The sequence below is a fragment of the Dama dama genome, chromosome 23 (genome assembly GCF_033118175.1).
Source record: "Dama dama isolate Ldn47 chromosome 23, ASM3311817v1, whole genome shotgun sequence".
Taxonomy (NCBI): Eukaryota; Metazoa; Chordata; class Mammalia; order Artiodactyla; family Cervidae; genus Dama; species Dama dama.
In genome coordinates, this window is record NC_083703.1 from 34,433,280 (window position 1) to 34,721,637 (window position 288,358).

Genomic DNA, 288,358 nt, shown 5'->3' on the forward strand with positions numbered 1-288,358 from the left:
GTAGATCTACTCCTAAGTATGTTATTCTTTTTGTTGCAATGGTGAATGGTATTGTTTCCTTAATTTCTCTTTCTGTTTTTTCATTGTTAGTATATAGGAATGCAAGGGGTTTCTGTGTGATAATTTTACATCCTGCAACTTTACTATATTCATTGATTAGCTCTAGTAATTTTCTGGTAGAGTCTTTAGGGTTTTCTATGTAGAGGATCATGTCATCTGCAAACAGTGAGAGTTTCACTTCTTCTTTTCCTATCTGGATTCCTTTTACTTCTTTTTCTGCTCTGATTGCTGTGGCCAGAACTTCCAACACTATGTTGAATAGTAGTGGTGAGAGTGGGCACCCTTGTCTTGTTCCTGATTTCAGGGGAAATGCTTTCAATTTTTCACCATTGAGGGTGATGCTTGCTGTGGGTTTGTCATATATAGCTTTTATTATGTTGAGGTATGTTCCTTCTATTCCTGCTTTTTGGAGAGTTTTAATCATAAATGAGTGTTGAATTTTGTCAAAGGCTTTCTCTGCATCTATTGAGATAATCATATGGTTTTTATCTTTCAATTTGTTAATGTGGTGTATTACATTGATTAATTTGCAGATATTAAAGAATCCTTGCATTCCTGGGATAAAGCCCACTTGGTCATGGTGTATGATTTTTTTAATATGTTGTTGGATTCTGTTTGCTAGAATTTTGTTAAGGATTTTTGCATCTATGTTCATCAGTGATATTGGCCTGTAGTTTTCTTTTTTTGTGGCATCTGTGTCTGGTTTTAGAATTAGGGTGATGGTGGCCTCATAGAATGAGTTTGGAAGCTTACCTTCATCTGTAATTTTCTGGAAGAGTTTGAGTAAGATAGGTGTTAGCTCTTCTCTAAATTTTTGGTAGAATTCAGCTGTGAAGCCATCTGGTCCTGGGCTTTTGTTTGCTGGAAGATTTTTGATGACAGTTTCGATTTCCTTGCTTGTGATGGGTCTGTTAAGATCTTCTATTTCTTCCTGGTTCAGTTTTGGAAAGTTATACTTTTCTAAGAATTTGTCCATTTCATCCAAGTTGTCCATTTTATTGGCATAGAGCTGCTGGTAGTAGTCTCTTATGATCCTTTGTATTTCAGTGTTGTCTGTTGTGATCTCTCCATTTTCATTTCTAATTTTGTTAATTTGGTTCTTCTCTCTTTGTTTCTTAATGAGTCTTGCTAATGGTTTGTCAATTTTGTTTATTTTTTCAAAAAACCAGCTTTTAGCTTTGTTGATTGTTGCTATGGTCTCTTTAGTTTCTTTTGCATTTATTTCTGCCCTGATTTTTAAGATTTCTTTCCTTCTGCTAACCCTGGGGTTCTTCATTTCTTCCTTCTCTAATTGCTTTAGGTGTAGAGTTAGGTTATCTATTTGGCTTTTTTCTTGTTTCTTGATGTAAGCCTGTAATGCTATGAACCTTCCCCTTAGCACTGCTTTTACAGTGTCCCATAGGTTTGGGGTTGTTGTGTTTTCATTTTCATTCATTTCTATACATATTTTGATTTCTTTTTTGATTTCTTCTATGATTTGTTGGTTATTCAGAAGCGTGTTATTTAGCCTCCATATGTTTGAAGTTTTAACAATTTTTTTCCTGTAATTGAGATCTAATCTTACTGCACTGTGGTCAGAAAAGATGACTGGAATAATTTCAATTTTTTTGAATTTTCCAAGACCAGATTTATGGCCCAGGATGTGATCTATTCTGGAGAAGGTTCTGTGTGCACTTGAGAAAAAGGTGAAGTTGATTGTTTTGGGGTGAAATGTTCTATAGATATCAATTAGGTCTAGCTGGTCCATTGTGTCATTTAAGGTTTGTGTTTCCTTGTTAATTTTCTGTTTAGTTGATCTATCCATAGTTGTGAGTGGGGTATTAAAGTCTCCCACTATTATTGTGTTACTATTAATTTCCTCTTTCATACTCGTTAATGTTTGCCGCACATATTGCGGTGCTCCTATGTTGGGTGCATATATAATTGTTATATCTTCTTCTTTGATTGATCCTTTGATCATTATGTAGTGTCCTTCTTTGTCTCTTTTCTCATCCTTTATTTGAAAGTCTATTTTATCTGATATGAGTATTGCGACTCCTGCTTTCTTTTGGTCTCCGTTTGCATGAAATATTTTTTTCCAGCCCTTCACTTTTAGTCTGTATGTGTCTCTTGTTTTGAGGTGGGTCTCTTGTAGACAGCATATATAGGGGTCTTGTTTTTGTATCCATTCAGCCAATCTTTGTCTTTTGGTTGGGGCATTCAACCCATTTACATTTAGGGTAATTATTGATAGGTGTGGTCCCGTTGCCATTTACTTTGTTGTTTTGGGTTCACGTTTATACAACCTTTCTGCATTTCCTGTCTAGAGAAGATCCTTTAGCATTTGTTGAAGAGCTGGTTTAGTGGTGCTGAATTCTCTCAGCTTTTGCTTATCTGTAAAGCTTTTGAATTCTCCTTCATATCTGAATGAGATCCTTGCTGGATACAGTAATCTAGGTTGTAGGTTATTCTCTTTCATTACTTTCAGTACGTCCTGCCATTACCCTTCTGGCCTGGAGGGCTTCTATTGATAGATCAGCTGTTATCCTTATGGGAATCCCTTTGTGTGTTATTTGTTGTTTTTCCCTTGCTGCTTTTAATATTTGTTCTTTGTGTTTGATCTTTGTTAATTTGATTAATATGTGTCTTGGGGTGTTTCACCTTGGGTTTATCCTGTTTGGGACTCTCTGGGTTTCTTGGACTTGGGTGGCTATTTCCTTCCCCATTTTAGGGAAGTTTTCAGCTATTATCTCCTCGAGTATTTTCTCATGGCCTTTCTTTTTGTCTTCTTCTTCTGGAACTCCTATGATTCGAATGTTGGGGCGTTTCACAGTGTCCCAGAGGTCCCTGAGGTTGTCCTCATTTCTTTTGATCCTTTTTTCTTTTTTCCTCTCTGCTTCATTTACTTCCACCATTTTATCTTCGACCTCACTTATCCTATCTTCTGCCTCCATTATTCTACTCTTGGTTCCCTCCAAAGTGTTTTTGATCTCATTCATTGCATTATTCATTTTTAATTGACTCTTTTTTATTTCTTCTAGGTCTTTATTAAACATTTCTTGTATCTTTTCAATCTTTGTTTCCAGGCTATTTATCTGTAACTCCATTTTGTTTTCAAGATTTTGGATCATTTTTATTATCATTATTCTAAATTCTTTTTCAGGTAGATTCCCTATCTCCTCCTCTTTTGTTTGACTTGGTGGGCATTTTTCATGTTCCTTTACCTGTTGGGTATTTCTTTGCCTTTTCATCTTGTTTAGATTGCTGTATCTGGAGTGGGCTTTCTGCATTCTGGAGGTCTGTGGTTCCTTTTTATTGTGGAGGATTAACCCAGTGGGTGGGGTTAGACGATTGGCTTGTCAAGGTTTCCTGGTTAGGGAAGCTTGCGTCAGTGTTCTGGTGCGTGGAGTGTGATTTCTTCTCTTTGGAGAGCAATGGAGTGCCCAGTAATGAGTTTTGAGATGGGTCTATGTGTTAGGTGTGACCTTGGGCAGCCTGTATGTTGATGTTCAGGGCTATGTTCCTGCATTGCTGGAGAATTTGTGTGGTATGTCTTGCTCTAAAACTTATTGGCTCTTGGGTGGTGGTTGGTTTCAGTGTAGGTATGAAGGCTTTTGGACAGTCTCTTATTACTTAAAACTTAAAGTTCCATGTAGTCAGGAGTTTTCTGGTGTTCTCAGGTTTTGGGCTTAAGTCTCCTGCCTGTGGATTTCAGTTTTATTCTTCCTGTAGTCTCAGGACTTCTCCAACTATACAGCCCTGATAAGAAAACTTCTAGGTTAATGGCTAAAAGATTCTCCCCCGTTAGGGACTCCCAGAGAGGTTCACAGAGTCACATGAAGAAGAGGAGAGGGAGGAGGGACATAGAGATGAGCAGGAGGAGAAAAAGGGGGACTCAAGAGGAGAGAGACAGATCTACACAGGTGTCTGTTCCCAGAGTGTTCTCCGTAGCCCAGTCACCTACAAAGATTCACAGAATTGGATTGGGAAGAGAAGGGGAAAGGAGGAAATAGAGGTGTTCTGAGGTAGAAAACAGAGAGTCAAGATTGGGAGAGAATAATCTTCGGTTTAAAAATAGGGCTTCTCTTCTTTATTTTTTTGTAAGGTTATAGTGTATTGAAAATGAAAATTAAGGAGCAGTAGAGGAGTACTAGAGGAGTTTAAAAGAAATAAGAGAAAAAGAAAAATAGAAAATAGAGAAAAAGGAAAGAAAAATAAAGAAGAAAAAAGAAAAAGAAAAAAAAAAAGAAAAAAAAATTTTTTTCCCCCTAATTAAAAAAATTGTAAAAATCTATGGAAATGAAAGTTAAGGAGTAATGGGGGAGTAATAGGGGATTTTAAAGGAAAATAAAAGAGAAAAAATAAAAAGGAAAAAATAAAAAAAAATAAAAAAAGAGAAAAAAGTAAAATTATATCTAGGAGTTTCTCTGGAGCTGTTGCGGTCAGTGTGGGTTCAGCTCAGTTTCAGATAGCTCCTCGTTCCAGCTTACGCTTCTCGATATCTACAGGCTCCTCCGGTGTAGTCAATGTTTCCTAGAGGGATTTTAATCTGTTGCACCAGTCCCTTCTGAAGCGGTTCCCTTTGTTTATTTGGCTTCTGTTTGCCGGTCTCTTCAGAGCCTCATTTCTGCCCTGACACAGGCGGGCGGAGGTGGACTCTTATTCAGGTAGCTAGTTCCGTAGCTCTGCGGCGAGGGGCTTGCGCTGCAGGGAGAGGCTGGCGCTGTGGGGACAGGCTTGCGCCGCGGGGATGGGCTGGCGCTGCCAGGAGGGGCTGACGCTGCTCTCTCCTCTGCGCTGCTCAGGCTCCCGGCTGTTCTATATGGAGCGCGCCCCGCGCTGCGCGAGGTTCCAGCCCTCGGGTGTTCCACAAAAGCGCGGAGGGGAAAGCTGCGCCCGCTCTCTGTGCCTTCCCCGTCAGAGCGGTCCAGGCAGCCAGGGGCTTGGTGGGCGCACTCTCCCCAGGTGTGGCGCGCCCCCTCCCTTCCGCGGACCCAGTCTCAGTTTCCGCTGGCGCCAGTCGGGTGCGCGCGCCTTCTGCCCTCCGCGTCCCCAGCCCCAGTCCCCGCCTGCGCCGGTCGGGTGCCTGCGCCCTGTGTCTCGCCGCGACCTTCCCCTCCCCCCTGCCTCCTGCCTCCGGCGGGGCTGGGCCGGTCCGCAGCCTGCGAGCTCCTCTCTGGACCCTCTCGGTCTCTTTGTTCTGGGAACGGCCGGCAGTGTGTTCGGGCCGGTTAATTTACTCTCTCTCTTTTGGTCTCCCACAGTTCAAGTTGGCAACTCACAGAAGCTCCCTCCGATTGTCCTCAGGGCACTCAGGCCCGGACCCTACCCCAAGCAATGCCGCCTAAGAGCTCCCGGGACGGATCTCCGTCCTTAGCTCTTTTGTCTCACTTTTTATCTTTTATATTTTGTCCTACCTCCTTTCGAAGACAATGGGCTGCTTTTCTGGGCGCCTGATGACCTCAGCTAGCGATCAGAAGTTGTTTTGCGAAGTTTGCTCTGCGTTCAGTTCTTCTTTTGATGAATTTGTAGGAGAGAAAGTGGTCTCCCCGTCCTACTCCTCCGCCATCTTGGCTCCTCCCCTCATAGTTCTCTTAAACTATCCTCATTTTAAAGACATTTATTGGAGGATCTACAATGTTGTGTTAGTTTCAGGTATATAGCAAAGTGATTCAGTTATACACATATTCTTTTTCAGATTCTTAATATATAGGTTATTACAGAATATTGAGTTGTGCCCTGTGCTATACAGTAGATCCTTGTTGATTATTTATGTATATTAGTGTGTGTATGTTAATCCCAGGCTCCTAATTTATCCCTCCCCACCTTGTTCCCCCTTTGCTAACCATATGTTTGTTTTAAAAATATGTGAGTCTGTTTCTGTTTTGTAAATAAGTTCATGTGTATCATTAAAAAAATTAGATTCCATATATAAGTGATATCATATGATATTTATATTTCTCTGACGTACTTCACTTAGTATGATAATCTCTAGGTTCATCTGTGTTGCTGCAAATGGCATTGTTTCATTCTTTTTTATGGCTGAGTAATATTCCATTGTGTATATATGCCACATCTTCTTTATCCATACCTCTGTTGATGGACATTTAGATTGCTTCCCTGTCTTGGCTGTTGTAAATAGTGCTGTGGTGAACATTAGGGTGCATGTATCTTTTCAAAGAAGGGCTTTCTTTGAATGTATGTTCAGGAGTGGGATTCGTGGATCATATGGTAGCTCTATTTTTAGTTTTTTAAGGAACCTCCATACTGTTCTCCATAGTGGTTGTACTGATTTACTTTCCTAGCAACAGTGTAGGAGAGCTCCCTTTCCTCCACATCCTCATTGTATGCTTGTGTGTCCGGTCACAGTCATGGCCAGCTCTTTGTGACCCTTTGGACTGTAGCCCACCAGGCTCTTCTGTCTATGGGATTTTTCAGGCAAGAATTCTGGAATGGATTACCATTTTCCTCAGGGAATCTTCCTGACCCAGGGACCAAACCTGAGTCTCCTGTGTCTCCTGCCTTGCAGGTGGATTCTTTACTCACCAAACCATCAGGGAAGACCCCCACATCCTCTCCAGCATTTACTGTTTGTAGACTTATTGATGATGGCCATTCTAACTGCTGTGAAGTGATGCCTCACTGTAGTTTTCATTTGCATTTCTTTGCTAATTAGTGATGTTGAGCATCTTCTCATGTGTCTGTTGGCCATCTGTATGTCTTCTTTGGAGAAATATCTATTTAGGTCTTTTATCCATTTTTGGATTCAGTTGTATGTTTTCTTGACATAGAGCTACATGAGCTGTTCGTATATTTTGGAGATTAAACTCTGGTTGGTTGCTTTATTTGCAAATATTTTCTCACATTCTATGGGTTGGCTTTTTGTTTTGTTCATGGTTTCTTTTGCCATGAAAAAACTAAGTTTAATTAGGTCTCATTTGTTTGTTTTTGTTTTCATTTCCATTGCTCTGGGAGGTAGATCCAAAACGATATTGCTGTGATTTGTGTCAAAGAGTGTTGTTTTCCTTTAAGAATTTTATAGTGTCCAGCCTTACATTTAGGTCTTTGATCCATTTTGAGCTTATTTTTGTTGATGGTGCTAAAGAGTTCTAATTTTCATGCTTTTATGTGTAGCTGTTTAGTTTTCCCAGCACCATTTATTGAAGATTCAGACTGTCTGTTTACCATTATATTATTCTTGCCCCCTTTGTCAGAGAAGTTATCCTAATTTTTAAAAATTCTTTTTTTTTTTTTTTTCTCTTCAGCTTGGATAATTTCCAGTACTGTCTTCCAGTTCACTAGTCTTTTCCTCTGTGTCACTTAATCTACTGTTGATTCCTTTTGTTGCAGGGAGGAAGCCAATTCTGACTCCATGTTGGAACTGTTTCTTTGACTTGCTTTTCATTGTTTTTGTTACTATAAAGAATGGTTTACCTCAGAGAATCCTGCCCCTCTGCCTAAACTAAAGTTCCTTTGTTCAGAGTCCGGTCCACATGTGGATGGCAGGAAGGAAGTAATTAACACATCTCTTTCCTGAGGCTTGCCATTCTAGGAGATGTTTGCGAGATTACTGGCCTTTTTACTTCGCTTCCTCACCTCCTTTCGTCTCTAATCTATAAAAGAACCTAGCATCCAGACCCCAATAAGATGGTTATTTTGAGGTACTAACCTGCATCTTCTTGGCCTGCCAGCTCTCCAATTAAAGTCTCTTCCTTGCCTCAACACCTCATCTCTTGGATTCATTGACCTGTGGTGCAGCGAGCAGAGCGAGCTTGGACTTGGTAACACTTATACTGTATTATTTATTTCAGTCATTGTATTCTTTAGCTCTGTTTGGTTCTTCTTTATGCTTTCTAACTCTTTTTAAACTTATTACTGCATGCATCCATTCTTCTGAGTTAGTTGAGCATCTTTATAATCATTACCTTGAACATTGGGTAAATTGCTTATCTCCACTTAGTTTGATCTCGTTCCTTCATTTGGAACATACTCCTCTGTCTCCTCATTTTGCCTAATTCTGTGTTTCCATGTGTTGGTAATTCAGCTGTGTTTCCTAATCTAGAGGACATGGCCTTATGTAGAAGACATTCTGTTGAAGGGGAGCCCACTCCCTTCTGGTCACCTCATGTAGGCTGTGTTGACTGTTATGTTGTGGTTGGTGTGACTGCTGTGGGCACATTGGTACATGGGTCTGGCCCCTGGCCCAGTTGACTACACAGCCCTAGTTCAAGCCACCCCTGTTGGCTTGCTGTTAGATGGGGAGGGGTCCTGGCATGGCTGGTTGCATGGCATGGGGGTTGCCCAGAGCTGGTGCTGGCCTGCTTGTTGGTGTGGCCTAATCCTTGGGTGGGTGACTGTTAGTCCTGAGGGATCCTGGGGTTGATGCCAGTCCATTAGTGGATGGATCCTGGGCTGGCTGGCTGTGGGGCCAGAGGGACCTGGGAATGATGCTAGTCTGCTGTGGGTGGCTGGAGGGAGGATTCCAGAATGACGCTTGCCAGCACCAGTATCTTAGTGGTAGAATGAGCTCCCCAAAACGACTGCTGCCAGCGTCTATGACACCAGGGGAGGTTTCAGTGGCCTCCAAGAGGCTCTCCAAATCAGTGCGTTTGACCCAAATCCCTGCAAAGTATTGAGTCTGCACTGGGACTTGAATTATGTGAGATTACTGTGTGCCCTTTAGGAATCTGTTTTCCACATCCTTCTGGTTCTCCCATACACAAGCCCTGTCACCCTTCAAAGCCACATATTCTGGGGTCTTGTTTTTGGTACAGGACCTCCAAGTTGGGGAGCCCAATGTGGGCCTCAGACCCCTCCCTCTTTGGAAAGAACCTTTGCAGTTGTGGTTATCTTCCCATCTGTGGATTGTCTACCTGAGGGCGTGGTGGTGTGGGTCAGATCATATTGTCTCTACCATCCCTCCCCATCTCGTTGTGGTTCCTTCTTTATATCTTTAGTTTTGGAAAAATCTTTTCTGCTGGTCTTTAGGTTGTTCTCACTGACAGTTTCTCTGTAATTAGTTGTAAGTTTTGTGTGCCCGTGTGAGGAAATGAGCTCAGTTCTACTCTACTGTCTTGGCTGCACCTTCATTGTGTTTTCATTTTTACTCATCTGTGGGATTTTCCAGTTTCCTTTGTGAGTTTTTCTTTGATCCACTGATTAAGAGTGTGTTGCTTGGTTTTAAAGTAAAATTAATTAATTAATTAAAAAAACAATAATAAAAATTAAAAAAAGGAAACCTCTGGAAAAAAAAAAGTGTGTTGCTTAATTTTTTAAATTTTGTGAATTTTGTTATTGATTTCTAAGTTTAACCCTGTTGTGGATTAGAGAAAATATTTTGTATAATATCTGTCTTTAAAAAATTTGAGATTTGTGGCCTAACATATGGTTAGGCCACATATGGGACAGTGGGACATGTGCACTTGAGAATAATATGTGTTCTCTTGTTGCTGGCTAGAGTGTTCTGTATATGTCTATTATATCTAGTTGGTTTATTGTCTTTTTAAGTCTTCTATTTCCTTACTTAGCTTCTGTCTAGTTATTTTATTCACTACTGTGAGTATAGTATTGAAGTCTCCAACTTTTACTATGGAGCTCTCTATTTCTCCCTTCAGTTCTGTCCGTTTTTGCTGCATTTCTTATATTTTGATGGTCTGTAATTAGATATATGACTTCTCTGGTGGCTCAGATGGTAAAGAATCTGCCTAAAATGCAGGAGACCTGGGTTCAATCCCTGAATTGGGACGATCTCCTGGAGAAGGAAATGCCAACCTTCAGTGTTCTTGCCTGGAAAATTAGATATATAAATGTTTATAATTGTTTATAAATGTTTATAATTGTTATATATTTTTTCTGTGTTAAATGTTTTATAATATATGACATTCTTCTTTGTCTCTTATAACCTTTTATGATTTAAAGTCTATTTTGTCTGATATTACCATAACCTCATCCCCTTTACAGCTTTTTTGCTCCCCTTTCCTATATTCCTGTTACTTTTTGGGTTTAATTGGTTTTTTGTAGTGAAATGTTTAAATCCCTTTCTTATTTCCTCTTATGTATATTCTATAGCTATTTTCTGGTGGTTACTGTGGGGATTACATTTAACATTTTGAAGTTGTAACACTTGACTTTATATCAACTTAACTTTGTTAACATACAAACACAGCTCCTTTCCAGCTTTTTCCCCACCTTCCTTGGTGGTTGTTGTCACAAAATTAAATCTTGATACATTGTACACCCCTAAACATAAACTGATAATCATTTAAAATGCATTAATTAGTCCTTTATATTATGTAGAAAACAAGATTTGGAGTTACAAACCAAAGTTACAGCAATAATAGTTTTTACACTAATAGTTTTTTCTTTAAATGTGTTAATTTCTTAAACCATGTTGAAAACAAAAAATGCAATTACACATCATTTTTGTAATAGCTTTTATAATTTCCCATCTATTACCTTCCTTGAAATCTTCATTTTTCAGTACAGCTTCAAGTTACCATCTAGTGTCTTTTCATTTCACCTTGCAGGACTTCCTTGAGCATTTATTTCAGGGCAGGTCTAATGGTGAAGAACTCCCTCAGCATTTATTTATCTGGGAATGTCTTAATTTCTTCTTCATACTTAAAAACAGTTTTTCTTGATATAGGATTCTTGGTTGAAAGTTTTTTCTTTTAGCACTTAGAGTATATTGGCTTACTATCTTCTGGACTCTAAAGTTTCTGATGAAAAATCTGATAATCTTATCGAGGGTGCTTGTATGTGATAATTTGCTTCTTTCTGCCTGATTTCAAGATTCTTTTTCTTGATGATTGATTATGATGTGTCTTGGTGTAGGTCTCTTTGAGTTCATCTTAACTTGGAGATTATTGACCATCTTGGATGTTTATACTCATGTTTTTCATTAAGCTTGAGAAGTTTTCAGCCACTGTTTCTTCAGCTATTCTCTCTTCCCCTTTTCTCTCTTCTTCTGGGACTCCTATGATGCATATCTTGGTACACTTGATGGTGTCCCACAGATCCCTTAGTCTCTGTTCACCTTTCTTCAATTTTCTTTTTTCTTTCTGATCCTCATATTTGATAATTTTTGTGGCCTGATATTCAAGTTTGCTAATTCTTTCTTTGGCCTACTCAAATCTATTTTTGAATGCCCCCAGTGAATCTTAAGGCTTCCCAGGTGGCTCAGTAATAAGAATCTGCCTGCCAATGCAGGGGACATGAGAGATGCAGGTTTGATCCCTGGGTTGAAAAGATCCCCTGGAGTAGGAAATGCAACCCACTCCAGTGTTCTTGACTGGAAAACTCCATGGACAGAGGAACCTGGTGGGCTACAGTCCATGGAGTCACAAAGAGTTGAATGTGACTGAGCAACTGAGCATGCACAGTAAAGTTTTAAGTTTGTTGTACTTTTCAAAAGCTACAGAACTTCTTTTTAGGTTTTTTTTTAATCTCTATTTTTGAAAAATTTATTTAATGTATTTCTGTTTGACTGTGCTTGGTCTTCACTGCTGTGCATGGGCTTTCTCCAGCTGCAGTGAACAGGTTCTACTCCATTGCAGTGTGCAGGCTTCTCACTGTGGTGGCTGCTCTTGTGGAGCACAGGCTTACAGGTATGTGTACCTCAGGTCTTGCGGTCTTCAGTAGTTGCAGCATGTGGGCTCAGTAGCTGCTGCAAGGGGCCCTAGAGCATGGGCTCAGTAGCTGTGGCTCACGGGCTCAGTTGCCCCATAGTGTGTGGAATCTTCCTGGACCAGGGATTAAACACATGCCCCCTGCATTGGCAGACAGATTCTTAACCACTGGACCACCAGGAAAATCCTGTCTCTTTATTTAGTTTCCATTTTGTTCACAGTGCAGTTTCTTGACTTTCTTGCATCATCCTTTAATTCTTTGAGCATCTTTAAGACAGTTGTTGTAACATCTTTGTCTAGTAGATCTGCCATCTGGTCTTTTTCAGGGACAGTTTATATTGACTTATTTTACCTTTTGAATGGGCCACACTTTCCTGTTTCTATGACTTGTGATTTTTGTTGTTGTTGAATGCTAGACTTTTGAATCTAATAATGTCACTCTGGAAATCAGATTATTCCCTTTCCCCAGGGTTTGCTCTTTGTTATTGTTTTATTTTTGTAAACTGTCTCTGAGCCAGTGATCCATCTAAAGTATAAACTTAAGGTTTTCTTGAGTCTTTCCTGAGCCTTTTCCTGAGTATATGAAATTACTTTCTAATTTCTTCCATATATTAATTGTTTTAAATGTCCTAATGTCTGGCTCCCAGAGTCTTGGTGTGGAGATGCGGAGGAAAAGGAGATTAGAGTTAAGGGTGGGAAATTGAGTCAGTGCCAATGAAAATCATTATGAGATACCATCTCACACCCATTGTTGTTGTTCAGTCACTCAGTTCTCTCTGACTTTTTGTGACCCCATGGACTGTAGCACACCAGGCTTCCCTGTCCTTCACTATCTCCCGGAGTTTGCTCAAACTCATGTCCATTGAGTTGGTGATGCCATCCAACCATCTCATTCTCAGTTGCCCCTTCTTCTCCTCCTCCTCCTTCAATCTTGCCCAGCATCAGGGTCTTTCCCAATGAGTTGGCTCTTTGCGTCCAGTGGCCAAAGTATTGGAACTTCAGCATCAGCTTCCAATGAATATTCAGGATTGATTTCCTTTATTATTGACTTGCTTGATCTCCTTGCTGTCCAAGGGACTCTCAAGAATCTTCTCCAACACCACAGTTCGAAAGTATTAATTCTTTGGCACTCAGCCTTCTTTATGGTCCAACTCTCACATTGTACATGAGTACTGGAAAAACCATAGCTTTGATTATACAGACCTTTGTCAGCAAGGTAATGTCTCTGCTTTTAAATATGCTGCCTAGGTTTGTTATAGCTTGTTTTCCAAGGAGCAAGCATCTTTTAATTTCATGGGTGCAGTCACCATCCACAGTGATTTTGGAGCCCAAGAAAATAAAGTCTGTCACTGTTCCCCATCTATTTGCCATGAAGTGATGGGACCAGATGCCATGAACTTCATTTTTTAAATGTTGAGTTTTAAGCCAGCTTTTTCACTCTCCTCTTTCACCGTCATCAAGAGGCTCTTTAGTCTTGCTTCCCTATCTGCCATTAGGGTGGTATCATCTGCATATCTGAGGTTATTGATATTTCTGCCAGGAATTTTGATTCCAGCTTGTGCTTCATCCAGCCTGGCATTTTGCATGATGTACTCTGCATGTAAGTTAAATAAGCAGGGTGACAATATACAGCCTTGACACACTCCTTTCCCGATTTTGAAACAGTCTGTTTGTTCCATGTCTGTTGCTTCTTGACCTGCATACAGGTTTTGCAGGAGGCAGGTAAGGTGGTCTGGTATTCCCATATAAGAATTCTCCACAATTTGTTTTGATCCACATAGTCAAAGGCTTTAGTGTAGTCAGTGAATGAGAAGTAGATGTTTTTCTAGAATTCCCTTGCCTTTTCTATGATGCAACAGATGTTGGCCATTTGATCTTTGGTTCCTCTGTCTTTTCTAAACCCAGCTTGTACATCTGGAAGTTCTCAGTTCACATACTGTTGAAGCCTAGCTTGAAGGACTTTGAGCATTACTTTGCTGGCATGTGAAGAGCTTAATTGTGTGGTAGTTTGAACATCCTTCAGCATTTCCCTTCTTTGAAATTGGAATGAAAACTGACCTTTTCCAGTCCTGTGGCCACTGCTGTTTTCCAAATTTGCTGGTATATTGAGTGTAGCATTTCAACAGCATCATCTTTTAGGATTTGAAATAGTTCAGCTGGAATTCTGTCACCTCCACCAGCTTTGTTCATAGTTCATTCTTCCTAAGGCCCACTTGCCTTCACACTCCAGGATGTCTGGCTCTAGGTGAGTGACCACACCCTCATGGTTACCCAGGTCATTAAGATGTTTTTTGTACAGCTCTCCTGTGTATTCTTGTCATCCCTTATTAATCTCTTCTGTTAGTTCCTTACCATTTATGTCCTTTATTATACCCATCTTTGCATGAAATATTCCCTTGGTGTATCTAATTTCTTGAAGAGATCTCTAGTATTTCTCATTCTATTGTTTTCCTCTTTTTCTTTGCATTGTTCACGTAAGAAGACTTTCTTCTCTCTCCTTCCTATTCTTTGGAACTCTGCATTCAGATGGGTATATCTTTCCCTTTCTCCTTTGCCTTTCTTTCACTTCTCTTCTTTTCTCAGTTATTTGTAAGGCCTCCTCAGACAACCATTTTGCCTTGTTGCATTTCTTTTTCTTGGGGATGGTTTTGTTCATCGCTTCTTGTACTGTGTACACCAATTAGAATGGCTATTATCAAATACACAATAATAAATGTTGACAAGGACATGGAGAAATTGAAATGCTTGTGCATTGCAGATGGAATATAAAACAGTGTACTGCTGAGGAAGAGTTTAGCAGCTCCTCAAAAAGTTTAACTTAGAATTACCATTTGATCCAGCAGTGCCACTTCTAGGTATACATCCAAAATAATTGAGAGCAGGAACTCAAGTATTTGCAAGTCAGTGATCATAGAGGCCTTATTCACAATAGCCAGAAAAGGTGGAAATAGCTAGATGTCTGTTGATAGATGAGTGGATAAACAAGATGTGCCATATACAGTCAATGGAATATTATTTAGCCTTAAAAAGGAATGCAGTTCTGATACACACCACAGCATGGATGAACCTTAAGGATAAATGGTTATGCTAAGTGAAATAAGCCAGACACAAAAGGACAAATACTGCATGATTTCACTCATATGAGGTATGTAGAGTAGACCAATTCATAGAGAAAATACAATAGTGCATAATAAGGTTAACAGAGGCTGGGGAGAGGGATGGGTGAGGAGTTATGGGTACAAAGCTTCTGTTTGGAGATGATGAAAAATGGATAGTGGTGATAGTATAACATAGTGAATATACTTCATGCTATTGAATTGTATAGTTCGTTTCAGTTGTTTTCCTCTTATACTTACATATGGTTAAAATGGTAAAGTTTATATTGTACTTATTTTATGATAAGAAAATATTCAAGCCCCAGAGTAATAGTAGAACATAGCATTTTCTGAAGATAAGAGATTATCTTATCTTTTAAAGTTTAAGAAGTTTTTAACTTGTAATTTGCCTTGAACATGTCTGCATTTGAGAGAGTTCCCTTTCCACTTTCTAGTACTCTAAAAGAAGCCTAATCCAGTAACAGAAATATTGAGTCTCTGCAACACAACTCAATATACTTTAGAACACAAAGATGGTGCTTACTACTTGTTTTATTTTGATCTTCTTTTAATTAATAAAATGGAGGCACTGAAAAGGCTAATTTTTAACAGTTTTTGCAAAGGTGTATTCCTGTGTGGTCACCACTCTTCATGTTATAGTTAGCATATCTGCTCTTCAGATTCATCCATGTTGTATGTGTTGCTTACTGTTGAGTGGTATTCCATTGTGTGGAAAACTGCAGTGTATTTAGTCCCTGGTTGCTAGATATCTGGGTTATCTTCAGTTTGGCTATTATGGCTAAAACTGCTGTGAACATTTGAATATGATTTTTGAGTGGCCTTATCATTCCAATCCCTAAGAAAGACAATCCCAAAGAATGCTCAAACTACTTGCACAATTGCACTCATCTCACATGCTAGTAAAGTAATGCTCAAAATTCTCCAAGCCAGGCTTCAGCAATATGTGAACCGTGAACTTCCAGATGTTCAAACTGGTTTTAGAAAAGGCAGAGGAACCAGAGATCAAATTGCCAACATCTGCTGGATCATCAAAAAAGCAACAGAGTTCCAGAAAAACATCTGCTTTATTGACTACGCCAAAGCCTTTGACTGTGTGGATCACAATAAACTGTGGAAAATTCTGAAAGAGATGGCAATACCAGACCACCTGACCTGCCTCTTGAGAAACCTGTATGCAGGTCAGGAAGCAACAGTTAGAACTCAACATGGAACAACAGACTGGTTCCAAATAGGAAAAGGAGTACGTCAAGGCTGTATATTGTCACCCTGTTATTTAACTTGTATGCAGAGTACATCATGAGAAACGCTGGGCTGGAGGAAGCACAAGCTGGAATCAAGATTGCTGGGAGAAATATCAATAACCTCAGATATGCAGATGACACCACCCTTATGGCAGAAAGTGAAGAGGAACTAAAAAGCCTCTTGATGAAAGTGAAAGAGGAGAGTGAAAAAGTTGGCTTAAAGCTCAACATTCAGAAAACTAAGATCATGGCATCCAGTCCCATCACCTCATGGGAAATATACGGGGAGACAGTGGAAACAGTGTCAGACTTTATTTTTTTGGGCTCCAAAATCACTGCAGATGGTGACTGCAGCCATGTAATTAAAAGATGCTTACTCCTTGAAAGGAAAGTTATGACCAACCTAGACAGCATATTAAAAAGCAGAGACATTAGTTTACCAACAAAGGTCCGTCTGGTCAAGGCTATGGTTTTACCAGTGGTCATGTATGGATGTGAGAGTTGGACTGTGAAGAAAGCTGAGTGCAGAAAGATTGATGCTTTTGAACTGTGGTGTTGGAGAAGACTCTTGAGAGTCCCTTGGACTGCAAGGAGATCCAACCAGTCCATCCTAAAGATCAGTCCTGGGTGTTCATTGGAGGGACTGATGTTGAAGCTGAAACTCCAATACTTTGGCCACCTCATGCGAAGAGTTGACTCATTTGAAAAGACCCTGATGCTAGGAGGGATTGGGAGCAGGAGGAGAAGGGGACGACAGAGGATGAGATGGCTGGATGGCATCACCGACTCAATGGGCATGAGTTTTGAGTGAACTCCGGGAGTTGGTGATGGACAGGGAGGCCTGGCGTGCTGCGATTCATGGGTTCGCAAAGAGTCGGATATGACTGAGCAACTGAACTGAACTGATGCTTTCATTCATCTTTGGTAAACACCAAGGAATGGGATTTCTGGGTATCAATTCAATATTAACTGGGGGATTTCTGCAGAAACTAACACTTGTGGCTAGTGATTTTTATTTTGGCCAGCCAAAAATGAATTCTTTTATTCCACTAAACACTTTGCAGGTTATTACATTCAGTGGTTACAACTGACACACCTGTAAATCTTCTCCAGCACCATGAGTTTCATTTTCACTTTTTATATCAGAAGCAATCACTATGGATTTTTTGTCTTTTTGTTGGTTTAATATTCATACCATACCCTGTATTGACTACTGCAACTTTATAGGAAGGCTAGAAATCAGGTAATCTAAGTCCTCCAACTTAATTCTTTTCCAAATTTGTTTTGCTTACCTGAAGTCCTTTGCATTTTGACATAAATGTTGAATAAGGCTGTCAATTTCCACAATTATATGGCTTCAGTTTTCACTGGAATCATGTTGAATCAATAGATGAATTTGAGGAAGATTGACACAGCAATGACATTGAATCAATCTTCTGATCAATACACATGGACTACCTTCTCATTTGCATTGCATCTTTCTTTCAGCTGTATTTAGTATTTTTGGTGCCCATGTTTTGCCCATATTTGATAAATTATCCCTAAATGTTTCATACATGAAAAAACTAAATTTCCATTTTACCACTGTTATAAGGTCATCATGCAAAAATCTATCATATTTTTATATCTGCAAATAAAGTTACTTATCTTTTCCCAATCTGTGTGCCTTTCATTTTTTTCCTGTCATGCTGCACCTGATGGGACCTCTAGTACAATGCTTAAATAAAAGAGAGTAGCATTCTTGCTTTGTTCATAATTTTAGAAAGAAACCATTCCATTTTTCAAAATTATTGTAATAACTATTGGGTTTGTTGCAGGTGCCCTCTGTTAGATTGAGGAAATTTCCTTCTATTCCTAGATTGCTGAGGATTTTTATGACTTGGTGTAGAATTTTGTCAGGTGCTTCCTCTACACCTGTTAAGATGATCATGTGGCTTTTCTTTTTGCTCTGTAGATATGATAGAAGTATGTAAAATGATGTAAATTGGTTTCTGAATGCAAAACAACCTTGCAGTCCTGGAATAAATTCCACTTGGTCATAAAGTATTTTCCTTTTGATTCACTACTCAAAATGATTTCCAGATACTTTGTCAAGGATTTTTGCATCTACATTCAGAGAAATATTAGTTTGAAGTTTTTACTTATTGTTATGTCATTGTCTGGTTTTCCTATCAGGTTAATGCTGGCTCCACAGACTAAGGTGGGAAATGTGTTTTATTTTCTGGATGAGCTTGTGTGGAATTTGTAAATTCTGTAAAATTTTGGTAGACTTCACAGGTGAAGCCGTCTGGTCCTGGAGTCTTCTTTGTGGGAAGATTTTTTAGAAGTTTTATTTATTTATGGCTGCATAGGGTCTTTGTTGCTGTGCATGGGCTTTCTCTAGTTGTGGCAAGTGGGAACTACTCCAGTTGTGATGCGTTAGCTTCTCATTGCAGTGGCTTCTCTTATTGTAGAGCACAGGCTCTAGAGCTTGTGGCACATACACTTAGTGCATGTGGGATCTTCCTGGACCAGGGATTGAACCCACGTCCCCTGCATTGGCAGGTGGATTCTTAACTATTGGACTACCAGGGAAGTCCTGTGGGAAGGTTTATAACTAGCAATTTAATTTCTTTGTGGTTGGACTAATCAAGTTATCTGTTTCTTGTTATAATGAGTTTTAGTCGTGTCATTTTCATCAACGCTATCAAGTGCATTGACTTAAAGTTCACAATACTTCCTTTTCATCCTTTTACCCTGTAGAATTTGCAAGAAGAATATCTTCTCTTATTCTTGATGATTTGTCTTCTTGATCTATCTGGCTGGAGGTTTATCAATTTTTCCAAAGAATCAGGTTCTAATTTCATTGGTTTACTCATTGCTTTTCTGTTTTCTATGCCATTGATTTCTTCTATTATTGCCTTTCTGCTTGGTTTGGATTTAATTTTATTCTTCTAATTTCCAAAGGGGGAAGCTTATACCTTCTTTTCTAATATAAGCATTTAATATTATGAATTTTCTTATATGCACTGCTATTACTGGTTAGTGCAACTTCTGATGTTGGATTTTCATTTTTATTTAGTTCTTTTTATTATCAATTTTTACTTAGAAACATGTTACATAGTTTCAAATAGTTTTGTGGGGCAGGGGGAGGGGATTTTTCAGATGTATTTCTGTTACTGATTTCTAGTTTATTTTGTAGTCAAAGAAAACCACTTTGTTTTTAATTCTTTTGAATTTGAAGGTTGTTTCATGGCTCATAATATGGTTTCTCTTCATGAATGTCCCATGCCTTGTTGGGGGAAATGTGAATTGTTGAGTGGACTGTATTTGTTCACCAGAACAGAGAAATTTCTGTTCTATTTTTTTTAAGGTTTGAAGTCCATATTGTAGTTGTGCTAATATATCCTTCCATTGATCTTAAGAAGTCTAAGTTTACATTTTCATGTTTTCATGGCTAATTTTAAGTTTACACACAGATTTGGAAAAAAACGTCTTTGCCCTTCCCTCTCTTTTTCTCCATGTTATGAAATGTGTATTAGTCTTGCTGACATTTTCTTCTCATATTACTTACAGCCAGACTTAAGTTTAGATGTAGAGTGTGTAGGCTATTCTCACATGAGATGTGATACAGGCTAGTTAAGAGCATGGCTCTTGGTGTCCTATTTTATTCTACTCCTTAGTATGTGCGTGTTCATGGGCACATGGTGTTTCTGTCTGGTAAGGCTTCTGCGAAATCAGCTTTGACAACAGCAGCAAGGAATCCGTGCATGTGGCACAGGTCAGTGACACGCTGTTACTGGATTTGGGGGAGTGATGGGAAGTGCTGACGCGTTTTCATCTTCAGAATTTCTCTGATGAATCTAGACTTCCTTCATTAGCCATTTACTTGTATAAATCGAGCACGGACTTCTTTAAGCTTCCTGTTAGAGTGATTATAGTATGAACATGTCCTAAGAAGGGTTGCTTATTCTTGTTTCCTAAAAAGCAAAATGGTTGTCTGAGGAGGCCTTACAAATAGCTGTGAAAAGAAGGGAAGCGAAAAGGAAAGATATACCCATTTGAATGCAGAGTTCCAAAGAATAGCAAGGAGAGATAAGAAAGCCTTCCTTAGTGATCAGTGCAAAGAAATAGAGGAAAACAATAGAATGGGAAAGAGAAAATGGGAAAGTAGAGATCTCTTCAAGAAAATTAGAGATATCAAGGGAACATTTCATGCAGAGATGGGCTTAATAAAGGACAGAAATGGTAGGGACCTAACAGAAGCAGAAGATAATTAAGAAGAGGTGGCAAGAATACACAGAACTGTACAAAAAAGATCTTCACGACCAGATAATCACAATGGTGTGATCACTCACCTAGAGCCAGACATCCTGGAATGTGAAGTGAAGTGGGCCTTAGGAAGCATCATTATGAACAAAGCTAGTGGAGGTGATGGAATACCAGTTGAGCTATTTCAAATCCTGAAAGATGATGCTGTGAAAGTGCTGCACTCAATATGCCAGCAAATTTGGAAAACTCAGCAGTGGCCACAGGACTGGAAAAGGTGTTTTCATTCCAATCCCTAAGAAAGGCAATCCCAAAGAATGCTCAAACTAGCATCCTCAAATGAGCACAGTTGCACTCATCTCACACGCTAGTAAAGTAATGCTCAAAATTCTCCAAGCCAGGCTTCAGCAATATGTGAACTGTGAACTTCCAGATGTTCAAGCTGGTTTTAGAAAAGGCAGAGGAACCAGAGATCAAATTGCCAACATCCTCTGGATCATCAAAAAAGCAACAGAGTTCCAGAAAAACATCTATTTCTGCTTTATTGACTATGCCAAAGCCTTTGACTGTGTGGATCACAATAAACTGTGGAAAATTCTGAAAGAGATGGGAATACCAGACCAGCTGACCTGCCTCTTGAGAAACCTGTATGCAGGTCAGGAAGCAACAGTTAGAACTCAACATGGAACAACAGACTGGTTCCAAATAGGAAAAGGAGTACGTCAAGGCTGTATATTGTCACCCTGTTATTTAACTTGTATGCAGAGTACATCATGAGAAACGCTGGGCTGGAGGAAGCACAAGCTGGAATCGAGATTGCTGGGAGAAATATCAATAACCTCAGATATGCAGATGACACCACCCTTATGGCAGAAAGTGAAGAGGAACTAAAAAGCCTCTTGATGAAAGTGAAAGAGGAGAGTGAAAAAGTTGGCTTAAAGCTCAACATTCAGAAAACTAAGATCATGGCATCCAGTCCTATCACTTCATGGCAAATAGATGGGGAAACAGTGGCTGACTTTATTTTTTTGGGCTCCAAACTCACTGCAGATGGTGATTGCAGCCATGAAATTAAAAGACACTCCTTGGAAGGACAGTTATGACCAACCTAGACAGCATATTAAAAAGCAGAGACATTACTTTGCCAACAAAGGTCCGTCTAGTCAAAGCTATGGTTTTTCCAGAGGTCATGTATGGATGTGAGAATTGGACTATAAAGAAAGCTGAGCGCCGAAGAATTGATGCTTTTGAACTGTGTTATTGGAGAAAACCCTTGAGAGTCCCTTGGACTGCAAGGAGATCCAACCAGTCCATCCTAAAGGAGATCAGTCCTGAGTGTTCATTGGAAGGACTGATGTTGAAGCTGAAACTCCAATACTTTGGCCACCTGATGCAGAGAGCTGACTCATTTGAAAAGACCCTGATGCTGGGAAAGATTGAGGGCAGGAGGAGAAGGGGATGACAGGATGAGATGGTTGGATGGCATCACCGCCTCGAGGGACATGGGTTTGGGTGAACTCCGGGAGTTGGTGATGGACAGGGAGGCCTGGCGTGCTGCGGTTTATGGGGTCGCAAAGAGTCGGACACAACTGAGCGACTGAACTGAAACTTCTATCATGCTTATTGGGGAGCTTTTTTCTGTGACAGAAGAAGTGAGGCGTCATGCTGGGAACGTGAGGCCCTCAGAAGGAAAGGGATCCTCACGGGAATTTGTGAGGATGGGTGCCGGCACTCCCCCCAGAGGCTTTGAGCACCTGTGTCATGTACCATGAGGTTAAGCACAAGGAAGGCACCTAGAAATAAACTCACAAATCGGAATAGAAAGACAGAAAGGTAGAGTTTACTATTTGTCTATTATGTTTAGTGTTTAATAGGACCTGAATAAAGACATTACCAAATTGCTGAAATCATTTAACATATACAGAAGCAAAAGAGTAGTAAAGACATAGCTGAGCTCTTTTAACATGCAAATTATATTATCGTTCAGCACACACGGCCGCATGGACTTGTGCTGGGCACTGGGGCACGAGAGTGACCTGGCTGGTGGCCCAGAGGATCCTGGTCCTGGTGGGAAGGGCGTGAATGACAGTGTAAGGGCTGAGGTGAGGAAGGCAAAGGCTGGGGGAGCGCAGAGGAAAGACAGTGAAACCCAGCTTCCCGAGGGTGAGAGGTCACAGATCCGGAGTCGGGGGTAAAAGCTTCTGGATGAGGACGCAAGCTCTGAGTTGGCCATTCGTTGTCACCTCTGACATTCCCAAAAACACTAGCTGCAGGAAAATCCCTGACTTAGTGGGGAATTGAGTTTACCCAAACTCAGCCCAAGATACACCCAGAGCAGGATGACTGTATACCCACTTTACAGAGTTTTCCAGAGAAAATCTTGACAATGATTAAAAGAAGGACAGCAAGTCAGGCTTGTTGATGCATTTTATTGTGAGATGGGGAGTCTGGTAAAAAACTAGAAAATGACCATGGTGTAACAAGGAACTTAAAAATGAAGAGTCAGATTTGTAACTTACATACATGAATACAGGAACAAATTGGCACAAAATGTTAAACGTTGTTCCCAACACTGTTTACATGAGGTTATCCTAATTTGGCTTCCTAAGGAAATGAGAGTTTTATGGTTAGACTAATCTCTTAATAAAACCGCAGAGCATCATGCTATTAGTCACACAGTGAATTTCAAAATTTAAGAGTTTTATATTAAAAACTGGGTAAAGGTAAAATGACTTGATTGCAGTTGTAAAACTAATACATTCCCATTTAAATTCTGTTCTACAGTCCAAGGCAAGTATAAATGTTAACATAACACTGTTAAATCAAATCTCAATGCAAGAGAACCAATTGCATCTCTACTTTAAATCTTATCAACTTTCCAAATTTTCATACTAAAATATATTATTGTATTAATACAAACTACAGTATTATACACTACACTGTGTAATAAATAAAGAAATATAAAAATAAGACACATAAATATAAAAGTTTTCTAAAACTAAAAGTACATATGTCAGTAAGAAGGGTATTAATACTGCCAAGTTTGAAGACATACAGTACAAAAATGTTGCACAGATCTATAAACTAAAAGAAATAAAATAATACTGATAGGTAAAAATCAGCTAATGTTGTTAATAAACTGGGTCCATAATAACTAACATTTGGAAACAGTTATGAGCCAAATAACAATGGCAGGTCCATGTTTGAAATGCAAGTACATGGATAAAGCAGATTAGAAAATTTCCCTTTCATTTCGGTAGAGAAATTCTGAAAGTCAATTAACGCAAAATGAATACTGAGGAATTAAAGGGTGAAATGTCCCAGTGTTTGGCTTCTCTGACAGAGTCAGTGGTTTTTAAGTTTATTTTGGAATTTTGATACAAGAAACAAATCAACAAATGCTAGTTATTGTAGGCCACGCATGAACGGAGGCTGGTCAGAGCCTTGAAAATACTGATAAATGGCACTTACAGCACACAGGTCTTGCTTAAGGCCAGAGGAGATACAAAGCTTCATATCACATCCTTCATATTTGTGTACCACGTACGCAAACACAATTACGAACACTGATTCTGACGTCTCTGCTGTCTCACCAGTATCAACACTGTTAGTCCCTGCAATCAGAACTCAACGGCAATCTCGTCAACTCCATTTTAAACCACATGAGTAAGAAACTTCAGCTCTTCTAGCGGCTGCTTTCTTAAGGCTAACAATACACTTTAAATGAGAATACGCTCTACTGTGACATCTAAATATTAGAAATGACTACCTTCTAGGTTGAATTTAGAAAAGGTAGTTAGCACGGTTTGGAACTGCATTATACTTCTCCGTGAAGGGAATTCTGTAGTGCAGAAGTTCTCACATTTTAAAAAACATAATAAAATACTGAAGCGGATTTAGCATATGTTTACCAATAAAAAATTATAAAATTTCTCCCAATTGTACAGCTTAAGAATAAACCAACGTAAGAGTGCTAATTAATACTGATAAAATGAAACAATGTCAGGTGCTCATCTAATCAATCAGCTTTCTTTAACCTGTTAAATCTCTGCTTTCTGAGTCATTACGTTTTCTAATCTGCTTCATGTTACAAACTTGTTCCTAACTTTGAAAAATGCATGAAAAATTACTAGGTCTGAGGTTCAGGCACACCCGGATTTTTTTTTGTGTGGTTTTTTTTTTTTTTTTTGATTTTGTGTTTTTTTAAATTTTTACTTTACACAGTAGTGAACAGAAATCACAGTATACAGGTTACTGTGTTTCCATGAAAAGCATGTATAATATAGAACAAAACTTCATTACCAATTAGAATTTTCTTTCTAGAAAAACTATTAGGCTTCATTTGTTTTCTCTTCGGACACCTGCTCGCTGCCCTCACTGACTTTGTGTTCTAAGCTGTGGGCTTGGCTTCCAGCCCCCGCCCCCTGCCCCACACCTTCTGTTTCTGCTCTCTCCCCTTCATCCTCCGCCTCCTCGTCCTCGTCCTCCTCATCGTCCATCTCCTCCTCCCCGTCCTCCACCTCCTCCTCCACCTCCTCCGGCCCTCGCGCCGCTCCACTTCCCTTCTCCTCCTCCAGCTCCTCCAGCTCCCGCTCCTCCTCCTCCTCTTCCTCTTCCTTGTCGCTGTCCTCATCCTCCTCCCGCGTCGAGCTCTCCCTCTCGTCCGAGTCGCCCTGCCCCGCGTGCTGCTCGGACGGGACCCCTGGGCCCGCGGCCCCCGGCTCGGGGGGCTCCCGCTCCTCGGCCTCCCTCTTGCAGTAGGAGTAGCGGTGGTTCATGTGTTGGGAGTAGGAGCCCGAGTGGGAGAAGCGCTTCCCGCACTTGTCGCACTGGTAGGGCTTCTCCCCGGAGTGCAGGCGCATGTGCTCGATCAGGTGATGCTTGTGTTTAAACGCCTTTTTGCAGATGCCACACTCGTGGGGCCTTTTACCTGAAAATAAGGGCACAGCTATGAAATAAAAGGGCATGGAGCCGCTAGGCCTTGGGGCACTTCGGGCTATGGAAATAGCCATCAATTCAACTCTGCATAACTGGCAGCTTCCTTAACATACATACCTGTGTGTTCGTATTTATGTCTCAACAGTGAGCTACTCTTTTGAAATATCTTATCACACAAATCACAAGCATACATTCCGTTTTCTGTCTTCCGCATTTTCTTTTTGGGGGGCGTGGAATCGGAGTCGTTCTGATCCTCTACGTTGGATACTCCTTCTGAGCTAGTGTCTTGCCTTTCATCCTAGAGGAATAAAGGAAGTAGGAAATGTTCATTTAAGATTACAGGATAAAGGACAGACATAAATAAAAGCAGAGCTGAAGGAACTTTGATTTCTGCTTTCAACAACCTGACCAAAGCAGGCTCAAAGGGCAGGTTCAGGTGAGGGGGCAGTGCAGTCAAACAGCAAAAGCAGCCCAGGGTCAGTGGGCATGGAAAGCAAGGACGCTGCAGAGAACACACGTAGTTCCCTCTGTAGCATTAATTTACCAGAAGTTTGCAGAAGGTTTTAATTGAGGAGTTTGCTAAACAGTCGTGAATTTCTAACTGCATCATTTACCTTCTGGGTTTCACTAAGTGAAAATTAAGATTCTGTTTCTTAAAAGAGGTCTTTAAATTGTTATCTTCCAGGACCTTAGAATTTTGTGAACTAAACTTCATTGTCTCCTTATAAAGAGGGAGGTTGGTTCTATCACTTTTCTAAGCAAGATGGAAAAACAATGCAGGCAGGTCTGTGTTTTTAAACAAGAATCCTTGCTTGATGGTGAATCTTCAGAGTTTTGGGTGAGGGTTAGGGAGAAAACTGGCAGCAGGGTCTCCTGTAGGTGGAAGAATTCTGCAGGGAGCCTGCAGTGGGATTGGGCCCCTAAGATCCTGTGTCTTTCCTGAAGACTTCCATCCTAAAGTCACACATTTCCCACAAGTTTAGAGGTTTCCCACAATTTCTTACAGCTTTGTAAGGCAGGAGAGGACTTCCCTGGTGGCTCAGTGGTAAAGAATCTGCCTGCCAATGCAGGAGATGTGGGTTCGATCCCTGGTGCAGGAAGATTCTCTGGAGGAGTAAATGTCAAACCACTCCAGTATTCTTGTCAGGGAAATTTCGTGCACAGGGGAGCCTGGCAGGCTACAGTCCATGGGGTCGCCAAGAGTCAGATACAGCTGAGCTGAGCGACTAAACAATAAGGTGGGGGAGGTGCTGACAGACATTTTTCTGTCACTTGTGAGCTGCCACTGGTGTTAAAGGGACTCTAAATGTTACTGGATCCATTAACTGGAATTTCCCAGTTTATTCTTCAGAGGTGTGAAGAGTGTTTTACACACTTAAAATTTAGATTTCATGAAAAATTTAGCCATGTGAAAACTTTTTCAAGGTTACCACAATTACAGGAAGACCCATTGGTAGCAACAGGAGACAAAAGTAGCAAAACATATACTTGAACAGGATATTATAATTATTTTAGTTGCATCTTCTTATCGCAAGTATTTGGAAAAAAGATTGAATCAAATGAATACTGGAGATAAATTTAATCAGAAATTGATGGAAAAAATGGAGACATCAAGGTCAGTGACACAGACAAAGTCCAGACAGTGAGACACACAACAGTCATGCAAAATAGCTTTATCATAACTGTCATGGACTTGGAGAGTGTTACAGAGGAAAAAACAAACACAGATTCACAACTCTATTTCCTCATGTATTATGATGATTGAACACTAGTTTACAGCTTATAAAATCATCAGTAAACTCATTAGGTGAATTCTTTATATACTTAATTTTTGTTTGCTTTATTAAAGCCTTTTATAAACAGAGGTTAACACAAAAAGTGAGAGCTAGGTTTGCCTGGTATAAAACATCTGTGAACAAATTTTCATTTACTGATAATCATCATCAAGGCAGAAACTATGATGAATTCTGGGAACTTAACTATAAACAGAAGTCTGATTAATGAGTATTTGAATTTTACTTTCCTCTTCCATCTCTAGTTTCAGTCAGTCAGTCTTACAGCCGAGACCCATCAACCCTCTTTTCAGCAAAAATAACACTTAAAACTGCAGTTGAAAACTACACTCTGGATCAGTAAACAACAAGAGCCAAGATGCCACAGCGGCTAAGGCACACAGTCAGCTATTTCCTTTCAAAACGTGACAGTTTAACAAGCTGCTTGGCTCTCTCATGCCTGATTTTTATTAGAGAAATTCACTAAAATAAATCAGACTAGCATTTGATCAATGGATTGGGGCTGGGAGTGGTTTTTTTTCTTTTTTACCTGATTTCCATTGGGCTGGATCACCTTCAAGGGTGTTTCCTGGACCGCCGGGCTGACTGCGGTCGAATATGTGTAGGCAACCTGGGGGATCAGGATGGTCTGCTTGTTGGCAGCCAGTGCTCGCAAGCACGGAACGCTGTTCTGGTCAGCGATGGCCACGATCGTGGGTAACTGGGCAGTGACGGTAGGAATAGCAATATTTATGGGGTTGGCACTTGGTGGGATTACATTTACAACTGGTTCTGAGTCTGTAACACAACTGTCCTTTTGTGGCTCCTTTTTTGCACAAGACAAGTTCAAGGGTTCTTCCTGGACAGAATAAACACTGTTCTGGTAAACACTAGTGATAGTTGGCCTTTCCAATAACTCGCCCTGCTGCTTTGGTAGTGAGAGATCAAGAGGTTCAACCTGCGGCTCTTCCTGCGCCCCTTCTGTCGGGTACGAGTAACCCTGTGCGCTTCTGGAGGAAGAGAGGTTCAGAGGGGAAGGGGAGGAGGCGCTGCTTCTGGAACCATTGACGGCCGAGCCCCCTGGTAAGACGGGAGAGCTAGCTCTCTTCAGAGGGCTCTGGCGGTTCCCTGTGCTGTCCTGGGCTTCATCTGCATCTGCAGCCTGAGGCTGATCGTCACTCTTGGCAGGGGTGTTGGCTTTGCCTGGTTCCGGGGAAGATGGTTCAGAAGACTGCACTGAGATCTGTCCTGCTTGCATCTTTTCAAACCACTTTTTCACTACATCCAGTGGTAGGTTCACGGAATCAGCAATTTTTGAGAGCTCTTCTGCACTTGGCTGTGCGTTCAAAGCATAATATGCTTTCAGAAGAGACAAGAGGTTCTTTAAAGGTGGCTGACTGGGAGACAAACTGCCATCTCCGGACCCCGATGGAGCAGAGGCCTCGGACTTGGCAGCTTCTGGGGTGGGGGGCGGAGGGGGCTGGGTGGGCTGCTTCAGGTCATAGTGCTTTAGCTCCGGAAGTGCATTGATGTCCCCGGGACAGTCGTCACACAGGAGGCAAGTGCTGTCATTCCCTCCCCCTTCAAAGCTTTTGTCCTTCTCAGACTTAACAGTAAGATCTTCTGGTAACTTTTCACTTTTGCAATTGTTGGTAGGGACTGGGGTTTCTTTTTTCAAATTCTGAGGAACAACTTGAAGTTGGCTAGGTTGTTCAAGACTGTAGTTAATGATGATTTTGGTTGTTCCATCTTGATCAACCAGAGGAAGACTGATGGCTGAAATAACAGAATGGCCGCCTTGCTGGATGGATGAAGCATTGATTGTTTCTTGTTCTTTGGATGCAAGATTGGCTTGATTATTCTCTAAAACTTGCCTGATGACGTTACCATCTACCGCCACTTTAAGTACATTCTGAATATCACTTAAATTGATGCTGATGGGGGACACCAAACCCACCGTTGGCAGAACAACGGCCTGCACCACACCCTGAGGAGAACTGGTTGCCTGTAAGGGGCCACCACCACTGAAAACCCCGTTCTGTAGAGGGGCTGAACAGTTGATTCCTGAAGCAACCACTATGGGTTTGAACTCATAATCCACAGGTTCAGTTTTAATCTGGTTTACGGGAAGTTGCTCTTGAAGGGGCTTATTCTCTATCTTCTGCCGCATCTGTGGTCGCGTGGGACTGCCTGGAGAGGCCGAGAGGGAGGGTGAGGAACACTGCGAGGTCTTGAGCCCTGTTCTTGGCCGCCCGTTCACAGGCATCAGGCTGATACATTTCTTACTGCTTATGTGTGAGCTGTAGGAACCAGAATGGGAAAAACGTTTCTTGCAGTTTGGGCATTCATATGGCTTCTCTCCTAAACAACAACAAAAAATTACATTCATAAATTTTCACATATTCACATTTTCCCTAAAACAAGCAGTATCAATTTAAAAAGGGGGTTACCACGTATGCTTGTGATACAATTTTATTTAGAATTGTCACTTTTAAGTTGAAAACCTACATAAATGTCAAGCACCAGTAAAATGTTAGTCTGAACTACATGCTGACCAGTAAAAGAAACTTCTCTTCAGGTGCATATAACAGTTCTGCTCACTTTTAAAAGTTCAAGTCTTTCTCAGATACCAAAAAATTATATCCCACTCTTTCAGGTAATTTTTTTCTTATCCTGTGTCACTAAACTATGTAATTCTCTATATTTTATTTTACTTAACCATCTATAGGAGAAATTAATATTAGACAAAAGGAAGCAAAATCTCCCATAAGACTTAATAAGTGTGAAACTCTATCCTTGACTGTATGAGTCATATGAATATCTATCCTTCCTATATTCATAGGTTTCCTTGAAAAGACCTTTTTCAGTGGGGAAGAAAAGTTTAAATACAAGTGTTGTTACAAGCCTTGGCTTATTAGGCTGGGATGTATGTGTGTGCTTAGTCACTCAGTCGTGTCTGATAATTTGTGACCCCATGGACTGTAGCCGACTGGGCTCCTCTGTCCATGGGATTCTCCAGGCCGGAATACTGGAGTGGGCAGCCTATCCCTCCTCCAGGGGAACTTCCCGACCCAGGGATCGAACCAGGGTCTCCTGCATGGCAGGCAGATTCTTTACCAGCTGAGCTACGAGGGGTGTGTGTACTTGTAGATAAATAAGGCCGTGTTCGCTGTGTGCTGAGTTGCGCAGTTGTGTCCAGCTCTTTGCGACCCCATGGACTGCAGCCTGCCAGATTCCTCCGTCCATGGGATTCTCCAGGCACGAATACTGGAGCGGGTTGCCATTTCCTCCTCCAGGGGGTCTTCCCAACGTGGGAAGCAAACCTGTGTCTTTTGTGCCTCCTGCATTGGCAGGTGAATTCTTTACCACTCAGCCTCTTGGTATGAAAACCATCTTGGAGTTTCAATTTCAGTGACAGTGGTTACAGTAACTTAGAACATTTAAGTATTAAAACACAGAGTATACTTTTGCTGCACAAATACAACATCTTTGTGAAATGTCAGGAAAAAAGAAGCTTCCTGCTTGCAGAGGCCTCCCTTATGTCACTCCCCAAGACCTTCCAGGGTACAAGGTATTCTTCTGGGTCACTAGGGGTACTCTGACAGAAATTTTTGAGTAGAATGGAATATTTTCTTACAATCCAATTTTTTTTAACTTTAGTTTGAACATGTTCTAGTTCATGAATGTACAGTCTAAAGGTCACCGATGCCTGGGTTCAGGGAGGTCCAGGTCTCTGTGCCGTTTACTCCCCACACCTGCTGCGTGCAGGTCACACAGCTGCTCTGTAAGCCTCTGCCAGATGAATGAGTGGCTAACTGTACGATGATGAAGTGTGGTGATGCTGCTTATCTAGTCAGTAGCAAAATAAAGCTCTTTATCTCCCCCTTTCTTTTTAATGATTTAAAGGAAAGCAGCAAGAAAGTGTAGGACCTGCTAGTCTTGGAATTTCAATGTTGTAAAGATTAAAACAAGTGCATTATATTTTCTCAAATGTGTCTGCATAATCAAATTAGAGTTGGAAGGAATCTAATAAAGCCCTCTAGTACAGCCTCCTTCTCAACGAAGGGTTCATTTCATATCATCCTTGGCACCGGCTCATCTCTGCTTAACCTCTTTTATTAAAAGGAGGTTACTGCCACTGGACAGATCTGAGGAAGGCAGTCTAGTCTGGCTTTGCTGAGGACCAGGATCTGAGTTCAGATTCTCGCTCTGTCACATACTATGTCTATTTTCTTAACCTGTCCAAGCTTCAGTGTTTTGGTGCATAAATAAATGTAGATACATCCTCACTGGATTCTTCTGGCAGTTATAATAGATGATACAGCAAAACTCAGTGTGCTCTCGAGAAATCTTAGTGACTCTTTAGAAAAGCAATGAGACAGAGGGTCAGTACTAAGCCAAAGCTGGCCTTCCCTGTTATGTTTGTTTCTGATTCTGCATGGAGCTGGTCTAACATTTCCTCGACAAGCCAGACTTTCGATGTGATGAAGAGCTGTCACAAGTATCCCTCAATTTCCCTCATGCAGGTTAAATGTGTCCAGGTCTTTCACACATTACTCATGGGATGTGTTCTTCAGAACTCTTACCCGCTTGTTAACTCACCTCTGAGATTCTCCAGTTTTGTCAATATCTTTCCAATGGGATGCCTGAAATCTGATTCAATACTCAAAATGCATCTGATAAAAATTTCCAGTGGGCGTAAAACAAGGGATATGTCTTAGCATCTCTCTTATTTTAACATTCTTAATTATTTGATGACCTTTTTAGATGAACTACATGCTTGTTCCCTTGCTGACTAGGAAAATAAGCATCTGTAGTATTGATTATTTCTGTCTTTACAGAGCACAGTGGGGACGGCAGTGGCTTTGGAATCAGGAGGCCTATGTCCCAGAGCCCAGCTTTGCTGTGTCCCACTGAGTGACTGGGACAAGCTAAGTTCTCTGAAACCCCATTTTCGCATCAGTAAAAAAGGAGGAAACAGTAGCATCTACCTCTCAGGGTTATGTGAGAGCTGCATGACTTAATGCAGCTGAGTGTCCAGCAGGTGCTAGTTACCACTACTATTATGGGAATCACCCTGTTATTTTACTGCTGCTACAAAAAAAGACTGCAGAACAATTATTCTAAAGCCAAAGTCATTATGTTTGTTAGAAAAAGCCATATTTCTAATTCTGACTTCATAGCTAAGGCACATCACCTCAGTTACTGACCTAGGTTAGTGTCTGTAACTACTACTGTAGCAGGAAGTTGTGCTCTCAGAGTTTGATACATTATGCACACTGACTTTTGTCTAATGGCTAAGGTGGTGTTCAGTTGCACCTGATATAAAAGTTTTCTAGGCTGAAATGACTGTCAGGCCATGGAACAAACCCAGGTTACTTGCTGGGGAGGCTCCCCGCCTGGGTGCAGGGGCTCTTTTGCACCCTCTCTGTGGGCAGGTGCAGTGGCCTCCTCACAGCTCCTTTGCACAGTTCCCATGTGCAAAGTTTATATGACGGTGACACACAGGACTTTGCATAGAGTTTATTTCATGGACATCAGAAGAGATCCATGCAATTCTAGGGCACATTACTTGAGGGCCCTGACCTTCAATGCCTGTTAAAAACTCAGCTGCAAAAAAACCCCCCGAGTTTCCTGAAGGATATGAGGTTCATTATTAGGTACTATAAACAGTACTTTCAAAACTACCTGTGGTGAATGATCAGTTTTTTTCATTAAAAAACATTTTCCAATCTCCTGTGGACTAACATTGTATAGAATATAATGAAATTGTCACAGCATTGTCTTGATACGATACTTTCTAAATGCTTGCCCTCGGTTTCTGTTTATCTGGGATGACTTGGAGTAGCCCTGCTCGAAATATCCCCTTGGAATAAACCACCAGGGAGCTGTAGACTTGGATGGTATCCACTGGGCACCCTGGGGCGGTGCTCTTTCTGAACTGCATTTTGGTGAAATATCACTGGCCTCTATGGAAGAATCTTACTTTAGAATGAAAACACTATTGAATCCTCTGAGGATGATGTAAATTATCTTTTGGGTCTTTCTTCTTAATGATGCGCCAAGGAACAACTCTCTCTATGGACTTCAGTATCAGAAGAGTTGTGCTTTTTCTCTCATCTTCTGACATCTGATCCTTTTTACCTACAAACATTCTAGATTTCTGTTACTAACTGTAGTTTTCTTACTTCCTAAAACCTAGGGTCTAATTTGTGGTCTCTTCTAGCATGTGCAGAGGAATTCATGGTATTCTTTTTTTTTCTTTCTCATTTTTACTTCATGCCTGTCTTCCTTTATATGTTTACTTTTTCCACTGTATTAAAGATATACAAGCCTAATATTAAATAATCTTAAGAGACGTAAGTATGAACGGACAGGAGTCCGTGTGCCCTGGCGTGGCCCGAACCTGCCTCCTCTTTTAGAGCAGCAGCATACTGTGAGCTTACATAAAGCGCTTGACCGTGAAAACACCTGAAGGGTTTCTGTAGATGGTACAGGCATTATTACTTGATTGAAGCTGATTTTTGATGATCAGTGCAGGATTTTGTGATTGGATATCAACTTCTTGTTTCTGGACTTATATTTTAATGTTTTGTACCATCTGTGCTTCCCAACTGCATATAATCTATAGATCTGCAGCCCTCCTATATGACTCCAATAGGACATTTATTTTTATATACAAAATCTTACTCTGTTTTATTACCCCAACTTCATTAAAAAATGAATTAGCTATAATCTCTATCAACAACTTCAAATCATTTCTGGTGAGAAAGTGAAGTCGCTTAGTTGTGTCTGACTCTTTGCGACCCCATGGACTGCAGCCTACCAGGCTCCTCCATCCATGGAATTTTCCAGGCGAGAGTACTGGAGTGGGTACTCCATTTGCCATTTCCTTCTCCAGGGGATCTTCCTGACCCAGGAATTGAACCTGGGTCTCCTGCATTGCAGGCAGATGCTTTACCCTCTGAACCAGGGAAGCCCTTCTGGTAAGAAGGGGGAGTTATTAAAAATAAATTTATTTATTTATTTATTTTGAACATTTGAACCAATATTTACTAGCTGAACAAATATATTTTAACATAAAATTTCAAAATTCACAATTAGGAATTTATAATTTGGACATTTTAAATTATAAACTTAGAGAAGAAAATGGAAAATGGGAAGTGTCACACAGTACCAGTAGACCTAGAAAATGCTATGATTTTCTAAGGATAATTAGGCAGTGTGTAACCTTTCCATCAAAGGTGTTTGTATTTTTGTTTTTTTCTTTTTTTTCCATTTATTTTTATTAGTTGGAGGCTAATTACTTTACAATATTGTAGTGGTTTTTGCCATACATTGACATGAATCATTACTGATGTAACACCTATCCTTCTCAACCTATTTTTAAAAATTGGATAGGAAGGAATACTTGTGAACTCATTCTATGAGGTCAGCATCATCCTGATATCAAAACAGACAAAGCACACACAAAATAATTGCAGGCCAGTATCACTGATGAATACAGATGCAAGACTCCTTAACAAAATATTAGCCAACCAAATTCAGTAATACATTGAAACACCCAGGTATACCATGATCAGGTGGGATTTATCAAGGGATGAAGAATGGTTAAATATCTACAAATCAATGCGATATACCGCATTAACAAATTGAAAGTAAAAACCATACGATCATCTAAATAGATTCAGAAAAAGCTTTTGACAAAATTCAATATCCATTTATGATAAAAAAAAAAAACTCAATGAAATGTGTACAGAAGGAACATACCTCAACGTAATAATGACCATGTATGATAAGCCCATAGCTAACATCATACTCAATGGTGAAAAGCTGAAAGCATTTCCTCTAAGATCAGGAACAAGACAAAGATATCTACTTTCGTCACTTTTATTCAACAAGGTATTGGAAGTCCCAGCCACAGTAGTCAGATGAAAAAAAGAAAAAATCCAAATTGAAAAGAGGAAGTAAAACTGTCGCTGTTTACAGATGATATGATACTATATACATAGACAACTTTAAAGATGCCACTAAAAAACTACTAGAGCTCACCAATGAACTTGGTAAAGTTGCCAGATATGAAATTAATGTAGAAATCTGTTGAATTTCTAGACATTAATAACAAACAAGAAAGAACAATTATGAAAACAGGTTCAATGATTCTACAATGTAATTCCTATAAAAATGCCAATGCATTTTTCACAGAACTAGAATAAATCTTGAAATTTGCATGGAAGCATAAAAAATGCCGAATAGCCGAAACAATCTTGAAAAAGAACAAAAGTGGAGGTATCACACGCCTCAATTTCAAACTATGCTGCAAAGCTACAGGCATTTAGCATGGTGTTGGCACAGAAGCAGATTCATAGATCTATGGAACATAACAGAAACCACAGAAATGAACTCATAAGGGTGGTTAATCTATGGCAAGAATATACAGTGGGGAAAAAGCCCCTTCAATAAATGATGTTGGGAAAACTGGACAGCTACACTCTCTCATACTACACACAGAAGTATATTTCAGATTAAAGATCTGAAACCGTAAAACTTCCAGAAAAAACACAGGCAGTAAGCTCTTTGACATAGATCTCAGTAATATTTTTTTTGAAATGTCTCCTCAGGAAAGGGGAACAAAAGCAAAAATAAACAAACGGGGCTACATCAAACTGAAAGACTTCTGTATAGACAAAAAAAACTATGAACAAACTGAAAAGGCCACCTACTGAATAGAAGATATTTACAAATGATATAAATAAGGGGTTAATATGCAAAATGTCCAATGAACTCGTACAACTCAAAATCAAAAGAAGACACAACCTAATTAAGAATGGGCTGAAAATCTGAACAGATATATTTATCCAAAAAATACTTACAGAAGCCAAGAGTCACATGAAAAGATGCTCAACATCATTAATATGATATCCCCATACACCTGTCAGAATGACTATTACAAAAAAAAAAAGTATTGGCAAGAATGTGGAGAGAAGGGAACCCTAGGTCACTGTGGGTGAGGATGTAAATTGGTGCAGTCACAACAGAAAATGATATACAGATTTCTCAACAAATTAAAAAGAAAACTACCTTTTAATCCAGTAATTCCAGTTCTGAGTATTCATCCAAAGAAAATGAAAACACTGCTTTGAAAAGATGATATATACAGCCCTGTATTCACTGCAGCATTATCTACAATAGCCAAGATAAGTCAAATCATGCTGCTTATACAGTGCTGTGTGTCAGTTATATCTCAATAAAGCTGGGGAACAAAAGGATAGTAGTAGAGAAAAAATATCCACTGGATATATGTTAATATAATGTTATATATACGAAATTGATGAAAATTGTTCAATAGCACAGGAGCTAAGAAATAGGATCCTGATGCAGATGCCAAAAGATAGCTTTGTTTTCCAGACATATTAACGTATAAAAATTTTACAAAATGTATTTGTATGAACCTCAATTTGGGCATGTTTTAAGAGGTAACATTCTTTAGCCCTCAATGAGCAATTCAGCACAACTTCTATTAATGCAGTTCCAAAATAAAATACACATATCACAAAGCCACCCAACTGTACTTTTTTTGCAGGATATTTGTAAAATCTATTAATAATTGTCAATATAATAATTTTCACAAAACAAGCATATGCAGAAATCTGTAATTTCCCACTCATTAGTTGTCTTTCATTGAAATTATTTAATATTAAGTAATGCATCAAAATTAACCAGGAGACAGAGTTCATAACACAATGTGAATTTTCTTGGTTGCTTTTGGGTAAGTAAAGCCTCCAAAAAAAGGCAAATAGAACTCTCTTTAATTGTAAGTCTCTAAAATCAACATAATATTTTTACCATGTATTAATGTTCACTTTTAATGTGAAGCTGTAGATGAGTAGTGCAGAACTGAGGGTGAGATGGGGGAAGCCCATTTTCCGTGAAGTCCCCTCTCATGCCACAGTTCCCACCCCTCGTGCTGCCCTCTCCCACAATCCCCACGGTGCACCATGCCATCTCCTATCTTGAGTTCCATCTCTCCTTCTCTTATGTAAAGAACATCTTCATCTCCTCCTTTCCTTGTGCACATGCTTTATCAAGCATGTATCCTACAAGCTTTATCATTCCCTTGTTAACTGTGCAACAGAGGCAATGAAATGAACATTCATCAAAAAGCTCAAGTGTCTCAGGTTGTACATTTTGTAAAATGCTATAGTCTTATTAGGAAATTCAAAATGTGTCCTCTTAGCTTGATATAGTTTAGCCAAAGAAGCAGAAAATGTCTCCATATTAGTGTTTATCCTAAAACAACTGCAAAGAGTTTCTAACCGTATGTGTAATTCACATGTGATATTAATTTACTATCATAATCACTATGATATTCAAGGTAGACAAAGAAAACAAATATTTACCACTGTGGATTCTTAAGTGCTCTTTTAGATGGTGTTTGTATTTGAAAGCTTTTCCACATTCAGTGCACTTGAATTTACGATTACCCCCAGACTGCGTCACATGTCTCTGTAAGAAAGAATTGGTATTTTATTTATAAAGCAAAAAAGCTTTAGACATAAAGAACATCCAATCTGCTAAAAGTAATGTTTGGGTGGTTCTTTTGTTTCTTAAAGGCCTCAAATCTTAGCAGTCACAAAAACCTAACACTTGGAATGTTACCAAAAAGGAAGAGGACAGTGGCAACAGAATTTTGACATAAACTGGGAAGTAGAGATTTTCCTTTAAAGAATCAGAATCACTCTATGATGCAATATAGCATTTAGCAAAAATACGTACTTGACCAGGAACTAGAGATGATTTCCCTTGCCTGCACTCTAATTGACAGATAGAGAAACCATGGTCCAGAATGTCCAGGAATCTGTCTCAAGCATACTTACTAAACAGAAGTACAAGGTCTCCTGAACAGAAGAAGAGGCTGGGCTTTTTCAGGACTTTATCCTCTCTATTAAGTTTGGTATTTCCAAAATCTTAATCTGATGATTTAAAAAATACTTCCCTCTTTTCAGTCAAATATGGATTACTGTAATAGCTTTCTGTCTGGTTTATCAAACCCCCACTTTTACATACTTTGAATAAATTCTGCACCCTTTATTCATCTTACAAAAGCAGTGTTTGAACTGAATTATGCAATACATTCTGCTCATAAATTTCCAAAGGATTCCTGTTGGCCCCTGGGCACAGGTTCTGAGGCTCCAGATGCCAGGTTTATAGCTCTGAGTTTCCAGGCCTCTTCAGCAGGAGTCCGCATCTCATCATCCAGTGAGTCCCACCTTCTGCACACACACCACACCGCTCTTCACCCCCCTGCTCCCACTGATAGCATCCCTTACTTCCTGGCTACGTTTCCCCTTAATTGTGACTGTTAAGATTCTACCCATCGTTCAAAGGCTCCGGTTCTGCTTGCTGTATGCTCTCCCACACTGCAATCTCCCTTCTTCTGTCCTTCACACAGGAAGGACAGAGAATGAGTGTGAAGTATGTCTCAGGCTCTACTTCACCCAAACCCCTGGCTTTGAAACTGAATACATGGCTCCAACTCCAAACATCTCTCTCTAGGTCTCTCCTCTCTCCATTCCAGACTCTCACAGCTTCCTCGATGTCCCCACTGAACAGTGACAGGCATCTGCTAAGAGGACTACACTGACCTCTTCATTTCTCTCCTGGAAATCAGCTCCTCCTCCTCCTGCTTTTTGGGGGCTTAATCCACCTGCAGTGCAGGAGACCAGGGTTCGATCCCTGGGTGGGGAAGATCCCCTGGAGAAGGGAATGGCTACTCACTCCAGTATTCTTGCCTGGGGAATTCCATGGACAGAGGAGCCTGGTGGGCTAGTCCGTGGGGTCACAAAGAGTTGGACACGACTGAGTGACTAACACTTACTTACTCCTGTTTCTTACCTTTGTGAGTAAACCCCGCATTTATCTGATCATTGCTCAGGCCCTGAATTTGGAGGAATCCTGGTCCCTCTCTTTCCCTGAGACTCTTATCCAATCCCTCAGCAAGCCAGGCTGCAGCCACCATCCTCATGATGTCACATCTGTCACACCAGTGCCTCTGGCCTGGGTTACAGCCACAGCCCTTAAGTGTGCTTCCTGCTTCCTTCTTGTCTCTCTCGATCTACTCTCCACCCCACAGCGCATCTGGCCTTAAAAATAAGACATCAACACAAAGTTCAGTATCTTTCAAATGCTTCCCTATCATACTTTAGAGTAAAAGCACAGGCCTTCGCCATGGCTCATACGAGAGGCCTCATCATCTGCCTCCTCCCTACCCAGCCTCTTTCTCCCTCCGTGCACCTCGGCTGCCTGCTGTTCCTTGGCTTCTGCCTCGAGGCCGTCACGCTCTCTGCTGCCTCTGCACAGAACGCCCTTCTCCCAGTCATTCTGTGACTGGCTCCCTCACTTCACCCAAGTCTAGGTTCAGATGTCCTAGTCTCAAAGGTCTCTCTACTCTATTTAAAAAAAAAAAAAGCAGCTTCCACCACTTTCTATCCTCTTACTTTGCTTTGTTTTCTTCATTCTACCTGTTTATATTTTACATCTGTTTTCTCACACCTATAATACATGCCCGCTACGGTCAGGGACTTGCTCATTTTCACTACTGTGTCTTGAACACCTACAACAGGCCTTACACAGAATCAAAACTCAAACATCTGTTGCATGAATAAGACAACATGGAAATGCTTACCTTGATCTCCAGAGGCCAGCAAGGCAGACGTTCTGCCTCCTAACCTAAACGGTTCCCAATTATACTCCTCATGTTGCTGGCCTCCACATTCATCACGGCTCATTTCTGACCTTGGTCTGACCACATATTTCACATATGAAACCGACTGACTACCTTTACATCCCTCAGAGAAAGCCTCACACACACAATGGCCTTCATGCTCATAAGAGATCTTACGACTTGTTTTTCTCACAGCGTCTCCTGCTTTCCCTCCAGTTCCCTCTGTCCTTTGAAGCTCCTTCCTTTGACAAGGGCCCTTGGGGTGAAGATGTGGGGGCAGCAGTTGCAGGATAGCTCTGCTCCCCAAATGTCACCTGAATAGCCCCTTTCCCAGGGCTCATCTATACCGTGGTCACGTCCCCAGGGCTTGTCTGTACTGTGGTCATGTCCCCAGGGCCTGTCTACACTATGGTCACGTCCCCAGGGCTCGTCCTCACTGTGGCCACATCCCCAGGGCCTGTCTACACTGGGGTCAGGTCCCCAGGGCCCACCCACACTGTGGTCAGGTCGGGACACCGGGGTGCCAAGAGCATGCTTCTGTTCTGTCCCTGACGAGACTCGTTTGGGGCAGATGAGAAGGTGGGGTTTGTCATCTCTGGGTTGGTTTCCTCCTCGCGGTGCTCGCTCCCACCCCAAGTGCTCCTCTGTGGACTGAAGCAATGACCTAGGCGAGCAAGAGCTGGTCTTGTGCGCATGCCTGCCTGTACTCTCCACACGCTGATTTCATGAGTACTGTCACCAGCGTCCTGAGAAGGCAGGCTGACCCATTCTCATCACTGTTTCTCTTACAGATTTTGGCCTGGTTTTTGGCTGAGCTGTCACAGCCAAGAGGGTAACTTGTGCTCTCTGGGGTCAGTGACATGGGTACCCACGGAGCAGACTCTTGCACTCAGGTGGTCAGGTGTTCCAAGTCTTTTGATAGAAGAGACTGGACATGGGTCCCAAGCACAGCACACACCTTCAACATACTGTGTGCTGCTGAATACTTATTTGATTTTTAAATCTAGATTAACCAGATATTAATTTGATTATTTACAGTTGACCTTACAAAAGCGGAACTGGCGAAAACGTTTCTGACTTTAATCCTTAAGTTCAGAGCCAGCAACCTAACTTAAGGATAGTCTTGGTTAATACTTCTAGAAGCTGAGGCAAAGCGACATATAAACAGAATAAACCATATGAAAATTGAGTCCTCAGATTAAAAATGATTCAGTCTAAACTTTAGATTCTTAAGAGGCAACTTCCCTTACATGGGAAAAAGCCACAGTAGCTTATACTGATAAGAGTCAGAGTTTCACGAAAAATTAAACTTGATTATTGTTTGATTTTCTCCTCTACTTGGTCAGTAGTAAGTCATGTGGTTTATGAAATGGTATTTATTTTTCCTACATTGAACATTTTAGTAGAATGCATTTTGAAATCCAGTTATCAACTTGACGTATTTGTTATGATATAAGCAAAATAACTGAGTTGAAAGGGACCTTGTCTGAAAAAGAAAAAATGTAGTCACTTCTAAAATAGTGTTCATAGTATTTACATGTGCATTTAAACTCAGAAATGACCCAATCATCCAAAGGAATAATTGTCCTTTTTACAAGGCTGCAGACCAGACACTGTCCAGTGCAGCCCCTTACGCTCTCAGTGTGAGAGAGCCCTTGCCTTCCATGGAGTGAGGAATTCTCGGCATGGACAGTGGGTGGATCGGAGTGGTGCCGCTTACCTGCTCTCGTCCTGATTTGTGGGAGGTCATGTGGCGCTCGAGCTGGGTTCTGTATGCAAACGTGTAGCTGCACAGGGAGCAGCTGAAGTTGTCTTCATTCTTCTCGTGGCGATACTTAATGTGTTCTTTCAGAGAGGTAAAGCGTTTATATCCTCTGTCACAATACGGACAGGTGAGCAACTGGGAAAATGCATCTGGTGTTCCTGCAAAAGAAGGATCGTACATTTTAAAGATGTTCCCAAAATAGTACCAAAGCTCTCACTGAGGCCCTCTGCTATGTGCCAGATATTGTGTTTTGTATTTGATCCTCAAAACCAACACACTGATGTGTCTCTGTTTTATAAAGAGAGGATGTGATGCCCAGAAGAGGTTAAATAACTTCCAAGTTACACAGCTTGTGAACAGTGAAGTTGAGAGTCAAATGCAAGCTGACTTTAAGGTCTCATATCTTTTTCACTAAAACATAATTCTTCCCTTCTTTTGTATGGTTCATTAGACAAAACAAAAGCAAAATTATAATGCAGGTTATTGTTGTGAATGTATACACATGAAAGGGGTTTGGTACACCATAACCATTTTCTACAAGGGTAACAATGTCATCATTAGTTATTGAATGTTCATTCTTTCAAATTTGAAGAATGTCACTACAGTCATCAGAGAGTAAGTAACATACAGTTAGACCACGTGTCTAAGGCTCCCTTGCAGGGGACTGTGGAGGACGTACTGTAGGGAGGTATGAGGAGCGGCGGGGGCTGCACTCAGGGCTGGCCACTGAGATGCCCCCTGCGTGAGTTCTTCATCTTCTTTCCCCTCCTGAAACACACTGGCACACTTCTCGTTTAGTTTCAGATGGATTACTATTAGGATAGCTTTCAGAAAATAAGCCATTATAGATAAACTGTAGTTCAGAGAATGAACTACATATTTTTAATACATGGAAACATCTAAGCCTGCCAATCTTAAAATGTAATACCACTTGGCCAATTAACATTATTTAACTACATTTCTATATTGGATTTACTTCTTCAAAGAAAAAAGTTCCTAAGTCACATCTTGCTATAAATGTTATCTTAACTTTATTTTTAATTTCTTATAGAAAAACAGACTACCGGAGAAAATGTCATAACAATCTTCTTTACTTCATAAACATGTCACTGTTATTGAAATTCAAGTCCATATAAATCAAATATCTTGTTCAAGGACAAGCCTGCAAAGAACAGACTGAACACCTGACTTTACATAGCTAAGTACACAGAAATACATATCAAATAAATGAATAAAGTCAAACAACCAAGACCCCAAAGTTTATGATAGTATCTTCTGTTATCAGCTAACAAGGCACCTGGAGCCAGAGACTTTCCCACTGGTGATGACTCTGACATGACCCACTTCTTTGGGGACTAGACTAGCCACGGGCGGGGGGAAGTGGCTACATGTGGCGGGGGTGGGCAGTCATGCTACGTTCTGTCTAACACCAGTTTCCCATTTGTATAGGCAAGTGGGGGGTCAGTATTTGGGACACTCTCCTCGCCTGTCGATCCTACTGCTCTCAGCTGGTGTCAGGGGCTAAAGTCAGAGTCCATGTGACAGGTGTTTTATCATCAGCACCAAAATCAGTTTGCTTCCACTAGTCAAGCTGCCCTGCACTCCTGTGTCATAAGCTGTCTGCTAGCATTGCATTCTATTTTCTTGTTTGTCTTCATGATTTATTCTTGTAATTAGTGTACAAAATACTAGTAATTTTATAAAATGGCAAGTTGCTCATATTTAAACAGCAAGTTCTTTTCATAAATATCTGTTGAATGTTCTCACACACATGAGATATGAACTTACTATTTTAGGCCAACAGTATAAAACAATGAACAATAAATCTAAATATTTAACATCATAAGTTTATAGAATGAACAGGTTTAAAAGTTAAAATTTTTGTTTTTAAAAATTTTTGAATTGTTTGTTTTTAAACTCACCTTTTAGCAATGAAGACTTGTAAGGAATGTTTCTTTTTAGAATTCCTATAATACACCTATGGTAGGAATTCAGTACTAAAAAATCCACCCTATGTCTGACCACTTTTCAAACTATAATTTCTTTATGAATCTGTGACCATAAATAAACTTACTTAAAAAACATTTTAAATTTCTGTGTCTTAAACTTCCTTTAGTGGCAGACTGATATAAAACCTGTGAAAAAACCTTGATTTGTTCCCACTGAACCAGAATTTTGATAAATCAACCTGCTGGAATAAAGCTCCCCTGTTTACAACTTATGAAGTACAGGATGGTATGTTTAATTTACTAAAACATTAAAAACCTAAGTGCTTTTGAAGATAATCACTTTTTCATGGAAAGAGATATTGCTGGTGTGACAGAATATCTACTGTGAAATATTGTATTAGTAGTTAAGCTACATTACATACCTGAAGGTAATGAATACCTGAATGAAAAACATTATATACTTCAAATGTTATACTGATTCAGAATGACCATGGCTCCAACTCTAATGGGACTTAACTGCACTGATTTGTAACAATGGACTTTACAAAGTTTAGTTTTCATTATTTCACTGAGGCTTTTTGAAATCCTGTTTGTTACATAAAAATTTTACATATTTATAAACATCTGTATTTTAAGGTTTTATATTTCCCTTTCATATTTATTGTAACCTACTGCTTCTTCAGGTGAAATGTTAACACATTTTAAGAGAAAAAAAAAAATCCAGGAAAACAAAAGTAGGCCCTACTGAATTATAATACAGAATTATATAATTTATAATTATATAAAACTATGGACTCTACAAATCTGCAAACAGATCAACAGAACACATATTATTAAACTGAACTGCAGTGTCCCCAGGCTAACGATCTATTGTTTTCAGAAATGTGTCCTTTTGCCACACTGGAGTAAAGAATTCCTAGAGTACCCTACTTCTCTTTCCTTTGTCACCAAATTATTTACAGAAATCCTACCTATTCTGGAGTGAAACTTTCCTTTCTGCTCTTTTTCACAGTTGATTTCCTAATTTAAGGAAGGGACAGTTGACTTTCTGTAATGGAATCTGATTTGTTTTCTGTATCACCCTTGTAGATTTCCTTCAAAAATCTGAAAGTTGATTGATACAGTACCATTTACATTAGCACCAAAATGCTGAAATAATTAGGGAAAATCTAAGATTTATTTGAGGAAAACTATAAAACTCTGATGAATGAAACCAAAGCACTCAATAAATATAGAGATATTCCATGTTCAAGGATAAGGAGACTCAATAATATCAGGGTGTCAGTTCTTCCCAACTAGATCTACATATTCAGTGCAGTCCCAATCAAGTTATTTTATGGATATTGACAAAAATTCTAAACTCACATGGAGAGGCAAGAGACCCAGAAGAGGCAACATAACACTGAAGGCAAGAATAACGGGAGACTGACACTACCTGTCTTCAAGGCTTATTACTACAGAGCTATAATAATTAAGATAGTGTGGTGTCTGCAAGAAAACAGACAAATGGATCAGTGGAATGGAATACAGGTGAGCCCAGAGAGCAAATGCAATACAGTGGAGCAAAGACAGTCTTTTCAACAAACTGTAATGGATCAACTGGACATCCACACACAAAAATATGAATGTAAACATAGACCTTACACCCTTCACAAAAATTAACTCAAAAGGGATCACAGGCCTAATTATAAAATACAAAATGACTAAGACATAGGTTATAACAGAAGAAAACTTATACCAACTTGGGTACTGTAATGCCTGTTTAGATACCAAAGGCATGAGTCATGAAAGACATAATTGGTAAGCTGGACTTAATTGAGAATGTTCTGCCCTGTGAGATAAGACAATAAGAGAATTAGATGATAAGCCACAGACTGGAAAAACTATTTACAAATGACACAGCTGAATAAGGACTATTATCCAAAATACACAAAGAATCCTTAAAACTCAACAGTAAGAAATCAAATAATTCAATTAATAATAGGTCAAATCATAACCCCATTCCTCATCCATCTTCATGACAGAGAATAAGGGAATCATCATTGCAGTGTTGAGTTCAAGAATAAGTGCATGAGACAAGTGCTTGGGCCTGGTGCACTGGGAAGACCCAGAGGAATTGGGTGGAGAGGGAGGTGGGAGGGGGGGGGGATTGGGATGGGGAATACTTGTAAATCCATGGCTGATTCATATCAATGTATGACAAAAACCACTACAATATTGTTAAGTGATTAGCCTCCAACTAATAAAAATAAATGAAAAAAAAAAAAAAAGAAGTGCCTAAGATTAAAGTAAGCCCAGAGGACAAGATGGAGGAGTAAGGACCTGCACTTACTGCCTCTCAAGAAGACACCCAAATCACAATTAAATGCTGAACAGCCAACAGCAAAAAAAGGCTTGAACCTACCAGAAAAGATATTCTACTTCCAAAGACACAGAAGAGGCCATAAGGAGATGGTATAAGGGGTGTATTCGCAATACAACTAAACCCCATTCCTGCTGGGTGGGTGACACATATACTAGACAGTAATCATATTGCAGAGGTTCTCCCACAGGAATGAGAGTTCTGAGCCCTATATTAGGCTTCTGAGTCTGGAGATCTGGCATCAGGGGGATGAGACCCCAGAACATTTGACTTTTAAGGCCAATGGGGCTTGATGATAGGAACTCCAAAAAATTGAGGAAAAGATAAGTAACATGCTTAAGGGGCACACACAAGGTATTGGATGTGCTGGGACACAAGGGGAAAAGCAGTGATTTCAGAGGAGCCTGGGCCAGACCTACCTGTTGGGACAACATTAAATGTACCCACATTCACATTATAGCGGTCCTAGAAGAAGAGAGAGAGAAAGGGCCTGAGAAAATATTTGAAGAGATAATAGCTGGAAACTTCCCTAACATGGGAATGGAAATAGTCACCTAAGTCCAGGAAGCACAGAAAAACCCAGGATAAAGCCAAGGAGGAACATGCCAAGACATATTAATCAACTTGATAAAAAATTAAAGAGAGAATAGCATTGAAACATGTATATTTCCATATACATGTTTATATGTATATAAACATACACGTTTATATGTTATATGTATAAACATGTTTATATAAACATGTTTATATAAACATGTTTATAACACGTTTATATGTTATATATACATGAAATAGATTGCCAGTCCAGGTTTGATGCATGAGACAGTGCGCTAAGGGCTGGTGTACTGGGATGACCCTGAGAGATGGGATGGGGAGGGACGTGGGAGAGGGGTTCGGGATGAGGGACACATGTACACCCATGGCTGATTCATGTGAATGTATGGCAAAAACCACGACAATACTGTAATGTAATTAGCCTCCAATTAAAATAAATAAATTAAAAAAATTAAAGAGAAAATATTAAAAGCAACAAGGGAAAAGCAACAAATAACATATAAGGGAGCCCCCATAAGGTTATTAGCTTATTTTTTAGCAGAAACCCTATAGGCCAGAAGGGAGTGGCAACGTATATTTAAAGGGGTGAAAGGGAAAAACCTGTAACCAAGAATACTCAGCAAAGCTCTGATTTCGACAGAGAAGTCAAAAATTTTACAGACAAGCAAAAGCTAATTTGGCACCACCAAACCAGTTTTACAATAATTGGTGAAGAAACTTCTCCAGGGGAAAAAGAAAAGCCTACAACTAGAAACAAGGCAATTATGAATGGGAATGCTCACTGGTTAGGGCAAACATATAGTAAAGGCAGGAAATCATCCACACAAACATGGCATCAAAACCAGCAATCGTGAGAAGAGACGAGTACAATGAAGGATATTGGAAACGCATTTGAAATTAAGAGACCAGCAACTTAAAACTATCTTGTATATATACAGACTGCTTTAGCAAAACCTTGTGGGAACTGCAAACCAAAAATCTACAACAGACATATGCACAAAAAGGAAAAAGGAATCTCAACACAACACTAAAGATAGTCATTAAATCACAAGAGAACCAGAGAGGAAGGGAAGAAAAGAGATCTACAAAAACAAACCACCCAACAAACAGCTCATGCAACTCAGCTGTTCTTTTAACAATGCAATCAAAAAATGGGCAAAAAATCTAAATGGACTTTTTTCCAAAGAAGACATACAGATGGCTAAAAGGCACACAAAAAGAAGCTCAACATTATTAATTATTAGAGAAATGCAAATCAAAACTACAATTAGGTATCACTTCACACCAGTCAGAATGGCTATCATCAAAAAATCTACAAACAATAAATGCCCAAATCCACAAAAACAATCCCCAAAGTAACAAAACAGCAATAAGAATATATATATCATCAATTAAGTCAAATGTAAATAGATTAAATGCTCCAACCAAAAGACTGGCTGAATGGATACAAAGATAAGACCCGAATATGTACAGTCTATAAGACACCCAAATCACTGTAGATGATGACTGCAGCCATGACATTAAAAGACGCTTGCTCCTTGGAAGGAAAGTTATGGCAAACCTAGAGAGCATATTAAAAAGACATCACTTTGCTGACAAAGGTTCGTATAGTCAAAGCTATGGTTTTTTCAATAATCATGTATGGATGTGAGAGCTGGACCATAAAAAAGGCTGAGTGCCAAAGATTTGATGCCTTCCAATTGTGGTGCTGGAGAATACTCCTGAGAGTGCCCTGAACTGCAAGAAGATCAAACCAGTCTATTCCAAAGGAAATTAATCCTGAATATTCATTGGAAGGACTAATGCTGCAGCTCCAGTACTTTGACTACCTGATGCAAAGAGCTGACTCATTAGAAAAGACTCTGATGCTGGGAAAGAAGGAAGGCAAAAGCAGAAGCGGGTGGCAAAGGATGAGATGGTTAGATAGCATCACCGACTGAATGGACATAATTTGAGCAAACTCCAGGAGGTAGTGAAGGACAGGGAAGCCTGGCATGCTGCAGTCCATGTGGTTGCAAAGAGACACAACTTATTGACTGAATACACACACACACACACACACACACACACACACACACACACAGACCCACTTCAGATCTAGGGATACATACAGATTAGAAAAGACAGTCTTTTCAATAAGTGGTGCTGGGAAAACTGGGCAGCTATGTGTAAAAGAAAGAAATTAGAACTTCCTAACACAACACACAAAAATAAACTCAAAATGGATTAAAGACCTAAATGTAAGGCCAGAAATGATAAAACTCAGAGGAAAACATAGGCAGAACACTCTTTGACATAAACCACAGCAATATGCAAGATCCTCTCTGATCCACCTCCTGGAGTAACACAGATAAAAGCAAAAACCAATGGGACCTCACTGAAAGCTTCTGCACAATGAAGGAACCTATAAGCAAGGGGAAAAGATGGCCCTCAGGATGGAAGAAAATAATAGCAAATGAAACAACTGACAGAGGACTAATTTCCAAATTATACAAGCAGCTCATGAAGCTCAATACTAGAAAAACAACCAACTCCATCAAAAAGCAGGCAGAAAACCTGTACAGACATTTCTCCAAAGACAACATGCAGATGGCTAATAAACACATGAAATGCACAGTATCATTCCCTATCAGAGAAATGCAAATCAAAACTACAATGAAATATTATCTTCCTCTGATCAGAATGGCCATCATCATAAAGTCTACCAACAATAAATGTCTAGAGAGTATGGAGAAAGGGGAACACTCTCACCCTGTTGGTGTGAATGCAAACTGATACAGCCACTATGGAGAAGAGTACGGAGATTCCTTACAAAACTAAGAATAAAAACTACCATATGACCCAGCATTCCTACTACTGGCCATAAGAAACCATAATTGAAAAAGAAAGACTCGTGTACCCCAATGTTCATTATAGCACTATTTACAATAGTTATGACATGGAAGCAACCTAGATGTCCCACTGACAGATGAATGGATAAAGATGTGGTACATATACACAATGGAATATTACTCAGCTATAAAAAGGAACACATTTGAGTCAGTTGACTCAATGAGATGGATGAACCTAGAGCCTATTAAACAGAATGAAGTGAGTCAGAAAGAGACAAACAATTGTATATTAATATTATACATTAATGCATATCTATGGAATCTAGAAAGATAGTACAGATGATCGTACAGCAAGGAGACGCAGACATAAAGAACAGACCTTTGGTCACGGTAGGGGAGGGCAAGGGTGAGATGACTTGAGAGAGCAGTATTGAAACATGCTATTTTCATCTGTTTCTAATGCTTGGAAGGCAGAATGACAGCTGATTTCTTTACAGGAGAATACAAACACATTACTACTGTATTTTACTGCTGTTTATACACTGGCTGTTAATATCAGAGGCGACCAACATAGATACAGGAAAAAAAAATTTGTCTCCAAATTAGTATGTTCTGAACCATACCACCAAGGTTTTCTTCCAGAACAGTGGAGTAGCATCAAGGAGAAGTATGGTTTCTCCCAGTACCTACTTCTACTGCCTGCTGCCATATAAGTGAATGGAAGTCAATGTCCAGGCATGGTCCTAAGCATTTCACATGTGGGGGTATCACAGTATACACAGGAGATGCACTGACAAAAGACTACACACTGTTACCATGGACATCACTCCATTCACTAAAGAGATTACCCTCTATTGCCATCTGCAATAAATTCTGTTTTTCAGAAATGTTCCCTATAGTAAGGTGGGTTCCCACACAGTGCAATGGAAGCAATAATCCTTCCGAGGTGAGAACCAAGCGGCTGTGAGCTCCAATTACCGTTTTCATCATGCCCGCTGGCCTCCGGCGTGCCCTGCCTCTGGTCGTCCTCGGGTGCCTCTGGGTAGATGACTGCAGTATCTTGTTGTTGCAGGAACTCTTCAACGTTAGGATCATGGTTTTGTTCATTTTCTGCATCTGAGTCGCATTCATCATCTTTTACTAAAAGAAATGCATACTCTATATATAAAAAGCCATTTCACCACCAAGTTGTTACATAGTTTTCCTAAATATGAAACTATCTTGAGAGAATACAGGACTGTCCTTGAATCTACAGGAAATATTTACAGGAACATTAAAAACAATTTACTCATTCAGCTATAATCTATTGGGAAGTCTGTTTTCATAAGTTTAAAGTGTTCTAAAAGTCTCAACATTGTTACCATATCCTCTTTAAGTTTTAGGGTTGTACTTCTATTCCATTGCACTGGTGAACAAGACCCAGTGGAGGTTGGCTGAATCCTTAGTTTCTCAATCAATAATAAAGCAAGGAAAATAGGAAAAGAGAAAAACATAGTTCTCAAACCTAAGTTCTTCCTAGCAACCTACTGTATCACGTTTACTTAGAGTTGTACTTGAATGACAAATTGAGTGCAAACTGCTCTGGAGTTCAGTTCAATTCTGTGATTTCTTAGAAAACAGCTTTAATAGTTAGCTACAGTCAGAAAGGTTTCTAATAGAGTTAAAGAGTATCAAATTGATAAAAGTGCTTTCCATCTCCCCGAGTATTCAGATACAGCCAGGGCTGTTCTCTGTCTTTCTGCCCCAGTAACTGTGTCACTGTAGGGTGATGGGAGAGGCATTTCCTCCGGAGTCAGAAGGTTACGAGGCTAACGCACGTCTTCACTTGGAGAAGGCAGCCCAGGGCACTGGTGTGCTGCAGGGTGGGCCTGAAGCTCTGGGGTTTCTGTCCGTCTGTCCCCCTCCCGGAGGAGGGTCCACACTTCTGGTGACTATCCTGGGTCAGTGTGGCCCCTGGATGTCTCATGGATGACTTCTTCACACACTCCAGATTGAAGTCAGTTCTGAATTTGTGAAACAGCAGACTGAACTGGACCCAATTAAGATGGTGATGTACCAGCATCTTTTTGTTCAACAGATACTAAAACACTTGCATGGGAGCAGTAACCCAGTTCCTCAGTGTGGCTGCTGCTTAAAACTCTAGCACCAATGACACAGTAATAAAGGTGACTACGCATTATCTTTTCCTCCTTTTAAACAGTCAGTAGCTATCAGTTACGTGGTGTCTGCTGTATACAGTCAGTCCCTGAACAATATGGGTTTGAACTGTGAGGATCCACTTACACTTGGGTTTTTTCAACAGTAAATACTCTAGTACTATACAACTGTCGTTGGTTGAACCCATGGATGTGAAACTGTAGACACAGAGGAATCCAGTATTGGGAGGGCTGCCTGTAAATTACATGTGGAATTTCCACTGCGGGGGCAGGGGGGCAGGTTGCCTCCACCACTGTATCGTTCGATGGTTAACTGTACTGAGAAGTGTGTTTTTTTAGTTGCTGCCAGTCGTCGCCAAACCTTGGTCACTGGATCCAAGCAGAGGTGAAGACTCTTTAAGATGGAAGCCACCACTCTTCACTTAAAGGGAATCCATTTCCAGATCCTCAGCTTTCATGCAGGGTCCTTCCATGCAGGGCCCTTTCTAGAGTCCAAAAGCTTCTTTCTTCTACTCCTTTTTCAAGGTCCTTTGCTCTAACTTCAAAGACAGACAGGTACCCCCTCCATCCATTACATCAGTACAGTGCATGCCTTGCAGTATAAAACCTCCAGCTGCCAAAGGAAAACAATTCACAGTACTGACTGGGAGAAGCCTGCTTTACTGATCAATCAGGCCAACGTAAGAGCACTCTAGGTGATCAGGGGAAAGGCTGGCGACTGAAATGGGGATGTTTGGGCCCTGGTTATGAATCTCTGAAATCAGCTATATGATATGGCCAGAGAAAGTAAGAGTAATTTCCCCTTAATGACCTCACCTGTTTCATTCCCTAACTATTCTTAAAAAATTCACTGCTCTTCAGAAGGCTGGTGAGAACAAAGCAAGGAGTATTCTTGAAAACCTTTCCTAGGATCTGTCATTAGCTAAAACAATAAGCACTTCTGAACAGCTAAAGTAGTACAAGTCTGTGTTGTTATATCTTTTATAATTTTATTTTCCTTTTTTATTTTTTAAATTATGAAAGTATGATAACACATTTACAGGAGACTTGGAAAACACAGAACAAAGTTACGTATAGTTCCACTATATATTACCATTAGTTTTTTAAGTAGATCTTTTCAATGTAACTTCAGATATTTGAGTTAAACTAGATTAAGATGCATGAGACTGGGTGCTCAGGGCTGGTGCATTGGGATGACCCTGAGGGATGGGAGGGGGAGGAAGGTGGGAGGGGGGATCGGGATGGGGAACACATGTACACCCGTGGCTGATTCATGTCAATGTATGGCAAAAGCCACTACAATACTGTAAAGTAATTAGCCTCCAACTAAAATAAATTTTAAAAAAAGTAGAACAACAACAACAACAACAAAATAAACTCACAAATGAAATTTATATTTATGTGATTTCTTATAGAGGAATATAGATTTGACAAGTTACTTAAAAATACTTTTATTAGATTATATTACAAAATATTTATTTCAATTAAATATTCTCCACTTTTAAAATGTCTGTATTTTCTATAGCCTAGTAGCTAAATATATCCTAGATGATGGAATGATAAGGTTTTAAGTACTGTACATTATTCAGAATTATATATGTAATATGTATTTTATACATGAATATTATATCTTCAATAAGTTATAAACTTATCTATACACTGGTTATAAATATACTCATTTGGAGACAAAGATTTTTACAACTCATAATAATTAGATTAGATCTAAATAACCTTAACCTCATTGTTGAATAATCTATTTTAAAGAAGTATTTATTTTTATATTTTATACATTCCTCATTATTTATACATTATATATTCTTCATATTAATATAAAAATTTTATGAAATTCCTCAAAATGTGTATTGACACATTCATTTTAATTAGAAAAATGAAGACACACTTTATTTTTCTGTCAGAAAGTCTACAGATGGTCTGATGGTCTAACAGTGATAACTGGTTTCACAAGTAAGGTTATTAGGTACAAATTTTCCAGAAAATGAATGAACTAATAAGTTTACAGCTCTAAGAAATTGATCAAAATATAGTTAGTTCAGGTATTAAAAGAATTTTTATTTAAAAATGTACTGACTCATTAGCAATATTTCAGTATTCCCAACCATTTCTGAATATATTACACAAGGTGCCTCTAAGTTAGTGTAAAAAAAATTGCAAAAGTCAGAACAGATATCATTAGTCTCTTGGTAAGTAAGTATGGGTAAAGCCTTTTGGTATACACCCAAGGAAGTGAGGGCCTGAATGATTCTGGTGACTGGGAAACAAATCCTTTAGTGAAATAGGTGGCTCTGAATTTTTGCTTTCAACAGAACTGAAGGTGCATTTAATAGAACTAGTCATTGACAAGTCATTAAAATATTCTTATTAATAGATAACCATAATTCATTGCATATAGTTCTGAAGATAGATAAAGAATGTAATAAATCATTTATAACAAAAACTTATTTCATCTTTTTATTTATGAGAATAAAGTTCTCTCAGAGCTAAAGAAAAACCAGAAACAGAATTAATGCTCCACACTTTTTCTTCTAGAATAAGTGACATTAAACTACTGATATATGGGCTAATTAAAAAATACTTTGGCTCCTTTAATCTCATTTCCAGTAACATTTTACTTTAATGAGTAGTTGACCCCTGAACAACACAGTTTTGAACTGCATGGGTCCTCTTATACTGGATTTTTTCAATAGTGAATACTAGAGTTCTCTGTGCTCCACGATTGGTTGTGTCCACGGATGTGGACCAGCAGACAGAGAGGGGCCCTGTGTACGGAGGAGCTGGGTACTCAGGAGGGCTCACTGTAAGTTGTATATGGATTCTGACTGGGCAGAGGGGTCAGCGCCCCAACCCCTAGGTTGTTCAAGGGTAAACTGTAGTTATTAAAATTTGTCATGTATGTTGTGATCAGTGATCATGGGATAAAGCAATCCATAAATTTAAAAAAATCTAGGAGTCATATAGTCCCTGGAAACTAAACAGAAAGTTAAATTTCAATTTCTATATATGTTTTTCTTGAAAAGAAATGACAGTTGATCAAAAGTATCTTTGAACAGGAAATATACACTGGTTAGCATTAAATTATAGGAGTTCAGGGAGAAAAAATTATGATGCAACATTTCTGACTCTCAAAGAGGTATTCATATTTAAAAAATGAATGGTATTAACTTGCTGTGGATTTCAAATATAACAGTGATGTCAGAAATGTCATTTTTAATGTGCCAGATAATAGGTTATAACTACAGCTGACCCTGAAAACATGAGGTTTAGGGGTACTGACTTTCCAAGTGGTGGAAAATCCACGTATAACTTAAGAGTCAGCCCTCATTGTATATGAGTCCACATCCTAAGACTTGACCAACCCCAGACTGTGAAGCACTGCAGTATTTATTATTAAATAAAATACATGTATGTGTGGACCTGCACCATTCAAACCTGTGATGTTCAGGGGTCAACTGTACTTACTAACATGAAGGGTTAGGTAATACATAATCACCTGGGAGGTAATACATAATCAGTCTGTATAATATAAAATCTGGAGGATAGTAACAGTATGTCCTAGGACAGTTGGGAGGATTAAATGAACTAACACAGTATGTGTTTAGTACTGTACCAGGCACATAGTAAGTGCTCTGTAATTATTATCTATTTTCTTCAAAGCAGTCTTGCAAGGTGAACATTGAACCAGAGCAGATGACTCAGTATCGAAAGCTGGGCTCTTTCCAACTAAAGTACACGGTTTCCATGAACCTGTACTTACCAAGCCAGTTTCAAGCTAAGACTAGACATTCCTCGGTTTACCCCTAAAACTTAAAAGTGCTGGGAAGTGCATGTGGTGAAAAGGTCTATCATAAAGCAAAATTCCTAGTCTTAAGACTAATAAATCCATGTGTTTAAATATTAAAGAGATGAGCAAATACTGAGAATATGATGACAATTTGGTTTTCTTTCAGGTGTGACAAAACTCTGAACTAACTGTCACAGTATAGAATGATAGGATTATAATCATTGGTCAAAGTGTACAATTGTAAGGTTATAATCACAAATTATAGAAAGCAAGGCTGGAGAGGCAAACCTTTAATATCAAGGCTGAATAACATTTTTTATGAGGCTATCAGTGTTTTACTCCCATAAGAATAAAGGATAGTTAGGCTTCCTCCAATCTTGAAACTTTGCACAAGTATCAGCTAAACAAACAAAGAAGGGATGCTTAGAAGAACAAAGGTTGTTTTGGGTGACTTTTTCACTCTCTGAATGCTAAGCTGAGACTATAGTTCTCCTCACTTCGTGAACTGCAGAAGGAAGTGAGCTTGAGAAAGGAGCTGACAAAGTTCTAAACTAATGATGGTGACCTCTTGCCATGGTTTTGTTTACTTTGTCAGCACATTATTCCCTGGAAGTGAAGAGAATGACACAAGCAAAGGTGAAACATGACTTCAAAGTTAAACTGCTCTGAAGTCTCAAACATCTAATTTCCACCCTTCTTTGCTGAAAACTGCATTTATCAGAGTTTTATTAAATGTTTGTTTACTCCTAACTCCCCGAGGGCCAGGGAAGTAACACACAGGGCTCACTACTTTGGAGAGGGGTGCTGTATTTCAGCGGGAACTCTAGTTCCAGACCTGACTATTTTTGGGGGAGGGAGGGAAATTATGTATCACTCAGTACTTCAAACTGAAAGCATGAATTCATTTTTGTACTGGAGAGCAAACTGTGAGGTAAAATACTGTCAACTTGGAACTCTAGGTGTCTTTTTTGCTGGCACTTTGCCTCAAAGGGCAAACGATCTTCTACAGAAGACCTTCTACTAACCTGGTGATGTGAGTTGTCACAATTTAACATTAAATAGAAGAGTAATGAACAGCATTCTTCTGTGTTCATTAACACTATTTTACTAACAACAAATATATCATTTAAATATTTTATATAATGTATAAGTCAGCCTGACAAATATTTGATAATAAGCATATCTGAATACGTTATTCATGCAAGTTCAACATAATCACGTTAAAGGCAGAATACAAAATCTTTGGCTGTGGCACCATAAATGATCATATATTCCATTATTTGATTAATTTGGAGTGCACTTTCAGTTAGAGTACAAAGGCTTGCTCTTTGTTTTATAGAAATGACAAGTATGGGAGGGCTGATGCTTATTGGTAAAAATCGATTTTTGACACATTACTACAAAATACACTCATCATACACAACACAAGGTGATTTATAAGGCTCTGTGGAATATTCCTAAAATGTACTGCAAAGAACACAAAACTATAAATGTAAAAAAAAAAAAAAACTATAAATGTTAAGCCAAAGAAGAAACAAAGAAAATTTAAAACTATATGATAGAAATATCTAATCTATGGTAGAATATACAGAATACAATTATAGTACTTTTAAGTGCAGAATTTTAAGGAAATATTCTAATAATTTGGAATTTCTTTTTGAAGTTTACATTCGAAGACTGCCTTATGAGAAGTAATAAGTGCCTGGTATTATCATATATTGGACATTATCATATGAAATATCTGGATTTAAGATTTGCACTTACTCTTTTCCTTCTTAAATCTGATTTGAATCCAATAATAGAGGAATAGCCTTAAGTCTCGGAGAATATGTATTAATATAGTCACCTAGAAGCAAATTTCCTTGTTTACTATAGTTCAACTTCATTTTGGGTTGGAAAGATCCCCTGGAGAAGGGAAAGGCTACCCACTCCAGATTTTGGCCTGGAGAATTCCATGGACTATGGTCCATGGGGTCGCAGAATCTGACACCATTGAGCAACTTTCACTTTCAACTTCATTTTGGCCTTTTTCAATCACAGAAATGGTAAGAAAAAGTGTATTCTCTTGTTTGCTGTGACATGTTCACTTATAAATACTTATAATTCTTATCTGGTTTCTAGATAATCCATGATATTTGCTTATTTTTCTCTCTTCTGCTTTTAGTCTTGTGGGCAATTTGATGTAGATACTGGTAACTAATAATGAAACTCAAAATTGATCTGTATTTCTGTAACTATGGTAAAAATCTGACAGAAGTTTAAATTATCATTCAAACATTTATTCTGTGGATTATCTGTAGATTATATTTATCATCATTACAGATGAATATCTGTATTATATGACTATCTAAGCTTGCAGTGTATTTAAAGAATATAAACACCTAACTTTTCATACAGTGCCCCATATGCCTAGGTACTTAAACATTTAAAGGGGGGCAAGATAAAGAGGAGGAAACAGATTAAGTGCAGGATTCACAAATGCAAAAACCAGTCACACAGAAGGCTGTTCAAAGATGACAATGCTTGAGAAAAAGGCAAAAGTACCTGCACATCCCACTTCATCTGCCCGAGCTTCCGGCCCCAGGATTTCTTGTCCTTCCTTTCCTGCTAAAAATCAAACAACAAAAGCATTAAAACAGATCCCCCTCTCATCAACATTTAACTTCTATAAATCTGGAAAGGAAAATTTTAGGTTATATTTGATTTGGATTTTTTTCCCCCTTGTCTAAGTACAGTAACATGTCCTACTAAGCTAAAGCAACTCATATTTTAGAGAAGCAAAATGAGTGAAAATGTATATATATTCTGGACTTCTACATATATTAGAATTATATGCATACTGGGATTTTATTAATGGTTTTTTTTTTTAGGAGAGGAGCTCTACCTACAGGCAGTAGGATTCCTTTTCCATCTCTTTCCTGAAGCAAAATTGCTATGTGCTGGGCACTGTGCTAGGTGCTTTATCAACTCATTTCCTTTAACCTTCATAAACTCTCTCTTTATAAATTAAAAAATCCCACCAAAACATGAGGCTTGAAGAGGTTAAAGAACCTGCTTAAGGACACACAGCTACTGGGTGGTGGAAGCAGAATATGAATGCAGGTCTGAATGGCTCTAAAATCCGCTCTCCCCTCCACCCTGGCTTATGTCACTATAGACTGAATCCCTGACAACCTGCAGCATGCCCAGAGCAAACAGCTAAGGACTATACCTTTTCTTTCCCTCTCTTAATTATTCTAACTACTAGTAAGCAGTAATAAATAATAATAGTGGTACCGATAAACATATCAGATGTCTATTATCCACCTTCTCTGGGGCTCAGATGGTAAAGAATCTGCCTGCAATGCGGGAGACATGGGTTCAATCCCTGGGTCGGGAAGATCCCCTGGAGAAAGGAATGGCAACCCACTCCAGTATTCTTGCCTGGAGAATCCCATGGACAGAGGAGCCTGAAGAGCTACAGTCCATGGGGTCACAGAGAGTCAGACACGACTGAGCGACTAACACACATTATCCACCTCTGACACCTATATATTTGTAATGAGCTGATAAGATCAGAGTCAATATGCACATTATTTAGGTAAGCAAAAAGTAAACTTTATATATTTGGGTACATTTTATTTATTGAGTAGTTTATTAAGAACCTGTGCACATATGAAAGATTAAAAGTTAAAAACTGCTTTCAGAGTATATAATGTAATTATGATCAGAAGACTTACAAAGTCATGCTAAAACACTGTGTAGTTATCTGCACTCCAATCAAATCCCATTGAATATGTCAATCAAAAATCTTGATTCAGATTTCCCTTAAGTTTCATAATTGAATTGAGAAATAAAGCACTAATCAAGTAAAACCTGTGCTCACATTAAAGCATGTGTTTCTATAAGTGTCTTGGATTACTGGGTGGATTTATTTGGCAGATTTTCTATACTCATTAACTTTTATGTTACTACTTAAAGATAATCATTATGTGATAGTTAAAATATGCATAAACCTCTTTAGATCAGCATAAAAAAACACTGTCTGAAGTGGATAATGATGAGATTAACTTCTGCTGAAGAATTCTCATTTTATATTTGCTATCAGCAAAATGACAATTTAAAAATCCCTGGTCAAGTGTTAACAATACTGTATGAGAAACACTGGTATTTGCTAAGCATCTGAAAGTCTCCAATGTTTATTTTTTTTCTCTTCCTCCAAAGCATCTACTTAACCTAAAATAATAAACAGTGTGCCAAGTGGGTAATTACGATAGTAATATATTTATTATTGCATATGTGTGTTTGCTGTTTCTCCTCACATGAAAACTGAAGCAGGCAGAGCTATGACTTGCTAAGGTGGAAGGTAACACTGATTTTTAGTTATTTATTTTGGAGTTTTGTTTTTTTCTTTTTCAGTACCACATGGCATGTGGAACTTTCCCTGACCAGGGACTGAACCCATGCCCGCTACAGTGGGAGCCCAGAGTCTTAAACACTGGACCACCAGGAAAGCCCAAGGTATCACTGATTTTAAAGTTTAAAATGGTATTTTGGACCTTATTAATTTCACTGCTTGCAGTTAAAGCTAACTTAAACACTGTCTGCAATTCAATTAAATTATTCCTTCAGCTGGAGTGAAATCTAGGCTACTTACATGAGAATGTAACATGTCAGCATTAGGTCCCATGCTTATTTACCACAGTTTGAAACCTGGAAGCCTCCAATCATCCCCTCTTTACTGGGGGCGGAATTTTTGTTCAACAACTAAAATCATGTCAACTAATGAAACAGAAATGGTGCTTGCGCTGGGCTGTCAGGTGGGTACTCTCCTCTCGCCAAAGATCACTGCCCGCAGCAGCCCCTCCCCGCTCCATCCAGGGACCAGCACGAGGGCATCTTGGAACAGGGGCTGTTCTAAATATTTCTCAAGCAACATTCTCCCTCATGTGTTCTGACCTTACTTCTAGTTTTAAGAAATATAAGAGGAATAAAGTAACTGAATCTACTTGTACCTAAGATTTTTTTTCTCCTATTAAGACTTTATAATGTCAACATATTATGACTGACCAATCTAAGTGCAACTTAGGAAGGAAAACCAGAGTGCTCCTGAGGGTTTGGCTTTTAGTCTAAATACCAAAGCAAGTATCTAAAGGACAAACTGCAGGGTAATGAGACTTCAGTTTTTCAAAGAATGGCAAAAGATAGCTGAAGTAAGTCATGAAATGCTACTCAGCAATAAAAGGAACAAACTATTGATACATACAACTTCAATGAGTCACCAAAAGATTATGGAGAGTGAAAAAAGCCAATCCAAAGGTTATTACAAACTGCATTATTCCACTTATATAACATTAATGAAATGACAAAATTACAAAAATGGAGAATAGCTTAGTGGTTGCCAAGGTTAAGGATGGGCAGGAGGGGAAAGGAGGAGAGGACGGATTGTTTGAAGGCAAGTGGGGAGCCCTGTGGTGATGGGTGCTCTGCATCTCACCTGTATCAACATTAATATCCTGGTTACAATATTGTACTACAGTTCTACAAGATGTTACCATTTGAAACTGGGTAAAAGGCACACAGACTCCCTGTATTATTTATAAATCTACAACTGTGGATTATTTGTGAATCTGTAATTATCTCAAAATGGAAAGTTTACTTTAAAAAAGTCAAAAGCAAATAGTACACATTTAGATCAAAGTAGACAGCACCTGTTCATTTTGCTGAAGGATGAAATTCCTAGTAAGTAAAAACAAGTATGACAGATGCACTTGATTTTAATTAGAAATGTACATGCTTACTATCAATGGCGAGATAGAATAATTCAAAGTACAGGACCGATGATTTAACACATGTTCTAAATTCTAAAACTTGCATTTCTGAAATTAATACCAAGATGTTTCTAACCATTTAACATGTTTCTGTGGGGATATTTTGTAGCAATAGCTAAGAAGGCACAGTGAGCGGCTAAGGGAGTCAGATTCTCCTTTTCTGCTCTTGTCTTTGTCTCGATGACACACACACACCAAGCACATTTAGACCTGCCTTTTTCTTTCTTTCTTTTTTTATTCTCATACGGGGCCTTTTATTTTATTTTATTTTTTTTTGTTTTACTTTTTAAATTTTTTTTTCCATTTATTTTTATTAGACCTGCCTTTTTCTTAAAGCTGTGTTCTCTGCTAGAACACTGTTACCCATTCATCTGAGTAATTGCTACTAATCTGACTTCTTTGAAGCTCAGTTCACATGTCTCCCAGCAGTTTGTGAGTCTTCCCTGACCCTGCTCTCTGCTAGCCCCACCCCACTGTCCCTGTTACAGGAGAGAAACCTATTACAGTAACACTGTCCAAAAAGCAAACACTGAGAAATTCCTGAAGTCAAACCTAAAGTATTCAAACTTTGATTAAGGATGAAATGTTTGTTTTACTGTATACTTTTTCAGAATGTTTCCAGATAGCTCCATCTTTCCTTCTTATATCCATTAAGTTCTACATATGTATCAATCTATTTTTGGTATAATTGCCCATCAACCTCCCAGTAAATATAATTCACAACCTCCAGGAAAGCCTGTTAATGTAGACAATGGTAAATAAAAAACATGCCTGAAGTCAGCTTTGGTGAAGATGAAGATAGGCTACTTGTATGTCTCACCAGATGCAGCTACAACACTTGGGAGAATGCATGGGGGGGCAGTGTGAAGACTCTGGAAGGTGAACCAGAGCAGGCAGGGGAAGAAGAGGGGGCCACTGAGCTGGAAGTGATTCCTCCCACCCTAGCCTGGGTTCAGGGTGGCTCAAAAGCTGGATGTGGACACTGAAGCATGGAAGAAGTATGCTAGAAAAGCCCTCCAGTTTAGGCTTAGGGAGAAGGAAAGGGAGAAATATGCATTTTTCCATCTTTCATTTTGGCTCCCAGCCCCCAGGTCATCCCACAGTGGTGGGAGAGACCGTGGTGAAAGCAGGGGCCCCAGGGTACCTAAAAGCCAAGGGAGGGGCACCTTCTCCTCCAGCTGAAGGAACACAGCCTGAAGAGGGTGGTACAAGCGTCCACTGAGCTCCCTCTCCCCATCTTCCTGCAGCTCCTCTCACAGTCATAGTTGTAGCAAGTAGGTGTAAGATATGGTAGTGAAGTCCCAGGATTTTGGACAGGAGAGTCCTGAGGAGACCACTGAGAGGGAAGAGCATGGGGAAGCAACTGCACAGAGCTGTCTGTGGACTCCTGGGTGCATCCCACGTTTCCCTCATGTGGATCTGATCACAGACTCTGAGAATTGAAGCGTGGGATAAGATCATTACTCTGCATGGTACAGATCTGAGAAGCACTGCAAAGGCTTGAAAACCGAACTTATATTGGAACCACAACCCACAAAAAGCTGGTTTGACCTTACAGCCTGATACACTGAATTGCCCGCTAAACCAGAAGTACAGAAATTCTCCACAGGATTTAAATAACAACAAGAATCTCATAAGATAATACTCAAAAGTGTCCAGGATACAATCCAAAATTACTTGGCTTGCAAAGAACCAAGAAAACCACAGCTTCTGTGGGAAAACGTGGCAACACTGAGATAACACAGATGTTGAAATTATAGGACAGCTTTTATAAAGGTTCTCCAAGAAGTTAAGGGTTAACACTCTTGAAAAGAGTAGAAGGAAAGTCTCAGCAAACTTGCATCAGCAAATAGAAACTATAAAAAAAGAATCAAAAGAAAACTTTAGAAGAATACAATAACAAAAAATTTAAAAAACCACTTGATAGGCTCAATAGTAAACTAGAGATGAAAGAGGAAAGATTAGTGAACTTGATGACAGATCAATGAAAATTTCCTAAAATCTGAAAAGCAGAGTAAATGATTAAGAGAGTCTTAGAGGACAGTGTAACAAGAAAATATCTTTCATGTCACTGAAATCACAGAAAGAGAAGAGAATGATATAGAAAAAACAATTTGAAAAAATGTCTAAAAACTTCCCAAATTTAACAGAAGACACAAATTAATAGGTTCAAGAGGTTAACTGAATCTCAAACAGGGTAAAGCCCTCCAAATCTAGGCCCATATCATCAAACTAACTCTGAAAACTAAAAAAAAACCACCACCAAAAAAAAAAAAACAAACTTGAAAAGAGTAAAGAGAAAATGTAATATAAGGGAACAATGATTGAAACGACAGCAAATTTATCATTAGAAATTAAGGATTCCTTAGGGAAGTGGAATGTTTTTAAAGTGCTAATAGAAAATAAAAGTCTCTCAACCCTAAATTTTACATTCAGTGAAAACATACTTCAGAACTGGAGGTAAAATAAAGATATTTGTAGATAAAAGAGAGCTAGCAGAGTTCACTGCCAAGAGACCTTATCTAAAAGAATTGCTATTGGAAGATCTTCAGAAAGAAGGGGAAATGATGTTAGAGGGAAACGTGAAATGTCAGGAATAAAGGAGAATATAAGAAATGACAACTACATTAAAAAAAAAAAAAAAGAAATGATAACTACATTACAACCACAGTATAAAATAAGGAGGGCAATGGGATCCATGTGGGTGCAAGGTTTCTATATTTCACTTGGGGTGGTAAAATACTGATTCTAAGTAGACTGTGAAAAGTATGTAACATTCAAATCTATAGAGCAACTATTAAAAAAATCAATACAAAGAGATACAGTCAAAAATGAAATAAATAAGTGAAAATGGAATACTAAACCATATTCAAATGGTCCAAAAAAGACAGAAAAGGAATAGAAAGATGAAAAAAAAAAAAAAAAGAAAAACAAATAATATACGATTATAAACCTAAATCCAAATACCAGAAGTTACATTAAATATAAACAGTCTAAACAAGCCAATTAAGAGACAGAGATTTTAAAAACCAAGCTCCATCTATAGCTCTCTACAAATATATCATTTACATATCATTTATCATAATATATAATAATATCATTTATAATATGAAGTCATTTCAAATATAATGATGTAGGTATGTTAAAAGTAAAAGGATAGAAAAAGATACCATGAAAACATTAATGAAAGGAAAGATAGGGTGATTATTTTAACATTAAAGTAGACTTTAGAGCTAAGAAAATTACCAGAGATATAGAGAAACATTATAATAAGTCAATTCACCAAAAAGATATAACCATCTTAAATATGTGTGAAACTAGCAAAGCTTCAAATCAGGAGACTGAGAGACCAGAAAGCAGATCTATGATTATAACTGGAGACTTCAATACTCCTCCTCACATTAACTGATAGAACAAGCAGAGAGAAAGTCAGCAATGATATAAAGAACTAGGCAGCATTAACAACCACTAGAACCAACTGACATTTATAGAACATTCAACCTGGTCCTTTTTAAATGCACATAAAAGATTCAGGAAGACAGATCACATCCAGGATCATACAACAAAACAAATTAAAAATATGTATATAAAATTTAAATTATTGAGTTGGCCAAAACAACATACTTTTTGGTCAGCCTAGTATGTATTCTTAGCATAATGAATATAAACTACATATGTAGGAAAAAGAGGAAAAAATTTCCAAACACTTTAGAAATTAACACACATCTAAGGAACCCCTGGGTCAAAGAGAAAAATGAAAAAGAAAATATAAAAACTTGTGGAATGTACCAAAAACAGTGCTTAAAGGGTAATTTACATTATTAAATGCCTATGTTATAAAATAAGGACTCAAATCAAAACTGTGCTACCATGGTAAACAGTGGGAGAAGAGAAAAATAAACTCAGAAAGAAGTATTAAGAACAGAAATCAATAAAAGTGAAAAAAGAATAGATAAAATAGTAAAAGGTTCTTTGAAAAGACCAAAAACAATGACAGACATTAAAAAAGACTGACAAAAATGAGGGAAGCTATAAATTTCTAATATCAGGAATGAAAAGGGGATCACTGTTTAGATCTTTGGCCCATTTTTTGATTGGGTCATTTATTTTTCTGGAATTGAGCTGCAGGAGTTGCTTGTATATTTTTGAGATTAATCCTTTGTCTGTTTCTTCATTTGCTATTATTTTCTCCCAATCTGAGGGCTGTCTTTTCACCTTGCTTATAGTTTCCTTTGTTGTGCAAAAGCTTTTAAGTTTAATTAGGTCCCATTTGTTTATTATTGCTTTTATTTCCAATATTCTGGGAGGTGGGTCATAGAGGATCCTGCTGTGATTTATGTCGGGGAGTGTTTTGCCTATGTTCTCCTCTAGGAGTTTTATAGTTTCTGGTCTTACATTTAGATCTTTAATCCATTTTGAGTTTATTTTTGTGTATGGTGTTAGAAAGTTTTCTAGTTTCATTCTTTTACAAGTGGTTGACCAGTTTTCCCAGCACCACTTGTTAAAGAGGTTGTCTTTTTTCCATTGTATATCCTTGCCTCCTTTGTCGAAGACAAGGTGTCCATAGGTTCGTGGATTTATCTCTGGGCTTTCTATTCTGTTCCATTGATCTATATTTCTGTCTTTGTGCCAGTACCATACTGTCTTGATGACTGTGGCTTTGTAGTAGAGTTTGAAGTCAGGCAGGTTGATTCCTCCAGTTCCATTCTTCTTTCTCAAGATTACTTTGGCTATTCGAGGTTTTTTGTATTTCCATACAAATTGTGAAATTATTTGGTCTAGTTCTGTGAAAAATACCGTTGGTAGCTTCATAGGGATTGCATTGAATCTATAGATTGCTTTGGGTAGTATAGTCCTTTTGACAATATTGATTCTTCCAATCCATGAACACGGTATGTTTCTCCATCTGTTTGTGTCCTCTTTGATTTCTTTCATCAGTGTTTTATAGTTTTCTATGTATAGGTCTTTTGTTTCTTTAGGTAGACATTTCTCCAAAGAAGACATACAGATGGCTAACAAACACATGAAAAGATGCTCAACATCACTCATTATCAGAGAAATGCAAATCAAAACCACAATGAGATATCATTACACGCCAGTCAGGATGGCTGCTATCCAAAAGTCTACAAGCAATAAATGCTGGAGAGGGTGTGGAGAAAAGGGAACCCTCTTACACTGTTGGTGGGAATGCAAACTAGTACAGCCGCTATGGAAAACAGTGTGGAGATTCCTTAAAAAACTGGAAATAGAACTGCCATATGACCCAGCAATACCATTTCTGGGCATACACACCGAGGAAACCATATCTGAAAGAGACACGTGCACCCCAATGTTCATCGCAGCACTGTTTATAATAGCCAGGACATGGAAGCAACCTAGATGCCCATCAGCAGATGAATGGATAAGGAAGCTGTGATACATATACACCATGGAATATTACTCAGCCATTAAAAAGAATTCATTTGAATCAGTTCTAATGAGATGGATGAAACTGGAGCCCATCATACAGAGTGAAGTAAGCCAGAAAGATAAAGACCAATATAGTATACTAATGCATATATATGGAATTTAGAAAGATGGTAACGATAACCCTATATGCAAAACAGAAAAAGAGACACAGATGTACAGAACAGACTTTTGGACTCTGTGGGAGAAGGCGAGGGTGGGATGTTTTGAGAGAATAGTATCGAAACATGTATATTATCTATGGTGAGACAGATCACCAGCCCAGGTTGGATGCATGAGACAAGTGCTCGGGCCTGGTGCTCTGGGAAGATCCAGAGGAATCGGGTGGAGAGGGAGGTGGGAGGGGGGATCAGGATGGGGAATACATGTAAATCCATGGCTGATTCATGTCAATGTATGACAAAAACCACTACAATATTGTAAAGTAATTAGCTTTCAACTAATAAAAATAAATGAAAAAAATTTAAAAAAAAATGAAAAGGGGATCACTGCAGAGCCAGAAGATATTAAAAGGGCTATGAGTTCAAGAAGTAAACATTAAGATATACATTTCTGACTCTTAAAGAGTTTATTCATGTTTTTTTTTTAATGGAAGTATTAAAATGCTATGGATTTCACATATGAATGGTGTTTAAAAATGTAATTTTTAATGTGCTAGAAATTAGATTGTTTGTAATTACACTTAAATGAAAAATTTTATATATCCATTATGAAATCTGTGAGGCAGTTCATAATCAGTTTGTAAAATATAAATTTGGAGGATAATAACAGTAGTTAGGGTAGCTGTGAAGATTAAATCACTACAGTATATGCTTAGTATTGTACCAGACATTCAGTAAGTGCTATTAATTGTGAGCTATTTTCCTTAAAGCAGTCTTGTAAGGTTAACATCTCCTAACACACATGAATTTGAAAACTTTTAAAGGGACTATATCCTCAAAAACTAGAAACTACTGCAAGTCATCCAAGATCAAATGGCTAATCTGAATATTCCTATAATTCTTTTAAAAATTTAATTTATAGTTTAAAATCTTCCCCCCCAAATAATAGAAAATTCTAGGTCAGAATGTAAGTCCACTTTAAGTTTTACCAGACATTTACTGAACAGCATTTAAACAGTATTTTTAAGAAAACAGAGGAGAAAGGAAGACTTTCCTATTAATTTTATGAGGCCCATATGACCTTGATACCAAAACCATGTTACAATATTACAAAAAACAAACCAACCAACCTATAGACCAGAATCTCTCATGAACATTGGCACAAAAATCTTCAACCAAAAATTACCAAGTCATATTCAGCAATATATGAAAACACAATGACTCAGAGGGGCTTTCCAGATAATCTAAAGCTAGTTCAATATTGGAAAGTCCATTAATGCATTTCACTGTGTTAACAGACTGAAGAAGTAAAACCACATGATCATATCAACTGACAGAGAAACAACATTTGAAAAAATCTGACATCTATTCATGATGAAAACTCTCAACAAACTAGAGATGAAAATGGTTTCATAAAGAACATCTACAATAAATCCACAGTTAACATAATATTTTAAAGCCAAAGACCACATACTTTCTTTCCCTCTAAGATTGGGAAAATGTCCACTCTTACCACTCCTGGAATTTTCTAATAAAAAGAAATAAATGGTATACAGACTAGAAAAGAAGAAATAAATGACCCCAATTTGAAGAGAAGACTGTCTACATAGAAATCTTAAGAATCTCCAAAGAATTTTTAGAACTAGCAAGTCTGCAGGATACAAGGGCAACACAACAAAAATCAATCATATTGCCCAATCATGTAACCCTGATTAATGAGAATGAACAAATGGAAACTTAAAAACAAAATATTCACAATAGTTTTTCCCTTCAAAAATGAAAGACAGAGGTTTAAGTCTCTCAAAACATGTTAATGATCTGCATTTTGAAACTATAAAATACTAATGTAAGAAATCAAAGAATACCTATACAGATTAAAAAAAAAAATCAACATCCAAAAATCAGTTGCATTTCTATATAGTGATACCATATGAAATAGAAATAAAAAAATAAATGAAACTTGTTTACAATAGCATCAAAACTAACAAAATACGTACGAATAAATTTAACCAAGGAAATAAAAGCACTAAATGCTGTGAGGCAATTTTCCTCCAATTAAAAAATAAAAACACAATTTCATTTAAAAAGCTGTAAAACACTGATGAAAGAAATTGAAAACACAAATAAGTAGAAAGATATCTTGTGTTCATGACCTAGAAGAATTAATACCGTTAAATATCCATACTACCCAGAGCTATTTGTAGATTCAATGCAATCCCCATCCAAATTCCAATAGCATTTTTTACAGAAACAGAAAATAAAGAATCCTAAACTTTAATGTGAAATTACAAAAGATCCTGAATAGCCAAACAATCTTGAGTAATAAGAACAAAGCTGGAGGTATCACACCTGCTGATTTCAAACTATACTATAAAACTATAGTAATAAAAACATGTGGTACTGGCATTGAAAACACATAGACTAATGGAAAAGAATCAAAGGCCCAGAAATAAACCCATGTATACACTAAAGTCAAGGAATACTTGACAAGGGAGCCAAGAAAGCTCAATAGGCAAAAGGTGGTCTCTTCAATCGATGGTGTTGGAAAAAGTAGACAGTCACATGTAGAAGAATGAAGCTAGCCCTATCTCATATCACTATCAAACATTAACTCAAAATGGGTTAAAGACTTCAATGTGAAACATGAAACCATAAAAATCCTGGAAGAAAATATAGGGGAAAAAACTCCCTGACATTGATCTTGGCAGTGATTTTCTAGATATGACACCAAAGCACAAGTAAAAAAATAAAAAATAAAGGAATACATCAAACTAAAAAAGCTTCTGCACAGCAAAAGAAATGATTAACAAAATGAAAGGCAACCTGTGCGGCAGAAGAAAGTATCTGCAAACCATATAAGTGAAAAGGGGTTAATATTCAAAATGTACAGGGAACTTCTAAAACTTGATAGTAAAAAAGCAAATAATGACTTAAAAATGGGCAAAGGACCTGAATGAGCTTCCCTGGTGGCTCAGTGGTAAAGAATCCACCTGCCAATGTGGGAGACGTGGGTTTGATCATTGGGTTGGGAAGAGTCCCTGGAGGAGATAGCAACCCACTTCAGTATTCTTGCTTTGGAAATCCCATGAACAGAAGAGCCTGGAAGGCTATAGTTCATGGGGACGCAGAGTCAGGCAGGACTTAGTGACTGAGCACACACAAAGGCCCTGAACAGACTGTTTTTTTCTCCCCCCCCCCAAAGAAGACATACAAATGGCAAAGAAATACACATGAGAAGGTGTTCAATATCGCTTATCATCAGGGAAATGTAAATCAAAACCATAATGAGATACCACTTCACACCTGTTAGAAAGGCTGTCATCAAATAGACAAGGTGTTGGTGATGTGGAGAAAAGGGAACCCTTGGTGCACTATTTGGAATGTAACCTGGTGGTGCCACTATGAAAAACAGTATGGAGGTTCCCCAAGAACATTAAAAACAGAACTACCATGTGATCCAGAAATCCTACTTCTGAGTATGTATCGGAAGGAAAAGAAATTACTATCTCAAGAAATATCTGTACTCCTATGTTCACTGAAGCATTATTTATAATAGCCAAGGCATGATGTCAGCATGACCTGATGAAGGTGGCATTAACCTTCATCACCTGGTTAAGATGCTGTCTGTCAGGCTTCTTTATACCAGTTATTATGCCTTTCTTTATAATTTTCTGGTGGGGAAATACTTTGAGATTATGCAAATATCTTTTTCCTCATGTTATTGGCACCCACTAACTTTAGCAACCATTGACAGCTCTTGCCCACAACAATTACCAAGGTGTTTGCCTAATGGTGATTTTCCACTCCCCTGATTACTTCTTAGTTTACAACTAGAATTATACTATAAGGAAGAGCTTTCCCTTCGCCTCCATGTATTTAAGTATTTATATCCATATGGATGCATTGACATTTATTTCATTTCATAGATTATAATCCAATACTATCATTTATTTTGCTGCCAAAATTGTTGTAGATTTGGCCATGGGGCGTTCCTTCAAGTTAGCTCTTGTGTCTCTTGATATGCCTTCATAAATGTTTTTTTAGCACTTTCTTACTCGTGTTCCAGGCTTATCTTACATTTCCTCTCCCGTGGTTCCAGAATCAGTCATTTCTGCAAGGAGTCCTGCTACGGTCATTCTGCCGATCTGGGCGCTGGATACGCTTACTGCTGCTGTTTGTCACTGCCGCCCTGCCTTCTCAGCAGACAGAGCTGGGAGACACGCGTGTGCACTGACACCTGCACGCAGGCGTGTGTACTTTCTTACTTGTCTTCATAGACATTAAGAACCATGAGATCACACTAATACCTCTGATTCCAATCAGACACCACAGGGTTTATCCCAGCCTCCTTTCTTCCCCTTGTGTGTAACTTCCTGCTGACAGTGAGAAACCTGGGTCTCCTTATCCTCAACACAGTTACTGATTTGTTCAATTTCAGAGTACACTATATACATAAAGTAGTCTCAAAATCATGCATACCTCTGTAAGTAGCACTTTTATTAGGGAAATCGGGGACAGGAAGGGGTGTGTGACGCTTTTCTGAGTGTCTTCCTGCACCTTTACAGCCAGGACAATCCGCCCCTCCCCCAAATAAATCACCCAGCAGACAGAACATAAAATGAAACAGAGAATTAGCAAGGGATCACAATGAATTCACAATGAATATCACAAATGAATTACACGACACACCGAAGGGGAGGGGAAGACAAGAACCTAAGTAACTTGGAAATCAATACTTGGAACATGTGTTGTAGAGCTGACGACACAGGAGTGTAGAGTGACGACACACTGCTCTCCGTCCAGGCACACGTCTGACTGGCTGGGATTTTTCAGGAGGGCAGTGGGCACAGCTGAGGTTCCCACTGTAGGTAGAGCCCAGACTCCTCCCTCTGGGCCACCTCATAATGCTTATGCATTTAGAGTCACTCAAATGTTAGTGCTGCACATTTAGTGCAAATGGAGTTGGATCCCGTTATGAGCAGAGCTAAAAAAAAGACCTCTGCGGTCATCTGGCCCAGTTTTTTCATTTTATAGATGCAAAAGTGGCACGCAGGAGACACAGCAGTACAAAGACGATGAGAAGCTGCGTGGTGAGCTTTTCCACATCACACACCACCTTTGGTTGAAGAAGGTTCCAAAGGGTAGGTGAGGCTAAATCTTGAGACGAGGATAATTTGGTTCAATACTGAGTTATTTAGTGATGGAGGCATTCTTTGCATAGATTATTTATTGTATTTTATTATAGTGTTAGTTGCTTAACTGGAGAAGGCAATGGCAACCCACTCCAGTACTCTTGAGGAGCCTGGCGGGCTGCTGTCTATGGGGTCGCACAGAGTCGGACACGACTGAAGCGACTTAGCAGCAGCAGCAGCAGCAGTTGCTTAATTGTGTCTGATTCTTTGCGACCCCATGGACTGTAGTCCACCAGGCTCCCCTGTTCATGGAATTCTCCAGGCAAGAATACTGAAGTGGGTTGCCATTCCCTTCTCCAGGAGATCTTCCTGACCCACGGATCAAAGCCAGGTATCCTGCATTGCAGGTGGATTCTTTATTGTCTAAGCCGCCATTTTATTATAACTTGTACTCAAAAAAGCTTTATTGCTATAACTGTAAGATCAGACTTGTGTATGTTTTTATCTTAAAGAAGTTTTCACTGACTTGGCATTTTTGTCAACGTGTGCATTTCTATAGAGGTTAAAAATTTTCAAGTCAGAAAAATGGTTAAGTCACTCTCGAGATCATTTTAAGGCATTAAGAGATAGCCGGTCCATTAAATGATACTGTATACCATTGGATTAGTTTCATGTAATTTTTAAAAGCTAAAAGAATAAAAGGTCTATAAAACAGGTGTCCTGAAAGAGCATGCATATTTTAAAATGTTTAACTGACACAAGCATGAGAGCTTCTGGCTGAACCACAAGCAGCTCTTGTCAGATAAGTATGATATGCTGGAACACTGCCAAGTTACACTAGCTTTCCTACCAAAAAAGAGTGAAGTTTATAAGTCTTTTAAGACAACAGGACTTAATGAATCTAGAAATCTCATTCTTAGATGTGAACATGTCTTAGTTTATTTAGTTTTATAATGAAAATATTGTTTCTCTTAATCCTTCTAAGAACTTGATCCTAACTTGAGACCTCATTCACAGGTAAGATTTTAAAAGGCATTTATGGCATAATTAACATTTTGATAGCATATAATATTTCCCAGTACACTTAAGATTGACAATTTGTACTCTGGTTGCAAATCTGTTACCAGTTTCACGTGCTCATCTCTGCCCCAGGTGAATGTCATTGCCTGCTTTCTTCACTGTTCCCCCTTTTCTTAGTCTTTCAGGAAACCAACTGGCATAGACAGTGTGGCTCCTGTAGCTTACTTCTTTGGCTTTTTGCTTGTTGTACCTTGGGTAGTGGCTGATTAATAGGACGCACCAACAAGTAAAGAACACCGAGCAGCAGTGGAGCCGGGCCTCCTGACAGCACAGAAGCTAAGGGGACCTGGCCGGGGACCATCTGCCCCCAGTGCCGGCTCCTCTGGCCGTAACTCAGGTGCTGTGTTTCTGCTCCGGGAGCAGGCTGGTTTGGTCAACCAGGTCCAATGTGACAGATAATTTTTCAAATTCAGCCACAAGGACCATCCTGAGGAGTCATAAAACAATTCAAGGGTAGAAGTGCTCTGGATCTGAGGCCTCATTACATAAACTTTCAGTGGAATGCATGATTAAAGGTCGGTTAATTGTAACCAACTGAATGAACCATTAAAAATTACTAACCTGGATATTCATGAAGTTAAATTAATTTACAGAGGATTCTGAACCAATAGTCCAGCAAAAAGTCTGGGCAGCCTTGCATCCCTGGGCAGGGCTGCAGATCAGCTGTGCATCTTTTTGCAGATGAAATTTTAAACTCCCATTGTTTACCAGAGGAATGGTTTTACATTTACTGGCTTGTTCTACCTGGTCAGGCAAGATTGTTTTGAACATGGTGTGACACACATAAACCTTATTTAACAAGGTGAGGTTAAGCCCAGAACTAGCACTTTATGTAGTCTGTTTATGAAATGAATGTATCTTCAAATTGAGGGTTAATTTTTTAGAGGAGTTTTAATTAGTTTTCACTATCTTCATAGCATGTTCTCTAAACAATGCACACTGAACAACTGTGGCTCAAATGAACAATTATGTTCAGGTAGGAATTAATGTGCAATTCTTAATACCCTGTGACTTGGGTATCAAATTTACCATAAGATTTGGTCAAATATAACTTGAGGGAGCTCATACACAATACAAATTAGAAAGTATTGACATTTACTCCATTTCATTCATTTTATCTACCCCTACTCATGTTTTCCACTTTGTCATCACACATAATTGAGAAAATCTGGACAAGAAGGATATTCTATTGCATGTGGCCGTATGTTTACTCTCGTCATTGTGCTTTCTTCCTTCCTGATAGCACAAGATTTCTTTTCTGTCATTTCCTTTTTATTCAGAGGCTGCTTTCAGACATTCGTTTAGGGAAGGTGTGCTGGGGACAAACCCTCTCCATATTCCTTCATTTGATTTCTTCTTCATCTTTGAAAGATCTCTTCTCTGGATACAGAATCCCAGGGTTGACATTTTTTTTTAATGCAGGAGAAATATACTACTACTCAACTTCTACTGTAAGGCTGGCAGCCCCGAGAACTCCTTTTTTAATATAGCATGTATTCCTGCTTCCAAAGGAATGAGGAGCAGACACGTCCACGTGCAAGACAATTCTTTTCTTTAGCATTTGAGGTCTCCTGTTTCTGGCTGGCTCCATGATTTCCTATGAGAAATTTTTGGCACTTAAACTGTTTCCCCCTAAAGGTATATGTACCTTCCTTCTCTGCTTTCAGGATTCTTTCTTTGGCTTTAGTTTGCTTATGACACACTGTGACCTGGGTCTCCTTGGATTTATCCTGTTTGGAATGCAGGCTCCTGTCTTTTTGCTGCATTTGGGAAAATTTCAGCCATTATTTCTTGGAATAAGATTTCAGGCTCCTCCTCCTCTCCTGGAATTCTGATGACAGGCACATGGGACCCAGCGGAGTGGCTCAGGCTCGGCTCCATTCTGCAGCCTGGCTCTGCTGTTCACACGGGACGCAGGCTCTATCCCCACGACCACATCGCTGATGCCTTCTGCATTCTCCCACACGGCTATGGGGTCTGTGTGCTGAGGCTCTGAATTTCAGTCACTGTATTTTTCAGTTCTAAATCTTCCATCTGGTGCTTCCTTATATTTTTATTTCTCTGTGAAGACTGCATTTTTTCATTTGAAGCAAGCTCACGATTGGGAGCTGAAGCGCTTTTATCATGACGATCCATGCCGATAATTCTAGCATCTCTGCCACCCCAGTGTTGGTGCTTGTTAACTGTCTTTTCTGCTTCAGTGGAGATTTTCCAATGAGTAAGTTGTGAAAATGACACTTGGGACATTCAGTTATTCTGCTGGGACACAGACACCCTAAATCTCCTGTGGGAAGGTGTTCAGGGTCTCATTCCGGGCCATGGCGGGCAGGTCTGGGCTCCTCTCTCAGCCTCTATTCCTGCCTGGGGAGAGAGCCGGCTCTTTATGGCTAAATGGGTGGGATCTAGGCTCCCACCAGGCTCTTCTGATTCCACGCTGGCTGAGGGGGCGAGGGTGCCTTATCATTGCCCCACATGGCTTCCACTGACATCACGGGTGGTGCAGGGTGGAAGCCGTGAGTCCTCACCAGGCTTCCCAGCAGGAGAGGGCAGGATGCCTATTACCACTGTGGGGAGGCGGAATGGAAGGCCAGGTTTCCACGTGGTTTCCAGGGCATGTCCACTGTCACTGCTGCTGAGAGGGGAGCAAAGCCCCATCTCCCGAGTTGGTCTCTGACATCACCACAGCAGGGGGGTGTGTGTGCCCTGCTCAGTCGATGCCAAAGCCTGGGATCCCCACTGGTGGGCATGGGCCACAGGGCTGCAGTCTTCCTGTGGCTGGACTAGAGCAGTTGGTGTGCACAGCCTTCTTCTTACCAAGTGTTGAGGTTCTGATCCCCAGGGGACTCACTACTGACTGGGTTGTTCCTTGGGTCCTAGGAAATCTGCCCGTCTTCTCCCCACCTTCCAGAGTCTTGGGTTTGTTTACATGTAATATCCAGAGGTTCTGGCTGTACTTAGCATGAGAAACAGGGAAAAATATGCATTTCATTTCCCTAGAAGCAGAGGTCTCTATAGTTTTTTTAAAAAGAGTTAATAAGGGACTAGGTGATTATCTTATTTTACTGCTTCCCAGATGCCTTATACATGGGCCAGCCCAGAAAACTCCTTAATATCTATTCATATTTTACATAAGAAAAGTTTAAGAAAATAAAAAAAGCAAAGTGTCACTCAGAAGGAACTTCCAGGTTGCTCTGATTTCAAAAGTATATTTATAAAAAGCAGGAGAAATATCACCTAACCTGGATTGAATACAGGAGTTTAGACAATGTAAGGTCCAAATGTCAGGAAGATAAAAACTGAAGAAGAACTGAAGCTCTCAAATCGAGTCTAGGAGGATGCAGTCAAGCTGGTCTACATGGGCCCTGATCTGCTATGTGGCATAATCTGTATTCAAATCCCGCAGGCAACCAGGAACATGAAAATTAGCTGTGATCGTCTCTTCCAGAAAGTATGAAGTTCAAGAACCAAAAGAAACTAAAAACTCAGGATAGAGAGATCATGGTACAAAAACACTTGGGTTTCCTGGCTTGTACAAAATTATTTTCAGAAAATACAAAAAGTCTTTGAAAATAAATCACTAACCTGACCACTACTCATGATCTTTGAGGGACAGTGGAGATTAGCAGAGGTGGACAAAGTCATTCAGTTTGCATATTGTTCCTTTTGAAACTACAGGTCAGAGATGTTTAACTTCCTTCTGGAGAATGTGTTCTAGAATAGATTATGTAAGGTACTGTGCGTGTGTATCTGCACTAAAGAATAAAAAAAAAAAAAACAACACAACACTGACCCTGAGCACTCAGGATGGGTTCAGTAAAAGTCATATAAACTGGCCTCATATCCATTTTTTACCTTATTCCTAGGAGGCATGATCTCATATAATATTTATTTTTGAAGACATGGATGGCAGAAAGTGAAGAGGAACTAAAGCACCTCTTGAAAAAAAAAAAATAAAGCACCTCTTGATGAAGGTGAAAGAGGAGAGTAAAAAAGCTGGCTGAAAACTCAACATTCAAAAAACTAAGATCATGGCATCTGGTCCTATCACTTTATGGCAAATAGATGGGAAAAAAACAGTAACAGTGACAGACTATTTTCTTGGGTTTCAAAATCACTGTGGATGGTGACTGCAGCCATGAAATTAAAAGATGCTTGTTTCTTGGAAGACAAGCTGTGACAAAATCTAGACAGCATATTAAAAAGCAGAGACATCACCTTGCCAACAAACGTCCAGATACTCAAAGCTATGGTTTTTCCAGCAGTCATGTACGGATGTGAGTTGGACCATAAAGAAGGCTGAGCACGGAAAAATTGATGCTTTTGAACTATGGTGCTGGAGAAGACTCTTGAGAGTCCCCTGAATAACAAGGAAATCAAACCAGTCAATCCTAAAGGAAATCAACCCTGAATATTCACTGGAAGGACTGATGCTGATGCTCCAATATTTTGGCCACCTGATGCAAAGAGCCAACTCCTTGGAAAAGACCCTGATGCTGGGAAAGATTGAAGGCAGGAAAAGGGGATGACAGAGGACGAGATGACTAGATGGCATCACCAGCTCAAAGGACATGAGTTTGGGCAAACTCTGGGAGACGGTGAAGGACAGGGAAGCCTGGCATGCTGCAAGTCCATGGGGTTGCATAATGTGATATGACTTAGTGACTGAACAACAACAAAAAAATACAAAAATATAATTTGTTGGCTTCTAAGCAGATTCTCCACTTGAGGTCATGATACGAAATTAAAGACAGGTTTAACTATATCAATAGTGTATGAAAAGCTTGATTCTGCTTATAAAAAACTAACAAAATTCAATATATTATATGGCTCAATATACTAAATGCAAGTATGGTTGAAATAACTGTTATTCTACTTCAGAAACTACTTTTTGGTAAGTAGAATGGGCCAGTCCATGGCCTTTTAGGAACCAGGCTGCACAGGAGGAGGTAAGCGGCAGGCAAAGGAATGAAGCGTCATCTGCATTTACAGCCGCTCCTCATCACTTGTGTAACTGCCTGAGCTCCACCTCGTTACCACCTGAGCTCCACCTCCTGTCAGATCAGCAGAGGCATTAGATTCTCAAAGGGGTGTGAACCCTACTGTGAATTGTGCATGTGAGGATCTAGGCTGCGCACTCCTTATGAGAATCCTCCAGAAACACCTGCCCCCCAACACACACTGGTCCATGGAAAAATGTCTTCCATGAAACTGGTCCCTGGTGCCAAAAAGGTTGGGAACCACTGGATTAACAAGACAAATAAACTGTAGTTCATTTCAAACTTATCATCCAGTTTATCATTTCAGTTAATACACTTTTTAAAAAAACCCAGAGAATAGAATATTATGAGAAAAACTGAACTCACCATCGTCCTCCCAGCAGCTCTTTGCGCTCCCTTCTCTTGCGCTGCTCCCGGGCAACACTGTCTGGTCTGAGGGCAGGTCATCGTCTGGCACGCCGCCTTCACAGTCGGCTGTATCTGTGATGCTTTCTTCTTCCACAATATGGAGTTTGTCTTCATCGTCTGAATCTGAGTTTGTTTCTACCACAGTATTATAATTTGTAACTGTAATACAAACAAGAAACAATCAATCAAAACCAACTAGCATAAAAATAAGTTTTTACACCTTAGTAAAAAGAAATTTTAAGAAGTGCTTAACATAGATTGTCACTCAATAATAGTTTATTTTAGACTGTAAAATGTAAACAGCTAATGTATTTGATAACATGCATACATACAGCACTTAGTAGATACACAAAAAAGGCAAATAATAGTAGCCATGCCTAGTGAACACTTAATTGTATGTACAGGTGTTTTATAAAGAATAACTAATTTGATTCTTACAGCAACATTTTAGCAACCCTATGAACAGAGGATCCATCTACTGCCTACTGCTTATAGCCCTATTTTACAGAAGTGGGAACCAAGACACAGGGAAGGTCACTTGTCCATCTAGGAAGTGGCAGGGCAGGGATTTGAACCCCAGGAGCCTGGCTCCATATTCTGTGTTCTTAAACACTCCATCAAACATCTTTGCCAGTTACAGAAAGCTTATGTTACATGATACTGCTTAGGTGGAATGAGGGCTTCAAATCTTTCGAGTACTACAAATTAAGAGAAGAGTTTATCTTCCCTAATAAAACGGCAATGCAACATCAAGTTTAACAGTATTCTCAAGTTGTCAATTAGGTCCAGGCATTTTTGATTAATCCCATACCAACTTTAGAAAGAATCACCCAATATAACCAAATTTCCACATAATTCAGACATGATTTAAGTGATGTTTATATGTAAATAATGTTTATATGCAAGTCAAAAAAGAAACCTAATGTTCACTTTTCAAATGGGCATCTTTTCTACCTTTTCAATGAACTTCAATAAAGTTTAACACCAGCATTATAAAGATATATAATTATTCTGAATGACCACAGCTCACAGAACTAAAACAAATAACATAGTCCAGTCAATATTTTTCCTCCAGAGTCATTGTAATAGTCACTCTAACTGGATTAATTATTTAGAACTTCACTGGATATGATCACTGGAATAGCTCTTTTCAACGATCTGCAGGTACTTGCTAAAATTGAAGGGGGAAAAAAATAAGCTTTGTTCATGTAGCTAAACATTAATTGCTTTCAGTTATTCTTTCCATTTTTCCCTTAAAATTTCCAATCATTCTTGAAAGAACATAATCATCTAAATGCTTAAATGACATGGGCTATATATATACATATATATATATATATATATACACACACACCCCTCCCCATATAAACACACATAGACACACACACACACCCAAGAACACAAAAGAAGAAACACAATCTAAAAGTAGGGATGTGTATGTCAAGGTAGGAACTAATAACCAAAAGTCTCAAAAACTGCTTTAACAGACCTGGGGAAGACCCCTCTGTCCAAAAGAGTACCAGAGGTACCCTTCTGCCTACATTAGGAACTCTTCCATATCTGAGGAAAAATATCAAGTCTTGTGTCTTTAATACTTTGGAATAAATACATTTCCCCAGATCGTTCCTCAGAGCAAATAGTTTTCTCTCTAGTTGTAAATGTAAAAGTAATAGTGTCACTGTAAAAAATTCACACAATACAAAACATGTAAAATTAGAAAAGGCCCCTCCTCCAATTTTTCCTTCCTCAACCCATTCTTTCAAGGTAAAAATAACAGCAAGATTTATTAATCAATTTATGCACTAGGTAGACATGATACTTGGAGAAGGAAATGGCAACCCACTCCAGTATCCTTGCCGGGAGAATCCCATGGACGGAGTAGCCTGGTGGGCTGCAGTCCATGGAGTCGCAAAGAGTTGGGCACGACTGAGTGACTAATCCACACACACAGACACGATACTAAGTATTTTGTACGATGCTGCTGCTGCTAAGTCACTTGCAATGCTACAGACTGTATCCTCTGGCATGGATTCTATCCATGGGATTCACCGGGCAAGAATATTGGAGTGGGCTGCCATGCCCTCCTCCAGGGGATCTTCCTGACCCAGGGATCGTACCGTCGTCTCTTGTGTACTACATTAGCAGGTGGATTCTTGACCCCTAGCACCAGCTGGGAAGCCCATTCTATACACTTTATGCTATTAACTGTAATGCAGACCTCAGCCCGCACATGTCTACTGACTATAAGCCCTATGTGTCAGTGTGTGCACGCGCGTCTGACAAACACATACGGCTCACATCATACTGCTCTGCCATGCAGTTTCTGTGCCACGTAGTAACATATCCCGGAAACTTTTCTACGCGAGGCTCTATGGAGTTGTCTCACTTTCTTCTCAATGGTTACACAGCATTTCACTGTACAGACAGAATCTAACCAATCATCTGTAGACAAAATTTAGCTTTTTTCTAGTGTTTAAGCATTGTAAACAATGTAGTAATAAATTTTCTTATAAATACATCTTTGGACATTCCTTAAATAATTTGTCAGATACACTGGTAGGGGTAGAATTGCTGAATCCAAGGAAAACTTATTTAAGTAGCTATGAAAACACAGGAATTCCTTCCACTCTAGTCACGCCACGAACAAAGTAAATTGTGAAACTGTGACAGGTAAAGAGCATGATTCTCAAAGAACAGTCTGCAGCTGGAAGAGCGTTTCCCAGTGAGAGTAAGCGTTTAACTGAGAGTAAGATACAAATGTGTGTGTTTATAATTTTATTTATTTTTGGCTGTGCTGGGTCTTTTTGGCTGTGTGTGGGCTTTCTCCAGTTGCAGTGAGCGGGGACTACTCTCTAGTTGTGGTACAAGTGCTTCTCATTGTTGGGACTTCTCTTGTGGAGCATGGTCTCTAGGGCATGCGGGCTTCAGTTGTGGTGGCACATGGGCTCAGCAGTTGCAGCCCCTGGGGGCTAGCGCTTCAGTTGTGGTTCATGGGCTCAGCTGCCCCGCAGCATGTGGGATCTCCCTGGATCAGGAATCACACCCATGTTCCCTGCGTTGTCAGGCAGGTTCTTTACCACTGGGCACCAGGGAAGTGTGTGGGGTGTGTGTGCTTGAATGAGAGATCTTACTGACAAATGATGTAAAACGCTATTAGTCTTGTTTCTACTTTTCAGGGCTCCTTATCAGTAGCCGACTGAAAGCCTTACTGAAGTCATTTAAAGTTGAGACAGTATATAAAGGCATTTATATGCTCCAAACGAAAATCTGAACACAGCTAATGTTTCCTGAGGATTAACTGATTCTGTAGTTCACTAGACCTGGCTGCCATGCAAGGTCTGGTTCAGTGCAAAGCTCTCACTCTGCTTGGACGTTCATAGATAGCTGAAACTCCTACTAACTTCTAAAAGGAGGTTTTAGTACCTTTTCAATATCTTGCAGGCCATGGGTTTGCATTGATGGTATTCTTGCCTTTTAATACAATATACTCTACTTTAGCTTTATTAATATCAATTTTGTTGGCTGTAGGCTGTCTGGTTAACTCTAGATTGTATATTTACATGTACACTTAAGAGTATTTGGGGCTTGAAAAGTTTCCAAAAATTGGGCTTTAAGATATATATATACATTATGGTTTAAATATTTACTTGCATGCTTCATAGTTTTCATTACGTTCTTTTTACTCTGAGCTGTTTCATTCTGTCTGAATCAACTGTAGCCTGAAGTCCTCTTTGTGAATATCTGTCACTTTCTAGGGCTCTAGCAAAACTCCTTCCGGTGCCCCAGTAGAAGCTGCCTTTGTAGTATGGATGACTATAAGCCACATAACAAAAACACAGAGACTGCATATATTTTACTGTTATCTTGTGAATTTTCCCCAAAGTGTATTTTGAATAAGTGGAATAAAACTTGAAAAATCCAGAAGAGCAATATATTTTGTTGATTAAAATGGAAAAATAGACCAATAAGCCTTCTCACTGTCTTCTGCTTCACAGTCACTTAGTAGAGAGAAAGTAGTGAAAATCACTTATGCTAATTATCATAACTCAGATAACATGCAAGCCTGTGTGTCTGGATCTATCCTTTGGTGGATCCACAGAGCTAATTTCAAACTACACAGCTCCCACATCAGAAACACAGAGAGAATAATGCAGGACATTTATAAATTGTAGAAGACAATGAGTGTCAGTGATCTCAACTGTCTGCTCATCTATTTCCATATCTCTATACTGTGTGCAACCTTTGAATAAAAAATAATGAAATATAGTTTATCTAAAGAGAAGCATTTTTAACAATCACAGGTGGTCATAACCTCTCGCTTTTGGGTTTTAATTAAAATAATAAAATTTTAAGAAAGAAAAGAAACAGAAAATATAAAGGTTTTAAAATCTTTAAATACATAAAAATTATATATCATATTATAAATATACACAATGTGAAATTTAAATGTCAATAAAAATGGTAGAATTTTCAATGCATTCCAGAATGTGCTAAGGATACACTGACTCTTGGTGGTGATTCTTTTGTGTCATCTGCTAACATTAATGCCAGATTTAACAGTGTTTCCCACACAATGTGGTTGTGAGGAGCTAATGACTGAGAAATGCACTGTGCGCGGATATTTTGTGAGCAGTAAAGACTACAGAAGTATCTGCTATTACTCTCAGCAGCAGTGGCATCTCACTGAACCTTTACAACAATTCCCAAGAAGGAGGTACTATTACATCTTCTTTTTACAGACAGAAAAAAAGTAGCTGAGTAATGGTTCTGAGGTTAAGTAGCTACTAAGTTGAATACCTGGACTCCAATCCCAGTCTGCCTGATTCTACAACCCATATACTTTTACTACTATGTATAAAGCCTGCTGGCTGAAGATTTCTTCACTAGTGATAAATATTTTTAAACTTGTATTTCTCTGTCTAGGCTATTCTAGGGCCCTGTAATTCCATACTTAACAATTTGCCACTAAAACATTTTCAAATGACTCAAAGACTTAACCATTAGAATCTCAAAATAATATAACCAACAGTATCCCATGAAGTAATATCATCATTATAATCAATAAGTCTTTACAGGACTTGCACATACTATTTTCAATACTGGATAGCATGTAGTACTGTATCAAAGGCACTATGTACGTACTTCTTAAGTCATGTGCAATTATAATAAAAGAACTAGCTAAATTAGATGAATGAGGTTGAAGAGCTGAGCAATACAATCCCAACTTCCATCACAAAGGTAAGAGAAAGATATCTGAAGGCTTTATAAATAGATGCCCCACCAGTCCCTGTTTATAATCCTGCTGCATAGCAGATGAGGTTCCTGTATGCAAGGGGGAGGCTGGGGGGTGGGGAAAGGAGGGGTGGGTCAGGTCTGACTCACAGGTCTTCGGTTCCTGTCAGGTGACAGCGGCGGCAAGTGTTGATTAAAGCCACAGGCAAAGGCCATGTTTTGACGTATTTTCTGATGTACAAAGGCATTTTTCCTTCCAGAGAAGAAGTACAACATGCTGAACTACAACCCACTCCCCTTCCCCAACCCCCAAACACACACATCTGCATGGCAGAAAAAAAAGCTCTTAGGAGAAGGCACATGGCAGAAAAGAAAACTTCTCTTAGGAGAAAACACAAGACTGGTCCTTAAAAGCTAACAAACCACTTCTAGCAAACTGTTCTACATATATCAGTCTAACTTACTTTCATAATTTAAGAAAGACCTAGGAAACAGGTACACTGCGTCACGATCTCTGTTATCAGAGAGGGAGGAAGCAGCCTTTTACACGTGTCCGCACTATGTTGAGAACAACACAATTGAGGCAGGAGTGCTATGAAACAGATTGGAAGGTGGAGACACGGCACAAGTACTTCCATTATTGCCAACATCACTGTGATGAAAATACCGTCACATCATGGATTCATATTTCTCTTGACCTGAGCATAGTCTCAGACACACTCACTGCCTACCCCTTCCACACAGTCAGTAGGGACAGAATTATTTGCTGAACTGAATGTGAGCCCACACTTACTTATTTCTCAGGGAAGAAGTCAGTCAGTATATTTAAGTTCTACTGATAATTCAGGAAGATATTAAGACAAAGCTGCAATGATAACCAGATAAAAAAACTTGTCAATTAACACACAACATGGGCTTCCCTCATAGCTCAGTCAGTAAAGAATCTGCCTGCAATGCAGGAGACCCAGGTTCGATCCCTGGGTCGGGAAGATCCCCTGGAGAAGGAAATGGCAACCCACTGCAGTATTCTTGCCTGGAGAATCCCATGGACAGAGGAGCCTGACAGGCTATACAGTCCATGGGGTCGCAAGAGTCGGACACAACTTAGCGACTTGACTACTACTACTACGGTTAGAGAAAACTTGAGCAAACAGCATGACTCCAGGAAAGAGGAGTGCTGTCCATAAATACTACGTTCAATATTTGTTAATCTGGCTGTTGAACTAATTTATAGATAATGTTAACTTACTATCTATATATATTTTACTGCACAAAGTTATGTTGAGTATGCATATTTAATATAACATACAAGTAATCTAATAAATGGGCTTCCCAGGTGGCTCAGTGGTAAACAATCTGTCTGCCAGACAAGAGATGCTGGTTCAATCCTTAGGTTGGGAAAATCCCCTGGAGAAGGAAATGGCAACTCTCTCTAGTATGCTTGCCTGGGAAATCCCATGGACAGAGAAGCTTGGTGTGTTGCAGTCCATGTGGTCACAGAGAGCTGGAGATGACTGAGAGACTTAACAACAACAATGTAATAAACAATGTACAAGGTGTAATTAGCTAATTTTAAGCTCTTTAAAAACAGACATCATAGTGATTGTAGAGTGCTCTAAACACTGAACATGCGAGATTTTAGTAAACACTAATGGCTCAGCAAATTTGGAGGTAACTTATTTCAATTCCTCTCTATGTATAATCTTTCTTAAGAGTACCCAATGAACAATAATCACAGACTCTTCTGACATTTTCTAAATAATTTGAGAAACATAACTTCAACAGAAGTCAGTGATTCTGAAATTCACTCCTACAAAAGGGCTGGTGGTTTTCAGTGCCTCCAGATACCAGCTATTAATAGATAGACAGCTGAGAGCCAAGGCGGGCGGGAGGGCTGCTCCACGCACAGAATCCTTGTTCTTACTTTCTCCCCTCTCTCATTGCACAGAAATTGCTGCATATTCACAGGATCCGTCTTTGGTCCTCTCTAGTCCTTATTTGGGCATTTCTCCCATTCTCCATGGGTCCCTCTCTCTGTATCTCTTCCCAAGAACCATCCCAAGTTAACTTCCCCTTTTCCTGCCTTATCAAAACTCCCCCTCACTCAGGGAGCTTAGTTTAGCCAGTGTTTGTATAATTTACTATAAGGTTGGCAAAACTGTTAAACAGCAAAATTCTCAGCAGATTAAACTAAATTCAGTCCTAGGAACAGGTGAGGAACGTATATAGACTAAAACAATTCATGCTAAATTATCAATAACTAATAGTTCCTTCCCAGGTAAACTCTACATTAATAAAAAGGATGCTTTTTAATTTATATGACTTGTTACTTATGTAATACATGCAGTATGACAAAACTCAGTGTGAAGAAGGGATTTAAAATGCATACATAGAAATTAAATCAAAAAGTAGACAAGCTATATAATCAATAAATCAATCCAAAAGCCAGATCTTTAAATAATTAATAGCAGACAAATCACTAGCCCATTTAACACTAGAAAAAAATTGAGAGGCACAAGTATTCAATATTAAAATACAGAGAAGTAACTAACATGACTTACTGACTAAACAAGAGGAATTTAAGAGACAAACTTTATAAATATTTTGCACAAATCTAAGCAAATTAAATTTGTAAACATGGATGAAATAACTTTCTTGGAAACTGAAAATGATTATAGCTATATTTATTATTTGATAGAATTTATAAAATTATAGAAGAGAGAGCCAAGGTAGACAGACCATAAAATAAATGTGGGAAGGTATCAAATAGTTAACCATAAAGTGCCATATGTTTTCCCAGGTGAACTACAGGCTCTTCAAAAGATTGATAATTCTGCTGCTTTTTCAAAGGAGAGGAAAATGAAGAGTCCAAGTTCTTTTTATGAGGCCAGCATAATAACAAGTCAAGTACAATCTGAGGAAGACCACACTCTTCCCCTCCCCACATTCCACCTAATAAAATCAGTCTTACTGGTAATCACTGATGTAAAAATTCTAAATAAAATATTAAATCCAGGATTATATTAAAAAAATAAAGTGAGCACTACTCAATATTAAGAAATATATGAGAGAATTCACTATATTAACACAATAAAGGAGAGACAATATGACCTGTATAGAAACTGAAACACATTTGAAAATATTCCCTATTCCTTGTTGATAAATGCTTTTTCATAAAAAATAAAACTGAAGTTAGTATCCTGATAAACAATCATGTATGGGGAGGCATTTTTAAGATAAAGATGTTTAATGTCATTAGAACTTAGCAGGATTCTAAAAGAATAAGCCAGTATTTTAAAAGAGTGAAAGAAAAGCACAAATCGAAAAGAGAAAGCAAAATTATCATTTGCAGATGCTATGAAGATGTTTCTTCATGGAGAATGCAAGAAAAATCACTAAGAAACCATTAGCAATTAGAAAATTTTGTAAATAACTAATTATGAATTTAACAGGGAAAAAAATCAGTAGTGTTCCAATAAATCAACAATAACCTGCAAAAGACATAGCAAAAAAATTTTCTACTAATAATATTGACAACTACCCAGAAGATAACACCTACAGGAAAAAAAGAAGCCTGGAGAGCCAGCAGGAAGCTGGCACACTCAACGAGCATGGAAGGATGTGGGTGAATGAAGACATCCCTCTCTGGGGCAGAACGGTTTCATATGGTAAAGATTCAGTTCTACCTAAAATAATCTACAAACTCAATGCAATTCTGGCTCAAGTACTAACATGATATTTTAGGTTCTAAATCTAGATGATCTGGACCAAGTGATTCTAAAGCTTACAAGGAGATACAAGAGCACAGTCTCTGGAGCCAGATTGCTTGATTCCAATCACAGCTTCCCCTCTTATTGGCCGTGTTGCCTTGGGCACATTACTCAATCTTCTTATGCCTCAGTTTCCTCATCTCTAAGAAGGGAATGATGATAGCATGTCCCTAACAGAATTGACATGATGAGATAAAAAATTATATAAGCAAAAACTTCATACAGTACTGCACATAAGTGCTCAACACATGATGTTAGTATTATTATTTTCTGGGAAATAAAAATATTCAGGAAAAGTCATTAAGCTAATAGTTACAGTGATAGTGAGGCTTTCCAGGTGGCACAGGGGTAAAGAATCTGCTTGCCAACTTAAGGAGATACCAGGGAACACAGGTTCAACCCCTGGGTCAGGAAATGGCAACCCACTCTAGTATTCTTGCCTGGGAAATCCCATGGACAGAGGAGCCTGGCCTGGCAGGGTACAGTCCATGGGACTGCAAGGAGTCATACATGACTGAACACACGCGTGTGCACATGCACACACACACACACGATGGTGATGAGGCAGGAGATATTTGGGTCCCAGGCTGAGCAAATGGAGTTTACCCCCTAAACTCCATAATGGAAGGATAACAGAAGGATAAATGGAAGGATAATCTGAGTCCTGCTCAGATATAAGACAGAGACCACGTTATTTCTCATTCTTGAAGTCAAGGAGACCTTCCCAACTAGAAAGCTCCTTTGAGGTCAAAAGGGGAGTGATGTCAGTCTACTCATAGCCTCTTCGCTGGAATTCATCTTGGCTGAGAGATGCATGCAAACATATGCGAGGACCCTGAGATAAACCAAACACTGACTCAGACCCAGGTAAGTCAAAATGACTAGCCAAAGGAAATGGGAAGAAAGGGCCCATATAAGTGATTTAAACTAGCACACAAGGGTATGACTCTCAGAGTCTGCCCATGTGTCTATCTACATATACTCTTTCTCCTCTAAAAAATACTTTACTTGTTTCACTACTTTCTGTTCTTGTGAGAATTCTCTACAAAGTAGAAGAGCCAGGGTCGTGTCACTGATCACCAGTCTAGTGACTGGGATTCAGCACTCTCACTGCCATGGCCCAAGCTCAATCTCCAGCCGGGAACCAAAACCCTGTTTCAAGCTGCTATAGGACGAGGCCACTAGAGATCAGTGATAGGAGAACATGGATGAGCTGTACCAGACAGGAAAGGAATCTCGAAGCCACAGAAATGGAAAGATTTACACCAGCTCAGGGATAGGCAAACGATCAATGGACCTCACAGAATCCAGAAACAGATCCCCAAACATATGGTGGTCTTGCTCATCAGATTTCCGCCTCACAACTTTAACCAAAATGAAATCTGCATGAGTCAAAGATTTTAATCAACAACAATTAAACCATAAAAGTAACAGAAGAAAGCACAGGCAAATCCTTCTACAGACTCAGAATAAGGAAGGCTGTTATTAAACAGACTCACAGAACGAACTTATGGTTGCTGGGGGAAGGATGGGAGGAAGGGATAGATAGGGAGATTGGGATGGACAGGTACACACTACTGTATTTAAAATTAATAACCAACAAGGACCTACTGTATAGCACAGGGAACTCTGCTGAATGTTATGTGGCAGCCTGGATGGGAGGGGGGTTTAGGGGAGAATGGATACATGTACGTGTACAGCTGAGTCCCTTTGCTGTCCACCTGAAACTGTCACAACATTGTTAACTGGTTATAACCCAAAATAAAAAAAATTTTTTTTTTAAAGAAAGGCTATTATAAGCATAACACAAAATCCATGATTATACATAGAAAAAGTTAAAAGACAACAAACTGTGAAAAATATGTGCACTACATGCTACCAAAGGTTGATTTCTTTATTACACAATTCTTAAAAACCAATGAGAAAATGATGACAAACCAATAAGAATATGCAAAGGAAATTCACACACAACAGCATGAGTGGCCAATAAACATGTAATAAGAACACTCAACTTTGCCAATTAAAGATGTGTGCGCGTACTCAGTCATGTCTGACTCTTCGTGACCTCATGAACTGTAGCCCACCAGGCTCCGCTGTCCATAGAATTCTCCAAGCAAGAATACTGAAGTGGGTAGCCCTTCAGTGGTAGAACATTTCCTTCACCAGGGGATGTTCCCGACCCAAGGACTGAACCTGGGTCTCCTGCATTGCAGGAGGATGCTTTGCTGTCTGAGCCACTAGGGACGCCCGTCAATTAAAGCCATATTTACCTTGATCCTATGTTGTTAACATGTCATTACTTCTATACATAACTTCAACTCTCCTGTCTTTCTCTGACTTCAAAGCCTCTGTTTTCATTAAATCTCACTTTTCTAGACTCTATACCTCAGTCCTGCTTTCCTGCAAAAAACCTCCTGAAAACGCTGCCTACACTTGTCTCTGATGTCTCTTTCTATTTGCTTTTATCTTGTCAGGACTGTGAAGGATGCTTACATTGTTAAATCCAATGACAATCAGGCCTCATGTTACATGACCAAGTAGCAGCATTTGACATAATCCATCACCCTCTCCCTCTTCAAAGCAATTTCTTCTTTCTACTCTCTCGGTTCTCCTAATACACCGCTGCTTTTCAGTTTCTTCCCTCCATCTCCCAACCTCCATCTGTCTTATGGCTCTAAACCCGCTTTAATACCCGAGTTCGTTTCTCCTCTGAACTCCAGACTTGCACAACCACTGCCTACTTGATGTCTCCACTTGGATGTCCAAGGGCAGACCTGCCATACCCCAGGTCCAACTCTTGGGCCTCCACTGGTCCTCTCCATTGCAGTCAACAGCAACTCTATTCTTCCAGGTGCTCGGGTCAAAATTCTTCATGTCAGCTTTGACTCCTAATTTTCTCTTACATTCCATATTTAACCCAGAGGGAATGTATCTTAAAATACCTTCAGCATCTGACCACTCACTCCCCAGCCCCCTCGCCACAACCACTCTCTCCAGAACGTTGTAACAGGCTCCCATCAGGCCTTCTTCCTTCCTCCTCTGCCTTCGGGCAGTCAGTTGTCAGTACAGCATCCAAACAACCCTCTACAGCATCAGAGGAACCCTATCACCCTTCTCCCAAACCATGTCATGATTTCCCACCATATCCTCTATAATTCAGAGGCCCTTCCGGAGCTGTGCCCATCCCCTGCCACCTCCCAGATGTCACCTTTGCCTTCACGCCTGCTCCCTGCACTCCAGAGGCACTGGTCAAGGTGTCTGCAGTCATGTCGCTCCACCTGGAATGCTCTTCCTGCATGGTTCAGCTTCACCTCCTCAGAGAGGCCTTCCCTGGCTGCGCTGTTTACATTTAAAGACCTACCCCAACACAAAAACACACCCCTCTTCCTGTGATTTCTTTCTTTTTAAAATGCTTATTGCCAACTGCCATAGTATTTTAATAAAATTATCTTCTCAATCGGAGTGATGGGAATGTAAAATCCATAGGGGCAAGATTTTTTTCTGTTCTGTTCACTGCTGTGCCTCCCTGTAACACAACAAACTGTTCATTAACTCATGGTGCATGCAGAGGCTAAGGAAACAAGTGCATGCTTACATGTTGTGTGAATTTGACAAGTGTTTACCAAAATGTTAAATGTTTACCTGTTGATCCAGTAATTTCTTGGAATTTACCCTATAAATTAACTTACACAGGTGTGCAAATATGCATACATATGTTTCTCTGCAAACTTGTTTTTAATTGTAAAACACCTAAACAGCCACGCAAAGTATATCCATTTGTACTAATACAGTAGAGTCCTCCAAAATAGTCTGATCCCATTCTTGTAGAAAACAGACACAGAATATATACACATGTATCTAAATAATACATGATAATGTCTTGAAGGACATACAAATGAAGAAATGGGGTAATGAAAGAGTGACCTGTTTTTTTCCTACTTCACTCATTCTATGAGACTGTTTAAATCTTTGTATTACCTAAATTTTTTAAAAGCTAAATTTTAAACTTGCAGGGGAAACGTCTGAAATAAGAGCAGCATCCTGTTGCTAGTGGTGAACATCAGAAAACTGAACTGGGATCAGGGAAACATTTTCTTAATATTTTTGTTATTTAAATTTTATTAATAGTAGATAGGAGATATGATTAGAAACAGCATGAAATTTTAAAAATAGAGGTTAAAAATAATGTTTAGGAAGAAAATAAGTTGTAAATATACATCTTGTAGATTTTGAAATAAAACAACTTATTAGAAAATAATGGCCCTACTTTTCTTACATAAAAAATATAAAAGACGGCTTCTGTTTCACAGCGTGAGTAGCATTCACCCTTTTTATCCATAGTTACATAAAAGTATGAAATCATGTAAAATGAAAAGGAAGGTAACACTTGCAGAGGGAGGTAAGCGAACACCCAGCCCAGCGCTCCCTGCCCTTCCCCGGTGCCCAAAGGCCACCGCTGTGCTCACGCTGTGGAGGCGCCCAGGAGGCGGGCCTTGAAAGAACACACGCCTCCCGTCATCAAAGGCAGCTAATGCTCCCAGAGCTCCGGTCAGAGGAACACACACATCCATACATATAGTCGTATGTTTAACAGCTTCTGCTACATGATTCTAAGTTTTTCTCAATTTACAAAAAAAGTTTTAAGACATATCTTGTCATCTACCAGTCCCAGAAGGCACTTTTTCCTTGACTGGTTTTGAGACATCCATTTGAGGCTGAACTGGTTACGAAAAATAAGATGAATACAGAGGACAGGAATTTTATTCTAAATCTTTCATTTAGGTTTTTCAGAAACCTTTCAACTAGTAATATAGTGTGTTTCACTGAAAACTTTTGGCCATGTGCTGGATACCACTGCTCACAATGGGAGAAGAAATCACAGAAGTGGAAGAAACAGGCTGTAGCCCCCAGGACAGAGTCTGAGGCTGGGTCCTCACTGGCTTCCGGGGGAGGTGGAATACGGTAATCCAAGCAGGGCTCGAGGTACCCAAACCTTTCTGAGGGCATTTCAATTACTAATTCCTCGAGTTTAGCCTCATAAAGGAACTTCTTCACTCCTCTATGGACTAGACATGGAATAACCAAAGATCATACTAATAAGAGTTGAACTGGAATTGATTTCTTAATGAAGAATTAAAAACAATCTATAGGTAAGTACATTTTCATTTTACTGAGATCTTCTAAACATTACATGATAAACTTGTGACTTACCAAATTAGTAAGACGACTAGTTCTTCTGACCTATGTGCTCCAGAAGGTGGAAGAATGAAGACATACGTTGTCTACAGTCTCTGCTTTTTGAGATATGTGCAATATTTACAAAACATGAGTGATATACATTGAATGTTATGATGAGAAATGTGATGGTAAATAAATGCCAAGAGTGTGTGCATACTAAGTCACTTCAGTCGTGTCCAATTCTTTGCAACCCTATGGACTGTAGCTCCCCCCAGTCTCCTCTGTTCATAGGATTCTCCAGGCAAGAACACTGGAGTGGGTTGCCAGGTCCTCCTCTAGGGGATTATCCCAACCCAGGGATCAAATTCACATCTTTTATGTCTCCTACATGGCAGGTGGCTACTTTACTACTGACTCCACCTGGGAAGCCCAAAAGTTAAGAGTGATGGAGTAAATAAATACTACAGGATTCCCTGTATCACTGAGTCTTAATCTTTATGCCTTGATAATGAGCTACTAAAATACAATTTTCAATACTTCTGGTTTTTAATTTGAAATATGTTAAAAAGTTAAATGGATTTGAATTTTGTAGCAAAGAATTTCTAGTATTTGGTTGTACCCATCTTGAGAAGCAGTAGAATGGTAACTATCTTTGGAAAGAACCTTTTCAGAAAATAAATAATATCTAGTAAACAGGAAGATCATGTGAACTCATTACACTTAAATTTTCATATAAACTTTACCTTAGAGAAGAAATGGCCTTAATGGTCAAAGAAGTAGAGATTCTAAGAAAAACATACATAAATGGAAACTTTAAGATCATACACAGAAACAGAAAAAGGGGTATTTTTAAAGTATTTAAAAGACAGTATGACCTATTGAATTTCTACTGCCAGTGAAAAGTTAAGCCAATCAATACTGTGTAAATAGTTTTACAATCTGCCTCAAGAATACTACATATTCAGTTATTTTATAAATGTAAATTCAGTTAATCTATATAAGAACCATATGAAGAGTTATTAATATCCTTAGTGAATAGATAAGAAAACTGAGACTTGAAGAGGTTATGGAATTGCCAAAAGTAGACCAGTTGTTCTGGAGCCAGGATTTCCAACCTAAGCTGGGTGGCTCTGGAGATCCTGCTCTGAACCTATATATACTGCCTCCCTGGGCAAGCAGAATGATAGTACCAACAAGTCCTCACAAACCAGGAGCAAAGAGAGGGTCATGATGAATTATTAAATACTTCACTGACAAGCATTTAATCAAATCTTTCTGATCTCAGAATCTCAGAAAATAAAAATATCCTTATTATTCATCTTTACATCAGAATGACATTTGAAGACACAAATAATTACAAAATGGCAGTTCAGAGATTGTTTTCTTTTCTTGATTTAAATTTCCATTACATATACCTGAATTCCAAAATCCTATGCACAGCAAATATGGGCCTCCAGACTGAAGGCTATGGCCTCCGATATCTCTTTATCTTTACCCCCTAACATTCTGCCCAATATATTCTATTCCCTAGACATCTCTGAATATTCATGTTCCCCTCTTCCCCTTATCCTCTACTGCCAAATTTCTACTCACTTTTCAGAACTTATATCCAAGCCATCAACAAATGCTGCTGGTCATACCTCTCCATGCCCTTCACTGGATCCTACAGGACCCGCCTCACTGGAACCCTTGCCTCCACCTACCCCATAGCAGCCACAGTGGTATTTTCAAAACATAAAGCAGAACATGCCACTCTCCTTCTTGGAAACTTTCAGTGGTTCTTCCATGTTCTATCATGGCCTGTAGGTTCCGTGTGTTTAGGCCCACGCCTTCTTCTCCATGATTCTTACACATTCTCCCTAGATGATCTTCTTCTTCTTGGCATGTGTCTAGCCAGCCCTGTGCTCTCCAAGCCCTTGTCCTTGCCCTGCCCTCTGCATGGAGTGATGCTCTGACCCCAGCTCCTTCCACAGTGGCTCTCTTCTCCATGTGTCCATCCCAATGTCACAGCCTCAAATCCTTCCAGGACCACCCAACCTAACCTGCTGCACCTGTCTTCTCTCTCATCACCCTATTTCTTTCACAGCAACCAATCTGTAAATCTCTAAACTGTTTAATTACTTATTTTCTTTCCTTTATATTAGTTTCCTATTACTGCTGTAATAGATTACCTGAAACTTAAAGAGGTTTAAATTACACATTTGTTATTTTATAATTCTGAGGTCAGAAGTCCAAGATGGGTCTCACGGCTTAAAATCATGGTGTTGACAAAGCAGAAGTCTTTCTGGAGGCTCTAGGGGAGTGTATTTTCTTGTCTCTTCCAAGTTCTAGAGGCTGGCACATTTTCCGCATGTGACCCCCTTCCCACTTCAAAGAAAGCAATGGCAGTGGAGACTCTCTAACATCACAACATTCCAACACTGACCCTGCTTTTCTCTCTCTCACCTCCACTTTTAAGGGCCCTTACCATTGCCTGGTGGCTCAGACTGTAAAGAATCTCCTGCAATGCAGGAGACCTGGGTTCAGTCCCTGGGTAGGGAACATCCCCTGGAGGAGGAAATGACAACCCACTCCAGTATTCTTACCTGGAGAATCCCATAGACAGAGGAGCCTGGTGGGCTACAGTCCATAGGGTTGCAAAGAGTCAGACATGACTGAGTGACTAACATACCATCAGGGCCAACTGGATAACTCAAAATAGTCTCATTTTATTATCAGCTGATTAGCAATCTGAATTTTTTCTGCTACTTTTTTTGTCAAGTAATGTGACATATTTACAAGTTCTGAGGATTAGGACACAGGCATCTTGGGAGGCCATTATTCAATCTACTGTACTTTCCCACTAAAGTGTAAGCTCCACAAGGGCAGACATCGTCTTGTTCACTCCGGGAGTCTAATTCCAAGCATTATAGGGCCTATTGAAAGCATTCAAGAAATTTGTGGAATTAATTAATGCTACTGCTTTGGTGATGTTCTTCTTGTCAAGACTCTTGTTTTAACCTCTGTGACCTTATATAAATTTTTACACTTTCTGCGATAGTGTACACATCCCACTATGTTTTCATTAGGTTCACAAGTTTACATTAGGTCTTTGGTCAAGTATGAAGTGTCCTGATAATATAAATGATTAAGTGCTGTGAAAGAGGTCTACAATCAATGACTTTTAAAGTGAAAGAGACTTTAAAAAGTTTCAAAAATTTGTTAATGATTTTGTAATTGTTTTTATGATTCCCTAATAAAGTGTGGTATATTCTAACAATGTATCAATATAGGATCACCTTGCTGTGAAATGTATGTTAATAAATTTTAAACTTGGAAAGGATTTGGAGTGTAAGTCTCAGTTCAATATTTTATATCTGAAACCCAAAGAAGCTAAGTAATTTTTCTAGTTATACACAAAAATTATGAATCTGGCAAAAGATCCAGTGAAGTTTCTGTAAGAATCCACTTCCTGAGGTTTCCATGGCCTGAGGTGGCCATGAAGATGTAATGAATGCATTTAAAAGAATATAAATGCAGGACCTAGCACAGAGCAAGTGTTCTATAAACAGTGGGGTCAGTAGATGCTTTTATTGGCATGATTATTATCATAAAAACTATATATTCCCAATCTCTCACTAATAAAAATAACTTATGCAAAGTAGACAGTCAATGAAAACTTGAGTTAATGAATGATTAAAATATAAAATACAAATGAACAAGGTTACACAATTTTTAACAAGCTAAATGCTTTGCTACTTACTTTCATAGGAAAGGACAGGTAAATGAGAAAAAGCAAAGCAGTAAAGGCACATCAATATCACACTGACCTGTGTCACGATGCCTCCCCCAACCTGTCCTTATTAATGGCACATGTCCTCCTCCCTTATCATCTGTTCTGGCGAGGGTACAAGCATTTATATAACACTGCTAAGGTGCTACGTCATTTAACTAACTTACTCTTTGACATCTGCACTGATGCGAAGGCAATGGTGGGTAAAACTGCTGGTTCTATAGCACAATTCAAAGCAGTAGCAACAAACTGTGTATCTTTGTGTATTTTACTGCCACTCATTTCCAGTTTAAAAATAATTGCCATTTCACTTAAGAATGCCTTCATGAAGTAGTAAACATCATTTTATTAAATCTGTATCCTTTAGTACAGGTCTTTTAAATATTCTGTGTGATAAAATGGGATGTACATATAAAACATTTCTGCTGGATATCAAAGCATGCAACTGTTTTCAGTTGCCAGCTAAACTATCTGCTTTGTTCATGGTATAGCAATTTTACTTGAAAGAACAGCTACTTTGAAAGAATAATAATTTAAAGTTCTTTAAAGTATTTACTTGAAAGAATAATAAAGTTCTTTAAAGTATTTACTTGAAAGAATAATAATTTAAAGTTCTTTAAAGTATTTACTTGAAAGAATAATAATTTAAAGTTCAAGACAGACCAATGGATTTTAATGTAACAGACTATGAAATTCATTATATGGTTTCATATTTCACCCACATTGCAACTAAAGAGTTGCTATGATGAATTTTGGTGCAATAATCAAAGAATATCCCCAATTATCTGAAAGAGCTAATTCCAACTACATAATTGTGTGAGGCTATATTTTAACATACTTTAATAAAAACAATTTACAACAGATTGAAGGCAGAGCAGAAATGTGAACCCAGCTACCTTTACTGTTATTAAGAATCATAAATATTTTAAGTGTTTTCAGTTTTAATTCTGAAAATAGTAAATATTAATAAACATAACCCACACAATTAAAGGCACTTTGAGGTATTTCAAGCGTTCTGAACAGTGTAAAGGGACCCTGAGATCAAAAAGCTTTGAGAAATGTGATGTTTAATAAGCTGCCCATCAGTCACATATTATTTCTCATATTAAAGTCAATTAAAATTATAAATACAATATAAAACTCCTCGTTCATACTAGACTCAGCTCAAGCGCTTAATAACTATATGTGGCTAGTGGCTATTAAACAGAATATAGAACACTTCTAGCATCAAAGAAAGTTCTACTGGACAGCCCTTATCTATAACTGTATCTGGGGGACAGTTAATCAGCATCTTACTAAATATTACTAGTACAATTCTTTCAATATTTTCATACCCTTTTTAACTCTCTAAAGAGAATGTATATCTAAACACTAAAACACTAATATCTATTCTACATATAGATGACATGGTAAGGTTACACACGTGATACTATATTGTAGCTCATAATGCCTTAAATATACATTACTAGAAATTATGCTGATTAAGAAAGATATCTGTTCAACTGAATATTTATTAGCTCAATAAATATTTATTGTGGGTTTTACATAAGACAAGCGTATGTGATTATTTATTATCTTTCATATTTCAATACATTCCTGTCCAAATTTATAAGCACTGGGTCTCAACTTTGTTTTTGTGTGTTAATAATAAACTATTTTGTCAAGGGTCAAGTTATGCTGCTTCAATTCATTTTCATAACTAAGGATTTAAACCCAGTCCTTCTCTCTTATTATCTATTGATGATACAAAAGAGGTGTTATAGTTCGTAACTATAAACCACTAATTATGACTTTCACATTTTCCAAAGACTTCTTTACATGTGGCTGAAGAAAACAATTTTTAACGTTATATTGTTAAAATAAACAATGAAATGTTATGAACCTAACAGAAGCAGAAGATATTAAGAAGAGGTGGCAAGAATACACAGAAGAACTGTACAAAAATGATCTTCATGACCCAGATAATCATGATGGTGTAATCACTCACCTAGAGCCAGACTTCCTGGAATGTGAAGTCAAGTGGGCCTTAGAAACCGTCACTACGAACAAAGTTAGCAGAGGTGATGGAATTCCAGTTGAGCTATTTCAAATCCTGAAAGATGATGCTGTGAAAGTGCTGCACTCAATATGCCAGCAAATCTGGAAAGCTCAGCAGTGGCCACAGGACTGGAAAAGGTCAGTTTTCATTTCAATCCCAAAGAAAGGCAATGCCAAAGAATGCTCACACTACCAGACGATTGCACTCATCTCACACGCTAGTAAAGCAATGCTCAAAATTCTCCAAGCCAGGCTCCAACAGTACATGAACCGTGAACTTCCAGATGTTCAAGCTGGTTTTAGAAAAGGCAGAGGAACCAGAGATCAAATCGCCAACATTTGCTGGATCATCAAAAATGCAGGAGAGTTCCAGAAAAACATATTTCTCCTTTACTGACTACGCTAAAGCCTTTGACTGTGTGGATCACAATAAATTGTAGAAAATTCTGAAAGAGATGGGAATACCAGACCACCTGACCTGCCTCTTGAGAAACCTGTATGCAGGTCAGGAAGCAACAGTTAGAACTCAACATGGAACAACAGACTGGTTCCAAATAGGAAAAAGAGTACGTCAAGGCTGTATATTGTCACCCTGCTTATTTGACTTATATGCAGAGTACATAATGAGAAACGCTGGGCTGGAAGAAGCACAAGCTGAAATCAAGATTGCTGAGAGAAATACCAATAACCTCAGATATACAGATGACACCACCCTTATGGCAGAAAGTGAAGAGGAACTAAAAAGCCTCTTGATGAAAGTGAAAGAGGAGAGTGAAAAAGTTGGCTTAAAGCTCAACATTCAGAAAACTAAGATCATGGCATCCAGTCCCATCACCTCATGGGAAATAGAGGGGGAAACAGTGGAAACAGTGTCAGACTTTATTTGTTTGGGCTCCAAAATCACTGCAGATGGTGACTGCAGTCATGAAATTAAAAGACGCTTACTCCTTGGAAGGAAAGTTATGACCAAACTAGATAGCATATTAAAAAGCAGAGATATTACTTTGTCAACAAAGGTCCGTCTAGTCAAGGCTATGGTTTTTCCATTGGTCATGTATGGATGTGAGAGTTGGACTGTGAAGAAAGCTGAGTGCAGAAAAATTGATGCTTTTGAACTGTGGTGCTGGAGAAGGCTCTTGAGAGTTCCTTGGACTGCAAGGAGATCCAACCAGTCCATCCTGAAGGCTATAATAAGTCCTGGGTGTTCATTGGAAGGACTGATGCTGAAGCTGAAACTCCAATACTTTGGCCACCTCATGCAAAGAGTTGACTCACTGGAAAAGACCCTGATGCTGGGAGGGATTGGGGGCAGGAGGAGAAGGGGACGACAGAGGATGAGATGGCTGGATGGCATCACTGACTCGATGGGCATGAGTCTGAGTAAACTCTGGGAGTTGGTGATGAACAAGGAGGCCTGGCGTGCTGCGATTCATGGGGTCGCAAAGAGTCGGACACGACTGAGCAACTGAACTGAACTGAATCAATGAAATGATTAAATTTGTTTTGAATGAATTAGTATCATCTAACCCCAGGGACGGCAGAGCCTGGTGGGCTGCCATCTGTGGGGTCGCATAGAGTCGGACACGACTGAGGCGACTTAGCAGCAGCAGGGTTTATAGAAGGCTTTTATCTCCTGTATAGTGTTGTAGGACTCCTAATTTTTAAAAATTTCAGCAGCTAATTATTTTGATTTGACAATCCTTATATCCTACTAAAAGCAGGGGATGAAATTTGGGGAAGCTTAGTTAAGTTAAAATTTTAAATACATTTTGTTTGAATACACTTTAAGTTTTTATATATTAAGAAGCTCGGGCAGGCCTGTGCTTGTCGTCTGTTCCTCCTTACTCAGTAGGTAAGAGATTCATAGTGTAGTGGACACTGCCTCTTACTTCCTGTTTAGTTTAAAGCAGTGCTCTCTGGCAGGCAAGACATTTACAGGAAGAAGAACAGGAGAGATATGTGGGCTTCTCGCCAGGTTGGTACTTCTCTGGTCAACGACCGAGACCTGTACCTGGAACTAGGTGAGCGATTAGCTGTTTGCATCTATACAAAAGCTCTCTGCCATTTTAGGACTATGTATCACCCCCTCATACACCCTGTGAAAGATTCTTTTCGGAAAAAGAAGACAATAGTTTTTCTTAAATCTGCTTTTTGGGTAAAAGAAGCAAAAACATGATCCATGATCCATAAAACTAGCATACTCTTTGTATAGTATAGAGTAGGTACTGATTTGGGCCTTACAAAATCACCTCTCCTTCATGCAGAAGAATGTGTACCGTAAGTTGAATTGTAGGAATTTATTTCTTCAATAAAAACAAATAAAAATAATTACTATTTAAATTAAGTAATTTTTGTAAACTGTAACTTTTATAATATGCGAGTGCTCCTAAAGCCTGTTTTCAATTTTGTCTTGCTATATAAGTTCATTCTAAACAGTGTTTCTGTAACTAGAAAGGCTTATGATCTAAATAAGAACTAACATATTTTTATAAACTGCTTTATTTCCCATATAAACTGTTTGTATACTTATGCAGCAAATTATTTTCCAAGGAACATTAATCTATAGTTAAGGGTAAAAATTTGACACTGTATTGGCAAGAGGTAGAATTTTTTTTAAAGTAAAATCAAACTTTATGATTCAAATTGGCTTGTTAAATTTTAGTATGGAAAAACTAGGAAACAGATAAAAGTTATATGACTACTTATTAAACTGAAAAAAGAGACAATGTTTACAAAATTCAAATCATGCCTCTATACAGTAGCAATCTGAAATACTATGTTAAAAAGTAGTATTTAGGGACTTCCCTAGTGGTCCAGTGGTCCAGACTCCACACTCCTAATGCAGGAGGCCCGGGTTTGAACTCTGGTCAGGGAACTAGATCCCTTATGCTGCAACTAAGAGCCCTCATGCTTAACTAAGAGCTGGTGTAGCCAAATAAATTAAAAATAAATGAATGCTGCAACTAAGAGCCCTCTTATGCTTAACCAAGACATGGTGTAGCCAAATAAATTAAAAATAAATGAATACAAAAGAAAAATAAAAAATAAGGAGGCAATTCATTAATAAAAGCCATAAAGGTTAATCTAACAATGTAACACTGGCTTTGGGGTCCAACTGACTTGAGTGTAAATCATGGGTCCAACATCCAATGGGTGGTGGTTCTTGGGTAAGCTTTCCTCTTAAGTCTTGGTTTCCATACATATGACACAATAATAACTACTTCAAGGCTGTTTTCAGGACTGAATTACTCAACTTCTGTAAACTGCTTCATACAGTAAAGGATGCACAGTAAACGATTAATGAATTATGATTAATGAATGATGTGTTCCCCATCCTGAATCCCCCTCCCACCTTCCTCCCCATTCCTTCCCTCTGGGTCATCCCAATGGACCAGCCCCGAGCACCCTGACTCGTGCATTGAACCTGGACTGGCGATCCGTTTCACATATGATAATATACAAGTTTCAATGTCCTTCTCCCAAATCATCCACCCTCACCCTCTCCCACAGAGTCCAAAAGACTGTTCTATACATTTATGCCTCTTTTGCTGTCATGCATATAGGGTTATCATTACCATCTTTCTAAATTTCATATATATGCGTTAGTATACTGTATTGGTGTTTTTCTTTCTGGCTTACTTCACTCTGTATAACAGGCTCCAGTTTCATTCACCTCATTAGAACTGATTCAAATGTATTCTTTTTAATGGGTGAGTAATATTCCATTGTGTATAAGTACCACAGCTTTCCTATCCATTCGTCTGCTGATGGACATCTAGGTTGCTTCCACGTCCTGGCTATTATAAACAGTGATTCGTTGACTTCTAAAGCAAGTGGTTCAAATTTTGTATATTTCAGATGGGGGATAAGGAGGGAGGGAGAGGGGGAGAGAAAGCAAGAAAGGGAGGGATGGAGAGAGAGAATGAGAAAGGAGGAGACTGAGATTAAGTCCTGTAATACAGACTGAGCCCTGGATCAATCAATACCCTGAAGTTGTCACCTCTTGTATTTTAATGTTATACAAGCCAATAAAATTCATTCCTTGCCCTCCTCCTGACTTTGGGCTTATGCCTACTGATTAAGTTGGGTATCTGAAACTTACAACCCAATAGTCTTTATTAATAAACTAATTATGGGTGAGAATACAGAGGTAGGTAAGATGTAGTTTTTATTTCTATAACATCCATTAGAATTCTTCAGTGAATGATGGTTTTAGCTTTTGTACTCAAGACACTGATTCCTGAGCTTGGAAGCGGCAGCACTATTGCACATATCCTTGAGATGTAACCATGGAATTCCTTTCTGAATTAAGACCAGGTTGCACATACCTGTATGCATCTATTTTTTAAACATACACTTTGATAGTTTGTAAAGAAGATCAAATGGCAACAGAGACTACAAAGATGCAAGTGAGATTTTCCTAGTCTCAACAATTTAGAAAAGAAGATAATAAGAAATTCTTTTTCCAGAAAGACTTCTGCTACATTCACACAAGGAGAAGTACTGATCATAGCCTGTTCTCTCGGTTATGCAGAAAGACTACAGCTCAGTGTTTGAGTTTCAGGTGTGTCTCCCATCCCCGTCACTGGGGAGTGCTCACTGAAGTGTGGCTGGAGACCTAGCTGATGGTCTCTGTTATAATCTTGCCTTTCTGAGCTAAGAGACTCATCTACAAGAGGTGTTTGTTTAGGGAGAGGGTAAACACGCAAACTAGAGATTTCTGTTGTAGAAGGTGCTATACAATCTGGCACTAGAATTTCCAGGCATCTATCCAGTTATTCACAAACAGGATATGGGTGGGATTAGCTAGTGCACTAGAACAGTCAGATCACAGGATGTCCCAGCTGTAAAACCTCAAAGGTGTGAGGGTTTTCTGGACTACTCCTGGGCTATAAAGTTAGGCTGACACTATAATGAGAGTATCTTAGTAGTCTGAAGACTCTGGAGTGAGTTATAGACTTAAAACTGTCTTTCAGGAGGAGTGTTCCACAAGGCCAAAATAATCTAGAAGTCAATGAATATCCATAGAGAGTTGCCCAAACTGTCCTGTTTCCCCAAGTATCTCTTAACTAAGAACAGCTGTCACCCTGAGTCACTCTGGGGAACAGAGAGTGGAGACTCTTGTTTTCTTTAGGTCACGTGTTTTGTATGTCAACTTGAATCTTCAGACTAAGAGTACAACAACCCACAGCATCTCCAGACCTTAAAACTGATTTACAAATGACAAAGCCCATCAACCAGAACATCCTCAGAGCAACACCGTGAGATTGTATAGTTGGTGTTCTCATCACCTTTTAAGGAAAAGGTATATAAATACACACAGAGAGTCAGCAGGCAAGTAAGGATTAAAAGCAGGTCTCTGGAGTTCTCGCCGAAGTACCATGGTATTCCAGGAACAAATTTAAGTCTCTTGCTAGGTGCTCTGAATTTCTCTCCCATAAAACCTTTGTGCTGTTTATATGCATGCATCTAAAATTCTCTTTGATACGTGCAAACAATTATTTCATCCTCTGGTAAACATTTGTATTCTCATTTCTCAATACATGGGTAGACATTCAGCTCTAGAAAAATATACCCTTAAGTGCCATCAGAATGCAAGTTGCTACACAATAATTTTTCAGACTTGCAAAAATGAAACAAGGGAAAAATCAAGTGAAAAAGCTTCAAGTTAGATAGTTTAAAAACTTTAAAACTGGTACAATTTACATAATTCAAAATTTGTGGGAAACTCTGATGCTTACAGATCACAACTGAGGAAAGCAGGCGATGTAGAGTTATACTGGAGGAAGTCTGTCATGCTGAGAAACGTGGGGACTTTTACATTAGAGAATTTCTCAGGTTTATTGAGGAACACATATATAGCAATTTTTCTTATGATTTCCCTAAAGTCTATTTTCTCTGAGGTCTGTCCTTGTTGCATTTCTGCCAACCTCACTCTTTCTAGAAACCTCACCTTGTGGCTGGGCAGGGATCACTGAGCTGTCGTATTGAAACAAAAAAACCCATCTTAGTGCTCAGTCTTGAATGTACCTCAGGGTGTTACCACATGACGAAGTGCTTTGGGTTCATAATGATGGTGGGAAAATTATTCAGTTATTCGGTTAACTACTGGCTTACTCAAAACTACTAAAAATGTATTCAAAATTTTAAAATAATGTCCTCCATTTCCTTTCATCCTTAAAATACTGTCCAATCTAAATTTAATTCAAATTCGTGATTTCTGGTCTTTGTATTTACAATTAACAAAGGTTTACTAAACCGCCAGGTATACAACTCCTCTTCTTTGCATATATTGTGCTATCTCAAATTCCTTCAGGAGTACTGACATTCCTCCCAAAGTAACAAGGGCTGAATATTAGCCTTCCAAGTGTTTTCAAATTTTCTGTAATAAAACATATTTTCCCCATTAAAAACAATGAAACTTTGGTTGCATTTATTGTATAGGAACGCTTCAGACAGAAGGTCAGTGCTGTGCTTAAGGCATGATCCTCTGTCTATACTGACTGTGTGATTGATAACATACACAGGTTATTGTTATGAAGCATAAAGTGTTGATTCATAGGCTGAAAAAGGTTTAAAACATAAAATAAGTTAATAAAACACTATGATTTGGTAAACCACTTTAAAGAGAAAAACCTACAAAATACATTATGCCAATAACTCACATGTCAAAAAAGAAATTCCCACCTTAGAAAAATAAATTCCTTGTGAGCTGCATGAACATTCTAACACAAGTTTAGCACACCAGAAGCTGTCAAGTTCCAATAACCTATTATTCACAGCTCTTTAATCACTGCCACAGAGTCGATTATAAATAGCCTCATACATTTTAAAATAAGGTCATTCTGAAATGAAACAAAAGGTAGTAAATATTCTCATATACAAGGAACTCAAATCCTAATGTACCACAGAACTGTGTATGCTCAAATGTTCAATATAGAGTAGGTTAATCACACCTTTTATTAACCATGTCAAGTGTGTGCTTTGCGTAGATTCAGTGGAATAACTAAATTGCAGCATCATTTAAATCCAACAGCTTAGAAAATCCCTCCCCAGCAAATTTTATTATTGAGACCGTAGGCATTATTCATGGTATCATAAAAGTAAAATATAATAATCAAATTGTTAATCTATTGAAACAATGCTCTGCAAACTCATGACAGAAAGACTAGTCTATAAGGAAAACATACAGCTTCGCTGATGACACAGTTGGTAACCTCAAATGTGTGTTACAGAAGAAGGTATAAAATATTTTAACAGAGTGGCAGAACACTTTTCAGAAAAATATTAAGTTAAAATTGAGAATAAGGATATAAAGTACTACTCAGAAGGCAGGGTCCTAAAACAATAAGCTGAAACCAGTAACTAAAATAAAGACCACAGAAACAAGAGAAACAAAAGTATTTGGCTTTGTATCAAGAGTCCTTTATGACAGCTGGTCATTACAGAATCTCTAGGAAAAATCTCAAGTAGTCCCATGATTCCAGAGTGGTTTCCTATCATCATGGCCCCTGTTAGCTCCAGAGGAGTATGTGACTACAACCCTTTGTTTGGGAACTTTAAGCTAATAGAATGAAAAGACTGGGCCTGAAGAACATTTGATTGCAAGTAGCTATGTTTGCCTTTAATTGACTACTTTAAGATTTCCCCATGAAGTTTTCAGACTAAAAATCCTGAAGTTTTTTCTGGATGAACAAACTTGCTAAGTGAGCAACTTTCCCCCACTTTTCCATTTCTTCCTAACAAGTGTGCCTGCCTATACTTACAAATTACATTTTGGGAAGAGATAAATTAAAAGATTTGTGCCAATTTAGCTCCTGAACACTGATCCTTATGCATTTACATTATGTAGTAACACAACCTTTGTGGAGAACACCTACAGTATAAACTCGTTATCAGAATAATAATTGATAATGATAATAATTTTCCTCTTTTCCTGTGAAAACAGGAAAGAAGTAAGAAAAACATGCACTAACATTTTACGATCTTAAAAAATCACATGCATGTCCCAATTTCTACTGAATCATTCATTTCCCTCCCCTGGTTTTAGAACTATTAGCTTAAAAACCATTATTTCTTGCATAACAAAAAGTTACTCACCTCCAGGACTCTGTTTTCCATCTAAAATAGATTCATTTTTAAAGAAAAGCTTTTAGTTAATTGTAGCTAGTTACTTTTGACAAGGTAAGGACCAAGAGAAAATGCTGCCCATAGAGCAAACCATGAGACTACTCTCTGCCCATATTCCAGAACAAGAGCTACATCGAGCTTTCTGAAATTAACTCGGCATTGTTATTCGTATCAAACTCTCTTAGTTCTATTCTATGCTATAGGCATCAATATTTCATAGAATTCCTTCTCACATTAAAAAGTACACTTGTGACACGGAAGTGATGTTCTTTCAAGGTCAAATTGCTAATGATGCCACTGCACTGTCTTTATTAATATAAATTTATTTAATTGGAGGCTACTTACTTTACAATATTGTAGTGGTTTTGCCATACATTGACATGGATCTGCCACGGGTGTACATGTGTTCCCCATCCTGAACCCCGCTCCCACCTCTCTCCCCATCCCATCCCTCTGGGTCATCCCAGTGCACCAGCCCCGAGCACCCTATCTCATGCATGCAACCTGGACTGGCGATCCGACTAATGCATATGTGTGGAATTTAGAAAGATGGTAACGATAACCCTCTACGTGAGACAGCAAAAGACACACTGCACCATAATGCCTAAAGATACTAGTGGCATTATTGCTCCTGTTCCTCTATTTCATGTCTTCAGAAGTTCATGCAAAGGTAAAAAATTATAATGAAGACCCTCAGCTAGTGCTTCACCCTAATGCCAAGCATTTTGGTCTTCCTATACTTTCTGGGGTGACTTACAGAGCTTCAGGTGTGGTCACCTGAATCATATGGGTGGAAATATGACTTGTTTTGGGGCAATGACTGATTCATTCATTTATTTAAAACATTCACTGAGCATCTGTCATAGGTCAGACACTACAGTTAAAAAAATGAATAAATCAATTTTATTACCAAGGATCTCACAAGTAGAGTAGACAAACATTAAATAAGTAAGTTATAATACATTATGATGGGTGTACTTGATATAAATATAACAACCTGATAGAGAACAAAGAGTAAAAGAAGGATTAACTTTCTCAAGGATGGACACTGGGGCAGGTTTCAAGAAATGAAAATGCTTTAGCAAGGAGATAATGTCTAAGCTTTTTTTCCTAAGCTGGATTCTTAATGGATAAACTGAACAGATAAAAAGAGATGAAGATCTTTTCATAAAGAAGAAAAAGGAACTGCTGCTTCCAGGCAAATTCCACCAAGCTATTTCTAAATTAGGGAAACTGTAGAAGACTAAAGGCCTTAAGTTATACATAGGATACTCAATTTTGCCAGAGGACAGAAGGTTGAATTCAAGTGCAAATGATATACCTGAATTCTAAGAATGCATTTGTTTCTAGCAATATGATTTAAATTCACTGGTGGGTTAATAATAACCCAGGCATGTCTCAACTCATTCATGTCTGGGCCCTCTCAGTAAAAGCCATGAGGGTACACACACTCTTTGAAGGTGCCAGGTGCACCATGGCAATACTCCCCTATGGCTACATCTTCCAGAACCCCCTGACACAACGCCTAGCCCTTGAGCTGGTCAAGTTTCCCAACCATCCTCAGGGTTTTTGCCACCAATCACACACAGCTGAGTGGTGGGAGCTGTAACCAATCATGGTAAGTTGGGGATGGGGATCTTCCTCTTTCTTCCCAGAAGGATCCAAGAATGGAAGGAAGTAATAGAATAGATTGCTTTTGTTTTATTCATTACATGAAGTCTGTTTGTCAGCAAGTGATTGGAAGGAAAAGAACCTATTAGTTTTGTTTTTAGAAGTAGGAAAATGGTCCTCAACCAAATGAAAAACAATAGATACAGGGTCACGAAACAGGCTGGATGGTTATCAGGATGTTCTGGGGAACATGAACATTTATGGAATGGATGAAGATAATGGAGAAGAAACCACCAAAGACATGGAGAGACTAAGATGACCGTGTCTGTGGGAAACCACTGTGGGAGAAATTCAAGAAGGGCAGGTGAGGCAGATATAGTTCTATGAGTGACCACCTTGTATAATCCTTGCCTGGTAAGTATGGACAAGAGATATCACTCCCAGTAAGTATAGCACTGTTACATGATGAAAGTGAAGGGATTTTGCAGATATAATGAGGGTCTCTGATCAGTTGACTTTGTGTTTTTCAAAAGAGATTATCCTGAGTGGGCCTGACTTAATCAGATGAAACCGTTAAAAGAGGGCTTAGACCTCAGACCTCCCCTGAGCTCAGAGATTCAAAGAAGCAGAGACTTCCTCTCTTTTGCTATTCTTGAAGAAGGCAATAGCCATGTTTTAACTGCCCATGGAAAGGAGCAGCCTTGCTACAAACGCATGGAAAGGGATTCTGTCAATAATCTGAAGGAGTTTGGACGATGACCCTGAACTGCACGTGGGAACGTGGCCTGGTAGAGTCCTTTCACTGCAACATCCAACACCCACTGAGGCTGTGCCTGGACTCATGAGCCACAGAAACTGAGATAATAAACATGCTATTGAACTCAAAAAATTTGTGGTGATTTATGCAGCAATGGAAGGGTAATCCATTAAGCAGGGTCCCAGCTTTGCTTTGCTTTTCTTTTGGACATGAATGTGGGAAAATTCTGGGAGATAGTGAGGGACAGGAAGACTGGTGTGCTGCAGTCCGTGGGGTTGCAAAGAGGTGGACACGACTTGGCGACTGAACAACAGCAGCAGCAGCAGCAGCTTTTCTAAGAGCGAAGGAGAACTGGGAGTCGATCTTTAGGTCGTCAGGTCCCTGACACATGTTAGGACTTAGGAGGGGCTGTATTTTCAGCAAAGACAATCAAAGTAGAAACCCAATAATATAGGTGAGAACCATGAGGGTCTTGCTGTTCACCCAGGACGTCTCAGATCCCGAGGCTGGGACAGTCAGGCTAATTTCACGTCGCACCGTTGACAGGCGGGAGGACAGCGTGCCACTTGCCTTGCTCAGCTGTTAGCCAAGCCGCAAGTCCCCTGACGACACACCACATGCCTGTCCTATTCGTGACTCTGTATATTCAGCTCCCAGCCACCCAGCACATTTTAAACATTCCAGGATTTACTGATGAATTAATGACTCACGCTGGCCAAGATGAAGTCTAAGTCAGAATATCTGAAGTTCTATGAGGAAAAATTAGTACAAATCAGCACCAGTCTTTACGACTCCTTAAAAACATTCAGTTTCACTCATGGTCGAAGTATGAATAATCTGTGATGCTACAGCAGACAGTGGTCTAGTCACTGTGCAGCAAATCCACATACATCTGCTGTGTGCCCAATGCTGGGGTAAAACTCCTAATTGATGTCTGTGTGTTCATTCTAGCTGTTCTCTTGGCCAACTCCACGCATCACCCACAGCAATTTTTTTTAAGACAAATCATCTTTAATTCCCTTGTTCCAAACCTTTTAATAGCTTCTCATTGGTTCAGTGAAAAGGAATCCACCTGCCAATGCAGGAGATGTGCGTTTGATCCCTGGGTCAGGAAGATCCCTGGAGTAGGAAAGGGCAACCTACTTCAGTATTCTTGCCTGGGAAATCCCATGGACAGAGGAGCCTGGTGGGCTACAGTCCACAGGGTTGCAAAGAGTCAGACATCACTGAGCGACTGAGCACATTATACTGAGGATAAAAGCCCAAGTGCTCAGCGTGGTTTCCATCTTCTGGTTCTGCCCGCCCCCACCCGGCCCCAGCTCCCCCCACGCCATCCCCTCATCACCTCAGACTACCCATGCCTGCTATACTGGCACCTGGAGCCTTCTGCCTTTGCCCACCTCCTTCTCACCGTTCAGATCTTAGGTTAAGTCTCCACTTAAAGGTCACGTCTTCAAAGTGCTCCCAGTGTAACTCCCGTTTCTGCACTTTAGTTGCCACATGGCCCGTGCAGTTTCCTCCACAACACTGGAAGCCCCACCAGGTCAGGGACTGTGTCGGTCTTGCTCAGAGAATTATCACCAGAACTAAGTACACTTAGTTCACATTTTGTTGAGTACCTAAGAGTAAAGACCTAAGAGACTACAAGTCACAAATCATGAAGGCCACTGCCAGCAGCAGTGAGAAGCCCAGAGTCCTACCTGGTAACATAACGTCCCTGGAGAACACAATTCCCAACCTCAGGGGAGCAGAGGAGAGGCCAGCACCCCGCTGCTCTGCTAGATACAGCAGAGCAATTGCAAAACCACCACAGCTAAAACAGAGTACTTCTCCTATCTTTTCTTAAAATATTATACTTAAATTTTTAAGAGACCCAGGTCTCCCACATTGGAGGCGGATTGTTTACTGTCTGAGCCTCCAGGGAAGTCCAAGAATACTGGAGTGGTACCTAGCCCTTCTCCAGGGGAACCTCCCAACCCAGGAATCGAACTGGTCTCCTGCTCTGTAGGTGGATTCTTTACCAGCTGAGCTACTAGGGAAGCCCTTTCTTAAAATACTGTACTGAAATTTTTAAATTTTTAAGAATTTCACTTACAGAAAAACAAAAGTTTTAAAATCACTTATTTAAGGGATCTGAAGTGCCTTCTTTAAGCAACACTATTAAGAGTAAGAAAGTATAGGACTTCCCTGGTGATCTAGTGGTTGAGAGTCCATCTTGAAAATGCAGGGGATATTGGTTCAATCCCTGGTCCAGGAAAATTCCACATGCCACAACTACTGAGCCCACATGCCCTAGAGCCTGTGCTCCACACAAGAGAAGGCACTGCAACGAGAAGCCCGCAAACCACAACTAGAGAAAGCCGGCATGAAGCAACAAAGACTCAGTGCAGCCAGAGATAAATACAAATTTTTTAAAAAGAGTAAGAAAGTAGAGTCTTCCCAGGTGGCACAGATGGTAAAGTATCTGCCTGCAATGCAGGAGACCTGGATTTGATACTTGGTTTGGGAAGATCCCCTGGAGAAGGAATTGGTAACCCACTCCAGTATTCTTGCCTGAGAAATCCCAAGGACAGAGGAGCCTGCTGGGCTACAGTCCATGGGGTTGCAAAGTCAGATAAGACTTACCAACTAAACAACAACAATAACAGTAACAAGAGCACAGCCTGTCTATTCGTGGCTCTAGAACTAAAGTCCTATGTTTTGGCACATAGTAGATGCTCAATAAAACATTTTTTTGACAGAATAATCAAGTGTTTTATAAAAACCTATTATGTACAAAGTAGCATTAGAGTAAGGACTAGAGATACTGCTTGGTTAAAAATATGAACCATAAAATATTTACAGTAGCTTCAAATAAAATTATCAGCAAATATGAAATATAGATGGCAAAAACTAGAAATTTCCATTAACTAGTATTCCTATACATGTAAATTTCTAAGCAAAACACCTTCAGGATCATCAAAGTAGCATATTAAGGATGCTTCAGTATATTTTCTCATAATGTGAATTTGACTAAAGATGCTGAGCCTTGTTCACCTATAAATTAAATGTGATAACCCACTAATTAACTAGAATACTCAATTTCCTGATAATGCTTTCGGATTCAGAATAAAAGGATGATCCAAATTAGATGACTAAATTCAACCTCAAGTCTCACAAGGTACTTCTGGCTGGCTGTGTTTTTAAATATTCTAAGGAATGAGGAAGACATTCTTGAAGAGGAAGGATGAGGAACCAAGAAGCGGAAGCAGACATGTACTATCTTGAGAATAAGAAATGTTACCAACACGAGACTTGGGCTGAAGACCAAGAATAAGTGAGATTCGGAAAACTTTAAATTCTAGCTTGAGTTTTGATTTGGTAGCCAATTAAGGACTATTAAAACTCCTAACTTGGAAATAGAACATATAAAAACACTGCTTAAATAAATGCTTGACACATGTTGGTTCTCAGATGTATACAGTTCAAATAAACTCATTACTGAATGTCTCTGAGCAGGGCAAGACTGAGGTACGGATTCCAGCACAGAAGATACAATAAATCAGGTGTAAAAAGATGAGAGCCAGGACTAGTGGAGCAGCTGCGGAATTGGAAAATAATGGTTTTGTAAATTTTCTAACAGCCTGAATATTTGCACTGGAACTGAGTTCAACGATCAGAGTAATACCAGTGATAGAAATTTCTAGGCCAGTATGGTACAATCAAGAAAACATTTGCTTCATAGCGTCATTTTATTTGGCAAGTATATGCCTGTGTTGCTGAGTCCTTGGATTAACTATCAAGTATGTAGCTGAATTCATTCCTTCTATATACTCCTATGTTTCTCTCTGGTGCTCTAAAAATAAGATTTAGGTATACCTGTAATATCTCCTAGTTTATAAGGTGCTTAGAATCTTTAGCAAAATATTTTAAAATTTGATCCAAAATCCTCTAGGAAAAGTGGCTAAAGGGTTCATTGAGAATTCAAATTCACCATTTTTAATGTCTTGCTTTCCACCTTAAGCAGACTGGTATATTACCATCATAAAAATAACTCCAAGATTATAACAAGACTAGAAAATATACATTGCCATGTCATCATTTGAGAGTAAGAAATAACTTGGTATTTAATTTCTTGAATACTTTCCCTTGAATTTGTTTTTTATTTTAACAGCTTTATTGAGGTATCTTTGACATATAATTGATATTTTGATATGTGTATGCATTGTGAGACAATCACCACAATCAAGCTATAAACAACATATCCATCTCTACATAGTTATAAATGTGTTCCTGTGTGTGGTGAGATTTAATCAGATCTATCTTCTTTGTGAATTTCGAGTATATAACACAGTACTGCTATCTGTCATCACCATATTGCACATGAGATCTCTAGAACTTACTTGTCTTGCGTAACTGAAATTTTGTACCCTCAGATCTACATCACTTCACTCCCCCTATCCCTAGATCCTGGCAACACCATTCTACTCTCTGCTTAATGAATTTGCTGAGTTTAGATTCCACATATATGTGAAAGTGAAAGTGAAGCCACTCAGCCGTGTCCGACTCTTTGTGACCCATGGACTGTAGTCTGCCAGGCTCCTCTGTCCATGGGATTTTCCAGGCAAGAATACTGAAGTGGGTTGCCATTTCCTTCTCCAGGGGATCTTCCTGACCCAGGGATCGAACCTGGGTCTCCCGCATTACAGGCAGACTCTTTACCATCTGAGCCACCAGGGAATCCCATGTACATGTGAGATTTCCTTATTTTTAAGCCCATAAATATATAATATTCCATTTATATTCACTAAGTCATGTATGACTCTGCGACCCCATGGACCACAGCATGCCAGGCCTCCCTGTACTTCACCATCTTCTGGAGTTCACCGAAGTTCATGTTCACTGAATCAGTGATGCTCTTCAACCATCTCATCCTCTGCCACCCTCTTCTTCTTTTGCCTTCAATCTTTCCCAGCATCACGGTCTTTTCCACATCTTCAGTTCAGTTGCTCAGTTGTGTCTGACTCTTTGCGACTCCATGGACTGCAGCATGCCAGGCTTCCCTGTCCATCCCCAACTCCCAGAGTTTACCCAAACTCATGTCCATTGACTTGGTGATGCCATCCAACCATCTCATCCTCTGACATCCCCTTCTCCTCCTGCCTTCAATCTTTCCCAGCATCAGGGTCTTTTCTAATAAGTCAGTTCTTTGCATCAGGTGGCCAAAGTATTGGAGCTGGAGCTTCAGCTTCAGCATCAGTCCTTCCCGTGAATATTCAGGACTGATTTCTTGACATCTCGGCTACTGTGAATAATGCTGTGCTTAACATGGGCATGTATGGGGTCTCTTTCAGATCCTAATTTCATTTCACCTGGGTCTGTCTCAAGAAGTGAGATTGCTAGATCACATTAGTTCCATTTTCAAATGTTTGAGCAATCTCCATGCCATTTTCCACAGTGGCTATACCAATTTATGTTCCCATCAACAGTGCACAAGGGTTCCCTTTTCCCTGCATTCTCACCAACACTTAGCTTTGTGATAATTGCCATTTTGATGAGCGTGAAGCAGTATCACTTGGTTTAAATGGCATTTGCCTGATGATCAGAGATAATGAGCATCTTTCCATATACCTTAGATGTCTGAATTACTCCTTTTGAAAAGTATATTTCTAAGATGGGGTATTTTTATTTTTGGTATCGAGTTGTATGAATTCTTCATATATTTTGAATAGTAACTCTGTATTGGATATGTGGTTTGCAAGTATTTTCCCATTATGTACTATGCCTTTTCATATTGCTGATTATTTCCCCACTTTCAGTAATGGATAGAACCTCCAGAAGAAAACTAATAAGGAATTTTTCCTTTGCTTTATAGAAGCTTTTTAATGTAATTCCCCCTATTTTTTGCTTTTGTTGCCCGTACTTTTGGTGTCACAGCCAAAATAATTACTGCCGAGACTAACATAAAGAAGATTTTTTCCCATATTCCTTCTAGGAGCTTTTTATGGGGTTGGCCAAAAAATTCCTTCAGTTTTTAAATAAAAATAAAATGCATTTTTCATTTTCACCAAGAACTTTATTGAACAACGTATTCAACGTTTTGTTCCACTATCTTCTGCCATTTTTCAGGCAACTTCATAATTCCATCTTCCCAAAACTTTTTATCTTTTTGAGCAAAGAACTCTTACAGGTGCCTTTTACAGTATTGAAGCTTTTTTCCATTAAGAGAATTTTGTAAAGACTGAAATCAATGGAAGTCCGAAGGTACAATGTCTGGTGAGTATGAAGGGTGGATCAGAACTTCCCAGCCAAGCTGCAAGTTTCTGCCTGTTCATCAAAGAAACAAGCAGTCTTGTGTGGAAGATGATGCGTTTTCTGTTGACTGATTCCCGATGCTTTCTGTCAGGTGCTGCTTTCAGTTGATCTATTGGGAGCAGCACTTGGAATTAACTGTTTGGTTTTCCAGAAGGAGCTCATAAATAGAGCACTTCCTTCCGATCCCACCATATACACAACATCACTGGCCTTTGGTGGTTTGTGGTGGTTCATTTCACTTGCCCCATGATCTCTTCCATTCCATATTATATTGTACAGTATCCACTTATCACTGCCCATCACCACTTATTTTAAAAACAAACACTTTCATTATGTTTCAGTAGAGAATTGCATGAGGAAATACAGTGAAGAAGGTCTTTTTTTTTTTGCTTAAGAGGAAGCTAAACACCAAAGCAATAAACCTAACAAAGATAAAATAATGCAAATGATTTTCAATGCTTGATTTGGATTTTGAGTATATCAGCTAGTTCCTATGTAGTATAATATTGACTGTTCTTACAATTAAAGTCTCGATTTGATTACTATCAACTTCAACTCATCTATCTGACCTGGAAGCATCATCTAGCAAGAAATCTCCAACATCAAAATTCAAAAACCACTTATGACATGTTGTATTAGTCACAGGCACCTTCTCTATACACTGCACAAGTCTTTTTTTTAGCGAGTAAATTTTTACCTTTTTGACATAATAAAGACTAATATGCCAAAAATGTTACTTTTTTCTTCAATATTAAAATAACTACACAAAATTTTATCAATTTTGTTAAGTTTTTAAGTGAACGCTGATAAGACAGCTGACACAATATGATCTAACAAAATTGTTTTGAATGAAATTAAAGACAACTAAGTGCTACTAGAACCATATTATGGGAAAAAACAAAAGAACCTTTTGGCCATCCCAATAGTTTCAGGCCCTCCATTTAAGTTTTAACCCACTTTGAGTTGATTTTTGTAAATGACAGAAGATAGGCATCCAATTTAATTCTTCTGCATGTAGATATACAGTTTTCCCAATATCATGTGTGGGGGAAAAACGATGATTTTTCTTTGTTGGCTGGTTATTACTAATTCAATCTCTTTCCTATTGGTCTGTTTGAGCTTTGTATTTCATCTTGATTCAGTTTTGGTACATTGTATGTCTCTAGGAATTATCCAATTGCTGGCATATAATTGTTCCTAACAGTCCCTTAGGATTCTTTTTATTTCTCTGTAATGTCTGTAATTTCTGATTTTATTTGAATATCCTCATCATGTGAGACTATCCTTTTCCCATCATGTGTTATTGGACAGTTTATCAAAGATCAGTTGACTGTAAATGCGTGTGTACTTCTGGGTTCTCTATTCTGTTCCATTGGTTTATATGTCTGTTTTTATGTCAGTCCCTTACTCTTTTGATTACTATAATTTTGGAATGTGATTTGAAGTCAGGCATTGATGCCTCTAGCTTTGCTTTTGTTTGAGATTGCTTTGGCTATTCAAAGTCTTTTGTGGTTCTATATGAACTTTAGGATGTTTTTTCTATTAACAAAAACAAAATCATGGAAGTTTGATAGGAATTACATTGAATTTATAGATCACTATGAGTAGTATAAACATTTTAACAATATTAATGTTTGCAATTCATGAATGCTGAATGTCTTTCCACTTATTTGTGCTTTTTTAAAATGTCCTTCATCTATGCTTTATAATTTTCAGTGTAGGTCTTTAACCTCCTTGCCTAATACCTAAGTATTTTATTCTTTGCATAGATAATGCAAATAGGCTTTTTTGGTAGTTTCTTTTTCAGATAGTTTGTTGTTAGTGTATAGGAATGGAACTGATTTTTTAAATGTTGATTTTACATCCTGCAACTTCGCTGAGTTTACTTGTTCTAATAGGATTTTTTTCTGGAGCCTTTAAGAGCTTTCTATCTGTAAGATCATGACACTACAAACAGGTAATTTTATTTCTTCTCTTATGATTTCAATGCTTTTTATTTCTTTTTCTTTCCTCATTAGAACTTCTGTTATTATATTGTTAGCTCTATTGTTCTGAGTCTTAGAGGAAAAATTGTTACTTTCCTATTGGTTATGATAACTTCTTTTCACATATAGCCTTTGTTGTGGTGAAGTACACTCCTCCTACACCTGTTTTGTTGAAAGTTTTTATTCATAAAAGGATCTGAATTTTGTCAAAATTATATTTCTGAATCTACTGAGATGATCATCTGTTTTTTGTCTTTCATTCTATTAATGTGGTGCACCACACTGATAAGATTTTCATACACTGAATAATCCTTGCATCCCAGGAATAAATTTTACCTTTTAGGGCTTCCCCCATAGCTCAGTTGGTAAAGAATCTGCCTGCAATGCAGAAGATCCCAGTTTGACTCCTGGGTTGGGAAGATCCCCTGGAGAAGGGATAGGCTACACACTCCAGTATTTTTGGCTTTCCCTGGTGGCTCAGCTGGTAAAGAACCCACCTGCAATGCAGGAGACCTGGGTTCGATACCTGGGTTCGATCCTTGGGTTGGGAAGATTCCCTGGAGAAGGCAAAAGCTACCCACTCCGGTATTCTGGCCTGAAAAATCCAACGGACTATACAGTCCATGGGATCGCAAAGAGTTGGACATGACTGAGCGACTTTCACTTTCACTTTAATGTGCTGTTGAAGTCAATCTGCTAGTATCTTGAGGACTTTACATCTATTGGCCTATTGTTTTCCTGTGTTGTCTTTGGTTTTGGAATCAGGGTGATGCTGGCCTCATTAAATGAGTTTAGGAGTATTGTCTCTGCTTCTATTTTTTGGGAAGAGTTTAAGAGCTGGTATTAATTCTTCTTTGAATGTCTGGTAGAATTCCTTCCATGAGGTCAGTCAATCCACAATTTTTCTTTGTTGGCTGGTTAGTACTAATTCAATCTCTTTCTTATTGGTCTGTTTGAGCTTTGTATTTCATCTTGATTCTATTTTGGTACACTGTATGTCTCTAGGAATTATCCAATTGTTGGCATATAATTGTTCCTAACAGTCCCTTAGGATTCTTTCTATTTCTCTGTAATGTCTGCAATTTCTGATTTCATTTGAATATTCTCTTTTCTAACCCTAAACTAGTTAAGGGTATGTCAATTTTATCTTTAAAAAAAAAAACCAACTCTTACTTTCATGGATTTTGTTTTGGTAACGTTTTTATATTCTCTATTTCTGCTCTACTATTTATTATTTCATTCCTTCTGCTAGTTTTGGGTATAGTGTGCTCTTTGTCTAGGTCCTTGAGTTGTAAAGGTAGATTAAGATCTCTCTTCTATTTATTTATTTATGACTGCACTTGGTCTTCATTGCTGTATGTGGGGTTTCTCTAGTTGTGGTGAGCAGGGGGCTTACTCTTCATTGTGGTGTACTGGCTTTTCATTGCAGTGGCTCCTCCTGTTGCAAAGCATGGGCTCTAGGCATGTGGCTTCAGTAGTTGTGGTACATGGGCTTAGCTGCCCCATGGCATGTGGGATTTTCCTGGACCAGGGATTGAACCAGTATCTTCTGCATTGGCAGGCAGATTCTTTACCACTGGACCACCAGGGAAGCCCCTCTTCTTTTTTAATGTAGGTATTTATCACGATACACTTTCTTCTTAGTATTACTTTTGTTGTATCCCATAAGCTTTGGTAAGTTATATGTTACTTTCATTTATCTCAAGGTATTTTTAAAATTCCCTTTTGATTTCCCCTTTCACTCAATGACTGTTCTAGAATGTGTTGCTTAAGTTTCTACTTGTCTGTGAATCTTCCTATTTTCTGTTATTGATTTCTAGTTTCATTTCACTGTGGTCTGAAAAGATTTGATATGATTTCAGTCCTCTTAAATTTAAGATGTTATTTTTTATAACCTCACATGATCTATCCTGGAGAATGTTTATGGGCACTTGAGAAGAATGCATATTCTACTACTGTTTGGTGGAATGCTCTGCATATTAGGTCCACTTGATCTATAGTGTTGTTCAAGTCATCTGTTTTCTTACTTATTTTCTGCCAGATGTTTTACCTGTTACTGAAAGTATGGTATTGAAGTCTCCAACAACTAATCTATTTATCAGTTTTCTATGCTCATGTGTCAATATTTGTTTTATATATTTAGGTGCTCTTGATATTGGGTGCATATATAATTGTTCTACCTTCCTGTTGAGTTGACTGTTATATAATGACCTTCTTTGTCTCTAGTGACAATTTCTGACTTTGTCTATCTTGTCTCATGTAAGTATAGCCACACCTGCTCTCTTTTGGTTATCAATTCTATGTAATATCTTTTTACCTATCCCTTTAGCTTATCTGATTTGATATCTAAAGTGCATCTCTTCTAGTTATCTATCACTAGATCTTCATTTTTCCTTTTTTTTTTAGTCACCCAGCCACTCTTTGCCTCTTGATTGGGCATATTAATTCATTTACACTTAATTATTCACAGTCATTATTGACTTAACTATTTCCACTTTATTGTTTTCTGTGTGTTTTGAAGTTCTTTTTATTCCTCTCTTCCTCCTTTCTTTTGTTGAGCACTTTGGTAATGATTTGGTTTGACTCCTTTCTCTTTATCATTTGTTTATCTATTGAAGTTTTCTCTTTGTTGTTACCATGAAGCTCATATAAGTCTTCTCGTATTTATAACCACTTATCTTAATTTGATGATGTATGTTAAATTGCATACAAAAACTCTAGTTTTGGGTCAGAATTTACTTTTTATATTGTGAATCTGTTATTCAATTTTTGTGGTTATAATTAAAACTTTTGTCTTCTGAGTTTTATGTTATAGGTATTCTGTACACAACCATTACACTGTTATATTTGTCTATATATTTATATTGTCTATATTTGTCTAGATATTTGTCTAGATATATGCTATATCTCACTCTAGCAGTGAGGTCTATATTTTCATATATTTTCTTGTTGCTGTTTTGATTCCATTTGAAGAATTCTTAAGAATTTCTTGTAAGGCAGGTCTAGTGGTGTTAAACTTCCTCAGTTTTTGTTTATCTGGGAGACTCTCTCTTAATTTTAAAGGCTACCGCACAGGGTATAGTATTCTTAGTTGGAAGGTCTTCTTTCCTTTGGATATTCTGAAATATATCATCCCACTCTTTCCTGGCCTGCAAGGTTTCTTAAGAAATCCACTAACAGTCTTCTGGGGAGTAAGGGGGTTCCCTTGTATGTGATGTCACTTTTCTCTTGCTCCTTTCAAAATTCTCTTTGCCTTTGACAGCTTAACTGTAAAGTTTCTTGCTGTAGACCTCTTTCTGTTCAATCTATTTGGAGTCCTAGTGCTTCCTAAGTCTGGATATCTATTTCCCTCCCCAAATTTGGAAAGTTTTCAGTTATTATTTCTTTAAATAAACTCTCTGCCCCTTTCTCTCTTCTCCTTCAGAGAGTTCTGTAATTAGCATACTGGTTCCTTTAACAATGTTCCATAAATCCTGTAGGATTTTTTCATTCTTTTTTCCTTTTTTTAGCTCCAGCTGGATAATTTCAAATCACCTACCTCTGAGTTCATGGATTCTCTCTTCGCCTTTAGCAAGTCTGATGTTGGAGCTCTGAACTCCATTTTTTACCTCAGGCATTTTGTGCTTCAGCTCCAGGGTTTATTTGGTTCTTTTATGTTTTTTCTGTCTCTTTGTCGAACATCTCATTTTGTTCTTGTGCTATTTTCCTAATTTCCTACCACTGTTTGTCTATGTTCTCTTGTAGCTCCCTGAGCTTCTTTAGGACGATTATTTTGCCTTTTTTTTTAGGCATTTTGTGGATCTCCATTTCTTTAGGGGTAGGTTATTGGAAGTTTATTGAGTTCTTTTGGTGGTGTCATATTTCCTTGACTTTTGATGTTTCTTGTTTCCTTGCACTGGTGTCTGTGCATCTGAAAAAGCAAGTCACCTTTTCCAGTTCTGATAAAGAAGCTTCCATTGAGTGTAGGAGTGGATGGCAGTTCCAGGTTTGGGGGAGAGACCCAGTGGTGCAGCAGCTGAGGTCAAGCAGTGGCTATGAGGCTATGAAGGCTGGTGGGGTCCGCAACAGTAACTCCAGACCCAGTAGTGAGTGGCCTTGGGTAGGCAGGGGTTACAGCTGGCTATGAATGTAGGGGTTAAGCAGGCTGGCTACAGCAGTGGGGGCTGGCTGCAGGCATGCATGTGGCAGCAGGGGCCAAGCCCAGCTGTGTGCAGTTGTTCTGCTGTAGGTGTTATCCATAGATGCACGCTCAGCAGTGGGAGCCAGAATGCTGGCAGGGGCCAGACGAAGTCAAGAGTGAGTGTGTGTAGTGTTGGTGGCCAGCTGTGAGCACTTGTGCGGGGCGGCGGTGGGGGGGGGGGGGGCGGGTAGCAGAGTGTATTCACAGCTGTGAGGACTGACAACTGGTACATGTATGGCAATGAAAACTGAAGTTGGCAGCAGGAGCTGGAATGATGATGCTTGGTGACGGAATCCAGTAGCTAGGCTTACATGGTAGCAGAAAGTGTCTTCTTTTCTATTATAGTAGTAAAATAAAACAAAGGAGAGCTCAGCATATTTAATTATTCCAATTTTTGCTTAGAAATCTACATCACAAAAAAGAAAAAGATTAAGAGACCACTGATAAGTATAACTAATGTTATCTTTCTTTTCCAAATATGTGAAATATTAAGTTGTAACCAATCAAAAAGAACAAAAATATCTAGTCCAGATAGTCTTTACAACTATCTGTTAGTAGTAAATAGCACCCCATACTTAAAATCTGGGGGAAAAAATCCATCTTCAGATAATCACACTTCTACAATAGGACACAAACGATAACAGAGGAAATAACTTTAAACCTTTCCAACACATTTTTATACCAGCAATAAAAAAGTGAAGTAGAAAATCAGTAGGACATTAGTGTTTATATCTAAGATCATTACAAATAATTCCAGCCTTGCCTATCAGTTAGGTATCTCACATTCTGAAGCCATCTTAAAATTTTTGAGTGTCAACTTGGGTAGTTCTTAAAACACGGGGTAATTCTAGATAACTTTTTTTGTTATTGTTCACAGTTGAAGAGAAATTAATACTTGGTGCCAATAATCATTCACAAAAGGTTATGGAACAAAATAACCAATCAATATTAGTAATTCTAAATTATCTTTGAGAAGGCAAAAAAGGCAACAAATATCTCAAATACTGGTTTACATTCAAATAAAAGCTTCACTGTTCTGGATTTCCCTGATGGTCAGTGGTTAGAAATACTCCTGCCAAGGCAAAGGACATGGATTTGATCCCTGGTTTGGGAAGATTCCACATGTCACAGGGCAACTAAGCCCATGAGCTACAACTACTGAGCTGGTGAGCCGCAGCTCCTGAAGCTTACAGAACTCTCTGAAGGAGAAGAGAGAAAGGGGCCCTGGAACCCGTGCTGCACGACAAGAAAAGCCACCACATAAGCCTGCGCACCCCAACTAGAGAGGAGCCCCTGCTTGTGACAACTAGAGAATGCCCGCACAGCAACAAAGACTCAGCCCAGCCAAAAATAAACAAACAAGAAAAAATTGTTGTCTTCACTTTAAGACAACCAAAAAGACTTTAAAACAGATGTGATCCTGCCACCCATAATGGCTTTGACCCCAACCCTATGAACAGAAGAGACCTTTCTCTGCACTCTTAGTAGTAGCTGTACTAGTCATGACAGCAGTAGCCAGGATGATTAAAGTATCCTTGTCTAATTTATATAATATACACGGGCTAAATATTTCTAGCACTACTTCTCAGAAATGTAATTTTTTATACACATGTATCACCCCAGTGGTTTAGAACTTTTTTAATATTTAAGTCTCTAGAATTAAGTGAGCAAGGTAAAACAGATCTATAAGACTATGCTGTCTTTTCACAGAAATCATGTTCTCTCTTTTAAACGTTTTATTTTGTATTGGGGTATAGCTGATTAACAATGTTGTGGTAGCTTTAAGTGAACAGTGAAGGGACTCAGTCATACATATTTGAAAAGTTAATTATATTGGAGACACAGACTCTGTATTCCAAGGGGAGACTTAAGGGAACTGGATTTCACTATCAGGATTGCTGACCAGGTCAAAGTTCATCGTAAGGATGCTGGAGGCAGGCAAAGGGAACAATCTAATGATTCTGAATGACAAACAATATAGAATTTTAAGACTATATTGGGTAAAACCTGTGATTCCTGTTTCTCAATAATCTTGTTTGAATAAAGCTGATCCACTCATGGTAAGTTTCAATTCCACCCTTTCATCAATGGTTAACCTTTATAAAGTATGAACAAGACTTCTATCATTCTTTAGATGTGTGCTCAATTAATATCAAAAAGTCTAGTTGACAATGCTGCTGCTATTTATAACCAAGTGAGGAGGAATTTTTCTTTGCAGAGGGATCTTGAAAGAAAGAAGGCAGTTGTGATAGGTAAAGGGTTGGTACTAAGGTTATGAAGTTCAATATGCTGCCACAGATGCCAGGGATCTCAGGGTTCAGACAGTCTACATCACAGGTAAGGATGTGCAAACATTCATTCACAACCTCCGAAAATCACTGAGTCATTGACAGAGATATGGAATTAGAGATGCTGCCTCAGTTTGAGAAGCAAATAATTGCATAACTAAAATTAGAACTAAGTATACCCTGTCTCATGTAACAACCCTCTCAGTAACTTTCAAACTAACTTTAAGATAATTATGATTTTATGGGTCCACTGTAGGACAGTGATGCTATTTTTGTTATGCTACAACTAACCTTTTAAAACAAGTAAGGTAAAGAGAAAACACTTGATAACCTATCTAATGAGAACAAATTTATACACAAATCCACTGTATAAATACAAACAAAAATTTTGGCAAACACAATTCATTTCATTTTTTCCTCTAAATTGTCACCTTTTCAGTAGAGTTATGATCACTAGTTGGTAAGAGAGGAAAAACACACAATATTTTCCGACTGAAGGTCATTAATTGTGTGCCATGCACTATGCTGGGTGCTTTCAAATACTAGTTCATTGAATTCTGAAAGTGGCAATAAGGTTTTCTTATCTCCAGATGACATATCAAAAAAACCAAGGCAGAGAGATTAAGTCACTTGCAGAAATTATACCTAGGACCAAAAAAGGTAAAGGAAAAAGAGAAAATAAAAAATGACTCCCAACTTGCTAGTCCTTGGATACCCCACTAAGAGGAAAAGGAATTCCAGGAGGGGTCAGGAGAGGAGCCTGTGGCAATGAACAAGGCTTTGATGCAGAGCTGGCAACCAGTGGAGCTGCTACAGGGGCAGCTGGAGACAAGGGCTGCCAGAGAGGCCACAGTGTGTCACCTGCTCACATTTATGAATATCAAGTTTAACTGCTGTAAAATTATAAAGATCTTCAATCTATAAACTGTAAACGCGTCTCATTTTAAAGATATAAACCATCTCGGTATTCTTAACAGCAATAAAAAATTTTACAGGTAGCCTTAATTAGAGACTTGTATCTTGTCTCTCTCAAACTCTCTGTCCTGAAGGAAGGCCCGTGGAGATATCTGTCTGTGAACAATTCTGGCACTGAGCCCACCAGTCCGCTTCTGCATCAGCTTCCTCCGCAGCCATTATCTCTTTGGCCCAATAGTTTTGCATTTTCTTTCTGTAGCAGCACAAGTCCAAGGCCTCCAATTCCTAAAGCCAGTACTTTCTGCCCTCTACACCTGTAATCACAATTCCTGTCCTTTCTCACTGCAGCTTGTTAAAACCACCTTCTCCAATCTCTATACCACCTGTACAATTTCACCTCCTATGTAAAGTTTTTCTAGGCTAAAGCAATAGAGGCAATTTTTTCTATACCACCTTTGAAGCCCAAAATGCACTTACTACTCAACCACTACATTCTTCTGACTGATGCCAGGGGTTTCGTTGCTTGCGTATCTTCTATATGTTGTGTATCTTCTATGTTGACATTGTCTGTGTTTTAGACTTATGATTGGCAGACATATATTTAACTTCATTTTTACAGTTATTACCACGTACAATGTCATGTAAAACTAATGCTTCTGATATAGTTTATTTTCTATATAATCTAAATATATAATCTTGCAATTCTGGATAAAAATAAGTGAAATAATACTTATCCATAATTTAGACTCTGTAATTTTAAAAATTATTAACTATATGACTCTAAAAATCACCTGCAATGGAAGAAACTTAGGGCAATTAGCTGACCTTAGTTGGTTTCTCCCTCTAAGTTATACTTCCAGGATGTAGAAAAGTCTCAACACCTTCACTTGGCTGAGGGCAGTACCCCTGCTTAAATTTTCATCCTGATGCTTCCTGACGGCTGTTTCTGGCTACTTTCCAAAATCAGGGAAGACTTTTCTATAGACTACTACATTTTCAACTGAAGCCAAGGAGATCTAAAATAGAGTTAATGAATCCTTAATGTTATATAAGAATTTTAAAGAAATGTATTTTATCAATTTTAAAATAAAAATTCCACAAGTGTAATCATCTTATAATTAGAATTTTGGTAATTCCTGCCTTCTCTAGTCTTAAAAGTTAGTTCTTAATTAGATACTTCATAAAAGTGGGCACATACTTTACTAAATCTGCAGAGAAATAACAGTGTTGTCAGTTATTCCTCTCCACTCCTATCTTTTTCACAGTTTTGCTCCTAAAAGAAAGTACGATTTTCTGCTATGTCGAATGGCTTTAAATATAATGAATCCTGACTTAGATCTGTGAAGTGAAATCCAAATTTCAGAAAATCTTATACTGATCCACTTAAGTTTGCATCGATCCTTATGAACTTAGGCAGTCCCCTCCCTCTCCATTACTCTGTAGTTTATCAGAATACAATGCTCAAGTGAAAGAATGTACAAAAGTTTGATTTTGTTTTAGCTCGGTTATGCATTTAAATGAAATTAGCAAACTTGAACAAAGAAGAGATCTGGAAAACGAGTGCAGATGTGATACAAAGCAATCTGTTTCATCTCAAACACAGAAGCACTAGGGAGAAAGACTGACAGGGCTCCCTAGAAGCCATAATGTTTGGGATTTTGCATTTCTAAATTTTACTTTCCAAAATCTTTTAAAATAAACTTTACCAGCACTATAAAGGCAAGAAACCATCACCTTGTTAGAATAACAAGAATATTCAAAGGAAAAAATTACCAAGTAATTTTCTTGGGCTCCAAAATCACTGCAGATGGTGACTGCAGCCATGAAATTAAAAGAGGCTCGCTCTTTTGAAGAAAAGCTATGACTAACCTAGACAGCATATTAAGAAGCAGAGACATTACTTTGCTGACAAAGGTCTATCTAGTCAAAACTATGGTGTTTCCAGTAGTCATCTATGGATGTGAGAGCTGAACCATAAAGAAAGCTGAATGCTGAAGAACTGATGCTATTGAACTGCGGCATTGGAGAAGACTCTTGAGAGACTCTTGGACTGCAAGGAGATTAAACCAGTCAATCCTAAAGGAAATCAACCTGAATATTCATTGGGAGGACTGATGCTGAAGCACCAATACTTTGGCCACCTGATGCGAAGAACTGATTCATTAGAAAAGACCTGGATGCTGGGAAAGATTGAAGGCAGGAGGAAAAGGGGACAATAGAGGATGAGATGGCTGGATGGCATCACTGACTCAATGGATATGAGTTTAAGCAAGCTCCAGGAGATGGTGAAGGACGGGGAAGCCTGGTGTGCTGCAGTCCATGCCATGGGGTCACAAAGAGTCAGACATCACTGGATGACTGAACGAAAGTACTACACTGAGTACAAAGTATCAGGCTTTACTGGTGAAGGAAGACTATCACGGGTTGTATAAACGTGCAATAGGTTAATTCAGAATGAAATTCTGTGTTTCCAATTGTCTGCACTTCTCAAACTGGGTATATTACATATTTACTTGGTAAAGTCTCAGTTGGAATTGAACCATCTTTGATACTTTTATAAAATCATTTTGATAAGCTCCTATCTCCCTCCACTCAATTTTTTCTTAAAGTGGCTAAAGTACACATGTGCACACACATACACACACACTTTCAAATTAGATCAAGTTTCCACAACTCTTCAATGTCTGTAAATTATCTTTTTAAAAATCATTCCCATTCTGGGAAAAGGAATGGAGAACGAAGGAGGCAGAAGAAATCTCTACTTTACCCCCTCTTGTTATTTTCTATTGCAGGATCAGCTACATAAATTTGGGAGATCCTGTGCAAAGTGAAAATGCAGGGACTTCTGTATGTGAATTATTAAGAACTTAAAGACGATGACAGCAGAGCATTCTGCTAAATACAGGGCCCCTTAGCATGCTGGGTCCTGTGTGACTGCTCTCTTCCTTCTCCGACCTTAACCTTGCTTCATCCCCTCACCCAGTCTACTGCTGAGACTTCTCTCAGGTCAGCCCCTCTGCCCTCACCTCTCACAGCTGCCACATTTGATGCTGCCTCTCATCTTCAGATGGAAATAATAAAAGGAGGAGGGCAAAGGAAAAAGTTCAACGCAACAGCTCCCAATGGTCCATGAGTGATTTTGATTGTAACCTACACTTCATATGATAAAAACAGGATACAAGAGAAGCATGAAAGGATCAACTTGCTAAGACAAACTATAAAAAGTGATACAAGAAAGCAAGCAGTTGTAAACTTAAAACTGATCAAATACATGCTTTTTTCCAACAAAGGTAAACCTCTTAGGTTGAGGTATGTACTTTGCTTTTAACCAGAGTATTAACCAGTTAACAAGATTTTAAAAGATATGTTCAAGGCCACAAAGTTGGTAACTGTTTCAGTAAATTAGTCCTTGCATAGACAAGTGCTCTATACAGACCAGTAAGAAAATGTATAAAGGTGGATAAGCAGAAGTCTACATTTAATATTAACCAATAATAACCATTTATCTTTTCTGAAACAAGAGAATCATTATAATGAAACAGACTTTAAGAAGAGCAAAAAACAAAATGGTTGTGGAAAAGGGTACATGGCAATCAGACAGGCAATGACTGACCGCATTAAGATACAGTCTCCAATAGTAACTACAATCATGAAATGAATTTATTGCAAACACATAGTTTCTGCTCTTAAAAAGAGGGAGTTTTACTATTTCCAAATGTCCAGAAGAATAATATACCAGATATTTCATAACTCAGGTGGAAAATATACTAAATATAGACCTATCTGTTCATCAGTTCAGTTCAGTTGCTCAGTTGTGTCCAACTCTTTGCGACTCCATGGACCACAGCACGCCAGGCTTCCCTGTCCATCACCAACTCCTGGAGCTTACCCAAACTCATGTCCATTGAGTCGGTGATGCCATCCAACCATCTCATCCTCTGTATTCCCCTTCTCCTCCTGCCCTCAATCTTTCCCAGCATCAGGGTCTTTTCAAATGAGTCAGCTCTTCACATCAGGTGGCCAAAGTATTGGGAGTTTCAGCTTCAACATCAGTCCTTCCAATGAACACCCAGGACTGATCTCCCCTAGGATGGATTGGTTGGGTCTCCTTGCAGTCCAAGGGACTCTCAAGAGTCTTCTCCAACACCACAGTTCAGAAGCACCAATTCCTTGGCACTCAGCTCTCTTTATAGTCCAACTCTCACATCCATACATGACCAATGGAAAAACCATAGCCTTGACTAGATGGACCTTTGTTGGCTAAGTATGTCTCCGTTTTTTAATATGCTGTCTAGGTTGGTCATAACTTTCCTTCCAAGGAGTAAGTGTCTTTTAATTTCATGGCTGAAATCACCATCTACAGTGATTTTGGAGCCCCAAAAAATAAAGTCTGACACTGTTTTCACTGTTTCCCCATCTATTTGCCACGAAGTGATGGGACCGGATGCCATGATCTTAGTTTTTTGAATGTTGAGCTTTAAGCCAACTTTCTCACTCTCCTCTTTCACTTTCATCAGGCTGTTTAGTTTTTCTTCACTTTTTGCCATAAGGATGGTCTCATCTGCCTATCTGAGGTTATTGATATTTCTCCCAGCAGTCTTGATTCCAGCTTGTGCTTCCTCCAGCCCAGCATTTCTCATGATGTACTCTGCATATAAGTTAAATAAGCAGGGTGACAATATACAGCATTGATGTACTCCTTTTCCTGTTTGGAACCAGTCTGTTTTTCCATGTCCAGTTCTAACTGTTGCTTCTTGACCTGCATACAGGTTTCTCAAGAGGCAGGTTAGGTGGTCTGGTATTCCTATCTCTTTCAGAATTTTCCAGTTTATTGTGATCCACACAGTCAAAGGCTTTGGCATAGTCAATAAAGCAGATATAGGTATTTCTCTGGAACTCTGTTGCTTTTTCATGATCCAGCAGATGTTGGCAATTTGATCTCTGATTCCTCTGACTTTTCTAAAACCAGCTTGAACATCTGTTCATAGTCAACATTTATATATTTTATCCCTTAAAGAATTTGTGGATTTTCAGCAGTAATTTGCCTGTCATATTCTGTCCATCTATTTTAAAAGGTACTTTTCTTATTTCAGAAAATAAAATGATTTCTGCAAAAACGCGAGTTTTACCGTTACCGTATCATTAGCATTATTGATCTGTTCCTCATTAATGCAAAGCGTACAAGATGTTAAGAAGTATCTAGTTTTAAAGTATTTTTTGGAAATTTTTAAGTAAATTTCATGAAAGCAAAGCTGAATATGCAATGGAAATACTATACCAGTAAACAATCGTTGATACCCACAATACTGGTTATCTTTGACAGGAAGTAGTGTAAGCAAGATTCTATGGCATGCTGCTTCTGCTATTTAGTCACATTTAGTAGATTACTAGTCTACTGTTACTTTTTAAAATACTTTTTTATATTAGTCTCAGTAATAATGCCATTTGAAACAAGGCAAAAACTAGACGGGGAAGGCATCCTAATTTTACACAAATAACTCCTAATTGACAAAAGAGTAATTTTGGCATTTAAATAACAGAAGAAACTAGTTCCAACTTCCTAGAACAAGGTTATTTTTTGTCAACATGGTAAAACCTGGTTAAAAAAAAAAAGAGTCATGAAATTACCCTTAAGGCATATAATTTTAACCATCACTAATTTTTAACTCTTTGTGGGGAAAAATAAAGCTATCCTGTTATTAGTTAAGTGCAGCTGTTCTCAAAATATGGTCCCTGAAACAACAGTATTAGGACCTCCTGAGAACCTGTAAGAAGTTTCTTGTAAGTTCTGGGGTGCCACCCTAGACCTACTAAGTCAGAAATGATGGGTGAACGGCCACTCCATCATTGTTTAAACAAGTCCTCTGGGTGATTCTGAGATAGCTAAAGTTTAAGAACCTGTGATCAAACATGTCTTCAAAATAGATCATAAAGTATTTGAGATAAAACTGTCAAAATTTCATGTATGTTTTATGGATGAATAGTTGAAGTACAAGTTAGAGGAAACAAAAAATCAATTTTACAAATACATCAAATCTATTGTTTTCAGCAATGATGTAATGAGGGAGGGAGAGAGAGAGAGCGAGAACGCAATGATGACTGAGAAGTTGTGAGTGCACAGTACTACTGAGCTGGCACCAGGTACAAAGTGCAACAGAGGAGAGAAAAAGCCATACGCCTGTTCCGTAAGGATCTGCATGAAGGCACCCATCTGAACGTGTAGTTATCTTAGGATGGTTTGAATCAATTCCTGCATAAAACAGGTCTTCTGATAGCACATCATTTGATATTACTAATATTTGCATGTTTTAATTATTCAAAATGTCTTTTTTCTGGAATGTAAACAAATCTGTCTGCTTCTGTTACAAAATACATATTTAAAGCATTACAGTCTTTTTAAAATTTCCTTCTAATTTTTCATCTTAACCTATTTTGCCATTCTGATTAATATCTTTCTTGATAAAACAAAAAGTTATTCTCATCCATGTTTTCTTAGTTTTGAAACTCATGATATGTCTATATGGTCACTGTTTCCTCACGTACTACTCTTCTTTCTTCCACATGTATTTGCATAAAGAACTAGTATAAATTAAGTTGGCTTCGCAGGTGGCACTAGTGGTAAAGAACCCGCCTGCCAAAGCAGGAGACATAAGAGACAAGGGTTCAATCCCTGGGTTGGGAAGATCCCCTTGAGGAGGGCATAGTAACCCACTCCAGTATTCTTGCCTGCAGAATCCCATGGACAGAGGATCCCGACAGGCTACAGTACATGGGGTCACAAAGAGTCAGACACGACTGAAGCGACTTAGCTAGCATGCATGTAAGCATAAATGAAGTCAATGAAACACAACTACTTTCTTTAGATCCCTGAACAAAAGAAACTCTCCAAAAGAGGCCACTGAGAACCACGGACGCCTTCCTTCGATTACGTGCTCAGGGCAGTTCTTCTAGCATTAAAAAAAACAACTGTGTTTAGCATGACGGTTCATTATTATAACACTATCAAATACAATCAATAACCTCTGAGAGAAAATTAGCTCTCCGCATTTCCATCACAAAAACATTTTACATTATTTGACCTAAACTCCCTGAAAAATGTACTTCTGGTAATTTTATTGCAATACTGTCTGAATCTAACAAATGTTTTTGTAAGAGCAGCAAAAGACAAGTATTTATAGAGGAAAAACATTTCTTTAAAAATAAACATTATTCCACCTGAGACCTGAATATGCTTAAGCTCTAGAATAAGAATTTTAGAAATAATGCTTTGGTTTTACCATATCATTTAAGCTGCTAAAAAGTTGAATATTAGAAACCCCATGGTGTCTCTCTCTCTCTCTGATACTGACACACACACACACACACACACACACACACACACACACACACACGCGATCCCAAATTACAGGACAGGAATACAGAATAAGTATTTAATACAGGCAAGATTTTGAAAAAGTATTAATTAAGTATAATTATAACTGTTAATGATAAAGGTTAGTGTTTACTGAATATCAGACTAATATTTAGTAGTTTACATTCTAATCATAACGACAACTATGCAAACTCAGTATTACTGTCCCAATTTTACATGTAAACCAAATCACCCACTGACATCAAGCTTTTCTTTTCAATTTGCCTAAGGGTACACAGCTAGTACAGCAGTAAAAGTGATAATTGAACCCAAACTAATTCCAAAGTCTGCTCTTTTATCTACAGGTTATCGCTTTCCCCTAGACTGTATTTATCACATATATTTTATGTATGTACTTATGTGAAATTATTATATTTGTACTGCATAACTTTTTCCAAGTAATTTATTGAGATTTATAGTAGCTAAGAAAAATAAGAACCCCTAAAGTAGCTATTATGGAAAACTCCAGAATGCTTTCTCAAAGACTTGCCTTAAATCCAATCTTCTCTGTTCTAAATTTTAATCTACAAGAAGCTGCTTCTGGCAGACAGAGATAAAATGAAGTGTCAGTTTTGCACTTCCTGTGTCAAGTATTTTTCTATATTAATGAAAGTTTTAACTCCAACAGACTCCAGATTGGACATTTTATCTTCAATTTTTGTAAACCAAAGTTTTAAATAAAAGGTCACTAGAAAGTAATGAGAAGACACAGTAACGGAATTCGCATGAAACAAAGACACAGTAATCATTCCAAAATTGGGATAGGCTTCAGCAACCACCTGGTAGTAGCCCAACGCTTACTTCACAAATGAGAAGGCTCCGGGTTGGAGGAGTGAATGGCTGTCCAGGGTGTCATGTGATTAATCAAACTCTCAGGACACAGGCCAGCGCTGCGGCAGCTCACAGTGAGGCTTCCTCGTAAACAACATTCACCATTTCAAGAGGACCCGCTCCTTCTACTCAGACCCACTCCGTCCTTCTTCCTGGCATGTCCCTGGTGGTCTCGTGGTTAAGAATCTGCCTGCCAATGCAGGGGCCATGAGTTTGATCTCAGGTCCGAGAAGATTCCACAAATACTCAAGTGCTGTGGTTACTGAGCCCATGCTCCCTAGAGCCCAGGCGCAGCAACACAAGAAGCCACAGCAATGAGAAGCCAGTGCACGACAGCTAGAGAGGAGCTCACTCTCCACAGCTTAGACAAAGCCCGTGCACAACCATGAAGACCCAGTTCAGCCAAAATAAACAAAAAAAATTTTTTAAAGAAAGTCCTTCTTCCTGATGTTCTGTTCTTTTCCTAGAATCACTACTTCTTACTACAAAGGATAATACTTTGAAGCAATCTTGACAAATCGTTATCTTATATCTTCTTTACCCTCTATTTATAGAAAGAAATCCTACTGCTTATATTTAGACTTTCTTTTCCATTCTCACTGCCACTGCACTGGATAGCAATCTCTAATAGAAGGAGAACAGTTTATTAATAATGAGTATCAGGATTCAAAAAAATGGAAAGATATCCCATGCTCTTGGATTGGAAGAATTAATGTTAAAATGGCCATAGTACCCAAAGCATCAACAGATTTAATGTGATCCTGATCACATTACCCATGACATTTTTCACAGAACTAGAGCAAATCATCCTAAAATTCATATGGAACTATAAACGGCTCAGAATTGCCAAAGGAACCTGAAGAAAAAGAACAAAGCAGGAGGCATAATACTCCCAGACTTCAGACAATACTATAAAAATACAATCATCAAAAGAATGTGGTACTGACACACAAAAAAACATGTGGATCGATGGAACAGAATGGAGAGTCCAGAAATAAACCCACACACCTACAGTCAATAATCTTCAACAAAGAAGACAAGAATATACTAACACCACGGGAAAAAGACCGTCTCTCAGCAAGTGGTGCTGGGAAAGTTGGAAAGCCACATGTAAATCAATGAAGTTAGAGACTTCGCACTGTGCACAAAAATAAATTCAAAATGGCTGAAAGACTTAAACTTAAGACATGACACAATAAAAGGCCTAGAAGAGAACACAGGCAAAAGATCCTCTGACATAAACCACAGCAATGATTTCTTAGGTCAGTCTCCAAGGCAACAGAAATAAAAACAAATAAACAAATGGGACCTAATCAATCTTATAAGCTTTTGCACAGCAAAGGATACCATAAACAAAATAAAAAGACAATCTACAGAATGGGAGAAAATATTTGAAATGATACAAAATACAAGGGCTTAATTTCCAAAACATATAAACAACTCAAACAACTCAACAACAACAAAACAACCTAAACAACAACTGGGCAGAAGACAGACATTTCTCCGAAGAAGACATACAGACAGCCAACAGGCATATGAAAAGATGCTAACATCAATAATTATCAGAGAAATGCAAATCACAATTACCACAAGGTACCACCTAACACTGGTCAAAATGGCCATCATTAGAGAGTCTACAAATAATAAATGCTAGAGAGGCTGTGGAGAAAAGGGAATCCTCTTACACTATTGATGGGAATATAAGTTGGTGCAGCCACTATGGAGAACACTATGGAGGTACTGCAGAAGACTAGAATTACTATATGATTCAGCAATACCATTCCCAGGCATATATACAGATAAAACTATGTATCAAAATGATACAAACACCCCAACATTCATAGTAGCACTATTCACAATAGCCAAGACATGGTTAAAACCTAAAAATCCATTAACAGATGAATGGATGAAGAAGATGTGATAAATATATATAACAAAATACTACTGCAAAGATGGGCTCAATAAAGGACAGAAATGGTATGGACCTAACAGAAGCAGAAGATATTAAGAAGAGGTGGCAAGAATACACAGAAGAACTATACAAAAAAAATCTTCATGACCCAGATAATCATGATGGTGTGATCACTCACACTTACCTAGAGCCAGACATCCTGGAATGTGAAGTCAAGCGGGCCTTAGGAAGCATCACTATGAACAAAACTAGTGGAGGTGATGGAATACCAGTTCAGCTATTTCAAATCCTGAAAGATGATGCTGTGAGAATGCTGCACTCAATATGCCAGCAAATTTGGAAAATTCAGCAGTGGCCACAGGACTGGAAAAGGTCAGTTTTCATTCCAATCCCAAAGAAAGGCAATCCCAAAGAATGCTCAAACTACTGCACAATTGCACACATCTCACACGCTAGCAAAGTAATGCTCAAAATTCTCCAAGCCAGGCTTCAGCAATACGCGAACCGTGAACTTCCAGATGTTCAAGCTGGTTTTAGAAAAGGCAGAGGAATCAGAGATCAAATTGCCAACATCTGCTGGATCATCGAAAAAGCAACAGAGTTCCAGAAAAACATCTATTTCTTCTTTATTGATTATGACAAAGCCTTTGATTGTGTGGATCACAATAAAGTGTGGAAAATTCTGAAAGAGATGGGAATACCAGACCACCTGACCTGCCTCTTGAGAAACCTGTATGCAGGTCAGGAAGCAACAGTTAGAACTGGACATGGAAAAACAGACTGGTTCCAAACAGGAAAAGGAGTACGTCAAGGCTGTATATTGTCACCCTGCTTATTTAACTTACATGCAGAGTGCATCATGAGAAACGCTGGCCTGGAGGAAGCACAAGCTGGAATCAAGACTGCTGGGAGAACTAACCTCAGATAGGCAGATGACACCATCTGATGACACCATCCTTATGGCAGAAACTGAAAAAGAACTAAAGAGCCTCTTGATGAAAGTCAAAGAGGAGAGTGAGAAAGTTGGCTTAAAGCTCAACGTTCAGAAAACTAAGATCATGGCATCCGGTCCCATCACTTCATGGCAAATAGATGGGGAAACAGAGCAAACAGTGGCTGACTTTATTTTTTTGGGCTCCAAAATCACTGCAGGTGGTGACTGCAGCCATGAAATTAAAATACACTTACTCCTTGGAAGGAAAGTTATGACCAACCTACACGGCATATTAAAAAGCAGAGACATTACTTTGCCAACAGAGGTCTGTCTAGTCAAGGCTATGGTTTTTCCAGTAGTCATGTATGGATATGAGAATCATGTATGGATATAGTCCATATATGGACTATAAAGAAAGGTGAGTGCCGAAGAATTGATGCTTCTGAACTGTGGTGTAGTACAAGACTCTTGAGAGTCCCCTGGACTGCAAGGAGATCCAACCAATCCATCCTAGGGGTGATCAGTCCTGGGTGTTCATTGGAAGGACTGATGTTGAAGCTGAAACTCCAATACTTTGGCCACCTGATGCGAAGAGCTGACTCATTTGAAAAGACCCTGATGCTGGGAAAGATTGAGGGCAGGAGGAGAAGGGGATGACAGAGGAATGAGATGGTTGGATGGCATCACCGACTTGATGGACATGGGTTGGGGTAGACTCTGGCAGTTGGTAATGGACAGGGAGGGAGGCCTGGCATGCTGTGGTTCATGGGGTCACAAAGAGTCAGACATGACTGAGCAACTGAACTGAACTGAACTCAGCTATAAAAAAGAATGAAATAATGCCATTAGTAGTAATGAAAATGTAACTAGAGATCACATACTAAGTAAGTCATAAAGACAAATATATCACTTATATGTGAAATCCAAAATATGATACAAATGAACCCATCTATGAAACAAAAATAGAATCAGGACATAGAGAACAGACTTTTTGTTGTCCAGGTGAGGGGGATGGGAGAGGGATGGATTGGGAGCTTGGGATTAGAAGATGAAAACAGGTATACATAGAATGGATAAAACACAAGGTCTTACTGTATATCACAGGGAATTCATATTCAATATCCTGTGATAAACCATAATGGAAGAGAATATGAAAAATAATATACATGTATAACTGAGTCACTATGCTATACAGCAGTAATTAGTATAGTACTGTAAATCAACCATACGTCAATAAATTTTTTTTAAATGACAAAACCCTTTAAAACAAAATGAACATTAGCAATATGGTCTATTATCAATCAGTTAAAAAGACAATGATGTTAAAAATAAATAAATTAAAAAAAGACAATGATGGACACCATAATGAATCATGCAAAACTGGATATAATTTAGAAACAAAATGAAATAAATGTACATTATCTCTACAATAATTTGATATGTTATACATTCAGTCAACACAGAAAGTACAGAAAATTTAAAATAGTAGTTATTTGGTGGTTTTCTGATGGTTATTAAAAATTATTTAATAAAGCAATAACTTTAACAAAAGCTGTAAGTTTAGTACTACATGTCATGCTTTTTGAAGCTTGTAAGCTTATAAAACATAAATTAAGAATCCTGAAAAGTATATAGTATGTACTATCTTTATAACTCTTCTGTAAATCTAAATTATTTTTTAAAAACTTAAAGAACAAAAAGATTCTTCATATTCTACTAAATGATCAACACTTTTAAAGACAAAACAAATCTTTAAAAAAAATCCACGTTGTAGCACACTCAATAATAATGATCATATATAACATCAAATATTTTTTCAGTATTCTACACTTACACATTTTCATAAGTAAATGGTCAAAACCAAGGATTTGTTCAAAGAAGTAAGTTTTGCATATAATAATTATATCTGTATATACAGTCATATTTCTAATACCTTCAGGTCCATGTTGTTTACTGAAATGTTTGAGTGTTTATTAAATGATCCAAGGGCCCTCACAAACTCTGAACTACTTCTAATGTGGGGGCTACTGTTCAAAGATTGGTAACATCTGTTGGATCATCGAAAAAGCAAGAGAATTAAAAAAAAAAATCTACTTCCCCTTCATTGATTACACTAAAGCCTTTGACTGTGTGGATCACAACAACCTGTGGGAAATTCTTAAAGAGATGTGAATACCATCCATCTTACCTGCCCCTGAGAAACCTATATGCAGGTCAAGAAGCAACAGTTAGCACCAGACATAGAACAATGGACTGGTTCAAACTGGGAAAGGAGTACGTCAAGGCTGTATATCGTCACCCTGGTTATTTAACTGATATGCAGAGTGCATCAAGGTAAAATGCTAGGCTGGAAGAATTACAAGCTGGAATCAAGACTGCTGGGAAAGATATCAACAGTATCAGATATGCAGATGATACCAGCCTATTGGCAGAAAGTGAAGAGGAACTAAAGAGCCCCTTGATGAGGGTAAAAGAAGAGAGTGAAAAAGCTGGTTTAAAACTCAACATTCAAAAAACTAAGATCATGGCATTCAATCCCATAACCTCACGGCAAACAGATGGGAAAACATGGAAACAGTGACAGATTTTATTTTCTTGGGCTCCAAAACCACTGTGGACGGTGATTGCAGCCACAAAATTAAAAGATGCTTGTTCCTTGGAAGAAAAGCTATGACAAACCTATGAAAAGTTATGACAATGTATGAAAAGCAGAGACACCATTTTGCCAACAAAGGTCCATACGGTCAAAGCTACGGTTTTTCCAGTAGTCGCGTACAGATGTGAGAGTTGGACCATAAAGAAGGCTGAGTGCCACAAAGAATTGATGCTTTTGAATTGTGGTGCTGGAAAAGACTCTTCAGAGTCCCCTAGAGAGCAAGGAGATCAAACAAGTCAATCCTAAACGAAATCAACCTGAATATTCACTGAAAGGACTGATGCTGAGGCTGAAGCTTCACTACTTTGATCACCTAATGTGAAGAGCTGACTCACTGGAAAAGACCTGATGCTGGGATAGATTGAGGGCAGGAGGAGAAGGGGGTGACAGAGGATGAGATGGTTACATGGCATCACTGACTCAATGGACATGAGTTTAAGCAAACTCAGGAGATAGTGAAGGACAGGGAAGCCTGGCGTGCTGAAGTTCACGGGGTCACAAAGAGTCAGATACAACTTGGTAACTAAAGAAGAACTTCCAAAATTGCATTCATTCCTTCAACAAATATTAACTGAGCATATAACATGAACCAGGCCTTGGGCTTCTATGTGCTAGGCATACAGCAGTGAGCAAAGTGAACAAAATCCTTGCCTTTACATTCTCTGTGGAAGATGGCAGAAAAAAAAAACAAAAAAAAAACAAGAAAAGTAAAATCTATGCGATGGTAGATGGGAATGGTGCTCACAAAGAAGAAATGGAGGAAGCAGAATGGGGCTGGAGTAGGGGAAATTTGCAACGTTAGACCGAGTAACTGAAGAAAGCCTGAGTTAACATTTGAGTACAAGCCCCCAACTGATGAGGAAATGAGTGATACAGGTAATAGGGAAAGATCTGCAGGCAGAAAGAAGAGCCAGTGTAAATCCCCTAAAGCAAGAATCTGCCTGCACGTTCCAAGAAGAGCCAAGAACCACTCTCACCACTACTATTCAACATAGTGTTGGAAGTTCTGGCCACAGCAATCAGAGCAGAAAAAGAAGTAAAAGGAATCCAGATAGGAAAACAAGAAGTGAAACTCTCACTGTTTGCAGATGACATGATCCTCTATATAGAAAACCCTAAAGACTCTTCCAGAAAATTACTAGAGCTAATCAATGAATATAGTAAAGTTGCAGGATATAAAATTAACACACAGAAATCCCTTGCATTCCTATATACTAACAATGAAAAAACAGAAAGAGAAATTAAGGAAACAATACCATTCACCACTGCAACAAAAAGAATAAAATACTTAGGAGTATATCTACCTAAAGAAACAAAAGACCTATACATAGAAAACTATAAAACACTGATGAAAGAAATCAAAGAGGACACAAACAGATGGAGAAACATACCGTGTTCATGGATTGGAAGAATCAATATTGTCAAAATGGCTATTCTACCCAAAGCAATCTATAGATTCAATGCAATCCCTATCAAGCTACCAACGGTATTTTTCACAGAACTAGACCAAAGAATTTCACAATTTGTATGGAAATACAAAAAACCTCGAATAGCCAAAGTAATCTTGAGAAAGAAGAATGGAACTGGAGGAATCAACCTGCCTGACTTCAGACTCTACTACAAAGCCACAGTCATCAAGACAGTATGGTACTGGCACAAAGACAGAAATACAGATCAATGGAACAGAATAGAAAGCCCAGAGATAAATCCACGAACCTATGGACACCTTATCTTTGGCAAAGGAGGCAAGGATATACAATGGAAAAAAGACAACCTCGCTAACAAGTGGTGCTGGGAAAACTGGTCAACCACTTGTAAAAGAATGAAACTAGAACACTTTCTAACACCATACACAAAAATAAACTCAAAATGGATTAAAGATCTAAATGTAAGACCAGAAACTATAAAACTCCTAGAGGAGAACATAGGCAAAACACTCTCCGACATAAATCACAGCAAGATCCTCTATGACCCACCTCCCAGAATATTGGAAATAAAAGTAAAACTAAACAAATGGGACCTAATTAAACTTAAAAGCTTTTGCACTACAAAGGAAACTATAAGTAAGGTGAAAAGACAGCCCTCAGATTGGGAGAAAATAATAGCAAATGAAGAAACAGACAAAGGATTAATCTCAAAAATATACAAGCAACTCCTGCAGCTCAATTCCAGAAAAATAAATGACCCAATCAAAAAATGGGCCAAAGAACTAAACAGACATTTCTCCAAAGAAGACATACAGATGGCTAACAAACACAAGAAAAGATGCTCAACATCACTCATTATCAGAGAAATGCAAATCAAAACCACAATGAGGTACAATTACACACCAGTCAGGATGGCTGCTATCCAAAAGTCTACAAGCAATAAATGCTGGAGAGGGTGTGGAGAAAAGGGAACCCTCTTACACTGTTGGTGGGAATGCAAACTAGTACAGCCACTATGGAGAACAGTGTGGAGATTTCTTAAAAAACTGGAAATAGAACTGCCATATGACCCAGCAATCCCACTTCTGGGCATACACACTGAGGAAACCAGATCTGAAAGAGACACGTGCACCCCAATGTTCATCGCAGCATTGCTTATAATAGCCAGGACATGGAACCTAGATGCCCATCAGCAGATGAATGGATAAGGAAGCTGTGGTACATATACACCATGGAATATTACTCAGCCGTTAAAAAGAATTCATTTGAATCAGTTCTAATGAGATGGATGAAACTAGAGCCCATTATACAGAGTGAAGTAAGCCAGAAAGATAAAGAACATTACAGCATACTAACACATATATATGGAATTTAGAAAGATGGTAACGATAACCCTATATGCAAAACAGAAAAAGAGACACAGAAGTACAGAACAGACTTTTGAACTCTGTGGGAGAAGGTGAGGGTGGGATGTTTCGAAAGAACAGCATGTATATTATCTATGGTGAAACAGATCACCAGCCCAGGTGGGATGCATGAGACAAGTGCTTGGGCCTGGTGCACTGGGAAGACCCAGAGGGATCGGGTAGAGAGGGAGGTGGGAGAGGGGATTGGGATGGGGAATACGTGTAACTCTATGGCTGATTCATATCAATGTATGACAAAACCCACTGAAATGTTGTGAAGTAATTAGCCTCCAACTAAAAAAAAAAAAAAAAAAAAAAAAAAGAACCAGTATGAGGAGAGCAGAGTGAGAGTGGAACAGAAGCCAAGGTCCAGGAAGAACAGAGATCAAGAGGAGGAGCCTGGGAGGAGATTTATCAGGTTTCAGATTTCATTCTGACTGAGATGAGAAGTCAACGGGGGGGATTTAAATCAAGGTAGTGACATATTCTGACTTGGATTTTATGTAACTACGCTACATGCTGTGTTAAGAAGATACCTACGTAAATCACAGGCAGAAACAGGAAGACCTATCATAGGCTTTTTCAATAACAGAGGCACCAAGACGCGAGGGGGACCTGGATCAGAAATGCAGCCATGGAAATGGCGACTTGTGATTGGATTCTGGACGTTTTTAACAGTACAGACAGGAGACTATGGTGACAGAGATGTGGGGAAGGATCAGACGTGGATGAAAGAAGCTAGGAATCAAGGATGCACGAAGACTGAGCAAAGAACCAAGCTGCTATTTACTGAGAAACAGAAGACTCAGGAGGAAGTGGGCGTGGGGGAGATAGGGAGTCTGGTTTACTGCAGTACATTCTGAGAACAGAAAATGACTTCTGCTCATCAGCAAAAGGATGGGCATCTAAAGCCATGGGGCTGGGCGAGGTCATCAAGGGCTTAAGTGTGAACAGAAAAGAGGTCCAAATTCAAAACACTGGAGAATTTCCAGTTCAGAGGTTACACAGGAGAGAAGGAGCCAGCAAAGGAGACTGAAACAGAAGCCAGAGAGGTGAGGGAAACTAGCTGAGTGTAGCATCTGGAAGCCAGATAAAGACAGCAGTCAGAGCTGCTGCCGGTCACATGAGCTCAGGGCTGAAAAGCCCATCACCGGGGTCAGTAAAAAGGACAATTCTGGTGAGGTGGCAGCGGCTACACAAACTGAAATCCCAACATATAGTCAATTCTTTCAGAGAGATTAGCAGCAAACGAAAAGACCCTGGGCAGTAACTGAAGGGAAACTCAGAATGGGAAATTTTTTAAGGTGGGAGGGGAAAAAAACAAACAGCATTATCTGTATGTTGATGGAAAAGAGCTAGTAGTGAAGGAAAAATTAAACGATGCAGGAGATGGAAGTCAGGTGTTCTATTAAAAATATTTTATGTCAGGAGAGCAAGAGCTGATTTATTAACGTTTTTTTTTGGATTGTCGAGTCCTTCAAAGCTCTGACAAACAAGTCTTTCGCCAGAAATGATACACATCTAAACCTCTGTTTTCATTTCAGAGAGATCCAGATTCACTGAAGCTGATCTGTAGCTCTCAGGAGAAGATCCCATGAACTTAAAAAGCATGATCATTTTGTCCATTCAGGTAATTTCACAGATGAAATCTAAACAGTTACCACATGATAACAAGTAAAATCTAAACAATTAATTACTACCTGGTGACAAGTAAAGTAAAATTATACTTACAGATACTCTAAAAATCAATCATCTGGGCTGTTATATCTGCTGACTTATTGAGCAATTCAAATCCTCTTATCCATCAAGCACCAAATTGGATTCTACCACACCTATCATTTCTTCTGATAACCCCATAATTTCTTTCCCCTGGATTCACTGCTTCTTCAACACCATTCAATCAGTTAACCCCATAATAATTTGCATCAGCTCACTGTTTCTGTATGTTCTGAGTTTCCCAACTACAGCACTAGCGGTAAAGGCAGAAATACTTCTTGGCATCATCACCTTCAGCTACAACACTGTTACGAACACATTTATTTCATAAGTATATTCCAAACAAACTAGTTAACTTCAGTGGCTTCTGAAAGTACTGGTCTGATTTAACTATGTCAACATCAATTATAGGCAAAAATTTTAAAAACCATGAAATGAAATGGAGTGTTAATTTTTAAAATAGTACTATCTCCTATGCAACAAAGCCCAAAGCTGGGTAAAACTATTAACTGAAAATTGAGATCATGATTGCTTAGGTTTTTTTTTTTTCTTTCACCAACATGATAAACGGCCTTGATTTTAGTTCAAATTTTGTGATCTAAATGTAGCACTGAATCTTGATATGGGTAACAGGGGTAAATGGACATGTCTATTTGTGATCTCACTGTTAGGGCGATACTGATTATTGTTCTCCCTATAAAACTTCCCAAGGGTACGCCCAGCCCTGGCGGCACTGTACAGCAGGCACAGTTCCTTGCTCATGTTCCCGCCTACCCCATGGCATTCTACACCATTAAGATCAGGTTTCATCATCCACGCTTTGACACCCAGTGTCCTGCCTGTGGCACCTGCCACGACTTGTGCTCAGGTTGTAGGTTTTACCTCATTCTCATCTTTCTTTCCTTTGCTCTTCCAAAATCTAATGAACATTTATCATGTTAAAATTTGCCAAGTAAATAATCATTTCACAGAAACAAACACACTTTAAGGTATGTATATTGTGCTAATTAAAAAAAATTACAATGACAGAAACTCAATTTAAGCTCCAAAACAGACAGACAGCACCTATAGCTCAATATCAGAAACAACCCAATCCAGAAATGGGCATAAGAAGTAAACAGACAATTCTCCAAAGTACACATACAAATGGCCAAAAGGCACATGAAAAGATGCCCAACATCACTAATTATTAGAGGAATTCAAATTTCAAAACTACAATGAGGTATCACCTCACATCAGTTAGAATGGCCAACATCAGAAAGTCTATAAAAAACAAATGCTGGAGAAGGTGTGGAGAAAAGGGAACTTTCCTACACTGTTGGTGGAAAGGTAAATTGGGGAAGCCTTTATGGAGAACAGCATAGAGGTTCCTTAAAAAACTAAAAATAGAGCTACCATATGATCCAGCAATCCCACTCAGGTTTTTGTCTGGAGAAAACACTAATTTTGTAACATACACGCACCCCAGCGTCCACAGCAGCACTATTTACAATTTCCAGGACATGGAAGCAACCTTAATATCCATCAACAGAGGAATGGTTAAAGATATGGTACATATATACAATGGAAGACTACTTAGCCATAAAAAGAAATGAAATAATGCCATTTGCAGCAACATGTACCTAGAGATTGTCATACTAAGTGAGATCAGTTAGACAGAGAAAGACAAATATCATATGCTATCATTCATATGTAGAATCTAAAATTTTAAAAACTATAAACAGTAAGTTTTTATAAAACAGAAACAGACTCACAGATTTAGAAAACAAACTTATGGCTACTGAAGAGGAAACATGGTGGAAAGGGATAATCAGGAGTTTTGGATTAGCATATATACACTACTATATATAAAACAGATAATGAACAAAGACCCAGTGTATAAAACAGGTAACTCTACTTAATATCTTGTAATAATGTATAATGGAAGAAAATATTAACAAAAAGTATATATAACTGGATCACTTTGTATATACCTGAAACTAACACAACATTGTAAATCAACCAGATTTCAATTTTAAAAAGTCCTAACACACACATACACAAAGTATGAAGGCACTGCAATGCCTTTCATATCATGTATATATTAATAGGAAAGTGTAACTGTTTGCATATGAAATTAGTACTGTTTTAGGGGGAAGTCCTGTAAGATGCGACAAAATCACTCCTACAAACATTTAGAGAGAGTATCTGATGAGATTTATAGGTGAAGAAAGACAAGATTTACAACATTCTCTATGCGGAAGAGCTCCTTGTTAGCACACTATTATCAGTGAACGTAGAACCATGCATCCATTCAACCGACAGGTACTTAGCTGTATAAAGCAGGCCTGGGCATAGTACCTCACACAGGCCAGACAGTGAATTAATCACCCCCTGTATCACTAAAACACAAACAATGATCCATTCCTCTCCAGTGTTAGGGCTTAAAAAAAGAACACCATCTATTTCTGCCCAAGTTAGAAACCATAGATACCCTTGGTGTCTCTGTATTCTTCGATCGCTCATCTAACTAAGCCTGATGCCCAATAAATTCTCACTCTTAAATCTCTAACACACCAATTCTCTTCATCCTCACCATCACCACACTAGTGCAAACCTAAACTGACTGTGAAGCTAACAACCTCCCATCTTTCTATCCTTCAAAGAGCAGATGTGTCACTCTCAGAAAAGCGCAAATCTTGTGGTACATCCACGTGATGGAGCTTTACAGAGCCGCGAGAATGACTGGCAACTACACTCAACTACACGATGACTCTCATAATTATGATGCTGTGTCTGGCTTCTTTCCCTGAAATGAGCCTATATAAGATGCTCCTATTTCTGTAACATGAAGAAGGTGGGCCAGAGGTCTCCTTGGGGGCAGGAGGAACACTGACGGGAAGGAAACGTGAGAGGGGACTTCTGTTTCTTCACCCAGAAGATGGTCACATGTATGTATTCAGTTTCTGAAATTCATCAATCTATGTACTTTATGATATGCTCACTCTTCTGGATGTGTATGAGGCTTTAGTTAAAAGTTTTAGAAAAAAATAAAACATGCTGCTCGATGACCTCCCACCATCCTGAGCTGAAGCCACAAAGCCAAATTACTAACAATGAGCTGAAGTACATTTCACCACAAGGTCTCTGTAAGTCTTTGTCTTAAGTGGTCACTTTTTCTCCCTTTACGGCTTTCATACATACTTATTCCGCCTCTGCATTTTGTTGGACTAACTCGTAGTGATGCTCAGATTCAGTTAAAATTTCATTTTCCTCAGGAAGTGTTCCCTGATCTGACGAGGTTACCATCCCTGTCTCCCCTCTGCATGGCCCCACCACATCTGTTTGAGACTGTGAATTCTCTGAAGGCAGGGCACGTGTTTTATTTACCTCTCTGTTCTTTGTATATTTGATAGCTGGCTGAATAAATTTATTTCCTATACAAGAACATAGCAGGTAGTTGTGGCAAAGTTTCAGTCTATGAACTGCAGTATAAACAGTGAAACTGCTAAAAGTTTTTGATACAGGAACTTAAAGGAAGTAAGAGTTACATGCTAAATTATTTATACACAGCAAAGTAGGAAGCCATGCATGTGGTCACACAGAGAAGTCACTTTTAATACAGCTATTAAATTTATTTGGAAATTCCATTTTAAATAATAATCTATGGTAATAAAATCCTAAATTGATGATAAATAATTTTTTATTCATCTACATGCAAATGTTGTTTGTTTTTAACCAGTTGTGAAAACCAAGGCTCTATCAAGGCTCTGAGTGGACTGAGTGAGTAGGTCAATTGTTTCAGCTTCTTTGCATGCAAAAAGAATATTTAATATCTGTCTATCTCAACTTAAAAAAACTATAAATATTTGCAAGTGTTCCTAAGAAGAATTTAAGTTTTTCTATTTTAAACACAAAATAATTTGCTGAATGAAAAGTAAAACTATAACTCCTTATTTGTTATAATTACCCATAGCAAGTAATATAGGCAGCCTGTTGATTCACAAACTGTTTTTCCTAGGAAAAAAAAACACTTAAAAGGTTACTGGCTATAAAGACAGACAGCACAAGTGATAACCACCTTGAGTGCTAATACCCAAAGGAAAGAACAAAGCTGTCATCTTTTTGGGAAATCAATGCCATTTTCTATAATGAGCTTTAGGCTACAAATTTTAGAAACTTTTAAGTGTAATGAAGTTTAAATTAAAAATACAGGTAATACCCTGAGTTGCCTTACTTTTTTCTATTCCTTTTGGGAAATGACTGCTTTCTGTGTATCATCCCTCAAATTTCTTTTTATCCCAATAGTCATTAAAATTCATTAAATCTAAAGTTAGGTAGACTTTACTGACCAGAAGCAGTAACAGAAAGGATAAAGATACTTCCTTTATTTTGAGAAAGATTAGTTTTCTTAATATAGAACTTGCTTACATAACATTTCTAAAGTACTACTATAATTTTTAGAATTTTATTGGAGTATAGTTGATTTAAAAGCATCTTACAATAAAAAAGAATAACCTTAAAATACTCTATCACTGAACCACAACTTGAAGTGTACACCATCTAACCACAGAATTTAACCAGTCAGAACCAGAAGAGGTCCCAACAATGCTCAAATGTGATGTTTATTAAGGCAATTAAATGCTTTTTAAAAATACTCTGAAAATAATTTAAAAAATAACATTATTGCTTATTTTCTTGAGTCTTAATTCTTTTTGAAGGCAAGATTTGAAATGAGAAAAACAGGATTTGAATGATAACAGATAATTCATTTTTTCTTTACTCCAGTTTCAAGAATCTATTGCACAGTCTCACAATTTATTGAGGAGTCCTTTTCATGTGACAGACTGCAGTCAAAGCGGGGAACATGAGAAACTATTAGCAAACTAAATGTTCCCATTTAGGCTGGTACTTCTCAAGTCTAATTAATTCAAGTTAAAGCTTTTTCCTTCTAAAAATAAGTACAATGTTTCTTAGAATTAAACTTTAGTTTTTATGAGTATTAAGTTTCAAATGAATGAAGGCAAGTAACATATTGTTTGAACCTCAGTTTGTCAATAAAGAGATAACTTTAGTCCAGATCAGTGTTTATCAAATTTTTTGTTACAAAACCCTTCAAGAAGATGATGGAAAAAATACAGACATTCTTCCCAGCAAAAAACACATACACAGAAAATTTGATTATAATTCCACGGTATTCACAGACCCTCTGAAACTCATCCAAATACCACTTGGTAAAAATGGGGCTAGGTTGTATTTAAGGTATTTTGTAGCTTTAAATGTTGGTTTCAGAACTAAGGTTAACGTCTTTAAACAAAAGAAAGTCAGGCTTGAGAATAAATGTGAAAACCCAAACACAATTCATTAATTTACTCATTGCTACTAAAGGTATCAGCTTGGAAAGCCTGAACACCTTATTTATATATAGACACAGGTGCTAATTTGACAAAATAATTCATACTTAAGGCATTAGAAGTTAGGCAAAGTAAAATTCTTATGTAAAACCAGGATATTCTAGACATGGAAATGTGTGACATTCACAGCTTTCAAATCACAGTAAGTCGTCTCCTTCCAACCCTCCCCATTACCAGATTCAACTCCTTGGAGTGAGGAAGAAAAATATTACACAACGTAAGCTGCATTTGAGGTCTTTTAGGTGACTGTTTTGAGGGAAAGGGAGTACTTTCAGATCCTTAAATTTATTGAAAAATAATTGTGGGATCACTGCCCCCTCCAAAAAAAAACTTACCTGTAATTCTTGTTCTCTGAAGGAAATGCAGTAATTATAAACATATCCACACTCTTGGGTTCATCCTCCTAAGCATGAGGGGATTTGGAACGTGCCATGGCTTACACCCAGCCGCTACACTGCCATATGCTGCCACACTGCACTGGCCTCAGCTCTCCCTGCCTGGCTGAAACGGAGCAGGGCTCACCTAGGCATCCACCCGCGAGGCAGGTGCTCCCCCACAGGAAGCGTGGCGGTGCTGTAACTACTGTCCTTAGAAAACATGAAGTATCAACGGTCCCTCCTCTACAGTTTAAGGGGGATGGAGAAACTACTAGAGTTGCTGTTACATGCTTCAAAACTGGCATTAAAATTGCAACACTAAAAAATGTTAAAGAAAAGAATTCCCTAGTGATCCAGAGGTTAAGACAGAGCACTTCTCCAACAGGAGGCACAGGTTCAATCCCTGGTTGGGGAACGAAGACCCTGTGTGCCACATGCCACAGCCAAAAAATTTAAAAACTAAATAAATAATATGTAAAATAAATGTTAAAGAATAAGAATGGAAAGCTATTCCTCTGTAAAAGAAGCCCTGAGGGGGAGTGAGTAATGCAGGTGTAAGAACTGACTGCCTGTTGATCAGAGTGACGTCCCATGGTCAACTAGAGAGCAGAGCATCACAGGTACTTAAATATGGTATCTTGGCATTTAGCAACCTGGTATTTTGTGTTAATGCCTGCCAACTCGAGAGTTGTGCAGAGTCAGCTTCAGTGTAGCCAACATAAGAAGGTAACGTGAAACAGCCAGGACCCTAAAAACTGCTGAGATTATCACCAAGGGTGGATGGTTTTTCATAAGGTCTGATACTCATAATATGTTGTTCGACTTCGACAAGCTCTCCTTTATGAACTCAAGTAACTAATCATTCAATTTATAAAATTTAATCAACCTTACAGCTTAATGTGATAATTTAGATTTTAAATGTTCAGCTATACAAGGACTGAGTCCTTGTCATATATAAACCCCTCTTCTGTCTCTTAAACATCTTGGAGGATTAGGAAGAAATGGGCTACAGATAGTTCCTGGTTTGCATACTGATTTTTGGAGGGTTATAAAACTTATCCACAGAGGGCAAGATTCTCTATCCTCTGGTCCTGCAGACTGGTGTCTTCCACTCAAACCAGGGAAGGACTGCCAGATAAAAACCAGGATTCACAGTTAAATATGCATTTCAGAAAAATACTTTTTTCTTAGTATATCCCAAACATAGAAGAGGGCACAATCACACTAATCTTTCTGTTATTTATCTGAAATTCAAATTAAGCTGGGCATCCTGAGTTGTTTTTTGTCTTCTGCTAACTCTGTACACTCTAACCCAGGAGGGGCTCCCAGGGTTACCCAGGATGGTGCTGGAGTGGGCCTTTTACTCTCAGTCCAGATTTGCACCAACACGGTGGTCACAAACAACACGCGGCTATGAAGCACTCGAACTGAGGCCAATTCAATATTAAACGTTCTATAAATGTAAAATTCACACCAGATTTTGAATGCTTAGTATGAAAAAGGTAAAACGTCTCATAACCTTTTATACTAATTGCATGTTGAAATAATAATATTTTAGATATATTAGATTAAATAAAATATAATCAAAAGTAATTTTCCCACTTCTTTTACCTTTTTTATGTGGCTACCAAAAAACTCTTAAAATTACACATGTTGCTCGTATTTGTGGCTTGCATTATATTTTTACTGGACAGAGCTGGTCTACATGCCTCAAAGAAGAGGACTGGTCTAGAATTTCCTTACTGTTCTTTCTCTAAAAAATCAATACTAGTAAACAAAGGGCTGCCTCTCACTTCTGTCTAGCTATGAGAGTAAGCAGGGGACATGACCATACCAAGGAAATGAAATTCTAGCAAAGACTGCTTTCCATACGTTAAAAAAAACCCCACAGCATCCAAATATAACAGAGAGACAAATCAGAAACCTGGTATTTGATAAGGTCTTATGTACAAAAGAAGAAATAAACTCTAGTGTGTGCATGATAAAGTATGTGCAGGTGCCTATAAAAATAAAATCTGCTAGACCCTAGTTCCACTGGAAGAATCTCTCAGTACTACCATGTCAGGTGTTCACTCCTGTATATCATCAAAATAACAGAACAATAGTTTTTGTTCTCTAATACAAATTGGGGTGTCATAAGCTATTAAGAATTATTGGGAAGACTACTTATGATGCTCTAGATACAGAAGGACTAGACTCAAAGGTCCTCATTTTTTACATTCATGCTACATGATTTGACCTATACGTGGGTCAAGAAGCAACAGTTAGAACTGAACATGGAAAAACAGACTGATTTAAAATTGGGAAAGGAGTATGACAAGGCTGGATATTGTCATTTTGCTTTTTTAATAATATGCAGAGTCTATCATGCTAAATGCAGGGCTGGATGAACCACAAGCTGGAATCAAGATTTCTGGGAGAAATATCAACAACCTCAGATATGCAGATGATACCACTCTAATGGCAGAAAGTGAAGAGGAACTAAAGAGCCTCTTGATGAGGGTGAAAGGGGAGAATGAAGAAGCTGCCTTAAAACTCAACATTCAGAAACTAAGATCATGGCATCCGGTCCCATCACCTCACGGCAAACAGAATGGGGAAAAGTGGAAACAGTGACAGATTTTATTTTCTTGGGCTCCAAAATCACTGCAGACAGTGACTACAGCCATGAAATTAAAAGATGCTTGCTCCTTAGAAGGAAAGCTATGATAAACCTAAAGAGAGTATTAAAAAGCAGAGACATTACTTTGCCGACAAAGGTCAATATAGTCAAAGCTAGGGTTTTTTTCAGTAGTCATGTACAGATGTGAGAGTTGGACCATAAAGAAGGCTGAGCACCAAAGAATTGCTGCTTTTGAATTGTGGCACTGGTGAAGGCTCTTCACAGTTTTTTGGACTGCAAGGAGATCAAATCAGTCAATCCTAAAGGAAACCAACCCTGAATATTTATTAGAAGGACTGATGCTGAAGTTCCTATACTTTGGCCACGTGATGCAAAGAGCTGACTCATTGGAAAAGACTCTGATGCTGGGGAGAGTTGAAGGCAAAAGGAGAAGGGGGTGGCAGAGGATGAGATGGTTGGATGGCATCACCAACTCAACGGACATGAATTTGAGCAAACTCTGGGAGACAGTGAAGGAAAGTGGAGTCTGGCATGCTGCAGTCCATGGGATCACAAAGAGCTGGACACAACTTAGCAACTGAAAATTGAACAACAACGGATTTGAAATTAGAGCACTGGTTCTAGAACTATGAAATAAATTTTTCTTTTTAAAAAGTATATTGTTAAAAAAAAAGTATGTTGTCAATACTATAGTAAGACAAAGCTTGTTTCAAAAATGACAGGGGCTGGGGGAGGAGGCTTTTTTAGAATAAAAAAAATTCAGTTGTATAAAAGCTAAAGCTTAGGTAAGAAGTATACCTGTTTATTTTTATATACTCCACCTTACATTTTCACTTGGTTTGACTTTCAACTCGAATTTTTTTCTCAACTGACCCAAAGAATTAATACACCTGTCTATTCTGTTCCATGCTGTTATAAAAGTTAAAAATTATTTAACATGTTCTGCCAAGTTAAAAATCAGAAGAAAATTATATAGAGATTATTTCCAAATTCTTAGTAACCTTTATTTTTCACTACTATAACCTATATCATCTCCAAAGTAGATTTAAATCTTTCAAAGATGCCTGTAGTTATAATAAGCAAGACTGGTTCTAACTCCCCAACTACATACACACACAAAAATTGATACTCAAGGTTTTTTCATAAAAGGCCTCAGTCGTATTTTTACTCATTCTAACAACAAACACAAAGTGTACTTTTCCTTCTTAATATCTTTTTATTACACAGATACAGGAAGAACAATTGCTTTGAAAAGAAAATAAAATTATCATAAACCAAAGACAGGGCTAACCAGACAAAAATCAGCAGATTTCTCCTAAATTTGATAGTTCATAAAAAGTTCAAATCTTTTAAAACCAAAGTTTCCAAGATCATTTTAAGAGCTTTAAAAAAAGAGGAATAAAATTGGATATAGATATTTAATTTCTTCATCAGCACCAAGTACTCATTATCAATACCAGTGTCCTGGTGATTACAATCTGAAATGTTCTGTAGACATTAGGTCTCCTGATGGCCTGTTACGACCTGACATGAATTTTATGACCACATACCTATTAAAGAGTAAGAAGACATTTGCTTTCACCCTTTTTGAGGCTTAGCAGAGATTCAAAAAATGGTTTGAGGGACTTTCTCTGAAGTAAAGGTAAGCTTCAAGAAGATCATGAAAAGCAAATCTTCAAAGCTGGTTACATCAATTTAAACAGACTGCTTAAATACTGTCACTGTGTCAAAATTCTTGAATGCCAATCTTAATACATCCAAGAAGAGTTTTTGATGAAGGATCAACGACGGTACTTATTAAGCTGATTTAAATGCAGACTGAAGTGGAAGACAAGTTTTACTGTTAAGTGGAATTTTTGGAAAACAAAACAAAAAGTGCCCCGCATCTCTAAGACGTGTGCACTTCTCAACAAGGAGAACCATCTCTGCTTGACAGTGTGTGTGGTGTCCTGCCCAGAGGTGCGGCCTTCGCCCCTCTTCTGTGAGAGGGAGGGGCGTCTCCCGGCCTCCACGGAGCATTCCAAAGCCAGTCCTGCAGAAGCCTCGGCCCTGAGCGTATCCCGGTGCTTACCTTTAGAGAACAAGGAGGCTGACACAAAGTGACCAGGGCTCACAGCCCACACCTCCAAGAACACTGAAAAGACCTGCAGAACCTTCCCGGTGCAGGAGGGACCTCTTTTTAATCTTCTGGTGGTGGAATTTTAAGATTTTCCTGAAGAGAAGAGAAGAGTCAAATATTACACTGAGATCTTGCCATGTGGTTCAAGTTTATCTATCTAGAATACAAATGGTAGGCTCTGAAGAAATAAATTAGATAAAATCAGGAGTCTTCCAAAAGCCATATTCTCTTCTTTCACAAAAAGTATTTTCCCTAAAGAATATGACTTCTCTTTGAACCCTAAACCTTAAGTGACTAGTTCAACTTCTTCCTCTGCACTGAACTAACAGTTGGGAGATGAGAAAAATACAGAAAAACTCTAGGTTGTCAAATGATCACAGTCGTAAATGCCATTAAAATACTCAGGAGAGCTAAATTCACTGAAAAGCAATGAGTTAAAAAGAACAAACAAATTTTGTCCTGCCTCTGTCTCTCTTTGATGACATGCATTTCCTGACAATTAACAGAGAAGTGGCCCTTTGAGTTAAATGCCACATAATCATACGTGAAACAATCTACTAAATGTGGGCTCCTGGAGGAGAAGGATTTGGGGTGCTTTTACTTTTTTATACTGATTACCTATACAGTCTAAAATAGTTCCAGGCACATAGTAAGCACTAAAAATAAAATTGGTAAGTAGAAAGAATATTAACCAATTAGCCAATATTCTCAAGGTCGAAAGTTATACAAATGAAACAATTAGAAGCCTACAAGTGTTCTAAGGAGTTTGAAACTGTATTATTTGAAAACAATATTAACACCAACATTCCTAAACACATATTAAATAACAAGAATATAATGTTTTAAAAATGTTGTATCTTAAAATATTTATGAGGAAATGTTACAATACATTATTTCAAGCCAAATTCCTGAAAAGGGGTGGAAATCACACACTGTACATTCACAGTACATTATGCAATATCAATTTTAAGAATATTAATGTAAGTGAAAGGAAACATGCCTTTTTAATAATTTAGTATTAATTATTTTTCATCTTTTGAAGAGATCTACATAAACCAAGTGATAATACAGTTATCTATCAATATATGCATAACTATGCTTAAGTAAATCATTAGCATAATTTTAAAATGAAATCTGAAGATGCCACTCTATCAGTACGATTTTCATATATATATTTCAAGTAAATATTTATGTTTTCTTTAATCTCAAAAAAACCCAAAATTTAAACAGGAAATGCTGAGTATTATTCATTTATTTGCTTTCCTGTCACAGACTATTACTAAGAATACAGATTGATTTCCTTCAAGTAGTTTTACAACTCTTTCCAAATATGATAAATTAGGGAGAAAAAAGAAAAACTGCTGAAATTAGTAACAGATACAATAATCATATTGATAAAGAACTAAATATGTATATGTTGTATATGTTTTTTAATAAAAATGCAAGGCTTGTATACCCATGGCTGATTCAGGTTGATGTATGACAGAAATCCATATCATACTGTAAAGCAACTACACTCCACTCAAAAAAAAGAAAAAAGTGCAAAGCTACTAGAAGAACAAACTATTACAAAATATGTGATTTCATTTGACCCCAAATTCTACAAATTCTGTAGAACCGGCCCTCAAAATAAATGGAAAAGTGCCCATCGGGCCTTTCACCTCAGGGCACAGGCAACTGTTAAACATACAGCCAAGACCACAATAAGAAAACAGGCAGTAAATCTAGGACTGATGCTTACCAGTAAAACAAAGTTTTAGCTGACAGATCATGCCTTGATTATAGTAGTAAAGAGCTTTCCCTATTTCACAAAGAATTCAATATAATATCTTACATCAGAGCATCAGGATTAAATGTGAAAAAAGGAAGAAATTTTAAAACAAAACTTAAGAAATTCACTGAATTTAGAACAATATTTTTATTCTGGACATGTTGCAAAACCTTTGAAACTAATTTTGGGGACAGAAGTGAACACAGTTACAAAGAACTAAGGAGCTTAAATGGGGTAAAGGAAAACATAAAGTTGGAAATTCTGCTCAAAGAAAAAGATTCCACTACTTGGTTGAATCCCAGGCCCAGGAGGGTCAAGAGAGGACATAAGTTCCCCAGACAGAGGACCTGACTGGGAGCTTCTTTAAAATCCTGGTTCCCATTAGAGGGTGATGGATCCTTTGCCGCGTCTCCAAAGGCAGGAGGAATGAAGTTTAAGTTTACCACATTTGGAAATTTAGTGTTCAGTGTTTAATTTCACTTGCAAGTATAGATTATTATAGATTATTATTGTGACTTAGTTTCTTAACACAACTGTCGTAAGCAATCTGCTTTCTCTTTTTCATCCTGACTAATGTTTCCCATAGCTCATAGCTATTACTCAGCTCAGACCACAGGGGGATTCTCCAGGCAGCTTCCTCAATGAGGTAAGACAGGTGATGTGCTCAGATGACACAGAAGTATCACATGGCTATAAGAGGTTCTAGGCAAGTACTGAGGTTGAGAGGAAGCAGGCAGTCAGGGACAGTAGAGCCATCACTAGTCCACTGCCCGTACTTTGTGGGATGCTGATCTGGGTTACAAAAGTAGCATCTTCTGATACTGTTCCTTATACTCTTTTACTGACTTGCATTTCCAGTTCTAACTCACTTGTGTGCTTCAAAACTGACTGACCAGTTAAGTTATTAAGGACTTGTTCCTGTATATTCCTCCCATCGGTTCTTTCTGCAGCACTTACAACAGAACGTTTTGCAATAGTTGATTTCTGTATCTGCTCTGTCCAAACCTAAGCATTAGCCACACAGAGTTACTGAGTACCCGAAATGTACCAGTGTGGCTGAGGGACTGAAGTTTTAATTTTTACTTAATGTAAATTAATTTGTATTTAAACTGCCACATAGGGCTGGTAGCTACCATATTGAACAGCACAAGTATGGAGTGCTGCCATTATTCTCACTTGATTTTCTAGTTAGCATTTAAAAAGTCACTCATTTCCTTCAAATCTAACATAGATATTTTAACTGTGGATACCACTTTACATATGTACATACAAGTATATACACACTTGTAATCATGGTATGTAAACTTACTAGTTTATTTTCACTTATACCTAACATTTCTCCACATTTCTAGAACTGCAATGCCCAATACTGTGGCCACATGAGTATTTAAATTTAAATGCTGTTAAATAAAATTAAAAATTCAGTTCCTAAGGTGCATCAGCCACATTTCACATGCTCAGTAGCCATGTTTGTGGCTAGTGGCTATGATATTAATGTAAATCACAGGATATTTTCATCAAAGCAAAAAGTTCTCTTGGACAGCTGTTCTAGAGTCTTCAAAACTTATTGTTTAAAGGCAATATTTTACAGTGATGTTCTGTAATTAGTCTCTAAACTGGGCATCTTTCTACATATATAATTTTAATTAGCACAATATTTCCTAAATTCCCAAGTGAAATATTTAAACATTACCGTGACTCTGAGTACACCTGCCTGAATCACTCCCCAAAAGTTTGGTGTTACTGCTTACCTTGCAAGATTAGACTCCTTTTAAGAAAATTTAGCCCTTTTAATACAATGAAAAATCTGTATTTCCAAGTCATAATTTGTAGTTTTTTGGTAAGTGCATAGGTAAATATTTCCCCTCATATTACTCTTATTTCTTTATTCTCATAATCTGTCATACTTTTTCTCATTTATATCTTAGGATCTTGAAGTCTAAATTTGCAAATTCTACAATAATATGAGACTGTCATATATGTTATCACTTCCTCTGTAAATTCTGTTTTAGATATTTTCCACAATTTTCAGTGATCCTTTTAATTATAATATTTTGATCTGACAAACATTTTTAATATTCAGGGGTATACTTTACCTTGGTGAGTTCTACTAATGCTTCACATATGAGATGTAAAAGCGTCTTCCATACTACTTTAAAAAAAAATTCCTCTGGTTGTATAAAGTATGGATGAATGCCTTTTCTTGTCTTATCTCTTTTGTAGTTATACCACTACCTAATACCATTGAATGAATATCCTTTAAGTGGCCTCTCCTATAATGAAAAATAGTTAAGTTGTTTTAAGTACACGGGACTAAATTTGGATTCCTTATAACACTCCTGTAATCCATGTTTTACAAGACAGAAAAAATACTTTTCAGAATCCCTCTAACAAAGGCAACTGGATTAGTTTAGTAAAGAATGAGTAGAAGCGGGACAAGAATGTGGATAGTAATGTTTTGCCCAAAGATTAAGATAAAATTTGCTGATTATAGCGCCTACTTGAGTCTCTAAACTCACTGAATGCTACATTTTAAAAAAACTGGTAATGATAACCCTATATGAGAGACTGCAAAAGAGACACAGATGTATAGAACAGTCTTTTGGTCTCTGTGGGAGAGGGCGAGGGTGGGATGATTTGGGAGAATGGCATTGAAACATGTATATTATCATATGTGAAACGAATTGCCAGTCCAGGTTCGATGCATGAGACAGGGTGCTCGGGGCTGGTGCACTGGGATGACCCTGAGGGATGGGATGGGGTGGAAGGTGGGAGGGGGGTTTGGGATGGGGAACACATGTACACCTGTGGCAGATTCATGTCATGTATGGCAAAACCACTACAATATTGTAAAGTAATTAGCCTCCAATTAAAATAAATAAATGCAAAAAAATAAAAAAACTAGTAGAAGGGGCTGATTTTCCATCTGTATTGACACTGGCAAAGAAATTACAGTGGCCGTGGAGGCAAGAAAGCTGAGGTCGTGAGGGACAGGGATTTGCCGAGGTCACAGCATGAAGGACATTTCTCTCAGCTCTCACTGACCAAGAAGTCAGGGGCTCAAGGAAAACTTCTGTCCAAATCTGCAAGCGGCAGAGAATTCTCTTCTACTATCTGAGTTACACGTCTGTTCTTGCATCATAACCACTCATGTTTTAAAAGTTTCCCAGTATGTAGTAGAATGAGACTTACCTCACTGTTGAATCACTATCAAATAAAGTAAGTCACTAGAAAATCTGAAGGCTAGAAGTAAACTGAGAAATCTATTAATTGCTTATAGTGAAGTAATTTGCTAACAATTCTCAAGATTAAGACATAGTTTCTCTTCATTTATTTAAATCTTAAGATGCTTTTAAAAGTTTTAAGTTTCTTTCAAAAGGTCTAACATCCTTCTCAAATTTATTGGTAAGTATCATGCTTTGTTTGTTACAGTTCTGAGTGGGGTCTTTTTCCAGTGTTTTTTCAGTTGGTATAAAGATACAGTATATCCAGAACTTTTCCTGTTTATAAAAATGGCTTTAAAGCTGACTGCCATAGGTGTTTTGTTTTGTTTTGTTTTGCCATAGGTTTTCTTAATCAGTCATGTCATCTAAAAGTGAAATATTTATTTTTTCTTATTTTGTTAACAGTATTAAATGTAGTTACTGGTGGTTGTTAAGTAAACTAAAAATAATAGTTTTGCTCCCGAATTTAAGTTTATAAATCTAGCAATATTAGATCATCCCTTATATGTTACCCACCTATACAATACTACTCTGCCCTGTGATACTGTTTGGCTTGCTGAAGTTCAACTAATCACTCATGATTCAGCACAGAGAAATATATTTGACCAAGTAGAACTTGGCAGAAAAGGGTCCCAGTTCCTAAATGATCAATACTGTACATGCTAACTATATAAAGTTGTCCTAATACTGACACTGTTCATAAAAATCAAGTAAGAAAAAAAAAATAAGAAGAAAAAAAAATAAGAAAAAAAAAGGAAAAAAAAATAAAGTAAGAAATATCTTTACTCTATAAAAATCCTGTAATTACATGGTCACTTCAGTGCTATGTGATCTTCATACCTAAAGTTACTCTTGGATAGTAAACTAGATATTTAAGAGATGATATTAAGAGCACTGGGTTTATTTCTAGGATGAACTATTTCAGAGAAATCAAATGTCACAGTTTACAAGGGAAAATTCTTCTTAGAAGAATTTCTAGTAATAAATGTGGATGGTGTAGCAGATTAAAATATTTGTTATCCTGCAAACCCTAATGATAGAATTGATTCAGAAACAATCAGCAACGGATGAAACCACAAGAGGAAAGGGGGAAAGTCTCCATGGAGAGACTGGGCTGTTGGCAGTGACCAATTCTAGCACTGCAAAGAGTGTGACAAGCAGACACCGCATGCTCCGTGATGTGATTCAGCATAAAGGCACAGCTTCATGTATGAGGTATTCCTGTCCACCCCACCTAAACCCTAAAATCAAAGCTCAACCTGAATCTAACCAGGTCTTTTGAACTTCTAATTTGCAGGAAATGTAGAGGTCAATGGAATATATTAACTGGGAAGCCACCAGAAAAATCCAGAATAAGGGCTATTCTATGGGACAATTTCCCCAGCTCCTTTAATGAGTCAAGAACAGGAAGGAAAGAGAGATGAAGAGAGGAAGGGAAGGAGGAAGGGAGAGGCAAGGAGGGAGGGAAGTAGGTAGTGAGGAAGAAAAGACTTCAACTATGCAGCCATCCTAACAACCTAACATGACAAGGATTTTGTGTGGATTCTGAACAAACGACCCAAATATCATATGACAATTTTGAATCAAAAGCATGGGGGATTGAATAGGGACATGCATCAGCTGATACAAGTAAGTTTTGTTGATTTCGTTTGATGTGATAGAGGTATTGTAGTTACATTAAAAAGTCTTTCTTTCCCTACTGTATAGCACAGGAACTATATTCAATATCTGATGGAAGAGAAAAAGAAAAAGAATGTGTATATATATGTTTGTGGGTGGGTATGTATGTGCGTGTATTTATATGGGTAACTGAATCACATTGCTATATGACAGAAACTACCACAACACTGTAAGTCAACAATACTCCAATAAAGTAAACTTTTAAAAAGTCCTTTTTTATAAAAGAGTTGACCACTGAAGAAGGTAGGAGTGAAAAAGACTTGAGGTCTGGGATCTTGTTCAAAATAGTTGAGAAAACAGGAGGAGGTAGATGAAGCAACTGTGGCAAAAATTTCTAATTGTTAAATCTGGGCCACAAGTGTAGGGAGTTTATTACACTAGTCTCTTTTCCTTTACATGTTTGAAATTTTTCATAATTATAGAAACCCAGGCCCCTAGAATATCACCTATTAAGCCAAACACAGTCTAAGTAAAAATAGAACTATTATCTACTGCCTTGCCACACAACGAACATGCTCACCCTGTACAAAGCAAAGGTGCAAAAGATAGCACAGATTGCCCTGTGGTTGGCACGGATGCACCCACATTGTAAAATAGTCATTTAAAAATTAAATTTGACTTGCATATACTGTTACTGTATATATGTGTAAATTCTAGTCCAAAGATACTTTAGGAAACAAAATATCAGAGAAACAGAATAATCTGTACCCCTAACAAACAAAGATAAGATATTATGGTTTGTTGGGTACACCAATGCAAAGGAAAGTGTTTTGATATTTTACCTCTCTCATATCTCAATAATCTCATGCTGCCTTCTAATTTTAATGGACATATTACACTTGGGTTTGCATTTTCAAAACTATCCCCATTCAAAGGACCCCTCCTTTAACCGATATTCTCTTCTCTGAATAAGGCTGACTGGTCTCAGCTAAGTGACAGGAGGTTGGGTGTTACAGCCTCACTGTGCAAAATGTAAAACAGCATAATATTTTACTCACAGCAGGTACTCAAGTATTCAAGTGAAAGATTTTAACACCCACACAGATATTTGGATTTATATGCTCCTCAAACATTTAAATGAATCTCTAAGGGTAAAGTATATGGCAGAGATACCCTGAAACATGCCCCTCACATGCTCCACCACATCACCACCACCATGGAACCACAGCCACCATTTATCTGTCCCCACATAAAGTGTCCCTACAGCATGAGAGAGAACTGTCTACTTGTCTTATTTTCACAGCAATTAGAGATGTTATCTTTTTAAAATTCTTGGTTTCGCTTTTTCTGTATTAATGATCTCTTAGTGATGGATAAGACTTTTTCCAACATGGTAACACAGTAAGCAAATCCTCCACAAATTTTGTTAGTTTTATATTCTTATAAACTTAAGACTTCTTTCATATGACTGCATGTTAGTATTTCCTCCAAATAACTTGTAAATTTAAATGCTATCCTTGTCCAAAAAAGCCTTTGTTTTTAATGCCCTTGTTACATGTTAACATTTAAAATGCAGCAGGCAATCTTAATGTGTGTGCAAAGTCGCTTCAGTCATGTCTGACTGTGCGATCCTATGGACTGTAGCTGGCCAGGCTCCTCTCTCCACAGGGTTCTCCAGGCAAGAATACTGGAGTGGGTTGCCATGCCCTCCTCCAGGGGTCCTTCCTGACCCAGGGTTCGAACCTGCATTGGCGGGCAGGTTCTTTACCACTGGCACCACCTGCGAAGCCTATTCTTCTAATTATGACTACAATATCATCTGTAGGTCAACAGACATACAAACCAACTTCCTACATTCACTTGGCTGGGAACACACTGGGGCCCAGAGGTCCTCCACACTGAGGCAAAGCTAGGCAGTACAGAGGACCTGTAACTAGCAGCCTCTGGCCACTCCGCTCCCCTTTAGCAGGAACAGGTGCTATTTACAGGACTCAGTGAGCTCGTGTGGTAAGGTGCACACATACAGGCACAGCCATGCTTGCTTCTGTCTTCTCCCTTCAAAGGCTATACACTCTACTTGAGTCAGTCAGTTTCTCTGGGAACTCATGATACAGTTTACATAACTAGAAAACCCTATACTGTTGTAAAGGGCAGAGTTGCTATGCACTACTATAATTATTTAACACTAGTTTATAAAAAGCTAGTTTAAAGGTGTGAAAAATAACTTGGTACCTGCTACAAAATGAATAACCTCATTTCACAAGGAAAATTTAATCCTATAGCAAGGAAATCAGTTTGAAATTAGGTAGACTAAAGCAATTTTACATTTCCCTTGTGAAGCTATAGAATAGTACATAATTTATATGGGAATATTTGAGAAGCCCTGAAATAGTATATATAAAAATCAATAATGTATTTTTACTTGACAGTATCATGTAAAATACCATGTAGGACAGAACTCTTTACTCAGCATATAAAATAAAAAGCTTAAATGAATTCTTAGCTTTTCATTTCAATCTAGAGCAATAATATGGAATGGATATATACATATTGTGTGTATATATGCATACACACATGCATGCATGCACACACATACATATATATATAAATATAAGACATACACATAAAGTGAGGAGACTTGAGATCTGAGACAGCCTCAAATAGAGTAGTTCATATATCTGCGATCCCTCCATGTATTAGTTGCAGAGCAGGAAACTAGGTCTCAGATCTTCGGCTTGACATCTAAGTGTTCTTTGCATGGTTTTAGTCTTCCTAAGGCCTAAGCACAGTGACAGCATAAATCTTCTGGCTATCATGACACTACTATCGGCAAGTGCTAGACAGCTTAGTAAGTGTTCAGTAACTTACCAAGTTGATTAATTCTATCCAACTGATTAGGGTCATGGGAAATGATACTTCTAGTGTTGAAATAATTCTCTCTTACTGAGACCTTACAATGGAAGAAATAATTCTATATTGTAAGCAAAAATAAGGACACTAGATTATGAAATACCTATCTAAAATGTAATTCAAATATTTCATCTGAAAATAATTCATTAAAGTACTTGCACTTATTGTGATAATTAAACTGAATTAATCAACAAACACAAAAATTTTCTTTGTACACAGAGGGGTTTAAGGCCGTAAGCTTATAAGTCTCAGTTAATAGTCAAACCCAACTGGTCTGATTCTAGAGCCCAACCTCTTAATCACGACAACTCAGAAATGTAAAACTGCTTCGTATAATTTTAATAAGTGATCATACAGGATAGGCTTTATGAGTTTGCTTTGCTGATATTCACATTTCTTGGTACCTTAGAAACTTCAAGTTTTCTTATTTTAAGTAAGCTATACAAAAGCCAAGAATGTAGAAGTCTCTACTAATTTCTAAGACCCATTCTCAAAGGGTTTCTGTAAATTTTTATGTCAAAATGAATAACCTCATTTCACAAGGAAAGTAAACTGAATAATGAGCACACTATAGATCAATTCTCAAGGTATCCTTAAGAAATGATGCTTAAAAAAAAATGTCGCCACTCCACTGTAATTACTAGGTTAACGTCTGTCCTCCCTGACAGACTCGAACCTGAGGGTGACGTCAGTCTATGTATAACGACACCCCCATGCCCAGTGCAGTGCCTGACACACACAGCAGGCTGTCAGTAAGAATTCACAGAATGAATGAATGCGACATGCTCTTTCATCTACTATATTCATTTAGTACAGATCCCTAGCACGCGTGTGCGAAGTTGCTTCAGTTGTGTCCAACTTTTTGTGACCTTACTGACTGCAGCCTGCCTAGTTTCTCCTCTGTCCATGGGATTCTTTAGGTAAGAATATTGGAGAGAGTTGCCATGCCCTCCTCCAGGCAATTGCCTGACCCAGGGATCGAACCCGTGTCTCCTCCACTGGCAGGGTTTTTTTTTTTTATCACAAGCGCCATCTGGGGTGCCCAATGATCCCTAGTAGTGGCAACTAAATATTGCTTGTAACATTTATTTTACATAAGACTTAATACATTTTTATCATTATTTAATATATTAATTTTTAATATGTCACAATTTTTCTTCAAATGATCCTTGTGATTTTTATCAGCAAGAATTCCTTCTTTATAAACTTCTGCCATAGGTTCTTAAAAGAGTGGATCTTGAAAGGTACTCCATTTTATTTTCCACATTTAAAAGCTTCTTCCGTCTATGAACTGAAAATGATTTTTTCCTTCCCACCGTTATAAACAATAGCTTTTATTAAAATTTTCCTTTCTCAAACTTCCAATTCCACACCATTGCTAATGTAGCCCCGAACAGAAGCCACTGTATCACAACATACCTAGCAGATACCAATTTGCTAAACTGAAAAGTTACAGTTATGGCCATCATAAAAATGATGACTATTAGTAGACTTTTGTTTGCTTAGAAATGAGGGTCACTTTTCATTCATTTCATTTTTCATTCATTTTAGTAAAAGAAAGGCTATGTATCCCCTTCCATCTGTGATGTTTATGTAAGTGTGTGGTTAAACATCTTTATGTGGCTACATGCCCAATTCTCCACCTGCCCATGGACCACTCAAAGTTCACTGCATAGAACCTAAAGGAGCCATCACAGAAATGTGATGTCATGAAAACTGCAAGGCCCACTGCCCTGCCAGGATCATTTTCCTCTAGACACTCCCCCTGGGAGGATGGGAATGACATCTTTCTCCCAGCAGTGACAAACAAACTGCCTCATCAGCTGAGCTAAGATCTTCAAATCAGAATACTTGAAAGGGAGGCTGGAGTCCTCCTTCTGAGTATACCCAGGGAAAAATTATAATAGAAGTCACTGCAGAGACTGAAGTCAACATCACAACCTTGAGGAGGAACTTAACAACAGACTTACCCTGAATTTTTGCCACTTGAAAAATAGTTATAGTTATTTAATTTTTTTAAATAACATATATTTTAGTAGTAAATTAGGGGGAAGAACATGTCTAATCTAAAAGTAAACCCTTTTGATTTTAGGTTCTTACTAGATTGCATGCTTTGATTTAATCTGCTTTTATATTATCAGCTGAATAAAGAAAAGTGAGTCTTCAATGAGTTGTGTTTTTTTTTTATTGTTGACAGATCTAACTTAGAAACAAACTAACTTTATCATTTTTCAAACATCACTTCCCTTAGACAAGATTCACTGTGTCCTATAGAAAAAGTGTAAATGTTTAGTCATCCAAATGGTCTATAATATACATTTTAAAAAATGTAATAAATATGCATATTTCAGAATAAGCTATAAAAGAAACAAAGTTTACAATTATTTCTTTCAAAAAGGGATAAAAGTTGATTAAGGAAATCATACTGTCATTAAACAATGTCTCCACATAACAACTCAATGATATAAAGTGAGTGATAAATAAATCCCTGTGCTGGCCTGACACTAGAATGGAATAGTTGCTAAGGAGAGGACAGTGGTTAGTTCATGGATGACGTCTATTTTAATAATCTTAAATTCAGCTGAAGAAATCAGGGCCATCATTCACTGCATTCAATCTTAAAACGTTAAGAATTATCTCCAGAAAATGAAATTCTTGTAAGAACATGACTTTAACGAGGCTTTGCTGCAAATTCTTAAGAACATCTAAGAAAACAGAATAGCAGCAGAAAAAAATTTCCATGGTTAGAATTCAGTGTTTCTGCATGTTTCAATTAGAAGATATTCATTTAATAAATGATACATATTGAAAGTTCAGAAGACAAGTCATCAGTTACCTTAATAAAGAAATATGAGATCCCTGCTTTCCTGCTTTACTGACACACTTGCTTATACCTTTCCAAAGTATTGGTTCCAGTTGCAATTTTATCTCCACTGTAATCACCATCTACACTTCAAGTTTAAGAGCAGTTAGGAAGCGGCTCTGTTCTGAATCACACCATCTTCCTTCCACAGAGCAGACTATCTACAGACCGAGTGGAGGAAGGACAGATGCTGCCATCCAGGGTACTAGGCTCGCTGTCAGCCTGAGTATGGTGACAGAAGCTGTGTGAGGTGCTTGTCACACATGCTATTCCTGACATGTTTGTTATTAAGCTCTAGAAAATACAGTCACATTCAACTAACATCATTTTGACACCTCTAATTGCAAAAGAAAAATTACCCAAACTATGTCAATCTCAAATATTGTAAGTCTGGCACAGAATCACAATCTATTATTAATACTGGCCTTCATCACACTGTCCAGTTATCACAAAGCTACTATGTCCACAGAGACACTCAAGTAAGCTCTGATAAACACTGATTTTGGATTTCAACCTTTATAATTTACTAATTCCACTCCTACCCACAGTTACTATAATGAATCACGGATCTGACAGAACACAGATATTCAAATAAAGGGGTATACAGGAGCCAAACACAAAGAGGATAAAACTATTAAGTTTAAGGTCACTTGAAGGACATAAAAATGTAGCCAAGTTTGAATTATTTTCTCAGTGCAAACATGTGAAAGGCAGGAGAGAGGTCTGATTGTTTCACTACAATTTGATACTGTGCTATATTATGAACAGCTACTCCACTTTATTTTGGCTACATAAACATCTTAAGAACTTCCACAGAGGTATAGTAATAATGATATGTTTTAAAGGCCTAATGTCAGACTCAGTGTATTTGATTATTTGATATTATACTTTCTTTCTTCCTCCCTATCATCTTATAATGTAATTAAAATGGAAGCAGGAATCAACAGGCTACTTCACTGCAAAATTTATGACATTTACTTAGAATGAGGAGGAGCTATGAAACTAACTCAGTTTGGTAGAAACTTTGCTCAAGAAACATTTAAAATACACTATTTTTAAATGATGATTAACTATAGCAGAACTATAAGAAACTGTGTTAAACTGATTTTCACACTTAATATTATTTTCTTACCAACATTAAGCATTATAAAAATCTCTTATCTACAAAACTATTCCTTATACTTATCTTATTATAGATGTAAATCATAGAAATAGAAATTCAAACACTTGGCATTAATTTTGTCCTAGATTTTAAAAGCTCTAAAATTTTAATTCAAATACAATGGGTTGGTATGCTTCACACACACACACACACACACACACACACACACACACACACACACACACACACACACACACACACACACACAGAGTAAGTTAAAGGGAAACGCTTACCGTGGGTTTTCTTTTGCCAGTCAGTTCTTCCACAGCTCTCCCGGCAGGGCCTTCCTCTGTCGAGCAGACAGCAGTCAAATCACAACATGACTTTTGGATGCTCACATCTTCAGATGGGAGTTTTCGGCCAATTGCCAGTTGAGAATTTAAACTGAAACTAAATTACCCAAACTTTATTAAATTGTTTCCACACCCACTAACTGATAATGAGTAAAGACTCTAAGTTGGAAAATTAAGTGAGTTGAGTTTGATTCACCTCTTTTCAAGCAGTCATTAACATGTTTAAGAAGAAATGCTAGGGTAAAAAATATATTTTCAGAGAACAGTTTTAAGTAAACTTCAATTGTTTCCAAAAAGTTCCCACAATTATTCTGTAACTCAAGTTAACACATGACAAAGATGGTATTTATTCAATGATGTATCTATAAACTACAGAGTCGCAAATTTAAATTGTCATTGAATCTACCTGAAAACTAATTATAATATGGGGAAACACTCTGACAGTATCAGCTACATTTATATAAAGTATTTGTTAAATATTCACCTACTTGCAGTCCACACCATTAAGAAGGTAAAGGTTACATGCCCTGCCTGCAAGCATCATTCTCTGTACTGAGGAGAAAAATGTCTGGCTACCACTTCCAATTATGGTGCACCAACAACTCTGCCCCCTTTCTGCACCACCTGAGGCTCCTTTTCTCTCAATTATTACAGCTGATCTTTGTAGCACCTGTGAACTATATATGGTCTTCAATCATTGGGCTTTCTGATTAAGTTGTACGGTTTCTCTCTGTTCTGATAGTTCTCAAGTATTTGGCATATTACATTGTTCCCACCTGTGGTTAAGGTATTCCCTCAGATCCCCAGTAGCATTTCTGCCCAGTCAGAAGTTGGCCCATTCAATAACATTTTTTTCCCCTGACAATGTAAAGCTTCAGTAAATATACAATAAAATTAAAATGAAGACAGGAAAGAAAAGGAAAACACTGTCTTATCTTCCTGAGGTACCATATTTACTACTGATTAAAAACAGTTTCTGAATGTCACCTATAAGAGGTGCAGACTCAGTGTACATAATTAGACAGTCATGCAGGACTCAGATCAGAACACTGACCATGACACACCCCTATCCTCAGATTCCATGCCCGCCCTCCTCTCACACACATGAAGGCACGTGCACATGCATCTCTAGTCCACCCTGACAGGTTCCTCCCATCAGTAACCTGATATTACATAAGGTATTACATACAAGAGATATTAATACAAGGTATTACATACAAGAAAATATAAAGTAAGGAGTCAATTTACAGTTAAACCAGGAGAAACTGCCTTCAGAATAAAGCCCAAAGCTTACCAAAACTGCTGTGTCTTAAGAGTTAATCACACTGACCTCAAATAGTTTGATATCCTAGAAACAGGCTTACTCCATTCTATCCAATAATTTTAATCCCAAATCCTCAGCAGCAATAACACTTAAGAACTATTCAGAGATGAACAGAGTTCTTTCCTGGACAGTAGGAGCTACAACATTAACCTCCTTTCTCAAGGAGGTTTTATAATATAAAACTTTGAACGTGGGGGTTGTGGAAGGAGAAGACAGTTCATGAAGATGTATGAATGGTAGATTCCCAAGAGAGAAGCAAGCACACAATGGCAGTTTAAATTGTTTGAACAGATCTGTTACATGCGGGGTGATCTGAGACTTTCTATCAAGATGTATTCTGAAAGCAGAAAATATACAATCATTTTATTATTATTGAGCCTGATGAAGCTCACAGAACAAGACTTAATTAAATATAGACTATGACTGTGGGAGTATTCATGCCCTTACTCTGGGAGAAGATCAAAGATAAATTCCTTAGTCAAATGAAATTGCAGAACATGAGATATTTTAAAAATCAAGCCTTCAGTATAAGAGAAACAATTCTAAACTTGTTCATGTCACTCATCCTAAAGATTCCAATCATCATGGTAGTGATTTAATTTAACTTTTATTACAAGAGACATAATTCTGAAAAGTTACTATCATATTAACAAAATCATGAACCAGAAAGCACAGAATGCTTCTTTTTGTGTGAACAACACTATTGATAAATGCACCTACATAACAGAGCTAGTTTCATACTCCAGCAATGACGACTTGTCAAGTGTTTCTGTGCCTATATATAATCTTAAATGCATTCAACTAGTTCACTTATAACAGTTTTAACATTCAGTGCCACCCCTCATTTTAATGGAGAAACAGGTCCAGCAGTAATATATTACTTGTCCAAAGTCACACAGCTAGATAACAGCAAAATCAAGACCCCTTAAGAACCAATGTTTCTTTTACTATAATTAAGTAAAGAAAGAATTATGCCTAAGAAAGAAATATAATTTTATTAAAAAGATGTAAACCTTTTAACCTCAACATTAAATCTCAAACATACAGATCACTAGCTCCAAAGATGCAAAGCCTCAATTCATAAAGTTAGAGGAATAAAAATGTATGATTAATTTAAACCCCACAGGCATTCAGTCTTACACCCAAATCTCACAGACTCAGAACACGAGTTTGAGGAATATATAAAATTTCATCAAATGTTTCTCTACAGGCCAGTATCACTAATGAACACAGATGCAAAAATCCTCAACAAAATTTTAGCAAACAGAATTCAACAAGACATTAAAAAGCTCAGACACCATGATCAACTTGGGTTTATTCCAGGGATGCAAGGATTCTTCAATATACACAAATCAAACAATGCGATACACCACTTTAACAAATTGAAACATAAAAACCGTATGATCTCAACAGATGCAGAAAAAGTCTTTGACAAAATTCAGCAGCCATTAATGATTAAAACTCTTCAAAAAATGGGCATAGAAGGAACCTACCTCAACACATATATGATAAAGGCCACATATGATAAGCCTACAGCAAACATTCTTCTTAACGGTGAAAAACTGAAAGCATTCCCCCTAAGATCAGGAACAAGACAAGAGTGTCCACTTTCACCACTATATTATTCAACATAGTTTTAGAAGTCCTAGCTACAGCAATCAGACAAGAAAAGAAATAAAAGGACTCCAGATCAGAAAAGAAGTAAAGCTCTCACTGCAGATGACATGATACTATACATAGAAAACCCTAAAGATACTATCAAAAAATTACTAGAGTTAATCAGTGAATTTAGCAAAGTTGCAGGATACAAAATCAATACACAGAAATAACCTGCATTCCTATATACTAACTGAAAAATCAGAAAGAGAAATTAAGGAATCAATCCCATTCACCATTGCAAAAAAAAGAATAAAATATCTAGGAATAAACTTACCTAAGGAGACAAAAGAACTGTACTCAGAAAACTGTAAGACACTAATGAAAGAAATCAAAGATGACATAAACAAATGAGGAGATATTCCAAGTTCCTGGGTAGGAAGAATAAAGGTAGGAATAAATAAAATTTGTCATTGTGAAAATGACATAATATCACATGCAGTCTACAGATTCAATGTGATCCCTATCAAATTACCAATGGCATCTTTCACAGAACTAGAACAAAAAATTTCACAATTCATATGGAAACACAAAAAACCCCAAATAGCCAAAGCAGTCTTGAGAAAGAAGAATGGAGCTGGAGGAATCAAACTTCCTGACTTCAGATTATATGACAAAGCTACAGTCATCAAGACAGTATGGTACTGGCACAAAAACAGAAATACAGACCAAATGGAACAAGACAGAAAGCCTAGAAATAAACCCATGCATCCACGAGTACCTTAGTTTTGACAAAAGTGGCAAGAACATACAATGGGGCAAAGACAGCCTCTTCAATAAATGGTGCTGGGAAAACTGGACAGCTACATGTAAAACAATAAAGTTAAAACACTTCCTAACAACAGACACAAAGATGAACTCAAAATGGATTAAAGACCTAAATGTACGACCAGAAACTATAAAACTCTTAAGAGGAAAACATAGGCAGAACACTCAATGACATAAATCAAAGCAAGATCCTCTATGAACCACCTCCTAGAGTAACAGAAATAAAAATAAAAGTAGACAAGTGGGACCTGATTAAACTTAAAAGCTTTTGCACAGCAAAGGAAGTGATAATCAAGGTGAGAAGACAACCCTCAGAATGGGAGAAAATAACAGCAAATGAAACAACCGACAAAGGGTTAATTTCCAAAATATATAAGGAGCTTATACAACTCAATACCAGAAAAACAAACAACCCAGACCTAAACAGACATTTCTCCAAAGAAGACATACAAATGGCTAACAAACACATGAAAAGATGCTCAACATAGCTCACTGTTAGAGAAATGCAAATCAAAACTGCAGTGAGATATTACCTCACACTGGTCAGAATGGCCATTATCAAAAAGTCTACAAACAATAAATGCTGGAGAGGGTGTGGAGAAAAGGGAATGCTCTTGCACTGTTGGTGGGAATGTAAATTGATATAGCCACTATGGAAGACAGTATGGAGATTCCTTAAAAAAAAAAACAAAACTAAGAATAAAACTACCATATGACCCAGCAATCCCACTCCTAGGCATATATACTGAGGAAACCAAAATTGAAAAAGACACATGCATCCCATTGCTCACTGCAGCACAATTTACAATAGCTAGGACACGGAAGCAACCTAATGTCCATCGACAGTCGAATGGATAAAGAAGTTGTGGTACATATACACAATGGAAAATTACTCAGCCATAAAAAGGAATGCATTTGAGTCAGTTCTAATGAGGTGGATGAACCTAGAGCCTATTATACAGAGTGAAGTAAGTCAGAAAGAGAAAGATAAATATCGTATACTAATGCATATATAAAGAATCTAGAAAAATTGTACTGAAGAATTTATTTGCAGGGCAGCAATGTAGAAACAGACAGAATAGATTTATGGACATGGGGAGAGGGTGAAATGTATGGCGAGAGTAAGATGGAAACTTACATTACCACATGTAAAATAGATAGTCAACAGGAATTTGCTATATGTCTCTAAACCCAAACAGAGGCTCTGTATTAACCTAGAGGGGTGGGATGGGGAGGGAGGTTCAAAAGGGAGGGGATATATGTATACCTATGGCTGATTCATGCTGAGGTTTGACAGAAAACAACAAAATTCTGTAAAGCAATTATCCTTCAATTAATAAATAAATTTTAAAAAATTACACACACACAGTTTCTAATACAAAAGACAATTTTATAGATTTTCTCGTGGCATCACATCTATTTTTATTTTACATCCTGGCATTCTTTTTATCCAGCTTTTCTTAGGATTGTCTAGCAATTAAACCACACTACATGGATAGCATTAGAAATTAAAAGTCTTATCTTGACTGCTTGATATACCCTCATCTTGACTATATATCAACTGACAGTAAGAGAAGTTCAGAAAATCTGTAAATGAGAAATATAGTCAAAACTGCTTAGATTTAGCTATAAGGATAAAAGTTGGCACTAACTCAATTTAGATTTGTCTACTCAATCATAATTCATAAGATGTCTCCAGTCAAACACAACATGCTTTTTTAGTTCAGTTGGTCTCCAAAGTCAGAGGACTCATTAGGTAACACCTAAAATCATTCACTAAAATTCTCAGAACAGGCAACGACACCAACATATTAGCACCTCCTACCACCACTACCACATGCTTCCCCAGACCACAGCCAAACAGCATGAAATAATCTTACCTAATTTATTATTATTTATAAATCTAATTTATTATTAAAAATAGAATATTCCAGAATATAAAATCAAGATTTATGCTATTTAAGCAAAAGATATGTGCTTAAGGAGTCTTATATTCCATTTGGTCACAAAGTAACATCTCTATATATTATATGTACATTGCATATATATATGTACACATATGTGTATACATATACATGCATGTATTTATTTATACTAAAGAGCAGTCCTCTTAAAATCATATGTTTATTAGAATGTGTAATTTTTTTAAGTTTTCCTCAATGTGCGAAGTTGTGTGTGTGTCTACTTTTTTACCAAGACTTGTAAAATATAGGGTATCCATATTTAGATCTACCTGTTGAAGTATTCTATAGAACTGGTGTATTGATATGCCAACATACATAAGAAGAAATAGCTTCTTTATATCACATTATTCACAGTAACCTTTGAGAAAGTAGGATTTTTAAAATTAGCCAAAGAAATATGCCTCATCCTTTTCATAAATTTACCACATTTACAAGAAAGTTATTTGGGAGCAAGTTATTTATCTCTACCTCACTTTCTCCAGTGAAAAATGAAGGTAACAACAGCAACTCAGCTCACAGGCTTGCTGTGAACACAAGCAAGTTAACAGCTGTCCACTGGCTGGAGGAGTGGGCCAGACACACATCAGTTTTCAGAGCAGTCATGGTCATGACCACAACCACCACCACCTTTGGAAGCACCTCAAAGGGGTCTTAGTAAAAATGCAGAGTAAATCCCACCCCCAGAGATTCTATTTCACTATCACACCCAAAGTCTAAAAATAATGTATTAAAGAGAAAGCAAAGAAATATGCAAAATACTGTTTGCACCAACACGGCCTTATGAATACAGTACCAAGTAGCAAAACACTTTAAAACAGAAAAAGCTACACCTTCCAAAGTCCAACAATAGCTTTATTTCCTTCTCTAAAACACACATGATCCATCCCCAAAGCCAATAGCTATTTTCCAAAGAGCCAACTAACTCTACAGGTAGACAGGAACACAGAAGGAAGTAAGGGTTCCTGGCTGAACAGCAGTTAAAGAAGCTTAAACATTCCATTCCTTCTTGGGTTCAGAGTAGCACGCGATTCTGCAAAAATTTGTGAGTAAAGCAATTACCAAACATTTGCCCACTCTAGGTGGGATTCTCTGTGAAGTGTTGAGAGGGACAGAAGCATGAAGTATGAAACGTTATGGGATCTCATCATGAAAACAGCCTCTCAGCTTCTTCCAAGCATCACAGAAGTCCTGCTCCAGCTCATGAGTAGTGTGCCAGGAACTCAGACAAAGGATTTGAATTAGGGTTGATAGGGAAGCCTTCACAGAAGAAAAAGGTCTTTGCTAGACCTTATAACAAATAAGATTTTTATAGGTAAAGATAAACTGAATTTCAGGCTGAATAAAACAGCATGAGCAGGAAGCAGAACCTTGGAAAATTCCCACTCTCCCAAGAGAGCACATGCACTGCAGAGCACCCACACCGCATCCGGGAAGGGCAATCAACCATCTCACGTTCTCTGCTCAGAAACCCAAGCAATCCTTCAGAAAGCCCGATTTGGCAAAGGTGTACCTAACAGGGTGTGTTATGACAGTCCAACCCTGGCTTTGAAAAGGGACAGAGACAGGAATCCAAAGGATCATTTTAATCCATCAATCAGAGGTGAGGAACAAAACAGGTATCAAAGATGATTCAAGTTTTAAGTCCGTTTTTTTCCAGCAACTCTCTATTCCACCCTGCCAGCTCAGGATGAAGGAGGTGGTAGACAGTCGAAGCTGTTGAAAGGGGGCATGGGGTGGTCTTGGCGTCAGGCGATGAGGACCACCCCATGGCACCAAAGGCAGAGGGTAACCCTGGCAGACTGGGCAGTGTGAGCCTGTCTGCTGGAGCCAAACACTCACAGCTGCTTTTTTGTGATGACACTTCAAAAGTCCTTAAGGGTGTGACTCAGAAAGAAAGAAAGAAAGAACAAAACAGTTTAAGACTTGGAAAGCCTAAAAATGACAATGACTGGTAGAAAGATGATGTTCCCTGTATTTAGTACGATGTACAAATGCATTTTAATACGGTTTATAACATATTCACAAATTCAGCCTGTCCAATGAAAATGAATCAACAAAACTTTTATTCAGTACAAATAAAGCTACCAAGTACTTGCAAACAAACAAACAAAAAAAAATAATAAAGCTCATTTATTTCATTGGAAGTGAGAACCTTTGCTTTGTTAGATTAGATTCACCTTTAAATATCACATTGTTCTCACGTGTAAGAAAAATTTAAGTCACATTTGCTTCTCATTTAAACCCTGCCTCTACCCACCCCGGCACCCCTGGCCCTTCTTGGAAAGTTGCTCATAGGCAATGTTCATAGACTTCCATTATAGCATGTGCACGGATCTTCTCAGCCAAGCAGGTCACATCACTGAGATGGCTCCTTAGAAGCAAAGGCCACCCTGTTTCCAGTTTGGCCCACCGAAACTCAATGGCACTAAATGTGTGCTTATGAAATGAATGATATCCCCGAACCCAACGTGCACATGAATTAAATAAAAGCTATGCAAAATTACAGAATTTTTAACAATAAGCACGTGATTTCCTAGGGCACCCACCCAGTGCCGCCCAGATCGCTGGTGGCCCTGCAAGCGCACGACACTCACAGCTCGTGGACTCTTTGGAGACAGTAAATACAGCATTTCAACACAATAGTTTTGCTGGCTGAAAAAAGACGCTTGTCACATTTCACTAAATATATTTTTCTTGCATCTGAATTTGCATTTTCAGTCTTCAAAAATAGTCCACATTTTGTTCATCTGCTCAACAAAATTAATTTACAATATCTTGTCATATACCCTTTATTTCTGAATAGTTAAAGCAATATTAAAAGCTATCATATTTTAGGGATAATCACACACAGTATCATACTAGAATAAGCAAATGTCGGTTCCAAAGCAAACAGGTCACTTATTTTAAAACATAAGGAAAAACTAGCATCTCTTAACCTCTCTCCTGCACCAAATTTAAGATCCTCACTCAAACCCTGGGAGGCAGATGGGGCACAGCCACTTTACAGCTATTGGCATGCTCAAGGCCCCAGAGCTCCTAAATGACCCATCGCAATCCCCATGTCGTCTGTCTAGCCCCAGATCTATGCTCCTCCTTTTTACAGTTACTCTGGAAAACTGCCAGTACCATGTTTTGTTTTGTGTTTTATTTTTAGGGCAAGGGAATAGGGGGTAGGCAGGACAGGGAGGGCAGCAGGTGATAAAGGTGAACACCGTAAAGCCCCACCACTCTCCTGCAAGTGCTCTGCAAGAGAACCTGCTTTTCCTCACTTTGCTCACAGGCAGCCTTCCCTGCATGCCAGTAGCCATATGAATTCATATCATACCTTGAAAAATGGAAACAGTACTTTCAAAAACTCAAGGAAACAGAGGCTACTGAGAACTGTTTTTTGTGAGGACAGATGGCCCTATGACACACACCCCCCAATAACCCCTGGAGATAGTAACAAATAGTCATCAACATCCAGAATTCTTATATATATATATGACTTTTAAGAATTTTACTGTAAGAAAAGTCGAGATGAAATGTTCAAGCAATCAAAGAAGGCAAGCACTTATTATCTGGAAAATTTACTGACTGCATGTCCAACTGTTCTAAATGAATAAATTACTAATTTATCTAGAAACTTTCAAGAGGTATTTACGCTATCATTTTATACTTTCACAAGAGGATACTGCAGTGTGAAATCAGCCACTATAAATTTAGTGGAAAACACCAATTATTACAAATTCCAAATAGTATAAACGTTTTAATTTTAAGAAAATCCACAGGCCCCTTTGTAACACAAGCTGGCAGTAAACCATGCCCCTGTCAAAGTTTACAAAAAAAGTATTTCAGAATAGACGAGCGTACAGTACTTCAAAAGTGAGGGTGAAATTGTTGCTTCAGTTCACTCCTCTCTTCCCTCCCCCTTCCTGTATCTCTGTATACTGACAGGTAAGATTTTCCTGTTTACTTGAAGAAAATGCCGTACCATCTCGTACGACAAAGTGAAATGGGTTTACATTTCAAGTGTCCATAAGGTCTTAGGAGTTTTGAGGTTCTCAATACCCAACTGCATGCAGGCTGGATTTTTAAGAAATGCTACAGTTTGTCGAGCATTGTAAACAGGATCGCACACGATCACTAGCACGGCAGGAGGCAATTTAACATGTGGGACCCTTTGTACAGCAACGACTTTTAAACACAGTGGTCAAGAACAGTCATTTATTTGCTCTGTTACCTTGATTGAGTGGGAAAAATTCACAAGAAGATCTATTCTATACAAAGAATTTATATAACACTGAAAAATAAGCAAACAAAGTTTAGTTGAAGGGGAACCAAATAATGAAAAGTCAGAGCCTGGTCAAACAGAGAAGCAAGCTGGCAACCAAAAGGCATCAACCATTTTGGCCTAGATTTGCTCGTAATGACTGCGTGACCCAGATACTGAAATATTTGGCTAATACTCAGAAATCTAAAAACTGAAATAAATGAACTATATGGTCAGCTGGTTAAATATTTTAGTCAAAATGATAGGTACTTAAGATTTTCTAACAAAGATTTTTTATAATTTTAAAAATAAGTATTTTTTGCTTTGTAAATAACTTCAATAAATTATAATTCACTTTTCTAATCAGATAATAAGGATGGTACTCTCTACTAGAGATTATGGTACAAAAATTCTTTGAGGAAAAGAATGAGAATATACATTTTTAAAAGTAAAACTTATTTAAAGATATGTATTTTCCTTAACCAACCTTGTTATGTTTATGATCAACATAATAACTTTTTCTACAATGAGATGTCTATTAAGTGACAAGAGAATTTTTGGAAAAAGAAAATCTTCCATCAGAAGCTATAAAAATTAATATTCTTTTTTAGAGGCAAATCAGACTAATTTGAAAACTAACAGGCAGTTAGGAAACTAGTAAGTGCCTGGCTTTATTTAAATACTTTTAGAAAATTACAAAATTAGTTTTACCTATTCCTGGCTTTTAAAGAAAAGTGGTATATACACTTTTCTATATTTTCTTAACTGCCTACAATGACTGTGTATTATATGTGTTATTGAGAGAAGAGGATTTAAAACATCAGAATGTAAAATGTAAATGAAAATGTAAAAACAACTTCTGATCTGATCTCTTCCTGATCATGAATGTAAAAGTCAAATAATGCTTTTAAGACTGTACTGCTTTCAAGGATCCATGACCTACTCATATGGGTCTTAGAGCCGGAGTTCTCTCTGACATCAGCCGTGTCTTGTTTCTGCTATACTTCGCCGGGAACTGGTTAAGAGAGAACCACCAAATACCCACCTACAGCGCCCGGGCTCCCTGCTCCCCGCACACTCCCATCCACTCTTGAGCTCCCAGCCATGCACATGCAGACAGCTGAAGGTGCCAGAGGTGGGCTCTGAGGCACAAATTATTCTGGGGACAGTGAATCTCTCTTTAAACTAAAAATAACACCTAGATAGTTATGTATTTCTTTTGTAAAAAAAAAAAAAAATACTTCATTTCCTCTTTCCTTTTCTTTTTTCCTTCCTTCTTTTGATGTTTGCTTTACCTAGAAATAATTCTGATCTTTTATCTTCATATTGTGTGATATGATGTACTAGCCACCCCTCTCCCACTTAGAGGAGCACAAACTCTCTAGAACCCGTCTCCAGGTCGTCTCCCTAAATACTGTCACTCTTCATGTCAGAGCTCTTACAGGTATCTGGTGATGCAACCCCTGATACAACAGACAGCAGCCCTAAGAACACAGAAAACATCGGTGGCTAAGAAAATACAGCAGTAGATAAGGCATTCAGGGAACTGTGCTTCTAAAACTTCCCCCTCCTGAATCTTCTAATTTAACTAGGAAACCATTTCTAGAACCAGTGAGCCAACTGTAAATTCTTATCATTACAAAGGAAAAGTGTTTCTTAATAATATGCCATTGAAACAACATGGTTTAGATTTAAGTTTCCACCAATCAATCAAGAATGTGCTGTGTGCATGCTAAGTTGTTTCAGTCATGTTCAACTCTCTGCAACCCCATGGACTGTAGCCTGCCAAGCTCCTCTGTCCATGGGATTTCCCAGGCAAGAGTAATGGAGTGGGTTGCCATTTCTTTCTCCAAGGGATCTTCCCAACCCAGGGATTCAATCTGCGTCTCTTCTGTCTCCTGCATTGGCAGGTGGGTTCTTTACCACTAGCGCCACCTGGGAAGCCCCAATCAAGAATACTAAGATCCTAAATACTCAGTCACCTTTCAAATCTGATGTTGATTAATAAGCAGTGTGAGCAAAGTAACATGCACCAAATGAGCACACATCATGCATGTAGAGACTAGTCTACAAGCTTTGCCATATAAATTAACATGTAAATTCTTTTTAAACTAAGTTCTCCCTAGACTACTTAATGGAATCCAACAAATGATAACAGGAATTAGCTCAATACACAAATTATTTTTTAAGGAGCAATGCTTTCTAAGTTATTCTATATTAACAGTCGTTGCCTACCATTAAGCCCAGACTACTAAGAGGATTCTGGAGATGCTCTTGCAGTCGAGTTCTACAGATGGAACAACCACAAGACTGGTGTTATACTTCTGTCAAATCCCTTGTTCACCTCCCAAATTTCAAATCTATCCACTTCTGTCCAATTTAGCTGCTGAATCCATCATCTCCAACCTGATCCACAGAAACAGCTTCTAACAACAGGCCTTTACATTCACTGCAGTCAGATTCATGGTTTCCAGATGAAAACAAATCACATTACACCTCTGTTACAACCTTCCCGTGACTTCCATATTATTTAGGATAAAGGTCGAACTCCTGAACGAAGTCAGGTAATCTGCTTCCTGAGTTCCTCTCCAGTGTCACTTCTCTTGCTTCTTGATGCCAGCCACCCTGGGATCCTCTAACGTCTTTCTCTTGCTTTTGCAGAGACTTTCTGCTGCCTGCAGCGCTCTTTGACTCATGGATTCCGAACAACCTCAGCCTAAAAATTAACCTCTTTTGTCCTTCCCTGACTTGCCCATTAGTGCTGCCCACCAGTACAGAGCTGGGTTAGGTCTACCTGTTACATACTCTCATATCACATCATGACTTTCTTCTCCCTTAATGTTCATATGAGTTGTAGTTGTTTAGTTTCAGTGTTTCCCAAAGTTTTTGGTTTCACAAGGATACAGAACTTAACTTCTTATTTACTGTTTTACAATATCATTTAACCCAATGCCCAGCACACAATAAGAACATTTAGTAATTATTTGTTGAGTAAATGAATCTCAATTAAAGGTGCAAAAGGTAGCACAGTAGACAGTACACACTTGTGGACGTCCTGAAGACCTGGTTTATAACCCCATACCTACCACTTACTATGAGTAAGTACTTTTAAGTCTCAAGATTCTTGACCTTAATAAGAACAGTGTCTGACACCTGCTCTGTCTCCCTTACGTAGTTGGAGGGAGGAAAAAACTATAGTCTGTTTTCCTCTATAATGTATTCTAGAATACATGTACACTGGCGACTTCCCTGGCCGTCCAGTGGTTAAGACTCCGTGCTCCCAATGCAGGAGGCATGGGTTCAATCCCTGGTTGGGGAACTAAGACTATGCAGCCAAAAATGCGTAAGTGTATATTTTTAATATTTTTCACTTTAACATTTTTCAAATAAAGAGTCTTCCAGTAGAAATCAAAAGAACCTTGTAGTCATTACACACGGCATCACATCTTGTCACTGCCTATCCCTGTGTAAACTTGGACATGTTTAACAGTGTACCTTTTATCCATCACCTCAATTTTCTGCATTGCTAGAGCCATATAGAGGTGAATTTTAACTTAATGTTAAGTCCCTAATTACCTCTTAAAATGTCTTTATAAAGAACTCTATAGTGCAACATTGAAATAAAAAGATATTACACATGCAGAGCTGCCTGTAACATGTGGCTAATTTATGTTTAGTGAAGATTTACTAGGTGATAATTCTGAGCAAGTAACAAATACTTGTCTGTGAAATTCTCCAAGATGACTTTCAAGAGAAGTTACTTAACTTTTAGTGATGTGGGCATCTGGTCCCATCACTTCATGGGAAATAGATGGGGAACAGTGAAAACAGTGGTTGACTTTATTTTTTGGGGCTCCAAAATCACTGCAGATGGTGATTGCAGCCATGAAATTAAAAGATGTTTACTCCTTGGAAGGAAAGTTATGACCAAGCTAGACAGCATATTAAAAAGCAGAGACATTACTTTGCCAACAAAGGTCTGTCTAGTCAAGGCTATGGTTTTTCCTGTGGTCATGTATGGATGTGAGAGTTGGACTGTGAAGAAAGCTGAGCACCGAAGAATTGATGCTTTTGAACTGTGGTGCTGGGGAAGACTCTTGAGAGTCCTTTGGACTGCAAGGAGATCCAACTAGTCCATCCTAAAGGAAATCAGTCCTGGGTGTTCATTGGAAGGACTGATGTTGAAGCTGAAACTCCAATACTTTGGCCACTTGATGCGAAGAGCTGACTCACTGGAAAAGACCCTGATTCTGGGAGGTATCGGGGGCAGGAGGAGAAGGGGATGACAGAGGATGAGATGGCTGGATGGCATCACCGACTCGATGGACATGAGTTTGAGTAAACTCCGGGAGTTGGTGATGGATAGGGAGGTCTGGTGTGCTGCAATTCATGGGGTTGCAAAGAGTCGTACAGGACTGAGGGACTGAACTGAACTGAATGTAACTAGTTAAAAAAAAAAGTTACAAGCTTAAATAAGAGATGGAAGTCAAGCCAAAGGAACTCCTGGATGTGCCTCAGAATTATGCTGTCAATGTGAAAAGTGCTCGAGGTCAAGAACAGCATGCCTACGGCTAAAAGAAATTCAGAATAATCCTTCAATAGAACACTTCTCCTGCCTCCAAAATAAGTGCTTGATTTTTCCAAAAGGAGAGAAAAAAAGTATTAAATCAAAGGATATGTTTTTCAAGTGCTATCTCTTAGAATCAAGAAAACATAGTAATATGTATAAACATGCTCTGCAAATTAAGTGCTATGCATATAGGTAATTTTAAAGGTGGGTTTCCCAGGTGGCTCCGTGGTAAAAGAATGTGCCTGCCAATGCAGGAGACGAAGGAACACGAGTTCAACCCCTGGGTTGGAAGATCCCCAGAGGAGGAAATGGCAACCCACTCCAGTATGTGTACAAATAGCACTGCTTTCCATAAAACTTAAAAGCTTCTCTCAAAAAGCACATATAAAGTCAATGTTTAAAAATAAGAAAATGAACAAGATTCCAATGTCACTGACTTTGTTTCAGAGGAAATAAAATGCTCCCCCTAACTTTCAAAAGACAAATGCACTTGACAAAACTAAGTCCCCTTCTTTTGTCCTGTTCTCACTTTCAGCACTTCCCACATAATACATCACACCATTATATGTTTAATTCTTTAAAATATTCTCTTGGGAAATGTATTTTAACATCTAATCATTATTGTTGTCCAAAAGTTCTTTCTTACATCTATCTTCTTTTTTCCAATTGTCTATTGTATTTAATAGAGTATTTTACTTGGTTTTGTCTTTGAAGACATTATTTAAAGGCAAATCAGTATCCTCTGCAATCTGATCTTGAAGAGCAAAGCAGGACATGAACCTTCACTTATTTTTTTTATAAGCAGCACTGATTTTCTATGACTCTCTTACCTGGTGACCAAAAGTCTGTAATGACAATATGACAGACTGGTGGCACTGGTGACTCCCAAGACAAGAACAAACAGCAGCTGATTCAAATGGAGTCAAACCTTTGGTTGTTAGCACCATGGCTGTTAATCCATGTAAGTATTCTGTATCCACACCCTCCTTATAAATGGCCACTGGAAAATTACATATCTCTTCAGACTTCTTCCTCTGATTTGGTTTGGCGATCCCTACAGCAAGAGACTTGTAAATCAGATCATAACAAATTCTGGAGGGTGACCTGAAAAAGGAACTTTGCTGGGAAAGTCACACAACTTCTCTGCAAAATGGTAGGCAGGCAGGGTGGACCACAGAACTATGGAAGATGAAAACAGCTGATTTGTTTAGACATTTCTACTGTCCAGCAGCTCACTACATGGTAAACATCCTATACAGAGCCATTTACAAAGAATCTTTGCATGGGGTAGATGCTTAAAATTAGAAGATCTATAAATTATATGGCTATTGTCAACTTTACTCAGATTACAAGTATCAAAATGCCTTGGTAAGACTAATAAGACTTTAGATGAATTATCATTTGTCATTAAGAACACACTTCTAAGTACCAGCATCTCAGATACAAACACTAAGCAAATATGCAAGTCACTGGAGAGGGATGGGACAGGAGTAGCTGGTGCTCCAGCACGAGGCCACACCTCCTATCATCTCATATGTCATGTCATCCTGGAGGCCTGACATTACTATTGCTTGGCTGAGAAAACGGCGGCTAATAGCTCTTAAGTGACTCCAGCGTGGAGCTAGCACACAATCCTCATATGCCTGATGACACCAGTTTGTGAAACGTGTAACAACCATCATCTGTGTCCAGCCAAAAACTCCATTCCCCTGCAGCAGTTAAAGTTTCCCAAGATAGCTGCAACCACACATCTCATCCCATCTGCTCTTTTAGTGTCATCTCCCCCATCAGGAAGTGAAGCCTACCTCCCGCTACCCCCCCACCCCGCCGCCCTCCCCGCAACCGATCTTTGATCTGAGGTGGTCTTGTGACCAGTTTTGACCAACAGAATGGATAGAAGTGACTCTGAGTCTCTCCAGAATCTGGGCCTTAAAAGAGCTACAGCTTTTGCCTTCACTTTCTGGAGACTTCCTTCTTGGGATCCAGCTAACGAAGTGGGAGGAAGCCCAATCAAGTCCACAGAGAAGCACTTAAGGAGAACCCAGCCCCCACGGGGCCTGTCCCCGCTGCATCCTGTATTCCTGCCATCCTTCCGAGCACCCTGAGCATGAGCACATGACGCAGAAGACACGGCCAGGCAACCCTCGGGATGAGGAGAAATTAAAATCGACTGTTGCTTTAAAGCACTAAAGCCTTGGGGTAGTTTGTTATGCAGCAATAGGTAAGTGACATGCTCACTGTCCCCCTCAGAAACATGCTTCAACAATAGAGAATCAGCATGAAAGATGCCAATAAAACCCCACGATATCTGGTTTCCGTGAATATTGAAACAGAATTGTGAAAAACCATAGTAAAGTCTAAGTTTTACTTCCTGTTGGTCCAGTGGTTAAGACTTCATCTTCTAATGTAGCCAGTGCAGGTCTGATCCCTGGTCCCACATGCCTCATGGCAAAAAAGCCAAAACATAAAACAGAAGCAATATTCTAACAAATACAATAAAGACTTTATAAATGGTCCACATAAAAAAAAAATCTTAGAATTACTAAGGATTAAAACTAATTTCAATTAAAAAAATCAACATGGTTCAGCACTAAAATCATAACGCGTCATAATATCACAACGGCTATTTATGAATGAAGTCAGTATTGAGTGATCACTAAGTCTTAAACAAATAAGGTGTCACTTGAGGTTTGAAAAAGAAAGGCAAATAGATAACATATGAAAGCAGAGCATCTAAATCAGATTTATTAGCCTATGTATTAAAGACTGCCATACGAAGAGCACACAATATACACACTGAACTATACTAATCACAATATTTTATCTTACTTAAAAACTTATTCAAGGATAAATGCATATTGGTGAAGTATCTGTACACTAGAGAAGCAGCAAAATATCAATAAAATATTTCCAGTTGATAGAAGTTTGGATTATAGTCTAGTATTTTAAATTTCTATAAGTGTAAAAAAGGTATTATATTATGAAATGTGCTGAATACACACATTTCAAGAAATATTTTTAGATAATCTCTTAAAATATCCAGATGCTAATTTATTACAAAAAACAAAGATTCAGTTGATTTATGAAAGATAACCACCATCTCCAGTTGTGTCACTCTCCAAGAGATTATTAGGCTGAGAGAAATTGCTTTGATTCAATAAAACACGAGCCACTTATGATTTAAGTAGCAAAGAGAAAATCATCTGGCTAATTCCTACTTTGGTGCTATAATAAAAGGTAGGAAAATGGAACTTCACATAAATATATAATATTATCTTCATAATTTTTAGAAAATAAAAATTCTCAAATGCCCTGTAAAGGATTAAAAAATGTTCATGTTGTACCAAACTAACTCTGGCAATGTCATAGTCATAGTGAAAAGGTTTCTGAAAAACCAGAAGAAATGCAAGGATTTCCTCAATTTAAAATTCAATTTTGTCTTGAGGCAAATACTGTGAAAGATACTATAGCCAAAAAGAAGAACATATTTTGCTAAAGAAAATTCCCCGGGAAACTTCACCCAGGACAGGGCCTGACAATGTGTAACTACTCTGCCCCTTTCTAGGTGCTGCTGGAGAACACACATTTAACACAGACGCGCCCCCCCCCCCCCCACACAGTGACCCCAGTTATGCAGCTACACCCAGGCTGCAACCATGCCGCAGCCCTTGCACATTCACACAAAGTTACTCTTTGGCTGTAAAGGATCCTTTTAAAAGAGAGAAAGCGAATAATGAGGGAGAAAGGAACTGGGGAGAAAGAAAAAGCCGCTTTTGTGCCATATGAATTATTTATTCAGTCCAGCAATGAACTCACTATTTCTACCTCTAACAATCCATCAGGGAACTTTAAATAGTGAACTCAAAGACTAATAAAGTTTAAAAACTATCACTATTGAGCAAACTTCTGATTTTTTTCCTACATGAAAACACTTTTAACACTGTAAATTAATTTATAAATTATAAATTTCTAATTGGTAAATTTAAAAACCAGACCGAAAGTGTCAATTTTAAATTGACAGACCGATAAATCAGCTAATAACTTTCATCACAGGATATCAGAAACTAACAATTTTTTGTTATTCTTAGTTTAGAAAGCTGATTACAAAATGCTCATTTATCAACCTTTTAATTTTTATCGTTACCTGTGTCTGTTCAGTATTTAAATGTCTTACACTGGTCCAAGGAAACCCCTCCCCACTGGTGACAGGGCCATAGAGATTAATTCTACAGACGTCTCTGGAAGGCAGTCCTGCTCCTGAAGAGCCTGCCAGGCTACAGCCAGGTTTCCTTCACAACCATTCATGACGTCTAGTTGTCTGAATTATTCACAGAGATTAAGTCGTCTTTGAATAAAAGCAGAGTTAAGGTGCTGTTGCTTGAAGAGAAATAACCAAGTTTATTCTATGCCCAGGTCTCCTTCTACATATTTGAGATGATACACAACTTTTGTTCCCTTTATCATCACAGAATAATTTACTCTAAAAACATGAAGATATTTTGCCTTTTGTGTGAGTATCTGAATCTTTAATAATTAAACTTTTTTTCCCTTGGCTTGGGTCTTTTGTAACCTACAGTCCACATAGGACACAACTTCTGAAAAATTACATACATGTTTCCTTATACTTCCATTCTGTACTTGAAATTATTTGAAAATCCTTCTGTCTCCAGAGAAGCTGTCTACATGATATAGTTTGACTGGATTCTATTTTTCTCCTCCAGGTAAACCCCTGAACAGTGAGTCAGATGTCTTGTTCCTCTGGCCCTGGGTCCTCCCTCCTCCATCTGAGTCTCCTACTTCTGCTTTCCTTCCAGACAAATCACCTGGCAAAATGCCAGCACTCATCCTCCTTGTTCAAATCCACTTTTAGAAAGAATGCAAAGAGCTGGGAGAGTACTTAGAATTCATCTAAGATTATGGTGAGGAAACCAAGGGCCACACAATTTATGTGATTAACCCAGATATCTACAATTAGTACTGGTATGGCACAGACTAGAAACCATGTTTCCAGACACCATCTGGTGCTCTGTGACTAACCTCTCAAGAGGATACCAGAATTCATGCTGGAGAGTATAAACTGATAAGGGCTTTTGGAAACAGCACCAGCAATATGTATTAGGAGGCTTAAATGGGTTTGCCCAATAATTCCACTTCTGGGACTCTATCCTAGAATAAACTGTCAGACAAACTTGATGTACGGCTATTCATGTCAGGTACTTATAATAAAAAAATTTAATAACATATGTCCAATAATAAGAGGGGATAGCATATCCACTAAAAGAACTATAATGGAGTAATTTCAGTTGTTTATGAAAGTTTTATAAATTTTATAAAAAGGAATTTTCCTATGTTAAGTAATGCTGTGTGTGTGTGGAGGGGACAAGTTAAAAGCCCAGGAAGGTATGCAAAATGAATGTTTTCAATCAAATGAATCTTAACTTTTCACTGAGTGAGATTCTATTAAATTAAGACTGATAGAAATAAGAATCTTATTTTAGTAAGAAATTACAGAAGAGTGATCTTAGCCTCTAAGAAACATACACGCTTTTTTAAAATCAGCATTTCACAATTCAGTTCCTTTCTCTAGCACTTTATAAGGAATAAAAACCTGCTTTCATAATCACTTTAGAGTAGAAATCAAATGAATTTCCTAAACCCCAAATAAAACCTCAAGACCTTCCTTATCTAAAACTCAACTGCATTTACTTAAAACTGGAATACTAAGTGTTTTGAGAATTTTTAAAGTCCTCTTTTAAAGCATCTAATCTCACTTATCAAAGCTTCAAACAATCCTCAGTAGTTAGAGGCCTTTCAAAATTCACACTCTTTAAATTCTGTAAATCTTGTCTAATCTTAACTCCAAGGAAAAGGGTTGAATGAGCAAAAGTAGTATTAGGGTAGAAAGATATTTGTGCATTTATTAAATGAGGAATGCAGAAAAATGTGCAAAGTACATTCATTATTTAAGACCCAACGTTCTGATAACACATTTATTTATTCTGTAACCTATCCTGAAAGAAGACCTGATAACTGACATCATTAAACATGCATGGTTATATTAACGCCTGAAAGACAGAAATAGACTTTGTGTAAGTTGACAAGATTTATTAAGCTCCTTTTTACACAATAAAGAATAGTCAGACAAAAAGATACTGAATTTAAAAAAACAAAACAGGATTTTGTCTATTTTAGTTACTATTTCATTCCTCTTCTCAACAAGTGATCTGTTCTTGGCTAATCAAGACATAATAGATGGGAATATTAAAATGCTTTATCCACTCAAAAAGAGAAATGAAAATGGGATATTTAAAAGCTGCATTTATATATTTATGTTTTTACCAAAAGAAATACTATTAGTCCCAAATCCATCTAATTCAAGACAAATTGTTTAAGGGCAACTGTTAAAATATCTCAAAAAAGTTTCTGTTTCATTCAAATTTTAAGTACTAAACTCATAACATTCTACCTTAATTTGGGGTCTAGGGCTTCCATACATCAATAACTCTTTTATACTCCTTTGTCTCCCTAAATAGAACTCTGAAAAACCACCATAAAATTCCTAGAAATAACTCTAATGGCGTTGAAATCTCAAGTGAGCCAAACATTTCCCACAGTTTGTGTTTGTACAAAGGTCAGTCTTACAAACAAGTCAATGAGTAGAGTTTTACTTCTGAAGTGTTTAAGGAACAGTGAACATTTTGTAAGGTAACTAGTGATCCTTCTGGCATATGGTCCCCCATATTCCTTACATTTTAACAATGACTTCATACTTTTAACCAACCAAACCCAGTAAGGAAATTGTAGTTTTCACTTCAAACTATCTGTATGATCTATACACCAAATCATGTAGCTTTCTGAGATTCTCGGTGCCTATGTATGGATGACCTATTCAGTTGGATTTCTTTAAGGCCCTTTCTAATTTAAAAATCTAGTATTCATTTCGCTCAGTCTTTTTCAAGTCCTTTTCAAAAGTGATAGTAAAAGAAAATGTTCTCATCTCTTTGTGTTAGTCTGCACAGAAAAATTTTCTAGGTTCTCCCAGCATTTTCCAAACCCTCCTTATGATCTCAAGATGCTGACTTCCTCACAACATGATGATGCTCGTAAGTGAATGGGGTTTCTCTGCTAACAGCCTCCTTTTTAATCTTCCTCCTTTTAGGCTACTGGTCCCCTAGGCATTCCGCTTAGTCAAGAAGAGTCACATAACCCCTATCAGGGTTTCTCTCCCATAAAAGGTGTTAGGATTGGTTTTTGTTTTGTTTTGTTGTCTAACAGCTTTATGGGGAACATCAAGGCTTCTGGAAAGTAGTTCTGTGCAGCTGGACAACTTAAAGCATGTAGGGTCTGAATCTACCATCTTAGCTAAAGAATGAGATGAAGTTAGAGAAAAAGAATTGATTTGAGGTTACCAGTCTACCTTTCTGTCACTAAAACAATTCTGAAAAGTGAAATTAAGGTTTCTACTTTAAGCAACTTTAATGAAATTTATTACACTTATATAATACACTATTTACATTATGCACGTGTGCTAAGTTGCTTCAGTGGTGTCTGACTCTTTGTGACCCCATGAACTGTAGGCCACCAGGCTCCTCTGTCTATGGGATTCTCAAGGCAAGAACACTGGAGTGGATTGCCAAGCCCTCCTCCAGGGGATCGTCCCAACCCAGGGATTGAACCCACGTCTCTTTCATCTTCTGCATTGGCAGGTGGATTCTTTGCCACTATGCCATCTGGGAAGCTCATTTACATTGTATAATGCAGATCCCCCCAAATCTGTTTTCATCTATCAAAATGTATACACTAATCTTCAGCTAATTGGAGTTGTGAATAAATGAACTGACTTCAGAGCCCTTTAAGTGAAAAGACTAGTCAACAAAAATGCTGAGAACACAAACGGTTCAGTGATCTGCCTTTAGATTTGAGTATTCAGCATGTCAGTGGTCAATTTGGGTTTACCCACTTCAACTTCCATCCCCCTCCTCCAGAATCTTAAAATCAAAACAAGTTCTTTTTGGCAAATCTTTCTTCTGGTCAAATCTTATTATCTGACAAATATTAAATATTTTGATTTTCCTATGTTCTCTCATATCAAAATTATTGGAGATCTCCATGTTAATAGTTTTCATTACTTTAAGTTTCAAATTTATATTTATGAATTTGAATTAAAGAGCTTTAATCACTATTGATTCAGCAATAAGAAAAAAATGAATTAGCTCAACCATTCCAAGAATCCAGTTCAGTATGTTCAGAATAGTCCTGAACAAGTTGAAATATCCAAGTTAGCAAGAAATCTCCCACAAGTCTTGTCTAAAGGGAGGAAGAGTCTTTTCACCCAAGCTCTGAATAGAGCTTTTCTTCTGAAACAAAGTGTGTGAGGTACAGTGAACAAACTGCAAAGGTAACAGGTTCTTTTGTCATATGGTCTCCTACAACCTTCTTGTATTTTAACAGTTAGTGACCGTTTATAGCTTCTAATCAACTACAATTGATAAGGATGTAACAGCTTCTGCTACTGAAAGTCATGCGAGCCTAACTAAGCACGAGTCCTAATTTCCTAACAGATTATCAGAACCTAAATCAGAAAGTTTTAGAGATTCAAGAATTTTCAACTTCATTATTGTAAAATTAAAATATTATTTACTTAACTTTTCATATTTAAATATTTTATAATTAAGAGTTGACAAATTGGCATAAATACCAGATTTACAAAAATCTACAGAAAAATAATACAAATATAATCTTTTATTATATAACACACATATAATACTTTTTTTCATTGAATACATGAAAAACCTCTTACACTAGTAACTACTGTGAGGCAATCTAGTCTAGTTTACTGAGAAGGGGAAAGGGAGATACTCCCAAATACAGTGTCTCGATAAAATTCATCAGTTCACACACTAATGATGAAACGTAAGTGCCTGGGTTAACTGGGAACCACAAACACCAGCCAGCATCCCAGTCTCCTTTCCCTGACTGCATGGAAAGTAGAGAAGAAGAGAACAGCAAGCCTACCTACCCTTGATTCACACTTACTCCTCTGAAAGAATCATCCCCCTAGTCCCCAACAAACCTCCATAATAGAAAAAGATAAACGTGGGGATTATGCCAAGCTGACCCCAAGCTTTGTTCTCCCGCTCAAGACACATTCAGTAAAAAGGTCTAAACACCCATCTGATTTGACAAGCATTTCAGCTTATAAAGAAGGAGGTGAAAGTGGAATCATACTTGGAGCACTCATGGGTTCTGTGTCAAAGGCCACTTAGCCGCATTTCAGCTGCTGCTACTAAGAACCAACATAGGCAGAGCACAGAGAACAGATCATGGGAATCTGCTCTAAAAGGCACCTTTGCAAATCATCTCCTCCACCCTTTGCATTATATGAACATATTTTATAACAGATTTTATTAACTCTGAATTTCCTAAGAGCTGTTACTCAAAAGTGATACTCACTTGTCAGAAGGACATACATACATACATAAAGGATAGGTGGCATAACTATACAACCACAAAGTGAAAAAAAGTTATCAATCAAAAGCTATATTTTAAATTATACAATAAATAATAAAAACTTAGTTTTAACACAGTGCTATAAAAATTACTGAATTTTTATATTTTTCTAAAGGGAAATAGTCAAGACAGAAATAACGATGCTATTAAAACACATGAAAATAAACTGGAGCCTTCCAAAGCAAATGAAATATCAGACTGAACAATCTTTTTTAAAAATGAATCAGGACTGATGGCTTAGGTTATTGAAACATGCTGAAAATGTTCCACTGAAAGTGTTATCTATAATGTAAGTGATAAAATAAATTTTACTTTTTTCTGTGCCACCATGTAATGTAGAAAGAAAGCTCTCAAGAGCTTCTTGGAACAAAAGCATTGGAAAAGGGCCCTGGGGGAGGGGCAGGGTAAAGGGTCAGCAGGGAACTGGGAACAAATGGCCAGCCACTGGGATGAGGGCGGCCAAGGGCGAGAAGAGCAAGTGCGTTTTGTTCCTGCCGTTTTGGGGATGTGTCCTCAACAGCTACTAGGCAAAAATCAGAGTAGCTACAAACACCGAAATTTTGCTCTACTACTACAAAAACCCAAGGAAAGGTTTTTAGGTGTTTTTTTTTTTTTTTTTGCTGGGGAGAAATGCAACATTCAGAATTAATTCCTTAAATATTGTTGGAATATTAGGCAAAACTTACAACTTTTGTATTTTTACTCTGGGGACTTTTGTAGCTCTGCAGTAGGACCGTCCCCATCTGAAAGGGAGTGAAGCCAATCTATCCCTGTCTTTTCAGCAAATCAGCTCTCACCTCTATGTTCAAAAGCTGTGTGGGAATTGAAAAAAAGAAAACAGCATTCGTCACAGAAAGTGGGCTTCCTCATGAATATATCTCCACAGAGCAGCACCTCACCTGTGAGGACTGGGCCACCACCTTCCTCTCCATCCAAACATCTACAGAGAACACCTTCCACTCCCCTCACGAGACCTGACCCTTTGTCACCACCCAGAACAACCACGTCCATCACTTACCTCCCTGACCATCCTCCTCCTCTCTGCATCTCTCAGGACCTCATCCCCGCCATACCTCCTGGACAGTCCCAGGACGCCTTTGTTCTCCCAGCTCCATGTCTTGGCTCACTTCCTTCTCTACCAGCTCTGTGACTAAGTAACATGAGTTACTGAACCTCTCCTTGCCCACTTTCTACCTCTGCAAAATGGAAATGATACTTTATGTCCATGGCTTTTCCAACAGTCATGTATGGACTTAAGAGCTGAACCATAAAGAAGGCTAAGAGCTGAAGAATTAATGCTTCTTAACTGTGTGGTGCTGGAGAAGACTCTTCAAAGTCCCTGGGACGGCAAGGAGATTAAACTAGTCAATCCTAAAGGAAACCAACTCCGAATATCCACTGGGAGGACTGATACTGAAGTGCCAATATTTTAGCCACCTGATGCTAAGAGCCAACTCATTGGAAAAAGACCCTGATACTGGGAAAGACTGAGGGCAGGAGAAGAAAGGGGCAGCAGAGGATGAGATGGTTGGATGGCATCACTGACTCAATGAACATGAGTTTGAGCAAACACCAAGAGATAGTGAAAGACAGGAGAGTCTGGCATGCTGCAGTCCATGGGGTTGCAAAGAATTAGACATGACTTTGCAACTGAAGAACAATAACAAATCCACTCATTAATTCAACGACCATGTGAGCACACTCTGAAGGTCGGGCACCGAGGACAGAAATCCCTGTCCTCATGGAAGTGACACTTAGAATCTCCTGGAACAGAGATGGTTGTTGTGAGAATTCAGTGAGTTGATACATATAAAGAATAATGCACGGTACAGAATATGCAATACGTGCCACAGCCGATCACCTAAACTGCTCTGACTTCAACACATTGGCTGCACTAAGCGCCTAAGTTTGTACTGTGCCAGTCTGGGGAGACCTCAACCCTGGATTACTGCTGCATCTTGATTGCCATCACTTGTTTAGGCTACAGAGGGCATCACAACCATATCAATTTGTTCTATCAAAAATGTGGCTCTTATTTCCAGCCTTAGTTGGAGCCTCAGGTGGGTTCACTGATTATTTCAATTGTTCTTGATTGACTTCATCTCTCCTTTGTGGGGCTTCTCTTTCTCCACACAACTGTGAAACTCCCAAATGCCTATCTATCTTCTTCCCTCTTCCATTTTCTCAGCTCACAGACACTGCCTGAAAGGTCGCATGACGTCAATCACCTCTGACAAGCTGATTTTTTCCAGCCCAGGTACCCCAGTCACATCCACAGCATCATATTCAAAAAGTCAACTGCCTTTTTAAACCTCAAATTCAAAATGCCCCAATCTGACTTGCTTAGCTTCTAGACTGGTCCTTACTCATCATGTATTCGCTCTGCTTGGTATCATCATCATCCATGCAAGCACTAGGCTAGAAACTTTGGAGTTAATCTTGTCTACTCCTGCCCCCCAGCTATTTCCAAGCATCAAGTAGTAGTGAATTTACTATCAACTGATATCAAGTGTAAAGAGTCTGAAATCTGTTCCTCCTTCCCCATTTTTATTAACACAGCACTATTTAAGTCCTTATCAGCTCTGATTAAGCCAACTACTTGGCCTCCCCACTTCCAATCTTCTTCACTTTAAATTTACCATCCATAACAGCTACCAGAGTAACCCATTCAACTTGGGAACAATCATAGAGCCCCTGCTTAACACTCGTTGATGGCTTCCCAAAGCAAAAAATGAAGAGAGGAACTTCAGTCTTCTAACAATGTCATAAAAAAGCTTCCTGCGTTCTGGTTCCTCAGCTCTCCACCCTGTCGGTCCCTTATTTATTCTCCTACCAACACACACCTGCATGTACTTCCAGACCACAACTGTTGTCTTTCATCAACGTGTCTTCACTCCTCTTCTCCCCCAGGTTTGTCCTCAGTTCCCATTCCCCACCACTCCCCAACACAAACACATGCACAAATGCTCTCTCTCCCCGATTCTTTTAATACTCAGTTCAGACATTACTGCTTCCAGTAATTCTTTCTTTGGCTATTCTTTCCATTTTTCTATATTACACTGACTGTACTGTACTTATAAACACCTGTTTTGTGACTCTATCCATCATCCAATTGTGAATTCTCTTAGTGCAGGACCACAGCTTTATCCATCATTGGATCCCTAGCAATTAGCACAGTGCCTATGACACAGGTGACAAGCATTGAATGCTGGTTATATTATACCATCTAATCTCATACCAAGAATAGCAAGTAAGTTCATCAAGTACCAGATTGTAAAACTATATGAAATGGAAAATGAAAAGTTAGCTGATTTATTTTTTCCTTTCTGAATGTTAAGTGCTATTTCTAAAATGTTATGAATGGGGCTTAAAGATTAGCTGCAGTTCCATTCAACAAAAATCAAGACTTTTCCTACAGTTTATCCTCCAAATGGTTTCAAGTTTATACCGAAAGAGTAAGTTAACAATTCCTAAAATGTATCCCTAAGTGTTTTGACATTTGAAAGAAAAATATCTTGTGCCAAAAGCCGGATGTGCTTGGTAGGGGGAAAGGGTAAGAACACAGAGTTATAAAACCCTTGAATTTACATGGAAATTTCTATAAGCCAACATCAGATTCTCAAAAGGATGTGACCCTCAGTGGGTAAAGAACTGTCACTCTAAATGATCTGATTCTTTTCTCTTTACCTCTGGTGCCTAATTTTCAAATATTACTAATTTCTTCAGAAATCATTTACAATTGCCTAGTTTTTTCTATTCATAGTCTATTATAGGAATTTCCCAAAAGTATCACATCAACATCCCTGAATCAAATATTGCTTTCCCAAATTCATACATGCTACCATTAAACTTTCTTATTTAAATTATGACTCTATCAACTATCTTCAGAAGAAGAAAGAAAGGTCACTATCACCATCTGTGCATGTGGTTGGACGTGCAATTAGACGAACAGGTACTCTGACCTATCTACTTTTCTCATCTCATGAATATATCGACACAGGTTAATTTGAGTCAATTTAAGCAATGTCGAGAAATACATCATTTATTCAGATTACTTTTTACACCAGATAAAAGGGGATTATACAATCATTTCGTCATAGTCTAACAATAAGCTGTCAATTTTCCAAAACAGTACCCTATTTATTAAATAATATTGAAATGATGTTTCCCTTAGAGGTCTACTTCATATGGTCTTTTGTAGCTCAGTGGTCTGGAGCCAGGCTGCTAGGTTTACAGGCTCCACTTACTAGTGGTGCCACCTTAGGCAACAGCCTGTCTCTCTGTGTCCTTGGCTATAAAACGAGATAACAATATCCTTCTCATAGGATTTTAATGCAGATAAGTGAGTTAATATTTTTAAAGTGCTTAGAATAGTGCCTGACACACAAAACTACTATTTTATAAATAATAACAACAACAAAAAACAAAGTGGTAATATCCTGAAAGAAAGAAAGTGAGTCACTCAGTCGTGTCTGACTCTTTGCAACCCCATGGACTATACAGTCCATGGAATTCTCCAGGCCAGAATACTGGAGTGGGTAGCCTTTCCCTTCTGCAGGGGACCTTCCCAACCCAGGGATTGAATCCAGGTCTCCCGCATTGCCGGCAGATTCTTTACCAGCTGAGCCACAAAGGAAGCCCAAGAATGCTCTTCCGCACCCAGGAATCAAACCAGGGTCTCCTGCATGGCAGGTGGAATCTTTACCAGCTGAGCTACCAGGGAAGCCCAATATCCTGAAATAAAACATTATATCTATAAATTGTGAGAATAAAGGACATCACATACGTTTTAAATTAGAAAAACATAAGGTAAGGCAAGGTTGTTCTCAAACGTCCTAAAATGCAATCAATAAGTGGAATATATTTGAAAGTAGGAAACATAAATTCAGTGCTTAGAAAAATGTAAAACAATTAAAGTTAACTTTACCTCATGGGGCTTCCCAGGTGGTACTAGCAGTAAAGAACCTGCCTGCCAATGCAAGAGACATAGGTTTGATCACTGGTTTGGGAAGATCGCCTACAGGAGGGCATGGCAAGCCACTCCAGTATTCTTGCCTGGAAAATCCCATGGACAGAGAAGCCTGACAGGCTACAATGCATGGGGTTGCAAACAATTGGACATGACGGAGCAACTAATACACTCCCCCAAAAAAGACACAAATATCATATTAAAAACTCAAGATATTCAAAATAATTCTTTTTCCCAGTTACTATTTTCAATTAAACACTGATTATCGGCAGCTGATTAATTTTATAAGTAATTGTTAATATTAAATACTAAAAATAATTCTATAAATAAGTTTAAGGTATAAATAAAAATATAACAAATACTTGAGTATTCACCATACAGGTATTTTTTTTTAAAGACATTACCCTTACCTCTTGCATTTACTGTGTCCCTCCCCAAAGCAATGGTATTCACTCATCCCTAATTTTATATTTATCATTCCCTTTAGAGTTGTACTGTAATTGTATCCTTGAACAGCACATTACTTCACATATTCTTGACTTCTATATAAATGGAACCATGCTATATCTTCTTCTGTGATTTGTTTTGTAGCGCAGTGCATTCTTCAGATGATCTGAGCTGCTGAACACAGCTGTAACTCCCTCATTTCCAGAATTCCATTGTCTGACTCTATCACTACGCATCCTACTGTGAATTTAAGGGTTTTGTTGTTACTGTAACGAACAGGGCTGTATGGACAATTACACACGTCACCTAACACGACAAGCAGAGGTCTCCCTAAGACATCCTTAGGGATGGAGACACTGCATCATAGTGTACGTGCATCTTCATTTAATGACACCCGTTTTTTCTCTAGCGGGTGTACCAACTAACATTACCACCACTACTTCCAGTTGCTCCATACTTATGTGAACAGAAGTACCACTTGGCTTTTAATTTTTAAGAATCTAGGAGGAATGAAATGCCTTCTTGCTGTGGTTTTAACAAGTGATTCATTAATTACTCAGGGGCTTCTCTGGTAGCTCAGAGGGTAAAGCGTCTGCTTGCAATGCAGGAGACCCAGGTTCGATCCCTGGGTTGGGAAGATCCCCTGGAGAAGGAAATGGCAACCCACTCCAGTACTCTTGCCTGGAGAATCCCATGGATGGAGGAGCCTGGTAGGCTACAGTCCACAGGGTCGCAAAGAGTCGGACTCAACTGAGTGACTTCACTTTCTTTCCCTGATTACTCATGAAGTTGAATGTCTTATAATATGCTTATTGGTCAAATGACTTTATTCTTCTACCAATGAAATAACATTTAAGTCTTCTGCCTAGTTTTCTATTGAGCTGTCTTTATTTTGCTGTGTGGCAGACTTTTTATGTGCTGAGAACTAATCCCTATGCTCTTTACATATCTATGTAGTGAAAAAATTATTAATTTTGATGTAGTCATGCTTGCCCATCTTTTGCTCTATTTATGCATTTTTACCTTATTTATTCAAAGTCCTCAAAATATCCTACTCTATTACCTTTGGAAAGTGGTATGGTTTTACCTTAATTATGCCTTTATCTTACCTATAAGTTTAGATTTATAATCAAGCCTAACTGATTTCTTTAACTATTACGATGTGATGCTCCAACTCAACTTTTTTCCACTTAATTAACCAACCACCCCAAATACCAGGTCATCCAATAATACCAGTGCTATTACTGATCAAGTTTCCTTAATGAATACCTTACTATTATTCCTTGACTAGTTTGTATCAATAGAATTTGCTAGTAACCTATGCGGAGCTGGTATTTTTGTGAGCATTTTTCCTTTATGTTTTAAGACCATTCAATTTTTCATGCCTTCTTGAGCTAATCAATACAAGCTATATTTTTCTAGGAATGTGTCCATCGATGTAACTTTCATCTACAGGAGCATAAAGATGACCATTCCTGAAACACCTGTAGAACACTCTCTTCACTCCAGAACCATACTGTCTTGTGACTTCTCTTCCCTTTAGTCCTGCCAGTAGTTTTCAATCTTGTTAGTCTTTTCAAATAATCGGTTCTTAGTTGCATTGTTTCCTTTAGGTTTCAATTTCATTAACTTATATTTCCTTTTTACACTACTTGAAGGAGCATTCTTTTATTCTTCTAATTCTTAAGAATTCAGTTATTTTTTTCAGCATTTAGTCCTGTAACAAACATTAAAGTCTACAAATTTCCATAAACTATCACTTTAGTTATATCACACAAGCCCTGATATACAGTATTTTATTACTGTTAAATTATAAATATTTTCTAATGTTCTTTATGAGTTTTTCTTTGGCCCAAGAGTTATTTGCAAATAATACATCTGAATTCCCAAAACTATAGGGAAATTGCGTTATCATTGCTGCTGCTGCTAAGTCGCTTGTGCGACCCCATAGATGGCAGCCACCAGGCTCTCCCGTCCCTGGGATTCTTCAGGCAAGAACACTGGAGTGGGTTGCCATTTCCTTCTCCATATGTTATCATTATTGTTATATAAATTATGTGCTTATAGTTAATGGCATTGTAAACAGAGACTGCAGTATGATGTCAATATACAGAAATTTGTTAAAACTGGCTGTATTTGACCACAGTATTATCAGTTTTATTAAATGTTCCCCATGTGCTTTAAAATAATTTTTAAAAGATATCTGACAGGCAATGTTCTATAAATGCCCGTGATAGCAAGTTTGTAAATGCTGTTATTAAAATCTTCTATATTTTTGTTGATTTTTCTCTGCTTATTTCAACATTTATAAGCAGAGAAATTATTTTAAGTTTATTAAAAATTAATACTAAGCTCTAGTAAGGGAAACCTTTAAATAACTTACAATGCTGATGGATTTTTTCCTTTGGTCCTATTTTTTGCTTAATATATTTAGAAAGCATATTATCAGGTGCATGGCAATTTTAAATTACCATTCCTTTTATCTTTTTTTAATCATTCTTTGGTGACCCTCACTCTCTAGGATAGTTTTTCCCCCCAAAGTAAACTTTACACAATATTGATATAGCAACATAACACAACTTTTCTTTAGTAACTATTGTCGGGCATATCTTAGTTTTATCCTTTTTAAATTTTTTATAACCTTTTAAAAGGTATGTTTCTTTGAAAGAGCATATAACTAGATTTTGCTATTTTATCCAATCTGACAATGAGTTTCTGTTAACAGGAGCATTTTCCCAATTTACATGCATTTCACTTCTGATATATTTACATTTATATTACTACTACCTTATTTGTGCTTTCTATTTGTATTCCCATTTCTTGTCTTTTTTAAAAAATTGAATATATTTTCTCATTCTGTTTCCCTATTCTACTAGTTTGGAAGACACACTACTTCTAGATTTTTATTCCTTATCTCAGAAATTTTAACGTGAGTACACAACTTACCAAAGTCTACAGCTTATCAATAATACTACCCTCCTCCCAAGTTTACAGTGTTGTTCTGTCTTATTTACCATTTCCTGGGTTCTCTCGCCTTACATCTCAAATTTTCCTTACCCATGGTGATCAGAAACTCTAGAGAACATGATGGTGGCAGTATGACCACGACTTGTTAACTGACCGCTGACTCAACCCAATACCCTGAGGACAGATGGCAACCTGGGCTCTGCACAACTCAGGTGACCAAGAACAAGTGGGGGTGAGTATGGTCATGAAAGCTGCAACAGCTAACACGTTGCTTCTTTCTCCACATGTGTCAAATACTGTCCACGAACAGACTGTCCAAATCTGCCTTCCTGCCTTAAACTGCTTCTGTAGTAGAGTAAAACTCCATACTCATCTACTGTGGAAAAAAGAGGAGGATGAGCCTTGTCCGGAAAACCACCTTGACGTGGTAAAAGCTACAATTACAGAGCATTTTATAGCAATTAAGTTTTATTACTGTCACATATGGTATTAAATTTTGTAGCTTAGACGGTAAAGCGTCTGCCTACAATGCGGGAGACTCAGGTTCCATCCCTGGGTCGGGACGCTCCCTTGGAGAAGAAAATGGCAACCCACTGCAGTACTCTTGCCTGGAAAATCCCATGGATCGAGGAGCCTGATAGGCTACAGTCCATGGGGTCGCAAAGAGTCAGACACGACTGAGCGACTTCACTTCACTTCACTGCCACATGTAAGTTAAACATATACGTAAGGTACAAAAGGTACAAATGAATACCACTAAGATGAGCTTAGTTAAGCTTTAAAAGTTTCAATTACAAAAACAGTTTATAACATATGGAGCACAAAAGCCCCTTAATTAACACAAAATTAGGTCCAATGCGAAATATTTAGAAAACATACACAGGTAAGAGGAGACGGGAATGGCTACCCACTCCAGTGTTGCTGCCTGGAGAATCCCATGGACAGAGGAGCCTGGTGGGCTACAGTCCATGGGGTAGCAAGAGTCAGACACGACTTAGAGACTAAACCACCACCACCATACAGATAAGATGGTGTTTTTTACATAAGAATTACTTACTTAGTGATTGAAACATGATGAAGAGCGCTTTCTCAGCACCTGGTCTAAATACAGGCACTAGTTTTAACCTATTCTTTAACATGCAATGTGATCTCCCAAAAAAGCTTGAATTTTTTTTTTTCCGTTTGTTTATTAAGAGAAACACACACCAGTCCTACAGCTATTTTGAGTCAGAAACATTCCCTTAAACAAACTTTTATTTTATTTGGAATCTAAGTTTCATACATGCCTAGTTATTTCAATGTAGGCAGTAAAAGAGCCAGCTCATTTATCAGCCTTGTTTAATATAAACAAGCAGGTAGTGGATCATGCCAGTCCAAAGAATGGCAAGCACCATGACCATTATTTTATTAATTACCTACAGTAGAGAACTGATCACAAAGTACATATAACAGATTCACAAGATGGAGTTCTACACAGAAGAACCATTAATAAGTGCCAGAAATAATCTAGAAAACTGCCCAGTAATAATAAATGCAGAGGATTTTACATCTTCAGAGAATCATAATTAACTGCAGTAAAACCATCTTATTCCTTAAGACAGTAAGACCACAAGACATTTGCATGGGTTGTGATTTACTGATTTGAAAAAGGAAAAAAAAAAATATATATATATATATATATAATTCCTCACAATAGTGCAGAGCTCAGAAACAACCAACTTCTCACAGATTTTAGCAACCTATTCCAACCAAGGCCACTTCTGCTTCCAGTGAAGTGAGCCTTTTATTCAGAGATGACGAAGTGGCAGTGGTGACAGTCATGATGGTGGCCACACAATCAGAGCAATTATTGTGTGACTCTATTAGCAATTCAGCGCACAAGCAAAAACTCAGGAAAACAGGAAAAATCTGCTTTCACTTATATAGTTTTTCCCACTTTTAGTAAAGCAGCATATATGTTCTTCAATGTTTAATCATTTAACATTTTATACATAAAGAAAATTAGATGATAGATTACATAATCACCTCACCCTCTTCCTCAAGACCTTTGGCAATTCCTCATCATTTCACCCAAGATAAAATCCAGTCACGGTAAAACACAGCTTTCTTTTCTTCATTCGCTTCCCAACTAATTTTCCAGCCTCATCTTTAGCCGTTCCTCCGCTTGCCCTACAGAGTTCAACCAAACGTGACTTCTAAGCCCCACAATGAGTGCTGGGTATGTGTGTGTGTGATGCATTTGTATACAATTCCCTGTCTGGAATATTGCTCTCTACATCTTTACTAAGATAACCCAGACACATCCTCTAAGACACAGCCATCCCCTCTGTGCATGTGGGTCAGAATATCACATCAGTTATCAAACTATATTTTAGAGGCTGGTTTTCCTACATTTCTTCCCTAGTACACTGTAAGCTCTTCAGGGCTACATACTGTATCCTTCAACCTCAGGGTCTCACTGCCTTGCACACAGATATCCATCATGCTCATTCTACAGATGAACAAACCTGACCCAAATAAATTATTTTCCCAATTTCATAGGCTGAGTAACAGTAGATTTAATATTAGCATCTAAGACTTCTATCTTCCAGTTCAATGCTCTTTCTATACATGCACCTAAGGATACCAGAACAGAAGGAATCACACATTAATATCTATAGAGTTCAAGCCAGATACAAAGCTAAGTGGACTATAAAAAAGTGAGAGCTTTACAAACAGAAAGTAAGATACAAGTTAGTTACAATGGATTTTCAAGGAATAGCGATAGGTGATAAATAGAAAAGTTAGAAAAATACTATCTTAAAAATAAGAATCACATAGGAGTTAATCCAGTGATATATAGGCTTTTTAGGACATGACAAAGATAAAAAATAAATAAACATTATCTGTAATCAACTTCAATGAGGGATAAAGTAAGTAGCAAAAAAAAACCCCAAAAAACACAAGATCAAGCATCTATGCCAAGGTAACGGGTTTAATGGGGCTTCCTAGGTGGCTCAGTGGTAAAGAAGCTACCTGCAATGCAGGAGACCCAAGTATAATCTCTGGGTCAGGAAGATCCCCTGGAGGAGGAAATGACAACCCCACTCCAGTACTCTTACCTGGAGAATCCCAAGGACAGAGGAGCCTGGTGGGCTACAGTGCATAAGGTTGCAAAGAGTCAAACACAGCTTGATGATCAAACAACAACAAAGGGTATAATAGTCATTTATGTTAAGAGGAAAGCAGCTTTATTTGGTATATGTTATCTTTTATGGGAAAACATTACAGGAAGCAAGATTTTAACTTAAATAAAAAATCACCAGTCCAAGAGAAATGACCTTAAAAAAGCTCACAATTGAGAAGCAAATACAGTATTAACCAACTCAGATCTATATGCTTTAAAATATAATATTACAAAACACAGAAAATATGAAAATAATCTTTCAAGTTACCCTAGGGGCAGAGGGGAGCAGGGCAATGACTTCTCCCAGGGTTGGCCTTCACTCCACAAGCACTGATCGCCCAGCACGTGCTGGTTCACTGAGAGGCACGAACGGGCAGCACCCAGCAGAATGGAATCTAAGTGGATTCAAACCCCAGCTCTACTGTTTATTAGCCCTACAAAAAGGGTCTGACCTTAACAGGGTCACTGTGAGACTCCAACAAGCTCTTAACAGTGAATGAGGATCCCTCAGAACAGCATCTGCCCTGTGGAGAGTGGTGTAAACACAGCAGGTGCTGTCCCTGTCCAGGCACTGCCACCTTGAGACCACCCCTGGCAGGCCAGGGCAGGGAGGAAAAGGAAACCAACACAACACTGTAAAGCATTTTCCTCCAATTAAAAAATAACGTAAAAAAGATAAAAGAAACCAGGGTGGAGTAAGGAGGATGACATAGAAGCACCGTAACACAGCAGAATGAGCACAATAATACAAGTATAAAACACGGTCCACAAGTATAACAGGAGAGAAGATAATCACCTTTCTCTGACAAATGGGAAGGGGACCAGGGAAAGCATTTTAGCGGAAGAAACATCTGAGAAGAACTCCTGTCATTTCAAAACGTAAGAAAACCCAGGGGATCACGGGGAAAAGTGCATACCAGGTAGAGGGAACAAAAGGACCTCTGAAGGCATGGAGCAGAAGCCAGGAGTCTGGAGGTGGCAGGGGGGACAGGCCACCGGAAAGAGGGACAAACAGCATGCAGGACCATAAATCAGGGCCTGGGATGCCTCTGGAAGGACCTTGGTTTTGTGCAGTAAGTTAGTAAAGATCCAAGGAAGGGGCTTAATTAGGGTAATGATTGAATGAGACTTCTTTTCTCACAGATAGTTTTGGCAGCAACCTGCATGACAGACCAGAGGAAGGAGGAACAACCAGCTAGTTTAAGACTGAAAGTGCTAAACTCACCATCACCATGCAGGAATTCGAGAGTACGAAGAGAACATTCACATGCAGCTCAAGACTGGTTACTCTCTTTCAGGATCTTTCTTGAAAACGTTAGCCTTGAGCATCTCCGTGAAATGAAAGTGTGTTAAGGACAGAAAAAAATTGAAAACTGACTAGACACAATGAAATGGCTCTCTGTTAAAAAAAAAAAAAATGTATAAAACCAGGAAAGCAGGATTTGTGTTTCTCTACAATCAAGAAAGAGCTTTGGTTCTTAGTTAGGTTCTGAAAAACATTCTTAAAAATTTCAAGTAGAAATTCTCATGCTGAAATTTTGATGAGTAAGATCTAGTTTTTGTCTCCTGCAAACTACTCAAGGCTATCTACACTTGCAGATGAAAATAAAAACAAGATTCAGACAAAAATTAACCCAAAATGGACCACAGACATAAATGTTAAAGCTATAAACTTTAAAAAGAAAATGAGAAAAATTTCCTCAACTAGGCAAAGATTTCCTAGAATACAAAAAGCACAAAGCCTAAAAGAATAAAATTATAAACTCTACTTCATCAAATGTGGTACAAGCCACAGAAAGGGAGAAAATATTTCATATATCTAAATCCAACAAAGATCTTGGATCCAGAATATACAGAGAACTCTTATAACTCAATAATAAAAAGGTAAGCAACCCAATTAAAAGTAGATAAATGATTAGAAGACATATTTCACAAAAGAAAATATCGAAATGGACAATAAGTACATCAAAAGATACTCAAACGTCATTAGTTATCAGTGAAATCCAAATTAAAACCAAAGTACACCTCTACATACCTACTGGAATAGCCTAAGCTAAAACACAGACAAACATCTGCAAGGATTGGAGCAACTAGAACTATCATTCTTTGTAAAAGATGAAACGGTACAAGCACATGAGAACCTAGTTTGGCAGTTTCTTGCAAAGTTAAACATGCACTTACTACATGAGCCAGGAATTCTACCCAAAAGAAATATAAGCATATAACATAAAAATTGGATGTGAATGCTCATAGCTGCTTTGTTCTACAGCAAAGAACCAGAAAACAACCCAAATGCAGGCATAATTCGTTCTATTGTGTTTTGACTTTATAGTACTTCAAAGTCACTGCATTTTTTAAAAAAAAAAAACTGAAGGTTTGAGGCAATCATGTGTTATCAAATGATGGCTAGCGTGTTTCAGCAGTTATTTTAATTAAGGTGTGCACAGTTTTTTAAGACATAATGCTACTTACTGCACATTAAGAGGACAGGACAGTGTAAACCTTCGTGTGACACTTAAAGGCGATACTCATTTTATTGTGGTGATCTGGAACAAAACCTGCAGTATCTCCAAGGTCTGCCTGTGGTAAGCCCATTGCAAGTGAACAGAAAATCCAATTCTACCACACAAGGGAAGACTGCTCAGCAAGACAAAAGGAATGGACCACTGATACACGCTATAACACAATGAAAACGCTGTGCTGAGCAAAAGAAGGCAGACAGAGCACACACTACAACTCTGCTCATATAAAACTCTAAGACGGTCAACCTCATCTCTAAAGACCAAAACCAGATTGCTGGTGGCTTGGGCCAGAGGCAGTGATGACTGACAGAGACGAGGTACAAGGGAACTTTTGGAGATGCAGGAAACATTCCATATCTTGATTCTGTTGGTGGTTACACAGGTAACCATAGGTATGTCAAAACTCATCAGAATGTACATGCATACTACTGCACCGAAGTTAAACCTCAACAAAACTTATTAACACACACTAAAAACAGAGTCACATTTTAACTTTTATCTTAGGATTGCCTTGATCTATAACCACAAGAACACAGTATGTTTTAGGGAGACATATAACTGTCTTATTCCATATTATTTTCAAACTAAATGAATGAAACCATGAAAAGTTGTGGACGCCACATTCCTGATGCCATTCAATTATGGAAATATGAAGCTTAGCTTCCTTGGGCTTAGGTTGTTTTAGGCAGCAGAGTAGCAAGTTCAGGTCAATACTATACATAAGGTAATATGGTGAGGTCTCTTGCAATGAAATGTCCTTTGAAGACAGTCCAAGGCAGCCTTTCTAAAGCTAAATGACATACACAGATACCTGAAAGATGAAGCTTCAGGGTATGTTACTATTCTACTACTGATTTAACAGCCAGCCATGTTCTTAAGGCCAGAACAATTAAGCAATGCTTAAGGTTAAAGCTATAGAAACAATAAACAAATTTAATAAATATAAATAATAATAAAACAATACCCTTTTAGGCTGCTGTTATTACTGTATCAGTTAAAGTTAATTATGGACAAGAGAATAAGAAATTGTCAGTTGATTCAAGATGCATTTAAAGCAAATAATCTAATAATATAAATAAAATTTTAAACAAAATTTATTGAATGCTTAAAACATGTATTAAGCTCAGGGCTTCATACATCTTATTCAACCTAAGGTAAACTCTAAGGTTACCATCCCCATTTTACATACGGGGGAATTTAAGCATATGGAGACGAAGAAACTTCATTTCTTAGTCAAGGCCACTCAGGTAGTATATTATAGGATCAGCCCAAATCCTTAACTAACTGTTCCCCTTCAGAAAGAAACACCATATTCAAAAAGTGAACTACAGTCTCACCAAAGACCTAAGTATGAAAGGTAAAACCTATTAGAAGAAAATCTAAGAAAATATCTTTGTAACTTATGGATTAGAAAGGATATCTTACGAACCACAAAGTAAAAAATATGATGGATTTATGTATAATACAATTAGGGGTCCCCATAGCATAATCAACATCAACAAGTGACTGGGATTACTATCTCAAATACACAAGGAATTCCAGGAAATCAACAAATGGAAACTCAACCAAAAAGAAGGCAAAGAGTATGAATAAATCAGACCTGGAAAGGGAAATTTAGATGGCTAGCAAGGACACGAAGAAACAATCAACCTGCCTATAAAATAGGGAAATGTGTTTTATACTTTATATAAAGCAATTACAATATTCTACTTAAACTGTCAAATTAGCCAAATGTAGAAGCTGGACAATACCAAAAGCTGACAAAAATGTGAGAAAATGGGAATTTTTATCTAACACTGGTGAAGGGAAGAACTGGTGTAGCCATTTCAGAAATAATCTGGCAGAACTTAGTGATAATATGTGACTAACCTATAACTCAGAAATACGATGCCTGGATATATGTTCCCAGAGAAACTCTTTCATAATCATTAGCAACATGTAGAAAGATGCTTTTTACAGAATTATTTGTACCCAAGAGCTAGACTCAATTTGGGTCACCATTATTAGGGAACTGATAAGTAACTGTTAAGTGCTGAAGCAAACCATAAAATGCCACACAGCTAGAAGCAAAGAAAGATATGCACTTACAATAACATGAACAGATCTCAAACACCACCAAGTGAAGGAAACATACAGCAAAATATCAGTTATACGGATGCAAAACAAAGAACTAGATAATTTTACAATGAAACAGTCAAGAACATAGATAAAACACATTAGATTGGGTACAAATGAGAACTGGGAAGGAGAGTGTGAATGGAAGCTGAGGCAGGCAATGAAGAGGGAAAATCACAATCCAAGTAATAGGAGGAATATGCCTCTAAGCAACATGATACCAACTCTGCACCTGCAATGTTTTAGATGAAGTCAGCACATCAACTGTCAATTTTGATGGATTTATGGGAAGAAATTAGAAATCCATTTTTATGAGACAACTGAGTATTTCACAAAATACCTTTGGTTTTTCCTATGATAAATCTGAGAATTCAAGACTTCTACTTCTTCCAAAAAAAAAAGACTTCTACTTCTTCCCTGTTATCTTCATAGGTAAAACGGTCCAATTAAGGCATATCAAGCTACTAGCCTGAGAAGCTGTAACCAAATCCAAGCAAACTAGTAATAGAATTTGGCAAAGTTCTTTTTCCTCTTTGAATCTGTTTACTTATCTGAAAAAAATACATTTGGATAATTCTCCCAAATCCCACCAGCTCCAAGATTTCATTTAATTTAATTAGTATTTGTTCGCATTAAATTATTTTCTCCCTGCTCCAACTATTCCCTCCCCCCAATTAAAAAAAAAGAGTATCAAAAGAGAGTCAGAAAAGGATGTAGCAATAGGAGTGAACAGTAACTTAGTTTTTTTAGGGTAGAAAGGAGAAAACATTAGAGATACAGTGGTGTTCAGAGAGCCTTTTCCCATATCTAAGGTAGAGTAAGGTTAACTGGAACGCAGGCTCAGACATTTTATTTCATGAAGGATGTTACGTATTCCACCCATTACCACTGCCCCTTCTTAAAACACATGTTACAGTCTCTTATGGAGTTTTTACTTGAAGGTCCTAAATTTCAGCTCGAGTCTTACCAGTTTTCAGATAAAAAATGACGATTCCCTAAAGGTCCCTTCCATATTAAAAATATTAAGATTCCAAAAGAATGATAAATTTTTAAATCAACAAACTGGTCACATTCTGAGCACTTAACAAAAAAACCAAATAAGCGTTCAATTAGATCTGTGGATTAAATGGATATAAGGCCTTAAAAATAAGAGAAATTAGACTGTATTGTAGCTTGGTAACCATGAATAGTAACCGAGGTATCTGAAGAATAGTGATGTCACATTTTACAAAAAGAAAATTGAAATCAATATTTTAAATATCTTAAAAGCTGAAATTACAATATACCTAAAATTTTGAAACTGGAACATATTAAAAGAGAAAAGGGACGTCTTGCAATATTTTTAGAATACTAAACATGAGAAATTGACATCACTCCCATATTTATCTTCATCCACACTGAAGTTTAAATACGGATGGGGAAGGGGCGGGGGAAGGGGAGTGGGAATTAAGAGGTCACGAAACATCTGTTCCTAATAATTCCAGCACAGATACAGTTGTTCCTGCAGGTCCCCCAGGCCACCATGCTATGAGGTCTTCCACCAACAGCTACAGTGTAGACTCCGAAGCCCGCACATCAAGTCTCAGGAATCCACAGAGTTGATTATAGGAAAACACGTATGTGGACAACTAACTGCATTCTCTATGTCTACAGGGGACCTCTATTAAATACCAAGAAAATGTTTGAAGACATAAACAAGAGGAAAATAACTTCTTAGAGAAGGAATAAAGAATCTAGTAACATTTCATAGCTATTAACACAAGCATGGACTTGAATACTTTTTTTGGCTGATACTTTTGGAATCTTTCAATTTATCTACACCCGAATGATATTCTCCAAAGTATGTTCTAACAAAATTAATGAAGTGGGTTGTAAACATTAATTTTTTTCTCTGAACACAATCTACTAGAGGGTCTCTTGCTATTTAAGTATACTGCCATACTTTCAAGACACCCAGTTTCAGGTTAACCAGCAGCATAAACCACCCCCATCATGCACACAACATACTTAAAAACTGTATTTGGTCAAATCAATGCCCTAAGAATGCTTCCTTTACAGCTATCGTTCTTCAAGCACTGTTCCATAGGGATGTTTGTCAAAGGGACAAACTTCCAATTATGACACAAAGAAAATTCGGGGAACTGACGGCTAGTTAACAGTGCTGTACGCTGTACTTGAAAGCTGCTATGAGAGAAGAGGCTGAATGTTCTCATCATGACAACAACAAACTGGTAATTATGTGAGGTGAAGGATGTGTTAACTAACCTTACTGTGGTAAACACACTGCAATACATATGTGTATCAAATTATCACATTGGACACCTTAAACTTACACAGCGTTATGTGTCTATTACATCTCAGTAAAACTAAAAAAAATAAGAAAAAAGCCACTGTCTCATCCAAAGGAAAGATGATTTCCTACAGCAAAGATTATACAGTAGGTCACATTTCATTTTAACCAAGGTTGCTGCAAAACTTTTCCTACTCTGTGTATATCCATCTATTTTCCACTTTTAATACACCTATTTTAGCTATTATTTAGCTAGTTATATGCACAACATAGTCTTTCAAAAAGTATTTTCACTTTATATTTTATTTCATTTTTAATATATTGCATTTTATTTCCTAATTAAGGCACTTTAATTTAAAAATTTTAAATTTTATGCCAGTAATGAACTTTATTTAGCTTATAGGTCTGGTGGAAATGAAGAGACATTGCCCCATAAATTAGTGATCATACTGCAAGGATTGTGGTGGTGGTGATGGTTTAGTCACTAAGTCAGGTTCCACTCTTGTGGCCCCATGGACCACAGCCCACCAGGCTCCCCTATCCATGGAATTTCCAAGGCAGGAACACTGGAGTGAGTTGCCATTTCCTTCTCTAGGGGATCTTCCCCTTTTTCATGCCTAAATACTACTATCATTTCATCAAGTCCTCTAACCTCCCACTGCACTTTTGCACATTAACGCATATCTTCTCCCAAAATCTGTGTGATTTTTCTTTACCTCTTCTCTAATTCACGACAGGTAGTTAAGAGTAGCTAGTGATATAATTCCACATGATACTGCATCTGTGTTTACATCTGGCTCTAATCACATGCTTAGAAGTGATTTATAGAAGGGAAAGCAAAAAAGGAGAAAAAAATTAAAACACAACCAGGAGAAATAATTATGCTGTTATTTTAAATGTATCATTTTCAATTTGATAGAACTTTTCTTACCATATGCTTCAAAGCTATCAAAATTGCAAACACAGGGTATGGTATTTTTAAAAATACTGTCTACAAGAAAGAAGAGAAAGTACTAACCAAATATTCCATATGTTTTTATATCAGAGTCATCTTAACAAGTGATTGATGCTTCCAATTTATAAGATAGTTTAAGTTTTGCTCCAAGCTACAACTGTACATGTCATGGCTTCGTGGTAAAGTTCCTTAGTTCATAAAAAAAAATTAAAAAAGTAAACCAACACTATTCACTATTGAGTCTTAAGAACTGGTCGAAAAGCAATCTGAAGAACTACATCAGGAAATGTGAAACTATACACACAAACACACACTCTTGAAGAACTATGACACCCTAAAATGAGAAATTCACACAAGTTTACCTGATAATGCAGTTAATTCCTACCTGAATTCCTACAATTCAAGATAAAGAGTATTACAATTGCATTATGGTAATGGTGTTGATGCATTAATAGAGAAACCATTAAAAATAATTAGGGAAATAAATATTTGTGACAGTTGACCTAAGTAGGAATTCCAAAAGTTTACAGTTACATTAACATAATTATATAGACACAGACCGAAAAGCTATAAATACACTGAATCTTGTGCAATATATAGTATCAATTTACATTTGTTGAAAAGTAAGAATTCTCTGAATACAAGCATACTAATTAAGAAACTGCAGAAATTTTTAAATGAATTTAAAACTTCAAAACAAATGTACATTCCTTAATTTTCAGTTGGTCAATTTAAAATTTATGTACTACCTGATTCTGAATCTTAATTAGAAGAGGCGGGAAAGACAAAATCTAAAAATCACTAACATCTGAGTAACCACTGTTTAATACCTTCTTCAGAAGTTGTCTGCCAACCCATGTATAGTTCAAGTCTACATAAATTATGAAAAAATAATTACACAGTATCACCAATCAATTTCAAATTTTCTTACCATATTCAAGCATTTACATCTTTAATGTCTAAAAGTATATATTCCCAGAGATCTTACTATGAATGAAAAAGGGAGTTAAAAAATATAGTAATTATGTAAAATAAATATAGACAAATCATTACATATTCTTCTCCAAACCTACCAACATAAAACTTTAAGAAAGCAGTAATACAACTGGTCTAAAGCAAGACTAAATTGATAGCAACCTCAATTTCAAGATTCAAAAAGATCAAATTGATAAAACTATCCAAGCTAAAACAATCGTACTTCTTTCCAGTCCTGGCAGCCTAGAAAATGCTTATGCCTGATTTACCTAGGGCTAGTTTTAAATAACGGTTAAGACCCAGAATTACATGGATGGTCCCTATCAAAGCAGAGGTCCCAAATCAACAGGAGATACGGCAGGTTTATGGTATACTAAAGCAATAATCATTTTTGCTAGCATCCTCTACTGGTGGTTTCCAAAGACAGCAAGCAGAAATGCAGACGACAGAAGATGTACCTGCTAGTCCCTCCAGGGTGAATTAACCAGTGTGTGGTCATTAGTGACTAGAGTACGCTTCTCACAAAAAAAAAAAAAAAAAAGTAACCACAAAGAGAAGTGGAAAATGAGAAGACAGATTTTGAAAATACAGCAAACAAAGCATTACATTATAAATGGTAAAAAATCAATTTAAGCCATTCTAATGCCACTCCTTTAGAGACAACTAACATCATTACCGTAAAGTTACTACATAAGGTTTGATGCTTTCGTCAAACCTTGCTCAATTGGTTTGTCCCTGTCAAGTCACATTACTTGATGCTCCCATTAATATCCTACTCTGCAGATATATTCCAGAGAAGAAATTAAAATATTTTACTGGAGGCTGAGCAGAAAATCTGCATGCCTTATTTAAAAATGAACAAAAAATTATTTACATATAAATTACAGCATAAAGCACCTCCATGACTATCTCCTACTGTATACATCACATCATTTATTCCTTCATTAAAAAGATTGAAGAGTTAACATTTTTTCCAAGCGATTCTCTCCAGTAAACAACTGCAACTTACATATGATTGCGTTGCTAAGAAATCCTAACCAGCACCTATCCTGAGGTTTCACAACACAATGGCATGTAACTTCATTTTTAATTTGCAAATCAGGAGGCTTAATCAAATAGCGTGGCTGTAATAATCAGCAATGGATGAAATGCATCTGAGAACAAAAAGAAATACAAGGACGGAGCCAAAAGTGATGAAAATGGAAGATACCTGTAGTAGCACAGTGCTATCCGAAACACCTTTTGTTTTCTGAGAGTAATGCTCACTGCAGACAAGACGTTTTGTGCTAAACATCCCCAAATCTGTTTTTCTAATATTAAACACAAAGGAAAAACACTGACAGCAAGCGTGGTAAATAAATCCCTCCCTTGAGAATGAAAGCAGCAGACAGGAGGGGGCTGACATACATGCAGGAGAAAAACTAAACACCATCTTTTTTCTACCTGCACAAGTTGCCATTTGCTGCAGCGATCCAACAGCTCTCTTTCCTGTTGATTTCAAGTACCTTTCAGGATCGCTTTTTCCCCTTAAGTCATCTGTTGATATGCCTGATGGGTGTAATATTCACATCCCAGGATCTTTAGAAGAAAAATCCATCCTTTCCTGCTCAGGTAAACATGTTTACAGCAGCTGCACAGACGCTGGGTGGTTCAGACTCACATGTCACACACATGTCGTCAGCAACAAGAAAAGCCCCTTTCTTTGGCGATGAACATTTTAAATAAGGCAAAACGCGAACAGCCCTTTCCAGACCAACTTACCTTTCATAAAGCCACATCAGCAACAGCAACAGCTCAATATAGCACACACACTGACGCTAAAACAGGAAATTAAAATTGCAATAGCCTGTGCTCCGCTCCTGGCCGTAACAAGTCATCTCTCCACAACGAGGACGCCAAATATTAGTTATCGATCATCACTTAACAGACGTCTTTAAAATGCAAATGTGTATTTGGATAACTAAGACCGTTCACGAAAGCGGCGATTTCAATGTCGGCTCGAATAAATTAAAATTACGTTTACATCTTGAAACCGCCTAAAAACCTCCGTATCTGCTTCTAGACAGGAAATCCCACACAAAATCTAAAATTGCCAGGAAAGGTTACAAAACCTCGCGTTTCGCATCCCGGAGGGGAGGGAGAAAGGGAGCCCGGGCCTGGGGGTGGGGCGAGCGCCGGAGAGTTTTGACTTAAACCCGTATTTCCTCATTTTCTGGAGGATACGGCGATCCCGTTCCAGGCGCATTTATTTCCCTACTCTCAGAAACTCGTTTTAAAAATAACGCAGGAACCCATACGAGCCCCTCGGTCCGCTAGGTCCGTGCAATTCCTTATATAGACTCGGCCGCAGCCAGCGGCAGGGCCGTAGCCGCCCATTATTCTCCAAACAGGTACCGGGCGGGCGGGGGCCGCGCTCCGGCCTCGGCCCTGTCGCCGCAGGAACTGTCCAGACAATACCCACCAGCAGACGGTCGCCGCGGAGCGGGCGGGCGGGCGGGCGCAGCATCGCCCCCCAGATAAGCAGAAATGCGACCAACTTCCACCGTCTCTCCCCACCGCAAAGGGCGAGTGTGCAACCCTCCAATACATGTTCGGGGCTCGCTCGCTTGCTCTCCCGTTATTATTGTTATTTTTCTAAACTCTCACGCCAGGCAGATGGGGGGGGTGCGCCCCTCCCCGCGCAGCATCAGCTCTCATTAGTAAACCCGGCGGCCGCCGCCGCCGCTGCCGCGCGGGCAGCGGCGCCCCGCGTCCGTCGGTCCGGCCGCCCCCCTCCCCCACACTCCTTCCACCCGAGACCCCGAGCGCCATCCAAGCTCCCTTCGCCGGCTTCACGCCCTGCGCGTCCGGCCCAGGTAACAACTTCCCCAAACCGAAAGAGAACAAGGGAGGCGCACGCTCGGCAGCCCATCCCCGCGCGGAGGAGGCGTCCTCCCGGGCGGGGGGACCTGTCTGCGGTGCTTCCCGGTCCCGAAACCAGGTAACAACTCTGCCAACCCGCCGCCCCCCACACACAAACCCCGCGGCTCCCACGGCCGCGGTTCCGCGCCCGCCCCGCCCGCCGGCTCCCCGCGGGACGCGGACCGCGCTCGGGGCGCTTAAGGGACCCGCACCCCACCCCGAGGACCGTGAAGCCCCGTCCCGCGTCGAGCGCGCCTTGCCGGCCGCTCCCAACTTTACCGCCACCGGCCCGGCCCGTCCGCCCGCCGCGCGCTCCGCGCACACGCGCGCACGGACGACACGCAGCCCGCGGCCGCCGCGTCCCGCCGCCGCGCGCCCGCAGCCCGGCCAAGCCGCGGGGCCCGAGCCACCGCGCCGGCGGGGCCGCGGCGCGCGGAAGCCACTCTGCACGGGCAAGCGTCGGGCACAAGTTAGTTCCTCGGCTCCGGGGCCTCGGCGCCGCGGGAACGAAACGCCGAGGGCGCCGAGGAGGCGGGGAGGGGGGCGCCGAGGGGGCACAAGAGTGGGGAAAAAGTGCGGAAAGAAGCAACAGCCGCTCCCCCCCGAGCCCAGAAAAGTGGGCGCCGCGTCCCGGCCGCCCGCCCGCGCCGGGGATGCGGCGGCGGTGGCGGCTAACGGTCCAGCGAGGCGGCAGGGGCGGCGGGAGCCGCTAGGCGGAGAGACCAGGTAAGAGACATAACGGTTCAGGGAGAGCGGGCGGCCGCGGCGCGGCTCCGGCGGCGGCGGCCCGGAGGGGGGCAGAGAGCACTACTTTCTACTTTCCCACTCCACTTGGCCCGTCCCTGCCCGGCCGCCCCCAGCCCAGCTCGCCCCCCTCGCCCTCGGGGGCGCCCCGGCCGCCCGGCTCCCCCTGACTCCGCCGCTCCCCGGTCCCCTCCGCCACTCACCGTTATTGCGCCGCGGGTTCGCCTGCTTTCTGCGCTTACACCTGGGGCCATCCGCCATGATCCTCTCGCTTGTGTCTAAATGCTCGAGTCACCTCCTCCCCCTCCCTCCCTCCCCCTTTCCCCCCCCCGCCCCTCCGCCTCCACCCCTCCCCCCTCCCCACCGCACCTGGTTTACGACACTCGCGGCTTTACGACATCACCTTCCTTACACCTAGAGCCACTCGCTCTACGGCCGGAACCTTGTTGCTAGGGAGAGGACGGTTTGCGGCAGACGGGGGAGCAGCTGAGTTTGCATGGAGGGGCGAGGAAAAAGTTTCCTCCAGGTGTCGCGGGCGGGGGTGGCGGGGTGGGGGCGCGGGGGAACCGTGCGGACGTGGTCCGGAGGGCGACTGGCCGTCGGAGCCGAGAAAGGTAAAATAGGAGCTCTGAACTGTCCACACCCGCTGCTGCCGCCAGGGGCACGTTCGGGTCTGGCTGATTCTCGCAGGCATCCCGTGCCCTCGGAGCCGCCCCCGGAGTGGCGGGATCAACCTGTCCTCCTTCGGCCTTACGGGGGGCGTGGTGGGGGGGCGGTTCACGCAACCCCGGCCGCCCGGGGATGCCCCGAGATCGGGGGGCGGGCAGGCGGGTCTGGGGAGGGGCGGGCGGCTGTTTCGGGACAGGCGGCGCCCCGAAACTACCTGACCCCGCACGTCGGACTCCCTGCCCCTCCTCGGACGTACAGTCCCCCCCCCCCCCCCCTCCGCCAAGCAAACCGGAGGTGGGAAGTGACTTCAACGAGGTAGAAGTTCAGCTGAACCGAAAGAGGGGCGAGAAGTTCCGCTTGCGAGCCACCTCGGCGGTGAAGTGGAATGAGTAATCCCCACGCCGGCCTGTCTCACTTCCTCCTGCGTTCTGGGCGCTCACCTGCTGTCACCTCGGCCGCCCCCGCCCCCAGGCCGCGCCCTTCTCCCTGCGGCCACGTCCGCCCTGCCCCCCCCCCCCCCCCCCAGTACATCGCCCAGATCCGAGGCCCCCAGACTTAAAGAGTTAGGGTGTTAACAGGCCACAATTTAGTATCTGGGTGGGCAGCGGTCGCTGTGCAGAAACTTAGGGAGTGAAACGAGGGCTGGCAGGTGTGGTCTTGGCAGGTGATGGATGGCGATCTTATCTCGATCTGCGTACAAGTTCAGGGATTTCTGAAAGACCACGTAGATACCAGCACAAATACCAAGAAGGTCACGTCTTCAGTATTCAGTAGAGACTTCGCTCTCCCCTCCTCCCTGCCTTCAAATGAGGAAATGTCTTTGGGAGCAACTTGAGAGAATACAGCTGAGCTGTGTTTCGAATAATAAAGAGTTATAAATGAACATTGTAAGAGATGATAGCTAAAGAAGTTGAGAAGACTGAAACGTCACAAAGTATTAGAAGTAACAGTCAACCTAGCACAGTGCTGTCACATTAGGTGCTCAACAAATTTATGCCTATGATTTTTGTCATGACGATGGCAGGACTTTTTTATTATGTTAATTTTTTGAACACCATCCAGGCTTTTGGAAGATTCATTAATAATCTCTCCAAACCTTTCATCTGAAATAAATTTACAGCTGAAGTCTAGTAATTTAAAATTAGAAAGTTTAATCCTGAATATAGATGAAAATTTTCTTTCCCACGTTTGCTTTGGCATTTTGATAAGTGGATGTGTTATTTATTGGTGCATGAAAGGGGACTGTAACTATTCTTTGCTGTACATTATGTCTGTGTGCCTGGTCTCTTCCTCAGTACCAAAGCTAGAATCATCACTCTTAATGATCATCTTAAGTACAGGCAGTCCTGATCTCAATACCATGTTCACCGAACTTGTGCATGTGAGAACCAGAATAAGACTCATGCATTGCTTGGTTCAAGTGGTGATTTTTCCCTACCCTCCCAAGAGCTATATAATGTTCTTCAGTTGCAGGCTTCTGAATCAGCTTAGACTTTATCCTTTGTGGGCATCCCTGCCCCACCTCTCAAAACACACACACACACACACACATCCCTGCCCCACCTCTCAAAACACACACACACACACATCCCTGCCCCACCTCTCAAAACACACACACACACACATCCCTGCCCCACCTCTCAAAACACACACACACACATCCCTGCCCCACCTCTCAAAACACACACACACACACACACACACATCCCTGCCCCACCTCTCAAAACACACACACACACACACACACATCCCTGCCCCACCTCTCAAAACACACACACACACACACACACATCCCTGCCCCACCTCTCAAAACACACACACACACACACACACACACACACATCCCTGCCTCACCTCTCAAAACACACACACACACACCCCTGCCCCACCTTTCAAAACACACACACACACACACACACACACACACATCCCTGCCTCACCTCTCAAAACACACACACACACACACACCCCTGCCCCACCTTTCAAAACACACACACACACACACACACACACACACACACACACACCCACACACACACACACACACCCACACCCTGCCCCACCTCTCAACACACACACCCTTTTTACAGCTACCCAGCCAGAAAGGAAAAAAAAGTACTTTCTAACTCAAGCACACATTTCACTTAGTCTTAAACTTAGGAAGTATCACACCTTTTACTGAAGTAACCTGTCCTGATCCACCTACTAAGCTTTCTTCTGTGTTCATGGGAGTGTGCTCGGTTGTGTCGGGCTCTTTGCAACCCCATGGACTGTAGCCTGCCAGGCTCCTCTGTCCTTGGGATTATCCTGGCAAGAATCCTGGAGTGGATTGCCATTTACTCTTCCAGGGGATCTTCTGACCCAGGGATCTAACCTGCATCTCCTGTGTCTCCTGCATGGGCAGGCAGATTCTTTACCACTGAGCCACCTGGGAAGCCTCTTCTGTGTTTATCCTCACCTTGAAATCAGATACAAAGTGAAGGAATAAACCAAGCATGAGTTAAACTGTCTTTAGTGGTTACTGGTTTAGTTAGTTTGGGCCAGACTATTCAGCTCCTTGCACACAGATACCTTTTTTTCCCCCTTTTGCTTGCTTGTTCATTTCTGTACCCTCAGTACCTGGTAGGGTACCTAGTCACATAGCAGATACTTGATAAGTAATTTTTTTTTTTTTATGTTAGTACCATTGACCTTTTCTGGATCTGTTCTTGGCTATAAACTAAGGGTGGTTTATCTGCCTTCATCACATTAATTCTTAGGGGCTGTTGGAATTATGGATGTGAAAGCCATTTATTGTCATTTATATCCTGCCTTATTTTGAGAATAATTGCTGTTGATTTTAGATTCTCCACAGTCATTTTCCCCCCAAATGATTAATCCTGCTCACTTCTGTTTTTTAAATATGCACAGGAAATACTGATATACCAAACTTTCTAATACAGAATTTCAATTTTTTAAAAATGCTGTAGTAATAGGTTAGTGGAGGACAAAGGATCCTGGCATGCTATAGTCTGTGGTATCACACAGAGTCAGACATGACTAGCAACTGAACAATAACAGATCGTAAACATATGTTTAAACGCACTTTATTTACTATGATATTCCCAAAATTATTGAACTTTTAAGCTGAAAATAAAGCAGGCAAAAGTAAATCTCAGAATAAAGTGCTGCTTTAAACCTGATGCATATATGATGGTTGCTTATCTCTTAAATATAACTGAAGAATTGGAAAAAAATCTTGCGAAAAACTCTAGAAAAGGAATTTCTAAATAAATGTGTTAAGATTTAGGTTTGTTTAGTCAATTATACTTCAAAATTTAGGTTTCCGTAAACAAGATGGGGATACTAGTTAGAGTTTAACATGTGCCCTGTACTGTTGGTTTTTAGTATTTGTGGTGTCATTATACAATGTATATTCAATGTGTACTCCTAATTTTAATGTCACTGAAATGTTAACACTGCTTCTGGAGAGCACTGGGATTGCACATGCTGAAGGAGAGGTATTCTGCTAAAAATGAATTACTGTAATCTTTTCTAAATTTACAGGGAAAATGTAAATCAGTGGAATATTTTCAATATTGAGTTTTCTATAAATTTTTCATAAATCCTTTGCACCTGCTATTCACATTCCATGTAAGATTCATGTATACAGTAGGATAAAATTTGACATAGTTGAGTTTAAAATGTGCATATTTCATGGTGTCCCACTTGGAGCATATGATTTCCACGTACCTCACTTTCTGAGCATATTGGAGAAGTATAATATTCTGTGTGTGCATCTTCTGTTGTTCAGTTGTGTCCGACTCTTTGCGACCCCATGGACTGTAGCTCGCCAGGCTCCTCTGTCCATGAGATTTCCCAGGCAAGAATACTGGAGTGTGTTGCCATTTCCTTCTCCAGGGTAATATTCTATAGTCTGTCAAAATAAGAAATCAGTTATTTTCGTGGAAAGATTATATATTTCATGAAATAAGTTGACTACATTAACTTGTAATTAAAAAAAAAATCTTAAAGTCTTGAAAAGAATCCATTTGAGACATGTTATCCATCAAAGGAAAGAATGGAGAAGCCCCGCAGAGAGGTGCTCTCAGTCTGCGGCTCAGTAGTGACCCTGGATGTGTGGTTCACAGGGAGTCAGGGCAACTGTGCGTCAGTGCGTCTGGAAGCAAACATGGCTGCCATGTGATGCAGAACCAATGGTTGGCCTAAGGACCCACACACACTTTTCTAACGAGGCCTCCCAGGAGGCAGTAATAGGGACAGGTGTCCCCAAACCTCCATGTGATTTTATTATATATATTGCATCATGAAACAGGTTTTCCTTCTCTAGGGAATAAGGCTCCTATTTTTCATATAAATTCCTGAAATGTTAACCCATGGGGCTTCTTATTTGGAGGACAGTTTTTCAGGAACATTTCTAACAGATGTTAAGTATAAATAAATGCAGACAGAATGTTTGAAGGCAGTTAATGAACATCTAAGAAGTAGTTTCTATAAAATCACAATAATTAAAATGATTGCTTTCCAAGGCTGCCTCTACAGAAGATAGGTCACCTATTACTGAAATCCTTTATGAACATGAGTAACATTTTTCTCGTATACTTAACAACTATAGGTAGGTAATTTGTACTAGAGAATGGGAAGCAACGAGCATGTTTAGGATTTGAGGGCATTTTAAGAATCTTGTGGTATCAGAGGTCTTATATCAGGTTTCTTCTGGTGTTTTTTCCCTTTTGTCTCAATGTATTTCTTTTCTCTGGCATCTTCGCTTATGTTTTGCAGCTGACTGGTTCTGCTACAGAATATTGCTCTTTCTTTGACCTAAAGTCCTGGCCTTCTGTATTCCACAGACCTTCAGTTATAATCATTGCCTCTATTCCATCCTTTCAGTATGCATATTAAGAATATTTGCAGTCAGTATCAGGTTTTAAATGTCCTATCATTGTGTTAAGCTCACATGGAAAAGTCGGCAGTTAGAAACACCATGTTCAGATAGATCCACAGCTTTAAGGCTCCTGATCAGGCACTTCTCAGTTTTTCATCTTATACCTCAATTTCTTTGCTCCGCCTTGTTGTCTTAAATAAATAGATCACACCTGTGCCCCTCTTGACTGTCTCATGTGTTAATCATTCTCTTCATCTTTATCCCAGATCTCTTTGGGTCAGTTGCCTTTCTGTTTTTTTTTCAAGGTTTTTTGAATCATCCCCGCCCTGTAAAATGCTTTTACAGAAAAGTATTATGAAGAATGAAAAACTATGCTGGTTATCCTCTGACCCTCAGAATTCCTTCATTGCATTTCTGTACCATGAAAAGCTGGTTTCTGTGGATCACATCCCCCAGGCTCCTTTGCCCTTTGCTTTCTGTTCAGTTTGAGCCAGTTTGGAGGCATTGGCAGATGATCAGAGGAAGGAAAGAGAGAGAGGTCAGGATATTAATTTCACCTTCCCCCACACGCCCTCCTGCCTGTCTGTGGCTTTTGGCAGGAACTTCATTCCTCTACCTAAGGCCGTGGCTCGGATCAGACAGTCCTGTCCCATGGCTACAGGTCTCGGCAGGTACCAGAAATGGCTCCTTCCCTTCGTCCACTCAGGCTAGAGATGGTCATGGTTTCCTCCTTATGGTTGTGAGTCCTTATCCCTTGTTGGTTCCTCTAATGCCTTCCCACATCACTGTAAGTGGTCTCTTTATCAGACTCTTCGATTTACCCTTGGAGTGTGCCATCTGTTGCCTGCCAGGCCCCTGAGTTGTACACACCTAGAAATGTGTTTTTATCCTATTTCTAATCAAGAATTGTTTCCATGAATTACAACACTAAAGTTTGAATGAGACGTAGATGCCTTATGTCATCATTGTCAGGCATATACTCATGTCCTAATAAGTGAAAATGCAAAACCTGGCAGATGCTGCATAGAAATGTGCTGGAGTCTGACATACACTTATCAGTTACTGTTTTTGTCAGGAAGCCCCCTGCCTTGGTTGATCTAAAGTAAGAGAAACTACTTTTATATACTTAAAACAATGGGCCGGGGGAAGCAGTGCTTCAGTAGTAAGATGGAGAAGGTGGTTGTTCCCATCAGTTTCTCCCTGTTTTAATAATGGGACCACCCACGCTTATCACATGGCCCCCGGAATGGTCCGTGCACCTACCTCGTTGCTACTGTGCTGCTCAGTCCTGGTCTGTGAGTGACGTGCTGGTTGATGAAGTCTCTCAGGAGAAGTGGTTCACCATTCCTTCTCTTCCTGCTGGCTGGAATCAGACCTGCTGGCCAGAGTCCCGTTAAGGAAGGCACACCAATAAAATCAGAGGGGCCTGAGTCCTTGATGCCACAGGAAAGCTTGTAACTTCTGCCTCCAGGTCTCTGTTACAGAGACAAGTCAACCTACATCTTTTTTCAGCTGCTGTTGTCTCAGGTTTTCTGTCACATGCAGCCAAAGTTAATCCTGTTTGGTGTAGGTATATGAATTAGTTTCCTGTTGCTGCTGTTAAAAAAAAAAAAACAAAACCCCAAACTTCGTGGCTTAAAACAACACAATACATTATCCTACATTTCTGGAAATCAGAAGCCAAAATGGGGCTCACTGGGCCAAAATGAAGGTGTTGGCATGATTGGGTTTCTGCTGAAGGCTCTAATGGAGAAACCATTTCCTGGCCCTTTCCAGCTTCTTAGGTCCCTCCCCATCCTTCGACTCCTGGGCAGCTTCTATCTTCAAACCCAGCAGCACTGGGCAGAGCCCATGCTTGTCATGCTGCCCGATCATTGGCTCTAATCCTGCTTCCCTCTTCCACGTCTGAGGGCCTTTGCGATTAGATTAGGTCCTCCTGGCTCATTCAAGTTATCGTTCCATTTTAAGGTCAGCTGATTATGATTAGGCTTACCCCATCTGCATCCTTATTTTCTCTTTGCCTTATGACATGACATATACATCCATTCTGTGCCCATGGCATTAGGGCATAGACATCTTTGGGGGGCACTATGCCTCCCAAAGGATGCAAGCTTTAAGCTTCATGATTGAGAAGTATGTTTGTGTTGATTAATCAGTTCATCTTAATTGATAAGCAGCTGTAAAGCATTTCACTAAGTGGTCATTATTTTTTATATAACATTTAACACTGGGCCACATAGAAGTTCTAATAATAATCCTTTGGTTCATTTATTCACTTAATAGTCTTTTTTTCCCTCCATCTAATGTTCTTGACTGTATTCTAATGTGACAGGTGCTGGGTGAGGCTACAAATGCCTAATTTGGTCCCCAGCCTCAAGAAGTTTTGCAGGATTGTGTAATAAACAAGTTGACAAAAGGCTCCTGCACAAATGTCCACGAGAGACACCTAAAGTTTCCTGGAGTCAAGGAAGTCTTGAAGAAGTGATGGAATTTGTGAGGAGGAGGAGAGAATCCTGTTAAAGACAGAAGTCACAATATAGACAGAAATCTCCAGATGAAAGTGTATTGTGGAGCGGGGGTGGGGGGAGGTGGCAAGTCCAGTAGAATGAATGCATCGAACAGAAAAACCCACATGTTCCAGAAGAGGCTGCAGAGGTGGGTGGGCAGGAAACAAATCCTATGAAGATGCTAAGGTTTTATAGTGATGAGTTGTAGCCCTGGAAAGGTTTTTTTTAAATCAAGAGTGTCCATGTTGTACATGATGTTAATTAGTGTTCTGAGCATGGGGGATGAGGGGATGAGCAGAACAGCAAATATCAAGAGAATTTTAAAAGTTTGTTTTTCCTCTTGAATAATCATTTATAAAGGAATAACTGAGCAAGTAAAAGCAATACAAGCTGTGACTATCCAAACAAAGCACAGATGCAAGATAACATTTCCAGATTATATTAGCAAGTAGTATAATAATATTAAAAGCAATATAAAGCATAATTGTGATTTCTAATATAAACACTGTCACATATAGTGTTTAAATTAGTAGTAGAGTTGTTTCAGGTTATACATTCTCGCAATAGTCTTACTAGCTCCTAATACTGCCTTAGTACATGGTTCAGTTCAGTTCAGTTCAGTTGCTCAGTCGAGTTCGACTCTTTGTGACCCCACGAATCGAAGCACGCCAGGCCTCCCTGTCTATCACCAACTCCTGGAGTTTACCCAAACTCATGTCCGTTGAGTCAGTGATGCCATCCAGCCATCTCATCCTCTGTCGTCCCCTTCTCCTCCTGCCCCCAATCCCTCCCAGCATCAGGATCTTTTCCAATGAGTCAGCTCTTCGCATGAGGTGGCCAAAGTATTGGCATTTCAGCTTCAGCATCAGTCCTTCCAATGAACACCCAGGACTGATCTTTAGGATGGACTGGTTGATTCTCCTTGCAGTCCAAGGGACTCTCAAGAGTCTTCTCCAACACCACAGTTCAAAAGCATCAATTCTTTGGCGCTCAGCTTTCTTCAGTCCTACTCTCACATCCATACATGACCACTGGAAAATCCATAGCCTTGACTAGACGGACTTTTGTTGGCAAAGCAATATCTCTGCTTTTTAATATGCTATTGAGGTTGGTCGTAACTTTCTTTCCAAGGAACAGTGTCAGACTTTATTTTGAGGGGCTCCAAAATCACTGCAGATGGTGAATGCAGCCATGAAATTAAAAGACACTTACTCCTTGGAAGGAAAGTTATGACCAACCTAGTACATGGTTCAGTTCAGTTCAGTCGCTCAGTTGTGTCTTGACTCTTTGTGACTCCATGAATCGCAGCACACCAGGCCTCCCTGTCCATCACCAACTCCCGGAGTTTACCCAAACTCATGTCTGTCGAGTCGGTGATGCCATCCAGCCATCTCATCCTCTGTTGTCCCCTTCTCCTCCTGCCCCCAATCCCTCCCAACTTCAGGGTCTTTTCCAATGAGTCAACTCTTCACATGAGGTGGCCAAAGTATTGGCATTTCAGCTTCAGCATCAGTCCTTCCAATGAACACCCAGGACAGATCTCCTTTAGGATGGACTGGTTGGATCTCCTTGCAGTCCAAGGGACTCTCAAGAGTCTTCTCCAACACCACAGTTCAAAAGCATCAATTTTTCGGCGCTCAGCTTTCTTCACAGTCCAACTCTCACATCCATACATGACCACTGGGAAAACCATAGCCTTGACTAGATGGACCTTTGTTGACAAAGTAATGTCTCTGCTTTTTAATATGCTATTGAGGTTGGTCGTAACTTTCCTTCCAAGGAGTGAGCGTCTTTTAATTTCATGGCTGCATTCACCATCTGCAGTGATTTTGGAGCCCAAAAAAATAGTCTGACACTGTTTCCACTGTTTCCCCATCTATTTGCCCTGAAGTGATGGGACCAGATGCCATGATCTTAGTTTTCTGAATGTTGAGCTTTAAGCCAACTTTCTCACTCTCCTCTTTCACTTTCATCAAGAGGCTTTTTAGTTCCTCTTCACTTTCTGCCATAAGGGTGGTGTCTCATGGTCAACAAAAGAGTCCGAAATGCAGTACTTGGATGCAGTCTCAAAAATGACAGAATGATCTCTGTTTCCAAGGCAAACCATTCAATATCGCAGTAATCCAAGCCTATGCCCCAACCGGTAATGCTGAAGAAGCTGAACGGTTCTATGAAGACCTACAAGACCTTTTAGAACTAACACCCAAAAAAGATGTCCTTTTCATTATAGGGGACTGGAATGCAAAAGTAGGAAGTCAAGAAACACCTGGAGTAACAGGCAAATTTGGCCTTGGAGTAAGGAATGAAGCTGGGCAAAGGCTAATAGAGTTTTGCCAAGAGAACGCATTGGTCATAGCAAACTCCCTCTTCCAACAACACAAGAGAAGACTCTACACATGGACATCACCAGATGGTCAACACCGAAATCAGATTGATTATATTCTTTGCAGCCAAAGATGGAGAAGCTGTATACAGTCAGCAAAAACAAGACTGGGAGCTGACTGTGGCTCAGATCATGAACTCCTTATTGCCAAATTCAGACTTCAATTGAAGAAAGTAGGGAAAACCACTAGACCACTCAGGTATGACCTAAACCAAATCCCTTATGACTATACAGTGGAAGTGAGAAATAGATTTAAGGGACTAGATCTGATAGACAGAGTGCCTGATGAACTATGGACGGAGGTTCGTGACATTGTACAGGAGACAGGGATTAAGACCAGCCCCATGGAAAAGAAATGCAAAAAGATAAAATGGTTGTCTGAGGAGGCCTTACAAATAGCTATGAAAAGAAGAGAAGTGAAAAGCAAAGGAGAAAAGGAAAGATATTCCCATTTGAATGCAGAGTTCCAAAGGATAGCAAGGAGAGATAAGAAAGCCTCAGCGATCAGTGCAAAGAAATAGAGGAAAACAACAGAATGGGAAAGACTAGAGATCTCTTCAAGAAAATTATAGATACCAAGGGAACATTTCATGCAAAGATGGGTTCGATAAAGGACAGAAATGGTATAGTACTTGGTATGACCTCAAAATTATGTACTAAATGAATAAATACTTTTTAAAAGGTTCTCCAATGTATCTTTTAATACTTGCCTTTTCCCCCACTATCACATTTACTATAGCCCAACTCACAAAAGCTCATATCCTCTCCATTCAAATCCTGGTGTCTTCCAGGTTACCTCACATTTTCAGGAAGGCAGGCCAGTTTTCTTTCCCTAGTTTTCACTTTATCTCAGCACTTCCCCAGTTGTATCAGAGTCCTTGAGAATTGTACCACCAGCCCCACATAGCTGGTAATTCCCTCACCCGCTTCAGAGCACATCGTACCTTCCATTATGGTGAGCGTTGACCATCTTTACTGCTTTACATCTCTCTCCTTGCCTAGTCTGAGGCTCTTCATCTTTGTATTTCGAATACCAAAAGCAATGCCTGTCTAATGGGAAGCACACTTGGTTAATTATGGAAAAGACTGAAAGCTCCTGCCATTCATGCATCATTCTGGTCGGGGGACTTTGTGAAGAGCAAATGAGATATTACATGTGAAGTTTTACATGCTGCCTGGCGCATGGCAAACGGTCAATGATTGGTACTACAACAAAAGCAAATTATTGGGCAAAGATCAGAGTCAGATGTTAAGAGCATAATCTACTAGCATTCCTACACAGTGCCTTTCTGTTCAGGCTAAAGGATAAGATAATTTTTATCCCTGAAAATGCCACTTAAGGTATAGGTGGAATGATTTTAATTAAAAGGCAGAAAGAGAAGATGATACTAACGTGTTGTTTGTTTATCATCAATTAGGTTGTCTAGAAATACTATTGGCTCACATTAGCTATATTATCTCTAGAACATCTATCTACACAGTAAGTGAACTCCCTTTCCTAGAATCAGTAACACTATTTGCAATGCAGTTAGATCGTGTGTGGGCTTTTAAAAATTCAGATTACAGATTATGAAAGGAATATTAAAAATTCTTCTTTTCTTGGTTTATTTGTAACGGATACCAATTCAAAGTGGGTCAAGCCAAGAGCAGAGGTGCAGACACAGAGAATGGACCTGTGGCCACAGGCGGGGAAGGGGAGGGTGGGATGAATTGGGAGAGTAGGATTGACATATATACACTACCACGTGTAATACATAGCTAGTGCGAACCTGCTGTCTAACACAGGGATCTCAGCTCCGTGCTCTGTGATGGCCTGGGGCTGGGGGGGTGCAGAGGTGGGAGGGAGGGTACATATACTGATTAGCATAACAGCAGAAACTAACACAGCACTGTGAAGCAATTATACTCCAGTTTAAAAAAAAAAAATTGTTGTAGCCAGCCAGGCTCCTCTGTCCTTGGGATTCTCCAGGCAAGAATACTGGAGTGGGTTGCCATTTTCTTCTCCAGGGGATCTTCCCCACCCAGGGATCGAATGAATCCATATCTCCTGCTTTGCAGGCAGAATCTTTATTGCTGAGTCATCTGGGAAACCTAATTTTAAAAATAGGGAATAATAAAAAACAACGTGGCCCAAGAAAAAGGAGTTTATAATAAGGATGTGAGTGGGGTTTTCCCCATGGAGTCCTGGAGTCAGGGAGCAGCTGGTCAGGAGTGAGGATCCGGAACGCCTGTAGGTCTGCAGGCAGTGCTGCTCCCTTGCTCACCTCTGTACCCTGTGCGGTTCCGATTCCTTTTCTCTCTCAACCTCCTGCTCTGCTTGAGGGTGGGATGGACTCAGGAGAGGTCTGGGGAGACGCTGTAACATCACACAATACTTGGGATGAAAACAGTCACCCCTACCCCTGCCCCAACGTCAGGACTGTTCACTTTTCACATGTAGTTTATACAATTACAATAATGCCTGTTTTTTTTTGCCATATATGTATGTAGGAACGGTGTATAATTTAGTGTTATCCTACTTTCATTGAACATATCAAATTCATTTTCCCAGGTAGGCACATAGCCTTTATGATTGAACTTTTTATTTTTTTTTAACTTAACTGTGAAGTGAAGTTGCTCAGTCGTGTCCAACTCTTTTCAACCCCATGGACCGTAGCCTACCATGCTCCTCCATCCTTGGGATTTTCCAGGTAAGAGTACCAGAGTAGGTTGCCATTTTCTTCTCCAGAGGATCTTCCCGACCCAGGGACAGAACCCAGGTCTCTTGCATTGTAGGCAGACACTTTACCATCTGAGCCACCAGGGAAGCCCTTAGTCCTACTTAACTGTAACATTCCTCAAATTGATATACTATAATTTACTAAACCAGTTATATCTTGTTGAACAATTACGTTACATCCAGGTTTTTTGTTGTTACGTGAAAAATGAACACTGTTTTTTGTCATCTACTAGAGAAATACTCTTAATACTGGAATTATTTAGTCAATGGAAATGAACATGGTTACATCTTTTTAAACCTGTCATCAGCATGCTTTTGAAAAGAGTTGTGTCAACTTATGATGCCACTGGAAATATAAGAATTGGTCTCACCAAGACTAAAAATTTTTGAAAATAGGCAGCGTATTCACACTGCTTGGAATCATACAGATAGTTCTGTGCTTTAGAATCTACAGGAAGACACTTAAATGAACTAATGAAGAATATATATGAATATATAGTAAATTCCATACTGGATTAAAACATTAATAATTCCATCCTTGAATCCTGAGACCTATTCAAGCGCTTTCATGCCTAGTATTAAAAATACATGTGTGTTTATTCATTTTTTATTTAAAATTCCCATGTTAGTGCAAGAACAGTTTATATTCTAAGCTTATCAACTGGATTTTAAAATATAAGTCTAGTAAAATGAGAGTATTTAGAACTTTTGTAAGTTTCAAAATTCTCACTTGCTCTTATGGAAAAATCAGTTAACTGCAAAGATTCCTTTTCTATGCTAGCAAAGGTTAGCAATTTTAGAATACTTGAAAAAGTATATTTGGCTATCAAATAAGCTGGAAATTAATCCAAAGGCATTCCCAGGAATACTATGCAATCATTTAAAAAGAATGGAGCATGGGACTTCTCTGGTGGCCCAGTGGTTAAGAATTTGCCTGCCAGTGCATGAGACTTGGGTTTGACCCCTAGTCCGGGAAGATCCCATGTGGTGTGGGGCAGCTAAGCCTGTGCACCAGAACTCCTGAGCCTGGGCTCCAGAGCCAGAGAGCTGCAGCTACCAACGTCTGTGAGCAGCAGCGAAGACCCAGCACGGCCAAAATAAATTAATACATTTTTCAAAGTAAAAAAAAGAATGGAGCAGTTGATCTGAAAAACTCTCAAAAAGTAAAATTAAAGTTAGATAAAATGGCAAAGTAACAGTGTATAGTTATCTACCATTTATTGTATCCTCATAATTGAACACACACATATACATGCGTGTGCATAAGCTAGAAAGATGACGATGCTCAAGAACATGGTAAAGTGATTCCATTTAAAGCTGTAAAGTAGATGATGCTCAAGATCATGGTAAAGTGATTCCATTTAAAGCTGTAAAGTAGGGAGACAGCCAGCTCTTAGCCCTGCTGATGAGCATAAGGATAGCATGGTCTGACAAAACTGCAAATCTCTGTTAGCCAGTATTTTTACTTTTGATTTATATCCTAATCATACAATTCTGGCCACTCTCCCATTTTGCTGAGTTTCTATAGTACATTCTTAACTCAGGTGGCTTTTATTTCTCTATCAAGATTGCCTTTATCCAGCAAAGAGAACTTAGGGAAAGGAAGCTCAGTTAGCCAAAGATGGATGAAAGAGTGAATGAATACATGAGATTTGAGAGTCCAGTTTATTGTAGGCATAACCTTAGGCAAATCATTTAACTTCCTTGACCCCAAGTTCCTTCTCTGCAGAATTAAACCTAATTCCCCTCCATAAACTAAAATCCCCTACATATTCACAGGACCTTGGTGAGTATGACATGAGATCATGTGTGTGGACGTTATTTTGAAAACTGTAAGACATCAAGTTTTGAAGTTTTACTGTGCAAACCTGTATCAGTATAAAAATTCTTCCTAAAGTCAAATAAATGTTAAGGAGTTTTGAATAACTAGCTCCTTTGTATTTTATTTGAACCTCTAATATTAACTCATTTCAGTAACATATATTGAGTTGATTATTTTTAATTTCTTTCCTTTCTCTTGCTCATCCTCTAGTGGAGGTGCCTTTAAACAAGGAAAATGTCAAAACCAAAATAGATACAAAAGACAGAGGAAAAAGAGGTCTGAACTAAAATGGCATATCAAATATTTAACTATTATTTTAAAACCACCATGATAAACTTTTGAAAAAATATTTGCTTTTTCTTTCTGAAGGCTTTTGCAAAGGACTGGCTTTGGTTTTATGACCAGTTTTGTCTCTGAAATTATCTTCCAGGATTTCAGCCAACTGTCAAATGCAATTGAATTTAGTCACATTTTTCCTTCTAGATTACCTTATAAAGTGCCCCCAACAGACCATTAAAAATGCCCACAAATAACCAAATTATTATTTACTCCTAACTTTGATATTGTTTCACATTTTGCTGTATAACTTCAGATAATTGTGGTGTTTTACTTTCAGTAGCAATATTGTAGTTATAGGTAAAGTCATTCCTATTTAAAATAGTATGGAGCACACCCACACTTGGAATCAACAGTATTCAATACATTTTTCTCTTACTTACAACTAGTCATTTACATTATTTATATTAATGTAAACAGTTATGGAATGTAGTCATTTTGTATATGTTGAATTAATGAACGTCATTAGATAAGTATTTTTTTCTCTTGAGTAGCTCAACTTATTTTCTGATTCTACCAATCCGATATTATGCTTTTGATTGGTAAAGTCACTGACAAATATCTGTTACTGATATTTGTCAGATATTCAAATATCTTCAGATAATATTCAGTTCAGTTCAGTTGCTCAGTCATCCAACTCTTTGCGACCCCATGAATTGCAGCATGCCAGGCCTCCCTGTCCATCACCAACTCCGGGAGTTTACCCAGATTCATGTCCGTTGAGTCAGTGATGCCATCCAGCCATCTCATTCTCTGTTGTCCCCTTCTCCTCCTGCCCCCAATCCCTCCCAGCATCAGGGTCTTTTCCAATGAGTCAACTCTTTGCATGAGGTGGCCAAAGTATTGGAGTTTCAGCTTCAGCATCAGTCCTTCCAGTGAACACCCAGGACAGATCTCCTTTAGGATGGACTGGTTGGATCTCCTTGCAGTCCAAGGGACTCTCAAGAGTCTTCTCCAACACCACAGTTCAAAAGCATCAATTCTTTAGTGCTCAGCTTTCTTCACAGTCCAACTCTCGCATGATACAAAAGATTTTCTGACTCATATTTTCACATAGCTAACCAGTGACATATTTAGTAAATTCTAAAAAGTAATATATACATGCACGCATGCTAAGTCACTTCAGTCTTGTCCTACTCTTTGTGACACTATGAACTTGTAACCCGCCAGGCTCCTCTCCATGGGATTCTCCAGGCAAAAATACTGGAATGGGTTGCCATGCCTTCCTCCAGGGTACCTTCCTGTCTCAGGGATCAAACCTGCATCTCCTATGTCTCCTGTATTGCAGGCAGATTCTTTACCACTGAGCCAACAGGGAAGCCTCCTAATATATGAATATAATATATCAAATCCTAGCATAAACTTTATAAATAGCAGAAATGGGTAGTAGAAGAAATTATTCAGATACTGTCTACTAACAGAAAAAGATGAAAACATTGACTATAGGAGAAAAATACAATTAGTGTCATGAGACAGTTGAATAAATTGATTAGTTCTTCATTTTATTTTCTGTACCTACAGAAGTCATAGTAAGTCAAGAGAACATATGGCGTGAATTTCTGTTTTCCTTATTCTTTAGTTTACTTATATTTTGTCCTCCCTCAAGCTCACTTTCTGCAGACTTTGGGTGCATTATGGATGTAAATCAAACCACTACAGTTCACTTCGAGGGTTGATGTTGATTATAACGCATGTCCTCCTGTACATCCCCTCCCCTTCCACTGCCTGTCAGCATCAAACTGACCAAAATGTTATCAACCAGACAGAAGCACTTGATGCAAAGAATTGGACAACCCATTAGCTAGAAAACCATCCCCTGAATAATTCAAAATCAATTGAAGCTCTTCCCCCAGATACAGAATTGTTCTGGAGTTCCATTCATTGTTGCATTTCTCCTTTGCAGAGCCCTGGAAAACTCAGATCAATGGTGGAGCAGCAAAAGACATCATGATACCAAATAGGGAACAAGGGTCTGGGAGATGCTTGGGACCTCTTAATTTCCAGGCCACTTGATAGCAGATACAGTTCATTACACAGGAAAATTGCTTGATCTGGGAAAGGAGGGTGCTGGAGGTGAGGGAAAATGAGCTAGTCACCAACACCATTCACCTTGCAATTCAGTCATTTCGATCAATCTGGGGAATGATTGCTGTTGCGTTCCAGATGAAGAATGAAAGCTGCTTTCCATGAGAAAATGGCGAATCACATATCCCCTGTGTTTAGATCTGAGAACAAAAAAGAATAAAAGGAAGGAGGGGAAAACCCATGTCTGTTGATGCACACTTACTAATTTAATAGAGAACGCACAATTTGTAGAGCCTTTATAATCTACTCTCAACATGGTTTTATTTGAGCTTCATTAACAGTGCTAATTGACATTATTCCCATCTCATATGTGTAGATACAGATTCAGAGAGGCTGCCATCACCCAGCTGAGAATAGTCTAGACTGGGACTCAGCTGACACTGTAACTAAACAAACTCCACCTTCAAATTCTGTTGTACTCAGTTAACATAAAAGCATACCTGTGGCTTTGCCAAAACAGAGTTCTGAAGCATAAAGGAAATGTTAGCATTCAGAAAAATAATGAGCAGAAATATTTTAGTGAACATTTGGTTATACATTCAACATTCCTGTAAGTTTTCTCATGATGTATACCATTTTGAGTGACTTGTAATTCTTTCTATATCCCCTCTTCTCTACTTGAGCAATTCCATGAACACAAGAGATTCCTTTAGAACGTTCTTTTTCTCCCCATTCCTCCTGATCTGCTGCATTGATTCCTCTAGTATCCAACCACCAAGTTTTTAATTATCTTTATTTCATAATCAATTGGTCCATGTCTTTTTTCTCATGCTTCATTATAAAGTCTTTTATGATGGAGACTGTGGGGTGCTAATACCTCCTGTTACTGTGATGGTCATGTCTGGAAAGTATATATATTTTCAAGTATCTTCCATGATTGATAACTTCCATCAATGCCTCATATTGGAAAGGGTCCTGACTGGAAGCTGACATGGGAAGAGCACATTTTGTCTCAGAGTAATTGACCTGAACTTAACCCAACAGGAACCAAAAAAAAAAAAAAAGGTTGGAAGAGCAGTAGCCATTTTGAAACGAGCTACCAAAGATGAGCCATCACATTTTATATCATTACTTATGGTATTAGTACACCTGACTTCTGAGAGCCAAGGAAGTAAAGGTTGGTTTGGGGAGCAGACATCTTTGACGTGACTAGACCAAAAGAAGGCAAATAGCAATCAAAAGTTGAAAGATGTCCATCATCCAAAACAACTTAAGTTCTGAATTAAAATTTGGTAGCCCTGGAATAGCAAGGGATCTAGATGGTCCATGAAAGTGGGAACACGTTACAGCTTGGGAGTTACAGAGACAGAGTAAGTCAAGACTATGTCTTCCAAGAACTTCCCTGGTGGTTCCAGTGGTTAAGAATCCAGCTTGCAATCCAGGGATGCAGGTTCAATTTCTGATTGGGCAACTAAGATCCCACATGCTGTGAGGCAACTGAGCCTCTGTGTAGCAACTACTGGGCCTGCATGCCACAACTAGAGAGTTTGTGTGCTGCAGTGAAAGATCCCACATGCTGCAACTAAGACCCTACACAGTCAAATAAATAAACAAATTTTTAAGAATATACCTTCTGAAGTGAATACTTCTAATGGGGAAAACTAAGAGTTGGGGGGAAAAATCTGACATTACATTGTTGCTAGCATAACCCACAAACATAATGCCAAAGATTCTTTTGAAACACAATTTAAAAGTTTTTATGATAAAATGATACATGGAGCCAAGAGTTCATAACTATCTCCTTTTGAACTGAGATAAATTTCCAACCTGATACAGAATTAATTTGTAGAACTCTCAAGGTACTGTGCCTTCGATATGCACATTTTAAATTAACCAATAGAAAAATTAAAAAATGGCAGACATATAGATGTAGGGAGAGGAAAAGTTTTTTCAGACATCACAAGATGTTTTACTTGTCATGGAAGGCAATTTAAGCACCAGGGCAAGATCTCAAAAGTATGCATCACTCACAGCATCTCAGTTAACCTACTTTTTCGAACCATGATTATCTGAAGTCAAAACAAATGACTGCAGAGCAGGAAGAAAACTCAAATAGCCTACCAATAAACAGTTTTAAAGGGCAAAATAAAAATTTTTTAAAGTAATTGTGTCTCAGCACTAAGACATTCCTACAAGAATAAAGATAGTTTTATGTAGATGCACATACACATTCGATGTAGTGATTGAGAATTTGAAAGAGTAAAATGAGATAAACAATAAACGTATTGACTGGATATCTAAGAATAAGGATCAAAAGATAAGGGTCTAGTCACACTAAGATAAAAATTTGGGAAAGAATAGAGATACTAACAATTTTCCACAAAGAGATGTCAGCAGAGAAAGAATATCTTTTAAAAGTCATCCAAGTCATTAACAAACAGGACAAAAGAAATCATAGTGAAATTGAAAGATATCTGAGTGAAGCCAACTGTTGGTTTAAGGCATAAGAATGATTGTTCTTTGAGTATCAACAAAGTCAGTGTGGTAAGGTGATTACAGAAAATACTGCTGGATTGTTTTTAGAAAACTGGACAGAACTGTGTGCCAAGTAAGATAAAAACAGATCAAATATTAAGTCAAAGATGTCAAAACAGGCCATTTAACCTTATAAACCTACCTTGTAAGCAAGGGAGAGCGCCTAATCTTTTTAAAGAGGGACACTTAAGAAGAAATCATCTTTTCCATTCATTGGACAAATATTTATTGATCTGCTTCTGTGTGCCAAGCACTGTTCTAAGTTGTTGGGAAACATCAAGAGGCCAGAGAGACACAAATCCTTGCTCAGCAGAACTTGCTAGTGGAATGAGACAAATAATAAGTAACAGATATAGTATAAATAAGCAAATCTTTTAACATGTTAAAACGTATTAAATGCTACGGAAAAGTAGAAAAGGGTAAGAGCGATTGGAGATGCTGATTGATCATGATCCCCTCTTTTAAATTACTGAGCAAAATTACCATTAGCTGGTAACATGGTCTCAGAAAGGTGCATGCTGCAATTAAAAATAAATTTTAAAAATAAAGGTGCATGCTGTGGCATATCCAGGAGGGTGTTGGGGGAGCTAGGCAGGTAGGACTTCTTTTGTGCATGACTGTTTGATTTTAATTCCTCCATAATGTTCATTTGGTTCAAAGCAGGTGTTGTCAGAGCAGGATGGAAGCGGTGGAGTTCTCATAAAAATATAAGTGTGTTGTTTAGTTGCTAAGTCATGTCCAACTCTTTTGCAACTCCTTGGACTGTAGCCTGCCAGGCTCCTCTGTTCTTGGAATTTTTCAGGCAAAAATACTGGAGTGGGTTGCCATTTCCTTCTCCAGGGGATCTCCTCTACCCAGGAATCAAACCCGAGTCTCTTGCATTGGCAGGCAGATTCTTTACTGCCGAGCCACCTGGGAAGCCTATATAGTCTGTTATGAACACTATAATGAAGTGTGTGGTGTCTCTCATTGATTGATTCCCTAACACCTGTTCTCCTTATTTACCTTGCTTTTGTTTTCCATTATGTTAAATACTATTTCACCACTGTTTTAAAACAAAGTAATTGAACATATGTGCAGTTACCATCTTAAAACTCTGGCTTTCTTTCTATCAGTGTTAATGGTGATACAGTTGCCCATGTTTGCATGTTGATGAAAACAGAGCTAATGTCTTTTACCACACAGATGAAAACGCAGAGCTCATATGTTTGCACAACACCCAATATGGAGGGATTTGCTGTCTGCTGCCAGGGACCATGGGCTTCAAGTACCTTTGCTCGTCTCTTCTAAATTTCATCCAAGTACATCGTCAGTAACACTAAACTCCACAGCACATCAATGTGGGAACTCCGGCCTCTTTCCTCATTCTTGAAAGATCGTTAGAAATAGGAAGCTGATGTACCCTTCTTAAACTCCAGTCATCCTAGTTCAAAGAGCTTTGGGCTCATGACCACTTAAAATCTCCCTCATGATAACATTACAAATGTCAGGAGCATCCTCTGGCAACTAAGGGTCAGCAAGGTTATTTTGCCCTTGCTGACCTAGTTGAGTGACACGCACAGTGTGTGAGGCCCAGCTGAATATTATACTGCACTGTTCCTTAAAAAAAAAAAAAAAAAAATCTCAGTTACTTAGGCTTAAGTGACTTGGTTTTGTTGTGAAAACCGGGGCAGTCTTTAACAGAACTTACCAAATCTTGGTATTGCGATGACCTAGGTAAGTCTTGTCCTTTAATGGCTAAATGCCTCTCCCGTTTTGTTCACAGTTGGTTCCTCTGCCCCAGCCAGAGCTCAGCTCAGCTCATCCCAACTCTCCTTTGCATCGGGGGGGTGGGGGGGGGGTGGGGGGTAGGACCAGGACTGTTGTTCTCTGGTAAAGGAAGCAACCGAGTATGCATGAGAGCTCTGGTTGGCTTTTTTTTTTTTTCTGTTTTATTTTGCTTTATTTTTTTAACTTTTTATTTTGTATTGGGGTATAGCAGATTAACAAACAGTGCTTACTGAAAAATATGCTCACCTAGGATACGCGTTCTAGAATTTTTTTTTTAAATGAAACATCTCTTGTACAGTCATTCTTAATAATTCATGATTTTTTCAAGATGGAAAAAAACTCAAACTAGACATTACAAAAAAATTAGTATTTCCAAGTCAGTGTTTTACTACTTTGTATGTAATTTATGGATCAAGCCAAAAGTTTAGAATTTAAATTTGTGGAATATTCAAGTCTCAATACTTGTGTTAGTGCAGAAGCAGAACCACTAAACTCTGAGTCATTTTAGTCCTTGATTGTGTATTAATGCGCGTCTGGAACATTCACTGCTATGGGCTTTGCCTCAGGTCTCTATTTCCAACTTGGCCATTAAGCTTGTGAAAGAATATCCTATCACATTTTGTTTATGCAACAGTAGAAATAAAGTCTCCTTGAAATCTAAAGTTTTTTTCCCTTGCTGTTCAAAAATATTCTTTGTGGGATATGTGTGTGTGTACTCTCTGAGGGACTGATAAGCAAGTTTAATTGCATATTGAAAAATGAGATGAAATTTAACATTATCCAACAGGAGTGCCCTACCCTGCACCCAAGTGAAAAGCATATTATTCATGGCGTGTCTGTAAAGATTAAAGTAACTCCCCAGACAAGGAGACTTAGGCCCTCACTCCAGACTTTTACAGCTTTATTAGTATATTTTTTCCTTATTGCTCAGATGGCTTACTGCTTTTTTAAAAATTGGGGTATAGTTGCTTTACAATGTTATATTAGTTTCTACTGTACAGCAAAATGAATCAGCCATACATAGACCCACTCTTGTTTGGGTTTCCTTCCCACTTAGGTCATTGCAGAGCATTGAGTTTAGAGTTCCCTGTGCTGTGCAGTAGGCTCTCACTAGATATCTGGTTTATACACAGTAGTGTATATACACGTCAATTCCAACCTCCTAATTCATCCCATCCCCCCTTCCTCCTTGCTACTATACTGACTTAACTACTTTTGTATTTTTGCATTTTCTTCTGGTTTTCTCAACTGGCAATAAGGCCAGCACAAGACTCCTCTACTGGTACGCTGCGTTGCACTGCCTCTCCTTCACTCAGAAGAAAATTGCTTCCTCTCTTCTGCATCCGTATCCCTGTCAGTAACACAACTGTTACAGCATCCTGAGAGCTGGCGGTTAGTTCTCAGTCCTTGGGATGGCAAATCCTCACAGCTGAGCCTCTGCCCCTGAAAGATCTCCTGCACTTGACCTTTATGATGGCACACTTGTCTGATTTCCCTAATATTTTTCAAGCAACTCCGTCTCAATCTCTCTGACTTGTTCATCTTCCTCTTCCCACTGTCTAAATATTAAAGCGCCAGGGGTCACTCCACAGCCGTCTTTCCTTCTCCATCTGCATGCCTTCCTGAAGTGATCTCATCCATGTCCTTGGCTTTAGTTCTCATTGCTTGGTCAATTCAGTTCAGTCGCTCAGTCATGTCCAACACTTTGCGACCCCATGAACCGCAGCATGCCAGGCCTCCCTGTCCATCACCAACTCCCAGAGTCCACCCAAACCCATGTCCATTGATTTGGTGATGCCATCCATCCATTTCATCCTCTGTCGTCCACTTCTCCTCCTGCCCTCAATCATTCCCAGCATCAGGGTCTTTTCCAATGAGTCAGCCCTTCGCATCAGGTGGCCAAAGTATTGGAGTTTCAGCTTCAACATCGCTTGGTCAGTGGCTCCCAAATAAATATCTCCAGCCTGTTTCTAATCTGTGAACTCTGAGCTGACTTGGCCTCTCTATTTGTATGGCCAGTAGACACCACAGACTTAAATTGCCCCTAACTGAGCTTTTGGTATCAACTCCCCTCCTCCAACCTGTTCCTTCTGTCTGCTTAGACCCTTGTTTCACACAAGAATAATCCCATCCTTCTAAAAGGCTCAGGCCAAAATTAATCTTGAGTTAACCTTGCAGTTAATCTTGACTCCCCTTTTTCTTAAACACCTTGTTCAATTTTTCAGAAAATTCAGATGTTCTACTTTGAAAACACATTCAGAATTTGCCCACTTTCCTTCACAGTCATTTGGGCCAAGCTGCCATTGTCACTCACCTGGATTATTGTAGTCACCAGTGTCCATCATGGGGTTTTCTCTGTTTCTACCTCCAGCCTGTTTCAGTGGATCAGCCAGAGTTGTCCTGTTAAAATAAGTCAGCTCATGTTCTTTGCTCAAACCCCCCAAAAGCATCCCCTCTCAATAAGTTCAATCCACAGTCCTCACAGTGATCTTCAAAGTCTACATGATGTGCCCACAACCCAGCTCTCCAGCCTCACCCCCTGTAGTCCCATCTTCGCTCCTCTCCACCACACTGGCCTCTTCAGTTTCCTTGTATGTGCCAAGCAAGTTTCTGCCCTAGAGCAGCAATTAGAACCAAGGTCGCTCAGGTTCCAAAGCCTATTCCTAAATCCAAATAATTTAATAGAAAAAAAAAAAAAGAAAAAGTGCTCAGTCGTGTCCAACTCTTTGCGACCCCATGGAGTGTAGCCTACCAGGTTCCTCCGTCCATGGGTTTTTCCAGGCAAGAATACTGGAGTGGGTTGCCATTTCCTTCTCCAGGAGATCTTCCCAACCCAGGGATTGAACCCAGGTCTCCCACATTGTAGGCAGACGCTTTACCATCTGAGCCACCAGGGAAGTCCAATTTAATAGAGAATCCCCAGAAATCCTAATCAGAATATTCTCATAGAGACATAGCACCTAAATCATATACTAATTTTTAAAAATTCCTTCATTAAAAGGAATTCTGAACATATGCTTTATTGTGCTGTGCTATTTCCTAATATGTGATATAAACAGTCGTAGGACTAAAAGATCTCACAGAGTTCTGTGATGTATGATATATGCAGATTGTCTTAATTAATATAAAACCATCTAAATACTGTCAACAAATATTTAGTGTCTATTAAGTGCTAGCGGCCACAATGACATCACAGGTGTCAAGCCCATGTTGGATTGGGGGATGCCCTGGTGAATGAGAGAAATAGAGACAGAAATTGAGAAGGAGGGAGAGAAACTGGAGAGGCCCAGGTGATTTTGCAAAAGGGACTGTCAGGTGCCTTTGTCTAAAAGGGAATAGGACAATGACTATTAAAAGAACCTGGAATGCATGTCTTATTCAACAGTATAACACCACTTAGTGAATTCATCATGTTAACAAATGGAAGAATAAAAATTGTAAGGTAGTTAGGAGGTGCAGAAAAAGCATTTGATAGCATTCAACATTGATTTGTGATTTAAAAAATAACTCTTAGGAAACTAGAAATAGAAGTACATTTACTAATAGTTAATCTGACAAAGCACCTGTAAAATAACCTTATATAAACCTTATATAAAATGTTGTATTTATTGATGAAATGATGAAAACCTTCTCCTTAAGATTGGGATAAGATAATCATGCCCTGTATCAATGTCCAAACAATATTGTAATGAAGGCCATAGCCAATACAATAAGGCAAGAGAAAGATATGAAACATAGAAGGATAGGAAAGTAAAAAATAAAGTACATTGTTCAGAAGTGGTAAGATTGGGTCAAACAAAGTCCAAAAAGATCTTTAGGTACATTTTTAGAATTAATTAGAGAATTAGCAAGAAGGCTAAGTATGCAATCAATATAGAAAAATCAATTGTATTTCTCCAAACTTCAGAGTAAGTAGGACCTAGAAAAAAGGAAAAATTCAAAGATATCATATAGAATAGTTTTAAAAAGCATCAAATGCCTAGAAATAAGCTTATTAGAAGATGTACACCTCTATATAGAAAACCAAACTATAAAACATTATTAAAGGCATAGAAGCCCCTTAATAAATGTGTGTGTGCATTGAAAAACTCTGTTGTAAAGTTAGTTCTCCCTAAATTTAGCGAGTTTAATGTAATGAATATATTCAAATGAACCCAATAAAAATGCCAGCAGGTTTTTAGCAAACTGGCAAACTGATTCTCAAATTTTATATGGAAAAGCAAAGTTTCTTAAAGAAGAAAAAGAAGTATGGAGGAGCCATGGTTTATTATAAAACAAAGTAATTAAGGGTATGAACTGGCAAAAGGTCTTATTGAGATAAAGACCAGTAGACCAGAGAAGATTTTTCAAAACTGATTCATATACATATATGGACTCTTGTTTTTTTTTCAGTTATTTATATTAGTTGGAGGCTAATTACTTTACAATATTGTAGTGGTTTTTGCCATACATTGATATGAATCAGCCATGGATTTACATGTGGACTCTTGCTTTATAACACGTGGCATCCTTGATAAATGGTATTGAGTCAATTGGCTCCCCATATGGTAAAAGATGAAACCTCACCCTTCACATCATACATAAAAATCCATTACAAGTAAATTGTAAATAAATATAGAGTGTAAATGTTAAATCTTGCAGGAAATGAAACAGGAATATCTTCAGGACAATAGGATAGGCAGTTTCCTTGAACAGAAACCAAAAAACACTGTCTAAAAAGAGAGTGATTATACGTCACATTAAATAGATTGCATTGAAATTAAGAACTTCTACCAGTCAAATCATTACAGAGTAAAAATGAAATCCATGGAGTAAAAGGCAATATTTGTAACCATATAATCAGCAAGAGCTCAGATCCAGAATTTGTGAAGAACGCTTATATCTTATAGATCAATAAGAAAAAGATAACCAAAAGAAAAGTGGGCAGGAGGCTTGAACTTCACAAAAGAGGATATCCAAATGGCCAATAAAGATATGAAAAAGTGACATCATTACTCTTCAGGAGAATGGAAATTAAAACCATGAGGAGATTTTACTTCAAATCTACTGGAATGACTAAAATAGAAATGCCTGGCAGCACAATGTGGGGAGGATAGGATGCAATAGGTACCCCTGTATTGCTGGTAGGGATGTAAATTGGTACTTCAGTTAGAAAACTATTTTGTACCACCTACTAAAACTGTGCAGAGTCATACCTTCTGACCCAGTAATTCCACTTGGCAGAAAGGCACACATATGTGCACATACATCAAAAGGCGTGTACAAGAATGTTCATAGCAGCATACATGATAGTGACATTGTAAAACATTCATTCAGGCAATGCAAATGAACTAACCATTGTTATTTCATTTATATAGAGTTAAAAAATAAACAACATGAATGTATGGTGATAGAAATCAGAATGTTGATTATCTTTCAGGAGAAGGGAGGATTTAGAAATGAAAAAGGGACCAAGAGGGGGACTTTAGGAAGCAGGTAAGGCTCTATTTGTTGACTTGGGGGGTGGTCATAAAGATGTCCACTTTGGGATAATTCATCGAGGTTATGATTTTCACTTTAATATATGTCTATTATACTTCAATCATTTTTAAAAGATTTTTTAAAATTCCCACTGCAGAATAGCAACTTTTACTTATCAGGTACTTTTTTTTTTTTTTTTTTTACTTATTTTGTTAATGGATTTATTTCTGTTACAGTATCTTATGGTTGTTGGAAAAAGCATTATGTGAATTCAAAATATAATATTAACAGCACCTCAGGAAATTATACTATTGACCTAAAAAATGACCGGGTTATTTTACTGCATATTTTATGTTAGCAAGCGTGGTTACAAATCAAATTTTAGGAGGCACTTATCAAGTGAATACTTTTTCAAAAAATATTTTAATTCTGAAGTAATACATTGTTCTATGGTGTTCTATGGCTGCACACGTTACTCCATGCCTGTATTTATCAATACATGTAAAATGCTTACAGTTTTTTAAAAATGAAATGTGATCAAACTTACATACTATTTTGTAGTTTATTTGTATATCTAAAATATATGTGTGAAATCTTTCTAATTTATTTATTTTTATAAAGTAAATGTTATTATTAAAACTCAGAAAACTATAAGAATTAAATGTAAATTCCATTTACTCCTCCTCTTACCTTTCTGCACTTCCCAGAATTAAGCTTGTTAACACTTTCGCTTTTTGCATCTTTCCATAAATGCTCTGTGTATGTCAATGCAGTTTTTGTTTACTTTTTACAGTTTGAGACCACGCTCTTCTTCAACTTAGTCTTTTCCTCAATATAGTTTCAGCATATTCATGTGTTTGCATATCAGGGTGTAAATATCTACTTTTAAATATAGTATCTATATCATATTTTTAATGGCTGCATAATATTCCAACACCAGGAAATGTCATAATGTATTACATTTAGCTTTTCTCCTACTGATAGGCATTTATATTACTTCTAGTTATTTGTTATTACAAAATTATTACAACAAATATGTGTCTTTATGTATTTGAGAGAATATGTATATAGGAATCTCTAAGTCAAGAGTATGAATATTTTTTGACATTGAAAATAACCAGAACCATGCTTTTGTGAATGGTCATTGAGAATTGGATTCAGCAGTATAGCTAGAAATTAATTTCATCAAGAATTAAAGTACGGCACCAAAATGGGTACCAATGAGTCATTGAAGGCAGGTGAGTTATGGTAAATGTGAGTGGAATGAGGCTTTAGTGGAAAGGGAGAAACATGGCAGATAGCATTCCGTGCCCAAACACCCAGCCATAGTTCCTGTTTTAATGTCAAATATAGAATATCAGACAACTTACACAAAGGTATAGCCACTATTCACAAATGGAAATTATAATACAATATAATTAAATCATCCATTTATATACCTAATAATCAAGTAGAATATTTCACTTTGATTCCTTAAATTTAGAAATTGTCTTCTCAAGATCAGGCTACATTTCCTCTGGAAACCCATCATTTTTGAGTCATGCTGTTCTAAGAATTGAGTTTTTCCTCTAACAGAGAACTGTTGATCATTTAAGTCTGTACCTACTGCTGCTAGTAGTTCTTAGTTTAACACCAGGAAATGAAGACATCAGAACCTGTTAGAAATGAAGCAGTGGATACTACATGTATTAATCTACTCCCTAAATTGTTGAATTTAGAAAGGAACAAATAATATTTTTTCTTCACAGCTAGAAAATTAGTGCCCTGGCCCTCTGTTATTCTCCTACACCACACGTCAAAATAAAATCTTTCTTTGTCATAATATAAGATTGTTATAAGAGAACAGGAGACATGGTGTATGTCTGTGTACCTGGATGATTTTAGCCTTTGTGGACAATCACAGCTGATATCTGAGTGCTTATTATGAGTGTGGTGCACTTATAAGTGCCCATTTGTATCATTTCATTTACCTGTTGTCATAAAAGCCCTATGAGGTGAGTGTTACAATAAGCACCATTTTGCAGATTGGAAGTACAAAGTGTAGAAATGCTAAGCCAGGCAGACAGCTGCTAAGTAGTCAGTATTCAAACACTGATAATGTGGCTCCAGAGTCCCTCTCCCTATCCATTTCCCCATAGCTGGAGTCTCATTTGGTTCTGATCTTGTGAAGCCCAAGGCACCACATCTTTTCTGCCTTCACCCACTTCAGAGCACACAGCATCAGTCGGTCATGAGATTTCCCTGTGCCATTGGGAAGAGGAGCTGGACAAGGGCAGTGGTTTCTGTGTATGCGTATGTCATCTGTAAGTTGGGTGTCTTCACCTTGTCTTGACTTTCAGCGTGACTTGTTTTTTTTTTTTGCTGAAGCCAGATGTGATCTAGCTAGTAATAGGAACTGAGTTTATCAGGCTTTTAGTGTGAACTGTCCGTTTGTCCAGGAGCTGGGCTGTTTATAATATTTGCTGTAGTTTGGCCAGAAGCTTCTGTTTCCTCTGGGGTTTTTTGGTTTTGTGTGCAGTGTTTTGTTTTTAGTGTTCTTTTCTCCCCTGCTGTCGTCTTTAGGTTTCCTGAAGAGCTCCTTCTTAAACAGTCTCTGTCTCCCCGCTATCTCAGTTGTAATCTACCATTACTGCAATGGAGCCTTGTTGATGTGGTGGTGAAGTATTCGGGAGAAGTGTGCTGTAATTTCATGATTAAGTCTCTACCTCTTCTCATGGAAAATTGTGCAGCTATATACTGTGTATTAGATGGTATCTGAAGGAAATGACAATAACGTTCATAAAATGTGGCAGTACCTGGTAGGCCTGGCATTCCTGGCTGTGCCCAGTGGACATATAGAGCCAAAAGGGATTAAAGCCATACATGGTGGTGAATTCTCTTCATTGACTCTAACATCATGGTGAAAATTGACCAGATTTATTAAGGTTCTCACATGAAACAGCCCTTGAACTGTCAGAATCACTTCAGGCAGATTTGTAGAGACCTAGGATATTGTGTTAGCAAGTGACACAAAGATTTACTGAAAGCAAAATTTCCCTAGTTAGCTATCGGTAAATTTTTAATTTTAATATTAAAAATCATAGCCTTTAAAATAAGTGCTCTTAAACATTCTCTTATTTTTGTCTGTCTTTGCTATCTGAAATTCCCTCACTTGCCATCAATCCAGTTCTTTGATGGGACTGCAAATCTCCAAAGTAGTTTAATTATCTTGGTTCAGAGCTCAGATCTGCACAGGAGCCAGTACTGAAGAGAACCAAGGACACCTCCAGGACATGAAGTTTCAAATGCAAGCACAGGAATTCTCATCCTCTTTCAAAGCTCTTGGCTCAGTGGGGAGCGGAATGGGTTGAATTTTTCTCATCTTTTTTTCTGCCCCTTCCCTGAACTCCATCCATCCTCAATATTTTGTGGGCTTGTTAAAGGTAATGGATGTTCAAAATGTGATGCCAGAAAGTTGATGTTTGCAGATATGCTTCCTTAGTTATCTCTTTATGAAAGTTTCTGTCCTTTGTTCTGAAATAATTATGTGGGTTTTTTTTTTAATTATTATTATTTTTCCTGATTGTTGACCTAGGAAGTCAGTGGTTATGGGTGGTTGCCTCCCCATCAGCCATTATTACCATAATCCCCATGTTGAACTGATGTGCTCTGGGAGATATTTTACATTTTCAAGAGAAGCACTGTAACATTTGTTGAATGCTGTGTGAACTACTATTTTTAAGTTGTTTGGACCTGACCATTTAATAATAAAAGGAACAAAAAAGGAGCTGTTGATTATTTCTTTTGACTGAGAGGCACCATGAAAAAATTACTGAGGCACTATGGGCACTGTGAACAGCAGAAGTTTAGCTCCTCTGCATCACCTCCTTATCAATAACTCTATGGGGATCCTCGTGGATCCGAGACATTGAATGCATCATTGGATTCGAGGGATGGATGACGTGATCAAGCTAAACCAGTCAATACAGTCTATCTTCCAGACCTTGTTAAGAGATGAATATGTGTCCCAAAACAGCCCAATCAGAGTAAATCTCAGGTCTTTTACTTGCAATGTTTGAGCAGTCTCCATCTCAATCTCTCTCTTTCTGTCTCTGGCTGAGAAAACATGTAGCCACTGGAGCTCTTGATAGTCATCTTTTGACTACAACAAGAGCCACCTTTTGATGAAGCTGATACTGTAGAAGATAGAGCAGAGAGACTGAAAGAAGCTGAGTGCTTGTAACATTCTTGAGTCAGTGGATCAAGCCCTGCATGAAGCCTCCTGGTCCTCTTCATTTAAATTTTTCTTGCCTTATTGCACTAACTAGGATCTCTAATACAATGCTGAATAGAAATGGTAGTATTGGATATCACTGTCTCATTCTCAATCTTAGGGAGAGAGCTTTCAATAATTCACCAGTAAGTATTAACACTTGCCATAAGCTTTGTTTTATTTTTGTAAATACTCATCAGATTAATAAAATTCCCTTTTATTTCTTGTTTCTAAGAAATGATATCATGGATGAATGTTGAATTGTATCTGTTGAGGAAGTAGGACCTTCTCTCCCTCTCCTGGATTGAAACAATGCTCTGGGCCTAGGATAGTCCCTTATGTGTAAGCTGAGTTCCAAGCTGTCACTTAGCCTTAGCTTCTTCTTCCTTATTAGAGAAACCTTTCCCCTGTTCCAGACACACAGTGAACTTCCTTTTAGTTATTAACTGTGTGCATTACATGGCATGTGGACATCCCCACGTATATCTTCCCCCACCCCTTGGGAAAGGAATGAGGCTTTCACCTGCAGCATGAGAGAGGTGCACATATCCACAGCCTGCATTGACCATCAGGAGCCCGTCCTGCTCACTGGGGACCAGCACACTCTGCGGACCTGATTTTGCTGCATGTATTCTCCCTTCTGTGAGTGAAACCTTGTTCCAACCACTGCCTTATATGCTGAGTCCTTCCCAACCGGTAGAAGGTGCAGTGGGCTGAGGTCTGTGGGTTCCCACTTCTGGTGGTTGGTGCTGTTATGATCTTTGCTGCCCTCTATTCAGTGGGACTCCTCTCTGGGGATTGGTAGCTGCAGTCTTCCTGCTCAACATTATCAGATACTTTTGCTTCATCTACCAAAATGACTATATCATTCTTTTTTCTCCTTTTTTCTCCATTAAGTGAAGTGTATTATATGAACTGACTTTCAGATGTTATACTACACTTACATTTCTGTAATAAACTCCACTTAGTCATAATATAATGCTATTTTTATACATAGCTGGATTTGACTTGCTATTATGTGATTTAGAAATGTTGTATGTATGTCCAAGAGAGACTGGTTTGTGATTTTCATGTAATATCCTTGCAGATTTTGATATCAAGATTATTCTGGTCTCATACAAAAATTGTGATCCATTCCATCTTTTTCTGTTCTCTAGAATGTGTTTATTCATGATATGTCTTCCTTACAATTTTTGAAAGACTTTGAAGCCATCTGGGCTTGGAGTTTTCTTCATGGGAAGGTTATCAATAACATAATTATATAACACATATATATATGTGTGTGTGCATATGCACGTGCATGTTTGACTATTTAGATTTTATGTTTATTCTTTTGTCAGCTTTGGTAAATTCTGTTTTTAAAGAATTTGTTATTTCATCCAGACTGCCAAATTTCATGGCATAAAGTTGTACATTTGTTGTTGTTCAGTCACTCAGCCATGTCCGACTCTTTGTGACCCCATGGACTGCAGCTTGCCAGGCCTCCCTGTCCTTCACCATCTCCTGGAAGCTGCTCAAACTCATGTCCATTGAGTCAGTTATGCCATCCAACCATCTTTTCCTCTGTCATCCACTTCTCCTGCCTTGAATCTTTCTGCTCATCAGGGTCTTTTCTAATGAGTCAGCTCTTCACATCAGGTGGCCGAAGTATTGGAGCTTTAGCTTCAGCATCAGTCCTTCCAGTGAATATTTCAGAGTTGATTTCCTTTAGAATTGGCTGGTTTTATCTCCTTGCAGTCCAAGGGACTTTCAAGAGTCTTCCCCAACACCGCAGTTCAAAAGCATCAATTCTTCGGTGCTCAGCTTTCTTTATGGTCCAACTCTCACATCCATACATGACTACTGGAAAAACCATAGCTTTGACTTTAGGGACCTTTGTTGGTAAAGTAATGTCTCTGCTTTTTAATATGCTGTCTAGGTTTATCATAGCTTTCCTTCCAAGAAGCAAGCATCTTTTAATTTCATGGCTGCAGTCACCATCTGCAGTGATTTTTGAGCCCAAGAAAATAGTCTGTCACTGTTTCCACTGTTTCCCCATCTATTTGCCATGAAGTGATGTGACTTGATGCCATGACCTTTGTTTTTTGAATGTTGACTTTTAAGCCTTTAGCTTTGTCACTCTCCTCTTTCACTTTTATCAGGAGGCTCTTTAGTTCCTCTTCGTTTTCTTCCAGAAGAGCTGTGTCATCTGCTTATCTGAGGTTATTGATATTTCTCCTGGCAATCTTGATTCCAGCTTGTGCTTCATCCAGCCTGGCATTTCACATGATGTAATCTGTATATAGGGCTTCCCTGGTGGCTCAGATGGTAAAGAATCTGTCTGCAATGCAGGAGACCTGGGTTTGATCCCTGGGTTGGGAAAATCCCCTGGAGGAGGGCATGGCAACCCACTCCAGTACTCCTACCTGGAGAATTCCCATGAACAGAGGATCCTGGTGGTCTACAGACCATGGGGTCACAAAGACTCAAACACAGCTGAGTGACTAAGCACACAGACACTCTGAGAATAAGTTAAATAAGTAGGGTGACAATATACAGCCTTGGTGTACTCCTTTCCCAATTTTGAACCAGTTTGTTGTTCCATGTCCAGTTCTAACTGTTGCTTCTTGACCATAAAAGTACATATTAGTACCTTAATACATTATTTATGTCTGTAAGATCTGTAGTGATGTTCATTTTTTATTTCTGATATTGTAATTATATATGCTTATCCAATTACATTTCTTAATAATTGGTCTTGATAGGTTTTCATCAGTTTTATTCAGTTGATTTCTAACCTTGTGTCTATTATTTCCATTCTTTTACTTTTCTTGGGCTTTAAATACTTATCTTTATTCTAGCTTATTGATATTGAAACTTAAAACATTCTTTTCAGCCTTTTTCTTTGCTCATAAGTGCATTTGAGGACATAGTTTTAGAGGTAAAGCTTTAGCTGCATCCTGTGAGTCTTGATATATTACTTATTCTTTTAATCTCTATATGTTTAAACCCATATGTTGAGTTCTTAATTTCAGTTTTTGTCTTTTCCTGTATTTTAGTATATTTTTTTCCTCTTTTATTTCATTGAACATGTTAATTATAGTCATTTTAAAGCTCTGTCTGCTAAGTCTAGCCACCAAATCTCTAAGAAGTCTCTTTTATCTCTTGAGTTTGGGTTGTATGATCTTTTTCTTGGCATGCTAAGTAATTTTCTATTAATTCTGGACACTGTGATAATAAATTGTAGAGACTCCAGATCATATCATCTTTGTCCAGATGGCTTTCACCTTTTCCTCTGCTGGGCAGACAGAGTGAAGACTGACCATCTAAATCCAGTCAAGGACTGGACTGTGTTTACAGGAGGTCAGCTATCCATGACTTCCAGATGGAGGCCTCCTGTGTTCCCCAGACCCTTTCTTTCTGTCTAGTCCTTAACTTTTTTATCTCCTCAATCAGAAACTCAGATCTGATTTTTGTGGTCTTTGTTCTTAGTTTCCCATCTTTGCAGCTTTCAAAATTCAGCAGATGTCCAGGGAGAGGCTACCACTTGCCAATCCTAGTGCTTCTTATGCTCCAGTTACAACTTTGTCAGACTTTTGGTTAAGTTGCACATAGGGTGCTGGGTGGTGAGCCATGGTTCAACAAAAGGTCACAAGAGATTGAAACAGAGAAGTTTATCACTCATAGATCCTGGAGGAAGTTCATGGCACAGTTCGAGGGGTTACAGGGGGGCAGGCAGAGAAAGAGGCAGGACCTGGGCACATACTTTTATTAGATTCAATGGGTGGAATGCTTTTGGGGTTCCTGTGCTAAGACCAGATTGGTCAATTTAAACAAAAAAGAGTGGGGTTTGGGTGAAGTTCTTAGGTGCCCTCAATGGAGGTGCTGGGAGGCAGGCAGACTGCTGATGGGGAACTCGTATCAGGAACTGGCACTGCCTGTGACTCTGGGCTGTGATCTAGGGTGTGCACTTCCACTGGGGCTGGTGTCAGTGTGAGACCCCTGCAGGCCCCTTGGTGAAATGAAATGTCTGCTGAGGCAGCGATACCATGGAAGAGCTAAGCTATACTCTCAGCAGTGCCTTTTCAATTGACTACTGGCCTTTCAGGTCTCTCATTTTGTGTCCCAGTGCAGCAAGACCACCCAAAACTCTGCTTCTGTCTCTGCCCAGTAGCCCTCTGTCCAGACAATCCCCAGATTCTAGGACTGAGCTTTGGCAAACTTCTCCAGGGAAAAAGCAGCTACAGACTCTTAACCTGCTCTTTCCCTGGTTGCCTTCTTTACAGAAGCTTCCAAGTCTCAGCCCCTGTTCTTCCTGGCTCCTTCAATAAGTCACTGATGCATTTAAACAGATGTGTGTTTTATATATTTTATTTTGTATTTTTCCATTTTTTTCTCAGTGGGAACATTGATGTACTCTAAGGTACCCCATCGTATCTTGAAATGGAAGTTGACTTTTTTCACATTAATCTTTATAATTGAACTGTGTTTTAGGGGATCCAAGTTTTCTATGTGTCGCTGAGTGAGTTCAACCAACATTATTTCTTTTTTTAACATTATTTAACATTTTTTAAACATTATTTCTTAAATACCTTTCCCTTTTGGTAACCAGGGCTATGACTACTTCTAGAATTCTCATGAAAATAATTAGAAATGATTAAAGAATAAATGACTGTGTAAGCTGTGGACTAAGCAGTCATGCCTACACTTACCTGAAAGAAAAGATAATGCATTTTTCTTCTTCTTTTCACATGTTTGAAAGGACTTCAGACACCTGGAACAATAACGGTAGCATCAAAATGGCGACCTCAGCTTCAGAATCATCCACCTATGACCTCAAATTTCCATAGTGCTGCACAAGCTTTCAAACTTCACCATGCGTTGGATGAACGGAAACAAGGCTTGAAATATGATTTTACCCAGAAACTCAGAACATTTGGAAACTGATGTAGCACAAATAGCTATTAAAGTATAGAAGAAGGAACAGAAATTTAATTCAAAGTCAAAACCTGTTTCCAATTGGACGGGGTGGGGGGAAAAGGCCTACATTTCCTAGTAGCCCTTTCCCCAGATCTTTACATGCCCAACATCCTCCTCTACCCAAGAGAAGACCCTCTCCAGCCTGGGAATCCCACTACTCACACAGATGGGGAAGACTTTTCAGGCTCTTTGGAAATGTTCTTTTTCCTCTCTCAGAATGTATGAGTTCTGTTTGATCATTTAGGTACATTCTTTCATGAGTCTTCTGTTTTAAGGCTCAAAGGGGGAAAAAATAGTTTTTATTAACTAGTTTCAAATCAACTGCTGGAAATTTTTTAAATGCTTTATTTACCTGCATTACATCTTTTCCTTCCCATTACTTCCTGTCTGTGCACATCCAGGTGCCGATGACCCACAGAAAACTATAATCTTTAACCCTGAGATCAGAATCTCAGGGCTCTGATGTGGCTCTAAAAACAGTTTAGGATGAGCCTTATATATATTTATTTGGAAAGGAGGGAGTAAAACTGTCTTTATTTGCAAACAGTGTGACCGATTATGTTGAACCAATCAGTAAATTTAGCCAGGTTACAGAATCAGCCCTTTTTAAATGTATTATTTTAAAAAATTTTTCACTTGTAAGGTAGTACACAAGCATACGCACGTATTTCAAAACTAAAAAGCCTCAAAGTTCAAACACCTGGAACTAAAATAATGCTATATGTCAATTATGTTGCAATTTTTTAAAAAGAAAACAAGCCCCAAAAGTCTTGTTGAAGAGAGTCTCTCTCACTGTCCCCCTGCACCTCCCAGACTGAGGACCCCAGGGCAGCCAAGTTCAATTCTTTTCTCTGCTTCTCTACCTCATAGGTAATGTGCTTAGAATGCAGTTCCTCAGTTTATGAATTCTAGTCAGCATCAACCCGTGTTTTGTAGGCGAGGCCATGGTCTTACCCTCCCTTTCCATTCCCCCCTCCCATTTTCCCAACAGAGTGAAATTTGAATTTGTGGTTAGATCAGCAGTCATGGTTTGCCTTTATAGTTCTACATTATCTTGTCTGTTGCTTATACAGGCAGTATACTTTGTTTCTTTTTCTGTATGTAAGTTTTTATTCTTCCTAGAATTTATATTTTTATTTGCTTAGTTTCTGTGTATCTATCACTATATATATATTTCTTAATGCTGTAACATACCTGTCAAATAACTAAATAATTAATTTTTCCTAAAAGACAAACACAGCACATCAATCAGTTCCCTCTTCCCCTCTCTAGAGATTTCTCTCCCATGGCTTTCAACCTTGCTAGAACATGGACCTGCTGTCCAGGGCTGCCGCACAGCTGTCATTCCGGAACATTCTTTCACTGCCCCCTGGGAATTTCCATAGGCTCCTAAATCCTCTGTTTCCTGTATTGCATGTCTTCCCTTTTTCTTCACTTACTTCCTCTTTTTTCTGGACCAGATTCTCTTGTAGTTTCCTGAGAAAGAGTAGACATAGGAGGTAAAAGTTTTGAGCTTCTGAATATCATAAAATACCAGAAATAATCAATTGTGTGCCTGGGAGTAATGTTTTAGGTGGGAAAGAATTTTGCCTCAAACCTTTGGAGACTTTTCTCCATCGTCCTCTAGTTTCCTGTGTTGTTGGGAGTTTGATGCCACTTGACACCTAAGTGGTGTTTACTTGCTTGTCCTTTGTGGGAAGATTTTAGGATCTTCTCTTCACCTGATGTTCCTAAATTTCACTGATGTTGTGATTTGGTGTGGGTCTTTTCTTGTTTCTTGGGCTGGCCCCTTCAAATGCAGAAAGTCTTATCTTTTAATTTGAGGGGGATTATTTGTTTATACTTTCCCCATTTGCTGAAACTAGCAAACAAGTTTCTAATCACATCTTTATGGAACTGTTCAGACCATAAGGCTCATTTATGGCAAATAGTTTGCATGACCTATCACTTTGGAGAATGAGGTATGGGGGAAGAAATCAACTATAAATCTAAAGAATGATTTATCTTACCCTTACTTGGTTTCTTTCCTGTATAAATCTTGCTTTAATAATTTCTTAGAGTGAAGAAATTCCTGTTGTTTTACTTCGTTTCCTCATTGGATGTTAATCCTTCTAATAATAATAGTGACATTGTGATTGTTAATAGCAATGACTCCCATTATGAGTATTATTATGACTCAGGTTCCTCACTGTAAAATCAGGATCACAGTAGAAACTATTCCTTAATATTGTGAATACTAAGGGAGTTTCACACATACAGTGCTCACAACCAAATACTGTACAGAGTAAGTGCTCAATAAATAATGCCCCTCTTTATCACAGTTTCTGATCCGGTACATGTAAGACTAGTATCATCTGCATTTCACAGGGAAGGGAACTGAGGCTCAGAGAAATTAAGTCACTCGTACAAGGTGGCACAGCTAGCGGGGGCTCTTCCTGTTCTGCTGTGTTCTAAATGTCACACAGCCATCCTAGATAATCATTATTTAAATTCTTTTGCAAATAACAGTTAAGGCTTCGGAGGAAAAATTATTTGGAAAATGGATTTAACTTACTTTCTACTTAAAATTCTCATTAGAGGCCTCCTTGTCTTTGCGTCCATGTGCTTTTTCCTACCGGTGGACACAACTCCCTGGCCCACCCATCTTAACACCTCACAGTGTGGCCAGTCAGGGTTGGGTCACCAAACACTAGAGACTGTGGACCTCCTTGAAGACACTCAGGAAGCACATAGAGATCTTTACCCAAGTACATCAAGTGCCTGCTGTGTGCAGCCTTGGCCTGGAACACACCTTCTCCACATGTGCTATTCCATGACATCACAGATAGCCCTGGGCTTGTCTCAGTTAAGGCTGGGATGATTTCCAGCTGTGGACAGGGAATACTGGTAACTGATGCCTGCAGCATGTGTTCAGCAAGCGAGACCCGGCATCCTCTCCAGGATAGTCAACAGACTGGCCATCTGTGTTCTTTATGACACTTCCCTAAAAGAAGAGACTCCATGTGTGGCTGTACAGGCAGTGACTGCATTTTTCCAGTCAGGCACATGAAGTTCAGCCCCTCGAAGCTCTCCTGAAATAGCCCCACATCATGGCCAATGGTGATGGACAGGGAGGCCTGGCTTGCTGCAGTCCATGGGGTCACAAAGAGTCAGACACAACTGAGCAACTGAACTGAACTGATGGCCAATGACACTGGGTGCTGAACACCTTGCAGACCCTCAGACTTGCCCTGGAGAGCCAATTCCGCCCTGGGCCCAGGGATGCCCTGGATGCTTGGCCCAGCGGGCTGCTGTACAATTCCCTCTAGTTTAGGACCTGGAAGATGTTCTTTTTTGATAAATTTGGACCCACTTTTGGACAGGCCTATTGCACCAGGCAATTTTTAAACCAGAAATAATATATTAGGTTGACCAAAATATTCATTTTGGCTTTTCCATAAGATTTGATAGAAAAACCCAAACAAACTTTTTGACCAACCCAATAAATTGCCATGAGAGGAAAAGTACTCTTGCCTCTCTCCCCATTGAAAACCTCTTAGAATTTTTAACAAATGGAAAAAAAGATCCAGCACCATAGGAGGTGCTGGGCTGTCTTGTGATCCTGAGCACATATCCTGGAAAAGAAAATGCCTGGGCAATCAATTCCAGATACTGGAAATACAAGAAACAAAAACACAACCTTCTAAATACTGGTCAATCTGTTTCCTCATCCTCACCCATCCTTTTCTCATGGTAAATCCAGTTTCTCAGGACTGCCTTTGTGGTCTTTACACTAATGAACCACCTGAGAGTCTGGAAGCTAAAGAGTCAGGCTGAAAGAACAGATGTCATTTCTATATGTGTTCTGACTCTTCTGGCCTCAAGATTTACATTCATGATACTGGACAGACAGATAGGCCAGAGTGAAACAGAGTGGAGACAAGGGTCTAAGTTAGGTGAGGCACCTGCCCACCTAGTCCCTTTCCCCACACTTCCTCCTTAACATCTCAGCTCAATGAGGTGGTCATTTCTGTTCTCATATTGTAGGTGAGGTAACTAAGTCACTTAGAACTTGACCAGAGCATATAGAGGAGGAGCTGGGATTAAACTCAGTCCTGTGTGTAGTGGCTTCCCAGATGACGCAAGTAGTAAAGAACCCACCGGCCAATGCAGGAGACTTGGGTTAGATCCCTGGGTCAGGAAGATTCCCTGGAGGAGGGCAAAGCTCCCACTCCAGTGTTCCTGCCTGGAGAATCCCATGGACAGAAGAGCCTGGAAGGCTATAATCCATAGGGTCACAAAAGGTTGGACACAAGTGAAGCAACTTAGCATGTATGCACCACCCAAAAAGTCTGTATAACTACCTGAGTCCCTCGTGGGAAAATATCAGATTAATAAAACTGCAATCCCAGGACTTCCCTGATGGTCCAGTGGCTCCCACTGTGGGCTCCCAATGCAGGGGGCCTGGGTTCCATCCTTAGCCAGGGATCTCAGTCTGATGTGCCACAACCAAGACCCAGGGCAGCCAAATAAATAAATAAATAGAAATATATATTAAGCAACAACAAAAATGTTTTTAAAGAGAGAAAAATGCAATCCCAGAGATAGGCAGGGAGATGAAAGAGCTTTTCATTTTGAATTCTAAATGTCACACAGCCATCCTAGTTTTAATTATAGAACAGATAATCATTATGTATCAAAATTCTTCTCTGCATAACAGTTGGTTTAAGGCTTTTGAGGAGAAATTATTTGGAAAATGCGTTTAACTCACTTTCTACTTAAAATTCACATTAGAGCAACTATTTTAAGTACAATGAAATGCCATTTTAATAATTTCATAATATATTTTTGTGATGGATAGCTACTTTAAATTTACATGCCAGCAATGTAAATGGCCATAAGTGATTTTTCATCATTGTGAATGAAAGAATGGTAAGTAGCTTGAGATATACCAATGCGAGGGCAATGCAGGCATACCATTTATAGTTGATTAAACTAAAAGGATGCTAATCAGTCTGTATATTTAATACATCACCCATTGGGGAAGGAGGTTGATTTGCTGAGATAAAAAATTGTTTTTGAGAGTTAGAATGAACTCTAACAAGGACTTGACGTTAATAAGTATTTTGGTGGTGAGAACACACAATTACAGTTGCTAAGGCTTATTAGTTTGACCTTAAGAAATTACTGTACCCGTAGAACCAAGTGAAGGGAGGTCTGGGAGGAAGTCTTTATAGGATTTCCCAGTAGACAGACTGGCAATTGATTTTCTCCTCTGGCATAAGGAAGACTGACACTCATGAAAATATCAGCCCTGAAACTTGGTGTTTGTATATTGACACCTAGGCTCTACATCATCAACTCAATGGACATGAGTTAGAGCAAACTCCAGGAGACAGTGAAGGAGAGGGAAGCTTGGTGTGCAGCAGTCCATGGGATTGAAAAGAGTTGGACACGACTGAACGATTGAACAACAACAAGACTCTACACTACATTTCTTTGACTTTGAATTTTTAAAAAAATTTTTTTCCTTTATTTTTATTAGTTGGAGGCTAATTACTTTACAATATTGTAGTGGTTTTTGCCATACATTGACATGAATCAGCCATGGATTTACATGTGTTCCCCATCCTGAACCCCCCTCCCACCTACCTCCCCATCCTATCCCTCTGGTTCATCCCAGTGCTCCAGCCCCAAGCACTTGTCTCATGCATCCAACCTGGACTGGCGATCTGTTTCACACTTGATAATATACATGTTTCAATACTATTCTCTCAGATCATCCCACCCTTGCCTTCTCCCATAGAGTCCAAAAGTCTGTTCTGTACATCTGTGTCTCTTTTTCTGTCTTGCATATAGTGTTATCATTCCCATCTTTCTAAATCCCATATATATGCATTAGTATACTGCATTGGTGTTTTTCTTTCTGGCTTACTTCACTCTATATAATGGGCTCCAGTTTCATCCACCTCATTAGAACTGATTCAAATGAATTCTTTTTAATGGCTGAGTAATATTCCATTGTGTATATGTACCACAGCTCTCCTATCCATTCGTCTGCTGATGGGCATCTAGGTTGCTTCCATGTCCTGGCTATTATAAACAGTGCTGCGATGAACATTGGGGTACACGTGTCTCTTTCAGATCTGGTTTCCCGGTGTGTATGCCCAGGAGTGGGATTGCTGGGTTATATAACAGTTCTATTTCCAGTTTTTTAAGGAATCTCCACACTGTTCTCCATAGTGGCTGTACTAGTTTGCATTCCCACCAACAATGTAAGAGGGTTCCCTTTTCTCCACACCCTCTCCAGCATTTATTGCTTGTAGACTTTTGGATAGCAGCCATTCTGACTGGCGTGTAATGGTACCTCATTGAGGTTTTGATTTGCATTTCTCTGATAATGAGTGATGTTGAGCATCTTTTCATGTGTTTGTTAGCCATCTGTGTGTCTTCTTTGGAGAAATGTCTGTTTAGTTCTTTGGCCCATTTTTTGATTGGGTCACTTATTTTTCTGGAATTGAGCAGCAGGAGTTGCTTGTATATTTTTGGGATTAATCCTTTGTCTGTTTCTTCATTTGCTATTATTTTCTCCCATTCTGAAGGCTGCCTTTTCACCTTGCTTATAGTTTCCTTTGTTGTACAAAAGCTTTTAAGTTTAATTAGGCCCCATTTGTTTATTTTTGCTTTTATTTCCAATATTCTGGGAGGTGGGTCATAGAGGATCCTGCTGTGATTTATGTCGGGGAGTGTTTTGCCTATGTTCTCCTCTAGGAGTTTTATGGTTTCTGGTCTTACATTTAGATCTTTAATCCATTTTGAGTTTATTTTTGTGTATGGTGTTAGAAAGTGTTCTAGTTTCATTCTTTTACAAGTGGTTGACCAGTTTTCCCAGCACCACTTGTTAAAGAGGTTGTCTTTTTTCCGTTGTGTATTCTTGCCTCCTTTGTCGAAGATAAGGTGTCTATAGGTTCGTGGATTTATCTCTGGGCTTTCTATTTTGTTCCATTGATCTATATTTCCGTCTTTGTGCCAGTACCATACTGTCTTGATGACTGTGGCATTGTAGTAGAGCCTGAAGTCAGGCAGGTTGATTCCTCCAGTTCCATTCTTCTTTCTCAAGATTGCTTTGTCTATTTGAGGTTTTTTGTATTTCCATACAAATTGTGAAATTATTTGTTCTAGTTCTGTGAAGAATACCGTTGGTAGCTTGATAGGGATTGCATTGAATCTATAGATTGCTTTGGGTTGTATATTCAGTTTCACAATATTGATTCTTCCAATCCATGAATCCATTTCTCCATCTATTTGTGTCCTCCTTGATTTCTTTCATCAGTGTTTTATAGTTTTCTATGTTGATTTTGAATTTTTAAAAAGGCTCTTCATAAAGCTTTACTATTAGACGTAATGACATCAAAGGGGAAGTAGTTTAGCCTTGAGCAAGCAGCAATGCAACCTTTTAAAAATCATATACTTGTGAAGCAACATGAAATTCTACTGATTCTATTGCCATAAAAAAATTTTGGCTGGACTTCCCTGGTGGTCCAGTGCTTAAGACATCGCTTTCCAATGCAGGCGGTGCAGTTCCATCCCTGGTGGGGGAGCTAAGATCCCACATGCCGCTAGGCCAAAAACCCAAAACATAAAACAGAAACAATATTGTGGCAAATTCAATAAAGACTTTAAAAATGACCCACACTAAAAAAAAAAAAAAAACTAAAAAAATTTTGGCCGAAATCTTTAATTGCAATGACTAGAGGTGAATTAAATAACATTTTTTTAAAGGAAGTCTACTCTGTTTTCACACAGCTAATTTTTTTGAGGCACCCAGGATTGCTTTACAAATTGTTTTGATCAGATTTTGTCGGTAAAGAATCAGGTTTGTTTCATTGAGGGGGTCAAGCTCTTTGATGTGTATTGATCACCTTTGATAAAGCACGTTTGCAGTTAATTATTATAGCAATGTATTAGCTGATTTGGACATTGATAACTTTTCTTGGGAAGAAGAAAGGATAAATTTAGATGTAAAATTAGTTTAAATTGTTAATTCATAATTTATCCTTGAGTGTATTATTTTACAATTCTATGATACTTTACAAACTGGAAAAAAAAAAACCCAAAGCTTTATTATATAGATACCATTTAAGTCATTTCATTTTCTGTACTTTCTACATTTTACCAATTTTAATTGTAGCCCTATTATGATGTGTTATGGTAAAACCAGGCAGAACGTAATTTTGTCTGATATTTAAAAATGAAAAGTATGTAGGATTTTTAAGTTTCTAAATATTTCGGGGACAACATTACACATATATGGAGTTCATTTATTCCTTTTTCAGTATGCATCCCAGTAAACAGCTACTGAATGTTTATTCAGTATAAACCACTGAGCTGAGTCATGATGCGGTTACAAAGAGGAATAAAATACAGCACCTTCTGCATGGGGAGTGTTTGTTAGGCTAATTATTTAGCTGCTATAACAAAGAGATCTAGAATACAGTGGTTTAATTAAAATAGAAATACATTTATTTCACCTCAGCCCATAGGCATATCCAGAGCTATGGGAATATTCTGCCACCCTGAACCTGTGGTTTCCCAGATTGATTGAACCATCAGATCTCCCAGCCAGAAGGAATGAGAGGTTCAGAACAAGCACCTTGCGATTAAGAGGATGACCCAGAAATCACATATATTATTTCTGCCCACTTCTGTCATTGGAGTGAATTTAGTTTTGTAGCCACATTTAAGGAATGTAGTCTCTAACTGGCAGGGGAACCCAACTAGGGAACTCCATCACTGGTAAGAATGGGAGCTCAGTAATTAAAAGGGTCAAAATAATTTTTAAAAATTGCAATATATTTGATTTACAATGTTGTGTTAATTTCTGCCATACAGCAAAATGAATCAGGTAGATACATACACACTCTTCTTTATATTCTTTTCCATTATAGTTTATCTCAGGATGCTGAGTATAGTTCCCTGTACTATAACAGTAGGACTTTGTTGTTTATCCATCCTATATATAGTAGTTTGCATCTACTAATCCCAAACTTCCAATCCATCCCTCCCCCACATCCCTTCCCACTTGACAACAAGTCTGTTATCTGTGTCTGTGAGGTTGTTTCTGTTTCATAGATAAGAGTTCATCTGCGTCGTGTTTAAATTCTGTTATACATCTAAGTGATATCATAGTGTATTTGTCTTTTTCTGACTTCTTTCATTTAGTGTGATAATCACTAAGTCCATCCATGTTTCTGCAAATGGCATTATTTCATTCTTCATTGTGGCTGAGTAGTATTCCATTATATATATGTACCACCTCTTCTTTATTCATCCGTTGATGGACATTTAGGTTGTTGCCGTGTCTTGGCTTTTGTGAATAGTGCTGCTATGAACATAGGGGTCCATGTATCTTTTTAAATTGTAGTTTTGTCTGGATATATGCCCAGGAGTGGGATTACTGGATCATATGGTAGTTCTATTTTCATTTTTTGAGGAACCTCCATAGTGTTCTCCATCGTGTCTACACCAACTTGCATTCCTGCAAATAGTGTAGGAGGGTTCCTTTTTCTCCGCACCCTCTCCAGCATTTGTTACTTGCAGACTCTTTTAATGATGGCCATTAATGATTGCTGACAGGTGTGAGGTGATACCTCATTATAATTTTGATTTGTATTTCTCTTAATTGCTGACCATGTTGAGCACTTTTCCATGTGCCTACTGGCCATCTGTATGTCTTCTTCAGAGAAATGTTTATCTAGGTCTTCTGCCCATTTTTCAGTTGTTATTTGCTTTTTTGTTGTTGAGTTGTATCAGCTGTTTGTATATTTTGGAAATTAAGCCCTTGTCAGTGACATTGTTTGCAAATATTTCCTCCCATTTCATAGATTGTCTTTTCATTTTGTTTCTGGTTTCCTTTGCTGTGAGAAAGTCTGTCATCTGGTACTGTTTTTAAAGTCAAAAGTATTTGCTGTTGCCTTTGGTGAAGAAACCTCACTTATTCCCTGGCAAAGGAGCCTAGGACTTGGAGGGTCAGTCAGCATCCTCTGCCCTCACCTCATCCCTTCCTATCTTCATCCAGCCAACTTTCCTTCTCCCCAAATGCTTGTGAAGGTCCCTCAGGATCCCATCCTTAGCAGTAAGTTACGCTCATTATAAAAGCGATTTGAGAATGGGCAATGGGATGTCCTCCAAACTACCATCCTCCCACACTGTCCCCCCCACCCCCAAACTTAAACTCTTGTTGGATCAGAATTAATACCCTGGGCACCATGAGCATCTCCAGTGGATCTGTAGAGGGAATGGCCCCATCTTTTGACATGCCACGTGTCTTCAAGTCAAAGGTGATCATTTCACATTGAAGAGAACAGACTGTGTGGGTCTGGTTTTCCATCTTCTTTAAAAGACTTGTAATGAGAGCCAGGTGGAAAGTTTCTGGCCTGTGATACTGCGCTGTACACGGGGGAGTCTAATCCATGCCGCCCATCTCGGTTCTTTGTCATGATGATTATCCTGGGATGTTCTGAGCTTTGGATTGGTCCTTGACTAACCACAGAATTGCTACATGCCCTTCAGAGGTATTTTACTGTGCTCCTCCATGTCTAGCTGTACTACTGTTATTATATGATATCAGATTTCTCCACAAAATGCCTTTGCCATTGGCTATTCATTTGTGTGCAACAACAAGATGATTTACTGCACTGAATCCATTCTGTAGTATTTGGTGACCTTCACTGGGAGTTCAGCGTTCTTGGCAGCATCTTCCCCCTTGGCCACAGAGGAGTCCTGTGTTTCCCTGGATCCTTCCAAGAGTTGGGAATGCAACAGCAGCAGCCGAAGGAACAACAGACACGAATTCAGAAAAGTACAGGAAAAGAATGATCAGCTGAAGCAGTTCTCTTTTGATGCCAAACATTGTATAGGGTTCAGTGATAGGTTGGCTGCCACGTGGCAATTATGAGCAGGAGAAAAAGAACCATATGTGTATTGACATGTGATTTCATATTTTAAACACAGATGATAGATTTTTCACTACAGATTTGACTCATTGGCCCATGTGAGTGATTACATTTACATGCTGAAATCCATGAAATAATTAGAATCAATTAGAAACTTCTAATATATATATATATTATTATTAAAGTATAGTTGATATAGGCTTCTCTGGTGGCCCAGCAGTAAAGAATCTGTCTGTAGTACAGGAGATGTGGGTTTGATCTCTGGGTCAGGAAGATCTGGAGAAGGAAATGGCAACCTACTCCAGGATTCTGGCCTGGGAAATCCAATGGACAGAAGAGCCTGGGAGGCTATAGTCCATGGGGTTGCAAAAAGAATCGGATAGGACTTAGTGACTAAATAACAACAACAGCTGATGTGCATTGCTGTGTTAATTTCTGATGTACAGCAGTGTGACTTAGTTATACATATATATACATATACATGGGCTTCCCTGGTGGCTCAGTCGGTAAAGAATCCACTTGCAGTGCAGGAGACCAGGATTCGACCCTTGGTCGGGAAGATCCCCTGGGCAAGGCAATGGCTACCACTCTTGCCTAGAGAATCCCATGAACAAAGGAGTCTGGCAGGCTGCAGTCCATGGGGTCACAGAGAGTTGGACATGACTGTGCAACTAAGCATGCATACACACATATATACACACATTCTTTTTTATATTCTTTTCCCTTATGGTTTATCCCAGGATATTGAATATAGTTCCCTATGCTATACAGTAGGCCCTTGGTGTTTCTCCATCCTAAATGTAATAGTTTACATCTGCTAACCCTAAACTCCCAGTCCATCCCTTCTCTGCCCTCCCCCTTGGCAACCCCAAGTCTGTTCTCTGTGTCTCTGAGTCTGAGAAACCTCTATTATGTTTTTAACCAGACACAAATAAAACTTTAGAACTTCACAAAAAGAAATTAATCTAGTGGGTGGATGATGTCAGCACCTAAATTTCTGTTAATGCTTTCAAAGTGGGCTTTTTAAAAATGCTTTTTTATTTTTTTTTTTTTTTAAGGTTTAATTACTTTATTTTTTTTTAATTTTTTTATTTTTTTTGTTTTTTATTTATTTATTTTTTTAATTAGTTGGAGGCCAATCACTTCACAACATTTCAGTGGGTTTTGTCATACATTGATATGAATCAGCCATGTTCCACTGATTAGAAAACCAACGCTTGTTGAGGTACACGGCGTCTTTGAGCAAGCATTCCAAAAAAATGAATATGGCCTCTGGCCTGGATGTTTCTCTCCTCGGCATTCCTAGCTGACGCAGCCACATTTCTCCAGTTATATGTTCTGTTAGCCTCCAGACTCCTGGGCTGTCCCACCCTAACGCATTGACGTTGCCATACTACCATAAAAGTCCACCCTGTGAGTAATATTTAAGAAACAAAGCAAATGGGCTGCATCAACATAAAAAAAGCAGCCTCCCCTCCTGGATGGAAGAAAACATACCCTTCATACTCTGGCTGCCGGAGTTCCTGTCTTCCCAAAAGGAAGGTGACTTCCAAAGTGTAGAAAGCTTCACCCCAGAGCACAGAGACAGCCATGATCTCTGCTTCTGTTTTTAACTCTTTCCCCGAGGGTATTGTAATGCATCAAATCTTAACTCTAAAGCTGTGTTTGAGATCAAGAGAAATATTTAAAACATTTGTGCCTTCAGTTCATGATTCAGAGATTTATTTATAAGCCTGTTGATTTGAGGACACCCAGCTCTTGCATTTAAACTGCCGAAGTGAGTCATGTTTGTGGGAGGTAATTACTACCAGAAAGTACAACTAACTTGTAAGCTTCTCTTTAAAATGTCCATTCACAATCCACAATTACTGTAAATAATGGGCTATCAGGAATCTTGCTCAGTTTTATGGCTGTATATCTTTATTAAGCGTGCATTAGGCTATACCCAAACAGACTTGTGTCACAGAGGGATTCTTGAAGGAAAAGTGAGTCCCCTTATGAAGATATCAGTATAGGTTTCTGAGGATGTAGGATTGGAAAGATGTATCTCAAGGTCTCTTTTGCATTATAGGGAACAAAGCTGAGAAAACAGCTGGCTCAAAAGAGAAATAATAGATTCCCATTTGTGGAAAGTGTGTACATGTGGTTCATGCATCTTTAAAGACCAGATCCAACCCACTATCATTATGGCAGGCACCTCCCTCTTTAACACCTCAGTGCCTCTCTCTGGCTGAGGCCTTGTCTTCCTGGGGGGCTCTCTGACTCTCCGCTTAGAGACTGTTGAAACCCACGCCCCTCTGACTAGCAGCAGAGTGGGAAGCTTCTTCTGGTCACAGTGCCAGAGTTTTCGAGAACATCCTGTGGTCCAAATATCCGTGACAGGGGAGGAGGCCTCACCAGGCAGTGTCTGATATCTCCCAGAAAGTGTCTGGAGAGCCAGTGTTGTACGGAGAAGAAGGAGTCAGAGGGGATTTGGTGTCTGGATTCAGCTTACACAGGGGACAGGGGTGGAGAAACACCAGGACAAGGTAGAATTTCCCTAGACCAGCTCTGGCTCACTTGCTGGTTTTACTCAGCCCTAGCTTTGCCTACCTTCAACTTGACCTTACTTAGCACAGCTCTGCCATGACACCAAGGCCTTTTGGTCTCCCCTAAAGCTCCCTTGACACCTGACCAGACACACTTCTTTTGGTGGGTTTGAGACTCAACCAGCTCTATCACCAGCTTCCTCAGGCTGCTTATGACTCAGCTATCTTCTCAAACCTGTTCACAGACACTCATTCATTCTTCACTCATTACTCACCATTCATTCAATAACCATGTACTGTCTCCCCTCTGTGTGCCAGATGTGTTGGGTCCTGGAATGTACCTGGAATGTAACCTAGCCCCTGTCTTTGGGGATCACATTTCTTGGCTGGATAGACAGCCATGAAAAGTGGCACTTTCAAAACCATGTATTTAGTGTTGGGGTGAGTGGGCACTCTAGGGACACATTAGGAAGGTGCTCTACCTGATTTGGGGAAGTTGAAAACACTCCCATGAAAGTTGATAACACTTTCATGAGAGCTCATGTTTAAGCAAAGCTGTGAAGGAAAAGTAGGAGGCAGGAGACCAAAGGAAAAGAGAGAAGGTACAATAATCTATGAGGAAGGAAAGGAACAAACCAAAGTCTGAGATCCAGGCAGATACAGTTCAGAGAAGCGTGATGAGTTCACAGTGGATGGCACAGAAAGTGGAACAATTAGTGGAATGATGACAGCACCAGGGTGGGGAGACCAGACATGAAGGGTCCCAATTACATTCAATGTTAAGGTGTTGAATCAATCGGTGGATGAACCCCATGTACCATGTTTCCATTAAGGCAGCCATTTCCAGATTTGTCATAAGCTTGTGTCTAAGCATTCAAGTTTAATCCCAAACAGTTTAGTGGACTCAAGAGAGCCATTTGGCTGGCTTCTGTGCCCTCCTGTCTGTCCACAGTTAACTGAGGCTGTGACCAGGGCACATGCACTGTTTGTGTCCTTGACTGGTGGTCTTGCCCGATTTGACCTCCTATGTTCAAACACTCTGAACTCCATCTGGGCCCACCACATAACCTTCAGAGCTTCTATTTTATGCATTTTTATCAAAATGTCTCTCTTGCTTAATTTTAACTCAAAATCTGGAATGTATACAAATATAGGAGCTTACCATTCACTCCACAAATATTAGAGTAACTACTATGTACAAGAGAATGTTCCAGACAATACAGTAATGACTAAAAAAGACTCAGCCTCCAGCTTTACAGAGTCAAAGACAGACAAATAAACAAGACCTCAGAAACTGACAGTTGTTATGCAGAAAACTATTATGAGATAATGTTTGTTCTATAGAAAACATAAGAAGAAGGGTCTGAGGGTCTATGTTGTTTTACTTTAGGACTGTAATATACACACACACACACAAGAATAGATGCAGGCTACCACACTCTAAGCCTGTATCAATGTAAGTTTCTTAATGACCTCAGGGTTCCAAAATTAGAGAATTCACATAACTAGTTACGGATCATAGACTTGGATAGTTATGTTACTGATGCTTGTCAATTTCAGTTTTCAAGAATCTTTCTGATGTTGAGTTTATTAAATTCAAGGTGTAATTATAGTTTTAGCCTTTTAGTGGGATAAAGAGGATTTTGCCATAATCTTATGGTCTAAATGCCCCTGGTTTATTTTTTTTAAGGCAAAGTCTTTTAAATGTATTTATTGATGGCTGCACTGGGTCTTTGTTGCTGCGAGAAGTCTTTCTCTAGTTTTGGCAAGTGGGGGCCACTCTCTGGTTGGGGTGCAAGGTCTTCTCATTGCCATGGCTTCTCTTGTTGTGGAGTATAGGCTCTAGGCATGTGGGCTTCAGTAGTTGTGGCTCATGGAGTTAGTTGCTCTGCAGCATGTGAAATTGAACCAGGGATAGAACCCATGTCCTCTGCATTGGCAGACAGATTCTTAATCACTGGACCACCAGGGAAGACTGCCCCTGGTTTGAAATACTATGACTCGATGCATTTCTGAATTAGGATTTTGCTTTAAGCAAATGATAGTTAAGCACTTCAGCATTTATATTGTGTCTTAATTTTCCATTTGAAGGATGGAAAAATATTACAATCTTTTGGATGACAGTAAGGACTTTGATACTTACTGGGAGGAACATAGGTCCTCCTGTATATGCCCAGTAGGGTGGACAGGAAAGAGGACTAGAGAAGCAGGACTTGAAGAAAGATGAGCTGAAAATTTCCAGAATTGTAGGACAGTCTGAATCTTCAGGTTAAAGGGACACCAATAGCAAGCAGGATGAAGAAAAAATAAGTACAACACAGTGAGGCTGAAGAACATCAAAAAATAAAGAGAAAAACAGGGAAGAACAAATCTGACCTGACCTCTCTCTTTTAACTTTTTTCCTCTGTTGCCTGTGCTTAGTCATGCTGGCCCTGCACCCTTTTGGAAATAGTATTTCATATAGCCTGAAATATGTCCTATGCTCAAGGTTCTGACCTTTAAAGGTGTAACACTTTTCCATTCATATAGAGATAAAAAGTTGCAGAATAGAAAATAACATTTGTGTTGTTGGAGGTTTACAGTAACATCGCAACCTAATCTACCTGGACAGCTGTAAGAACAAAGTATTTTTACAAAGAAGTTTCTTTGAAAACAAAGAAGTTTTCGACAACTGACTACACCCTCTTGCCTTTAAAATGCTCCTCTTGCCTTTAAAAATGCTTTGCTGAAACCCTTCTGAGAGTTCAGAGTTTGGGGGGCACAAGCTACCTGTCTCTTTGCATGGCCTCTGGAATAAACTTTTCTCTTTTCCAACTGTAACATTTTGGTTTGTTTGGCTTCCCTGTGCATTGAACACACAAACTTGTGTGCAGTAACAAAAACTTTAAAACCATCAGAGATAAAAGACAGATTCCATGCAAAGTAACACTCAGTAGACTGACAGTGGACGTATCATTATTACAACAGTTGTGGGGAGACAGTAATATCTTTATGGCCCAAGAAAAATTAACCTCCATCTAGGATTTTAGACTGCAAAACTATAAAATGCAAAAATAGACATTCCCATAATTGCAAAGATTTAGAATGTCAACCAATCACAATATATAGAGAGAGGATATATTTTTAAAAAATGAACCCAGAGAAAAAATATAGACCAGCTAACAGTGAACACCAGTGTTGATAGGAATAAAAGGCAATATTAATATATTAACATTTTTAGTCTATAGTCTATCTTTTAATCTTATATCTAATAGTCTAATATGACTATTAGAAGCATTTTTATTGTTGTGTAGGATAAACTTGAAGTTCTAGATAACAGTATGCAATATTTTGTGGGAGAAGTTTAAAATACTGACCAACTTTACACTTAGCTTTAAAAACATCTTAACGGGCTTCCCTGGTAGCTCGGTGGCAAAGTATCTGCCTGCCTACGCTGGAGACATGGATTCAGCCCCTGGTCTGGGAAGATTCCATATGCCATGGAGCAGCTAAGCTCATGTGCCACAACTACTGAGCCCACACTCTAGAGCCTGTGAGCTGCAACAAGAGAAACCACTGCAATGAGAAGCCCACATACTGCAACCAGAGAGTAGGCCCCCTACTTGCTGCAACTCGAGAAAAGCCACATGCAGCAATGAAGACCCAGGGCAGCCAAAAATAAGTAAATGTTTTAAGATATTTTAAAATTTTAGTTGTAATCACCAAAAGAATAGAATCTATAGTTTTCAAACAAGTAGCAGGGAGAAATAAGAAGATGGAAGACCAACAGGAGACAGAAAAGAATATTGCAAAAGAAGTGATGGTAAACTAAAAGTACTAACATTAGAAATATATGCAATAAATGAACAATCACAATAAATGCAAACGGATTAAACCAGAAGTCAGAAAACTTCTTTTCTGTAAAGGACTAGGTAATAAATATATTCAGGTACTACGGGTCACATACAATGTCTGCAATTCTTTAAAAACCTGAAAATCATCCTTAGCTTGTGTATAGCTTGCAAGCCATATGGGCTTCCCTGGTGGCTCAGATGGTAAAGAATCTGCCTGCAGTGTGGGAGACCTGGGTTTGATCCCTCGGTTGTGCAGATACCCTGGAGAAGGGAACAGCTACTCACTCCAGTATTCTGACCTGGAGAATTCCACAGACAGAAGAACCTGGCAGGCTGCAGTCCATGGAGTTGCAAAAAGTCAGACACGACTGAGTGACTTTCCCTTTGCAAGCTGTACAAAAACAGATTTCAGGCCAGATTTCACTCTTGAGAGTAGTTGGTCCACTTGTGAATTAATTTTTTTTTTTTTTGGGTCTTGTGAATTAATTTTTATCAGACAAATATTTTTTCCATGTATACTTGTTTATTTTTTATTGAAGTATAGTTGATTTACACTGTTGTGTTAGTTTTAGGTGTACAACAAAGTATATCATGTATTGTTGTTGTTGTTTAGTTGCGAAGTCACCTCTGACTCTTACAACCCCGTTAGACTGTAGCCCACCAGGCTCCTCTGTCCATGGGATTTCCCAGGCAAGAATACTCGAGTAGGTTGCCATTTCCTTCTCCAGGGGGATCTTCCCGACCCAGAGATTGAACATGCATCTCCTGTACTGGCAGACAGATTCTTTACCACGGAGCCACCAGGGCAGGCATATCATATATATGTGTGTGTTACACTGTGCTCAGTCACTTCATTCATGTTTGACTCTTTGTGACTCCATGGACTGCTTTTCTATCCGTGATATTATCCCATCAGGCATACTGGAGTGAATTGCTGTTTCCTCCTCCAAGGGTTGGATCTTCCCAGCTCGGGAATCAAACCTGTGTCTCCAGTGCTCCTGCATTGGCAGGAAGATTCTTTATCACCGAACCACCTGGAAAACCCATCACATATACTTAATTTTTCATATTCTTTTGCCATATAGCTTATTGCAAAATATTGAATATATAATAGATTCTTGTTATCTATTTTATATATAGTAGTGTGTATATGTTACTCCCAAACTCCCAGTTTATCCCTCCCTCCCACCTTTCACCTTTGGTGACGATAAGTCTGTTTTCTATGTCTATGAGTCTATTTGTGTTTTGTGAATCAGTTCATTTGTCTTTATTTTTTTGGTTCCACCTATAAGTGAAATGTGATATTTGTCTTTGTCTGACTTACTTCACTTAGTATGATAGTCTCTAGGTCCATCTAGGTTGCTGCAGATGGCATTATTTTATTATTTTTTATGGCTGGATAGTATTCCATTGTATACATGTACCACATCTTCTTTGTCCATTCATCGGTTGATGGACATTTAGGTTGCTTCTGTGCCTTGCCTACTGTAAATATAGTACCGAAGTGAACACTGGGGTGCATTGCATGTATCTTTTCAAATTATGGTTTTCTCTGGATATATGCCCAGGAGTAAGGTTGCAGGATCATATGGTAGCTCTATATTTAGTTTTCTTTTTTTTTTTTAATTTAGTTTTTAAAGTAACCTCCATACTGTTCTCCATAGTGCCTGTGGCCAATAATGTAGGACGGTTTCCTTTTCTACACCCTTTCCATGTTTTATTGTTTGTAGATGTTTTGATGGTGGCCATTCTGACTGATACGAGGTGATGCCTCATGGTAGTTTTGATTTGCATTTCTCTTTTTGATGTGATGGTAAAAGTGGTATTATTTCCTTAATTTCCCTTTCCCATCTTTCTTTGTAAATGTTTAGAAATGTAACAGATTTCTGTGTATTAATTTTGTTTCCCACACAGACAAAAATTTTCAGGGTGGAATTTCTAAAGTCAGCTCTATCTTTCTGACAAGAATCTTAAAAAATCACATAAAAGATTCATAATAAAGGGTGAGGAAGATACTCTATGCATATACAGCTGACCCTTGAACAACACAGGTTTGAACTATGTAGATCCACCTATATGTGGATTTTCTTCAATAGAAAATACCACAGTGCTGCATGGTCTCTGTTTGGTTGAACTGGGGATACAGAACCACAAGTAGGGGCACCAGGTGGTGCTAGTGGTAAAGAACCCACCTGCCAGTGCAGGAGATGTAGGAGATGTGGGTTCGATCCCTGGGTTGGGAAGATTCCCTTGAGGAGGGCACAGCAACCTGCTCCAGTATTCTTGCCTGGAGAATTCCATGGACAGAGGAGCTATACCCCATAGGGTTGCAAAGAGTTGGACACGACCAAGCAACTTGGCATCCACACAACCACAAGCAGGGAGGTACAGTGAATAGGAGGACCCAGCTGTAAGGTAAATGCAGATATTGAGCAAAGCGTCAGTGACCTTAACCCTGGGATCACTCAAGGGTCAACGGTATTAACCAAAAGAAAGCTAGTTGGCAGATCTCAAAGCAAGGATTCAGGTGCAGGTACTTTATTTGGGAGATGATTCCAGGAAACACAGTTAGGGAGAAGGGAAGAGAAGGAAGCCAGTCAAAGGTATCAGCCACCTAGCACCATGGCAACTGAAGCTCCACCCCTTGGGGACTCTGGGAGACAGAGCAGAAGGCAGATCAGAGCTTCTACCTGAGGAGCAAGGGAGCAAGAGTGTTTAGTGATCAACTACCCAACCATCCAAAATCACTGCAGATGGTGACTGCAGCCATGAAATTAAAAGACGGTTACTCTTTGGAAGGAAAGTTATGACCAACCTTGACAGCATATTAAAAAGCAGAGATGTTATTTTGCCAATAAAGTTCTGTCTAGTCAAGGCTATGGTTTTTCCAGTGATCATGTATGGATGTGAGAGTTGGACTATAAAGAAAGCTGAGCGCCGAAGAATTGATGCTTTTGAACTGTGGTGTCAGAGAAGACTCTTGAGAGTCCCTTGGACTACAAGGAGATCTGACCAGTCCATCCGAAAGAAGATCAGTCCTGAGTATTCATTGGAAGGACTGATGTTGAAGCTGAAACTCCAATACTTTGGCCACCTGATTTGAAGAGCTGACTCACTGGAAAAGACCCTGATGCTGGGAAAGATTGAAGGCAGGAGGAGAAGGGGACAACAGAGGATGAGATGGTTGGATGGCATCACCAACTCAATGGACATGAGTTTGGGTAAATTCCAGGAGTTGGTGATGGACAGGGAGACCTGGCGTGCTGGGGTCACAAAGAGTCGGACATGACTGAGCAACTGAACTGAACTGAACTGAACCCAACTATCATCATTGAGCACTGGCTCTGGGGATGCTGGCTCTCTGGCTTTCTAGGCTTGCCTTGTGGATAAGTAGAGTACCCTGCCACAGCCATAAAGAAAGCCTTTGAACCTAGATATGAAGCTGAGGGTATATGAGTGGGGTAAGGAGTGCTTTCCACTACACCAATACAACAGTATTAATATGAGTCAAGATTGAATGTAGGGCAAATGGCACTAATAGGTATACAGTGAGAAATGACATAACAATAGAGGGATAATCCACCAAAAGGACAAACCAATCACAAATTAGTTCAAGACACAGCATCAAAATATGCAGAGCAAAAACTGACAGAATGACACGGATAAATTGACAAGTGCACAATCACAGTTGAAGATTTTAACAAACCTCTGTTAGGAATTACTACACTAAGCAGACAGAGGCTAGTAAAGGAAGAAGAAGATATGGTGGGAAACAGTCCACTGTGATGTGTGCCAGCTCAGTCGCTCAGTTGTGTCCAGCTGTTTGTGACCCCATGGACTGTAGCCCGCCAGGCTCTTTCGTCCATGGGATTCTCCAGGCAAGAATACTGGAGTGGGTTGCCATACCCTCCTCCAGCGGACTCCTGGCCCAAAGATTGAACCAGGTCTCTTTGTGATACTTTATTAAATCTGCCAAGTCTCTTTTGCCATGTAAGGCAAGGCAACATATTCACAGATTCCAGGATTAGCACATAGACTTCTTTGGGAAGGGTCACCATTCTGTCGCCACACAAACTATGCAAAACTTTTGCACCGTGTATATTGGAGACAAAGAGATGCATTAGTGTACTCTTGAGATCAGGGCAAACATATGAAAGGGCAACCATAGACCTATTTTACTTATGGGCATGGAGGCAAAACATTCTAAATAAAATAGTAGCAAATGAAATTCAGCAGTATTTATATTCAGGTTGGGTTCATTTCAGGAATAGAAGGGTGGTTTCAGAAGGGATTCCAAAATCTTTTGATATAATGTGCTACATTAAGAGATTAAAAAAACCTTTCTGGTCATCTCAGTAATTCCATAAAAAGCTAAAAAAATCAACATTCATCATGATTTCAAAAAATCTTAGCAAAGTAGAAATAGAAGAGAACATTCTATACCTAATATCTAAAACCTACAATAATCATATGTATTGATGAAAACTTTATAAGCATTCTCACTAAAGTCAGGGACAAAAAACAAAAGATATTTTGTGTCACCACTCCATTCAGGAATGTACTAAAGGTTTTAGACAACCCAACAGATTAATTAAAAGCATAAAGAATTGGATAGAAAGACACGAGCTATGTTTATATACATATAAATCCTAAGAAATAATTTTATTACTGGTAATAAACCAACGTAAAATTCTAAAACTAATTTGAAAGTTGGTGCACATTTTTGGATATAACCTCAGCATAATCATTAACATTCCTCATGATCCATTAGAAAAGCAATACACAAAGCATACTTTTTGCAACAACAATGAAAACTATAATTTACCTAAGGCTAAATCCAACAAAAATGTACTTGATAATTAAAAAGAAGACACAGCATTATTGAAGTAATGGAAGTCTCAAATAAATGGAGAAGTCATAAAAACCATGTTTGGGATTGGAAGGTTTACTATAGTAGGGATAGCAGGTTGCTCCAAATCAATGTATAAATTCAATTTAAAATGTAATTCCATTTAAAATATCCTCAGAGTTTTATATAGAACTTGATGTGTCCTTTATATGTGGAGAAAAGGACAAGAATAGCCCAAAAAATCTTTAAAGAAGAGCAAGGTAAGGAAGAGATCAATACTGTTTGTAAAATTACAGTGATTAATACAGTGTGATGTTAGCACAAAGATAGAGAAGGTACCCAGTGGAACAGAACACAGAGTTCAATCCCAGTCATCCTGGAAAGCTTAATATTTGTCAGAAGTTGCATTACTGATCATTGGGGTAATAAAATGGTGGTGGGAAAATTAGCTATCTGTATGGAAAAATGTAAAATTTACTTCTTACCTCATTCCCCTGGCTGGATTTTAAACTCAGTGTGTAGAGCATTATTTTTAAAATTTAGAGGATAACATAAAATAAAATCCTTAAGACCTCAAGGTGGAGAGAGAACGTCCTTAAACAATATACAATAGCAGTTAAGGAAAAAGTTGACAAATTTGACTCCTTTAAAATATTAAAACTCTTTGCAAAAGTGTTAGTCCCTCAATTGTGTCCAATTCTTTACAACCCCATGGACTGTGTAGCCTGCCAGGCTCCTCTCTCCATGGGATTTCCCAGCCATTTTTTTACTGGACAGTATTTTTACTGGAGTGGGTTGACATTTCCTTCTCCAGGGGATTTTCCTGACCCAAGGATCAAACCCATGTCTTCTGCATTGTAGGCAGATTCTTTACCACCTAAGTCACCAGGGAAGATCCATGTACTAAGTCACATCAGTCATATCTGACTTTTTGCGATGCTGTGGACCATAGCCTGTCAGGCTGCTCAATTCATGGGATTCTCCAGGCAACAATACTGTAGTGGGTTGCCATGCCCTCTTTCAGGGTATCTTTCCACCGCAAGGATCAAACCAGAGTCTCTTACATCTCCTGCATTGGCAGAAGGGTTCTTTACCACTAGTCCCACCTGGGAAGCTGCTCCATGAAAAAAGATGCTATTTAATATAAATGTAGTTAAGTTAAAACACAGAATGAAAGAAAATGTTTACAGTGTTCCTAGTTGACAAAGAATTGGTTGTCAAAGTATATAATGATTGCCTTCAAATTAAAGAGAAAGAACTGACTTGATAAAAAAAAAAACAGGCAAGGTTTTGGGGGCTTGAGGAGAAGGAGGGATGAATATGTGGAGTACAGATGATTTTCAGGGCAGTAAAAATACTGTCTGATACCATCATGATGGATACATGTACTTATACATTTGTCCAAGTCCATAGAATCTACAATACCAAGAGAGAACCCTAATGTAAACTGTGGACCTCATATGATAATGATGTGTTAATGTAGCTTCATCAGTTGTAATAAATGTACCTCTTTGGTGGGGAGGGATTGACAATGAATGTATGGGGGCTGGGGGTATATGGAAAATTTTGGTACCTTTCCTTCTAACATTGCTATGAACCTTAAACTGCTCAAATAAATTTTTTTAAAAGGTCTTACTCTTTTAAAAAAATAGGCAAAGTTATATGAGGTGACAGTTTATAAAAGAGGATTGCCTAATGACCAATAAACATGAAATATTGTTTCACTTTTACTGGTAATCAGAGACACATAAATTTTTTTTAAGTTGCCATTTCACATCGTGAGGTTAGAAAAATATTTAAAGCCTGACAGTACCGCATGGTGACTTGGATGTAGATCAAGGAGAACTTTCAAATATTTCTGTTGGAAATGTTAATTTGTACAAAATATTTGGAGAATAATTTGACAATATCTAGCAGAGATGAAACTTGACATTCCCTGTGCCCCAGCATTCCACATCCTTCCGAGAGGAATTCTTGCAGGTTGTGGCACAAAGGTACTTGTACAGGGATGTTTGCTATAACAGTGCCAGTAACGACAACAATATGGAAATCACTTGAATGTCCATCAATAGGAGAATGAATAAACAAACTGTGATACAAGCAAGTGAAAAGGAACCCTACACAACTTAAAATGAAAGAACTAGAGCCACAGGTATCAATATTGATTAATCTCAAAAACATAATGCAGAAGGAAAAAAAGTTGTACAATGATATCTAGAGTATGATGCCACTTATGTGAAGCTATAATCCTTCAGAACAATGGTATATAATATTACAGAGTGCTCTAAATAGGCAGTAAAGTTCAAAAACTTGACATGAGAAAGATAAATGCCAAATGATTGACAGCAACTATCATTAGGGAAGGAGAGAGGCGAACAGGATCCAGAAAGGATACATAGGGGTTTCCACTTTATCTGCAATATTTAATTTCATGAAAGAAAAAAATGTGAAGCAAATATAGTAGTATGTCAACATTTGATAAAGCATGGGGGTACCATTGTGCTTCCTGTTTTAATTTGTGTACATTTCTGTGTCCATTCATTGAAAATGAGTATCTTGCATGTGCTAAACATTGTTTTAAAAACTAGTGAAAGTGCCAAATACCAACATGAATCAGCCATTTGTATAAGTGTTAGTTGCTCAGTCATGTCCAACTCTTTGCAACCCCATGGACTGTAGCATGCCAGGCTCCTCTGTCCATAGAATTCTCCAGGCAAGAATACTGGAGTGAGTTGCTGTTCCCTTCTCCAGGGATCTTCCTGACCCAGGGATTGAACCCTGGTTTCCTGAACTGCAGGCAGATTCTTTATCATCTGAGCCACAAGGGAAGCCCTTTAAGAACTAGGGATAAAGCAAACCCTTTCAGCCTCCTAGACCTTATATTCAAGAAAGTGTTTAAGATACTTCATATTTTTTAAAGGGAAAAAGAAGAGCAAGAGAAAGATATAGACATGAAGACAACGTTTTGAGAAAGATTGGTTGGAATTGTGTAGATTTGGTTGCACTTGGTGATCAGCAATTTATGGTGATGAGCTGTCTGTTCAGTAAAATGATTTTCTCTAGAGGGATTCCACTGCTGGATTGCAAGCAAGTACAAGAAGAGTGTGACTGGGTTGGTTCAGAGTTTTTTGCCAGGTAGGGAAGTGCAATTAAAAAGCAAAGATTCAGAGAGGTTTCTGGGAAGGTGGCAGACCAGGAAGCACCAGGAACCTGTGTCTACACCTAGACAGCAATTGCACTGGTAGAATCCACTCAGTGTAACTATTCTGTAACTCTGGAGTCTAGCAATATCTAGGGAAAGGCTTCATGGTAAATTGAGGTTAAGTTCAAATCAGTTTCAGTTCATAGTGTGGTAGCAGCTATATATCCTCCATCTTTCCAGCCCCCTCTCTCCCACAACCCAAGCAGCTTGTGTGTGTTCAAGGAGCAGCTTGTGCAGCTTTCAGGAGCCAGAGGTTCTGTGCTCTGATTGCTGCTACTGCTCATAAAGGTGCAGATGAAGAGGTGAGCAGGCATTGTTGCAAGCCCCTCCCACTCTGGCTGAAGTGACTTCCAGGGCATTTAAAGGCTGCTCCTTCTTTTTCTCTTTGTACACTTTTGGCAGCTGGACACTAAAGACTAGAGAATTCAAAATAAGTGCACGTATGGGACAATTAGAAAGTTACCACACATATCCAGGGAAAGGCACAGATTCAGAAAAGACTTGAAAAGACCCTAAGTAGTTTACACCTCAGGTTGACTCTCACTTAGCATGGAGACAGTGTAAAATGAGAGGGGGGCGGGGGAGGGAGAGAGAGAAAGAAATCACAAACCTTTAGAGAAGGGGGAGAATCTGATTTCCATAGTTAGCACATCATTAGATGCAGTGTCCAACTTGAAACAAAAAGATCACAGGGAACACAAAGAAATAGGAAAGTATCACCCATTCAAAGGGAAAAATAAATAAATCAACAGAATCTGTCCCAGAGAAACAGCAGATGGTAGACCTACTGGACAAAGATTTAAAGTAGCCATCTTAAAGTTACCTCAAAAAAACTAAAGAAAGCTGAGAAAGTGAAGAAAATGATGTATGAACAAAATGGAAATATCAATAAAGATATATAAAATGTTGAGAGAGAGAAATTCTAGATAACGTGTGGAAGCAAAACAAGTGTTCAGATAAGCAAGAAGTGGTATATACATAGCATGGAGTGTTATTTAGCTCTAAAAAGAAAGGAAATTCTGACATATGCTACAATAAGGATGAACCTTGTTAAATCATGTTATGTCTATATGGAAGTTTTATGTTGCTTCTCTTACTTGGTGATTTTATTTTATTTATTTATTTATTTATTTTTAAGGCTAGCTTTTGTTTATTAATCTTGTATGGCAATCTTTGTTTTTTTTTCATTTATTTTTATTAGTTGGAGGCTAAATACTTTACAATATTGTAGTGGTTTTTGCCATACATTGACATGAATCAGCCATGGATTTACATGTATTCCCCATCCTGAACCCCCCTCCCATCCCTCTGGGTCATCCCAGTGCACCACCCCCGAGCACTTGTCTCATGCATCCAACCTGGACTGGCGATCTGTTTCACACTTGATAATATACATGTTTTGATGCTGTTCTCTCAGATCATCCCACCCTCGCCTTCTCCCATAGAGTCCAAAAGTCTGTTCTGTACATCTGTGTCTCTTTTTCTGTCTTGCATATAGGGTTATCATTCCCATCTTTCTAAATTCCTTATATGTGCGTTAGTATACTGTATTGGTGTTTATCTTTCTGGCTTCACTCTGTATAATGGGCTCCAGTTTCATCCACCTCATTAGAACTGATTCAAATGTATTCTTTTTAATGGCTGAGTAATATTCCATTGTGTATATGTACCACAGCTCTCTTATCCATTCGTCTGCTGATGGGCATCTAGGTTGCTTCCATGTCCTGGCTATTATAAACAGTGCTGCGATGAACATTGGGGTACACGTGTCTCTTTCAGATCTGGTTTCCTCGGTGTGTATGCCCGGGAGTGGGACTGCTGGGTCATATGGCGGTTCTATTTCCAATTTTTTAAGAAATCTCCACACTGTTCTCCATAGTGGCTGTACTAGTTTGCATTCCCACCAACAGTGTAAGGGGGTTCCCTTTTCTCCACACCCTCTCCAGCATTTATTGCTTGTAGACTTTTGGATAGCAGCCATTCTGACTGGCGTGTAATGGTACCTCATTGAGGTTTTGATTTGCATTTCTCTGATAATGAGTGATATTGTTGCTCGGTGATTTTTAAGAGATTGAGTAGTGTGATTTTTTTTCCTCCTTTTCTAAGCTGAATTCCTATTTCCACCTAAGGCATGCCTCTATGTATTGGCTACTATTGTATTTCAAAAAGTGTTTGAGACATTGTGCAGCATTCCTTAATTCTTTCTCTTACTTGTCACAATTGCATGAAAACATTGTGACTTTTTTTTTTCTCTTAGGTTAAATAAACTCCAGGATTACTGGGGGAAAATATGCTAAATGAAATACACCAGAAATGAAAAGACAAATACTGTATGATTCCATTTATGTGAAGTACCTAGAGTACTCAAAAATCATACAGACAGGGGACTTACCTGTCCAGTGGCTCAGACTCTGCTTCCAATAGGGGAGGTACAGATTTGATCTCTGATCAGGGAACTGGGATCCCACATGCTGTAGGGCTCAACCAAAAATAAATAAATAAATAAAATAGCCTATTTAAAAAATCATAAAGGTGGAAAGGAGCTTAGTCATTTCCAGGGACTGGCAGGAAAGAGGAATGGGTGTGTGTGTGTGTTTAATGGGTACACTGTCAATATGCTTACAGGGCCATGCGTTTTGGTAAAATTTGAAATTTTTTAAAAAGATTTTATGATTAAAAAAAAAAATCACCATTCCCTTCTTACTTCCTCATTGCTGAAATGGCCAAGGGTATTTTTGCCATCCAGCCAAGGAGAAGCTGTGCTGAGGATACATCCAGTTGGGTTTACTGAGAGGTACGTGTGGGGCTCCCAGATGCTGCACCGTGGAATGAACCAATTTCCACCGGCACTGGTGTAGGAGTGATTTCTAGAAACATCACCATGCCGTTTGCTGACTCACTGGGCGTTGGTGCGGGTACCGAGCAGAGGCTTTATCGTGACGGGAGGGTGCCCGGTGGCACTCAGCACAGGAAGTGGGTGAGCACCAGAGAAGACACGAGATGTGAGGTGAGCAGAGCCAGAAGCCAGTCAGTGGAAAACTGTTCTAATCAGACACGTCAAACTGTAAACTGAAGATTTGGGTCAGAGCAGTGCCTGGTCAAAACAGAACTTTCTGAAGTCAGGAATACTCTCAGCAACACAGCATAAGTAGTTATACAGATATCACATATCTTTTTTTGTCATTGTTGATAATTGCTCAAAATAATAGAATGTATAGGTGCAGCCTGGTGGCCAGACGACAGAGTGGGTACATCTATATGTGAAGCTGTATGTTTTATTCATTTCAGTTATCAACAATAATAAAATTGTGACCAACATTATAGAAGAAACACTGGATTATCTTTCCATTTTCTCTATAAAAAATATTACACTTAAATAACCCTGACAGGTAGTTACTTTGTGAAAATGTTACTTTTCTAGATTTTATAATGTCTGTGGTCTTCATTAACTTATTAAAACTTGATTTTTTATTTTGTTTTGATTATTCGAAGCAAATAATCATTTTCACATTTGACTTTTACTAATCACTGTAATTTAGTGATTTGTTAACTGTTTTCCCCAACTGTTTAAACTTTAGGTCCTACGGAACCTGGACCTACCCCAGGACAACTTAATGAGTGTGATAAGAGGAAAACTTAAGAGGGGCAGAGAGAGTTCTGGAAAGGAAGACATTACTAAAGACAGAGGTGGTTCAAAAAGGGTTTCAGCTGAGCTGTGGTCAAGTGGAAGGATCTGAATTCAGAAATATGGCAAGTGGTACTATAAATGAAGAAGGGAATTCTTCATGTCTTTTGTTTTTACTTTAATTTTTAAATTGGAGTATCATTGCTTTACAATGTTGTGCTAGTTTCTGTTGTACAACAATGTGAATCAGCTACAAGTATACATAAATCCCCTCCCTCTTGAGCCTGCCCCCAACCCCCCCCCCCATCCTACCCATCTTGGTCATCACAGAGCCCCGAGCTGAGCTCCCTGAGCTATGCAGCAGGATCCCATTAGCTATCTGTTTTACACATGGTAGCGTATATATGTCAATGCTAGCCTCTCAACTCATCTCACTCTGTTCTTCCTTCCCTGTGTCCTTAAGTCCATTCTCTACTTTTGCATCTCTGTTCCTGCCCTGCAAATAAGTTCATCAGTACCATTTTTTCTAGATTCCATATATATGTATTATCTTCGTAGCTTTTAAATAATTTCTATCCCTGGATCTGCCCACTCAAATATTCCTAGTCTGTTACTGACCCATCTCATCTACCTTCATATCCTTTCTGATTCCACATCCAAAAACATGTTTTGTGTCCATGGCTTCAAGTAACAAATTAGTGGGAACTTGGTGAGTGTTAAGGAAGAGACTTTCCCAGGATGGATTCTGGGTCAGAGTTCAAACCAAGAAGTTTGTGGCACCCAGGCCCTATGCCATGAGTGATGCAGAAACAAAGCAAACTCTCTCCCCTTCTCTCAGTTGTGGTACAATCCATGAACAGATTGTCAGAAACAGAAAAGTCCTATTTTTAAGCTCTAGGCTAGAGTCGCCTTTATCCATGAGAAGGAAACAATCATAATATTCAGAAGTCAGGGCAAGAAATTTTCACACGGGACAGTGTGGCCTAGATGGGGCTTCCCAGGTGGCTCAGTGGTAAAGAATCCACCGGCCAATGCAGGAGATGTGGGTTCCTTCCCTGGGTTGGGAAGATCCCCTGGAGAAGGAAATGGCATCCCACTCCAGTATTCTTAGCTGGGAAATCCCGTGGATGGAGGAGCCTGATGGGCTAAGGTCCATGGGGTCGCAAAGAGTCAGACACAACTGAGGGAGTGAGCACACATGCACACACACCCAGTGTGGCACTACATCCTGAACTTAAGATCATGGACTTCAGAACATGCGTGTGCATGTGTGTGTGAGAAAGAGACACAGAAAGACAGAGACTGAGAGCAGCCGTGTCCTGCACAGGGACCCTGGAGGAAGCGCCACTCCCTTCCCCTCCACAGCAGCTCAGCCTTCAAAAGTCCAGTGACTCACCGGCACTTCCAGGGGCCCTGGACTTTGGGTGACTCGGCCCTCAGCAGGTTCAGCATGAACCTAACTGACATGAGTAGGGAAAGACAGCATCAGTGACATAGAGGGTCAGCCCCTGGGATCTGGAGATGAGGCTGGAGGCAGGTGGAGACTGCTGAGTAGTTGCTGAGTCCTCAAAGGAAGAACCGAGAGCCTTAACTCCTGGAGATGAGAATCTGGGAGCAGTGACTTGGGACCAGGAATTCCTTCCTGCCACTGGCTGATGCTGTGGGTCCTGCTGAATTGCAGCAGAGCTCTTGTCATCTGACCAGAAGGCTAACCTCATGTCATGCTAATGATTAACGTCCTGCTTCCTCCTCACTCCTGCCCTGGTTTTCCGGGTCCCCGAAGGTTAGGGACTGGGCTCTGGCCAGCTCAGAGCTGTAATATGTGTCACCACGGCCATGTGTCATCCCTGTGCTCTGCCAGCCTTTAGGGCATCCTCCTCCTATATGACTTCCAGTGAGAATGCAGAAGACACACCACTTGCCAGGGGTTAAACCTTACAGTCAGAGTATCTATTTGCCATCTGATGCAATCTTCCCCTTACAGCTCTCCTTCAAGATGAGTATAGTCATCCATTTTATAGGTAAGTGAGCAGAAACTCAGAGGTGGTACCTTATGTGGGTCCCACGGATGATCATCTTCATTCTGGGTTTATTCTTCTGTATCTTAACTTTCATGAAATGTACTTTCTTGGTCATTCTTCAGAACTGGGGAGAATAATAGCTACAGGATTGTTTTGAGGCTTAAATGAAATCCTCAGTATGAAAGTGCCTGAAGTGAAAGTGAAAGTCGCTCAGTCGTGTCCAGCTCTTTGCAACCCCATGGACTATACAGTCCATGGAATTCTCTAGGCCAGAATACTGGAGTATGTAGCCTTTCCCTTCTCCAGGGGATCTTCCCAACTCAGGGATCAAACCCCAGTCTCCTGCATTGCAGGCGGATTCTTTGCCAGCTGAGCCACAAGGGAAGCTAAGAATACTGGAGTGGGTAGCCTATCCCTTCTCCAGGGGGTCTTCTTGACCCAGGAATCGAACCAGGGTCTCCTGCATTGCAGGTGGATTCTTTACCAACTGAGCTATCAGGGAAGCCTACCATGAAAGTGCCTACCACAAGGTAAATACTTAAATAACAATTTCTTTATTTCATCCTATTCTAACTTCTGCATAGAAAACCAGCTCTGCTGACAGAATCTGGACTGGACACACACCTGGTCCAGCACCAGGGCATGTAGTAGGTTCTAATAAATACAAAGAACTTCCCCGGTGACTCATCTGTAAAGAACCCACCTGCAACGCAGGAGACCCAGGTTTGATCCCTGGGTGGAGACGATCCCCTGAGAAGGAAATGGCAACCCACTCCAGTATTCTTGCCTGGAAAATACCGTGGACAGAGGAGCCTGGCAGGCTACAGTCCATGGGGTCACAGAAGAGTCGGACACAACTTGGAGACCAAGCAACAACAATAAGCACAACCTTGGATGGATGGATGAACTAACGGATAGTCAAAGGAAGCATTATATTTCCATTTAGGGTCTGCAAAAACCTAAAGACCATCATTTTCCCCCTCTACTGGGCTTCTCTTGAGTCTATAGTCTGAACTCAGATCTGCTCATTTGCTGGATTTCTCTCTCCTCATTCATCCTCACAAGTTCACAAGAACACGCTTCTCTATTTTACATGTGCCTCATTGCCAGGTTCCAAGTACTCCTAGCTTGCCTGAACCTTTTCTTTCCACGTTGCCATCTTGATATTCTGGACCAAGGAGGCTGAACAAGAGAGGATGTGTTTTGCTCAGCGAGGAGGGGTCCTGAAAGGGCAGGTCTACTAAGATGTAGATTTGTGTGGACGTGGGGGGCACTCAGCTGCAGCGTGCTCAGACTACCTGCTGGCTCAGCACCTTCCCAAATAAGAAATATACTGAGAGCCTGGAGTTTGGAATCAGAGGAAAGAGCTTTGGATAAGTAGTACAAGCAAGAGTTCTACAGTTGCTTTGTCCACTAGCATTAGTGGACGAAGTTGCATTAAGGAAAGTTATTTCAGTGTTTTGGAAGCATGAAGATTTTAGTTCAGTCATGGAGACTTCCAGTCATCATTGTGCTTAGTCAGCAGATTCAAAGACTGCTTAGAGCAGAAAACCCAGGGCCCTGGGCCATCTGTAAGACCAGGCACACCCACAACCATGATAGGGAGGTCCTCCATTGAGCATCTGTTAGCAGGTTGCAAGAATGACATCTGATCATCAAGGCAGAAACCACCTCTGGAACCTGATTAATCTATAAAATTAAGAATTTAGAAAGGAATAAAAAAGTCCACAAAAAAATTTACTAAAGAAGGATGCAATGACCAAGGAATTCCTTGCTCTTGAAGCCCTCATGTCACACAGCTGGGACCTCTTAGTGATCACCTGGAGACTCCATTCTGCCTCATGCTCTGTGATCAGGTCAGGGGGAATGGAGGAACCATTTAGGTATCAGTTTGGGGGCATTCAGCATCAAGCCAGCCTTGGTGTCCTGCTCACTCGAGTCTGGTAAGTGGAGTTTCTTTTACCTTATGCTTTTTGATCAGTCTCACCTTATGCTTCTGTGAGTCAGAAGTTCCAGACCTGCATCCTTATCTAACCCTGCATACTTCAGCCTACCTGCCTTGGCATTTTCAGGACTGGAAGCTTGCCTTGTTATCACAAGAATTTGCAGGAATCTGACTCCCCTGTTGCCTGTCAAGCTTAAAGTAGTTTTAGCTCACTTGGAGCTGAAATCTTCTAGGAAAACCTGCATGAACCCCTCGCATCAACCAAGTTTTGCACCACGAGCCCATCACGCTCCATCTGACCAAACTTGATGTGAGACTGCCCTCTGATTGTGAAAGAGTAGAGTTGGGGAGACTAAACCATCCATGCCCAACCTTTCTGTCTGCATGTAGAATCTGGGGGCTTGGGTGGAAGCTACTGGAGCAGCAGGACATCCAGGAGTCTAAAGGACATCACAGAGTGTGAAAAAAACAAAACGAACACTTCTACTTCTGAACTAAATCCTACCAAACATTCCGGGAAGCCTGGCTTCTAATTCTGCATGTGTTCATCCACATCAGCCTTCCAAGATTTCGGCCCTGCATCATATGCGTTCATTTCAAAGAACCAGTCAATTAAGTATCTTAAACTGCTGTGAAGCAACAAAAATTTCCCTAAACAATAACTATGCAGAGGATCACTTCCAAGACTGAGATTTTGTTATCTCATTGCAGGCATTCTAAATTAAGCCCTGGAGGAACATTTTACAGCTAATAAATAATCATTTGTTGTAATGTGTGTTATTGCTGAGATAATAGGCTACGTCAATATCTACTCATGTTATTGTAACTGGGAAATAAGACAGGGGAGTGCTGCTGTGTGTCTCAGTATGGAGGAGAACCAAATGTTAATTTTCATAGTGTCATGTTTGGTTTAAATTATCTATTCTAAAATAAAGGCATGTATTCACCTTCAACGTAATGAATTCATTTGCTATCGAGCCACAGATGATTTTTATCAAATTTGTCTCCAAACCAATTTTATTTGATAGGACACAGAAGAACAAAAACAGTCCACAACTTACCAGTTGATAAATACATTGAAATTCACTAAAAGAGAGTGTTGATGAAATCTTTATATTAAAAAAAAAAAAGAGCATCTCTGTGACAACCTAGAGGGGTGGGAGGGGTGGGAGGTAGGAGGGAGGTTCAAGAAAGAGGGGACATATGTATACCTATGGCTGATTCATGTTGATGTATGGCAGAAAAGAACACAATATTGTAAAGCAATTATCCTCCTATTAAAAATAAATAATTTTTTAAAAAGGAAGAAAGCATCATAATAAACTTGAAAATTAATATCATGTGTTAGTTGCTCAGTCATGTTGACTGTTTGCAACCCCATGGACTATGACCCACCAGGCTCCTCTTCCCATGGGATTCTTCAGGCAAGAATACTGGAGTGGGTTGCCATTCCCTTCTCCATGGGATCTTCCTGACCCAGGGATCGAACCCAGGTCTCCTGCGTTGCAGGCAGATTCTTTATCTTCTGCACCACCAGGGAAGACCTGAAAATTAATGTCATAAAAGGTCTAAAAAAAATTTAGCTCAAATTCTTGTGTGTGTTTCCTCCCTACTGAGGAGCATTTCAAAAATGTGTTTTTTTTTTTTTAACCTGAATCTTGTAGATATTCCGACTTTTAAATATTATCAACTTTTCATGTGGAAAATCACAGCCTCTGATTGATCTCCAAGGTTCAATTTGAGTTTTTAATTCACCAAAAGGGATTGCTGAAAAATTAACTATTTTTTCCCATGATTTTAAAAAAAGCACTTTTTTTTCTAAATAAACTTGGATGGAATGTTACACATGAAATAATTGACTTAAGAAGAATCTAAAGCCACTCCAAGTCTTTTGTTTCCAACTTTATGATCAAGTACCCCTAAAGCCGTATAACTTCGTGGGGATTAATAGGGAGTGAGTCAGCCATAAATAATCAATAAAAAGAAAGCAACTTAGTATAATGGTCTTAAATCCAAGTTCACAGTTTGCCTGACAATGGACAGTCCAGTGTGATTCATAGTGGCCAAGATATAAATCTCCACTAAATAAGCTTCCTAAAAGAAACACTAACCCAACTATATTCTAGAAATTGTGATGTTACATAAAAAGGACTTTGAGTTTTCAGCGCTGATCTTTGTAATAGTGGAAAAGCATTAATAAATAGATAATCATCCTAAAAGTTTTAGGTTTTTCTTTTCAAACCATGGAGTAAATTTGGCTTATGTCACTGACCAGTGCTTCAGCAAAGTGACCAGGACTTGAAGGACCGATATCCCAGAGAAAAAGGGCATTGAGGAAAGTTCAGCATTTGGCATCATTTTTCTCTGACCTTTTCGAAGCTCAAGCTGTGCAGGTCAAAGTCTAGGAAACTAGGCAGAAAACCCTGAAACACAGTGTGGAATTTTCAACAATCTCATGGTCCTTGAGAAACAAAAGTTGTATTTCAGAATCTGTCCGGGGGGGCGGGACACAGTAACCTTCACCTGGAATCCCTGGGGGTTAGTGTACTATTAATATTAAGCCTGTGGGTAAACCAAGCCTTATAAAGACCTCCAGAGCACCTCACGTCAGCTCAATCTTGATTGGACTGAACTCATCTGATCCCATTCTGGCTCAAAGAGTAGAGGAAAGCCTCTTTGAAGAAAAATAATAGCATCCAAGGCCGTAAGTTTTTAAAATTACAGTGTCTAACATTAAACAAAATACCAGGTGGACTCATTTGTGACTCAGATATCAATCAGACACATGCTTAAAAAATAACGGAGATTATCATGTTAAAAAAAAAAAATCGAAATCAAGATAGAGAATTTTCCAGAATACTAGATCATTAAGATCAGCTGGAAATCCAAAAACTGAAAAATATAATAATGTAAATTAAGCTATAAATATATGTATTTTATGATTAATTATATACAACCCAAGAGAGGATTAAGGAATGTTAATGATGTGAGAAATAAAACTAACCCAATTAACAATGCACCTAACTTGAGAATATACTTGTTCTCAACTCATATATGCCAAATTTGATCAAAACTGATAATTTGCAAGGTCATAAGTCTCAACAAATTTTAAAAGATCCAAATCATGTTCTCTTACACAGCAGAATTAAACTAAAAATAAACAGAAATAATCACTAGAAAATCCTCAGGTAAGCAGTTCATTTAAAAATAAACTTTGGGTCAGGAAAGAAATCCCAATGGAATTAAATGACATTTTACACTGAATGAAAATGAAAATATGGCATATCAAAATATGTTGGATGCCACAAATGCTGTGCTTATAGAAAAATGTACAACCATCAAATCCATATGTTAAAGAAGAAAGTTTAAAAACCAGTGATCCCACTGTCCAGCTAAAACAAAAAAATAGGAGGGGGAAAAAAAACTCTGAGCAAATTAAACCTAAGAATGTAGGTGGAAGGAAATAATAAAGATAAGAGCAGAAATTAATAAAATAGAAACTCTAAGTACAATAGAGGAAAATCAACAAAGCTGAGATTTGGTTCTCTGAAAGGCTAAGTATTTTGAAGATTGAAAAAGGAAAAAAAGAGGCCCTATAATCAATATCAAGAATTTTTTAAAAAGGAAGTCACTACAGATCACAAAGATATTTTAAAGAAATAAGAGATATTAGAAATAAATTTAGGCACAAAATTTACCAGGAAATGGACAAATTCCTAAGAAAACACAATTTACCATAACTGATACAAAAAGAAAAGTGCAAAATCTGAATACCTATTTAAAGCTTAAATATGTAATTAAAACTTAAATTTGTAATGATAGCTCAGTTGGTAAAGAATCTGCCTGCAATGCAGGAGACCTGGGTTCGGCACCTGGGTTGGGAAGATCCCCTGGAGAAGGGAAAGGCTACCCGCTCCAGTATTCTGGCCTGGAGCATGGCCTGTATATCCATGGGGTCACAAAGAGTCGGACACAACTGAGTGACTTTCACTTTCCCTTTTCACAGATCTTAAAGATATTTAAAGATAAGAAGAGATATTAGAAATAAATTTAGGCACAAAATTTACCAGGAAATGGACAAATTCCTAAGA

The 288,358-nt window shown here is 38.9% G+C and overlaps 1 protein-coding gene and 1 non-coding gene across 4 annotated transcripts; both read right to left on the reverse strand.

The window, feature by feature from the left end:
- Positions 1 to 22,680: 22,680 nt before the first annotated feature.
- ZEB1 (zinc finger E-box binding homeobox 1) lies at positions 22,681 to 215,317 on the reverse strand. Of its 3 annotated transcripts, none has more exons than XM_061126339.1 (9): positions 215,212 to 215,317; positions 78,075 to 78,275; positions 57,667 to 57,726; positions 50,146 to 50,307; positions 41,426 to 41,628; positions 37,382 to 37,487; positions 27,532 to 29,342; positions 25,327 to 25,507; positions 22,681 to 25,201 (listed from the first exon to the last, which is right to left on the reverse strand). In XM_061126339.1, the coding sequence occupies exons 1-9, from the start codon at positions 215,267 to 215,269 to the stop codon at positions 24,603 to 24,605; spliced, it is 3,381 nt and encodes a 1,126-aa protein (XP_060982322.1). In that variant the 5' UTR covers positions 215,270 to 215,317; the 3' UTR covers positions 22,681 to 24,602. The 3 variants fall into 3 exon arrangements, with proteins under 3 accessions (XP_060982322.1, XP_060982321.1, XP_060982323.1); XM_061126338.1 differs by having other exon boundaries at positions 57,667 to 57,729; XM_061126340.1 differs by lacking the exon at positions 215,212 to 215,317 and adding an exon at positions 213,125 to 213,443 and having other exon boundaries at positions 57,667 to 57,729.
- On the reverse strand, positions 74,126 to 74,251 carry LOC133045368 (small nucleolar RNA U109). Its single transcript, XR_009690243.1, has one exon. It is a non-coding gene; the product is annotated as a small nucleolar RNA U109 (small nucleolar RNA).
- Positions 215,318 to 288,358: the final 73,041 nt, after the last annotated feature.

Bases quoted from the DNA above. Each gene is read 5' to 3' on its own strand.
- ZEB1 (XM_061126338.1), bottom strand. From the start codon at position 215,269: ATGGCGGATGGCCCCAGGTGTAAGCGCAGAAAGCAGGCGAACCCGCGG. The intron at 57,730-78,074 runs GTGAGTTCAGTT...TTTGATTTTTAG, and splicing joins GAGCTGCTGGGAGGACGATG to CAGGAAAGGAAGGACAAGAA. The intron at 25,508-27,531 runs GTAAAAAAGAAA...TTATTCCTCTAG, and splicing joins TCCAGCCCAATGGAAATCAG to GATGAAAGGCAAGACACTAG.